The sequence below is a fragment of the Eumetopias jubatus genome, unplaced genomic scaffold, assembly GCF_037043125.1.
Source record: "Eumetopias jubatus isolate StellerSeaLion01/CBP00866 unplaced genomic scaffold, mEumJub1_p1.0 scaffold_1, whole genome shotgun sequence".
In the NCBI taxonomy this organism is placed as follows: domain Eukaryota; kingdom Metazoa; phylum Chordata; class Mammalia; order Carnivora; family Otariidae; genus Eumetopias; species Eumetopias jubatus.
Genome location: NW_028274807.1, coordinates 150,382,711 through 150,639,081, shown reverse-complemented (window position 1 = coordinate 150,639,081; position 256,371 = coordinate 150,382,711). Strand labels below are relative to the sequence as shown.

At 41.1% G+C, this 256,371-nt stretch overlaps 3 protein-coding genes, 1 long non-coding RNA gene and 2 pseudogenes across 15 annotated transcripts; 3 read left to right on the top strand and 3 right to left on the bottom strand.

The window, feature by feature from the left end:
* Positions 1-45,242: 45,242 nt before the first annotated feature.
* Positions 45,243-52,998, bottom strand: EPM2AIP1 (EPM2A interacting protein 1). The gene has a single exon (XM_028107082.2). The coding sequence runs from the start codon at positions 52,905-52,907 to the stop codon at positions 51,081-51,083; it is 1,827 nt and encodes a 608-aa protein (XP_027962883.1). The 5' UTR covers positions 52,908-52,998; the 3' UTR covers positions 45,243-51,080.
* Positions 52,999-53,351: 353 nt separating this feature from the next.
* Positions 53,352-95,976, top strand: MLH1 (mutL homolog 1). 4 transcript variants are annotated; one of them, XM_028107125.2, is made up of 21 exons: positions 53,352-53,498; positions 55,320-55,410; positions 57,645-57,743; positions 60,561-60,634; positions 62,241-62,313; positions 63,495-63,586; positions 65,025-65,067; positions 65,207-65,295; positions 67,466-67,578; positions 69,884-69,977; positions 70,870-71,023; positions 77,188-77,564; positions 79,016-79,164; positions 81,197-81,244; positions 86,771-86,879; positions 88,799-88,862; positions 93,677-93,841; positions 94,380-94,472; positions 94,763-94,876; positions 95,477-95,528; positions 95,654-95,804. In XM_028107125.2, the coding sequence occupies exons 1-21, from the start codon at positions 53,383-53,385 to the stop codon at positions 95,713-95,715; spliced, it is 2,271 nt and encodes a 756-aa protein (XP_027962926.1). In that variant the 5' UTR covers positions 53,352-53,382; the 3' UTR covers positions 95,716-95,804. The 4 variants fall into 4 exon arrangements, with proteins under 4 accessions (XP_027962926.1, XP_027962922.1, XP_027962924.1 ...); XM_028107121.2 differs by lacking the exon at positions 95,477-95,528 and having other exon boundaries at positions 95,654-95,976; XM_028107123.2 differs by having other exon boundaries at positions 95,477-95,746.
* A 1,360-nt stretch (positions 95,977-97,336) lies between these two features.
* LRRFIP2 (LRR binding FLII interacting protein 2) lies at positions 97,337-204,906 on the bottom strand. Of its 8 annotated transcripts, XM_088026764.1 has the most exons (18): positions 204,621-204,906; positions 185,381-185,524; positions 168,244-168,330; positions 161,096-161,140; positions 157,581-157,649; positions 135,490-135,534; positions 133,840-133,956; positions 131,023-131,094; positions 125,046-125,216; positions 117,145-117,237; positions 114,770-114,862; positions 108,987-109,088; positions 108,582-108,714; positions 106,789-106,838; positions 101,830-101,950; positions 99,411-99,490; positions 98,722-98,826; positions 97,337-98,291 (listed from the first exon to the last, which is right to left on the bottom strand). In XM_088026764.1, exons 2-18 carry the CDS (start codon positions 185,468-185,470, stop codon positions 98,181-98,183), a joined length of 1,584 nt encoding a protein of 527 aa, XP_087882890.1. In that variant the 5' UTR covers positions 185,471-185,524; positions 204,621-204,906; the 3' UTR covers positions 97,337-98,180. The 8 variants fall into 8 exon arrangements, with proteins under 8 accessions (XP_087882890.1, XP_087882879.1, XP_087882880.1 ...); XM_088026753.1 differs by lacking the exons at positions 108,987-109,088; positions 114,770-114,862 and having other exon boundaries at positions 204,621-204,903; XM_088026754.1 differs by lacking the exons at positions 108,987-109,088; positions 114,770-114,862; positions 204,621-204,906 and adding an exon at positions 191,073-191,160.
* On the bottom strand, positions 125,230-126,726 carry LOC148165079 (cytochrome c oxidase subunit 6C pseudogene; annotated as a pseudogene).
* On the top strand, positions 146,481-147,365 carry LOC114212294 (ubiquitin-conjugating enzyme E2 N pseudogene; annotated as a pseudogene).
* Positions 204,907-204,918: 12 nt separating the features above from the next.
* LOC114212295 (uncharacterized) lies at positions 204,919-252,746 on the top strand. Of its 2 annotated transcripts, none has more exons than XR_003609933.2 (4): positions 204,919-205,236; positions 240,036-240,290; positions 240,635-240,870; positions 251,185-252,746. It is a non-coding gene; the product is annotated as an uncharacterized LOC114212295 (long non-coding RNA). The 2 variants fall into 2 exon arrangements; XR_003609932.2 differs by having other exon boundaries at positions 204,927-205,236; positions 240,036-240,228.
* The last annotated feature ends 3,625 nt before the right edge of the window (positions 252,747-256,371 follow it).

The following is a 256,371-nucleotide window of genomic DNA, read 5'->3' as shown; positions in this document are numbered from 1 at the left end:
GTCCAGTTTTTTACACTGGCCATGACCAGACAACCAGGAAAAAGAAATCACCATTAACAACTGACAAAGATTAATATGCTTCTTTTGGGTTCCCTGCTCAGCGGGGAGCCTGCTTCTCCCTCTCCCTCTGCTGCTCCCCCTGCTTGTGCTCTCTTTCTCTCTCTCTTTCTCTCTCAAATAAATGAATAAATAAAATCTATTTAAAAATATGCCTCTTTTAATTTTTTTTATGAAGTAATCTCTATGTTCAAGGTATGGCTTGAACTCATGACCCCAAGGTCAAGAGTCTCATACTCTACCATCTGAGCCAGCCCAGCACCCCAATTATGCCTCTTTTAGAAATACCTTTCCACTGCAAGAAAAGGCCATGAATTTGTCCAAAATGTGTAAGGCCCTAAACACACAATTCACACAGGAATACAAGTAATTTCTAAGTATATGGAGAGCAGATAAACAGGATCCCCCTCACTGATGAGCAAAGAAATGAAGAATTACAACAACAAGGTATCACTGGAAAATACTTTAAAAAATGACCCCAAATATTGGGGTCATATACTACATCATGTTGCTTACAGGGGAAATATACTACATCATGGACAGATTTAGTCTCATGGATGTTTGCCACAGTGAAAAAGTATAAATAACCCTAGATGTCCTACAACTTGTAATGGATTTGAATCAGTTATAGAATATCTATATGGTAGAACACCACACAGTTATTTCAAAAATCATTTTGTAAAAGAATATTTAATGACTGGCTAAGTTAGTAAATGAAAAATACAGTCTACATAAATAGGTGTATAACCCCAAATTGAATTTTTTTCAAGATTTTATTTATTTACTTGAGAGAGTGAGGGAGAGAGAGAGCACAAGTGGGGGATGGGGGCAGAGGGAGAGGAAGAAGCAGACTCCCCACTGAGCAGGGAGCCCAATGCGTGGCTCAATCCCAGGACCCCCAGATCAAGACCTGAGCCAAAGGCAGATGCTTAACCAACTGAGCCACCTAAGCACCCCCCCCAATTGAATTCTAAACACATATAATATATTGAAAATATGCCAAAATGTTAACTAACAGCCACACCATCAGGATTAGGCAGGGTTTTGGGGTGCCCAGGTGGCTCAGTCATGATCCCAGGATGCTGGGATCGAGCCCCACATTGCGTTCCCTACTCAGCTAGGAGTCTGCTTCTCCCTCTCCCACTTGTGCTCTCTCTCACTCTCTCTCTCTCTCTCTCTCTCTCTCTCAAATAAATAAATAAATAAATAATCTTAAAAAGAAAAGCCTTAAAAAAAAGGATGAGGCAGGGTTTTAATTTTCCTTCTTGTGCTTTTCTGAATTTTCAACTGCTCTACAATGTACAACATTAATAATCAGAACATAAATGTTATTAAAATGAGACTCTTTAAGGGCTTAATTGAAGAATTTAAAAGCAAAACATTTCCACTGTATTTACAAATACAATAAAAACTATTCATGAGAGAATTTGGGGTTTTTTTCATACTCCTCTAGACACCAAGAGTGAGCTCTTAAGGCTAAGTGAGCAAATATCGAAAGTATTCCTTCGCTTGTTTCTGCTTTTTCTTGGTAAAATCACATCACAGGAAATAGGGGGATTGCCAACCACCCAGAAGGCTTTTTGCTTCTTAATAGGATTTATTGGCCGTCACATTCTCATTATAGGGAAGAATGTTTTACATCTCTTCCTTAGAACACAGGGCTCAGTTGCTGAAACTTTTTTTTTTAACAACTGGGCCGTCTGTTTATAAGATGAAATCGTTGAATACAAGTGGTAAAGGCAATGTGCCTGATGGCTAATAGGTACTGAGCACCTACTATGTGCTTTATGTCAATCATGCCACTCTGTCCTTACAAGAAAGCCCATGAGGTAGTCATGATCGTCCCCATTTGACATACAGGGAAACTGGGGCTACTTGCCACAGTTACCTAGAAGGTGGTGGTGCTAGAATCCAAACCCAGGTGGTGTGACTTTAAGCTATACAGAGGCTCAAAGGTCAGCACCCAGTCAATCCCCCAGGCATGTGATGATTTGGTTGACACCCAGCACTCACTTCCAGTTTTGCTGGTGGTATGACAGCAGTTTCACACTTTGACTGTGTCCCTATCAGAATTCAGGGTCCTTTTGTGGGGAGGTGTCATGGGCTGCCTACTTACACCCAAGGAAGTTAGAAGCAAGAAAAATACAAATGCACTCAGATTTCGAAACAAGCAAATCTGAAACATAGCAGAACCAGGTTATTGTGTCTTTTATTACTTGTGTATTAACACATGAAATTCTGTAACTGACTTACAGGAATAGAGTGAAACCTGCAAACGGGTGGGCTTGAGGCCACTAAAATGGGCAGAGGGAGGCTTCACTTTCATACATTATCTGCGTGCTACTCGAAATCTTGATAGAAAATTCACTTTTCTTGTTTTGGGGTTTTTTTTCCCCTTTTTATTAAAATCTTTTCAAAAGACCCCAAAACCAGCCAATGATCTAAGATGAAATCTGGAATGCTGGGAATAGAGAGTTCCAAATTGAGGCCAGGGAGAACAGTTCTTAAAACTGACTCCTTCCTACTCCCCACAAGAGAGAAGGCAGCCACAAATGGTCCGGGATAAAAATCCAAAGTCAGGAGGCACCTGGGTGGCTCAGCCAGTTAAGCATCTGACTCTTGGCTTTGGCTCAGGTCTTGATCTCAGGGTTGTGAGTTCAAGTCCGATGTTGGGCTCTGTGCTAGGCATGGTGCGTACTTTAAAAAAAAAAAAGAAGAAGAAGAAGAAGGGAGGACGGAAGAAAGAAAGAAAGTCCAAAGTCAGAACTCATTCTGGGGACTTCATTTAGTTTTCTTTGCCTTTCTTTTTTCCTGAGGGGAAGGGTGCAAATGGGGAAGAAGAGTATAGAGATTTTCTTTTTTTTTTTTTTTTTTTAAAGATTTTATTTATTTATTAGAGAGAGAGAATGAGAGATAGAGAGCACAAGAGGGAAGAGGGTCAGAGGGAGGAGCAGACTCCCCGCCGAGCAGGGAGCCCGATGTGGGACTCGATCCCGGGACTCCAGGATCATGACCTGAGCCGAAGGCAGTCGCTTAACCAACTGAGCCACCCAGGCGCCCGAGTATAGAGATTTTCTTACGAAACTCACTCACATTTTTTCAAAAGGCCTGTGGCAAACTATGAAGTGCTGGGCTCAAGCTTTTCCTACTTGGGTGTTTTAAATAGAACAAGAAAGACCAGACCATTGTGTTGGCCCCCCTGAGCTGTCTCACCAGCCTGCCATGGGGTAGGGGACAGAAGTAAAGCTGGGGAGGAGGTAATGGCTGCCAAGGGCTAGACAACCTGGGATCGTGGAGGCCATCCGAGGGTTCTAGAATTCATCTTAAATGCAGTTGGGAAAGTAGCAGTGTCCATTACAACTTTCTGTGATGATGGGGATGTTCTGTTCTGTACTAGCCAATACAAGAGCCACTAGCCACAGGTGGCTATGACACCTTTGAAATACAACTGGTCCAGCTGAAGAACTGAATTGTTTATTTTATTTAATTTTCACTAACTTTAATGTATACAGCCACAGGTGACCAGTGGCTGCCATGCTGCACAGCACAGAGCTAAAGGGTTTTGAGCGGGGGATTAAGAACTAACTGCATCAATGCTGGCTTTGGGCAGGATGGAGAGAAATGGGCCACTGTAAGACCAAGTCAGGAGGCAGACAGACTCCACGGGAGGAAAACGCAGGGAAAGTCAACACCAAAGCTTTTAGTCAAACCTTACCTTGCATTACAGAAATAAAAGCTCCTATTTCAAACACATACATGTAATGTTGAATTATCTTCTCTACACACACACACAGCCTAGCCCCTGAGGACAGCCATTCTGATGACACTGAATCAAATGGGGTAAAGTATATGCTCTGTGAAGTACACAATGTGGGGAAATACACAAAAGCCTGAGGATGGATCCCCTGTGACTATCAGGGATATACCAGGTAGAAATATATTTCTATATTCTATAGGGGAAGAAAAAGAAGTATCTAGAGAAAATTTTCTCTACCACTTTAAAATGTTTTTATAGGGGCACCTGGGTGGCTCAGTCAGTTAAGCGTCTGCCTTCGGCTCAGGTCGTGATCCCGGGGTCCTGGGATCAAGCCCCACATTGGGTTCCCTGCTCGGTGGGGAGCCTGCTTCTCCCTCTCTCTCTCTCCCTGCTGCTCCCCCTGCTTGTGCTCTCTCACTCTTGCTCTCTCTAATAAACAAATAAAAATCTTTTTAAAAAATAACATGTTTTTATAAAACTTATCTAATTTTTAAAGGATGATACTAATGTGAGAGTAGGCAGACCAGCGGAACAAAACAGAATATCCTGAAACAAATATATACTATGAAAGAATTCCACGTGTGGTAAGGATGGCTTTTTAATAGGAAAAGAATGAATTGGTTTGGTACAACGGACTGTACATCTGGAAAAGAAGTTAAATTTGTAACTGGTACCATGTGATAGGCCGAACAGGAGACACACACACCCCTGCCAAAAACGTCCATGCCCCAAACCCAGAACCTGTGAATGCAAAAAGGGACTCTGTAGATGTAATTAAGATTATAGGCCTTTAGACAAGGATATCATCCTGGATTACCCAGGAGAGCAGAGTCAGATCATAGGAACACTTAAGAGCAGAAAACCTTCTCTGGCTGGAGTCAAGATGATGCCAGAAGAAGGCAGGAGAGATGCAGCAGAAAATGTGAAACTAGAGAAAACCCAGACTCATCACTGACTGCCTCGATGATGGAGAGGAGGCAACATCAAGAGGAAGGCCGGTGGCCCTGGCACCCGAGAGAGGCCCCTGGGTAACAGTCAGTAAGGTCCCAGGGCCCTCAATGCTATAGCTGCAAGGAGCTGGATCCTGCCAGCAACGTGAATGAGCCTAGAAGGCGCTTCTTTGCAGACCCACCCGGTAAGAGCCCAGCCAGCCAACACCTTGACTTCAGCCTTGTGGACCCTGCCAAGTTAACCCAGACTTCTGACCTCCCGACCATGACACAATTCATTTATGTGGCCACTAAGTCAGTGGTCATTTGTTATGGCAGGAACAGAAAACCAATACAAATTGTGTAATGAAATGCACAGCAACATACAGAACCTCAAAAATAGTATGATGAGCAAAAGAAACCAGACTCAAAAGAATGTCTACTGTGTGGTTCCGCTTGGATGAAGTTCTAGAACTGGCAAATCTTAGAAAGCAGAACAGTGGTTGCCTAGGGAGGGAGGGCTATTGACTGGAAAAGGGAATGACTGCACTTTTGGGGGGAAAGGAAATGTTCTATATTAAAGCTCATCGAACAGTACACTTAAAATCTGCACCTTTTATTACATGCAAATATCTCACTTTTTAAAAAACCATTGAGAAAAAGAGATCATAAAGGCAGTAAGAGAAAACATAGGTACAAATTTTAGATCATCTGCAACTGCTCTAGGAGGAAATTTGGGAATACTGAACCAAGTGACACATACATAGAGCCTTTGACCCAGCAATTCCAATTCTGGAAACCAATCTTACAGATGGATTGCACACACCGGAAATGGAAAATGTACAAGATTATTCACTTGTCAAGTTGTAATTATAAAAGAGTAGGACGAGCATTAATGCTCATTAACAGGAGACTGGTTTAATAAATTATAGTGCAGCCCCCACAACAAAGCCTTACAAAAGTAAGAAAGAAAGAAAAACAAAGGATGAAGATGCTTTCTATGTACTGATCTGGGATAATCTCCAAATATATTTGAAAAAAGCAAATGCAGAATAGTGTGTATATCACGTTACCTTTTGTACAAGTTAAAAAAAAAAACAGAGGGAAGAGTTGAATAAGAATTTATACTCGCATTTGCCTACATGTGCATAAAGAAGTTCTGGAAGGATCCACCAGAAATAAAATTATTTACCTTTACTGGGGGATGGGGCAGAGGGCAGAGGAGGGGGACCTACTCTCTCCTTTCCATGGGAACCTTTTATATTTTTGGATTCTTGAATTAGATAAATTCAAAAAAGTTTTAATTCAATGAAAAACACTATGTAATCTTCACACTCAAGAAGGCCATTCTTATTATAGCAAAAGCAGAAACCATAGACAAGAATTCATTAAAAATTAAAAACCTCTGTACATCAAAAAGCCTCCCAAACACTGTGAGTCGGCGAGATGATGGGTGGAGAGTCACTCACCTAGAGCTGATGGCCGGGTAAAGGGCGGGGTGGGGGAGCGTCTGTCTTCGGAAACAAATGCACACACTTCCCCACAGCTAGTTAGCCAAATGGGAATGTATTCTACAAACATATTTCTTTCACGTACATGGGATATTAACTGCCTCGTCCTTTGTGAAAGCAGAAGTGTGATACAAATCCGAAAGTCCAATAAGTGGAGACCTTTATACAAAGAAAGGTACAGCTGAGTGCAGAACACGATACAGTTGTTAAAACCATGAGCTGATCTAAGTAAGAGGAAGCCATGTCAAGGTGCACAATGAAGGTGAATAAAGCAATCTGGAGACCAATTTGTAGAGGTACTTGGAGAGCTTAAGGATGTGTGTGTGCGCGTGTGTGTGTGTATACACTTGACCTACCGGGAGAATTTCTGGAAGATCTTAAAAAGCGAACAAGAATGGTGATCTTTGGGGTGTAGGTCTGGGAATGGGGAGAACATTCCCAAACAATGATAGAATGAACCTCTGTTGAGGTAAGTCACCCAGGTTGTGGTAAGTAGTTATTGCAGCCCTAGGAAACGAAGGTGACACCTTTCTGAATATGCTCACAGAATCATATACATAGAAAGGACTTAATAAAGTGAGATGGTTGGACTAAAATTTCTGGAGCAAGGAAGCCAAGGCTCAAAGATTTGGGGGCCTGACCACGGTCACACCGTGGTGAGCACCAGAGCTGAAACCCGGGCTGACTCCCCAGCCTCCGCCCCGGTGCCCTGGTCCACAGCACGGGGGGGGGGGGGGGAGAGAGGGGCAGGAAAGCCAGGACCAGAAGCCACGCCTTGCCCCTGGTCTGCGAAGGTTCGGGTTAATGGTACTGGCCGTGATGACCTCTGTAGGTTATTTGAGTGTAATCCCTGCAACATTTACAGAACCTTTGCTTTGTTTACCCAGCAAAGAGAAAATATTTGGTAAAAAATACAGCCCTAGTATTGGCCTGTTTCCACAGGGGTTCCCTGAAATTAACAGTCAGTTAAACCGCTACAGCTGAGAAAATCTGAGCTTCCAGGCCTTCCTTGGATGAGGAGTGGGAGGGGGTCAGCCCTGTAGCATCTGAAAATGGCCCCAAGCTTTCTCTACTGGGACTGTTCCTTTGAAAAGAAGGGCCGACCTCCTGCTTACAGGCCCTAATAAACTCTTGTCAGCTGGACAGTCACCAGGGTGAGCATGCTCGGGAATGGCTGCTAGGCTCACCACAGAGGCCTACTGAGGGGAGGTCTGGGGTGCACAGAGGCAGGCCCCAGGGCCTCCCACGTGCTCTATGTGCCAGACCTATGGGCCAGAATTCCCTGACAGAACCCTTGCCCGGGACTTTTGAATCAGAACTTTGGGAAGAGCCTCCTCTGGTACTGGCAGCTGATGCAGGAGGCTCCAGAGGGCCACAGCCTTATCCCCCACCCTGAGAAGAAGCCACTCTGGGCTGAGAGAATACAATACCTACACCCAGAGAGAGCAGAAAGAGGGGCTCCCTCCACATTTCCCTGCCTCTGAGGCCCAGCTCCTTCCCTACCCCTTCTCAAGTTACTAGAGACATCAGCAGCCTTCTAGAACTTTCCCCCTTTTACCTAAACAATTTGAGTTTTTATTTGCATTCACTAGAAAGAGAGGAAGTGAGAGCGGCTTGCCCATTTCATCCCTCTCTGCAGGTTCACATTAGACAAAGATTTCTACCAGGGGTGTCCTGACCCCATCCCACTCCAGACATCTCCAATCACCCAGTAGTCCTTCCTTCGGGGCCTGAAAAGCCCTCAGAATCCTTCCCCAACATTCACTCCAGGTGGCACACATCCATGCCCCAAACGAACCCTATGTGCCATTCCCAGTTGTACACCAAAGATTTGGGCCAAAAATCAACTTGTGCATCCAAACATGAACACCAGAAGTGCCCTAACCAGGAAACAACAGGCCGAAGACAAGGCAACTGCTCCCCACCTCTCCCTCAGCTTCATCATCCCTAAGAGGCACCCAGGCCTCAGAACAGCTGTCCCCAAGTCCAGTTTGCACACACCCTCTAGAGACATCTTCCCCACTGGCCTGGGTTACTACATCATCTGCCTTGTGATCCTCCTCCTGCCCCAGCCTCACCCAGCTCCAGCTCAGCGTCCTCACCATCACTGGTAAGACAGTCCCCAAATCCATCAGACCTCATGCTGTGGGGCGGGGGGCGGGGTGGTTAAAAGCCTCCGGGATCTCCCATTCCACCTCCTCTCAGGCAACATTTCCATGAAAGTTCCCAAAGGTTTCAGACCCCGTGTGCAGTTTTTATACAGTTTAACACCCTGAGTTACAATCTATCTACTCCTCTCGACATGTATCTCCCACATAGCCTTTATGCTTCACACCCAGTGCTAGGTTTTTCTGCCTTCCCCAGTAAACTAAACTCTTAAGGGAGAAACTAAGTCTTACTGAGTCTTATTATGTCTGCAACCAAGGGCTCAGCATTGTTAAATGAATAAATGACTTTCTGGCTATTTCTTTACTCATCAGATTAAGCTAGAGGAATGGCAAAGGAAGAAAGGTTCTGGAGTTTAATTCGAACTAGGCAATGTCACTCCTGGTTTCAGATTTCTGACCATCTCCTGGAAAGCCAAGAATATCAGCTGCTCCTGTGGAAAAGGACACAAATTTAGTAAAAGTCAACTGCATAAAGGACAAACCAGAAACAACCAGATAAGTCCAACCAAAATCTGCCAAAGCTGTCAGCTACTTGGGGAAAACAAATTTATAAACATCTGTTGAAAATTCAACAGACACACACAGGGCCATATATTCCCATGTGAAATTATATTCCTGGAGATTCAGAAATACTGAAAGCAAAGAATAATCCTATAGATCAGTGGTTCCTAGACTTTTGGAACTGACAAACAGAAACATTTACACACAGAGAAAAGAAACTGAAGGGTACCGGGAGCCTGGGTGACTCAGTCGGTTAAGCCTCCAACTCTTGATTTCAGCTCAGGTCATGATCTCAGGGTCTTGAGATAGAGCCCTGCACCAGGCTCCATGCTCAGCTTGAGATTTAATCTCCCTCCTCCTCTGCCCCTCCCCCCTACTCATGCACACTCTAAAAAAAAGAGAGAGAGAGAGAAAGAAAGAATTGCCAACTCTTTATTTTGCCAAATAAGAACATTTTTTAAAAAGCGTACCATCAAGGAAGACCTGCCTGGCCAGTTCAGTCACTAGAGCATGTGACTCTTGATCCCAGAGTCGTGATTTCAAGCCCCATGTTGGGCATAGTTTACTTTAACATTTTTTTAATAAAAAAAAAATTTTAAAGGTATACCATCTACTGCCCCTAGAATTTCACAAAAGAAGGAATTTTTAACTCACCAAATAAAAGGGGTGGGGGGGAGGAAGAATGTAAGCTCAGACTAAAGATTCTTGCAAAAGGATGAACCAAGAACCTTAGATACACTATAGGCTTGGACGGTGTGCAGATAGTATGAGCTTTGAGAGTAGACATTCCAAATGCCTAAAATTACGCCAGGTCCCCAGAAGGTACTCAAGAAATATATCACTAAAGGCAAAGACGGATCAATTATAACTCCTAGTTCTGAAGTGGAGTCCCGATCACTTGACCTACCTCCCAGCTGGGAGCCAGTGATGGGCATGATTTCTCCTCAGTGTGTGCACAGACTAGCATCCTTCCATTTTGCTATTTGAATGAGAGTAGTCCGAGGCAGCTGTGTAATCACAGCTGAAATTTACTGAGCACTTAATATGTGCCAGGCCCTGTGCTAAGCCCTTCTTGGGCATTTTCTCATGGAACATCCCTAACAATGCTAGTGAGGGAGGTATAATTATTATCCCAATAGTACCGGTCGGGAAACAGCTTCATCAAGGTGAAAGGACTTCTCTAAGCAAGGTACAAACCCAAGTCTGATACCAACTGTTCACAACTCTTCGAAGCAGATAGATGCAGAAAGGGTGAGGGTGTTTGGGGAAAACAGAAAGGATGGCCTTCAAAATTAAAATCAAATCCAGGGTCACCTGGCTGGCTCAGTTGGTAGAGCGGGTAACTCCCAACCTCAGTTGTAAGTTCGAGCCCCACGTTGGGTGTAGAGATTACTTAAGAATAAAATCTTTAAAAAAGATAATAAAGTCTTTACAAAAGCAAACCTGAAGGAAACTGAATAATGAGCATTCCATACTCTGTCTCAAGACAGATGAGGAAGGTAAGCATCAGCCAACACAGGTTGCTTACAAATCCAGACTCGGTGTCCATGCTAAATCCGGGCTGCCCAATAATTGCCACATTCCCCTCAGTTAGCTTTCCCACTCTCCGTTGGAGCACCTGGGAGCTATAGATGGTTGCGAAGTCAGGGGCAGCCCCCAAGGAGGACACAAGGCCCTCCTATGACAGCCCTTGAAAAAAGGTGCTTTCTCATTCATTCAAAGGAGAATTTGGAGTTTGGTTACCAGCAGCCCTGTCATCTCCTCCAGATCCACCCCAAGCCTCTCTTTAATCATTTAAATACTACTTAATGGCCCCCATTCCAACTCCCACCCTCAAATCCACAGCAGTCTGCTTCCCCCTCAATCTGGAAGGCAAGACAAACCCTGCAGAGGACTAAAACACCAGCCACTGCAGCCTGGGGAGGGTCCACAGGTGCCCAGGAGCTCCCCATAAACAAAACAGTCTCCCCCAGGCAGGGACCCTGAAAGGCACACCCGGTGAAGGGAGGTCCCTTAGCAGTGCTGGGAGGACCTGAGTCCTCAGCTCTAACACCGCTGACAGATTCCTGAAACACTGGGAACTTGAACTTGGCCTTTAAAAAGGATGAACTTTGGCCAGCCTGAACAATTATTCATCCACAGCCTCAGCCTTCTAAATAAAACACAGAGTTAGACACACACACACACACACACACACACACACACACACACACACACACACACCCTTCATCTTAGCTTTCCAGTATTCTCCAACCCTATGTGCCTGCCATGTTGTAGCCACATAACCCCAAATTCTTCTGGCTCCCTCTCTCTCATATGCCTCTGCAGTGCTGGAGCTAATGCCAGAAGGAGAATATAAGGTTATGGATGTGTCCTCGTATGAGAAAGGCCAAAAACGGGAGATCAGAGTCACCCTTTACCTCTTCCAGGCCACATAAGCCTAGGCCGGTTTCCTTCCTGGAAAACAGGGACAACATCACCTAAAGCACTGGACTCTCCATTTCCTCAGTCAGTCAACACACATTAGTTGAATGCCTAATATGTGCTGCGAAGCTGCTGGATGCCTGGGATATATGGATGAACACAACCGATCGAAACGCTGCTGCCCAGAAGCTTACATTCTGGGGCAAGGACATCTGTAAAATGGGGATTGTTCATAGTACTTCCATGACAATTACGTAAGAGAATATCTGAAACACACCCAGCATATAGCCCAGCTCAAGGGCAACTGTTATTATTATTATTACTATTATTATATTGATATTTAGAGTCTAAGCCCTTTTGCTCACTGTTATTCTTGAGAAGAAGCTGTTTCTTTTACCTGGACTGTCCCTCTCTCCCCCCTGGCACCCCTCAATCTGCCCACTGTAAGTTCTCTTTATCTGCCCAGGCATGGTTCAACACTAACCTCCCCTACTTCCTCCTGGGAAGGATTCAGGAGCTAGCAACTGTCTTAGAGTGTTTGTCTACATCTCCACGGATGCTTTCTCACAGGTCTGCCTGGCATTAACTCTGCTCTACCACCACCAGAAGCACCTCCATAGGCCAATGCAGAGCCCTCAGTATATGAGGAGAACTGACTTGGACAATGAAGAGCAAAAAGAGGTGAGAATAGGTAAGACCCTGAGGGGAGAAGAAAGGGCCTATCAGAGAGAAAGTCTAAGGGCCAGACTATAAAGACCCTTAGTCCCTGGCCAATAAGTTTAGACTTGAGTGAGCCCTCAAAATTACCAATTTTTGAGCCTCCAGGGAGAGTGGACCCCAAAGGGCAGAGGATGAGCTGGCCCAAAGGTGACCAAAGGAGAGCGCCCTGGAGGCCACAGCTGGGTATGAAGCTCATTCCCGTTCAGGGCTGTGAGCCAAGTATTCTTGTCACCGGCAATCAACTTGCCCAGTACAGCACTATAATTCTCTATATTTTCTATATTGTGTAGTGCTGGCTTGGATTCCCCCAAAATATCATCAGCATTTTCCAGGGCTAGCAATCTTGTTCCCTTTCCAAACGCTACTCCACTGATAGGAGGACCCAGTGCTTCAAAATAAAAACATCTCAGTCTAAGCGGTGTTGGAACATCAGACACAGACAGAGCCAAATTCAGACCCAGCCTGCCTCTGACAGACAGAGGGTCCCACCAGCTTGCCAGGCTCATAAGAGCTCAGGTAAACACATCACGGTGAGTGCAGGTGGGCAATGATACAGACAAGGCAAAAGATGGAGTCAGTTCAAGCAAACTGGGTCCAAGGTATCACAGGTAAAGCTCATTCACCCTTCCAGATATTCAACAAAAGCAAGGAAACAAGGCAATGCTTTACGTATGAATGTTGAGACCAAGAAGAATGCCTGGTCAGGCAGAATGGACAACCATGCTGACCAAAAGAAGAACACTGCTCTCGGTTTGGGCACTGTGACATTTTGGGGTCCCAAGATGTCTGGTTCAATACTTTTTAAGTTTAAACCTGAATGTTCGCCCCCACCACTGCCACTGTCCCCACCATCAGTCTCTGCCGTAACTCAAAGTGTCATCTTGGGTAAGGAAATTGTCCATTTCCCCTATTTCCTCTTTCCTGTAAAGATTTCTTATAACAAGGATTTGATGGCCATAAGAACTTCAGGCTGCACTCCAAGGAAGCTTGTTACCAAAGCCATGAGGCCATACTCAGCTGTGTCACTGACTGGAAAACCAGAGGCAAGCCAATGTCAGCTCCACTTCCCCAGCTGGAAAGGCAAAGGAGAGTTTATTCCTCAAGGTCAAGTGAAATAATGCCACACTCTTGACAACGGCCGGAGGCCCACAGCCCAACCTCCACTTCAGTTCTTAAAAACATCCACAGGATCGCTTTACCCTTCTCAAACACGGGACCTCCAGACTCCACTTTGGCTACTAAAAAAATCTGCAGTACTGTATGATCTCTCTTATATGTGGAATCTTTAAAAAAAAAAAAAGGCTCATAGATACAGAGAACAGATTGGCGGTTGCCAGAGGTAGGTAAGGAGGATGGGAGAAATGGGTGAAGGGAGTATACATTAATTAAATAGAAAATTTAAAAAACAAAAACAGCATAACTGATCTGACTTTGCATACCTCACTCTGGAGAAAAGACTTTCATTTATTTTTGTTTTCCATCATTCAATTAACTCTTAACACCCATATGTACAAAATGCTCTTACCCATTCTATGAACAGAAAAGGATTCACAGATGTCTAAGACATGGTCTCCACCTTCCGTACAACTTCAAATCTTAATTGACAGTTAATGAGGCTATATGAGTGGCATATGATAAATGCCAAAACATAAGCTAGCCCTTAAAATAGTGACGAGGATATGGTAGATGCTCACCAAATGTTTTGATAAAAAACCATATGTGTAAAATTATTTTTACAGCATTTATCTTTTGTGTCTAAGGAGCATAAAAGGAAGGTGGGACAATAGTCCAGAAAACTCTTAGTGACATTTTCCCAGTGACAGCTAAGACATTGAGATGAAAGATGGGGCCACACCTTAAGTGAACCTAGAGTAAAACAATAATAATAATAATAAGGTCAGCAGCTGTAGACCTAAAAAAGGGGGGAGGGGCAGTGATCCTGAGAGATGGGAAATAAATGAGGGGGAACCTTGGGGCGCTTAGGTGGCTCAGTCAGTTAAGCGTCAGGCTCTTGATTTTGGCTCAAGTTGTGATCTCAGAGTCGTGCGATCAAGCCCTGGGACAGGCTAGCTCTCGGCGAGGAGTCCACTTGAGAGTCTCTCTCCCTCTGCCCCTCCCCCAGCTCTCTCTTGCTCTCTAAAATAAATGTCTTTTAAAAATAAGTAAAAAATAAATGAGAGTGAACCTTATAGTTGTCACAATTTACTGCCAAAAATCATTTCCTGAGCCTAGCACATGCAGGGGAAACCTAAGCAAAAAGAAGGGGTGGAAAAAAGAATCATCATCCCAAGAAACAAAAATAAAACAAGAAGAAGGTATATGCCATAGAAATGGGCCTTTGGCAGCAACCCAGGAAAACAGAACTAATCAGCAAAGAGAAGTTTGAGAATTCCACAAGAGCAAAGTCTCTATTTGGTCCCTGAGAGCCATGGGCTGGAAAAGCAAGACAGTGGGCGTCCAATCCTAGAGGTACCTTTAATTAGCTAATGACTACTGGGTGATGGGCTTCAGTTTCTCCATCTATAAAATGTTCACGGCCCTGCTCCTAACACTGCTGCTGTGGAATTCTGCGCAGAGACTTTAAGAATCCTCTTCTGAATTCATGAATCCAGAGTTTGTGGCCAGCTGTGCAGCACCTGCCTTCATACTTCACCACCCCAAAAAAGGCCTAATGCCAAGGAGCCATTATGTCCCTATCTCTCGAAAGCTCCATGTCAGGCGGCCAGCTAGCTCTGTGTGGACAGACAGACAGACCTAGATTAACCAGAAGCATTCCTTGGTCTGCGTTTGTAGATGCTACTGGTGGGAACCACACAGTCATTCCTATGGTATTCTTATTACCCAAGTATGAATTTCCTTAATCTGGTACGAATTTCAGCCTCCTTCATCTCTCCTACACCAACTCCCTCCCTTCCAAAGTTGCTTTCTCAGTGAAATGCTGATGTTCTCCTCAGCCTCTCTTGGGGTGTCCCAAAGAAAGCTTGCAGTTGCCACCTAAAACTGATTAGTCGAACACAACATCAAGTTCATGGATTATGACTAGTTTTTTTAAACAGGAGAAAATAGAATAGAATATTCTATAGATTCTATTAGATTCTATGGATTTTAATAGAATGCTCCATCCTTATGAGCTTGCCAGGCTCTTGGTTTGGGCACTGAGAGAGAGAAAGAGAATAAAGAGAGAGAATAATGTAGAGAGAATAAATATACTGTAAAGCCCTTGTTGCAATTTTATACTTATGTGGGTTGGTGTGGGTCTCTATTGGGGGCTTGGTTAAAAAAAAAAAAAGACGGAGAAACCCACATCCTGAGGCAGTGGGATCCTACTCTGGGGGTGAATGCCACACACACCTATCCTATCTCCAGCCCTTGCGGAGGATGCAAGAACAGCAAATGTTACTTCGAACTCAAAGGCCCATCCTGCAATTCTAGGCAACAGACCAGACTGGAAAACAGTTGAAACAAACTTCTGACTCTCTTACAAGGTAGCACTTTCATTAAGGCAAAAAACGGGATGCTCAACAAAAGACCAAGCCATCCGGGTAAAAGTTTTGCCTCAAAAAGGTGCCTGGCACCGGGGAGGCTCAACACCAGGCAGCCGGGGAGAACCTTGTCCCTGGGAATGCAGGCTCGCAGGCTCCCGGAAACGCCTCCAGCTGGGAGCAGAGCTGGCCCGCGCTGCACACCGAAAGAGAGGCGCTATTCCAAGCCGGGCTGTTGGACTCCCGAGGCGGGGGGGAGGGGGGGGGCGCGGAGAGGGGGGCGGAGTGCGCCGCACAACCTACCAGCTCAGAGCCCACGACTGCAAACGCTCGCAAGCTGAACCCTCCGCTTCTCAGCCGGGGGGCCCCGCTGCTACCCCGCCCCTACACTCCGTTAGCCGAGGATAGAGGACTGGACAGCCCCTTTCGGGCCAGCCCAGCTCGCGATCGCGGGGGCTGGGGACGAGGCCTGCCCGGGGCTGGAATCGCGAACCTCTTCCCGCTGGGCAGCGGCCAGCGCTGTCCGAGTTCCCGCAAATCCCTCCCCGAGCCCAGACCTGCCAGCCCGACTGCGTGCCCCGGGGGCGCGTCCGCTGGCCCGCTCATCGCCACCTGCTAGCGGCCCCGGGATCCCGCGCGGGAGGTGGGAGGTGGGCCCGGGAGCCGCAGCTTCGGTGCCGGGGTGGGGACGGGGCAGGCCGCGAGCCGCCGCAGTCCTGTCGCAGAGCATGTCCTCGTCCCCCCGGGCCGGGAAGGCCGGAGCCGCCCCCCGCGCGCGCCCCCGCGCAACAGGCCCGGGTCGGCCCCCGGATGACCGCGGGGCCCGCCGGGCCCAGGGGGACGATCGCTCGGCCGCCGCCTCGGGGGTCCCCAGCCCCCGCGCGCCACCGCTTCCCGCCGGGAAGAGACGCGGGGCCAGGCAGGCCGGAGGCGTCCCCCGCGTTTCCCGCGCCGCTACGCACCTAGCTGCCCGCGGGTCCCACATGGCCCGGGCCGCCGCCTCGGGGCCGCTTCCCCGGGGCAGAGCGCGGCGGGAGGCGCGGAAGCCCGAAAGCCGCGGCCCTGGGCACGGGCGGCGGGAGCGGCGTGAGCGGCGGCCGCGCGGGGCCCCTGCTGGCGGTGGCGCGGCTCCCCTGCTGTGCCGAGGGGGCGGGGGCGTGGGGACCCCAGCGCCCCGGCTGTGTCAGCTGCAGCCCTATTCCAAGTTTCCACGTAGTTGCAAGAGCCCGAAAATTGTCACGTGCACGTCGCCGCTGGGTGGGAGGGCGTGTTTGTCACCGTGTTCAAAAGAGGCGTTTCGATGTCGCCCATCTGGCATGCGAGTGCTCCAATGGGGTGGCTCCCGGCCGCCTTTGAAAAACAAGTGCTTCGAGCCGGCTTCCACGACGGACCAAGCGCACACACACGACCCTGCGACGCGTTTGGGTCCTTGGAATTTCGTAGGCTGGCCCACCGCGATGGTGGGGGAAACTGAGAACACGGTTAGCTGAGGGGCCTGGCTCACCTCTTCTCTTCCCTCCGGTCCCCTCCAACAAAGAAACTGGGGACACCAACCTCTGTCAACCAATACTATGCCCCACTCCGCGGTCGCCTTGGGCAGTCACTGGTTGGCTATATAGAACTTACTGTGTGCTCCGGCCTCCATTCTGGGGACGCGGGGCATTCAGGTGGGAAGAGGCCAGTGAGGCCCCTGATGTCTTGACGCTCACAGCCGCGTTCAAGGTGTTTGCATTGGAGTGATCTCCCCCCCTTCAGGTGGAATGGCGGGGAAGCTCCTGGAAGGGCAGTGATGACTGAAAGTGCTGGGGACGGTTAGGACGACCTCAGGCTGCCATTTCGCCTTTGGTCGTCGGCGCCACAGGCCGCACAGCCTCTCACCCACCATTCGGGTTCGGCGCCCAGCTTGTCTGGTACAGGGATCACTTTCCCAGACGCCAGGGATTTGACCCAATCCGGGAGCAAAGCCCATAGTCCTCTCTTGGGACAAGGCTTTGGCCTACACTGCTCCTGGCAATTCTCTCACCCATTGAGGGCCACCACACAGGGCAGCCCCGTAGCGGGAAGGAGGATGCCACAGAGGTTTCCGAGAGGGACAGTACAGTTTCCAATGAGGCAGGGAGGTGACACATGGTGTGTCATGTGGTGTCACACCAATGTCACACATTGGTGACACATGGACACACCTAATGCACACAACCCGTGTTCTCTGCACTGCTTACTCTGAGTCAAAAACCAGCTTTTCGGTCTAGCTAGTGGTCTTTTTGCTTCTAGAGTCTCAGCTCCTCCCATTTCTTCTGTCCATTAATCTTCCCCAAATCTCACATTGCATCATTTCCAGTTCAAATTCTTCAGTGGCACCCCCATTGTCTACTATAGATCAGATTAGGTAGCTGGGCATTTGAGACTCTTCACAATTTTTGCCACACCCTTCCAGTCTTAGCTTCCTCACACACAGACCACTCCAGTGGTTCCCACTCTGACTGCATGTAGGAATCATCTGAGGGCCTTTTAAAAATCCTGTTCTCTGATGCCTGCTCCCAAATAGTCTGATTTAATTGGTATGGGGTATGACATGGGCTTTGAGATTTTTCAAAGCTCCTCGGGTGATGATAACATAAAGCAGTTTGGGAAACACTTCTAGTCTCCAAATACTTGGAGCCACTTCCCATTTCCCAGACATCATTCATCCTTTCACTTTCAGGAAACTTGACAAATCTTTTCTCCAATTTTTTTCTCAATATCCCCCAGTTCTATATTTGGGAAAGGTCCATGCCACCTCTTCTAGCATGGCTCTTCTTTTTAGCCAACTTAAAGGAGTCTCTGCTTCCAGAAGACTTCCAGGTTCTTACATGAGGAGAGCAAGTCAAGAAGTTGGTGAGGGTACAGTAGGTTAAGAAGGTGCCTCTAAACCTTCACTACCCTTTGACCAGTTTTCACAAGCCTATTAGAATCTTTTTGTCCTACTGGGCTGCCTGGGGGCTCGGGTCATGCTCCCAGCGTCCTGGGATTGAGACCTGCATAGTGCTCCCTGCTCTGTGGGAAGGCTGCTTCTCCCTCTCCCACTCCGCCTGCTTGTGTTCCCTCTCTTGCTGTGTCTCTCTCTGTCAAATAAATAAATAAAATTTAAAAAAAAAACAATCTTTTTGTCCTCCTTCTTCCTCTGTATCTTTTATCATGGTTCTCAAAACAATCACATCAGCTCAAAACAGACCTCAAAACAGTCACCCTTCTTTTTAAAATCGTTTCTTCTCTTTCTGATTTTTTAATATTTTTATCAAAATTATACATTCTCACAATTAAAAGAGCAGTCCCCCCCACCACCTGACTTATTCTCCAGAGGCAACCACTTTTACCCTTGCTATCTAATCATTCTGTTGGCTCTGTTCCTGCTTCTAAATAACACTGCTACTCCTTGTTGGGTGGTTTTCCCCTCAGTCTTATGCATCATCAGGTAATTCTTTTTTAGATTGTGCTTGTCTGAAAAAAATGTCACCTTTGATGTAGTTTGGCTGGGTATAAAATTCTAGGTTGGAAATGACTTTCCTTCAAGATTTTGAAACTATTACTCCAGTGACCACTGTCTTCCAGTACCACTGTTGAAAATCTGAACACATCCAGTTACCCATCTTATGTGACCTCTTTTAAATTTCTGGCAACCTGAAAAATCTTTTTCTCCCCAGTGTTTTGAAATTACATGGTGATGTACTTTGATGTACGCTCATCCATCTATTCCACTGTGTACTGGATGGGTTCTTTAATTCTTGACACTCAAGTGATTTAGTTTTGAGAAATGACCTTGAATAATTTTGTGGATTGTTTCTTCTCTTCCATTTTCTCCATTCTCTTTTTTTGGAAATCCTGTTATTCAAAAATTGAACTTCCAGGATTGGCCCCTGTGATAAGTTTCCCTGATGTTTAAATCACTTTTATTTTTTCTTTTTTGCTGGAAGATTTCCTCAACTTTATCTTCTGATTCTTCTTAATGAGTTATTTTTTTATTTCTGATAACATACTTTGATTGTTCCAAGAGCTCTTTCTTATTCTGTGATTTGTTGGGATACCCCATTCTCTTTTTCATGGTTACACAAATTTTCTCATCTCCCTGCAGATATTAATAGTGTTGTTTGTTTGTTTGTTTGTTTGTTTCTCTACATAGGCTCCATTCTCTGGGTTCCTTTTCTTGTTGATGTTTCTTGTTTTATTCTCCTTGTTATGGATTTTCCTCAGATGTTATCTGCTCAGGATTAAGACTAAGGGAACAAGATGTCCATCAGTAGAGAACTGATTGAATAAATCATGGTATACCCACACCATTAAGAACCATGCAGCTATACTAAGAAACGAAGAGGATTGCTATATAACACTATGGACTGAGGCCAGGAAATACTGTCAAGTGAAAAAAGCTAGGTGAGAACTGTGTTGATAGTATGTTACCTTTGGGGTAAGAAGGGAAGGTGAATATTTTCATTTATTTGCTTATATTTTCTGAACAAAACAATGGAAGGAAAAACAAAAACTAAGACAAATCGTTAATTATAAGGAAGAACAGAGCAGGAGGGAAAGATAGGGGAGCTGAGTTTCTTTAAATATACCTTGTTTTAAGACTCTGAATTATAGATAACAACCTGATGGTTACCAGAGGAGAGGTGGGTGGGGGGATGAGTTAAATAGGTGATGGGGATTAAGGAGTACACTTGTTGTGATGAGCACAGGGTAATATACAGAAGTGTTGAATCACTCTATCATAAACCTGAAACTAATATAACATTGTATGTTAACTGGAATTAAAATAAAAACATATATTCCTTGTCTTACAGTTTTGACATTGGAACCATGTGAATATTTAACATAATTGAAAACTTACATCTAATTTTAATGTAGCCTTCACACGCAGCATGGAGCCCAATGCAGGGCTTGAACTCATCACCTTGGGATCAAGACCTGAACTGAGATCAAGAGTCAGACGCTTAACTGACTAAGCCACTCAAGTGCCCCAACTTAAATCTAATTTTTAAAAAGTAGTTCTTAAAATTGAAAACATACTGAAACAAATGACCTTAACTGTATATCAAATGTAGCTTAACCACCCCAAAATTATTTCAAGTTTCAATATTGATATGTTTTTAAAACATATATCTAAAAATACTACTGAGTGATATTTTTATTACTCAGACTGTGTATAAATTAGAATAAGCAAATAATTATGATAATGTTATCCAGAACCAAGACTTTCAGTGTAAGAGCAAAGGAATGCAAATATTAAATCAGAAAAGTTAAGGAAAAATTCTGTAATCTAACTGAACTGGAAATATCAGTATGAACTTGTGGTTTATTGCCTCACTTTGTTCATTCCATCCATCCTTGATGTAATGATGCCATACTGCTGGATTGAATAATACTGTGCACCCCAGCACCCATGAGGTGATCTCTAAACATCATTCCTCTCTAGAAGGAACAAAGACTCATTAAAAAAAAAAAAATCACTAATTCCATGTTGGGGGCAGAGATGTGCAAGTTGAGCCAGGGAGATTTTGTTGTTCTGGAAAGCAAAAAAGCTATCAAAGGAGAATGGGGTTATGTCAAACAACCCAGACTTCTAGAGGCTTCCATTGATCACACATGGGAAATTTAAGCATTTTGAAGTGACTTTTTAACTCTACCCTTCTTTCTGCATTTATTACGTAGAGTTCTTCTTTCCATCTATAATCATTTGGTTGCCCTGAAAAACACCTCATATAGAAAAAGCAGAATAAATGCTTGTTCCCCTACTTTGTTGACTAGCTTTCAGAATAATGAGTTGGTACACTAGTAGCCAACAATTTTTTTTTTATGAACTCTCATGAATTTCTAAAAACATGTCATGTACTTTTCATGTACTTCAATCATTATAATCGTCTTTCTTTTTAAGGCTCTAAGTTCCCGTATTTGAACAGTAGGAGCCCATCTACCAGGGATCACCAGTGGTAGTAAAACCACTGGAGAAAAGATGAATCTGGCTATTTCTTTTCAACCCCATTTGTCAGTCCTATCATCACTAAAACTAGGACAGCCAGACATTAGGTACCTCCTGCTGTGTCGCAAAAGGAAGGACCCAGCAACTCCAAGGAAGAATTTTTGTCTCCCAAAATTAAATCTGAACCTAAGCTAGTCTGTAAATTAGAGATGTTAAACCAAGGATCCATGGATAGAGTTCAGGTCTGTGAATCTGAACAAGAATGTAATTATCATTTTAATTTTCACTAACATTTAACTGAAACTTACCACTGTCTTCAATTATGAATACAGGCAAATTCAAACAAAAAATAAAACTACACTAAAACCAGTACATAAGGCTTTGTTGACAGTGAAATCAAAGATTCTTTCCTATCCCATCATCATTGTTGTGTACACCTCAAAATATTGTTTTTGTTTATACCTACTTTACAATTATGCTAATTATTATACCTGCTGCAAGGTCTTGCTATTTAACGTGTTAATCAAGAAGATGTATTATACGAACCATGAGAGACAATGGACTCTGAAAACCAAACTGAGGGTTCTAGAGGGGAGGGGGGTGGGGGGATGGGTTAGCCTGGTGATGGGTATTAAAGAGGGCACGGACTGAATGGAGCACTGGGTGTTATATGAAAACAATGGATTGCGGATCACCACATCAAAAACTAATGATGTATTGTTTGGTGATTAACATAACAATAAAAAATTTTTAAGAAAAGAAGATGCATCATTATATCACAAATTAGTGTTTTTGCTATTTTGAGAATTATAGTTCAATGTAAATAGTTCTCTTTGTAATATTATGCATTTTATTTTATGTATTTAAAAATATTATCCTAAGAGGGGTGTCTGGGTGGTTCAGTTGCTTAAGCATCTGCCTTTGGCTCAGGTCATGATCCCAGGGTCCTGGGATCGAGCCCTGCGTTAGGCTCTCTTCTCAGTGGGGAGGTGTGCTTCTCACTCTTCCTCTCCCTCTGCCCCTCTCCCCCAGTTCGTGTTCTCTCTCTCTCTCTCTCTCTCACTCTCTCTGTCTGTCTCAAATAAATAAATAAAATCTTAAAAAATATATCATCCTGAGAAGGGATCTATGGACACTGTCAAATTTCCAAAGGGGTCCGTGATCCCTAAAAGATAAAGAATCCCTGCTCTGGATCTGTCAACCATTTTATAGGATTCACAGAGGATAGAGAAACATGTTACCAGGACACATCCAATATGCAATCAACCAAATCCATGGTGTGGAAAATTCTACAGGGAAAATGACTTCCTCTCTTCAGCCAAAAATAATGGTAATAACAACATGGAGAGAGAATGAAGGAGGGGTAATTATAATAGAGTGTAAGAGACTTAGGGACATAATCAACCAAATGCAACATGTTAGCCTGGTTTGAATCCTGATTCTAACAAACCCATTGTAAAAGTAAATTTTTGAGACAATCTGGGAAATATGACACAGACTGCATGTTATGATGACATTAAGGAATTATTTGTTGTTAATTTTGTTGAGTATGATAATGGTATTGTGGTTGTTTTTTAAGTCTTTATTAGAGATACATACCAGGTATCTCTCTCTCCTTTTTAATCAGTGAACTGATATGGTGTCTGGTATTTGTGTTTTTTTTTTAAGATTTTATTTATTTATTTGACAGAGAGAGATAGCAAGAGCAGGAACACAAGCAGGGGGAGTGGGAGAGGGAGCAGCAGGCTTCCCGCTGAGCAGGGAGCCCAATGCGGGGCTGGATCCCAGGACGCTGGGATCATGACCTGAGCCGAAGGCAGACACTTAACGACTGAGCCACCCAGGTGCCCCTGGTATTTGCTTTAAAATACTCAAGTAAGGGGTGCCTGGGTGGCTCAGTCGTTAAGCGTCTGCCTTCGACTCAGGTCATGATCCCAGGGTCCTGGGATCCAGCCCCACATCGGGCTCCCTGCTCCACAGAAAGTCTGCTTCTCCCTCTCCCACTCCCCCTGCTTGTGTTCCCTCTCTCGCTGTGTCTCTGTCAAATAAATAAATAAAATCTTTAAAAATAAAATAAAATACTCAAGTAAAACAAAACCAATAAAAAGTGGATGTATAGATGAAACAAGATTAACAAAATATTGATAATTACTGAAGCTGGGTAATGGGTTTTATAGGGATTCATTATATTATTCTTTCTACTGTTGGGAAATTGAAAGTTTTTCCATACAGAGAGAGAGATGGATTAAAAGCTAATTGGAAATTCAAAGCAAGTGAGTGTGATTATTAGCTTGCAAGCAGTCAGTGAGCCTCTGAGATAAAGAATCTCTGACATCAGGGTCTTTGGGTTTTCCCTCTGGGCCTGGTCAGAGTAAGCAATCTCCTTTCCAGAAGATGAAGGTCTGGCTGTGTTATGGGCACCTAAGGGATGTATGGGAGTTAGGGGCCTCAGCATCCAGTATACACGTGTTGACTGCTTGCAGTGTGGTACCTTTATTTTCAACTTTGCCTGGTGTCCTCCAGTCCTGAGACCTGCCTTTCTGCCTCCACAGAGAACAAAGCCCTTGTGACCAGGTGAGGAAGGGGCAGTGCGCAGCTCTGCTGAGTTGGGGCGGGATCTAGAGATCCTACATTTCTTAAATAGACGTTCTACCAAACTTACTTATCCTGTTCATTGGCCCTACTTCCAAAAATATCTGCTGCCAATAGTTTCTGAGACTTTTGGAGATTCTGTTGTGTAAAATGAGCTGGCCCTTGACTTCCCCTCTGCCAACTCACCATCATTTCTCTTGTGTCTGCTAAGTCATTTCCCATTCTTCTAGTAGCTTTCCAGCACCAAGCTTTTACTGCTGTTGTATACTTTCCTGTTCTCTCTCTCCATATGCCTTTTAAAAATCTCTTTACTATAGTTTTAGTAGGGCTTCAGGAGCCAATGAAACCATATACTTGTGTTCTGTCCACTATTGTCTTCTAATATTCTTTTTAAATGGTTGAAAGTTCTGCCTTTTGAAGAATGTGCTGAATAACACTGCTTCTCCCATCCCACAACCCTGCTCTCACCCGCAGCTGTGCTTTTGCTCTGTGACACTGCATATCCCTTCTTTACGGCCTTAGAGTGCAGAGCCAGATCAAGGGGTGATTTATCTGCACACCTGCCCGTGTTACCTCTAAGGAGCCCCAAAACATTGGAGCCCCAAAGATGGAAAATGTTGTATCTACCCAAACTCCAGGAAGAGTTTTATATGGAATGTTAATGAGTATTTGGAAACACCATTTGGTTGGGGGTTTAGGGGCAGGAAGGATGGAGAGCAACCCTAAGGACAAGTTCACTAACAATGGATGGTCACTGTTTTCCAAAGAGGGTGGATCCTAGTAAGTGTAGGACTCAGCTTGTACTAAGCAGAGTATGTGAAGGGTCAAGTCAGAGATAAATTCTCCAGCCCACAAAGGGAGGCTGACATCCCAGCAGGGTCCCCCTCCTCTGCCTTTGACCTTGTACTCCCCAGTCTGCCCTCTGTGGACAGGTTGAACATGGATTTAAGCTTCATGAACGTGGATGTTCAAAGGTCTCCCTAGGTTTGGGAAGTTCTCATTCCCAAATAGATTCAGCCCAAAAAAGATCTTCTCCAAGACACATTACAATGAAACTGTCCAAAGTCAAAGAGATCATTTTTAAAGAAGCAAGAGAAAAAAAATTCCTCTCACACAGAAGGGAACCCCCATAAGGCTATCAGGGAAAGATTTCTGAGTAGAAACCTGGCAGACCAGGAGACAGTGGGGTGATATACGGAAGGTGCTGAAAGAAAAAACTGCCAACCAAGAATACTTTATCCGGCAAAGCTGTTCTTAGCAACAAAGGAAGGATAAAAACATTCCCAGAAAAACAAAAACTGAGGGAGTTCACCACCACTAGACCTGCCTTCTAACAAAGGCTGATAGGAGTTTTTCAAGCTGAAATGAAAGGATGCTAAATAGTAATATGAAAACATATAAAAATATAAAATAAAAGTATATAATCAAATTCAGAATACTCTAATAATGTAATATGGTGGTGTGTTAATCATTTAATTCTAGTATAGAGACAAAAGAACAAAAATATTTAAAATAAATATGGCTACAATAATTTGTTAATGGATACATAATATAAAGAAATGTAAATTGTGACATGAAAAACATAAAATGAGATGGGGGGAGTAAAAGCATTTTGTTTTTGTATGCAGTCCAAATTTAATTGTTTTCAGCTTAGACCATTTTGTGTAAGCCTCATGGTAACCACAAAGCAAAGACCTACAGTAGATACACAAAAGATAAAGACAAGGGAATCAAAACATATTGCTATGAAAAGTAATGAATTCTCAAAGAAAGACAGTAAAAGAGGAAGAAAGGAAAAAGGAACTACACAGCCAGAAAACATTTAATAAGATGGGAAGTTCTTACCTATCAATTATTATTTTAAATGTGAATTGATTATTCTCCAATCAAAACACACAGAGTGGCTGAATGGATTAAAAAGCAAGACCCGGCCTGCAAGACACTGCCTAAAAGAGATTCACTTCAGCTTTAAAGACATGCATAGTCTCAAAGTGAAGAGATGGAAAAAGATATTCCCTACAAATAGAAACCAACAGCGAGTAAGGATTGCTATACTTAACATCAGACAAAATAGACTTTAAGCAACTAAATAACAAAAAACAAATAATCTGATTTAAAAATTGGCAAAGAAGCTGAATAGACATTTTTCTGAAAAAGACATACAAATGGTCAACTGGTACACGAAGAGGTGCTCAATATCACTGGCTTCAGCTGGTGGTTGCCATAGAGAAGGTGGGCCTGATGTGAAAAAAATCTTTTGTTTTTTGTGGGGGTTTTTTTTTGGTGGAAACCAGAAATCTTGATTTTATTATGTGAAGAAGTTCCCACCAAATAAAACCCAACCCCAGACAAGCCACATAGGACAGCCAAGTTTATTGGCACTAATACAACTCAACACCCATACCAGATCCAGCTGTCAGGCTGAGGCTAGCTGGGAGGTACCCCACTTGGTGGTTTGCCCTGCCCTCACTGAGGAACTAATGATGTTTTCACGTGTTGTTATTTTGGCAGCCTGATGCGACCTTTGCATCCACCCTCTTCTATCTGGTAAACCCCACAAGTCCCTATATGACTCATCTCTGTCATCACCTCCTATGTGAATGCCTGGACTGACCCATCCCCCCAGCCAGCCTCTCCATTTTCATCACTTCCTGCTCCCTGCTCCTTACTCTTGTCTCAGTTTCAGCCCATACCACATGGCTTCGGAACTGTTTACTCGTCATCTAGTACTAGACCATAAGTGCCTCCAAGGCTACGGTTTTATCTTGTTTATTCTGTGTTCCTAGCACCCCGGCACTTATCTGGCAATGCCTGAAGAGTGAATGAATAAACAATACATATCAGTAATGAGAGCCGTGTGGTAAAGCTGTTGGGTATACAGTTGACCCTTGAACAACACCATCTGAAATGTGTTGGTCCACTTTTAAGCAGATTATTTTTCATAAACACAGTACAGCACTATAAATATGTTTTCTCTTCCTGATGATTTTCTTAAAAAATATTTTATTTATTTATTTGAGAGAGCAAGAGAGCACAAGCAGGGGGGAGTGGCAGCATGTGCGGCAGAGGGAGGAGAAGCACACTCCCTGCTGAGCTCCATCCCAGAGTCCTGGGATCGTGACCTGAGAGGAAGACAGACACTTAACTGACTGAGCCACCCAGGAGCCCCTCCTTATGATTTTCTAACAGTATTTTCTTTTCTCTGCCTTACTTTACTGTAGGAATAGAATATATAATCCATAAAACATACAAATATGTGTTAATGGACTGTTGATGTTAATCGGTAAGGCCTCTGGTCAACAGTAGGCTATTAAGTTTGAGGGAGTCAAAAGTTATAGGCGGATTTTCAGCTGGGTAAAGTGGGTTCCCTAACCCCTGCATTGTTCAAGGGTCAACAGTAGTTCCAAACTGCTATTTGTGACAATCAGTTCATCATCATTATCAGAGTTTAGGAATGGGGCAATATAATGTCCAGCAGAATGGCCAAGGACTGGGAAACTGATTTTCATTGGAGAGGGGAAAGAGGTGGAGCAGGGAAAAAAAAAAAAAAAAGAACAATTCCTGGAATGAAACTAAAGCCTCGAAGGGCAGAAAAGCCTGGTCGGCTCTCATGGCGAGGATGTAGGGACCCTAAGGCGACAGATGAAACGAAGCAGTTGTAATGGAGGGGTATTAAAAGGGAGCTGTAGGGTGCAGGGGCAAACCAGGTGGTGGGGGATAAGAATTAGTAAAGCACCTGCAGGGGTACCCTGGGTGGCTCAGTCGTTAAGCATCTGCTTTTGGCTCAGGTCATGATCCTAGCGTCCTGGGAACGAGTCCTCCGTTGGGCTCCCCGGTCCGCGGAAAGCTCGCTTCTCCGTCTCCCACTCCCCCCGCTTGCGTTCCCTCTCTCGCTGTGTCTCTCTCTGTCAAACAAATAAGTAAAATCTTTTGGGAGGGGAAGTGCCTGCAGCACCCTTCTGACAGCCACCGTGAGCGGTGCCAAACTTGGAAAGGGTTTCATTTCCTCGGGTGACTGGCTCCTCGCTGATTGTTTTCCCCAGCTTCCTTCCGGGAGGGACTAGGCAACCGGCGTTTCGGTCTGCCGCCCCCCTGCGGCAGTAGTGTGCAGTTACACCACCAGGCGGCGGGCTCTGGCTTCACTTCCAGGCAGGTGAAACCCTACTCAAGCCCAGCACGTCTATAGATCCAATAACTTCAATAACATTTAAATATAATACAGATTTTTTTTACATCAGCTAAGGTCAAGCAAAAGGAAGACTGCAATACTCATTTCACAATCCATCATGTCCCTTCCTGATGCTTATTCCTTGTCTTGTGTTTGCTTCCCACCCAGTCTTTCCCAAAGGATTTAGGGACAGAGATTTCTTTGTCTTTGCTTCCCCACAGGGCCTTACACACTGCAGGTGTTTTAAGGAAAAAAAGAATCTCCGCTTAGTGCATTTATATGTAGATGATATAACCTGTTTGTTTAGAGCACCAAAAACAAGTCAAATAAACCAGACACAGAGGGACAAATATTGTATGATTCCACTTATGAGGGCACCTGGAATACTCAAATTTGTAAGGACAGAAAGTACAACACTGGCTAAAAGGGGCTGAGGGGAAAGGCGGAAGGGTAGTTGTTGTTAATGGGTCTAGCATTTCTGCTTGAAATGATGAAAAAGTTCTGGGATAAGATAGCAGTAATTGTGAATGTACTTTATGCCACTGAACTGTACATTTTAAAATGGCTAAAATGGAAAATTCTGTATTATGTGTAATTTACCATAATAAAGAAATGAAAGAAAGCTCATCTAGTTCTATTAACATGAAGCAAAACAGAATTTAGATCAAAAAAGCGTTAGAGAAGGCCACTTCATTATGACAAAAGGTTCAAGTCATCAGGACAAATTAGCAATATTAAATGTGTATGTACCAAATAACAATCTTCATATGTGTAAAGCAAGAGGAGCCAGACCCACAAAGAGAAATTCATAATGCTGGTGGGAGATTTTAATCATGTTACATCTCTAGCTTGTGGAACAAGAAGTAAAAAATTCTCCTATACATCATTAGCTCCAAAAGACATGTAATAGAGATATTTATAGCAGCATTATTCACAATAGCCACAAACTGGAAACACCGTAACTATCCATCATTAGTAGAATTGTGATGGATTCATCCAATGGAATACTACACAGCAATATAAATGAATGAACTACCACTACATGCAACAACATGGATGAATTTCAAAATATAATGTTGAGTGTATGAGGTCAGTTATAAAATAATACATACTGTAGTATTCCGTTTATGTGAAGCTCAAAAATAAGCAAAATTAGACTATGTGTTTCCAGATACACACTTATGTAATAACATTATTTTTTAAAAGCAAGTGTTGCTTCCATAAAAGTCAGAATTTGGATATCTTTGCAATTGGAAAGGAACATATGAGTTGGGGTTGGAGGTGCTGGTGTAGACCTTTAGGGTTTTGATGAAATGTCATTTTATGGCCTAGATGGGTATTTACTTTTATAACAATTCATTAAGATACATATTTGTGTTTATGCACCTTTCTGTATATGGATTCTATTTCACAATTTTTAAATTGTTTTAATGAATTAGTGAAGCACACCTTCAAAGTACTGTGGGAAAATAATTTTGAACCTAGAAATCTATACCTAGCCACATTAGCTATCAAGATCGAGAACTAGGGGCACCTGTGTTGTGCAGTCAGTTAAGCTTCCAACTCTTGGTTCCAGCTCAGGTCATGATCTCAGGGATGTGAGATCAAGCCCCAAATCAGACTCCGCACTCAGTGACGGGTCTGCTTAAGACTCCCTCTCCCTCTGCCCACCCCCCCCCCCACAGCTCATGCTCTCTCTCTCTCAAATAAATAACTAAGTCTTTTAAAAAAATTGAGAACTAAGACCATTTTTATACCTGTAAAGATTCAGAGATAAAATAGTCTACTATTTAGCCTTTGTGAAGGAGATAATCGAAGATGTTGGCCAAGAAATCAAGTGTAAGCTGTATGTAGCAAACAAGAAATGACAGAACTAACCTTGCTAATCTAATGAAAAGAAATCCTGGGATGATAGCTTGCAGCAGGTTTTGAAAGAAATCTGTCCAAATTAAAACAGGAGGTCAGTCATCTCCAAAGAGATGTCTTTAAGAAGAGTTCTAGAATAGGCCCTGCACTATTTAGAATGAAAAAAAGACTATCAGTGCTATGATGAAAAACTCTTTTCCTTCTCCCAGAAAGGGGGAGGAGCAACAAAAAAGTCAAAGAAGACAGGAAAGTTATGATCCATATTCGAAGCAAACTAAAATATCGTATGAATTTGAGCAACTGTGGTAGTTTAAAAAAAGAGACTCCATTTGATGATTTGCTAGGAACATTGTCCCTTGAAGGGCCCAGGGTCATGACATTATAAGGATAGGAGAAAATGTAACTAATCATATGCCATAGCAATCGATTATTTACTAATTTAAAGCTTGTATCATCACCTAGGGACCTGGTGTGGGGAATAGTTCTGATTCCTGAACAGAACATAAAATGTTTCAACCTTGACCACGTAAAGACAAGAGTGAGGTCCCCTAATTCTAGCCCCAGGCTGATGGCCAGAGACACTAGGAGGTAGAGGTGGGAGGAGAGATGGAAGGTCAGATGGGGCAGAGCCAAGAGAAGCTGGTGAAAACTGACCCAGGAAAAACAAATAGTTTTAGAATAGCATCTGAATTTGCAAGAGAAATCACTGAAATGAAAACCAATGATGCAAGAGAAAAAAGTGAAGCAAGAGGAAGGAAAGGAGAAATAGGGTGGTACGGATCCTCTAAGTCCTTATTTATTGTAATACGCAATAAAGAGACAATGTCAACAGTGGATCAGTGGAGTTCATGATATATAGAGATTCATATGAAACCCAAAGGACCAATATAAGAAAAGCCTACAAGCGGTTATTACTAGAGCATAGCAGGGACAGGGAGAGAAGTGGCTGGGGGCACCAAAGCTTCTAATCATGTCTTTTGGCATTTTCTGATTTGTTTTTAACCATCACTAGGGCTGAGTATGCAGAGTACAGAAGGGAGTATTTGGTGAGGAGGTGTTCCCTGTCTGTCTGCCCACTTGCTACGGACGTGTTCGTGCTTGCTGCCCAGCACCACTCCTTAGGGAGGCCTCTGTTGCTAGGGAAACCAGCTTTTCACTGATACCAAGAATAATGCTGAGGCCTGCTATTCACCAAGCAAACTTCCTCTTGAGCCACGCCACCTTCCTGGACTATCTCTTGCCCCTGTGTGATGCTGCCCAGCTGTAGGAAGCTCACACCTGCTCTCTCTCACTTCCCTCTTTGTGGCCTGCCACACTGGCTGGGGGCGGCACCAGTCAGCTTGACGTTGACCTGCTGCCTTTGTTTTGTTACAAGCAAACCTGCTCATTTGAAATGACTAGCGGTTCTCTTTTAAATGATATACATCAAAGCACGGAGCATAGTGTAAAAGCCACATTATTTTTTTTTCAGCCTGCTTCACTGACCCCAGGGGCATAGGAGGGGAGCCGAGAGAGGACATTTTTCTTATACTAATTATGTTGAGGTATAAATAACAAATAGTAATGCACAGATCTCAAGTATACAGTTTTATGAGTTTTGATAAATGCATACACCTGTAGAACCACCACCCCAGTCAAGATATAGGATTCTTGCATCAAACTGGTGAGTTCCTTTTTGGACTGTTTTAGTCAATAACACACAACACACAACACACACACACACACACACACACACACACACACACACTTCCACCTCCTACCCTCTCTGCATCCCACCCTCGCCCCCACCAAGGCTCTGATTTCTATCACCATAGTATCACCATTTGGATTCTTCCGTTCTTAACCTTCGTATTAACAATTATGTTTCCTTCGGCATCTGGTTTCTTTGGCTCAGAATAGTGTTTTTGACAGTCATCCATGTTTTAATGTGTATGCATATTTGTTCCAGATTAGTATTTCATTGTATGAATAGAACACAATTTGTTTATCCCTTTCTTATTGATGGGCATTTGGTTTATTGCCAGATTTTGGTTATTATGACTCAAACTGCTATGAATATTCCTTAGCAATGAACATTTTTGTCACATAGTTTTCATATCTCTTGACTAAATATCTAGGAGTAAAATTGCTGAGTCATGGGATAGGCTTATGTTTATAGAGTAGTGAAACTTGATTCTTTTTTAAAATTGTGGTAGAGGGGCGCCTGGGTGGCTCAGTCAGTTAAGCATCTGCCTTCAGCTCAGGTCATGATCCTGGGGTCCTGGGATCGAGCCCCATGTCGGGCTCCCTACTCAGCCGGGAACCTGCTTCTCTCTCTCCCTCTGCCTGCCCCCCACCCCCGCTTGTTCTCGCTCTCTCACTCTCTGTCAAATAAATAAATAAAATCTTTTAAAATAAATAAATAAAATAAAATTGTGGTAGAATTTAAATATAACACAAAAGTTACCATCTAACTGTTTTTAAGGATACAGTTCAGTGGTATTAAGTACATTCACATTGTTGTGCAACCCTCACCACCGTCCATTTCCAGAGCTCCTTTCATGTTGCAAAACTGAAACAGTGGACCTATTAAATATTACCGCCCCCCCCAGCCTCTGGCAACCATCTTTCTACTTCCTGTCTCCATGAGTTGGACACTCTAAGTGTCAAAATTTGACACTCTCGTGGAATCAAACAGTATTTGTCCTTCTGTGATCGGCTTATTTCACTTAGCATGATGTCCTCAGGTTCACCCATGTTGGAGCATATGTCAGAATTTTCTTCCTTTTTAAAATTGAATAACATTCCACTGTATGTATATGCCACATTGGCTTATGCATTCATTCGTCATTTCCACCTTTGGGCTATTGTGAATAACGCTGATATGAACTTCCGCATACAAACATCTCTTCAAGTCCCAGTTTTTGCTTCTTTAGAATATGTACTCAGAAGTGGAATTGCTGGATCGTATGATATTTCTATTTTTAATTTTCTGAAGGACCACCAGACTTTTTTATATAGGGACCGCACCATTTTATATTTTCATCAAAAGTGCACAAGGGCTCTAATTTCTCCATATTCTTGCCAACACTTAATATTCTGTTTCTTTTTATAGTAGCCATCCTAATGGGTATAAATTGTGATTCATTTTTTAAAAAATATTTTTACTATGGGGGCGCCTGGGTGGCTCAGTTGGTTAAGTGACTGTCTTCAGCTCAGGTCATGATCCTGGAGTCCTGGGATCGCATCCCACATCGGGCTCCCTGCTCAGCAGGGAGTCTGCTTCTCCCTCTGACCCGTCCCCCTCTCATGTTCTCTCTCTCTCATTCTCGCTCTCTCAAATAAATAAATAAAAAAAACCTCAAAATATTTTTACTATGGAATTTTCAAACATACACAAAAGATGAGAGACCTCCAGGTGCCCACACACAAGCTTTGATAGAAGGCACAGAAGGACATACATTCTCTTAAGCAGCTCTGAAAGCAGAGGCAAACAAAGATTTCTTTGGAACCACCAACTAAGGACAGTGTTTTGCATGCTGTTGGCCCAATAAAGGCTGGATAACTAGTGTCTAGTCTCTCTGCCTGTGTTCAAGAGATGGGTTAAGGGCACCTGGGTGACTCAGTCAGTTAAGTGTCTGCCTTCCATTCAGGTCATGATCCTGGGGTCCTGGGATCAAGTCCCACATCAGGCTCCCTGCTCAGCAAGAGTCTGCTTCTCCCTCTTCCTTCCCTTGCTGGTGCACGCTTGCTCACTCTCTCTCTCTCTCTCTCAAATAAATAGATGAAATCTTTAAAAAAGAGAGAGGAAGATGGGTTAACAGTCAAGCATACTTGGTAAAAGAGCAGCAGAGAGAGGTTACAATCAAGGGCCATAAAGAAACCCTCACCACCATCCTTCATATTCCAACTAACAAATGATTTCCCTTTTATAGGAGATGAAGGCTCTGATTTGTCTTGGTGACCCATGTCATCCACCAGGGGGAGACTAAACCAGATGCTGTAGGTATCTGGTAATCTGACAGTGCTAGTCAGTTCATGCCTAGTTGCATGGAAACTGGAGGAACCCAAGCCAAGCACAAAAGCCAGAACTGAATTCTCCCTTGATTGACACATTCATGCTTGAAGAAAGAGCCAGTATCCTTTTGAATAGGAAACTCCTGAAATGAGTCCCTTGAACATCTGCAAGAGTAAGTCAGCTATCCCTGAGCTGGCATTTGCATTTTTCCCACCAGAAAATTATGGCATCGGGAATGGCATTTACCCATCATATTAACTGTATTTTCTCATTTTCTGTTTTCCTGATGTTCTGCTGTCCGGGTCCTTCCTGACCCAGGAAAGTGTCCAGGGCTAGTGCCCAGGGCTAGCTAATTCCTAGACTTAGCAAATGACTTCCTTTGAGCATGTCTGTCATATGTAAACCAACTAATCCAGAACCTATACTCTGGACCATCTTTTGGTGCTTACACCCCAAGAGTCCATACTCTTCTGTTCTAATCATCCCATGGCCAGGTAGTAGACAACTAGAGAAATCCCCTATGTCCCATAACCAGCTGAAATTATTCACACTAGCTAATCCTAAGCGTGCTTACCCTGCCTTGCTTTGTTTTTCCCATGGAAACCACAAGTGTTCTGCCTATGCTTTCCCCTCGTTCCTTATGAATCCTGACCTACCCTGGTGCCCCCCCATGTTGCCCTGCATGGCATGGAGGGCCCCCTATTCTTGGCAACTGTTCAGTAATAAATTATCTTTTCAGTGGCAGTCATCTCCTGATCTCTTGGTCTCATCATAACTGAATAATAACAAAACTTGCATTTTAAAACATCCCTTCTTCACCCCTAACTTCTCACCCAAAAGGCCAATGAACTAGACAAATAGTTCATTGCAAGTTAGCTCCTACATAGGGAAAAAAAAAAGTCAGTGAAAACACCCATACCTAGATACATCCCAGAATATGTTGTGAAGTATAGATTTTGAAATGCAGAGTTAAAAAACTATACTTTTAGAAAAAGTTACTTGAAGATTTACCCCAAATGAAAGAATAAACAAATTAAAGATTTTTCATTTTTAATATTTCAACAATATTTTGTAGTTTCCAAAATGTAAGTTTTGCACTACTTTAGTTATATTTATCACTAAGTATTTTATTCTTTTTGATGCTATTGTAAATGGAATTGTTTTCTTAATTTCATTTTTGGTTTTCTCAATGCTACTGTATAGAAACACAATTAATAGAAATACAATTAATTTTTGTATAATGATCTTGTATCCTGCAACCATGCTGAATTTGTTTATTAGTTGGAATTGTATTTAGTGGATTTCTTAGGATTTTCTATATGTGAGGTTATGTTATCTTAGAATTACGAATAGTTTTACTTCTTCTTTTCCAATAACATGACCTGTAATTCTTTTTCTTACCTAATTGCCCTGGCTAGAACCATCAGTATGTTTAATAGAAGTGGTGAGAGGGGACAACCTTATTTTTTCCTAATGGGGGAAAGCATCCAATCTTTCACCACTAAGTATGATGTTAGCTGTGGGTTCTTTCATAGATGCCCTTTATCATGTTGACAAAGTTTGCTAGGTGTTTTTATCATGAAAGGTGTTGGATTTTGTCAAATGCTTTTTCTGCATTGTGTGGTCTTTCTTTTTATCTTATTAATATATTATGTTAATTGATTTTCAGATGGTAAACCAACCATGCATTCCTGGGCCAAATCTCACGTGTTCATAGTGGTTAATTCTCTTCATATGTTGCTGGATTCAGTTTGATGGTATTTAGTTGAGGATATTTGCATCTATATTCATAATAAATATTTGTGTGTAGTTTTCTTGTGGTGTCTCTGGTTTTGGCATCAAGGTAATATTGACCTCACAGAATGAGTTGGGAAGTATTCCCTTTTATTCTATTTTCTGGAAGAGTTTGTGAAGAACTGGTATTAATTCTTCTTTAAATGTTTGATAGAATTCAATAGTGAAGCCATCTGGGCCTGGACTTTTCTTTGTGGGTAATTTTTTGGTCACTATTTCAATGTCTTTGCTTGTTATTGGTCTGTTCAGATTGTCTATTTCTTCTCAAGTCAATTTTGGTAATTTGTGTCTTTCTAGAAATCTGTCCATTTCATCTAAGTTATCTAGGTTATTGCCATGCAGTTGTTATAGTGTTTCTTTACAATGCTTTTTATTTCTGTAAGTTATGTTCCCTTCTTTCATTTCTGATTTTAGTAATTTGAGTCTTCTCTTATTTCCTTGGTCAATCTAGTTAGAGGTTTGTCAAAAAAAAAATCAACTTTCCCATAGGAAAAAATATGTATATGATCAGGGGAAAAAATGATACAGTGGGTAAATATCTGTAACTTACATCACACAGGACTAATATCCCTAATATATAAAGATCTCCTAAAAATTGTAAAAGGTCAACAGCCCAGTAGAAAAATAGGCAAAAGATTTGAACAGATGGTTCACAGAAAAAAAACACAAATAATCTTACTATATTTTTTGAAAGTTCATTCATTCATAAGAGAAACATAAAGTAAAACTACACTTGGATGCCTGGGTGGCTCAGTTGGTTAAACGTCTGACTTCAGTTCGGGTTGTGATCCCTGAGTCCAGGGATCGAGTCCCGCCTTGGTCTCCTTGCTCAGTGGGAGCCTGCTTCTCCCTCTGCCTGCCCCTCCACCTACTTTGCTGTCTCTCTCTCTCTCTCTCTCTGACAAATAAATAAAGATCTTTAAAACAGATAAGTAAAGTAAAGCTACACTGAAATGCCATTTCTTAACCATCAGATTGGAAAATATCCAAAAGTTTTACAACTTTTGTTTTTTGTAAGACTGTGAAGAAACAGATACACATACATTGCTGGTGAGGATGCAAAATAAAGCAACCACAAAGGAGGAAAATATGGCAATATCTAGGAAAATAATGAATGCATTTATGCTTTAACCTAGAAGTTCTAGTTCTAGAAATCTATCTCAAAATTCCACTGACAAAACAATGAAATGACCTATGCATAAAGTAAGTCATAAACACATTATTTGTAAAAAAAAAAATGGAAGACTGGAAACAATCTACAGGAGTAGTTGAATAAATTAGATACATTCACACAAAGGAATACTGTGTAGCATTAAAAAGAATGAGGAAGATCTTTGTATCAATTTGTAGTAATCTCCAAGATAATGATGTTCGTATTCATTTTAAAGGGGTGCCTGGGTGGCTCAGTTGGGTAAGCAACTGCCTTCGGCTCAGGTCATGATCTCAGGGTCCTGGGATCGAGCCCTGCATCAGGCTCCCTGCTCAGCGGGAAGCCTGCTTCTCCCTTTCCCACTCCCCCTGCTTGTGTTCCCTCTCTCACTGTCTCTCTCTCTGTCAAATAAATAAATAAAATCTTTAAAAAAATAAAATAAAATAAAAGGGCCAAAGAAAGTTGGTATCATGCTGCTTCATGTGTCTGGTCCCTTTGGGGCTGCCATTTTTTGTACAAGAGGTTAAGATAAAGTCTATGCCCTCACAGAGCATAGATGAAGAATTGACTTTACTGGGGAAAAATTTAAGACCAGACTTAGCAAAACAAAGATGTATACAATCACCCAGTCTCTCCATAATCCCATGGACAGATGTACCAGGGCCAGAGTATCTGCTAGACACAGTGTGTGTTCAATTCCATCAGAGGAACTCCTCCCGACTGTGGGACAAGTAGTAAAGTGATCTTATCAGTGGGGGAGTGAACAGGCTGTTTGATGACAGGCTGTCTGGGATTGGAGGTACCAGTTTTCACAAGGGTTGTCTGGGAAAGTCACTTATCCTTTACCCAGAGACCCTGAAGCCTGTGGCATTTTACAAATCCTTTATGCAGGAGGGAAGCTACTGATACCATGAGAAACTGAGCTTAGGTGCTATGTGGTGCTGTGTTAATTATATCTCAACTTAAAAAAAATTTACCTTACCCAGAAAGAGGTCTGGCCTTTGCCCTTGGCTTCTGGGAAGTGATCTCTAAACCCTTGGAACACTATGCCTAATAGAAGTGTCTTTGTTTACCTGGGGGCCTTTGGTCATGCCCAGTAGTCCAACAATGTGATTTAGGTCACAGGCTTTGAATCACACCCAGAGTGACTGGAGACCAGAGACTGAGATCAGCCACTTTGACAGCCAATCATGCTTATGTAATGGAGCCCCAGTAAAAACTCTGGACATTGAGGCTCAGGGGAGCTTTTCTGGGTGACCATACTCTATGCCCTTGGTCACACATCAATGCCAGGAAGGAAATGCATCCTGATTCCATGGGATGAGGACAAAGGAAGTTCCATGTCTGATACTTTGCTGGACTCTTCCCCATATGCTTCTTCCCCTGATTGAGTTGTGTATGTATCCTTTCCCTGTAATAAAGTATAATTATGAGTACAACAGCTTTCAGTGAGTTCTCAGTCCTTCTAGTGTGTAACTGAACCTGAGAGTTGGTTTTGGGAGCCCCCTTGAACTTGCTTTTGTCTCAAAGGGAGAGCAGTCTTGTGTGGATGGTATCCCTCTAATTCTGTAGTTGGCCCTGACTCTTCACAGGTGCTATCATCCCATCAACGAAAAGGACCAGAAACTAGCTAGTTCATTTTCTAGACAATCCATGGTGAGAACACAGGGTTAATTTTGAGCAGTCTTACTCCCTGCATAACAAGGAACAGGGTAGAAACAAGACATCATACAGTTTTTTTTTAAGATTTAGTTATTTATTTATTTGACAGAGAGAGAGACAGCAAGAGAGGGAACACAAGCAGGGGGAGTGGGAGAAGGAGAAGCAGTCTTCCTGCCAAGCAGGGAGCCCTATGAGGGGCTTGATCCCAGGACCCTGGGATCATGACCTGAGCCAAAGGCAGAGGCCCAACGACTGAGCCATCCAGGTGCCCCAAGACATCATAGAGTTTTACCTTCAGAAGCAATACTTCCCTTTATATATAAACATAAAATTAAATAAAAAGTGAAAATCAACCTAAAACGTGTCCCAAACTGAAACAAATAATCTTAAATGAATATCAAGTCAATGACATAACCATACACACAAAAATAATTTAAATTAACTTTATAGCACAGTATTTTGACTGTACATTCTTAATGGAATATATTTTAAAGACAATTGTAAAGACAACCAGAACTGTACAGAAATCTCAACTTCATTTGGTTATCTTACTATTATTAATATTACTAAATTATTTAAACTGTTGTTATTTTGAAAGTATTTTATGTGTACTGTGGTAAAGCAAATAAGTTACTATGCTAATGTTTTAGAAACAAGTATTTTCAGCCCCCAAAAAATATTAGTACAAAATCAAAGAAGTTGAATAAAAGTTAAGTAAAAACTCTGCAATGTTAAGTTAAACTGTAAAAATTAACATGGCCATAAAATATGTATTTCTTAGCTCTGTGCACCGGAAAGGCCTAGAAGCAATGACAGCTAATGAATGAGCAACACCAACATTCTAACAGTGATCTCTGACCACCAACCATTCTCTACTTTGAGGAACTGGGACTCCCAACCAAGTATGGATAGGAATATAGAGATGAACCTGGAACATCTGATACACAAAAGCATGGAAGCTACCAAAGACTAATGGGATTGTGGCAAAGGATACAGGAGTCAATGCAAAGAAGCTGCCAGTGGTCAAAGATGAGTCAACATGAGCATGAAGAACAATAGTGACTGCAAACTGATTGAAACAATTAAAAAATAAGTCTTCAAGTTTATAAATAAAAGTTTTTATTGAAATGTAAAAAGTTCACAAGTAAAAAATAAAAACAAATAAACAAAAACGGAGACACCAGCACCTACCTCTGAAAATTAGTAATTAAAGGGGAAGAATTATGCATTTATTCTTCTTTCTTTTTTTTTAAAGATTTTATTTATTTATTTGAGAGAGAGAGAATGAGAGATAGAGAGCACGAGAGGGAAGAGGGTCAGAGGGAGAAGCAGACTCCCTGCCGAGCAGGGAGCCCCATGTGGGACTCAATCCCGGGACTCCAGGATCATGACCTGAGCCGAAGGCAGTCGCTTAACCAACTGAGCCACCCAGGCGCCCTCTTTTTTTTTTTTTAAAGATTTTATTTATTTATTTGAGAGAGTGAGAAAGAGAGAGAGAGCATGAGAGGGAAGAGGGTCAGAGAGAGAAGCAGACTCCCTGCTGAGCAGGGAGCCTGATGCAGGACTCAATCCGGGGACTCCAGGATCATGACCTGAGCCAAAGGCAGTCGCTTAACCAACTGAGCCACCAGGCGCCCCATTTATTCTTCTTTCAACAATGGTTTAGTGGAGGCCTACTGGTGTCAGGCACTGGCCTTGGTACTGAAGATTCGTCAGGAAAGCAAAATGAATTCCTACCCTCGGGGATCTTGTCTGTGACTCCTTGGCATGTAACTATATTTCAAGGTAACTAAATAGTCCTATTATTAAGGAAAAGTTCTACTTTCCAGAAGAATGCAGCTGATAAGTATAGAAGAAATGATAGAGTTAGAAAGACAACTGTATTGTAAGTCCTAATGAATGAAAGGGTCCAGGAGAGGGCGCCTGGGTGGTTCAGTTGGTTAAGTGACCAGTGGATGGTCACTGGATCATTGGATCCAGTGGATCAAAGCCATCAGCTAAGAGACTGGGAGGGAGCCTGACAGGAGAAGGATGGAGTTGCAATCGTGGCCCCACTGACCAGTTCCAGTCTTACTAGAAATGGGCAGACCAGAGTTTGTGATCCTGTTGTGAAGCAGCAGAAAGCTCACACTAACATATTTCCAGCCTTCTAGCCACAACAGTCCCACCGGAATCAAATCAAGCCTTTAGTGGCACCTGGGTGGATCTGTAGGTTAAGCATCTGCCTTTGGCTCAGGTCATGATCCCAGGGTCCTGGGATTGAGCCCCATGTCAGGCTCCCTGCTCAGTGGGGAGTCTGCTTCTCCCTCTCCCTCTGCTGCCCACCCCTGCTTGTGTGCTCTCTCTCTCTCTGTCAAATAAATAAATAAAACATTAAAAAAATTAAAAAAATCAAGCCTTTAGCATGAACTTCAAGACTAAATAAAATATGGGGGATAGAAGAACAAATTACATACAACAAGAAAGAAGACAGATCAATGTAGCCTGTGGGACAGTCTCTACAGCAGCAGACCTGGCTTTTTGAACAGAACAATGGTATGAGGGAATGTGGAGCAGGAAGAGGGACTCCTCTGGGTTAAATGAGATGTGAGAGACGCAACAACCAAATACAGCGTGTGGACTTTGCTTGGATCCTGAGTTGAAGAAACTATCTTTAAAAAGTCCATGTTGAGAACAACTGGCGAAAACTGAATATGGACTAGGCATTAGTTTTTGTCGAAGAATTAATTTGCTATGATGATAGTATTATAATTACATATGACAGTGTTCTTGGTTTTTAGAGATGAAATAAGAACCTCAGTGCTGACTGAGGTATCTAGGTGGTGTGGTACAGCATCCATGTCAGTCAAAGAAGAATTCAAGTCAATCAAAGGCATAATAAAGGCCTTAGAAATTTACTTTATATTGATAATAGGTTTGATGTATGATGAAGATAGGTTAGCTATTAAACAAAGTACAAATATTCACTTCAAGGATATGGAAAAATAATTGAAGGGAGAAAAAGAATAAGAAAATAGGAAGAATTAATTAAAGAAAATAAAAGCAGACATCAATGAATTAAAAAATAGAATTATTTTATAGGATACTTAATAGAATAGCACTTATAGAACACAAGGGCAAATTCATTGAAAAGGACAAGAAAATAAAAATCTGTAGTGAGACTAATTAAGAAAAAGAGAAAGCCCAAACGTTGGGAATGAGACAGGGAATATAACCAGAAGAACAGAGGAGATAAAATTAAAATGTTATGAACAACGCAATAAATATGAAATATTTATTTCGAAATAAATATGAGAACCTTAATTTAATGGAAAATTTCCTAAGAAAATAAAAAATTGAAATTAATTCAATATGCAAGAGTCATAAGAAGAAATTGAAAAATTGTAAAAAAACTACCTAAGTGGCTATTTACCCAAAGGATACAAACACAATGACTCAAAGGGGCATATGCACCCCAACGTTTATAGCAGCAATGTCCACTATAGCCAAACTATGGAAAGAGCCCAATGTCCATTGACAGATGAATGGATAAAGAAGATGTGGTACATATACATACAATGGAATATTACTCAGCCATCAAAAAACCCAAAATCTTGCCATTTGCAATGATGGGGATGGAACTACAGGGTGTTACGCTAGGCCAAAATAAGTCAGTCAGAGAAAGACAAATACCATATGATTTCACTCATATGTGGAACTTAAGAAACAAAACAGATGACCATAGGGGAAGGGAAGGGAAAATAAAGTAAAATGAAAACAGAGAGGGAGGTAAACCATAAGAGACGTCGAACTCTAGGAAACAAACTGAGGGTCGCCGGAGAGGAGGTTGGTGGTGGGGATGGGGTAACTGGTGATGGGCATTAAGGAGGGCACTTGATGGAGTGAGCACTGGGTATTCTATGCATCTGATGAATCACTAAATTCTACCCCTGAAACTAATAATACACCATCTGTTAATTAATTGAATTTAAATAAAGAATTAAAAAAAACTACCTAAGTGGCACCAGTCCCATTCTTTTCAGATTTTTTCAAACCCTCTAGAAACAGGTACTGTACACTACTTAGACTGTTTCAGAATACCCATCAAAATATGAAAATTTTAATAATTTTTACTGTATATCTAATGTAACAATATCTCAAAGAATTCTGGATTCCTAAAGGATTTCTGTTAAGCTAAGATGATACCCTGTCTCAGCCATAGCTAGCCAGAGCCAAAGGCCAAGACTGTGAGGACTCTGGGGTCCCCCACCTGGCAAACAGGTAGTTCCTTGAAAGGAATGGGGGCAAAGAGCCAATCTGGCAATGACAGAATGGCAGAGTGCGAAAAGCACAGGAACAGGAAGTAGCTTTCACCCTGGATCTGCTGCGTAATTCAGAATAACCTTAGCCACCTCTCTGGGACCCAATTTCTCGACCTGTAAAGGAGTTGGCGTAAATGATCTTTCTATGGACTCTTGAATATTCAGTTCTATAAATTCTCATTGAGAAGGGTCAATGAGAATGCTGGTGACGGAAGGCCATAAACTATTGGAATAACTTTAAAATATCAGTGGTTGCTAAGCACTGAGAGATGTGATAGGCAACTTTTGGTGCATCTGCCCAGCCCAAACCCTCCTAAAGAGGCTTCCTCTTCAACCCACCTCCACTAAAGGACTGGGCCTAGAGCTGCATGTTATAGATCCCTTTAGAGAAAAACATCTCTGCAATCACAACAACCATATTCCCCCGTTATAAAAATTTATACACACACATACATGCAGGGGAAGCTGGTGTTCAGAGACAAAGAAGCAGGTGAGCAAGGAGGACACAAACAAGACCCATGAAGGCAGGAAATTTATTTGGCTTAGGAATCTGAGTCTCTGGTGCCCAGACAAGTGCCTGGCACTAGTAGGCTTTCATTTAGTGATTGTCAAATGACCACTGTATCTTATTCCCCTACTTGGTTTCCATGAGATTCTCTTGTCTTTCTCTAATCTAGCTAGCACAAGTTGGTTTCTTACAACCAGAAAGCCCTACCAAATACATTAGTGGCCTCTTCCTTTCACAGGCATTACTCACTTCACTATGGGTAAACAAACCTCGCCTCAGGGAAGACATCACCAGCCTGCACTGTCACAGGTCCTGCCCAAGAATGTGGAATTGGCATAGTAGGAGACTGGGTCAGTGGTCAGTGGCACTGGAGTGGAGTGGTGATAGACAGCCAGGGAGATGTACAAAGGCTGGCTGGCAAAAGTGATACGACAGTTCAGAGAGGGGAGCCCGGGTGGCTCAGTCAGTTAGGAGTCTGCCTGGGGCGCAGGTCAGGATCCCAGCGTCCTGGGATCGAGCCCCATGTTGGCTTCCTGCTCAGCAGGGAGCCTGCTTCTCCCTCTCCACTCCCCCTGCTTGTACTCTCTCTCTCTCTCAAATAAAGAAATAAAATCTTTTTAAAAAAAGTTCAGAGAGGGAAGTCAACAAAAGTGGCTCTGAGAGAACCTCATATTCTTTTAATAATGTCCTTTTTCCCCACCCCCACTTAAATTGGAGTAAATTTCCCTTCCCACTAGTGAAAACCAAAGGGCAACCTTTAGGGGACGATGAAATGCTCATTATCTTGATTGTGGTTTCACGCATGTGTCTTTAAGCTGTGCAGTTTATTGTACTTCAATTATATATTAAGAAAGTAAAAAAAAATGTGGAAAGAGTTTAAGTCAAATTCTTTCAGTTATTTTACAATAATCAATATATCAATAATGGTAGGATGTTAAAGGAGGCCCTTTGTTATGAGGGTGCTTTTTGGAACGTGCTTAGTATCAGCACTTCTTTATTTATTCCAATGCCTTCTCACCCCCATCCCCACCATCTCCCTCCTATCCCTCAAGGAAATGAACATGTAATAGCAAACAGTTAGGTTGTAAGAGTAGTCAAGTTGGTGAACTCTAATTCATAATCAACAGAACTAAAATGCAAGACTATACACATTTTTTTAAATTTATCAGGAAGCTTTTACATTTTAATCTTATTCTCTAAATCCCTTCCCAGGGTTGCAATTTACTTTACACTTTTATAATTCTAAATTATTTTACACTAATGAATCATAGTGCAAATTTGCCTCCTATTCCGTACAGTAATTGATTTAACACAAACTAGTGTTACGGCTTGTTAAAATTATAGGTAACAACCACTTTAAGGACAGGGTCAAATCATTTATCTTGATTCCCCAATTCGCAAGCAGTGTCCAGTACAGTGACTAGGGATAGGGAAAGGGATTGAAGGATGTGACGGAAGACAGGGTAGGAAGAAAAAGGGTTATGTGGGGTGCAGATCATGCAGGGCTTTGTAGACCACAATAAAAATATTGGACTTTATTCTAATTATACTACTAAGCCATTGGGAGGATTCTGAGCAGAGGTTGGCATGGTCTGATTTATTTTTTACAATAGGGATCACTCTAGTTGCTGTCTGAATAACGACAGGAAAGTATGGAAGCTGGGTATATACCAGAGTATACTGAGAGAAATGGGTGCACATGTTCACTGAGAGATTCGAAAATGTTTATAGCAACTTTATTCATAATCACAAACTGGAAACAACCAAAATTTCCATCAACAGCAGAATGGATTTATAAATTGCAATACAGTCATACAATGGAATACTGCACAGAAGTAAAAAATGCTGCTACATGCAACATGGATGAGTCACATAGTATTGAACAAAAGACACAAGAGCACATATAATTATTACATTTACATGAAGCTTTAAAAAGACAAAAATAAACTCTGGTGATAAAGGTCAGAATAGTGTATCTGTGTGCAGGAGGGACATGAGAGCATCTGCCAGGGTACCAGAAATGTTCTGTATCTTGATCTGGGTGATGGGTTGAAGAGTGTATAAAAAAATCCACTGAGGCATACATTTAATATTTACACACTTTACTGAATAGTTTTACCTCAATAAAAAACATTTTTAAAGAAATTAGAAAAATGGATAGATATAACCACGTGTTAATCTAGTGTCGTCTTCCAAATAGTTCTGGTTTTCTTCTGAGGCACAGGGAAGGATTACAGTCTTCCTGGAACTTTGGTGTGGCCATGGGATTTGTTTTGGGCAGTGAAAGCGCTTTACGGGCCTGTAAGTGATTTGCTGCATTTTTTTTCATTTCCCAAAATGAGCAGCCACACCATACATGATATCTGGTTAACCTGAGACCCAGAGTGAGAACTTTGAGTAGGGATCAGTGAGCATTTTCTGTGGGGTCATGTAGCAAATATTTTAGACTCTGTGCGTTGTACACACTCTTTGTCACAGCTATTCAATTCTGCCATTATAGAGCAAAAGCGGCCATAGACATAAATAAGCGGGCAAGGCTCTCTTCTGATAAAACTTTATTTACACAAACAGGTCACAGGATGGATTCTGCCTGTGGACTGTAGTTTGCTGACCCTCGACCTCGAGCAAAGTCCCTAGCCAAGTTGCAAGAGAAAAGTTCCCAAGGCATTGAGATTTTGCTGTTACTGTATGACAACCTCGCCTATCCTGATATAGAAATTAGCTCCATTTAAAAAAAAAAATTAACATACTACACACTGGCTTAGTTGGTAGGCACTCAGGAAATTGCTATTGGAGGATGGAAGAAGTAACTTATGGGGGCAACTCATGTTATGGAGTGGTGAAACCATCTCTTGGGAAAGCCTGTAAGGCACAGAATCTATCCTTTACTAAGGGGCGGGGGGCGGGGCGGAGTAAAACAAAATGTTTTATGGTTGCTGTTGGCTGCATTTGACAAAATGTCTAAGAAAGAGATGACCTCAGAATTCATCAATTTGCAAGCACTAATGAAAGGGGGTAGAGTTCACAAATCTGAGTACTTATTGGATAGGATGAGGCCACTTCTCGATTATGAGAAGATAAAAATGAGAAATTCCTTAATCCAAAGGATTAAAGAAACCCATTAAAACCCAGTTTTGCAGCAAGGATCACTGGATGACTATCACACCTACTGTTAAGATTTCTGGATGAGTTAATGTGCCTCAGACTAAAAGTCCAACTTAGTGTAACACTGGTTAATCCCTTAAATTGGACAAAATGGCTCAAGGAAAAAGACTGTGAGTATAGTTCTTCCACGAATCCCAAAAGCCCTGGTTACCCAGAAATTAAGTTCAGAGGCACGTGAACAGGAAAGCAAAGAAATATAGCAAATCTAAGAAGTACACCTTGATTACATGTCACTTTTGGGTCATCTTTCTTGGAGAAGTGATAAGGACATTCTGTAGGCAAGAAAGCAAGAGAACTGGGTATCTAGGGACCAGGAAGACAGAGTCACTCTTCTAATATCTTATTAAATTTATTTACTTTTAAATCCCAGAAGAGCCAAAACTCATCTGTAAAGGAAAGTGGCAAGTAAATAGTATGCATGTTTGCTGCATTTTTTTCTGATACTGAGTTTAACTTTTTGATTACCGAAGTATTATTTTAGTCCACTAAATAGTTGTCCAATCTTTTTCATCTAGATTCCTTTGGAAGTCTATCTTTGGAAATTAGAAAAAAAAAAGAAAAGAAATTAAGACTTCTAAACAAAGGAGGTAAAGACTTAATATTCCATAGGTTCATATAAGTACACCTGGGTTTGAATCCTGGCTTTACTACTTACATGTACTAGGGCAAATTGCAATCTGTTTGTTTCCTCAAACAACATTCACATAATAAATATTTGAGCCACATGCCAAGCACTGAGCTGAATTCTGGGAATACAATTCCCTAGTCACAAAGAACTTAGTTTCATTTCTTAATTCATAATATGTGAATAACAATTACCCAACAAGCAGGCTAAGGCAGGAAGACCTCAGTAAAGGTCAAATAAGACTATGAAAGGGCTTCAAAGATCATAACACTACACACATATTTATTCATCCAAACGTTTATTGGAACGCCAGGCATTGTGCTAAACACTACAGATAGAACAGCTAGCAAGGCACAGTCCCTGCCCTGGTAAAGCTTACAGTCTAGCAGTGACAGATAAAAAGTGGCAACAAAATGTGACAGGTGTATGGCTGGGAAAAGTAAAGGGTATTTAGAGAGTGCACAGTGGGGGCACTAGTCTAAAGGGCATCCGTGAAGGCTTCTTAGAGGAAGTGGTACTTAAACTGAGACCTCAAAGATGAACAGAAATTGTACCTTATCCTATGTCATGGTGAAAGCAGTGGAGAGATATGACCAGGTATGTCTTTCAGAACAATCTGGCTGCAGCATAAAAAATGATCAAAACCAGAGAAAAAGAGACTAACAAGGATGCTGTTGCTCTAATTTAGGTAGGCTGACAGCCTGAATTAGGATGGTAGCACTGGAGAAGTGAGAAAAACTTGAGACAGTAGACCTAACACAAAGGTTTTCGTGAGTGGATATGATAAGGTAATGGACAGATCAGTTTTTGGCTTGGGCTAGGGCAACTGGTAGCAGCAGTGCCGTCTACTCAAAGACGGAACAGAAGAGAAGGTTTGGGGGCAAGATCAATGACATACTATGGTGTCTACAAGAGGGGACTTAAGTTAGCAGAGTGACTACGTCAGCAATTAGATACATGTATTAGGAAAGGCCTAGAAAGGAGATATGAACTTGGGGATCATTTGCATACAGATGGTAACAGAAGCCATGGTCAGGGATGAGAGCAGCTAAGATGATGTAGAAAGAGACTCTACAACAAAATTTTAAAATCACAACACAAACATGTCAGGCGAAAGGGGTGCACCTACGAAGCGGACTGAGAAAGCATACCTGCAGATAGTATCTACCCCTGAAGCCAACATATACAAGTACTTCAAGGAAGAGTAGTCAGTCGTGTCAAAGAGGGTTAAGAATGCTGACAAGGATCTAGCTGGGTAGAGCAGTTTGAGTGGCACTAAGACTGGGAATACAGACAGATCTTTTAAGAAAACTAGTAGGAATGGGAGATACAGGGACATAGGGTTTTTAAAAAATAGTGCTTATTTTAACTATAATCACTGATACAATAGGACCAGTAACAACTATTTTGTAAAAAAAAAATTTTAAAGACTGCCATGCAGTTACAGAATTACTTAATACAGAAAACAATAACATACACACAGTTTTCTTTATTACAAACAAGACTAATTTATAGCAAATTCTCTATTATTTAGGGTCAGTTTTAAATCCTTAGCTTATATCTCCCCCCAACTCAGTGACTACATGATGCAAACTAGTTTTATTACCTTAAGCAAAATATATAGTGGAACTGCACAAAATGTACAAGACTTCAATATTTTAGGAACTAGGGTAGGAAAGCAGAAGCAGGTCCTCCAAACATTCTTTCAATAAAGCACTTGCCATGAAAGAGAAGACTCTAAACTACTGGCAAATTACCGGTAGATTTGGGGGGAGGGGTTGGTTTTTCACTGTTGTTTCTCCAGATATTTAAGCTTACTCCCTGTTCACCAAAAATCTCAACTTGACCATCCTCAATTACTAGCTTGTTAATACTTGCTTTTCTGTTCTAATTCCGTTTAACAGAACTGAGCCCTTTAGTCTGGTTCAATATAAGCCACTGACTTAAATGCTACTGTGAGCTACCAGAATCTATCAAGGCCTTTACTTCATCTTACCAGCCAAACCTGGAACGTTGGAATAAGTCTACCCTATCGACTAGTGTCAGTTTGCCCGACTTGCTTTTCTCATTCTGCTTCTACCGGTAATTTGCCCTGTCCCTCAAAATAAAATAATCTACAAAGGTACAACAGGGGACCTACTGGCACTTTGGGAAGGATAATTCTCCATTGTGCCTTGTTGTCCTATGCACTGCGGCAGGGGGGGGGGGGTCCTTCATGCTTAAATGCCAGCAGAATCCCCCCAAGTAAGTCTGACAACCAAAAGTCCCCTGTATTTTCAAACAACCTCTGGAAAGAGGGGTTACTGCTTCTGGTCAAGAACCCTTGACACAGTTTTGGTTCCTGAGCTCTTATGGCATCTATTTTGGTTGCTCGGGAATCAGTTCCTTCTAAATTGTTGGTTGTATCCTGGTTCCATGAATTTGCTGGATTAGTGACCAAGAATAATGTGTTATAATAGTTAAGACCGGACTTCAGCACAGGTTTGCAAATTGTACTTGAGAGGACCTCTCAGTTGGGTCCTGCTTTTAAATCATTTTATATATTTGGCTTTACTGTAAGATTTCCTTTTCATGGTTAACGTTAAGTTTGGAAAGTACTGTTTTTCCACAAAGCAGATGTCTCACTAGAAATACGGAATTGCTACAATCTGTTAATAAAGCTGCTTCTTGAGAGTTAAGTATTTCTACTTGTGCACTATCGTAAATATAGAATGTGTGGGACAGTTTTAAATTCTATAGTAAATCCACTTCCAGCAGCTAACACAATCTGATGTCATATCACTTTAAAATAAAGGGTTTCCTTTAAACAGGATTTCTTTATAAAGCAGTAACACCCATGCATAATAAGCTAAAATATCTCACACCTCCTGATCCTAGAGGGCAATAATCTTATTCTGTCATCCTTTTTTGACAGGGCCAAACTTCTATCTGGAGTAGAATAAAGAATAACTAATGGGCAACTATTAAGATTCTATACTTACCGTAGTCTTTTAACAGGCAAGCTGATAAAACAGCACCCAACTGTGAAAAATTCAGGGGAGATCCCCAATAACTGGACAGTATGATCTCCAAAATGCAGGAAGCCTCCTAAACCAGCAATTTAAAAATAATTCTTACTCCTCTGACTAAAATTTTGTAAGATTATTCTCTTCTACTAGTAATATTATCACTAGGGCAGGTTGGGGGGTGAGAAGAGGAAATCTGTCAGTGTTGACTTCAGACTCAGAAAAATGTTTAAAAAAAAATACTAACATTTTGGTAGTTAAGACAAAATACCTCCACTGTATGTACGTTCTTCCTTCTCAGAAACTTCTGAACTTACTATGTGAGTTTCTGCAAACTGGCTCAAACATACATTTAAGGAATTGATAACTTCAGACCATATGCATCAGAATTTTAGCACTTTGTTAAAACCTAAAATTTCTTTAAAACATCTGAAAAACAGACTTCTAATTCAACTCACATTATCAGTACTGAACTTCTTTAAAAACAATCGTACCATAAAAGCAAAATACAATGACTTCGTCATTAAATTAAATTTTAAAAAAGGTGTTTGCATGTCTCAGTCCCATGCTGCCTCTTGAGATGAAAAAAAAAAACATCTGTCAGAAGAATCTGAATCGTGATCAATTTGGATGAATAAACTTGGTGCTTTGCCACAATCCAAATTAGTTCACTTGAAAAATCGGACAAATGTTTGCTTTTAGAATGAGATTCTCTTTGAGTGTCTCAATGTTGTACTACCAAGGCTTATGGATTGGATTCATTTCTTCCTCTCACAAGGTCATCCCAATGCGGCTCTATTTCAGTTGTGGCAATCCTAAACAGGGCGTGGAGATGCTCATCTGTCAATGGCTGGCTCAAAGTGTGTTGGTTTCGAGTCAAATATGAAAAAGCCTTTTCGCAGATTTCGTTACTATCAAACAAGGATGCCACCTTACAGGCAACCCCTTTGATAATTGGGTAAGATTCAGCAGACAATCCAGCATAGAACTGCCCCAAGTCTTTGACTCTGTATTCATTCCAAAGGTTAGTATTCGCCTGAAGTTTTGTTAGTTCCACTCTTACTGAAATAGGTGCATATTCAGGTTTAAAATTAAAAGGATTTGCAAAAAGTTCTAAGTCCTTTTTAATGAACCTGAGGTCCTTGAAATGTCTCTCAAATTCTTTCTGTAGGCGACAGATCACCACTTGATACCTATCAGGATCAAATATTTTTTGATCTTCTTTAAGATGCTGTTTCAGCTCATCAACAACTTCTCTGAAGGCAGCAAAGTGTGTTAGATTTTTTTCCTCAATATGTCTCTGCAGTAAATTCAGCTTCACTTCAAAGGTACAAATATGGTCAAAGGCAGCAGCAGCAAAGACTTTACTGACTCTCAACAGTTCACTGAGTTCTCGGAGGTGGTCCATAATATCCACCAAGAAGCCAAAGTCACACAGCCATTGCTTGTCTGTGAAATGGACCGTTGTTGCCCCTATTGAAACCAAGAATGCTTCTATCTCTTTTCTCAGGGAAAATACTAGTTTTAAAGTCTTCCCTCTTCTAAGCCAATTGTTCAGACATCGTCCATTAACCCTTTCGCCATGCTCTGATTCAGATTCAGTTAGTAAAGCCTGAAATTCGGGGCGCCTAACGCCTCTGGTCTTAATCAGAACTATCCATTCTGATATAGTATTTATGATCTGATTAACGTCGACATCGTAGGAGCTCAAGAGTTCCAAGTGCAGAAATCCTGAATAATGGATAACATTCCAACAGTTGGGGCTTACAGCCTTTTCCCTCATGTACGACACCAGTCCTGAGTTCTCACCAATCATCCTCAGAGTGTGGGTCGTGGTTAGTCCAACCATTCGCTGCAAGCTAAGCCCTGCTGTCTGCAGGGCCTCAAGGATTGCCGCCATAAGGGCACCAACACTGAAGTGACGAGTCAGGTTGATTATGGTCAGAAGCTCTTCTTGGACCTCCAAGTCCTGGCCCACGCCGCGGACAAAGACCAGGAGGTAGTTCTCATAGGCCACAAAGGCCTGGTCGTCCAAGGCAAGGGAATAGGCTTTAAAGTCCTTGGCTCTGTCAAAAAGCTGACTGCGTAGGTTCTTGTTAATGTTCAGGACCCTCTGCCGCGTGACCTCTGGAGATAAATCAATGCCATCCAGAACGCTTACGTGTTCGGGCAGTACATCCCTCAGCATCACCTCCATGCACTGGTACACAAAGTCCCCCTCACCCCAGCCGCGACCCTTCAAGGCCAAAAGGCGGGCGAGCCCGAGGCCTGCACGAGCAGCTCTCTCCTCGGGAGTGAGCGGGGCGACCACGGGCAAGTCGCCCTGCCGCAGACGCTCCACTAGGGCCGCGCGCTCGCCCTCCGCCACATACCGCTCGTAGTAGTCGTGCTCGGCCTCGTAGTGGCGCCTGACGTCGCGTTCGCGGGTGGCTACGACGAGGCGGCGACAGACCAGGCACAGGGCCCCTTCGCCCTCCGGAGGCTCCACCACCAAGTAACGCTGGGTCCACTCGGTCCGGAAAACCCGAGATTCGTCGACTTCCATTTTGCTCCTCTTGGGCGTCATCCACATTTTACAGCAGGCCACAAGAAGAGGGCCGACCTCCGAGAGGCCGCAAGGAGAGGGGAGGAGCAGGGGCAGGAACAAGCACCTCCTCCGCTCTGCGCCAAATCACCCCAGCAGGGGGACACCAACCTCCGGCTACGCCACCTGCGTTCCTATTGGCTGGAGATTTCGTATTCCCTAGCTCAGGAAAGAGCCAATGGGGAGAGCGGACAGCGCGCAGGCGCATACCCTTCTAGCCCGGGGCCTGAAGCTGCGCGCTAGGGAGGGACCAAGAGACCCAGGAACCGGACTTAAGAAACTTGACTGGCATCCAGCTGCCCAATCAATAGCTCCCTGGTCCCGAAGCGTCTGCCGCGGGAAGGTGGGACAAGACCGCGTAAACAGAGTTGGTGGAAAGACGTGGGCACGAAGCCCTGAGGTGATTGGCTGAAGGCACTTCCGGTGAGCCTCTCGACGTGGCTTAGGCTCCTCTGGCGCGAAAATGTCGCTCGTAGCGGGGGTTATTCGGCGGTTGGACGAGACAGTGGTGAACCGCATCGCGGCAGGGGAAGTTATCCAGCGGCCGGCTAATGCCATCAAGGAGATGATTGAGAACTGGTAGGGAGGGAGTGGAGCCGGGCTTTCTTATCAGCTACGATTTAACAGGCCCCTCTTCAGGATGGCGCGCGGACACGCCTCCCTGCCCCGGGCGGAGGCGTGTACGGCGCATGCCCATGGCACCGGAGGCCGCGGGGTCCTGCCTTTTCCCTTCCCGGGTGCCGCGAGTTTCTGAGCGCTCTCGCGAGACTTTAGTAGGATTGTTCGGGGGTCCAAATGGAGGGCTACATTTTATTGTTTTAATGGCGCCATTAGTTAAGGGAACTACTTTTAAAAAAATTATATGTACAGAAGGTGCAAAACTTTTAAATGCATAAACATTTTCGGGGGACGATCTCCAGCCATACTTCAGAGGGTACCGTGTTATGCGTGTTAACGTTTCTTGCATATTCCAAAAATAACTCGTGCACATTCAAGAGTACCGTTCGTTTGATTTTATTCCAAACAAATTGTCGAGATTTTAGACAGGCCGATGGACTTTGGGTTTAACTTGTGATTGCCCTATTGCCAAATTAGTGACCCAACTTAGTGTTTTCCTCCCCTTTACCTTTTGGGGGGGGCACATCGAAGATACCTGATTTCATGAGGGTATCCCGTGGATTCTGAAGTTTAGAAGTGTCACAGTGTGGAAGGAAGAGGTTAAAAACCTGGAAAGAAAGGTGGGTGTAAACTATTAACTTCAAGAAGACATGCTCATGATGTACCTAAACGTTACCTTCGTGTTGAAATCATCTGATGTTAATAAAATAAATACACGAAAAAAACAAAATGACCCAGCGAAGAATGGTGGGTTTGTAAGGAGATAGTGAAAACATAAACAACCGCTCAGGGTAGTGAGACTAAAAGAACAGTGTAGAAAGGACCACTGAGGGAAAGGAACAGAATTAGGAGGTGGACAAAAGAAGGAGCAGGGAACATGGGAACAGGTTCTCTTTTCACCAATTGTAAAGGCTGGCTTTTGTTTCTACGATGTTACAATTCACTGACAGAATAACCTGGGCCTATTATCTGATGGCCCAGACTACTGCACAACCAAAATGAACATATTAGCTAAGTGGTTTATAATTAGTTCTATGAGCAGGGATTTTGTGTGGGGTCCAGTTATGCTCTTTTTAATATGTAAATCGGGATGGCTAATACAACTTCAAGGGCTTCTCAGAAAGGTCTTTAATATTTAAGTAACTTATTGTCTTATTTTTGAAGAAAGAATTTTCTTTGTGTGGAGCAGATTACTTCTTTCTCAAGCAGCCACAGACTGAATTTGTTTTCTGTAGCCTGTGCTCTTGTGATGTTGGCTACTCTTTGAAAGTATGAAAGATTTCTTGGCCTCTCAAAGAACTTTCTGCATTGCCATTTTTTTCTCTTTTCCCCAACAAAATGTATTTTCTTAAAAGGGAATAAATAGAAAAACACATTTATGATTTTTTTGAAATGGCATCTTATTAGGGTCACTTGGGAACCCGAGACTGAATAAAATTGAGGTAATAAATGGCAAAATTAGTTGAGAAGAGGGTAAGAAATAGGCATGTGGTAAAAGGATCCTACTTTTCACTTTCTTTCCTAGAGGAACAGAAATGGTGTTGAATGTCTTATTGAAAATGATGATTGCCCCCTCCTGCCTCTCTCTTCCCCCTCTCTCACACAGCATGTAAACTCATTACAGTGTAGTCAGTCACAGAGCCTAAAGAACAGAGGAAAAACACAATAACCAGACAGTCTTGTATTTATCTGGAATTTGTTCTTATACCTTGGCTCATGTTAAAATATGTACATTAGAATAGTTGCAGAATAATAAAAAATTTTTTCTGTTTAATTTGCCAGTTTAGATGCAAAATCCACCAGTATCCAAGTGGTTGTTAAAGAGGGAGGCCTCAAGTTGATTCAGATCCAAGACAATGGCACCGGGATCAGGGTAAGTAAAACCTCAGAGGAGCAGGCTGTTTGTGTGCTTTGTGGGGTATATCTAACAGGAAGCGACAGAGCTTTTCCTTGTTCGGGAAACTCTGGGCTTTTTGTGGATGGGATTTTTAACTGAAATATTCAATACCAGTGTTAAATATATATTGAGCACCTATTCTAAGCTGGACAGTTGTTCAGGAAAATAAGGTGAAGGAGAGAATTATGAGGCTGCTTAAAGGATGAATGTTCTTGGGCAGACAGAACATGCAAAGACCACGAAATGGAAGCCCACTTGACTTGTTTAAGGACCGGCAAGGAGGCCAGTGTGTCTCTAACAGGGTGAGGGAGTGGAAGAATAATAGGAGATGAAGTCTGAGAAATAAGTAGGCTCGTCACGTAGGACCTTGTGGGCTGTTGTAAAATCTTTGGCTTTTACTCTGAATAAGGTGGGATACTGTTAAAAGGGTTTTGAGCAAAGAGGTGACATGGTTTGATGAGTTTTTTAGGGACCCTTTTGTCTAGGTTATGGAAGATGGACTGTAGCAGGACAGTACAGAGGCAGTAAGAGGGCTCTTGGAGCAATTCAGGGTGACCATGTCTTGGACCAGTTTGATTGCAGTAGAGAGGCAAGAAGCAGTGAGATTCTGCATTGATTATTAAGACACAGCTCTCAGAATTTGCTGATGCTTGGTATAAAAGAAAGAGGAGTCAAGAATGATTTCAAGGTTTTGGCCTGTGCAAATGGCAGAGTTGCCATTTACTGATGGGAAAGCCTATGGAAAAAACACACTTGAGGGCAGATCAGAAATTCGTTTGGGGCCATGGTAACCTTGAGATGGCTCTTAGTTGAGTAAGCATGTGAGTCTGAAGGGCAGCATAGAGGTTTGGGCTGGAGATAAAAATTTAGTGTATTGCATTTTGATGGTGTTAAAAACCATTAGACTCCCATGAAAAGGTGTTGAACGTAACAAGTCATTAGGGAAATATGAATAAAAGTAGCAGTGACCTACCATTTGACACCTATTAGGATGGCTATTAAAAAAACAATAAAATAAGAATATAGGGAAATTAGAACCCTAATGCAGTCTACAGTGTAGCCACTATAGAAAATAGTATGGTGATTCTTGAAAAAATTAAACCGAATTACCATGCAATTCAGCAGAACTTGTGAGTATGTACTCCAAAGAATTGAAAGCAAGGTCTTGAAGAGATTTGTGCCCCCATGTTCATAGCAGCATATTCACAATAGCCAAAAGCTGGAAGCAACCCAGGGTTCCATAGATGAGTGGATTTAAAAATGTGGTGTATACACATAATGGAGTATTATTCAGCCTTACAGAGGATTGAAATTCAGACACATGGTGCAATATGCATGAACCTTGAAGACACATTAAGTGAAATAAGCCAGTCACAAAAGGACAAATATTGTATGATTCCTCATCTAGGAGGTTCCTAGAGTAGTCCCGTTCATAGAAGGTAGAATGGTGGTTGCAAGGGGCTTGGGGGAGGGGAGCATGGGGAGTTATCGTTTAATGGGGACAGAGTTTCAGTTTGGAAGGATGAAAGAGTTCTGGAGATGGATAGTGGTGATGGTTGTACAACAGTGCGAATGTATTTATGGCCGCAGAACTGTACACTTAAAGATGGTTAAAATGGTAAAATTTGTGATGCATATTTTACTGTAATTAAATGCCTCTGTAGATTTTTTTTTTAAGATTTTATTTATTTGAGAGAGAGAGTGAGAGAGAGAGAGCAGGGTCAGAGGGAGAAGCAGACTCCCTGCCGAGCAGGGAGCCCGATGCGGGACTCGATCCCGGAACTCCAGAATCATGACCTGAGCTGAAGGCAGTCGCTTAACCAACTGAGCCACCCAGGCGCCCGCCTCTGTAGATTTTTAATAAAGAAGTTTTCTAATGATAATAATAATGATTTTTCAAAATTTGTGTGCCTGGGAGAATTCATCAAGAGAATGAGTGTAGACAACAAAGAGGTCCAAGGCTGGAGTTCTGGGTTACTCTGCTGTCAGAGATGAGGTGGAACCAGCAAATGCAGATGAGAAATGCGACTCATGAGAGAGAAGGGACACCGGGACAGTGTGGCATTCTGGATGCCACATGAGGAAGTTGCTGATTTTAAAACTCTTCTCCTAAGAGGGGTTTCTTCTTGGATTCAGTCAAGAAAAGGGAAATTCAGGATTTAGAAAAAATGAATAACATAGTTATTTACTTATTTTTTGGTATCTTCTAGAAAGAAGATCTGGATATTGTGTGTGAGAGGTTCACTACAAGTAAACTGCAGTCCTTTGAGGATTTAGCTCGTATTTCTACCTATGGCTTTCGGGGTGAGGTAAGCTGAAGATTAAAGAAGTGTGTAAACTATCCTGTGAATGACATTTCTGCCATCTGTCAACATATGTTTCTCAACAGAAGTAAATAAGATATGATTCTTTTTACCTGTTAAATATGTGCAAATCAAACAAACTTAATTAAATTTCATTTTCCAAAACCAAGGATTGTTCATAAGTACTTAATACACTGAAAACTATTTTATCAACAGATACAACCCCCCTCCCCTCCTGCCAAGATGTTAAGTGTCTTTTGATGGAGAATGCAACACCACCCACAAAGTTTTTTTGTCAAATTATCAAATGTGAATCTGATTAATACTTACTAAGTGCCAGTATTGGGAAAATATAGGAGGCAAGGGAACATGGTAAATGGAACAAAAAACCTGTAGATTAAAAGAGGCTTGGGGCACCTGAGTGGCTCAGTTGGTTAAGTGTCTGACTCTTAATTTCAGCCCAGGTCATGATCTCAAGTTCGTGAGATCGAGTTCCAACTTGGGCTCGGAGTCTGCTTAAGAGTCTCTCTCCCTCTTCCTCTACCCCACGCATCTCTTGCTCTCTCTCTAAAGAAAAAAAAAAAGGCTTAAGAAGCATATGAACCAGCTCCAATGTGAACAGCTTACTTGGATTCTGATTTGAGCAAAATGTAAAAAAAAAAATTTTGAGACAGATATTTGAACACACTGGTTATGTCATAGTATTAAGAAGAAATTGTTGGGATGCCTGGGTGGCTCAGTCGGTTAAGTGGCTACCTTAGGCTCAGGTTATGATCCCTGGGTCCTGCAATCCATCCCCACGTCAGGCTTTCTGCTCGATGGGCAGCCTGCTTCTCCCTCCACCACTTGTGCTCGCTCTCGAGCACACGCTCTCTCTCTCTCTCAAGTAAATAAATAAAATCCTAAAAAAAAAAAGAAAAGAAATTGTTGATTTTCTTGGTGTAGAAAATAAGACCATGTTTTTTGGAGGAGTCCTATGTATTCCCAAATACATATGGGAATATTTGTGAATAAAATTATGTGATCCATCAGAGGAGTATACAATATAAAAAGTACAAATAAAATTATGTGATGCATCGGAGGAATATACAGTATAGAAACTACATAACATTTTAAGACTAAAATAAGATCTTATAATATTATGACAATACGCTGTGGATATCTTTACATTCAGTATATATACAGTCCTGTGTAATTTTAATAGTTCCATCTTATCCTATATATGAACATACTGTGTTTATTTAAATGATTTCCTGTTGAACATTTATGCTTTTGCCATTTTCTTGGTGAATATTCATATATTCATATACAATGTGTTTTGTTCAATTACTGTCTCAGGGTAAATTTATGGAAATAACATTCGTGGGGCACCTGGGTGGCTCAGTCGGTTAAGCATCCAAGACTCTTGATTTCGGCTCAGGTCATGATCTCGGGGTTCTGGGATGGACTATATACTGTGTATATTTAATGTTCTCCTTATACAGGTCTCAAAATCATTTACATTTTTAATGATGAAAATTAGCTCAGTCACCTAAACTAGGGAAATCCAGCTACAACCTGGTAATCTCTGAGCCTAAGCCATGTTCCTTATTAATGAACTGAACCTGCCACAGGCTGTGTTCACTGTCTTCCGAGATGCTGTCACACAGACCCCATCACAGTGCCTGGTTGTATTTTTATATTCTGTGATGTCCTTCTGGTGAAAGGAGAGGCAGGTTCCAGTGGGCTAGGAAACCAGTCTTGGTTACAAGGGGGGAAAATGGTAATTTTTAAAAAATTTGTTTTGTCTTAATTAGATAATTTTAAATTTACATTTCTAAACCTATAAGTGCTTACAGAAAATAGTTTTGTGTATGTGTGCAACATTATGTATTTGGAGTGTCCCCATTTCTGAAGGCAAGTTTTCAAATTGTTGGGAGGCAAATCATTGAGAATAATATTAAGCATGCCTGTAATTCTGCTGCCTGAATGCACCTGCTAACACATTAATACTCTGGAGTGTTTCTTTACAATGACGTGGATGGAGCTAGAGGGCATTAGGCTAAGTGAAATAAGTCAGAGAAAGACAGATATTATATGATTTCACTTATAGGTGGAATTTAAGAAAGAAAACAAACAAGCAAAGGGGAAAAAAAGACAAACCGAACAGCAGACTCTTTAACTATAGAAAACAAACTGATGGTTACCAGAGGGGAGGGGGTGAGGGGCAATGGGTGAAACAAGTGAAGGGGATTAAGAGTACACTTATTGTGATGAGCACTAGTCATGTATAGAATTATTGAATCACTGTATTGTACACCTGAAATTAACGCAACAGTGTATTTAACTATACTGGATTTTTTTTCTTTTTTTAAGATTTATTTGTTTATCTGAGAGAGAGCGAGAAAGTGAGTGCACGTGTGCACACGGGAGCAAGGAGAGAGAGAATCTCAAGTAGACTTCCTGCTGAGCTCAGAGCCCAATGTGGGGCTCGATCTCACAACCCTGAGATCATCATGAGCCAAAATGAAGAGTTGGACACTTAACCGACTGAGCCACTCAGACACCCCAACTATACTGGATTTAAAATAAATTTTAAAAAAATACTCTGCTGTTTCCTTTTGGACTTTTTCTAATATGTATTTTCCCCTTGGTCTAATAATATGCTACAAATTCAATTTGATATCCTTTTGTTAACATGTCATGAAAGTGAATGAGCAAAATACCCATTGTTACCATTTGCTAATACAAAATGGAAGGGGTAATTTAGATCACCTTTCTCCTTAATAAGCTGCCAGTGGGTGACCCAGCAATGTTTTTCTTTCATTCCATTTTCTTCCTTAGGCTTTGGCCAGCATCAGCCACGTGGCTCATGTTACTATTACAACCAAAACAGCTGATGCAAAGTGTGCATACAGGTATGGCGCAGTCTGCTTTATTCATGTATTCATCCTGAAACATGCTTTATGCCTAGATCTCAAAGTGACCCTATCTAAACACCAATGTCATCTTTTTTGACCAAGATCTTGGGTAGTTTCCTTTCCTCCCTATGGACTACTTGATAATCCACAGGGATGATTATTAGGTAAAAATCTTGCTGAACATCTGTTAAGAATCAGATAAGATGTGACATATAAGTGCTTACAAGCTCTGTTTTACAGATGTATTCTAAGTAGGTGGTAGATGCGGATGTTATTCTGCCCCTGTGCCCTTTAGTAGGATATTACTTTGATGACAGGGCTGTGGCTGGGGTGCTGGAGGCTCACGGTTCCTTAGCTGGCTTGTAAGCCCCCGGCTCCCTGCCGCACGTGCATGCCTGTGCTGGCTTGCCCTCCCACGGGAGCCGCTGGCCCTCTCTTGTGCTGGCACAGTCTTCAGAAGCTGACAGACAGCCTTGGAACAGCACAAAAACAGGATTTGAGGAATCAAAGTTAGACCTCTGTTTTTATAAGCACTGGCCATTTACTAGTGGAAGACAGGAGTACCTAATTTAGGAGTACCTTGAAAAGAATTCTTTTTTAATCATACAGATTGTCCATAAATTAATATGGAAAATAGCTCCAACAGTGAAAGTGCTGCATATTTCTCAATCTTTAGCAGACAGACGTGTAATGTGATGGAACAGGGAGCATTCTAGAGTATACTTCACTGTTGCTGGGGGATTTTGACGCCATGTGAATTATACTTGCCCTAGGATCTGGGTGTGCTGATATGATCAGAATTCCTTCTCACAAAACAGGGAGATACTTGTGAATTAATGTCTTCCTAAATAGCCTGGGGTGCAGATTCTGGTCCTTCACCACTGAGATTATATTATGTTCCTGCTTGGGACCTCCAGTGGCTCCCCTTCCGTGGTGGTATGAAATCCAGAGCCATCCCTAAACAGCAACCCCCCCCCCCCGCACTGTGCTCTCCATCCACCTTTTCAGCCTCTTCTCTGCACAAATTCCCAGGTGCCAGGTGTCAAAGCTTCTGTGCTTTTATGTTTTTCTCTTCCTGGATGGTCTTTGGTGCTTTCTCCCTGAAACTCTTCCTCTCTAGAGCCCAGATGAATTGTCATCTCTTCTGTGATGGTTTCAACCCCCTCCCCAGTCCCCAGCTGAATATTTGCTTCCCAGATCACTTAGCATGATGTTCTCCACTTTAGGGAAAAGTGTGTCCCCTAGATTGAGAGCTCTCCAGGGCCTTTCTTTGTTACCAGGGCCTCTGCAGGCCTGTCATGTGGTAGCCCCTCCATAAATGATTACAGAATTACTGAAAAAATTTTACTGTCACTGTGGGCAATGGCAAAACTATTTGTAGCTCAAAACTCAGGAACTAAAAAGCAACATTTGCTAGAAGAATAGGGATTTTTTTTTTTTGGTATCCAATTGGAATGATAATGGAATAGTAGAAAAAGAAGAAAATGGTAATTAAGACAGTAGATAACATGGCTATACCTTATTCTTGATATAATTTCTTTTTTACCCTTTGGATAGATACTCTGCTTCTATTGGATATTAATCTCTTATATTTTCTGTTAAGAGCAAATTATTCAGATGGAAAGCTGAAAGCTCCTCCTAAACCCTGTGCAGGCAATCAGGGGACCCAGATCACGGTAAGAATGGTACAAGGGAGTATAAATTGTTGAAAAAGAGCTTTGTAGAAATGCTGAAATAAGGAATAAAACTGTCTCAAAAAAAAAAAAATTGTCTCTGAGTTTTCAAAGTAATAATAAAATGAATCTTTGCTGGTTAAAAGAAATAGCAAGATATTTCTCTCTAAACAAAAGGACTGATTATTGGCTTTTTTTTTTTTTTTTTTGATTATTGGCTTTTATGGCATGGCAGCCTGTGTGTACTCCCGCCATCTTTTTTCAGAGACTGGCAGATTCTTTTATTGGGATGGCAGAAATCAGTGGCAAAGTAGTTGGCATTGAAAGGACCTTTAAACTTGGCTCCAGAAGATGTGAGTTAGAGTCTCAGCCTTGCCACTCAGTGGTTGTGTGTCCAGAGGCAAGTTGTTTAGTGTCTCTTAACCTCACTTTTCCCATCTCTCAAATGGAACAAAGAATATCTGCCCACTCAGAGGGTGTTTGAGTAATACGGTTGTGTCATTAATCAGAGAAAATCTTGTATGCTGCCTTATGTCTATGGTGCCACATTTGGTCTCTTCCCGTTGTGTGATCCTACAAAGCCTCCCACTGTCATGTTATGCGTCCCACCCCTCTACCTCAGCCCCAGTTGGCACACATTTCCCTGAAGTCTAAACCCTAGCCTTATTGATAAAGCAGGCAGGAGGCAGAAATGAATGTGCTTCTAAGCACATGTTGAGACAGATCTGGTACACAGGGTGGCCACAGTGTGATTTCCAAGAAGCCCAAATGATCTCAGAAATTTTATAAGAATTCTTAGTTTGGAAAATATGCTTGGATGCCATGTGATAGTATAATTATGGTAAATTTACATGTTTGCCCCCACTGAATCTTGTGCTATCCTGGGTAAGACTGTGCTTTGTCTTCGTATTCCCAGTACAAAGCAAAGAGCCTGACCTAGAGATAGCCCCCAGTACCTATTTGAGAAATCAGTGAATGAATATGGGAAGCAGGAAAAATACCCTTTATTTCCTTTGTTAAGGCTGACTTATCTCTTGCCCCCCTCCCCCAATCAGTGCTTAGAACTGTACTGTTGGTAAGTATAGTTGGATTCTCTGCTGGCCAGCTTTAGGTAGACTGCTTGGGTCTTTATTTCCATGTATTTCTGTGAATTTACAAGGAAAAAAAATCAATCTGCATTTCAGGTGGAGGACCTTTTTTACAACATATCCACGAGGAGGAAAGCTTTAAAAAATCCAAGTGAAGAGTATGGGAAAATTTTGGAAGTTGTTGGCAGGTACAGTCCACAATCTGGGAGTGGTTCTTTGCCATCTCTCACCGAAGGAATGTGTGCCGGTGCTTGTAAATTGAGAACAGTTGGTGAGCTAGATGGAAAATGGCACATCGTGTTCTAGCCTGTGGATTGTTTCTGGTCAAGGTGTAGTTGCCAGTTCTGGGCTTTTTCTCATCTCCCTGGGAGAGAGCAGTTGGTCTCTGCATCAGTGAGGGTTCTTTGGTGGAAAGCAAAACAGATAGTCTCCAGCTAACTTGAGCCCAAAAGAAATTTATTGGAAGGCTAAGAATGGCAAGAAGTGTCAGCAGCTGCTCCCTGGAGAGGATGAGAACCAGGCTGGCTTTGGGGATTAGATAGTGGCCCTGATAGTTGTTTTCATTCTTTCCTGACTCTACTTAAGAGTCTGTTTCCTGGGAGAGTACATCTGATTGGTATGGCTTCCCCATCCCCCACCCCACCCCAGTCTGTCTGTGGGGAGATTCCTTAGATTGGCACTCTGAGGGTAATCAGGTGGAATGGGGAAGAGGTAGTTTCCCAAAGGGAGACTAGGGCCTGTTAAAAGAAGAAGGAGAAAGGGTTCAGGGCAGGTGAAAATAACATTATGTCCACTGTAAACTGACTTCATCTGCTGGTTCAGTGGATCCAGCGTGGGCTCTCTAAGCCTGCACATCCTTGAATCGTAGCAGAGATCTGTTAACTATTTTTCAGTATTTCTGAAAAGTCCAAAATGAATAAAACATTTGCTCCTCAGAAAGTGGAACATACTTCCACATCAAGTTTCTTTGCTTTTCCCTGGAGTTGTATAAATCAGCATCAGAATATTAATTATCTCCTGGAAATAGAGGAGTTCTAGTTGGCTCTTTTGGTTCTAGGTGTGGTCAAGTGAATTCTTAATTGTCAGCTGAATGAATGCATTTTGCTAGACATAGTCCTTCAGTTTGTGGGGCCCATGAGGGAGGAATAATAAATAAATAATAGCCAACTGAGAAAAGACTGGGAGATGCTGAAACAGGGCTAGGGGCCGAAAAAGAAGTGGGTGAGGAGGGGGGTGTCTTGAGGGGCTCTGGGAGAGAATAAAAGAGTCCAGGAGTTGTAAAGGCTACATTCTCAAGATGCAAGCTGGACCTAGTGGGTTTACGAAAGTAAAACTGTAGGCAAGGAGGAGATTGTATTGAAATACCCTGAGTCTAGTCAGAACCCTACAAAAGTAAAAAACCCTGTTTTTTATTTGCTTCTGCCACATTTAGCATTGATAGTTCCCTGAAGTCTGTGCTGGCTTCTTTTCCTGTGGGTAAAATTTGATATATGGAGATATTCTTGACTGTGTATATCTTTGTTTAAATTACGTCACCCCACCAATTCATTTAACCAATAGGGAGTTCTGCCTTATATTGTGCATTTGGCCACTCTGCTTACTCTTTTGTTGTCTTTTCTTTACCAGGTATTCAATACACAATTCAGGCATTAGTTTCTCAGTTAAAAAAGTAAGTGGTTGGTTTATAAGGGATGGTTATGTATTAGAAAAAGGGATTTTTTTTTAATAGTTCTCCTGAGGAGATAAGATTAGGATGTTTCATTCACAACTGTGAGACAGTAAACTGTATTTTCTGCTCTGTTTATCAGCAAGGTGAGACTGTAGCTGACGTTAGGACACTGCCTAATGCCACAACGGTGGATAATATTCGCTCCATCTTTGGAAATGCTGTTAGCAGGTATGTTGATAATTCATCGTATTTTGAAAAATCTACTTTCCATGTCTTGGTTTACCATTTATCACATGAGTTTGGAATCTATCAAAGTAGCACCTGCCTTAAGAGTTTGCTTTAATGAAATAGGCAGGCATTATTTCCATGCTCCACATTTGTTCGTGGAGTCATGATTTCAGGGAACCCACACTTCTTGGGTGCGTGTTATCTCCCAGATGCTCTGGCTGTAAATCAGTGTGTTCTCTTTAGTCTCTGTCTTCAAAATATTCACAGTGTAGTAGAATTTTTTCTTTTTTTCTTTTTTTTAAAGATTTTATTTATTTGAGAGAGAGAGAGACACAGTGAGAGAGAGAACACAAGCAGGGGGAGCGGGAGAGGGAGAAGCAGGCTTCCCGCGGGGCTCGATCCCAGGACCCTGGGACTATGACCTGAGCCGAAGGCAGACGCTCAACGACTGAGCCATCCCAGCGCCCCCCTAGTAGAATTTTTTCATCTTCCAGCGCTCCCTCTTTTCCTGATACTTCCCTTATCGTCACTTTGGGATTTCACTTACTATTGTTCAACATTTACTGTTTCCCATATTCTAGGCTTTGTGCCGGAGTTAAGGATGTAAAGACAAATAAAATATTCCCTGTCTGGTGGTGAGCAGACTTCTAAGTGAAGATCTAAGATCTTCATTGTCAGGGAAAGCCTCCGAGGGGAACTTGCAGTATAGATGCCTCACGGCGCTCCCTGGGAGGCAAAAACCACCATTTCTATCACAGAGTCCTAGCTAAATCTCAGGACTCTGCAAAGCCCAAAGTGCCCATGTCATAATCTGAGAGGAAAAATACTAAGGGCCCTCTATGTGCCAGGCATGGCCCAGATGAGGGGCATACACAGATGGAGAAGACAGCCCCTGGCTTCACTTTTTCCAAAAATCTTAGAAGCAGCAGTAGTCCCAGAGCCCAGTTTTCTACTTCAAAGGACAAATTACTCATTTCTTTGAGCAAAACCAAGCTCCTAACTAGGGAACAGTCAATTTGCTTTTAATTGCCCTCTTCTTTACTAATTGTTAACCAATTAAGTTTTTTAAACTCTCTTCCCAGAGCAGAGAGAGAACACTATTGTACAATGAAACTTATAAGGGCTTCTTTATTATTTAAAGACTCAGAATTAGTCGTCAGGAAATTCCTAGGGACTATAAGAGATTAGAAATCTCACTGCGCAGCAGTTCCCAAAGGGTGTTTCCACAACACCAGCCTCTTGAGTCATTTTGGGGAAGAAAGGGTCTGCTGGTTTACTGTGTGTAGAGAAACACGGCAAGCTGCATTCTCTGCTCAGACTCAGAGTACACAGTACTACTTGATAGCTTCCGCCGTACGTTCAGCAAATGCTCAGTGAATGCCTACTGTTTGCTGGGTGCTGTGCTGAGAAATACAGTAGGGCATAAAGCAGAGATGCTTCTTGCCCTCAGAGGACTCCTATCCCGTTGGAAAGACACATGAAATAATTATGCCATTCATTAGTGATTGTGCTAGATGTCTCAAAGGAACAATAGAAGGCACAACAGGAGAATCTCTCAAGGTCAGGGAGAGGGATAGTCAGAGAAAGCTCTTTGAAGGAGTAAGCCCAGACATATGAGGAATAAGGAGGAATTAACTAGCTATCAGTAGGAGCTTCCCAGGCAGAGGGACCCGCACTTGGGAGGATCCTCAGGCAGAGATGAGTGTGGCTTATGTGGGGACCACCTTTCACCCATTAACCTCACCCCCCCCATAAGCACAACCCTGAGGACACCACACTGGAGCCCCATTGTGATGTTCATATAGTAAGGGATTCAGTAGAAATGAGTCGTTTTGGAATTTCATCTTTGGGGTTTAGTTACTAAGATACATAAAAGTTTCAGCAAAATAAGGTCTCAGAGCTTGGATTTGTCATATGTCCCAGCAGTCAGAGCAGTGCTTGGCATAGAACATAAGTGCTTGAAAACAGTGATAGGGTGAGTAGCTGGGTAGATGGAGAGACAGACGGATGGATGGATGGGCCCAGAGGACCTCAACAAACCAAGTTTCAGGAGTCCTTATTTGGCAGAATTAGTTTATGAAGGAGCCCTGATTTTTCCAACTCTGATTCTTTATACTGTTTGAATTTTCCATTATTTTCAAGACACGCAAAATTTCTCTTTTTCAACCAGAGAACTGATAGAAGTTGGGTGTGAGGATAAAACCCTAGCCTTCAAAATGAATGGCTACATATCCAATGCAAATTACTCAGTGAAGAAGTGCATCTTCTTACTCTTCATCAACCGTAAGTAAAAAAGAACCATGTGGGGAAGCCTGTCCACAGGGAATTTTATGGGACCGTGGAAAAATTCTGAATCGACAGGCTTAATTATACCCAGCTGGATTACACCCAGCCTGAGGAGGCCGAAGTGTGGCTTGATTAGGAAGCATTTATAATTTCTAGCCCAAGTCTACTCAGCCCTCTGATATGTGCTCATTGCTGGCCTACTGTTGGCAGAGTGTGGTTGTTGCCTCTGGGAGAGGGCATCACCGACGCCTATGAACCTGAACAGCTTCCTCCCTGCTGGCCTCAGAGCCTTACAAGCAGGCCCCAGGCCTTTGTTTGTTCTTGCCCTAGATCAACAGTCAGCTGTTTGAATCGCACAGCGGGACACAGGGAGGGGGTCCCTTGGGTGTAGGCAGTGTCATTAGTAAAGAAATGGAATGTTAAACCCCTTGGGATTTTTCTTTTTAAAGAATGAGTTATTTATGATAATGAGCAGTACTAGAAATCAGGGAGGAAATTAACTAAATTTGGATTTTTGTCAGATTCCTCTCTGGTCTTTATCTCACTGCAGGCATATTGTTTACATGATTGCTGCTTGTTGAGTAAATACTATTTTGCATTCTGTTTCTTTTTACTTGATTGCGTATAGTATGATTTTGAGAGAGTGTGACAGGGAGCCACACATGGGTCTAATTCAGTTTTTAATTTTCCAGCCAGAAATGCATCATGCATCTTGCCATTTGTTCAGTCCTTACATTTTTATCATATCGGTCCATTACCTTTATTGTTCAAAGCAATTTGTAATTATTTTATAGTTTTGTTGGCTTGCTATTGAAAATGGTATATTTCCCTGTTCCGTTTATAATGCTAGCCAGCCAGAAGTGTCCCAGATTATACATGTTTTACAACAGTTTTCCAGGCCATATAGAAACAGAGAAGAGGGAGTCAATATTTTATAGACATATTCTGTTAAACTGGTTTATATTATATTAATAGGGTTTTTCCTACTTCATTAAGAAGGACTTAAGCCTGATCTGTAATAAAGCTGGCTCTAATCAAGGCTCAGAAACGATTTTCACTTGTTTTTCTAACCATGAAGAATACTGCTTTGTGACACATGTGTTGGCTTCAGAATAGATGAGCAGAAATCAGGGTAAGTGCCGCATGCGGAGCCCGTCTGTGCTGCTGGCGAGCTGTTTACCCCACGGGCTCTGCATCGGCGTTAGCGAGTTTGTCACCGCACCGATTTCCCACTAGCCCGGACGTCAGACTCTTAGGTGTATCGTCCAGTTATCTCCACACCATGCGCTCTCACTTAGATGGTGGTCAAAGGAACACTCTTTCGGCGTGTCTCCAGTCCAGAAATCGCAGCAGAGGGGCTCTGGTCATGCCCTTGTCAGGGTCCACACCTGCAGGACCTAGACCTGCATGCTCGTGGCACGTGTCACCGAGGACAGTGCCCTTGTTGAGGGCCCGTGGAGGTGGTGAGCACTCAGAAAATAATGGTCTCCTCATTGGTAAGATCACAGGCTCTCTTCCCATTGGAAGTAAAACCATGGGACATATCCTTGGCTACACCAACCCAGGAGAACAGACCACCAGCAGGTCATCTGTCTGGGGAGAAAGGAGGGCTGTGTTTTCTGAAAACAGATTTTCCTCTGATTTTTGTCTTCTCTCCCCCAGGTTTTAGTGTTTTCCACCCTCTTCAACCCTGGCTCATTTCCTGAATTACCTTAAACATACATTCAGATAGTTGTACTGCCTGAAGTGCCTGGAAAACTCTTTTTTGCCCTTGTTGCTCAGTTGGGATACCCCACTGTTGGGAAACCCCCGGCCCCCGGGCACAGTTGGTTACTCCATCCTCCCACCACTTGGCACACACATCTGTCGTGGTGCTTACCACCTGGAACTGGAGTTCATGTAGTCGCCAGCGTATTGTCCCCAAGCCCATTGCATATGTGACAGGCAGCCAGTGTGTATGTGCAGCCTGAAAAGTCTGAGAGCTGACAGCACACACTGCCCACCGTGCCGGGCAAGGGCAAAGGTAGTCCTCCCGGGCTGACTGAGGGAAGGGAAGCGGGGAGGCAGAACTTACTGCCTCCCATGGTCCTGTGACTTGGCTGAGAGGAGAGAGCCCGAAGCCCAGAGCCAGATGCTGGTGGATAGCAACACATTAAAAGAGGCCTTTTTTTCCCGGGGTCTGCTGAAGATGTCTCTCCAGAAGTGTTTTTTGTGAATGATTTCATGGCATGGTACAAACGTGCACCTGTTGCCTCTCCCTTCAGGACAGTTTTGAGCTGGTTATGTTCCTTTTATTTTCTAGATCGTCTGGTAGAGTCAGCTTCCTTAAGAAAAGCCATTGAAACAGTGTATGCTGCATATTTGCCTAAAAACACACACCCATTCCTGTACCTCAGGTAAGGCAGCGTCGGACTCCTCACCCGAGACTCACAAGGAACAAATTCTGTCCAGCTGTCCTCTTTGAAAGAGATGGGCTTGCTCATAGCTCTAGCAGAGTGGATCCCATCCGCCACTGGCAAAAGGAGGCTCTGTCCTTTCTCACAGGTGAAGGGCATAGTTTGCCTTCATTTACTCACGCAACAGAGTCTCACTGAGGGCCTCCCGTGTGCCAGCCCCCGTGTTGGTGAAACCAAGGTGAATAATGGATCTTGCCCCCGAACCAGCCAGAAGCTGCCCCCTAACTGGCAGAAAAACCCCTTCCTTCTCCACGGTCCTTCCAGTGCCCTCTCCTGACACAGATTCACCTTGCGGTCACGGAGCAAGCAGTGAAAGATGGATGTGGAGCCGAGGCAGTCAGGTGATAGCTGGCACAGCGTCTAAACTGACTTTTACATTACATTTTGATGATAGAACATTCTCTCACGTGTACTCTTATTTCGATCTTCATAATACTGAAAAGTAAGTAGGGAACAGGTTCATGGTTACAGATGAGAAAACCCATCCACAGGGGTTAAGTGACTTGCTCCAGGTCATGCAATAAGAAATTCCACTAGTTCTGGAACGATGGTAACAGCTGATGTATAATAAATATGCCAGGTAAAAACACGCAGTGTGCTTTGCATGAATTTAAGCCCCACCACGTGTTATATCCGCTTTACAGATGAGGAGACTGAAGCAAAGAAAGATGATGTCACTGAGCCCAGGCTACACAGCTTCAGAATCCAGGTCGCTAGGACTTGACCCGGAAGTTTTGACCGCTATGTCATTTGAACCCACAAGCCTGCTGGCGAGAATTGTTTTCCCCATTCCCCGCCACCCGAGGTAATAGTTTGCTTTTCTTCCTGCCAGCTTAGAGATCAGCCCCCAGAACGTGGATGTCAATGTGCACCCCACAAAGCACGAAGTTCACTTCCTGCATGAGGACAGCATCCTGGAGCGGGTGCAGCAGCACATTGAGAGCAAGCTCCTAGGCTCCAACTCCTCCAGGATGTACTTCACCCAGGTGAGGGTGCTCTCCATCCGGCCCTGCCTCTGGTGCTTTTGCCACCACCTGAAAATGTGGCCCATCAGACACGAGAGCCCAGAGTTTTGCTTGTTGCTTTAGGACTGTCTTTCCAAGGATCACTCGGATAGTTTTCCTTTGGTAACTTTTCCTTTTTTGAACCTAACCATGAAAGGATTATGTTATCCCTGTTCCTAGAGTCAGGAGGCCTGCGGTCTCACTCTGCCTCCATCCACAACCTTTGACTGACTTCTCAGTTTTTCATACAAGCTGTCTGAAGCAGAATAAGGGCACCTCTTCCATGCATTCATCTTCCCTGGGGATGTTCAGGAGGAGGCTAAGCCCACATTCACAGGGCAGAGTGGAGGGGCGGGGCCCCTGGGAGGCAGTGGGACAGTGGGAGGAGCAGGGCCTTAGTGTCAGACGGGCCTGGGTTACCACCATGTGACTAACCTTCCCTGGTCTCCCTGGCTCCCTCATTGAGGACTGAATTGGTCATCATCATCTCGGAGGGTGGTGACAAGCAGTAGGTGGAAGTGTCCCGATGCAGGGCCTGGCACCATCCACCTTATTATAATTACCCAGGTTCTAAGTGCTTATGGTTCTAAGCTACTCCCAGCTCTCCGGGGCCTCAGGTTTCCTATCTGTAAAATGGGGGATAATATGATCTCCAGTATCCCATCCCAGTTCTGCCAGGATGGGATTCTAGGCAGCACATGGTGAGAGTGTGTTCAGAAGCACAACAGACCCCAGAACTAGAGAAACAGAAATGAACAGAAATATCCCCCCTCCTCTTCCCTCCCTCCCTCTCTAAAAAAAAAAAAAAAAAAAAAAAGCGGGGGTGTCGGGGCACCTGGGTGGCTCAGTTGGTTAAGCATCTGATTCTGGATTTCAGCTCAGGTCATGATCTCAGGGTTGTGGGATTGAGCCCCACGTCAGGTTCTGCACCGGGCATGGAGCCTGCTTGAGATTCTCTCTCCCCCTTTCCCTCTCCTCTTCCTCCCCCCTAAAAAAAAAGAAAAAGAAAGAAAAAAAGAAATGGAAGCACCGGCTCCTGCAAGCAGAGAGTGGGCTTCTGGGAGCCTACTTCACAGAAAACGTTTTAAGTTCCCAAGCCAGTGAATGCTTCCCATAGGAAACTTCATGGAAAGCCCCTCTCTGGGAGGCGCCGTGGGCACAAAGCAGTGAGGGTAAATGCCGTGGGGGCAGCCCTTACCACCCCTGGAGCCCCCGCCGAGGCTTGGGTGGTGAGTCCGCGAGGGTCGCTGCTGATGCCACCTGAGAGGTGTGTGTGGCAGGTGGGCAGAAGGCAGTTCTGCCTGGGAACCAGCGCTCAGTCTTCTGTTAGTTTTGCTGGGCCCCTGGTGCCACACAAATCCTTGCAGTGCCGGTGGTTGAGATATAAAACTTGTAGGAAGAATCCTGTGGTCAAGTGGGGAAAGGACAGCAGAGGGGCATGATGGAGGCCCGCAGCTATTTGGGAGAAGCAGTGAGGGGTCTGGGGGGTCTGGTCTGGAGGTGGCTCCACTCCCAGATGGTTGAAGATTTGGAATTGCCAGGACCTGGCAAAGGTGTGGCTGGCGGGGAGCAGGAAGACAACCTCAAAGTATGAGGTGAAAATAAGGAGCACATTGTCTGGGCCAGAGTGGTTGTCTTGCTCTGTCCTAGCTGAGATCGAAAGAAAGATTTGCCAGAGGTCCTGGAGTGTGTCTGTGGCTGCACTGGGGAAGGAACTTCTCGTCTTCCTCCTTGTCTTATTTTGCATGAGTCAGGTTCATTTAGTTAGCTTACTTTGTATTTTCCCAGAGAATTCTGCATAGTCCTGACCTGTGTGCCTTCAGAAGGAAAGTGGGTTTCTGGATCAGACAGCCTGCCTCTGTTGGTGCAGTGGCGCAAGCCTTGGAGCATTGCTTTGGGTGGTGGGGTCCAAACTCAGAGCTGTCCCCACTCCGCTGGGGGCATCAGAATACCTTCTCTCCCACTCCACAGCTTTGTCTTGCACAACACTGCCCAGGGCCTACAGCACAAGCCCTGGTTTGCAGGGAAACTTTGGTATGGAAATCAGGAAGCCTGGGGGCTCTTGGGGTTTGTGGCAACTCTATCCTGTTGGACAAGGTGTTTCACTCTTCTGGACCTTAAAATTACTATCTGCAAAGTAGTTCTGTTAATTTCTGCTTCTGTGGCTATTGCAAGGCAAATGAAGCAAATACATTTGACCTTTACACAACGCAGGGGTTGGGGCACCGACCCCGTAGGCAGTCAAAAATCTGACTCTCCAAAACTTTTAACTCCTGTTAGCCTACTGTTGATCAGAAGCCTTACAGATAACATAAACAGTCGACTAACACATATTTTGTATATGTGTTATATATTGTATTTTTATAGTAAAATAATCTAGAAAAAAACTGTTCCTAAGAAAATCATAAGGAAAAGAAAATACATTTACAGCACTGTATTACTAAAATTCTGTATACAAGTGTGGACCCATTGTGTTCAAATCTGCTTTGTTCAGGGTCAGTTATAGTCACTTCATTTGCGTGTTTACTCTGCAAGGGTTTTATATTATCCATGAAGGGAGGTTTTTCCTTTTTGAGCACATTTGCTACTTTATTTAACTTTTTGTTATTTAGCTCATTATTGAATATTTCTAAGTACACATGGAAGTAGATATTATACAAATAATCCATGTACCTGTCACCCAGCTTCAACAGCCATCAGCATTTTGCCATATATGTTTTCTCTTTCCCTTTCTAACTTGAGGGTGGGGAAAGAGTGGCGGTTTTTTGTTTTTGTTTTTGTTTTTTAATTTTTTTTAATTTAAATTCAATTATCCAACATATCATGCATCATTAGTTTTTGATGTAGTGTTCAATGATTCATTAGTTGCGTATAACACCCAGTGCTCATTGCAATACGTGCCCTCCTTAATGCCCATTACGCAGTTACCCCATTCCCCCACCCACCTCCCTTTCCGCAACCCTCAGTTTGTTTCCTGGTGTCAAGAGGCTCTCATGGTTTGTCTCCCTCTCTGATTTCTTCCCATTCAGTTTTCCCTCCCTTCCCCTATGGTCCTCTGCACTATTCCTTATATTACACATATGAGTGAAACCATGTGATAATTGTGTTTCTCCTATTGATTTATTTAACTTAGCATAATCTCCTCCAGCTCCATCCATGTTGAAGCCAGTGTTGGGTATTCATTCTTCCTGATGGCTGAGTAATATTCCATTGTGTATATGAACCACATCTTCTTTATCCATTCATCTGTTGAAGGGCATCTCTGCTCCTTCCACAGTTTGGCTATTGTGGACATTGCTGCTATGAACATTGGAGTGCATGTGCCCCTTCTTTTCACTACATCTGTATCTTTGGGGTAAATACCCAGTAGTGCAATTGCTGGGTCATCGGGTACTATTTTCAACTGTTTGAGGAACCTCCATACTGTTTTCCAGAGTGGCTGCACCAGCTTGCATTCCCACCAACAGTGTAGGAGGGTTCCCCTTTCTCCACATCCTCGCCAACATCTGTCGTTCCCTGACTTGTTAATTTTAGCCATTCTGACGGGTGTGAAGTGGTATTTCATTGTGGTTTTGATTTGTATTTCCCTGTTGGCAAGTGATGTGGAGCATTTTTTTTTAAAGATTATTTATTTTAGAGAGAGAGCGCGCACAAATGGGAGGAGCAGGGAGAGGGAGAGAGAATCTCAAGCAGACTCTGCACTGAGCAGTCTCACAACCCTGAGATCATGACCTGAGCTGAAACCAAGAGTCAGACGCTTAACCCCTAACCGACTATGCCACCCAGGCGCCCCAAGGGAAAAGAATATTTTAACCAACTGAGCCACCAAGGCGCCCGGGAAAAGAATATTTTAAGCGCACTTCAGGCATTTACTTTTTTCCCTAGTATTTTATTATGCGTTTTAAAAATATCTTTTCCTTATATAATCACAATGTCGTTTTTTATACATAACAAAATTAATAGTAATATCATTTAATATCTAGTCCATATTCTAATGTCCCAACTGTCCAAAAAAGATCCTTTTATAAAGTAGCTTCATTGAAATACATATTCAGTTAAGTTCTACTCACTATAATTGTTGTCTTTTAAATCTCTTTTTTTAGTCTCTTTGAAACCAGAAAAGTCCCTGTACACTTTTTTTGTTGTTCTTATTGGCTTATTCTAAAGGCTTCTTGTAGAATAATGCACATTTCAGTTTGGCTGATGGCTGCTTCTTAGTGTCATTTAACTTGTTCTAATCCTCCACATTTTCTGTAACCTGGGAATTCCTATAAACTGGCATGATTACATTCAGATTTGTGAATGAGATTTCTGTGTGAGAATTTTTGATAGATGATGCCATGTACTTTCTGTCACGCCCCAGCAGGAGGCGCATACTGACTTGTTATGTCATTTTGGTGATAAGACTCATCTGTGGGTTCAGCTGGTGACAGCCTGTTTCCTTCATTGTCAAGTTCCCCAGGAATATTTAGCTTAATGGTTTCACCACTCATTGATGACCATTACCTGAATCAGTTATTTCACTAGGATCGCAAGATTATGGTTTTCTGATTTTATCGTTTTCTCTCAATTGATTGTAATTCTTCTGTGTACAATAACTTTAGAGCTTTTTGGTTTTCCTGAAATACAGTTCACAGTAGAAAATAAGGGTAAATGCTGAGTTCTGTCCCTTTAATTATCTGTGTGCAAAGGAATGAGTTCATGTCCGAGCGATTTCCAGTGGTGTTTAATGACTTTGTCCTCTCTCTTTCCCTCTCCCTTACCATCTTTTTCTTTTTCTCTTAATATTTTATCAAAGCTGTTAACAAAGCAATATAATTTAGTTAATTATAGTCATTTTTCTTTTGGATCCCCAAATTATCCAATCTTAGACCAACAAAAACCCCTTCAAACTGGTGCTCTTGTCATTTTGACCCAATTCCATTAGTCTTTGATGGTTTCTTGTTTCTCAAGAGAAGATGTTGTAGGCTCACTCTGTACTTTCCGAGCCCAAGCCCTGGAATTGGCCATTTCTCTAAGGAACTCTGGTTTATTTTAGTGGAGATGGTATTTAGAGACTATAATCTGGGATCGGGGGTCTTTATTGCTGCTGGGTGGTCATTGCTTTAGGCCTTTCCAGTGGACAGAGCTAGGAAATTGTATATCTAAAAATAGACAAACTAGTGGCTGCCAGGAGCTAGTGGGGAGGGGAGAATGGTGAGTTATTGTTTCATGGGTACAAAGTTTCAGTTTGGGACGTTTAAAAAGTTCTAGAGATAGATAGTGGTGATGGCTGCACAATGATGTGATGTACTTAATGCCACAGAGCTGTACACTTAAAAATGGTTAAATGATAAATTTTATGTATATATTACTACAATTAAAAAATGAAATCCTCTTATGGAAGCAAAAAAAAAAGAAAACACAAAAATATAAGGACTTTACACTAATATTCCCCATTTCAAACCAATTTTAAAATTATAAGGATTTTTCTGAATTTTTGTATTTTTACTGGTGTATCTTTTTCAGAATTGCTTCTATATTAATACTTCTGTAATGATAGATTATACCTGGTTCTAGCTTCTTTCTCCAGTACCGCTCCACTTTGGGATCTGGACTTCTTTTTTTTTTATTTAAAAATTTTACTTTTTAAACTAATCTCTACACCCAGTTTGGGGCTCAAACTTAACCCCAAGATCGAGAGTCGCCCCCTGGGACCTGAACTTATTTATTTCATATTCTGAATCGTCCCACTGCCGCCTTTTTTTTTTCCATGTGGATTCTACTCTATTGAAACATATAGGACAGAATATAGAAAGAGTTCAGCAAAAACATAAAGTGAATCATATATTACATAAATGCCATTGAGCTTGAAAAACCACAGTGGCTAGGAATCTTATTTATTTAAAAAAAATTTTTTTTGGGTGCCTGGGTGGCTCAGTTGGTTAAGTGACTGCCTTCGGCTCAGGTCATGATCCTGGAGTCCCGGGATCGAGTCCTGCATCGGGCTCCCTGCTCAGCAGTGAGTCTGCTTCTCCCTCGGACCCTCTTCCCTCTCGTGCTCTCTATCTCTCATTTTCTCTCTCTCAAATAAATAAATAAAATCTTTAAAAAAATAAAAAATAAATAAAAATTTTTTTAACCCACTACCTTCTTTTTTGACACAGACTTTACTACCAGGTCTTGCTGGCCCCTCTGGGGAGGTGGTTAAATCCACAATGGGTGTGACCCCCTCATCTACTTCTGGAAGTGGCGACAAGGTCTATGCCCACCAGATGGTCCGCACAGATTCACGGGAACAGAAGCTCGATGCCTTTCTACAGCCCGGGAGCAAGGCCGTGTCCATTCAGCCTCAGGACGTTGTCCTAGAAGACAGGACCGATGCTTCCAGTGGCAGGGCTGGGCAGCAAGATGAGGAAATGCTTGAACTCCCAGAGCCTGCTCAAGTGGCTGCCAGAAATCAGGGCACGGAGGGAGATGCAACAGAGGGGACTTCAGAAACGGCAGAGAAGAGAGGGCCCCCTTCCAGCCCGGGCAACCCCAGGTATGGACTTTAGGAGGAGTGCAGCCTGCCTCTGCTGTTCTTAACTGAAACCGCCTCTGTCTTGACTCGGCATGAAGCACCTGCCGCTTCTCTCTGCCTCACCTGCCCTCTGCCTCCAATGGGACAGTGCTCTGCCTTGTCCACTCTCCACCTTTGACCATGGCTTGAGAGTCCCCCAGTCAGTGGCCTTTGAGATATCTTAAATGTCCATGGTTCCAAGCATGAGTTAAACACACATCAGAAAAAAAAATAAGATGTATCTTTTATTTTTAGTACTGGGTTTTGATAACGCCTCAATAGCAGAGGTGGCCAGAGAGAACCCTAAAATATCCAGAGGATTCTCCTTCATCGCCCTCAAAGCTGCTTCCACTCCTCTCAAGAAAAATGCATTTTCTCAGTTCAAATTATGAAGCCCCCGAAGCCTGGGGGCTGGTGGTGAGCATGGGAGAAGGACGGATGGAAGAGCGGCTGTCATTTCCCTGCTTTCTTGGGACGCTCCTTCCCCAGCAGGCTCGGGGACGCGCCTGGGCTCAGGGTGAAGGCGCCCGCCCAGGGCTGTGCATCTGTCCGGCGCTGAGTGGCTATCGGGGTTTGGATGGGTTACTTGACTCCAGTTTCTCATTGCCAAGCCCATCTAGCAATACAGTGTGTAGGGATGTCTCCAGGGAATCATCAAGGGTGCTGTCACCAGTGGGGAGCCCACTCTGTGCCAGGTACTTTACGTACACTATCTCGTGTCATGCAGGGCAGGGTTACGTGTCTCTCTGTCACTGGGGGAACTTAACACCACCAAGCTCTTTACCACACAGCAGTCGAAAGAAATCTGTGAAACCAGAAATGAGACTGTATCACTCCTCAGCTGAAAACCCACACTTCCCCCTGCACTTGGGTGCACCTGCCCTGCTCCCCCTTCAGCCTCCCCGCTTTCCCTCTCCTGCGGGGTGCTCGGCCACTCCACTGTGTGGCTGGCCTGAACTGCCTGAGCTCCCCCACCCCCTTTGTTCTCCCTGTGCTCTGGGCCTAGGAAGACTACCTTCTTGCCACTCAGGCCTCCACTCATGCGTGACCTCTTGCCAGAGGCCCTCTCACTGCCCCATCATCCTGTTACCTTGTTTATTTTTCTTAGCATTTTCTGCTACTTCAAATGATCCTTTTTCTGTGGCTGACTCCCCATCTAGAAAGTAAGCATGCTGAGGGCCGGCACCTTGTCTGTCTGGTGCGTGGCCGCGGCGGGCTCAGGGTCAATCCGATAGGCAGGGTGTGGGGTGCAGGAGAACAGACCGATCTTGCTAGTCTGCCGCCCGCACAAGGACCCCGCCCCAGACATGCAGAGCCAGCACGAGAAGCTGCTCCCTTTTCCAAAATGCAGTATGCAAAATTTGGCTGACTTAAAAAAAAAAAAATGTTTTTAAGGATAGTCATGATCTGCCGGCTCCTTATCTTCGTTGCAGAAAGAGGCCTCGGGAAAGCTCTGATGTGGAAATGGTGGAAGATGATTCCCGAAAGGAAATGACAGCAGCATGTACCCCTCGGCGGAGGGTCATCAACCTCACCAGCGTGCTGAGCCTCCAGGAGGAAATCAGTGAGCGGGGACATGAGAGTACGTGAGTGCCGGCGGTTGTGGGGCCTCCGAGGGCCAGAGCTGCCAACGTCAAATTGTAGGAAATGCAGCATTGACAGTAGGGCAGCCACTGCGCATGCCGAGCACACCTCCCTTTCCTTAGCCGCAGCGGCAGCAGCTAAAGGCCATTTTCTTTTTTTTTTTTTTTTTTACAGATTTTATTTATTTTTCAACAGAGACACAGTGAGAGAGGGAACACAAGCAGGGGGAGTGGGAGAGGGAGAAGCAGGCTTTCCACCGAGCTGGGAGCCCGATGCAGGGCTCGATCCCAGGACCCTGGGATCATTACCTGATCCGAAGGCAGACGCTTAACAACTGAGCCACCCAGGCGCCCTGAAAGACCATCTTCAACTGGGAGGGAAGGGAAAAAGTAGTCTCTGGTTTTAATTATAGTTGATCTATATTCTCACTAAAGCCTAGCAGCCAGAGTAAAGGAGTCATTTACATAATCTTCAATTCGTTTCTTAGCTTAAAGTGGTGTAATGACCCACAAGAGTCTAATCTGTGGCCTACACGGTGTGTGCTCTTGCTAAAGCGCACAGGCTTTGGAGGGCCCCGAGGGGATATCCTGGCACTACCACTTCCGCTGTGTGACCTTGGAGTTGTGACTTAACCTTGCTCTATATCGGTTTTTCCTCATCTGTAAAATGGGATTAATTTTGCTCTTGAGGCTGATTGTGCTGATTAGAGATGAAATGTAAGTAAGGAGTACTTGTTACAGAGTAGGGAGTCAGTAGATATTTTTATATCCCGAAGACAAAGCCATAAATCAGTATCACCTTCCTCAGAACTAGTGTTTCAGAATACTTGAGTATAGAGCTCCGTTTTGGTCCTGTTACTTCAAAACTAGCTACCGTGGTTTTAGGAATTCAAGGGGGCTAGTCCTTTCCCGGGCACGAACTGAGCAAGGATTGAGGAGTAGAACAGCAGCTTGGCCCAAAGGGCCATCCGCACCTGGTGAGTCAGACACTCGTGCTCCAAGTGTAGACAGCACGGCTCCGGGCTCCACACAGCGGCTCTGCAGTTGGGTCCACACGGGTTAGTCATGGCCTTTCCACGTTTCATCTCTAACACGTTTCCTGGTTAAAATAGTTGTGCTTCAGCGCTGTGTCTTAAAATATGACAATCTAGATTAGCTGGTAAAGCCCTGAGTGTCCGGGGAGCAGGTTAGCACTTTTCACACTAATCCTCCACCTTTTTTTTTTTTAAGATTTTATTTATGAGAGAGAGCACAAGGAGGGGCAGTGGGAGAGGGAGAAAAAGACTCCCCACTGAGCAGGGAGCCCAATGCGGACTCAATCCCAAGACCCTGGGACCATGACCTGAGCCAAAGGCAGACACTTAACCGACTGAGCCACCCAGGTGCCCCAATCCTCCACCTTCTAAAGCACTGCTCTGACTCTGGCCCCTATGTTTTCCTCGTCCCAGTCTCCTCTTGTTTGAACGAGTTCAGGAAAGCCTCTGTTTGTTTGCCTTTCCTTGTTCCTCCCCTCTTTTTCAGCACTGTGGGCCTTTGTCCACATGTGGGCAGAGCCGTAGGTGTCACTACACGTGGGAGGGGTAAAAGCTTCCTGTGACTGAGGTCTTGCCAGCTGTAGAAGTAGCTGCCAGTTGGCCTCTGATTTTTATTTCCAGGAAGACTTGCTCCAGTTGTTCTTTACTTCCGGTTATTGGCTTTCAAGCTGGGAGCTTTTAAAACCATTTGAAACAATGTAAGAGAGGTGGGCTGCTCCTTGATTTATTTAGGGGGCTTGTTCACAGTAGTTTCAATTGACAGCCTCCCTCAGAGTTGGAGTTTACTTCAACTTCCTGAAGAGTTTGTATCCCTTATGTAAAGCAGGCTATTTAGAGTGTCGAGAAATTTCTGACTAGTTGCATACTATTTTCAGTGCATTGTCAAGCTAACCTGCGTCAAGTTTGGTCAGGTTTGGAGTCTATTGCTGAGGCTCGGATGATGAATCTAAATGTTCCCGAACTATGTATTTGTACACGTTATCTCATTTAATTCTAGAATCGTCTTGTGCGGGAGGCAGGGCAGCTGCTGTTACCTGTTTTGAAGGTGAGGACATGGAATGGAAGATGGAGAGGACAGGAGAGGACAGACGAGTTGGAACATCCCCGCGATCAGAAGCGGGCCCAGGGACACATGTCACCAAGGGCGGGTGGTGACTGGCATGGCCTGCACACGAGGTGGCTGGCCCAGGACTCAGAGGCTAACCAAACCAGTGGCGTGTGGGGGCATGTGCCCCTGGTGATTTGATCCCTGCCACCGAGGCTGGTTTTTCAGGTGCGCCGGTGTAGAGTCTCAGGGAAAGCATGTAGTGCCTGTCGTGTGGGAGTGGAGTGAGCCAGACAGGCTCTGCGGCAGCCCCTGCCAGCCACACCATTCGCTTGCCCAGTGGGAAGTTGTGAACCTTTTCGGGGCATCGTCTTCCTGCTCCACAGCACGATAGCACTGCTACAGCCTTTACAGGGCCCTGGTGATGATCAGCCGGGATACCGCACGCATGCGTCATAAGCTTGGGCCTCTGTCTGACGGGAGGGGCCTTGGGTCCTGCCCCCTGGCATGTGTTTTAGGCCTGAGGCCCCAGGTGGGGCAAGCTGCTTGTCCTCAAGGTGAAGGCTGTACAGGATTGCCCTGAAGCTCCAATTTGATGAGGAAGGCCACTTGCCTTAGCACTCCAACAGCCCGGCTGTTCCCACACAGGGGCTAGCCATGCCCCTAGCCCAGGAGAGAAGTAAGGGGTGCTCTCCTTGTACCGAAGTTCCTCATTGTGCTCATTTGTGTGACTATTTGATCAGTGTATCGTCTGTGCGGGGACCGTGTCTGTCGCACACACTGCGTCACCCTTGCTGTCCGCAGAGTGCCTGGCAGGTGGACTCATAGATATTTGCTGATACAGCGTGTACGTGATTGAGAGGAGTCGCCTGAGAGGTGAATCTTTCTTCTAAAGGATGTCAAAGTCGGACACTCAATCAGGCAGCTCTCTTGAGTCTGCTGGATTTCCGCAGCCTTGGTGGGCACACTGATCAGCAAATGAGAGTAGTTTTTGGCCCAGTATCCACTCAGTTCCACGGAATTCGGCTCATCTCAGATTAGTAATGACTGAATTTACGTGCGAGTCCCAAACTTTGGATCTATTAATTTTTTTTTTTTTTTTTTAGATTTTATTTATTAATTTGACAGAGAGAGAGTGAGAGCAGGAACACAAGCAGGGGGAGTGGGAGAGGGAGAAGCAGGCTTCCTGCCGAGCAGGGAGCCCGATGTGGGACTCGATCCCAGGACCCCGGGATCATGACCTGAGCCGAAGGCAGACGCTTAACGACTGAGCCACCCAGGTGCCTGGATCTGTTAATTAATGAGGACAAGGAATGTTGTAATTTTTTTGCTATCGTTTGAATGTGAATGTGTTTAACATTTTACCCACTGTTTTACTTTATTTTCTTGGTCTTTGGCAAACGGTCCTGGGTGTCAGTGTTCATACTTTCATATGGCTTATTCCCAGGTGATCGTTTCCTTTGGTACATGAAATCAGCTTGGCAGACATTTGTCAAGTATGTTCTCTGCACAGAATGCCTGGTGCCGGGGCCCAAAGCAGAGAGGGAGGTGAATGAGCCTTGACCCCTGCCGTACAGGATACCGTGGTGGTGTGGGGAGTGTTGAGTAAATAAGTGGCTACAACATCAGGTAAAATGAAAGATATTCTGTAACAGAGGTAGAAGGCCACATCAGCCAAGCCCAGGGTGAGACCTGCCGGGGAGGGCTTCAGATCATCTCCCGACAGCCGCCAGAGGCTGTGCACCCAGGGGCTTCTGCAAGGCCGTCCGGCACGGTGCCAAGCTCCTGCTCTGCACATGGCCATGAAGAACTAGAGGACCCATCGCACTTCCTTCGGGTTTGGCTTTCCTCGCTCCTGAGTAAGACCAGGGCCTCCATTGAGAACTCAGCTGTGTGGTTTGGCATTGAAGCCAGAAGGATCTTGTCCATTTTGCTGCTGGCAGAATGGCAGGGAAATGCCCACAGACTTCTGATGCTGTGGAGATAGTTAGAAGACAGATGAAACAGAGGCCCTTGGGTCCTGATAAGAAGTCGTGAAGGAGGTCCAAGTAGCCTCAGGAAGCCCAGGGAAGAAAAGGCCTGCCTGGCTGAAGGAGTGACTCTGGAAGCCCCAGGCCAAGCCGGCAGCCGCTTACTCCCTTCCCTGCCCAGGCTGGCAAGGCCGCACCTCGGTAGCTAGGATGCGTCAGAGGGTTCCATGAAAAATTCGTATGGAAAAATCTCTGACCCTTTTTTTAGTGGATTACACTGCTTTCTCTTTCCTCCAGTGCCTCATTATTCAAGATTATTCGATGTTCTCCAGCTTTTAAAATAATCATTTTCTGCCTACGCAGTACATCCTGTAGAGACATTGAGTTTCCAGTGGGAACAGAGGGGAACACTTCATTCTAAAAATGAAGAAAATAAGTCTCTTTTTATTGGGGGTTGAGGGGACAGAGAGTGTTACAGAACTTATGTAACAGTATGAGAATTCATTTGTGGTGCCCAAGCTAAAAAAGAAAAGTATAGTGAAAACGTGGTATACGGACCCTTCCCTGTGGTCCCCAGACCCTCTTCCCCTACCCCCCTTTATGGTGGTGGTATTTTTACTTACACACGCATACACACACACACAGATGTATTCGTAAATCAAAAATCAAATTTATAAAATATATACATAGGATCTACACAAGAAAACACGTGAACACCTGTTTAAGAGATAGAGCATTGTGGGTTTCATCCCCTTTGAAGCTCTCAGGTGCTTCTTCCCTAAACTGTCCCCTTCCCTTCTCCCTTAGAGGTAACCACTATCTTAAATTTTATGATTGTTATTTCTTTTCAATATAGTTTTACCACCCATATTTGTAGCCCTAAAAAATTTGTTCAGTTTGCAAGTTTTAAATTTTACATAATGGAATCGTATTATAAGGGGTTTTTTTTTGGGGGGTGTGTGTGTGTGTAATATATATATGAAACACACATACACGCACATTCTGTTCCTAGAATTCATCCATCTTACTACATATAGCTCTGGTTTGCTTTTTCTGTGTAATAGATTCCACTTGGTGACTTGGTTGTTCATTCTGCTGTTGAATCTATTACACTTTTCTGTGTAATAGAGTCCACTTGGTGACTTGGTTGTTCATTCTGCTGTTGAAGGACATTTGGATTCATATGGCCTCATCCCTGCCTCCTCGTACCCCGTCCCGCTCCTGGCCATGAGAGATTCAAGAGCTTGGCACACTAGTTGGGAAGCTCGGCTATGGGTATACACTCAGCAGAGCTGCTGCTGGGTCATAAAATGATAAACTATTTTTCAAAGGGGTCAGATAAATATACCCATGGTTGGTCCCACCAACAGTGTACGGAAGCTGCATTTGTTCTGCTTCCTCTCCAACATTTGACCTTGTCAGACTTTTTGCCAGTTTGGTGTTCGTGAAATGGTAGCTAATGGTGGTTTTATTCGCATCTCCCTGATTACTCTGAACTTAAGGATATCTCCCCTTCCGGTAAGTGCCTTTTCTATAGTTTTTTGCCCATTTTTCTGTGGGTTTTTGGTCTTTCTGAACTGATTCGAGGGGTTCTTCATATATTCCAGATAATAATCAGTTACGTGAAAACATCTTCCCCCAATTTAGGACTTACCCATTTTCTTCTTCTTCTTTTTTTAAACAAATACTTGTTTCATGAACAGAAATTCTTAGATTTAACATAGGCAGATTTTGTGAGTTGTTCTTTAGACTGGCTTCTTAAAATCTTATTTAGGAAATGCTTCCCAACTCTGGGATAATTAAAGACATATTCTTATATTGTCTCCTAAAATGCTTATACATAAAGCCCTAGTCCTCCTGGAGTTCGTCTTTGGTGTATGGTGTTAGAGTCAGGGTTTTCATGTAGATATCAGATTGGTCCATAGTACATTGTTATTGTCTGCTTGTTTGGATTTAGCGAATATTATTTGCTCATAATTCTTTCCCTTGGATCATTCATGGTCTGCCTGAAGCATATCATTTAGTGGGGTCTTGGGTGGCCGACTGAGTTTTGTTTTGTCTAATTCATCATCATTTTGAAAAGTGTTTTTTGCTGGGTTTAAAATTCCGGATTGACAGTTTTTCTTAATGTATCAAAGATGTTGTTCTGTCATTTTTTCGCTTCCACTATTACTGTTGAAAATCCAGCTATCAGTCTTATATTTTATTACGTTGTGGAGAATCTCTCTTTTGTCTCTGAGTGCCTTTAAGATCTCTTTTCTTTAATGTCCAGTATCTCTGTGTGCCAAGTGTGGGTTTTGTTGGGCTTCCTAGAACTGAGGTTTGGTGTCTTCCATCATTTCTGGGATAGTCTCAGATATTTTTGGCTTCAAAGTCTGTAAATATCATCTCCCCCCTGCCCTCTCTCCCTTCTGGAACTTGAGTTATATATATTTATTATCCTCCCATGTTGCATAAGCTGCTTCCATAGTTTTCCTCTCTTTGTCTCTCCGCGCTGCATTCTGGATAATTTCTTCAGATCTACCTACCAGTTATTATCTTGGCAACTTTGTCTCATCTGTTGTGAAGTCGGTCTTGAGTTTTAATTTCAATTACTATATTTTTCATTTTTAGAAATTTGGATTTTTTGGAGATCTTGATCATTTCTGATAGTCTCCTGCTGCTCATTCATTGTTTAATCCCTCTGAAGCATGCTGAACATACTTATTTTCTCTTCTCTGCTGGTATTTCCAGTCTCTGAACCTTTGCAGAGGTCGTGTGGTTTCTTCTGGATTCTAATTCTTGGTGCATTCTTTGTGTGTTTTGTAATTTTTTGACTGCTAGCTACTGGTGTTGTATCTGTGGGGGATAATTTGAAGCCTGGACTGAAACTGAATTTCTCCACAGAGAATTTGCATTTGATTCTATCAGGGACCTGGAGGATCAGTCAGCCCTGGAATCAACGTTAAATTAAAATCTCCATACAAGGCAGTGCTTAGCGTGAGTCTTGCTGCAAAAACATGTGAGGACCAGCTGGTGGTTCCAGATTCTCGGGGTTATGATTTTTTTCTCAGCCCCAACACCCAGGCTTGAGATGGGTGGGCATTTGGGCTCCCTGCCCTGGGGCCCGGGACATGGCAGGATTTCTTTTCTTTTGCCTGAGGGTGTGGCCCTTGGTGTCTCAGCTTCACGTGCTGGGGAAGTGGCCTCCTGTTAGACTCCCCGTTTCAAATCATTCCTACCTTTTTGTTTTTCTTTCCCTGTACCTGAGAGCCGGCGAAAACTAGCACTCATGATTCCCGAGGTTCCTCTGGTGTCTTTGGGTGAAGCTGGCTTCCGAGCTCGCAGTACTTCTCTGGCTTCCTGCATTGCCTCAGGGTGTGATCTGCGGGCCAAGTTCTCCTTTACCTTTGGGCAATGTTTTTGTTGCATTTTGAAAGATTAGTTATAATCTATTCCTCATTTGTGTGTGTTTGCTGCAAGAGGTACATTGCAGGCATCGTTGCTCATCTGTGGTCTCTAGCTCTGGTGCTTGGCGCTTTGGGATGCCGTTCCTGACCTGCGCTTTCTTTTCCAGCACTCCGGGAGATGCTGCATAACCACTCCTTTGTAGGCTGCGTGAATCCACAGTGGGCCTTGGTGCAGCATCAGACCAAGTTGTACCTTCTCAACACCACCAAACTGAGGTAAACGAGTGAGTGCATGACACAAGCAGGACCGCTACAAGAATGGTCCTGGAGATGCAAGTGCAAAAAGCCAGGGACAGCGGCATGAGCTGTTTGGAAAGGTTCCTGGCTTTTGGAGACAGACAGAGATGGTTTCCAGTCCAGACCCAACAATTTACCGTTTATGTCACGGTGGACAAGATACTTTCCTAAACTGCGTCTCAGATGTCTCATCTGCAAATTTGGAAATTACTACTTAACTTACAGGGTTTTGTGAGCATAAGAAATGACATGAGAAGCCTGATGTTTGGCAGGTTCTTGGTCCTCAGTAAATGTTGACCAATGTAGTTGAACCAAGTGTCAAGGGCTTAGTGCCAGTAGAGAATTCTAGCATCTGCTGTGTGCAGCGGGGTACTGTGGGATGCAAGAGACAAAAAGACCCGATGCCCCCTTTCCTCCTTAGGGAATGTCACCAACGCTTACTCTCGCCATCACATGAGCCAGTGGGGTTGACAAGCTGTGCCATTTGCCCAGTACGTAGCCAGTGACCTTTCTATTGATTGTTCTCAGAGGCTTTTGTGGATGAGCTCCTAGTGAGTCTAGAACCTGTATCAAATTTGTTCTCAATTAGGTGGCACAGATGGGAGGGTGCTGCCACCCTGCATCTACTAGACATCACCTGGCCACTGTGGGGGCCCTTTCCCACCAAGCCCTGCTGTCGCCTTGCAGTGCTTCTCGAGCCCGTGCAGCAAGGCAGCCACCATACGTTGCTTGGGGGTGGTGCACAAGATAAGAACTGCTTTCCTCCCTCACCCAGAAACTGCCCGGCCCAGAGCTGACTGCTGGCACACATACCTCTTTGGGTATTCAGAACTCACCCCTTTTGGGCCCTTTTCGTGCAGCTCTGTTCAAGATCCCTTGTCTCTGCTTTGAGAATCCTTTGGCTTGTGCAGTGGGCTGTCTCTTAAGAATGTGTTGGGAATTCTGCTGCCCTTGTTCTTTTTTTTCCAGCGCCTGTAAGTACATTTCCAAGGCTCCAGATCACATTGTGTTCAGGTTCTTTCATTTTACAAACAGAAAGCCAGGCCAGTCCAAGAATTTCAGCTATTAATAAATGTGAATGGTTTCCCAGTGAGAAGGTAAAAGAAACAGATTGAGAACCAGGTTCAGAGTGCAGAATCTGGATTCAGCTCCTTCCTTTCCACCTTATTAACTCTGACTTGGGACAAGTCAGGTATTCGCTGGGTGCCTCAGTTTCCCCCTTGTAATGCAGGTGTAGCAGATGCCTTGTCTACTTTGATAATGAGAAGTCTTTAAACAGACCTATATGGTTCAGATTGCTTAAGAACTATAAAGTACCATTTATTTCAGCACCGTGTTATGTAAGGAGGTCAGTGTATTGTACACCTGACAGCTGCTTTTGGAGTGTTGCCAGACAGTGCATCATCCTACACCAAACACCCGGGTGGTCTAATTCTGCCTTGTATCTACTTGTGATTATTTATCGTTTCCTGCCCTCCCTATACACTCCATACTATTTTTAATGGTGAGTTGTAAAAAAAAAAAAAAAGAAAAGGTGACTTGTAGGAGGATTCGTTGTAAGTGGGGAAAAAGTAAGCAAACAAAAATTTCTTACATTTCACCTACAGGGCGTTCAACAGCCTTTTACAGCACCAGGGGGTGGGGACAGAGCCTGAGTGACTTAGAGACTTAGTCTTAGTGCTCTAAGCCACGTGCAGAGGCCCGCCAGCCAGAGTCCTAGCTGGAGCATGCAGCGGGTCCCAGCTCCTTAGAGGAGAAGGAGTCTCATAGACTGTCAGGAAGGCTCCACAGCATGTCCCATCCATGTTGCAGGAGTTCTTTCTCCCGTTTGTCCTGACTGCTTGACTCTCAGGCATGGATTCAGCATTTCCTTAAAGTCACTTCATTTTTATTTTCAGTGAAGAACTGTTCTACCAGATACTCATTTACGATTTTGCCAATTTCGGTGTTCTGAGGCTGTCGGTAAGTTTGCTTCCTGCTTCTCACTTCTGAAACTTCCAACAATTGGTCATTTCTGAAAATAATAGCTCTACCCTAATGTCTGATTTGCAGTATATTAGGTTTTTCCAAATATGCCTAGGACAGCTTCTGTATTGTATGATTTGTGTATGGAAGTATCTTTAGTTATAACACGGTTTTATACAAAGCAGAACAGTCATTTGGTAGTCAGCTTAAACAAAGTTTTAGTATGATATTGGTTAATACATATCTAAGAAAACTTGTAAAGAGATAAAAATAGAAATAAACATTCTCTAAAGCCTATGACCCAAACACAACCAACCCCAGCTGACAGTATTAGGTCATTTCTTCCAGGACCTTTTCAATGCTTAATTTTAATTTAGAATTAAAATCAGACTACTTATCTATGTAGTTTCATATTATCTTTGTACAGCTGACATAACGCTACAGAAAAGCCTACTGGGATTTTTATTGGGATTGTCTTGAATCTACAGAGCAATTTGGGGAGGAAATCTTTTGTTAGATTTATCCCTTAATATCCCACATTTTTTGACGCTAATGGCATTTTAAAAATTGTCCAGTGGAAACACAAGTGTTTATTATGTACACTGATCTTGTACCTTGCAACCTTGCCAAACTCACTTAGTAGTGCTACTAGTTTTCTTACAGATTTCCATCAGTTTCTGCATGAATGATCATGGCAATAAAGGCAGTTTTATTTTTCCTATCCAATCTGGATGGCTTTTCTTTCTTTTTCTTGTCTGATTGCACTGACTAGACCCTTAGTACAATGTTGAATAGAAGTGGTGAGAATGGAAATCCTTCTCTTGTTGCTGATACAGGGAAACACATTCAGTCTTTTGAAAGTAAGTATGCTTTTTGCCGTAGGTAGAGATGAGATGTCCTTTATTAGGTTGAGAAAGTTCCCTTCTGTTCCTTGTTTGCTTACATTTGTTTTTATTCAGGAATGGATATTGAATTTTTTCAAATGCCTTTTCTGCGTCTGTTAAGATAATTGCATGGTATTCTTTTTTAATTTCTTAATATAATGAATTACATTGATTTTCATGTTAAAAACCAGTCTTGCATTCCTGGGATGAACCGTGCTTGTACGTGATATGTTACTCTTTTTATATATTATTGAAATTGATTTGCCAGAATTTTGTTTACAATTGCTACATATATGTTCGTGAATTGATACTGGTTTTTATTTTTCTTGTAGTCTTTGGTTTTGGTATCAGCATTAACGCTGGTTTCATAAAATGAGTTGGAAGCTATCCCCTCCTTTTCCATCATCTGAGTCTGTATAGAATTGGGGTTTATTCCTTAAATGTCTGGTAGAATTCAACAGTGAGTGAAGCCATCTGGGCCTGCAGATTTCCTCAAAGGAAGGTTTTTAGCTACAAATTCAGTTTCTTTCCTAGATAACTATTCAGATTTTTTCTTCTTGACAGAGCTTTGGTTTTGGTTCCTTTCAAGGAATTTGTCCATTGAAGTTTTTGAATTTATTGGCATGAAGTTGTCCATAGTATTTTTCATAATTCTTTTAATAAGTAGATCCTCTCTCATTCCTAATATTGGCGATGTGTATCCTCTCTTAACCTAATCAGTCTGATTAGAAGTTTACCAATTTTCATTGATCTCAAAGAACTGACTTTTGGTTTCATTGATTTTTCTGGTGTTTTTCTGTTTTCTCTTCCACTGATAATTTACTCTGATCTTTATTACTTCCTTTCTACTTATTTTGGGTTAAATTTGCTCTTCTGTTTCAAATTTATTAAGGTAGAAGCTGAGGTCACTGATTGGACATCATCCTTTTATAATATAGGTGTTAAGTGCTAATAAATTTCCCCTCAGTGCTGCTCTAGCAGCTTCCCACAAATTTTGATGTTTTCATTTTCATCCAGGACAAAATAGTTTATTTCCTTTTTGATTTCTTCTTTGACCCACAGGTTATTGAGAAGTGTGTTGTTTCCAGTTACTTGGAGATTTTCCTGATACCTGTTCCTGAATTAGAAATCACTAAGAGTATGGTTGGTGCTGCTAAATGACCCACGCACACTTGAAACAAATGTGTATTCTGGTCTGCTTGCGTGCAGTGTTCTGAGTGGCAGGAATAGCAAGTTGACAGTGATGCTCAGATCTTCTATATCCTGACTTTCTACTTGTTCCAGTTTATTTTTTAAAAAGGGTGATATTGAAACCTCTGACTGTAATTGCAGATTTGTCTTTTTCTCTTTACCAGTTCCATTAGTTTGATCCTTCATAGATTTTAAAGTTCTGGTACCAAGTGCATTAACATTTAGATTGTCGGGTCCTTTCATTGACTCCTCTATTATAAAAAAATAGGAACAGTGTTCTGTGGGTTTATAACATGTAAAATGAATGACCATAGTAACATCAGAAGGGGAGAAATGGAAGAAAATTGAGGCATCTTACTTTTAACCATGTATTTCAGTCTTCTTCCTAATCAGATGACTTAGCTGAGAGGTCACTGAACTTCTCCCCTCCCCTGGCTTCCTTCTCAGTGAGGCAGTGGAAGACTTGCAGCTCCACGGGAGGGCAGTGCCTCCACCCAGCCTCCCCCTCCCACCTGCTCAGCAGGCTGGCACATCCTCTCTGCTGAAATGGCCACCGGGGAGGAGGGGGAAGAGGTTTTCTTATGGATTTTCAGGTGTTTCCTTTGTGGGAGATGGGCTCGAGTGAGTGTTAGCTTTGGGGTTTCTCAGCTGCTGTCAGGATCATGGCTTTGTGGCTTTCACACAAGTACACCTCGTTTTAGTCTGTGCTTCCCTACGCGTCACAGACCTTGCATTTCTACAAATTCAAGGTCTGCGGCAACCCCACAGTGAACAAGTCTGTTGGCGCCAGCTTTCCAACAGCGTTTGCTCACTTCCTGTCTCTGTGTCACATTTTGGTAGTTGTGGCAATATTTCAAACTTTTTTATTATTGTATTTGTGTATAATACAAACTGTGATCAGTGATTATAATTCACTGTAAGCTCAGATGGTTAGCATTTTTTAGCAATAATTTTTTTTTCCAGAAGCACACATTTTCTTTTTTCACTTTTTTTAAATTTAAATTCAATTAATTAACATATAATGTATATTTGTTTCAGGGGTACAGGTCTGTGATTCATCAGTCTTACATAACACCCAGTGCTCATTACAACACATACCCTCCTTAATGTCCATCACCCAGTTACCCCATCCCACCACCCCCCTCCCCCTATCCCAGCACCCCCCTCCCCCCAGCAACCCTGTTTGCTTCCTATGATTAAGAGTCTCTTATGGTTTGTCTCCCTCTCTGGTTTCATCTTGTTTCATTTTTTCCTCTCTTCCCCTGTGATCCTCTGCCTTGCTTCTTAAATTCCGCATATTAGTGAGATCATATGATAATTGTCTTTCTGATTGACTTATTTCACTTAGCATAATACCCTCCAGTTCCATCCACGTCATTGCAAATGGCAAGATTTCATTCCTTTTGATGGCTGCATAATATTCCATTGTATACATATACCACATCTTCTCTATCCATTCATCTGTCGATGGACGTCTGGGCTCTTTTTCCATAGTTTGGCTAATTGTGGACGTTGCTGCTATCAACATTGGGGGTGCAGGTGCCCCTTCAGATCGTTACATTTGTATCTTTGGGGTAAATACCGAGTAGTGCAATTGCTGGGTCGTAGGGTAGCTCTATTTTCAACCTTTTGAGGAACCTCCGTACTGTTTTCCGGAGTGGCTGCACTAGTTTGCATCCCCACCAACAATGTGGGAGGGTTCCCCTTTCTCTGCATTCTTGCCAACATCTGTTGTTTCCTGACTTGTTAATTTTAGCCATTCTGACTGGTGTGAGGTGGCATCTCATTGTGGTTTTGATATGTATTCCCGATGCCGAGTGATGTTGAGCATTTTTTCATGTGTCTGTTGGCCATTTGGATGTCTTCTTTGGAGAAGTGTCTGTTCATGTCTTCTGCCCATTTCTTGATTGGATCATTTGTTCTTTGGGTGTTGAGTTTAAGAAGTTCTTTATAGATTTTGGATACTAGTCCTTTTATCTGATACGTCATTTGCAAGTATCTTCTCCCATTCTGTCGGTTGTCTTTTGGTTTTGTTGACTGTTTCTTTTGCTGTGCAAGAGCTTTTTATCTTGATGAAGTCCCAATAGTTCATTTTTGCCCTTGCTTCCCTTGGTTCTGGAGACGGGTTTAGCAAGAAGTTGCTGCGGCTGAGGTCACAGAGGTTGCTGCCTGTGTTCTCCTCTAGGATTTTGATGGATTCCTGTCGCACATTTAGGTCTTTCTTCCATTTTGAGTCTATTTTGGTGTAAGGAGATGGTCCAGTTTCATTCTTCTGCATGTGGCTGTCCAATTTTCCCAGCACCATTTGTTGAAGAGACTTTTTTCCACTGGACATTCTTTCCTGCTTTGTCGAAGATTAGTTGACTGTAGAGTTGAGGGTTCATTTCTGGGCTCTCTATTCTGTTCCATTGATCTGTGTGTCAGTTTTTGTGCCAGTATCATACTGTCTTGATGATTACAGCTGACTAGGTTTTTTTTAGTTAAGGTATGTACATTGTTTTTTTAGACATAATCCTATTTCACACTTCATAGATAGGATATATGTGTGTAAATGTAACTTTTTTTTATGTGCACTGGGAAACCAAAAAATTCGTTTGACTCCCTGTATTGTGCTACTTCTTTACTGTGGCAGTCTGGAACCAAACCCCAAGTACCACCGAGGTGTGCCTGTGGTGGTTTTGTGGGAAGGAATTCAGGCTTCACTTGGATGCACGGTTGACATCTCCTCTGTTCTAGGAGCCAGCGCCGCTGTTTGACCTGGCCATGCTTGCCTTGGATAGTCCTGAGAGTGGCTGGACGGAGGAAGATGGTCCCAAAGAAGGACTTGCCGAGTACATTGTTGAGTTTCTGAGGAAGAAGGCTGAGATGCTCGCAGACTATTTCTCTTTGGAAATCGATGAGGTGTGTGACAGCCATTTTTATGCCTCTGTTGCATTCCTCAGATAAGAGTCAAGTTCTGTAGTTGGTCCGAGATCAGGACGAGAAGGGAGAAGGCCGCCCGCCCCTGTGAGATGCAGCACGTGACATCCGTTCACATCCTCACTCCCTGTTTGCTTTCTCATCCATTCATGCCCCTTCCTGTTCCCGGGGTGAAGTACCCCAACAAGAGAGAGCTGAATCCCACAGTCCCTGCGAATGAGAGGATGCCAGGCCACTTGCTTTCCTTGTTTCTTCCTCTTATCCCTTAAACTTTGGGGCTTTCCATCTCGATGTGTTCTTTAGCTGGTGAGCATATTGAAACAAGAAGTTTTTCTGTACAAAAAGCTCTTTTTAAGCACTTTGCTCTCCTGCCCTCAGTGCCCAGCCCAGTCAAGCCACCTGGTCACCCAGAGTGCAGACATGCGGACAAGACCTGGAGGGAGCACTGGGGAAATGGAACTAGATTAAACTCTAACAATTTACTTCTTGTCCCTTGTCGTGGCCTTTTCTGCACAAGCAGGAAGGGAACCTGACTGGATTACCCCTGCTCATCGACAGCTATGTGCCCCCTTTGGAGGGTCTGCCTATCTTCATTCTTCGACTCGCCACGGAGGCAAGTGGTCAAGCCATTCCTAAGTATGTGGGTACCTGCGTGTGGGCTGGCGGGAGAGGGCACGGGGCCACACCTTCACATGGAATGATGGAGATGAAAAGGATACAACAGTTGAAGGCCCCCCTTTACCCCACCTACCCCAGCCGTATTCGGCAGTTCCGGTTTACAGATTTAATGCTGAAAACATTACATGAAAAAAGCTTTAAGTAGTCTGTAACCTCCACTTGGAAATGAAATGTTTGTTAAAGCAAGTACCTATGTTGAGGTATTAATTTCTCTCTTTGGACCAGGTGAACTGGGATGAAGAGAAGGAATGTTTTGAAAGCCTTAGTAAAGAATGTGCTATGTTTTACTCCATTCGGAAGCAGTATATATCTGAGGAGTCAACCCTCTCGGGCCAGCAGGTACTGTGGTGATGCACATTAGCACCCAGGATGGGGATGGGCCTCACACAACCTTTAGCAAATGAAACCTGCCACCTCTGAATTTGTAGGATTTCACTGCACATAAGGTTTCAACATAATGGTCAGCTTTTATTCATGAATTTCACTTCCTTCTGCTGGTTTGGAAGATCCCTCTAGAATGATCTCAGTACCTGTCAAATGTGAAAACACAAGCCGTCACTGTGAGAGCTGGGAGGCTGAGCTGGTGGATGATCCAGGGCTAGCGAATTCTCGTCTCCCACCGTTAGCCCTCAGGTGTGCAGCCCCAGTCTTCAGGTTCTGCCCCAGTCTCCCCACGCTCATTTAGCTTTGGCTCATTATACATCTGACCACTGCTCTTCCAGGCAAACAGGGCAGTACTAAGGTCAGATCCCTAGCTCTTCTTACAGATCAGCTGTACACAGAAAGGGCCTGGGTGAATACACTTCCTACTATTGTGGGCTGAACCTCATAGTCAGGATCAGACCTTATGTTAGATGCTGCTACAATCAACAGTTCTCCTGAATGGAAACAAAGTTTCCATGGGAGGTCTCTGCCTGCCTTTCCCCTTGTCTCCTTCAGGGCTGTAGGATCCCTGAGAGGCTGACCAGAGAGGATGTTTCACCAGCAGCAGGTAAAACAGCCCATTGTAATCAGCAAGACTTCCAGGCCCAGTACAGGTCAGCCAGGAAACCACAAATGCTGGGATGTGAGCCGGGCGAACAGGCAGGCTTGTGACCTCGAACGTGTCTTTTCCAGAGCGAAGTGTCAGGCTCCTCTGCAAACCCCTGGAAGTGGACTGTGGAACACATTGTTTATAAAGCCTTCCGCTCCCACCTTCTGCCTCCTAAACATTTCACAGAAGATGGAAATATCCTACAGCTTGCTAACCTGCCTGATCTGTACAAAGTCTTCGAGAGGTGCTGACCACGATCACTTGCAGACTCTGGGCTGTGTGGTTCTTGCACTGCATCCTGACGAGGATAGGTCTTAGGGTTGAAGACTCCCGTTTGCCCTCTAACTAGTAGCACTCTTTCATGCTTGGTGGATTGACCAGAAATAAATTGTCGGATGTGTCCTAACATGATTTCTTATTTAATTTCACTACACTTGAAAGGTTTTCTAGATCCATTTTCACCTACAGTATACTTGATTGTGTTGAAGAATCCAAAAGCAGTTTGAAAGCCCTCTGGGCATCTGATAAGAATTCTAAAAAGGCCTTGAAGATTTTATAGATCTTGCTCTGGTTTGGTTCTTTGTGTACTCCAGTAAATTTCTAATATCAGTTGATATGAATTACATTGGTTCACTTGCCTTGGAAAGAGGTCCCGAACGTGTAAGAGGCTCTGGTGACACTGAGTATGGAGAAGGCTGAAATGATAAGCTGTTACTACCTTATGTAACCAAAGCTAATTAATCTGTAATGAAAGAAAAACTTTCAAGAGGACAGCAGTCCTGATGGAGTTTGTAACTAGTGTGCTCTTTAAGTAAGCCCCCTTTGTTAATGGATCTGAATCCTACCAGCTTACGTTCTAGTTATTCTTGTCTGAAGAATGACATAAAAATACACACTTAAGCTGTAGGTACCATTACAAGAAGCTGCCTTAACACTAGCCTGCGTTAACAGAAAAGTGCAGTGAGCATGGGGAGGACGAACGCCTTCAGTACAGAGGTAAAATCAGATCACAAGACTCAGTGAAGAACGTTCCATGGGAAAGAACAGGGAACTCTACCGAGTGAAGACAGCCATTCCCTTTGGAAGAGACTGGGACAACAAGAGACAAATTTGTTGTACCACAAAAGGGGCAAAGTCAGGTTTCAACCATGTAGAACTTCCAAAAAGTCAACAACAGGGCGGCTCAGCAGTGGGGCTTGCTGAGCCCAGCGGGGTACAGGCTGAACAGAACTTTGCCCCCCTCTCCCTCTCTCGCAGCTCCTGCACAGGTGATTGCACCCACTATGACTAGAGAGAATTTATAGGAAATCCCCTCCATTCAGGACAGCGGTTTCCATATTTTAAAAAATAAAATACAACTACAAAGCTCATTGCTCTGAAGAAGGGGGTAATTCGTAGAGATTTTCACACTCAAGTTAACTTTACCATCTAGCTTCAAGTCTAAACTTTATCTCATGTGCCTTTAATTCATGAGACTTCCCCTTGCATTTGTTCTGTAGATAACAGCCACCATCTCCATAAAACCACCTTGGTTCTGAGGGCAAAAGAGAATCACAAATCCTGCAGAGTAGCCACACTCGATGATAAAAGCCCCTTGAACTGGGTGCCTTTAAAGATGAAACTGACTGAAGTTCTTAAAAAGCTGTACATTCCAGATCATTCTTCTTGCGGAGGAGAGAAGAGGGGCAAGGTAACAGGGGTGTGTGTGGCTGCCTTGAGGTGTTTTAAAGTCTCCCCCAACAAAAATGACTGTGTCAGCAGCCAGCCATGGTCAGCAAGAGGGTGCGTTTAATAGAGTCTTCAGGCCGACCTCCCCCTGCCTGTCCCCACCCCCACTGGGCTCGTCTGAGGGGTCACTCCACAGATGAGCAGCAGATGAGATACTTTACATGAGATACAGCACAGCTGACGTTGAAGACGAAGGGCCCTACTCTTACTTTAAGAGTGTTAGGCTTTGGACATTCCCGGCCACATGCAATAAAGCAAGTTTTATATACACTCCCCATATCTTTTTCTAACATTTTCTTATATAAATTTAAATATTTTACAAAAAAAGGCTTTTTCCTCCAAACATAGAAATTTGAGTGAAACATATATTCCCCGCCTGTGAACTTGTTTCTTCACTAAAATATAAATGCCATCTGATATTAAGGGTAAGTGTCTTTTGACCGCTGGGGATGACTGAAGGCTGAATTGCACCATGGAGAAGGCACTTGTGTTTTCCGAGGTCTCCAGCCGAGTTACCTCATTGGGCACTCACAGAGTCGCTGTCCTCCGGAACCTGTGCCAAGGCCTCCGAGTGCCCAGTCACTGAGGCAGCTGGGGGAAAATGGTGAGTAAACTTGATTCTAAAATTATGGAAATTAAAAAAAAAAAAAAAAAACCCAGCATGGACCAGTTCTTAGTCTAGAATCAAACTACAAACGAAATCCAAAGTGTTCATTCATGAAGATTCAAACCTGTTTCATTCTCTCATAAATTATAAAATACAAAGGTGGCTATTTTAATGACAAAACTCAAACAGTACTGAAGGGGGTCTGTGTCAATGGACAAAAAGTCAGTCCCCCTGGAGGGGGCCCAGAAGCGGCGCCCGGGCCGGAGGGTGGCCTCCTACTGCTGGGCCAGAAGTGCTGTTCTGTTGGCCTTCATCTTCTCCAGCCGCTTGGCCAGGTGGCTGTTGGTCATCTCCATCTCCTCAATCTTGTCCAGTGCCGTTCGTAACTGCAGACAGGGAGGGCGCAGTCACTTCACACCGTCACACACGAAACCCAGTGCCACTTGAGCGTGCCCCCGCCCCCTGCCTGCGACACGGAAGCACTCCCCCCCCCCGCCCCCGCACAGTGCCCTGCAGCCTCGCCTCTCTTTCGCCAGCTGGCAGCACCGAGCAGGGACACAGAGCCTCAACCCCAGAAAGGACAGCCGGCGGGTGGGGGAACAGACCGGCTCCACAACAAAAGGGAGACCTATCCTTCCTCTCAGTCTCTAACTGGCCGAAACCTAAAAGTAAATGGCAGTCACCCCGCAGGTCGAAAACCAACACCGAAGAGTGAGAGACTCCACGGCGGTTCCCTTAAGATTGAACCAGGATTCAGTTCCTCAGGCAGCAAAGGATCTGTTCTTTGTGGGAATGGGAGCATGCGAAAGCGGGTACCTCTCGCTGCAGCTTCCTCTTCTCCGCCTTCAGTTCGTCTTCCACTTTCTCGGCGTTCTCCGCGGCCGTCTTATACCTCAGCACCTGGCCCTCCAGCCGGCTGATCTGTCAACAAAGAACACGAGCCTCTGCTAATGGCCACCGGGGGCCCCTTTCTCGCAGCCACATGGAAACACAGCGTCATTACAAATCCCAAGTCATCCCCTCACGGTGAGTCAGAGGGCCTCTCAGCACCCGACGCCTATTTATAGATCAAGAAATGTCCCCGGAGAGGGATAAGGCTGGAGAGTCCTTATCAAGCCGATTTCCCATGTTAAGTTTATGATGAACATACTGTTTAAGTGCCAAAGTAACAGTGCAGGGCAAAACTCACTAAATGGAAAAGCTTTTAGACTTTTTGAAATGTACAATAAGGGATTTTCAAACTACAGTCTTCCTGAAGTCTCTTGAAATAATCTGGAAAAAACAGAATTATAGCTTCAGTCTTCTGCACTTTTACAGCTAACAGAAGGCTGAAGTGACCTGCCAGGTTCTCTCTGCTGGCGTTTCTACTTTAATAGAGAGCTTTTATAGAGACCCCACTGCAGAGGCAGCCCAAAGAAAAGCCAGGTACTCCTGGAGTTAGCCACTCGGATGCAGGAAGTTTCCAAGGGAGTGTAAATCACTTGGTAGCACACTGAAGTACTTACATTCTGCTCCAACGTGGTTATATCCTGTTCTGCCTTTGAAAGCTTAAATTTGTATTCACTAATTTGTCTATTGGCATCTCCTAGAAGAGAAGAGAATAGTGAATCACCTGTCAGAGAGCAGGTGTGACCTCAGGCAGTGACAGCCTCTGCAGCCCAGAAGGGGACCGAGCGCAAACGCGCAAGTGGCAGCCACAGCACCTCCCGCAGCCTGGGCTCTACAACGGCTCTCCTGCAAGAAGCTCTAGCCCCTGATCCAAGCATCCCTTGGACCAGGGAGGTGGAAGAAAATTTACTCTTTACCCCATGGTGGGGGGAGGCCGATGAGCAAGGAGCCCTATCAAGTGCATCGGTGGCCCCCGCCAAACTTAGGTGCTGCCCTTCCCCCAGGAGCCTCCAGTTTTCCTCACCTTCCCACCTTCCGCGCTCCCTTTGGCTGCCACACCTTGAGGGTCCTGCTCTCCCCGCCTCTGACTGAAGTCCTCAGCACCCTCCAGCATGACTCTTGCTTAGTCCCCTGTAACTTCACCTTCCCCGTGGCGTTTTATTGGCACTGTTTTTGCTAACACTAATCGTGCTTTCTGAACACTGTACGTGAGGAGAGGGGCCCTGGCTCTGCCTTCCTCAGTCTACCTCTGTATCTCGCCAAGGGCTTTGTGCATGTGCTTAATAAACATTTGCTCAAAGAAATGCTTTTCAGTAACATGTTGTGGTAATATGATAGGTAGACTTCTAAATCATCAGTTGTACTTCTGACCTAAGAAGTCATTTAAAATGAGAAGTTAAAAAACTCCTTCCAGCAAACCAAATTTAACAAAAATCATTCTGAAATGATTATAGGGTAGGAATCATAAGGCCTAAAGGAGATAAACCAAATCTAAGCTATCTAACTTAAGAACTTTTCTGCTTTTCCACATCACTGAGGTTACAACTACTTATATAAATCTTGAGCGAGAGGTTCTTCTCACAGGTAGTTACTGTCACCTGAAAAGTAATGGGGCTATAAAACTCTCACCCCAAAGGCCCCTCTGGCAGTGAGAGACAAGAGTTCCTACTGCTGGACTCTAAAACACAAGCTTCAGGATCTAGCTAATTCTTCATCCCAGCACTTACTAATTATCACAATGTGCTGCTTCCTTCTCATGGCAAACCTCCCTTTCCTTCCTGTTTTCAAGAGTGTAAGTCCTGCATCTTTGCCATTTTGTGCTTGCTATGAAATTCCATTCAATCACACCATGCTTATGTCCCCGGGCTTCCTTTGCTGGCCAGGCCTGTCTACTGGGTCCTGCTGAGCCCACCTCGTTCTACAGTCACTCTGGGTCCTTCCCAGATACCAGCTCCATAACGCCCACCTGCCCTAGGAGCATTCACATGTAAGGCATGCCTGTTCTCCCTCAGTGGGACTCCTTTTGATTTTGCTGCTTTAGGCCAATCTACCCCCTGCCCTCTCTCTAAGACTGTTGGCAGCCACTGTACTGGTCCAGCTGATCATCACAGCCTCCCAGCTAGTCAGTCTGCCTCTAATACCCATCTTCATCTATCCTCCACACCAAAGTATTTCTAGAATAAAATATTCAACAGGAAGTGTCACAAGGGTCCCAACTGATCTCTAATAAAGGACATGATACTAACCTCAAAAGCCAGTATTAATAGTATCAATAAGCCTTAATCCAAGAAGCCTTTTCTATTTAGCCTAATGCAAAAATATTTAGATGAAAAAGCCATGAAATAACTGATATTTTAAAATAAATTATCAGAAAAGCCACAACTCAAACTGAATAAAAAGTAAGTCTCCCCTCTCCACAAACGATACATTGTCTAGCTATATATGAATGGCTGCTGACCTCCCCCGACCATGGAGATTACTGTGAACACAGCAGGCATTTTAAAACAACATGGGGTCAAAAACAGAAAGGGAGAAAAACTGCATGAATAGGCTTGCTTTGTGGCCTTGTTTTAAATTCCAGCTATAAAGATTAATTTGGTTAATAAAACTTCTGGCAAAGTTCTGAAACTATTCAGCATTAGTGTGAGTTAGTTCCAATAATATCCTTCACTATCCAAGATAGATTCCACAAGAAAAATCTCATCAAGAAGGGTGCTATATGGGAGCTGACAGTTGAACTACCCAGGTGTGGGAGAGGACAGTGCCAGGAGGACACCGTTTCCAAAATGTCTCTAGAAATCACTGCGTTAACCCGGTCCTCTTGTAATCCATTCCCTGAAGTGCAGAGGCTACTAGAAGCCTCTACCCAGCTGCACCACTGATCGGGACTACTATCTGGGCTCGCTGAGGACTAAGCAATCTCTGTAACCTGGCTCCCCGAGACAAATGCACATCAAGACCGGCAGCGTGCCTGCAGTTGCACTCCTGGAACACAGCCTCCCCACAGAGTGGCCCTGGCCTGGCCACGGTACCTACTCTGCATCTCGATGAACTGCAGGTCAGAGCCGTTGTGCAGGCCCGCCACGTCAGCTGCCGAGCCCTCGCTCCGGGAGCACTTCTGCCGCTCCTCCTCCAGCTGCAGCTTCAGCCTCCGGATCTGAAGCAGAAAGAGAAGGCCGTCATGAGATCCACAGGGCATGGTGGGTCCTCAGCCCCACAAGTCATCCGCCCAGAACCTGAGTGCCTACCACGGGGCCACACTGCCCACATGCTAGCGACAAACTGGGAACATCAGAAGGAGTGAAGTTCCAGGACCAGGTGTCCCAATCAAAGCAGCCCTATTTTATGATCTGTGTAGGCTGGTGGAATGGCAGATCTTGTCAGGGTTTGTCTTAGAATTAGGGTAAATACTGTAGGTTAAATATTTAGGAAACTTAAATATTTTAAAACTTGAAGTCAATTAAATATTAAGTAAATTTAATTAAAATAGTAAGTTAAGTATTAAATATTAACACTTAAATATTAGGTTCAATATTTAGAAAACCTTTTGTATGCAGAAATAATTGGAAATATATTTTTGAGTTCGGCTACAGTTGATCTACCTTATTTTACCCAAAATAAAGGATGTTTATAGTAGCTTATTCATAATAGCTCCAAACTGGAAATAATCCAAATGTCTATCAACAGGAGGATAAACAAACTATGGCACATCTACACAGTGGAATTACTACCCAGCAAGAAAGGGGAAAGCACTACCGATACGTGCAACACGGCTGAGTCTCAAAATAAGCACGCTGTGTAGAAGATGCCAGACAAAAGAGGACATACTATATAATTCCAATTATATAAAATGCCACAAAATGGAAACTAATCCACAGCGACAGAAAGCACATCAGTGGCTGCCTGGAGTTGGGGGGAGAGGGAGGCTCAGGAAGGAAGGGACACCAAAGGACACCGAAACTTCGGAGGGGTTATGAGTATTTTCACCATTTTGACTGTGGTCATGGTTCCATGAGTATTGTTATGGGTTGAGTTATGTCCTTGTAAAATTCATATGTTGAAGTTCTAACTCCCAGTACCTCAGGATGTGAACTTATTTGGAAATGGAGTCACTGAAGATGCATTTAGTTAAGTTGAGATGAGATCATGCTGGAATAGGGTGGGGGCCCCTAATCCAATCTGACTGGTGTCCTTCTGAAAAGAATGCCAGATGAAAAGAGAAAGACACGCACAGAGGAAGACAGATGTGAAGACGCACAGATGCTCCTCACAAGCCAAGGAATGCCACAGACTGCCAGCAAACCACCAGGAGCCAGAAGAGAAGGGTGGGACAGATTGCCCTTCACAGGCCTCAGAGGGCACCAACACTGCTGCCGCCCCACCTTGGGCATTTGCTAATCTCCAAAACTGTGCAGACAGGAAACTTCTGTTCCTCTAAGTCACCCAGTTTGTGGTACTTTGTTAGGGCAGTCCTCAGAAACTAATATGGTAGGTACATTTATTTGTACACTTTATGTACAAGCAGCTTATTCTACACCAGTTACACCTTAATAAAGCTGTGGGGTTTTTTTCATTTGCAAACTGAAGAAACTAAAAATGAATCAAATGCAAAGGGACTCAGGGTTGGGAAAAGACAAGGCCCAATGGAGACAGGAGCCCCGCATACACGGAGAACAAGATCAGGTGAATAGACGCGTACTGATGCTGAGGCCCCCAGTCTGGCCTCAGTCCCCAGAATGCTGCCAGCAAGACTGCTCTCCGCATAAGAGGACTGGGGGATGTCTCCCTGTAGAACTGTCTGCCTAGTCTAGAGTAAAGACCAACATATCCACGTCAAAATTTCCCAACAAAACACCCAGACCCATCAGCCTTACCTATGCTCAGAGCTGCCCATCAGCGTTTTAGTACTCCCCACCCCGCCCTGAAACGTAGGGCCAAACAAATACACACAGAAGAGCATCAGTTAGGAAATAAACTATGCATGTGGAAGGAAACAGCAGAGAACAGTGACAAACTAAATATGCTCTGAGGTAAGTGAAAATATCTATATCCTGGAAATGACTACAGAAACACAAACGCAATGGAAGTATTCAAAGACAGAGTTGAGAAAATCTTTTAAAAGTAGAGCAAAAGAGATCAAAAGGGATGGACAAACAGGAGAGAAACAAAAAAGTTAAAGAGCTGATCCCAGAGGTCTACTGCCCCTTCCTTCAGGAATCGGAGCCATGTTTCCCCGAATGCCTACAACTCTTTTATCAGCAGAGATCTGGGGAGCACGTCAGCTCAGAACTACAGCGGGGAGCTGCCTCTGGGACCAAGACCAAACCTCCCCAGGCCTCCTTCGCCCTTCATCATCGAGGGTCAAGGGTGAGTGTGATGCTCAGAGTTAAGGGGGCTTCCCTAGCTGGGACCCCATCAACAGTGGTCAAGGGAAAGCCTGGGCACTAGGACCAAGTGGGCCACATCCCCACTGGGGAAAGGGCGAGCTCTGCACTGGGAGGAAACCCATGCTTCCCAGACACCTCTACCCTTTCAACATCTGCCTTGAGTTTTCTTTATCCCCATCATCATGTCCATCTCAAAAACAGTCATCCTCCTACACTCTTCCCCAAAGGGCTCTGTACAGCCATCGCCCCCATCTGCACCTCCTAACCCTTCCCAACGCCTGAAACTCTGGATTACTATTTCCCCTCATCCTCATTTTCTTCTCTAAGTGGTCCCTTTACCTAGTGCATTAGCAGAAACCCACTCTCCCCTGAGAAGCCTGTTCCCTTTGCAGCCCTCTGACCTTCTGGTGGTTTCTCCCAGAGCCCTACTACCACTGAGCCTGAGAACACAACACATGACCTGCTTTTTGTGCTGTTGCCCAACTATTCTCCCTCGGTGCTCCCTGAAATTCCTGCTTCCTGACCTCCTCCCCTCCCAATTCCACACAGCAACCACCCCTCACCTTCGCCCCACTCCTTCTTCACCATTTAGCTCCTGACTTGTGCTCCCTCAAGTATAGCCTGAGCAATTTCAAGATTCATCTAGGTAGCGGATTTCTCCTACAACCGATGGCAGTTTCCAGAACACCTCCTCTCCCAAGGACCTTGACGTCTCTCTCTTCTTGCCCTCACTACTCTCCCAAAGTCACGTACTCGATCTCCCACTCGATTAAGTGCAGGCCCTCCATGAGTCAGTCCCATTATCTGCTCTCTAACCTCTACTCCTGGTCTTTCCAGCTCCCTCTCTCAGGAACCCAAATCCCAGTCTTTCAATCCCACTGATATTGCTCATCTTCTTTCCACTGGGCCTTGACATCTTCCTGGATTACCCATTAGCCTCATTACCCACTTCATCTCTGCGGTCATCATTATCAATACTGTCCTCCACATGCCCTCACCTCCTCTGCCCAATTACACTCCCGGGTAAAATCCAACTCCACCCACCCACGCCTGCACCTATGGCCACTCAATGTACAGTAAGTGCAGTCACACAGACCTCGAACATACCATATAACTTACGTATTCATTCCGTCTCTTGTTTATTGTCTGGTCTCCTCCCACTAGAATGTAAGGTCTACTAGTGCAGGGATTATTTAACTGATTTGTTCACAGAAATATGCCAAATGCCTGGAATAGAGCCTGTTAAAGAGTGGAATCTCATTCAACATTTGCATGACTGAATAGGAGTTTCAAAAAGAGATAACAGAATATGGGAAGGGGGAAAACCAGTCAAGAAATTTTCCCAGGATTGAACGATAGGAATTCCTAGAATTGACAGGGGCCCAAACCACATCACTGTGAAACTTCCAAGTAGGAAGGAGAAAGTACGACATAAGCCACCAGAGAGGGTAAAGAGTCACATACAAAAGATGAAAAATCAGAATGCCCTCGAAATCCTCAACGTGCTAGCTTCCATACTGGAAGCCAGAGACAATGAAGCAATTTCTTAAAAAAAAAAAAAGAAAATGATTGCAATGAAGAATTCTATATCCAAACTGTTAATCAAGTAATAGAGTAAAATGAAGCCATTTTCAGGCCTCCAAAGTTAAGAAAAATTTACAGCCTATATACCCTTTTCTCAGGAAGTTACTGGGGGGTGTACCAAAAAGAGAACAAATAAAAAAGGAGGAAGGCCTAAGGCACTGCAAAAAGGGAATCCAACTTGAACCACAGGCAGGGGAAAGCCTAGGTAGCAACGAAGGGCAGGCTGGCTGGGTGCAGACAGAGCGGGCCATGATGTTCCCACTGGGCCAGGTCAGATGCTCCAAGAACTCAGGAAGTGGAACTGAGAGAGTACTTGGTGCATCTGAAAACGCTAAGAGCAGATTTAACTACCGTTGCCGATGCGGCAGCTACACTGGTATTAAATACACAGGAAACCAAGCAGAGGAAAAGAAAAGCCAAAGGATTAACTCCGGGGGAGCTAGAGCTGTGAAGAGGAGGAAAGGTGGCCCTGCAATGTTGCGGGGCTCCACGGCAAGTGGCACTCACGAGCCCTGAGAACACACGCAGACAGGAGGTGCGCTGGGCCTTCACCAGGACGACAGGGGATGGGAAGGGTGTGCGTGCTGGGGACAGAAGGCTAGATGGTCTTCTTCCACAGAAGGATGTCAACAGTGCCTCAGACAGAACCATCAGGAAGCAACGTGAGCGTGTGGGATGGAAATACACAAGAGCAGGACACACGGAGAGAACGTGCTAAACCAATCAGAGTGGCCAGGGGTAAATGTGAGGAGGCAGAGCACGGAACTCCTGTCTTGACAACAAGCGTGGTACCACTATTTAACTCCTTAAACTCCACGTCTGATACATTTTTTTTTTTTTTAAAGAACAGGAAACAACAAAGGCAAAATATGAATTTATCTTTTTGTCCTTCAAATCTTGAGTACTGGTGTTTGAAATAAGCATGTTTCTTTCTTGTGTATATTTTAATTCACTAATGTTTTGCCATGTGATTTATTTAGTCCGTTCAATTAACATTACCTTCCGGTGAGAAGAATGCCTTTACCTGTGATAGTAGCTCCTCCTTTTCTCCAGCAAGTTTTCGTAGCCTGACATCTAAAACAAATGGAAAAGGTTGTAAACTAAATTTGTGAGGATATAATACCAAAACAATTAAAAATTATTCTTGAAATTCAAAAGCAGCATACATTATCTGATAACTTACAGCTTTCAATATCAAAAGAAATGAAGGCTTAAGTTAAAGGTGCTAAGGAAAAGTACTTAATTATTCAACACATATTTCCACACAACGGATAGCTATCGAGGCACTAAATACAACATTTGCTCCCAAGGGCAGTGATTTTCCCCTGAGAGACAAACCAAAGTACAAAGATCACTTCCTTATTTCAAAAATGTGCAAGCAGGCGCCCAGGTGGCTCAGCCTTCGGCTCAGGTCATGATCCCAGGCTCCTGGGATCGAGCCCCGCGTCGGGCTCCCTGCTCCGCGGGAAGCCTGCTGCTCCCTCTCCCACTCCCCCTGCTTGTGTTCCCTCTCTCGCTGTGTCTCTGTCGAAAAATAAATAAAATCTTAAAGAAAAAAGAAAAAAAAGACGTGCAAGCTTTCACCAGCAGACAGACAACTAGAATGCTGGGGTGCTCCCATAGGAGCAAACAAAATCTGGGAGAGAAGACAGGGTACAAAGGGGCCTGGGTGGGGAGAATGGAACAGGGAAAATGAGAACACGACAGGGAAGAAGCAAAGGCCTACACAGGCGAGCGGGGGCCCAACTCAGAGGTGCAGGCAGTCAAGGGCTAATCTGAGGCCTGGCGGCAGGATTGCCAGGGCTTGCTCCTGGCCTGGGGGGAGGGCCGCTGCTTCCCAAGCATGCCGTTAACACAAGCCCCTCAGGGTGAGGAGGACCACAGATGAGTACAAGCAGCAGGCGACATCGAGACAGTGCCTCCCACAACCAATTAGGGTCACGGCCAAATGTTAAGTGCTGGCTTCCCCAGTACCTTCCAAGCAAGCAGGGGAAGCTCTGGGCTGCCCCCAGCCACACACTCAGTGCATTCTCTAGAGCAGCTCCCACTGCCTAGCCCGCATCCTCTGCTATATCAAAGTGCTCTGTTTCTGCAATTCTGTGCATCGGAGAATGTGTTTACTAACTGACAAAGTCCCACTCCTCTAGGAAACCTACACATATATGAAAACAAAAGAAAAAAAAAGTGAGCTGGCGTTAAGAGTATCTGTGCTATTTTCCTTCCTCTAGAGCAGAATTCTTCATGGAGCCAGTGGATGGGCATCTGTGTGGTTTCCTGGGAGAGGTGTTATTAAAGTCTCCAAAGTTTAAATTTAAGAGGCTTAGATGTTAAGAGGCTCAGAAGCCCTGCTCTAGAAAGAACACTCCTCTAAGATCTGACTTCTTGGTCACCTGTTTCTTGCCTTAAGAAATGCAGTAGCAAAGAGCTACAGGACCCTGGGATAAGTAGCAGAGCATAAAACCAGATTCTCCAGGAAGCAGAAACTTAAAACACACCTGGGGAAGTCCCCTACCAGCCCACCGGTTCCTTGGGACACATACACTGGATTCTCTCTTCCAGGAAGGTTTGTATCTAAGTAAAAAAGCAATGTGTATCCACCAACGTGCTTCCATCCAGAGGCCTTACAGTGACCCAGATGCTGGTTTCCCAAGTTCAAGGGTGCCTAAAGACACTGTGCCCAGATTTCTTCCTGTGAAGAATTCAGTTAAACCTCAGACAGCCCTTGTGTTGTTTTTGTTTTCCAAGATGGGCTATGAGTAAGCCGGAAGTCTAGCCGAACAGTAAACCCAAGCCAACAGAGCAGCAACCATGTCCTACCTAGTGGACCTTCTCCTGCAGACTCCAAGACCTGAGCAGCCTCCTGAGACACCACGGTGATGGCTCCAACCACTGGTTCATGACGGACATCACCATTGGGAGTGCCATCGGGGATTATAACTAAGCCATGTTTCTGTGGAGAAGGAGAAAACCCACGGTCACAAAACATGGCCCACATGGCAGTATGCTCTGTGAGGTGACTGTGACAATATGTTTGCCACAGATAACACCAGGTTAGAACTAGTTACATGGAATACAGGTCCGTAGAAGAAATGACTGAAACCTACCAAATCTGCACTGAAGAATGAACACTGGTTTGTCTTCGGGCTGAGAAAAATAACAGGATGAAAGGAAGGAAGACTAAAGCAGTGAGGGACTTGGAACTCCAGGCTAAAGCTAACGTACCTCTCCTGTCTTCACTGTCTCCTTCAGGTCAGCCAGCTCCTCTCTGAGCGTATCTCGCTCATTCCTAAGGCAGGCAATGTATCCTTTCTGTTTCTCTAGGGCCTGGTTTTAGACAGGGCAGCAAGGGAAAGAATGGCACAGAAAAAGAGCAAGTGAAAGAGGTAGCAGAGAGCACCTAGCACCTACTTCAAATAAACAAAGACGAGGGCATAAAAGACAAGGGGGTGGTAAAAGCTTGGAGACCAGCAGTTAGATATGGGAAGAAGTACAAAGTCATATGGATACACATCTCCACAGGAGAGTTTTAACAGAAACTGATTAATCGTGCATCAATTCGTCAAAACATGCTTGTCACATCAGGCAGGAGAAGTGATCTTTCTTTTCCAGTTGATGAAAAAAAAACAGGAAAAGGAAGATGAAAACAGCAGTCATATTAAAGTTTTCCTTACTGACCTTACTACATTTTCATATGGTGACCCAAACAAGCAAACAAATACATTTCACGTTTAACTAAAATTGTTCATTCAAGAACACAGTGAAATTTCTTAACTAGGAAGACTAATTTTATAGTTAAAAAAATTTTAATGGCCCTTGGAAGAAAAAATCACCAGTACACACAAGGTATTTTAATTAAATATTGGCTATAGTGAGTGTTCTCCAAGCAGTGCCACAAAATATTCCTCAAATACCACTTAATTCAAAATAGCTAATCTCCAAAGGGATTCCCAAGGACCTGTGTTTTGTAATTTAGTTAAATACAATTAAGAATCTGGTTTCTGATACACCTTTCTAAATGGGAAAAAGGAAAATAAAACCCTGACAAAATAAATACAGCCCACCTATGGAGTGCCGCAGAATATGGGTTTGGGGGTCAGGCTTTCGAGTCCCGGCACGTACTCACTTACGTAAGCCTCAGATCTCTCATCTGAGTGACAGAAGGGACAACAGCAGCACCACCCCACGTACACAGCGTAAGCACTGCTGCTGTGCGAGTCCCGGAAGGCGCAGGAAAAGCCTACCACTTTCTTTCCACTTGGATCGCCAGCACCACCCCCCCACGCCCCCCGCCTGAATCACAACTGTCAGAGCTGTGGCCAACGGGGCAGAAGCAGACACACGCCTGGGTCATCAGTGACAAATCGGATCTGTTCTATGTAATGAAATAACCCAGAATTCAAAACATACCCCAGGCAGGCAATCTATGCAGACACCTGACGGCTGGACTATTCTGAAAAAGCCTTTCTCTACACAAGTGTTCCTATATTTCATATTTTCTCCCAACAGCCCCAATAGGCCACAAAGTTAAACTACAACAGGTAACTTTCCTCTAGCCTTATGGGGTTAGAAATGAGCCAACTGCTTCATTACTGACTGCTGAGTAGTTGGACAATGTTCTAAATCATTCTAATCTTACCGTGCACCCGAACTGGCGATAAGGGACGCTAGCGACCACCAACCATGTGGCTCGAATTATACAACAGGCACTGCTACAAAGACATATAATCTTGCCCTAATATATTTATATATATATAATTTCTCCCTTATATATCCTGCACTTGTCTTATCCCCATTTCACAGATCAGAAAATTGAAGCTCAGAGGTTTTATATATATTTTTTTTGCCCAAAGTCGCAGTAAGTGACAAAGTCAGAAAGTGAATCCAGTTCTTTTTGGTTTCAAAGCCTTTGCACACTTTTTCTATATCACAGCCCCAAGAAGGCCACAATTATGTTTCCTTACTGTCATCCCAGATGCTGCTGGAAAAGTAGCCTATAAGTAGCCCTACCCCGTACTTACCCAAACTGCAACACCAATATCTAATTTCCTTCCAGCAATTTACATTCACACCATATGGCATGTCTTGAGTCTGCCTTTGTGTTAATCATTTCAGTTTCTAGCATCATGAGGCATTTACCCTAACACTTCAAGCTACTATTACTCCATTACATTAATAACAAATGTTAACATCAGGACAAAAAAAGCACAAGCAATATTTTCCCCTCTGTTGACAGACACTTTAACCTCTGTGGGGTTAGATATTTGTGGGTTATCGGTATCTGCGTGCATAGTTATGCCATGCATCACCATGTATAACCGGGTCAGTGATCACTGCCACAACATGCTCTACATAAACAACACCACTAAATACACAAGATCTTTTAGGAACAGACCAATTTGAAACTAGAAATTCTAGCAAATGCTACAAAATGCCATTTGCTCTTCTTCCTACATCTTATAGCAATGGGTTTTATCTTTGCTTTTGGACTTTTTAACTTCATCTTCCCATAATTATGGACGGGAAAATAAAATACATCCTATAAGTTCTCCCATCTCACCACAAAGTTTGGGGGCTACTGAAATACCTTATAATTGGAGCAAATGTAGTCACACCGGATCTGAAATCCTCTGTAGCACCTGACCATAAAACCGATACCCTGTGTTTGCATTCAATAATAGCTCTTATAGATTTTTTTCCCTGCTTAGAATAAAAACTACATGCTTGTGGAGACCTAAATAATTCTTTACCCCGACCTAACCTCAAATTCTAGTGTCAAGAAGCCTGAAAGATATGTGTAACAGGCTGAATTCTGGGGGCAAAAGGTTATTTCTCCATGTAATTCCATGGGGCCAGAAATATCTTTAGTCAGAATGGGATGGAGTCTCACACGGGGCTATCCAGATACACCAGTCCAGTCCTTTGTATGTGCTTATTCCACATGTAGCCCCCTGGCACTTGGAACTGCTTTAGGGCTACGAGCATGACCACAAGGATCGATGAAGGAGAGCCAAAGAAAACCAAACTCTTAACATGAGAATAAAGGTCATGTTCCTTTATTAAGTTACTAACTTTAAATCTTGAAAATGAAACTGGAGACGAGGGATACGTGAGGTAGTCACTGACTAAATTGAAAATGTGTCTTGTGCGAGTCATGGGAGGACCACACTAGGATGGCTATCAGAAAAACCAGAAACAAGTGCTCGTCATGGAACCCTTGTGCAATGCTGATGAGAATGGAAAATGGTACCGCTGCTGTGGAAGACAGTCTGGATATTCCTCAAAAAACTTCAACATACCACTACCATATTATGCAGCAATTCCATCCCTGGGTATCAACCCAAAGAAATGAAAGCAGGGCCACAAAGGGGTATTTGCAAACTCATGTGCACAGCAGCATTATTCACAATAGCCAAAAGGTGGAAGCAAACCAACTATCTGTTCACCAACCGATGAATGGATAAACAAAATGTGGTACACACGTACAATGAACTATCCTTCGGCCTTAAAAAGGAAGGACATTCTGACACATGCCCGACCACAGTTAAACCTTGAGGACATGATGCTAAGTGAAATAAGCCAGTCACAAAAAGACAAAGACTCTAGGACTCTACTTATATGAGGTACCTAGAAGAGTAAATCCAGAGAGACAGAAAGTAGAATGGTGGCTGCCAGGGACTATAGGGAGGACGACGGGGGGAGCTGTTTAATGGGCAGTTTGGGTTCTGCAAGATCAAAGAGCTCTGGAGATGGACGGTGGTGACGGCAGCACAACAGTGTGAATGTCCTTAATACCACCAGACTCTACACTGAAAAATGGTTAAAGTGGTAAACTTGACATTATTTGTATTTTACCACAATTGAGAGAGTTTCCTAAAAAGTCAGAGGGACCAACTACTGATACACGCAACTTGGATAAATCTCAAGGTAATCATGCTGAGGGAAAAACATAACCCCAGAGGGTTAAATACTTTTTTATTCTATTTATATAATGGTCTTATAATGGCAAAATTACAGAAATGAGAACAGATTAGTGGTTGCCAGGGCTTGGGGAGGAGTAGGAAAGGTAGTAGATGAGGCCATAAAAGGGCAACAGGAGACATCCTTTGTGGTAGTGAAAATGTTCTGTATTTTGCCTATAGCAAGGTCAGTTTCCTGGCTGTGATACTGTACCATAGTTTTTGCAAGATGTTCCATTTGGGGAAGACTAGATAAAGGGCATACAGGACCTGTCTGTATTACTTCTTACAACTGCATGTGAATCTACAATTACCTCAAAAAGATTTTTTAAGTTTAATTTTTTTAAAAAGCCAAAGGAACACATTATTATATACCATACAGAAAGAAGATAGCCACTTACTCATTCAACAATGCCATGAATATTTAAAAGTCAAATAACTTGTCTTAACTATGAGCACCATCTTTTTGGTAGAAAATAAATTTTTGTTTTATTTTGAATAGCTATTTTATTGGACTGAGTGGTTTGGGGTTTTCCTATGGCTGATCCAAAATAATCGGTGTAAATACTAAGATAATTATACAAAATAGAAATCATGGACCTACAAATCATGGACAATAACATAAAGAAAATTATGTTAAGGTCCTAAAAGAAGACCATTCTAGTGACCAGACTTTAACTAACCTTTACAAATGACCTACTTTGTGCCATACATTTTTTTCACATCTCATTTTAAATTCCCCAAGTAAAAATGTAAATAAGATCAGTAGTTCACAATCAAAATTTCAAAACTCAACAGTTGTTATATTCCAGAAGGCTCTTCTAATTTTGGGTGGAATTTTAGAAACTCAGTATTTAAATATTAAAAGCTCTTAAGAAGTAATTTTGTTTCCCATGTGTTTATTAATAAGAGGATGGGAGGTGGCACCCGGGTGGCTTAGTCGGTTAAGTGTCTGTCTTCTGCTCAGGTCATGATCTTGGGGTCCTAGGATCCAGCAAGTAAGGCCCCTGCTCAGCGGGGAGTCTGCTTCTCCCTCTCCCTTTGCACCACCCCCCCAAGCTGGTGCTCTCAAATAAATAAATAAAATCTTAAAAAAAAAAAAAAAAAGAGGATATGTCCTTGGATGTATGAAAAGAACTAGATGCGAGAACCCTTCCCCCCAACAATGAAGGCTATGACCCAGAAGACTGCTCATCCAGGCATGTCTATCACAGGTGTTCTTGGGGATCTTTGCCAACTTTTCCCTACACCACCTAACCTCAAGATAACAAAACTTTCTGTGTTCTGAGGACAAGGGATTCCTTCCTTCTCTCTGCTTCCTCGGCCATAGCCCTTCCCAGACAAGGTAAGCCTCTGGCAGCTATGGCTGTGTGGCACCCCCAGTGCAGGACAGGGAACAGAGAGCTCACAGCGTGAGATGGGGCGCATGTCAAAGGGTGACACAGGATGAACTGGTGGGAATTTTTCGAGCCTCCTGTGCAAAAAAAACACTGAAGACTTTCCTTATCTGGGCCCCCGCTTTGGGGAGTCATGGGGTTATAATTAGAGATGATGTCATGGTTTGGCAACTCTGGCAAATCTTACATTCCTATCCACTTCCGTAACTAAATTGATGTTAATCTCTTCCTATTTTATTCACCAAGGATTTATGGGAGGCTAATTACTTGTCCTCCACCCCCCACTCACTGTTCTCTTGCTTCTCATCCAAAATTCTTGCAATGTAAGAATATCAAGTTTACCCACAGAGTTTGAATTAAATGCCTGTGGCTGCTTCTGGATGAGAATCCTGGGGAAATAAACTTCCCTAGAAAGTTCCTACTTTGTAGGTTTCACAAAGCCCAGAGTCCTGCTAGCAAGAAGAGTTCTTTCCAGGCACAGTATCAAGTTTTCCCCCTGGAAGTTTTTTTCTGTCTTCTTTTTATTCCCATTTCAGTGTATAAATGCTCAAAAATAACCAAAAGGACAGATTTTTAGGAATCTCTAAGTTAAATTATATTGGTCTATTCCTCATCGATGAGCTTCAGACCAAAGCCCAATTTCATTTCATACCCTAATGTTTTTATCTTTCCAAAGAAGTGTCTCCTGGAGGTCAAACACCTCTTTTGTCACGGTGTCTATTTTCTGCTGCATTCGCTGATTCTCCTGCAGAGGAAGTGGGGAGAGAAGTAATAAAAGAGCAGAAAGAAAAAACGGAGGGGGTCAGAGGGAGGAAAAGAGAACAAAAAATAAAGCTGATAAAGAAACTTAACAAAGGGAGAAAGAAAGTCTGTGCTCAACAGGCAAAGAGTTACTCGCTAAAGGGAAAGATGACATCCAGTGTCTTGGCGACAGGACTCCCGCTGGCTTGCCACAAGGGAAGCGGGAAGAACAGCTCTGTGGCAGCAAGCCAGTTAGGGTTTGTGTGTACACGCAGCTCCGTGTGTGTGCTCTTCCTCTGAGAACTGCCTTTTTTCCAAACATGGAGCAACTTACATTTCTAGAGAGGGAAATTCAGATTTGCTCATGAACACATGATCCTTAACACAGAGAACAAGCCGTAGTTTTAAACTTTATTTTCTTAAGCAGAACTAAAAAATACAAGACATATCTCAGCTTAATCATTTTGAATTTGTTAGCAGAACCTACGACAGCAAGAATATCATGAATTTGAAGGAACAGTCATATTTTTATTTTTTTAGAAAAACTAGAATTCAGCATGTAGCAATTCTTAAACAACAAGGCTCAATTTATACCCTTGAATATGTAACAGGTTTTCTTTTAAGAATTATTGGTAAATTACCATTTCCTACTTTTCCTACTTACACATTTCTTACCTACTTTACCGTGAAAGACCAAAAAGCATTATTTTGTCATATTCGAGGTTTTTGAGTTACACATACGCATGGGTATGAACATCTAAGAGATGTTAATTCTAAATGGGAAAACTCCTAAAACTAAGGTCTTTAAAGTTCGCACTATAGCACCCTCCGCTTTTAAAGAAACCACAGTGCCAAGTTATGGGAATCAAGCATTACAATTCCTCTTAAGCACAATCATCAAATTAAAAACTAAAACACTTAACCAATTCTAACTTAAACTACTAAATCTGAGAAGCAGCTGCCAAAGCAGTTTTATTATTCTTTTGAAATCAAAAGTGGGGAAAAGTATGTATCTTAATTAGAAAAAGAAATAGCAAGTGGCTGGCATATAGACACAAAGAACACAAACGGACAAAAAAGGAGAGGAATTCTCATTATTTTTAAATACCAGGAGGATACAAAATTTAGATAATATGCTTTCATGCCAAAAATGGAAAAACTAAGACAACTAACTTCACGTGTAATCTGGTATTTTCAAAGGGTTATGTGTGTCTGCATTTAGCATTCACAAACTGAATCTGCAGGCTACATTCAATTCAATCATTCTCAAGAATGAAGAAAAGTTAACACAAATCCACAAATAGAAAAGTAGTCATTTGTTTTCCTCTAGTAAATTTTTTTTTTAAAAGTCATTTACAGGGTGAGAAATTAAGTGGGGCAGGGAAGAGAGGAGAAGGGAGGGGAATAAAGTGGGGGCGGGGTGGGTCCTGAGCGACAGGAACGTGGATGAGTATGAGTGTGGTGCGTGTGGTGCGGGAGGCATCTCCCAGGGATCAGGAAGAACTGGCCTTCCTGAAATAACTCCCCCTGTCATCAACATTAAGTTAACATAAGACACCTTTGATAACCACAGCATGCCAGTGTGCAAGAGCCCTTCCCGGCATACTTATAATACACGAGGAAAACCCTCCTCAAGAGGAAAAACCACATTTAAAGAAAAACAGAGATGCTCACAAGGTAGCAGGAACAAAAGGACAATAAATGCTTTCAAAGATTTCTTGGTGGACCCCACAGCTTCACATTCCTAAGGATGCTGCCAACACTGGGGCACTCAGGGGTTCCTCCACCAGCACAACCTGCCAACCTCCAGGTTTGCGTACAGAAGTTGTCTTTCTTGCCTAGCTCTTTTCCTTTAGCTGCCGCAGAACAGATCTACCTCAGTGAAGAGCAAACATCTAATTCCCCAAGAATGCTGTCCCAGCAGACAGCATTAACTACATTCCAAAGAATAATGGTACTCATAATTTTTCCTTTTGCCCATCTCCTAAGATATCTTTAGGAAACAATGTGCTTAGGAATAAAAGATAATTACAAAGCTTTTGCTATTACAAGGGGGAATGTTTATAAGGTTGGTAGCATTAAAAAAAAAAAAAAGGTTGGTAGCATTAACTTTTTAAGCCTGACTTTATGTTTCATGAGTGTGAAATTTTAGGGTACACCCAAGATGAAGAGACAAGGAAACTCTGTGGCATTTTAACTCCCTTCCCTCCCAACACACACCAACCCCCTTGTCCCATTCAATGCATTTTGTTCAAAATTAAGTATTTCCACAGTTCATGCACATACCTCAATGAGCTCATCTCTCTGTCGAAGGCCTTCTTTAAGTTCATCCATCTTATGCTGTAGCACACTACACATATGTTTCTGCCTTTCTAACTCCTGTTAATAAACAAATGATACAGCTTATACAGATAATGGCACACAACAAACTGGCACATCTACAATATAATAATACAGAGGCTAAGACTGACCTCCAGACACATACTTGGACTTCCCATGCATAATAACTTAGAAAAATTCTGTATTCAATGGAAAGGTTCAGAAAATTAACATTTTTCATCTCCTAGGAGTATATAGCTAGAAAACCCAGACTAATCAATGGCAAAGTTACTGAGAACGATGAGAAGACTTAATAAAGAGGTTACAAAATTAACATATAAAATCCAATAATCCTCACAAATATAAATAAAATCTAGAGAGAAAATATAATAAACACAATATCAAAAAATAAAATTTTTAAAAACACACATGTAAACTTACAAGAAATACCCAAACTCAGTATGAGGAAAATCATATAAAATATTCCTGAGGGACAGAGAAGTAGGACCAAACAGAAAGGCACACTATCCTGGATAAAAGGACGTAGTATCATAAAATGTCAGTTCTCCCCCAAATTAATCTATACATTTAATGCAGTCCAAATAAAAATACCATTACGCTTTTTTCTCACCAGAGCTTGACAAATTGATTATAAAGTTTATTTGGAAGAAAAACATAAGAAAAAACAGCCAGGAAAAAAATAATGATAAAGAAGAAAGCCAGCTTCACTAGACGTAAGGTCAATATAATTAAAACAATGTTTGTAAGGGCTTTTGAATACAGATGAAAGGAGAAGAGAAAATCCAGAAATACACCCAGTTACATGTGCAAATGTACTAAGCAAAAACAAAACAAAAAGATCATCTCAAATCAATGAGAAAAGATAGTTTTATGTAAATGAGGCTGGAATAACTGGATATCCAAATGGAAAAAGGAAATTGGAACCACACCTCACACTATACACCAGGACAAATTTCAAATGGATTGGAAGTGTATGGAAAAAAGAGAGAAAAAAAAAGAGAAAAGGAAAGAAGGATACAGTTACTTGAGAAAAAAATGAGTGAATTCCAAAGAGTAGGAAAAAAATGTTACTGAAAAATGACCTAAAAATCCACCAGCAAGAAAGGTAAATGGGTAATGTTAGACTACATAAAAACTTTTGAATGGCAAAAGGCACTCTAAGCAAAGTAAAAACACAAATGATAAACTACAAAAAAAAAACCCCTGCAACTTATATCAGAAACAGAAGGTTATTGTCTTTCTATATAGAGCCTCTAAAAAGAAAAAAACAGTAAAATAGTTAAGAAATGGACAGTTCACAGAAAAAGAAAAAGAAATCACTCTGAATATAAAAAGATGATCGTACTAAAAGAACAATAAATTAAAACTGTATGTCTCACTTAAACACTAGTAGAAGTCCAAAAACTTGACAACGTATTCAGGAAAATACTGTGGGGATGGAAACAGGCCCTCTCATACATTCTGGCAGGAATCCAAAACGGTATAACTAATACAAAGGGAAAACTGGCAGTATCCAGCAGAATGAGCATGCCTTTTGACCCAATAAACCCCACTTTGATGACTCCCCTGGCTATCCTGGCAAAAATGCAAAAAGACTTATGTAGTACATCATTTTTGCAGCACTATTTTTAACAGCAAAAGACTGTAAACAATTCAGATGTCCATCAACAGGGAGCTGGTGGAATAAACTATAGTACATGTGCACCATGGAATCACTATGGAGTAATACCAAGGAATGAAGAAGACCCACAGTCATAAGGTGATAAAGAGCAAGGTGTCAAGCAGTATTTATAGTATGCTACCATTTTCTAAGAAAGGGGGGATAAAAAAACATATATTTGTATATACTTTTTCAAATACCAAAATATATCTATCTTCTTAAGTTAAAAAATGGAAGGATAAAGCATTTAATTTAAAAAAATCCCCTCAAGAAATTGGGATGAACAGAGATAGAAGATTGACTTCTTTGTTGATTTCACTTCAGATACATGTAGATATCTTATGTAACTGTAAAACAAAATTAAATTCAAAAAGCAATTCCTGATGGAAGCAACCCAAGTGTCCACAGACAGATGAATGGATACACAAAATGTGGTACATACATACACCGGAATATTATTATTCAGGAAGGAAATTCTGACACATGCTACAATACAACATGGATAAGCCTTGAAAGCATTATATGAAGCCCAGTCACGAAAAGTCAAATGCTGCATGATTTCACTTTTATGAGATACCTAGAGTAGCCAAAGTCAGAGAGAGAGAGAGAGAGAGAGAGAGAGAGAGAGAGAGAGAGAGAGTAGAATGGTGGTTGCCAGGAGCTGGGGGCGGCCGGGGGGCTGTTGTTTAAAGAGTACAGAGTTTCAGTTCTGCAAGATGAAAAAGTTCCCATTGCACAACGATGTGAATATACTTGATATTACTGAACTGTCTGAACTGTAACACCTTAAAATGGTTAAGATGGTAAATTTTGTTATATTTTTATCACAATTAAAAGCAAAAATAGTCTAAAGATAAAAATTTTTAAAGCAATTCCTAAGTATTGAAAATAAAATGCAGTGAGCCTAAATTATACATCCAGTTAGCAGCATAAGCACAGAGAAACTATTTCGAGTAACTTAAAAAACAATGGTTGGACTATACATAGTATAGCAGCAAAATAACAGCCAACCAGAACAAAACAAAAAACTTTTAACTATTTTCAGTAATTATATCACTTGTGGCAACATTGGTATTGCTATTCTGAGCACTGTGGGATAGAGCAAAGAGAACAGAATATAACATAATTACTATCATCCCCCAGTGACTTTGAGAACTGGCATGGCAGTGGGAAAAAAGAGATACACATATGTAAAACAGAGAGGGTAAGGAAAAATGCCAGAGTCCTGAACATGAACTAGAACTACCAGCATAAATTCATAATATATTTTGACTTTGACTTTAAAAACAAAAAAGTATCCCACATAAATATTTCCCTGATATTCCACTAAAAAGGCCTTTATAAACAGTTATCTTCTTGGTGGCAAGAGCTCTCCAGCGCCCACACCACCTCACTAAAAGAACCAAGGCTCCTTGGACAAACAGCTCCAGGTCTGGAGCAGGAAATGTACCAGATGAGCCTGGAACACTTTCTTGTGCTAGACAGAATTTATTTAAAAAAAAAAACAACTTAGACTCATGTCAAAATTACTTGGTAATCAACCTGAACATGTTCAGATTAGTTAAAGGCTGAACAATTTGAAAATCAAAAGAATAAAAGCTACAATGAATTCAGATCATCAAACGCTTGTATTCTTGACTTCATAATGATATTTTAAAATATTTTTTAAGTTGTATCTGATAAAGGATTTGTATCTAGAATATATAAACTCTTGCAACTCAATAATAAAAAAAAAATCCAATTTAAAAATAGGCAAAAGAGGGGCACCTGGATGGCTCAGTCAGTTAAGTATCTGCCTTCAGCTCAGATCCCAGGGTCCTGAGATGGAGCCCCGCATCAGGCTCCTTGCTCAGCAGGGAGTCTACTTCTTCCTTTCCCTCTGTTCCTCCCCCTGCTTGTGGTCTCTCTCTCTCATTCTCTTTCTTCTCTTTCTCTCAAAAAATAAAATCTTTAAAAAATAATAAAATAAAAATAGGCAAAAGATCTGAATAGCTATTTCTCCAAGGAAGCATATGAAAATATACTCATAATTATTAGTCATCAGGAAAATGCAAATCAAAACCACAGCTGCTAGGAAGGCTGTAAAAAAAAAAAAGTCAGACAATACTAAGTGTTGATGAGGCTGTGGTGAAATCAGAACTCACATACACCACTGGTGAGAACATGAAATGGTGCGGCCACTGTGGAAAATGGTCTGGCATTCCTCAAATGGTTCAACATAGAGCTGCCATATGATCCAGCAACTAACTCCCTTCCCAGGTACACACTTAACAGAAAGGATAACATACGTCCACACACAGACTTGTACACAAATGTTTACAGCAGCATTATTCATCATAGCATGTGCATCAACACACAAATGAACAAAGAAATGTGGTATGCCCACGCAATGGGGTAGTATGAGGCCATAAAAAGTAATGAAGTAGTCACCCACACTACAACACAGATGAATGTCAAAAATAGTTCAGCTAAATAAAAGAAGCCAGTCTCAAAAGCCACCTTCATAGGCTATGACTCTATTGACTGCAAGTTTAGAATGGGGAAATCTATAGAGACAGAAAGTGGACGAGTTACTCAGGGCTGAGGGGCAGGAGACAGAGCAATGACAGCTAAAGGGTACAAGGCTTCTTTCTGACATGACCACAGTCCTCTAAAACTAACTGGGACGGCTGCACATAATATGAATATACAAAAGCCCCTGAATTGTACCCTTTTAAAAGGATGAATTAGATGGTATGTGAATTTTATCTCCAATCCATTTTAAAACAATACAAGAAATATGAAACAGTAATGATAAAATTAATATATCCCATTTTGTAACCCCTGATCCACTAACAGATCGAAGCATCTAGCAACAGCATTATAAAAAGAAAGGGCCATACATCAGGGCCTCCTGCCAGAAGATAAACCCGTGAAGCAGACTTGCCAAAAATGCTGCACCTGTATTTGGTTAAGCCTCTAAACCTGACTACCTGTTTACAGAAAAGACAGAGGAAAAGGGAACACATTAAAGACACCATAGAAATGAAACAGCAAAATCCCTAAGGCTGTCAGAAACTGTTAAGACAAGCAATCAGTCTCTTCAACACACAAATTGCAAGGGAGGAAAAAAAAAAGAGAGAGATGAAAGGAAAGCCATAAATAAAAAGAGACTTAAAGACATGACAACTAATTCCAACTTATGGAACTTACCTGGATCCTCAGGGTTTTGTTGTTTTTTTTTTTAAGTGTAAAAAAGAAAACCACTTAGGACATTTGAGACAATTAAAATTTTAACAATGGTTGGATAGGTAGTATGAAGGAATTATTCTTAATTTTTTAGATGTGAATGGTCTTGTGGTTATAAAAAAAAGAGGGAGTCCCTCTCGTTTAGAGTCATACCTAAACTCATATTAAAATATGAGATACTGAGGGGCGCCTGGGTGGTTCAGTCGGTTAAGCATCTGCCTTCGGCTCAGGTCATGATCCCAGGGTCCCAGGATCAAGCCCCACACTGGGCTCCCTGCTCAGCAGGGAGTCTGCTTCTCCCTCTTCCTCTGCTCCTTCCTGGCTCATGCTCGCTCTATCTCGCTCACCCACTCAAATAAATAAATAAAACCTTAAAAAAATATATGACCTACCGAGGTCTTGTCTCAAAGAACAGGAGTGGGGGAAATAGGACAAAATTGGCCATGGGTTGGTGGTTGCTGGAGGTAGATGATGGGCTTTAGGAGGGTTCAGAATAGTCCGCTATTTTCTGTATTTTTAAAACCTCTGGCACCTGGATGCTCAGTTGGCTAAGCATCTGCCTTCCGCTCAGGTCATGATCCCTGGGATCAAGCCCCGTGTTAGGCTCTCTGCTCAATGGGGAGTCTGCTTCTCCCTCTCCCTCTGCTGCTGCTCCCCCTGCTTGTGTGCTCTCTTTCTCTCTCTGTCAAATAAATAAATAAAATCTTTAAAAAAAATAAAATAAAATAAAAACTCTAATAAAACATTTTTTAAAAATGTTAAAACAACTTTAAACATAAAATGTTTAAAAACGTTTTTTAAAAAAAAAGAAAGAAAAAGAATCCACTACTAAAATAAATAGCTATTAAGGAAATAATATACTTCAGACATTCCTAATCAGGCATTCTTCCCCAGAGTAGGTATAGAGACAATATTTAAGATACAGTCATAATCCCAGCAGGAAGCACTGAAGACATTTTGAAAAATTGTATTAATATCATTGTTGTTATAATTGAATGGTCCTTCTCTACCCTTTCTTTCTGAGCTATAATGAAACATACCTGAGTGCCTGACCTCTCTGTAGGTCTCTGAACGTGAACATTCTACTGCATGAGGCAATATCTATAGGGGCACTTGGGTGGCTCAGTCAGTTGAGCAGCTAACTCTTGACTTAGCTCAGGTCATCATCCCAGGGTCCTGAGATAGAGCCCCTTGCTTGTCCCTCTCCCTCCCCCTCTGTTCCTCCTCCTGCTTGGGATTTTTTTAATTTGAAAAGCACAGGTTTTTTTTTTTACATAAAAATTAGAAACCACAGCTCTATGTAGACTAACACATCTCTAGATATTAGAAAAAGACAAAAGGAAAAAAATATTAAGTTGCCTAGGTAAGTTAATCATAGAGGTTTGTGGGTTGTTGGGTTTTTTTAATGCTCAAGGGCATTTGAGAAGATGGAATAACTCATTTTAGTGCTGAACATTAAATACTTACCATGAGATTTTCTTCTAATCTACTAGAAACAAAGAGCCAGAAACAGACATGAAAAATGCGTGGAAAGGCAAAAAAGGAGTCCAAGGGCTCTACATAAAATATGACAGTTCAGAATCTCAGAAATTGGCCCTTGAGAAACAGGAAGAATCAAAGAGGAAACCACCTATGCCACCAAATCATAGTCTTCAATGAGCCCTGTCATCCAGTATGAAAATATCCGGAGGTCTCTTTTTCACTTATATAGACACAAGTCTTCTTACCCTAACTTTTTTTTTAATAGACTTTATTTTTTAGAGCACTTTTAGGTTGGTGCAGTTGAGTGGAAAATACAGAGTTCTCATATAGCCCTGTCCCCACACACAAAGAGCCTCTCCTACCTACTATCAACATCCTGCACCAGAGTGGTACATTTGTTACAAGTGCTGAGCACACACTGACACATCATTATCACCCAAAGTCCATAGTTTACATTAAGGCTCACTCTTGGTGTTATATATTCTATGGGCTTTGGCAAAAATAATGTATCCACTAGTATAGTATCATACAGAATAGTATCACTGCCCTAAAAATCCTCTATATTCTGTCTATTCATCCTTCCTTCCCCCAAGCCCTTGACAAACACATTTTAAACATGACCAAAACAGACTGCAATGAACATTTTCAGTCCTCAAGGAAATAAATCCCCATTAGAGTGTATAGTATTAATACCAGTCCCTTTGAGGTTATATTAAACAGCTTCTCTCCCTTCAGATTACCGATGTTTTTAACAATTCACTGTGTGTACATTTCCTAAATTGTTTTCTGGGCTTTTTATTTTTATTTTTGCAATGTAGTCACAACTCATTTTTTTGGCACTAATAACCTTTTGTCCTCTGCTTGGACTGACATCAACACTTTAAAAAGTCCAAATCCAGTAAGAGAAGCCAATTTGTTTTCCGCAGTTGTCAAAGGGCAAATCTGAACCTTGGACAGTGGCTTTTATTTTCCATCTGCACATTTTAACAATATAACTTACAAACCTCTAAAGAAAACATCTGTTGACGTCTGACCCATGTCTCCATCCTGCTGTTTCTAAGTAACTGGTTAAAAACTTCTCTCCAATAATTTAGAAAACAGATTATCTTAAAAAATTATAGAAAAGAAAAAATAAACCATCTCACTGAAAGTCCTCAGAGCTTTGTGGCATTCTAGCCAGTTAAAACAAGAAGAAATTAAGAGATAGAAAATAAAGATAAAATTTGAGTTGTATTCTATCTTCAGAAAATGAAGGTCATAAGATTTTCCTTAAGAAAATTAAATAGATTTTATAAAAATTTAAAAAGGAAAATATCTTAAGACCTGGTATCTCATGTTTGTCAATTTCCCTGGACCAGTTTTGACTGCAGCTTCAGGCCCGGGTATGCTGCGCTCTTCCATCAAGCCCAGCACCTCCGAAATGGCAGGTTCTAATTTTCTGACCCAGAGAAAGGGATGATACAAGATGCACAATTACCTTTGATTTTTCTTCATTTTCTCTATAAAATTCTGCCATTTGTTCCTCCTGTTCTTCAATAACATCCTTGAGGGTGTCTACCTGGTAGATCAAATTGTTCTTCTCATTGTCTAACTGTGCGTTGGAAACCATGGCTTTCTTGTATTTTTCTTCCACTTCGGATAAAGACTCCTAGATGAAAGTCACAGCCATCAGCCTGATATCTAAAATATGTTCATTGCTTATAATCAATATAACAGGAAATACAGCACTGGCACAAACACATGAAGATGCATTTTTGCAAAATGCAAGCGGTTGAGGGAATTCCTGGTTTAGTAACATGCACATGAAACGGAAGGATGGTAATAAGCCAATTATGCCAGGATAAGAACTTTATATGATCTCTGCTGTCCAAGAAAACAAAATCAAGCAGCAATGTAGCCTCTGAAAGATATAAAGGTATGCAGACCACATATATTTGTGAAGAGTCATAAAATGAAGAAGCATCGATGTTTTCAGAAATGTTACTCTTGTTTTTAAACAACAAGCTGTTTGGTATTCAGAATGCAATGATAGAACAAAATACAGCCTCTCTTCACACAAGTAAACTTACTACTCATTTGAATTTTGCTACTTTCCAGACATCTGTTTTCAGTACTTTCTTGTTCTGTATAATAATGCTAATGTAAAGGCATAAACATTTTTTTCTAGCAATTATTCACGTTCTGGTCATTCTTTAATAAGTAAGCAACACAAAAATGATTTTAAAAAAGTAACAACAAAAAAAGAGCAAAAACAAAATGCCTGAAATTTTATATAATTCAAAGTTTTCTGCTTAAAACAGCTTACAAGTCTATTTTTTAATAACTATCTAATTTGGTAGATTATTACTACCTAGTAATAGTTTTTAAGGCTAAAAAGAAAAAAACATTTTGGAGTGCCTGGGTGGCTAAGTCGGTGAAATGTCTGCCTTCAGCTCAGGTCGTGATCCCAGGGTCCTGGGATCAAGCCCCACATCAGGCTCCCTGCTCAGTGGGGAGCCTGCTTCTCCCTCTCCCTCTGCCCCTACCTCCGGCTCATGCGCTCTCTCTCTCTCGCTCACTCTTGCTCTAACTCAAATAAATAAAATCTTAAAAGAAGCATTTCACATAAAAAAGTCATTACTTCTAGAAATAAATTTTAAAAATACTAATGTAAATGTTCAACAAACCAAGATCAAAGATACAGAACTGATAGTCCAGAACCCTTACATTTGTGATCGATTGACTTTTTTTTTGTTGTTAGTTGTTTATTTATCAAGACAAACTATTCCATAACCCAATATTCGTGTTTCATAGTTCAGGAACACAGGTCAGTGACAGACTTCAATGGAACTCAACCCAAAGAAATTCTTTACATTCCAAAATCATTTTGCACTCTGAAAACTACCAGCCTTCTTCATCTCCTCAAACTCTTTCATGGAATCATAATTTCTGTAGAAATCTGCGTATGCCTTTTTTCTTGGTTCGGCCACAGCAGACTTACAGAATGCTGCAACCCCCGGGGATACAGTGAACGCTCCAACAATATGAAATTGCAAACACTTGGCCAGAAGGCCTGGCATCTGAGATTTCATCAGAGCACTGGAAGTCACGGTAGTTACTCTCTTCAACACCAACCTCAAACATAACGTCCTCCCTAAATGATACAGAAATCTGATCAATTGACTTTTGACAACTCAATGGGAAAGGAATAGTTTTTCAACAAATGGTGTTGGGAAAACAGGATATCCACATGCAAAAGAATAAAGCTGGCTTCCTACATCACACCGCACACAAAAATTAACTCAAAATGGATCAGAGACCTACATGTAGGAGCTAAAATTACGAAATTCTTCAAAGAAAACATAGCACTAAATCTTCATGATCTTAGAGTAGACAGAGTAGGTTTCCCAGATACAATACCAAAAGCACTATCAATGAAAGACTTCATCAAAATTAAAAACTTTTGTGGTACAAACAATATCATCAAGAAAGTATTAAAAAAATCCATACTATGGGAGAGAATATTTGTAAATCATATATCTGATTAGGGACTTGTATCCAAAATATATAAAGAACTCTCACACCACCATAATAAAAAGACACAGAATTCAGTTTAAAAATGGGTGAGGATCTGATTAGATATTTCTCCAAATAGGATACGCAAATGGCCAATAAACACATGAAGACAGGCTCAACATCATTAGTAATTAGGGAAATGCACATCAAAACCACAATGAGATACCACTTCAGACCTATGATGGCTATAATTAAAAAAAAAAACAGAAACAAGATTAACAAGTGTTGGGGGTGAGGATGTGGAAAAACTAGAAGCCTCATACATTGCTGGGGAGAATGTAAAATAGTGCAGCTGCTTTGGAAAACAGTTTGACAATTCCTCAAAGTGTTAAATATACTGTTACCATATGACCCAGTGATTCTATCCCTAGGTATCTATCTAGGAGAAATGAAAAGGTATGTCCATACAAAAACTGGTACACAAATGTTCATAGCAACATTATTCATAACAGCCAAAAACTGGAAACAACCCAAATGTCCCTCAACTGACACATAAACAAAATGTGGTAAATCTATACACTGCAATATAAACCAGTCGTGATGGATGGATGGATGGATGGGAGGAAGGAAGGAAGGAAGGAAGGAAGGAAGGAAGGAAGGAAGGACGGACGAAAGAATCAAAGAAAGTAAGTTACAACATGGATGAATCTTGAAAACATTATACTAACTGAGGTCAATCACAAAAGACTACATATTATATGATTCCATTTATATGAAATGTCCAGAATAGACAAATCCACAGAGACAGAAAGTAGATTAGTGGTTACCCAGGGCTGGGTGTGTAAGAGGAAGAGGAAGGGTGAGGAATGACTGCTAATTAGTACAGGGTTTCTTTCTGGGGTAATGAAAGCATTCTAAAATAGGGTTGTGGTGATGGTTGTGCAACTCTGTGACTATGCTAAAACCCACCTGAATTGTGTACACGTTAAATGGGTAAATTTTACAGTGTGTGAAGTATATCTCAATAAGGATATATACACACAAGAAGAATGCTTCATAAACCAGGGCTGTATTAACAGGCAACATTTATACCAGGACTGGGAACAAATATTAAAACAAATAAAAAATATAAGCAAAGTCAATTGTATAATGGTTTAAATATAGTGGGATCCTAATATAATACAGAATAGAATGATTCTGATCCATCTCAGGGGCCAAGAACATTAAAAAAAAGTCTTCCTCACAGCTCAGTCCCATAGAAAATGGAGCATAACTTCATGAACATCAGAATCTAAGATAGTTTAGCAAGAGATGCAAAAATACAGTAACAATAAATTTGACGTAACATTTATGGCATGTACTCTTCCTTTAAACAGACCATGGAAGACGGTTTTAAATTTGTGTCAAGGTAGTTTTAATTATTTCAATCTAGCTTACATAGTGGTATCTATTAGGAATTAATTTTACTTAAATGTGTCTAAGGCAGTGATTTTGCAAGTGTAGATTCTAGACTAGCAGCAACAGCATTAACTGGGTAAACTTACGAATTTTCAACCCCATCCCAGACCCACTGAATGAAAAAATCTGGGAGTAGGGTCCAGCAGTCTGTGATTTAACAAAACACAGGTGGTTCTGCATGGAGGCTAGAATGAGGAAAAGAACCCCAAAGGCTGCCTCACTTAATCAAGAATAATGTCATAAGCAATGACCCAGTATCCTTTTTTAACAGGATACATTCACACCACCATGCTTGATCACCAATCAGACCATTTTTTTAAATGATTTTTCCTCTGGGCACCTGGGTGGCTCAGTTGGTTAAGTGACTGCCTTCGGCTCAGGTCATGATCCCAGAGTCCTGGGATCGAGTCCCACATCGGGCTCCCGGCTCAGCGGGGAGGCTGCTTCTCCCTCTGACCCTCTCCCCTCTCATGCTGTTTCTCTCCCTCTCTCTCTCAAATAAATAAATAAAATCTTTAAAAAAAAAAATGATTTTTCCTCCTTGGGCTCCCTGCTCCTTGGGAGCCTGCTTCCCCCTCTGCCTCTCTCTCTCTCTGTCTCTCATGAATAAATAAATAAAATCTTTTTTAAAAAATGATTTTTCTTCCACTTAAAAAAGTCATTTCAAGTATAAATATAACCTGAACTCAAGCTCAATTATATGCTGACTATGAATTATGAAAAGGTGGGGGGGAAGGGAGGTGAGGGGGGATGGATGAAATAGATAAGGAAATTAAGAGTACACGTATCATGATGAGCACTGAGTAATGTAGAGAATTCTTGTATCATTATGTTGTGCACCTAAAACTGATATAGCACCATGTTATACTCCAATAAAATAAACATAAAAATAAATAAAATAGATCTCTTCTAAATGAAAAAAATTAAGTAGGGTACACCACTGTATATCACAAAGTAATTTTTCCTTTACTCTGGATATGCTTAAAACTGTTGCACTGAACATGGATATACTTAACGTATTTTTTTACAGTTTTTCTTAGCATGGTATCATTTATGTGAGGAACATTAAGTTTTGCTTTTTTCTCTTAAAAAAAGGGATCTTGTATCTGGTCTCAAATAAATTTAATCTGTTCTTTTGTATCCTTCAAACAATGTAATAAATGGTAGATCTAAAACATAAGAGAAAAATGTTTTAAATAAAATAAAAAGCAAGTAAGAATGCCTCTGAATCGCTTGCTTTCCTGATACATATAAGACTTCAACATGAATGTATTTACTTAATATATAGGATTTGTTCCCTTGATCCAAGATATTTCCAAAAGTCTTATCTCTAAAACCTTAAGAGGGGATTAAATCCTGAAGATTAGAGCCATGAAAACTAACTGAGCACATCCACATACGACTTCTATAATTCTCCTGATGTTTACTAATAGCCTCACACTGCCGTATCAGCGGCCTCCACACTTCCCTCCCGGACACTCTCCATAGGACTCCCTACCCTTTTTGGTCCTGAGTCTTAACCATAAGTTCCTTATGGACAATAATCATCCACATGAAGGTTTTGACTGGTAACTGGGCTACTTCACATCACGCCAGGAAAGCTGATGAAAGCCTTGCGTATTAGGCCTATGCTTTGTCCTTTGAGCATATCCCGAATCACCTTTTTGAATGCCTTACTTATGTGATTTTAGAGGCCTGACGTGTATTTTTTATTTCAAACAGGGACATGCATGTGTTCAGGAAAACTTTTAGTTTCCTCATATTAGATTTGAACTTCAAAATAAAACATGGGGAAGAGCATGATAAACCAAGTGCCACTGACAACCAAACTGTCTGCCTCACTGGGACACTTACATTGAAAACTGGTAGCCATCCTTGCTCAGAAAAGATTTAGGCCCGTTTAAATTTACCTACAAATTTTTTAAAGCACTGAATCTGTATAATCCTTTTTGACCTATAGTTTAAAAAAGAAGAAGAAGAAACAAAACAAAAACACAGGCCTCCTATCTCAGGGTCCTTCCTCCAAAAGGAGTATTTATAATAATGCACTCTTAGCTGTTTCTTCCTCCTGCCTTTAATATTGACTGAATTTGGTGACAGAAATAGGCAATATTCTGTCATTTAGCATGGACGAATTTTAAGGTCTAATTTTTAATTAAATATATATATATATATATTCATTCTCAGAATACTTTCTAAGAGTTTGCCCAATTCAATTTTGTATGGCTAAGACACAAGGGACATGCAAGTATTTTACAAAGTTAAAAACTCTAAGGTGTAATATCTTTTACTGAATATTCCAAAAACCATACTAAACATTTAGACAAAGCAGAGACTAAAAGTTCGCCTTTCCTATGCACTGCAGGTTAAGCACATGCCTGAAAGACAAACACTGTTAGTAAAGCTCTGTGCACCGGGGTTAACAGAACTTGTGAAACCACCATTACCCAACCCTTCTGCGTACAGACAGCATGCTTGGGCTGCAGAATGGGCGCTGATACCTTTAGTTCTTTAAGCCCTTGCATGTATCTCCCTTCTACATCCTGTATCTGGTCCTTAAGGTCATAGATATCCTGCAGGACATAGGAATGAACCATTGCATAAAACCATGCACAAACATATCTTAAGTCTCAGAGATTCAGATGAAAACATGAACTACTTTTGTATATTCCAGACTAAAAGCAAAGAAATCAAAGTACACAAGCGTAACTGCCACTCCAAACCATGGAATAGGGCAAACAGGTCAGGGGATAGTGGGGCTGGAGAAGGTCTGGAGTAATCAATCTAAAGTGTTCACTATTTTCTTGGCATTAACATTTGTTGAAACAGCATTAGCAAAGGGGGGTGTATATGGAAAAAAGCTGTATAAATTATAACATGCTTAACATATAATATTAAAAATTTTATAAATCATTCAAATAATTAACATAATGCTTCACCTAGAACTAGTAAAACATGTAGTAAATTAATTATAAGCAGCAAATTTTACTGACTCATGCAAAAGTTTTAAAAACTGTAATAAATGGATATGAACAACGTTGTCTTTCAATGACTTGCTTACCAACCACAATTAATTTGGGAGAAAGAAAGTAAAGGGAAGGAAGTTAAACACCAACATTTTAAACATTATGTCAAATGAAAGTCTATGCTGAGGATGGCATTTAAATGATGAGAAAAGAGCATCTGCTCCAAATGTAACCATAATCCTTAAAAAGTAAAGCAGGTCAAATTTTAAATGGAAAACACAGTTTCCCTTATACCTGACCCTGCTACATACAATCTATTCAGATGCTTGATTTAGGGAGAAAATAACTGCCATGGTTATTTTCCCTGAGCACCCTTCTGCAATACAGACAGGATCAATTCTCCAAGGCCAGTCACACACACTTTCTGTATTATTCTTCCCCTGCCCTCTTCATTCCCTCCTTTGTAGGTTTGTCTGTCTTCTGTCCATTGATTCATTCAACAGACATATATAGAAGGGCTACGAGGAGCCAAGTATAAGGATACAAAGCTCTCATTTCCTTCAGGAAGTCACTCTCTTAAAGAAGCAATACGAGGAAACGGCAAGCACGAGCTAAGTTGTGAGGCTGGAGGGCCTTTCCCTCCTTTGTTCTGTCCCACTGAAGGCAAGAGTTTATCTTACTCAACTCTGCACCCCCGGCACCTATGCCTGGTACTTAGTAAGAGCTTGGTAAATACTGATACACGCAAAGTCATGCCATGTCGGCCTGGGGCAGCTCTCCTTCTCGACTGCCACCATCACTGCTGCAAACCTCTCCACCCTCTAACCACTGGCCCACTTTTACAGGCTGCCCACTTCATAAGCCAGACTCTTGCTCCTACCCGCCTACAATCTGACTCAGTACCCCAGTCCCCACCTCCTCCTGTGTCAGCAGCACTGAACCTCCACATTTGGCCCTCCTCCATCTGCGCCCTAGGCATTCCTCTCGCCCACTCAGGCACTCTGCTCTTCAGTCACCCTCTCCTTCCTTTGCCTTCCTGTCCTCTCTCAAGTCAAGCAATGAAAATAATAATCAAGTCCGCCTTTGAAAGAAAACAAAAACCTTCTCTTAAGTTTCCTCTCTCTCTCTGCTGTTGACCAATCAACTCCAGTATCCTCCAGTATTCTCTTCAGAGCAAATTTCTTCCATCTTCTTGCATCACAGTTTTGACTTCACTATTCAACCACAGGGTATTGTTCCCCTTGCCTCCAGTGCTTCCTCCAATCTGGGGTCACTCTTTAAGAATGCAAATCAGATACTCTCACTCCCCTATTTAATATCCCACAGTTGCCAGGGGAATACCAAATGCCTTCTAGGCTCCTATACATGATGTTTTGTGGTCTGGCCCAGAACTACTTCCCCGGTCTTCCCCCTCACCCACCTCTCCTCCTCACTTCTTATCCTACCCTCAGGGAACTGTACTATACAGAGTATCTTCTGGTTCTCTGAAGTTCTGAGAAAAGCTTTGTCCTTCAACTTTGCCTGGTTCATGTGTATTCTTCTTTCATACCTTAGTCCAATGTAGCTGACACTTCTCTGAATTCCCTTAATAGCCCTATTCTGGCTACTACCTATTATAACACGAGCTGGTTTTACTGGTTTCTATCAGTTTGTCTTCCCTATGAAACAGTGAACTCCTGAAGTTCACAGTGTGTTTCACGGCCTAAATCTCTGGGGCCAAAGGCTCAATAAATGTTGAATGCATGAATGAATGAAGGAATGCAATTTTTATTACTACCCTTCCCCCATTGCTCACAAATAGCAGGTTCAGCAAATAAACATTCAAATACATTTTGAAAGTCCTCATTTTTTAAATAAAAAGGTTAATAAGAACAGGGACTCAACCCAGGGGACTCAACTCAGGTATTTCTGTTATCCCCAATATTACACTTTTCATGAAAAATTGATAGATAACTATATTCAAGCAGCCAAATAATACATAATGGCTCAAAAGACCGACAATTCCTAGAGTCTGGTTCCTTGTATATCCACATATTTTCCATTTAAAATATGGCCAATAATTTCTGAGAGAATTACTTTACATACATTAACAAGTTTTTCTGGCATCTGTAAATTAGCAGAACCCCTTCCAATACCATCAAATATTCAGGAAAGAGAACAGAAAAAAGAATTAACTAATCTCCTTCCTTTCAAATCTGAGTCACATTCCTGATCTTTAATAATTTTTTTTAAAGAACTCATATTCCTTTTCTTTCTACTAAGTCACATTAAATGTTAAATAGTTCCAGTATACTATACTACAAAGAAGCCAAAAAACAGTTTTTAAAAAGCAAACCAAAGACTGCGGTTTACCCGCAATTCACTTAATGAGGTGTCTGGATCTACTAAGCTGCTGGTGTCTCCGCTCCCTCGTCTGGATGAGTTTCCACTCAGCGGGGTCGTTGCTGAGGCAGAATTCCGAGATGACGGCTAGAAAAAGAGGAAGAGGACACATCTGAGTCTTGCTTCTTTCCAAATGCGTTTGCTGTGGAAACTAAAACTGGGCCCAGGGTGGGGTATGGGTGAGAAGACGGGGAGAGTGCAGACTGCTATGGGAAGAGGGTATCCAGAGAAGGGCCCAGACATGCTACGCAAAACTTAGTTCACTCCAACACTTTAAGGGAATCTAGAATTCATAATAAAGGAAACAGTTCGTGTGCAAGTTGTTTTCTAAGTTTATCTTTTCTACATCGTAAACAACACTGGGATGAGCACATCAGATTAATTTAAAACAGTTCAGGACTTATAACTGGTATGCTGATTAGCAGCCCTCCTACCGAGTTCCTGAAGATGCTCCTTCAGAATCTTTTCTTTTTCTAGTATTTTGATAAAGTTGGAAACAAACTTTGCAGCTGAAGCAAATTGTATATCACTCTGAATTTAGACTGCTATTCCCACAGTTAGTTTAAATGTGAGATTATGCTACTGGATTAATAAATGGCACAGATCTATACTGTCTAAAACAGTAGCCATTAGCCACATGGGGCTACTGAGCATTTGACACATGGCTAGTCCAAATTGAGATTTTATTTTTAATTGTAAAATACACAACCAGATTTCAAAGGCTTTAGATGGAAAAAAAGAATGTAAAATATCTCATTAATAATTTTTCACATTGATTACATTGACATATTTGGGTTAAATAAATTATTTAAATAAATTTTACCTGTTTTTTTTTAAAGATTTTATTTATTTATTTGACAGAGACAGACACAGTGAGAGAGGGAACACAAGCAGGGGGAGTGGGAGAGAGGGAGAAGCAGGCTTCCTGCGGAGCAGAGAGCCCATGCGGGGCTTGATCCCAGGACCCTGGGATCATGACCTGAGCCGAAGGCAGACGTTTAACGACTGAGCCACCCAGGTGCCCCTGTTTCTTTTTACTGTTTTAATGAGGCTACTAGAAAATTTAAACTTACATATACATGGGTACACTTGTGGCTTACACTGTATCTCTATCAGACAGAACTGGTATATCTTTTTGGGATATAGCATGAAATTAATCCTGATAATTTCCCAAAGATGACTTTCTAAAAATACTCTAGAAGTTAGAAACTTTAACACAAAACAACTCCTAGAAAGGAGTTATTTTACCTCAAAAAAAAAAAATTAACTATTAAGGGCGGAAAGAAAAACCCTCAGAGTTTGTCACCACCATTCCTAAAGACACTTCATTTTCAGCGTCTAATGGCTTCTCAGGATCAAATTCTAAGGGAACGAAAATCAAAAGAGCAGCCAAAAGCTTAAAGAAGTGACATTCAAGGAAATAAAATGCAGTGTCTTTTCTCTTCCCAGTGTTTCACATGATTCAACCTCAGAGGAATTTGGGGGGTCAAGGACAGGAAACAGATGAAGAAAGGGGGAGTAGCCCCACCAGTTCAAATGCAGTAAAATAATGACATAGCAGTAGAAATTAAGTTTAATTGACCTTGAGAATCTAATTCCCTTAGGAATTTATGTACTCACCCTTGTGTAATTTTCAGCATACTGTTTGTCAGATTTTTCATCCAACTAGAAAAAAACAGAGATAAAAATCAGGAGAGATGCTTAGCATGCTGGGGGTTTTTTTAGAGGAAAAAAAGAAGTGACCTCATTTGAGTTCTCCAAGTTCAACTGATGTTTGGAACCTAAAAGTAAACATATTGAAACTGAAATAAAAGTTGAGACACATTAAGACAAAATGTCAACTTCAATTCTTATCCTAAGGATGACATGCAGTAAGCAAGTTGTCATTATGCATGTTTAGAACCTGTAGATTTTCCTTTTCATGGTATTTGAAACACGTTAAAGAAAAATATATGTAAACTTGAGCTTTGGCAATGCAAATGTTAACATACATACACACACACACAAAAACTTGTACACATCAAAAGAAAAAGACTGATAAAACCGAAAGCCAAAAAACTTTATTATCTAAACATTATTAGAACACGGGACACATAGATAAGACCAGTATACTTAGCCAAAAAAAGTTCAAATTCGATTAAAGCAAGTTAAATATATCATCAAAAAAGATTTCCCCCACAGCTCTTAAGGATTCAGTTCTTTGGCTTTGTTGTTTTTTGCTTTTTTAAGCAATACATGCACATATGTCAAAAATAAAAAAAAAAAAATCAACCAGCACAAAAGGGTATCTCCCTACTATACCACACCCAAACCTTCCAATTCTCCATCCAAGGGCAACCAGCCCCCGTGTATTTAACAAATTCTAAAGTAATGTCCCAAATACATTCTATACCTTCTTTTTCTCCTTACCAAGTTTCAAAGATTAAAGAAACTACCTCATTTTTCTTCATGGCATTGATCACTCCCTAATCCCATGATATTTATTTGTTTATTTATTGTTTGATCTCTTTAATGTATGTTCTATGTCTATATGTTCATTTCTGTATTCCTAACATCAAAAATAGCACCTGGCATATAGAAGGACTCAATATTTGTTGGGCAAATGAGTAAATGAATCATACCCCATCTGTACTTACAGACTTACTTCATTTACTTTAACAACAACATAGTGTCCTATCATCTGGGCACGCATAACTGAGTTATCCTACCTTCTGTGGATAGGATTAGTGTTTCTTTCATAAAGAGAGGTACCTCATAGGTCTAATCCCAAATGCTGACCTTACAGCTGAGGAAAGAGAAATTCAGAGGCAAAAGATGTTCCTGAAAGCTGAACTACTGCTAAATGTCAGGGCTGAGTCCAGATCTCAGTTTTGTGAATCTTTAACCCTGTGTTCATATAATTTACCTGTATATACTGTCCCAATTACCATTAGGGGGAAAAAGTCACAGAGAGATTTAACTAAATGAAAATATACCCAGATTCCAACACCTAGACCAACCCTCCCAGCCCAATCTAGAAAAAAGATTTGAAAACTTTCCTCGTTAATTATTGAAACACAAAATACCATTATTTCTGGCTCTATTCAGATCACTTCACTCTAACTTCCTCATAATTGAAAGTTTTTCTGTTCTTTTTCATTGCCCACATTTATCATGTTCATTTTTTCCTCAGTGTTTATATAACAAACACTGTTTATAATAAAAGGTGTTTACTTTATTAGAAGTACTATATCAGTAATATAAATACTATCTCAGGCTTTGATCTCTTTTTGCTACTTTTTATTATAATACTTTTTTTAAGATTTTATTTATTTATTTGACAAAGAGACCCTATTATAATACTCTTAAAAAGGAATTGATTTTAGTTAACTTTGATTTTTTTAAATCGCATATAAAATGTTCAAAAACAATTACAGTATTTTTTAACAATTATTGTCGCAAAAAGGAATAACCTTCCATCACATTTATACTAGTAAAACACATTGCCTGATACTTAAAATGTTATTCTTCAGAATCAAAGAAATACTGTATCTGAATAAAACTGCCATATTTTCCTCAGAGTATCTCCCAACTCTCTTCTACTAATGAGTTAAAGACAAAAACAAGCAACACTCAGAAACACTCTTCTAGGTCTATTTGAAATCCTGGCTCATATTCCCCTCTCACAAAAATGACCCCCAAGTCCACCCATTTTTTTTTAACAGTCAACTTGGAATAATCTTACATTTCAGAGGCTGCATCATTGAACTAGTCCATCGCAATGTTGATTCTATTGCTTTCACTGTCTTCTGACAGATCCCAACTGTCGCAACCCAAACTGATCATGCGCCAAACCTCAGGGATTGTTAAGGCAGCAAAAAATGCCAAGAGCAGCCATGCCGCAGTCCAGTCATTTGGGCTGCAGTGACTTGGCCAGAGACTCCAGTTCTCACTTCTCAGATTGTGCTATATTATGTGCTGTCTTCCACTTAGACAAAACACTACTTGAAACCTGGTGTTCTAAAAGCCCCAGGGCTCTCTCTAGCAGCCAGGAGCTCTACACAACTGCTCTGCAATGACACACTAATGTTCGTAATGATGACCCAGAGTCTGCCGGATCCTGAAAAGGCTTTTAAATGGAATAAAATTTAATCGTTTTTAATATATTAAGGTATAAAATAGGGAAAGGTTGGTAAAAGGATACAAGCTTTCAGCTATAAGATGAATTAAGAGGATCTTATAAGATTAGTAAGTGAGAAATCAGAAAACAAAGGCTATATATACTATATGGTCACAATTCTGTAAAACATGCAAATTAAACCGAGATAGAAAAAATACTAAAAGTAAATCGAGTTGCTAAAAAAGAAAGTTGCTAATAAAAAAGTAGATTTAAAAAAAAAAACAAAACAAAAAAACACTAAGCAAATCTTCCCCCCTTCTCCCAAATATGGCCCTCAGGACTTAGCCATTAATGTTAACTATAGCTTACTATTCTCAAAAAGTTTCAAGTAAATATCATGTCATTGTACCCTTAAATAATTAAGTAGGTAATTCTCCAATCAAGAAAAGGGTTTCTTTGATAGCTGGAACTTAGAAGTCAGCTAACAAGCTTGTAATATTTCATATTCATATTAATGTGAAAAGAAGAGCAAGGGCATCTGGGTGGCTCACTCGGTTAAGAGTTGGACTCTTAATTCCAGCTCAGGTCATGATCTCAGGGTCCTGAGACAGAGCCCCATATCCAGCTCCCTGATTAGTGGGGAGTCTGCTGGAGATGCCCTCTCCCCTTTGCCCCCCTCCCCCGCTACTCTGTCCCCCCGCTAGCATACATGCCCGTGCGTCCATACTCTCTAACAAACAACTCTTCAAAAAAGAACACATGGTAGCAGACTTTGTATTCCAATTTGAATGCTTTAAAGTTCAAAAGCAGTATTTCCTTAAAGAATTTCAAGTTATCAACTAGTAAACAAAATCTTAAATAAATATAATCTTTCCCACATTTCAGTGATAAATGCCTTTGCCTTATTTATGTCTGGGACATCTGAAAATGCTTTGCTCTTGACATTAAAATTATGGATTGTTTCTCTTTAAATCTAAACTCCTTGAATATTTGTTGAAATTAGTACATGTGAGAAATATTTCTTAGAATACATATCTTGTCAAATCCTTGAAACTCTATTTCTTCTTAAAAGAAAGATGTTTGTTTATTCTCTGGTTAAAAAGCCCTTTGAACTTCATTTCAGCATATGGCTACTTAGTTTGACAGATAATTTTACCTTACTAACATGGTAAAATACAACTGAACCTTTTGAACAGAAAGAATTCTAGTTGTAAATACATTTCAATACTGTCATTTAAAAGAGTTGTTCAGAGGGGCACCTCGGTGGCTCAGCTGATTAAGCATCTGACTCTTGATTTCAGCTCAGGTCATGATCTCAGGATTGTGAGATCAAGCCCCAGGTCAGGCTCTATGCTGAGTGTTGAGCCTGCTTAAAATTCTCTCTCCCTCTCCCTTTACTCCTTCCACCTCCCCTTGTGTGCGCTCTCTCTCTCAAAAGAAAAAATAAAAAAGATTTTTAAAAAGAGGTGTTTAGAAATAAAGACTTACATCTTGTTCTAATTATATTTTTTTCTTAAAAGGATATCAGAGAGGGCACCTGGGTGGCTCAGTAGGTTAAGCATCTGCCTTCAGCTCAGGTCATGATCCCAGAGTCCTAGAATTGAGTACAGCATCAGGCTTCTTGCTCAGTGGGGAATCTGCTTCTCCCTCTCCCTCTACCACTCCTCCCTGCTTGTGGTCTCTTTCTCTCTCACTCTCACTCTCACGTTCTCTCTCTCTCTCAAATAAATAAAATCTTAAAAAATATATTAAAAAAAGTATCAGAGATTTGATGTAATTGAGCTATGCATATCTGATGTATATCACGCTGCACCCATTCCTGTCAACTGTATCAGTAAATCTAATGTAATATATATGATCAGAAGATAAAGGTATTCATATTAAGGCATTTGAATAAACTTTTTTAAGTTATAAAATTATAGTCAAACAAAGTATTTATACTGTTGTTTAATGTAGTTATTGGAGTCTAATCCTTTAACTTCCAATTTTATATATGGATGTAATAATATCCATCACAAATTCTGCTTAATGGAGGAAAAAAAAAAAACAACCAGAAAACTGACGACTGATTCCCTAACCACAGAAGAGAAGGGAGCAATTAATTTTAATAATCTCCTAAAGCAAAAATGGCTGAGAATTTCATTCAGAAATGGTCTGATTATTAACAATCAGTAAAATGAAAGCACATTTACATCCTTTTCCCCAGCCTGACTGATGGGACAAAGGAACAACGCAGAAGAAAAGACCAGAGGCTTGAGCAATCATAAATATCGTATAATGAGTCTTGCCAAATCAGGGCCTAGCACCCTTTTTCAGCACTCCTAACTCAGAAGTTATAAATGGAGCAGAATGTACACATGTATCTGATCCACAATGGGGAAGCCTGAAAGTGACTTTTAAAATTTTGAATTCATTGTCAGCATTTTAAAATCAGGCTATTTCACATAAAAATGCAGATTTCCTAGCTTATCATATCAAAAAGTGGTGTGTGTTGGGGGATCTTACCAATGTCAAGTCCACTTTTCATTTGTCTACAATGAGCTGTATAGTTACCCTTTAAAAGAAATGATATTAGAGAAAATTCTTGCTCTAGAGAGGGGAACAGCAAATTTTTAGGCTTTGCCAAAAGGCAAAATTAAGGATATCATATAGGTACTTAGATAATAATGAAAAAATATATAAAAACCATTAGCTCACAGGCTATAAAATAAGAGGTTGCTGGCCATATTTGCTAACCACTGCTCTAGAGAATCTTTTGTTTATGTTATAAGGTGTACAGCATGATGATTTGATATAACATATACATATCAAATCATCACATTATACACCTTAAATATGTATAATTTTTATTTAAAAATATGTAAATAAACCAAAATAACTACCTGGGTAAAGAAAAGAGTTATATTAAATTAGTAGAAGCAGGGAGAGTTTTTTTTAAACTATCAAGCTTATCACTTCTGTGTAGTTACTAAAATAAATTGCCAAGAAATATATATAAGGAGGACATAACCACCATCACAAATTAAAGGCTAATAGAATTCAAAGTTTTTAAGAAAAAAAGGTGTATACAATAAATTAAATTGTTTATATCTACAAAAAAAAAGAATAAGTTGCTAAGCAAACCAATAAAATGAGCAATATTTCAGGGGAAAGACTTGGGAGCCAATCTTCCAACTCAGCGTGCAGAGGTTCCTTGATCTAACAGAGGGCAAGAAGACAGGGTTACTAAACAGCCAGGTTTGAGATCCAACAATCTGGAATACTTACGGACCACACTTAAAATTATTTTCCAGGATTAAAGTCATTCAAAAATAGCTATTTAAATACAACGAGCAATGTGCTAAATATAAATAATATCTCTTCATTCAAAAACTAATGTTTTGGTTAGGAAACACTGCCTCTCACCTGCTTCAAAGTGCTTGAAAATCAGACAGCATTGGTCTATGGGCAAAACAAAACTAATCCCAGCAAGGGACAGGAGGTGTCAAAGAGAAAAAGAGGCTATTAGATCAGGCAGGGAGATATATGCTGGTTGGAGTTCCTTCATTAAGACAAATGCCTCAAGGCATCGAGGACAATCTTTCCTAAATTCAGTTCCCAATGCATGTGAAAGCAATGGACAGGCATTTCTTCAAAATAATGCCATAGTCCAGATGTTTAAAATCTATTTAGATTCTTCCCAGTTACCACAAATTAGTGACACTTTACTAATATCTTCTATTGTTCAACCTTCAAAGTCTGTCTAATACTTTATATATTCACCAAAATAAAAAGGGAAGAAAAATTTTAAGACTCATCAGGGATATCTAAGTATGGGCTAGGTATTAGAGGTTTTAAGGAATTATTTTTAATTTTATTAGGTATGATAATGGTAGAATAAATATGAAAAAGAAATTCTCAATTAGAGATGCATACTAAACTACTGGGAAATGACATGGATTTGCTTTAAAATAATTCAGGAAAAAAAAGGAAAAGGGAGGAAAGAGATGAAGCAAAACTGGCAAAACACTGGTAATTTTTGGAGCTGCTGATGGGCTCTACAGGGGAAATTTTTCACAGAAAAGTTTTTTTAAAAAATCAGAGCATATCAGTATATACATTCCAAAACAAAACAAATAACTATACTTTATGTTACTGTATCCCAATAAAAATTAAAGCAGCAAATTAAGTTACTAACTTTCAAATAGCTAATGTATTAGCCGTTAGTCACAAGCCTGAGACACCAAAACCACCCCCATGCAATACACTCACGCTGGTCAAATCGGGGATACTGACGTCATCCACCTCAGAGACTACACTCCCCCTACGATTGGAGCGGCTAAAATAATCAGCGGTAGAAACCTTTCAATCAGAAAAAATGAAATGCTTTAAAGGTCAAGAAAAGAGAGAGGAGAAGGATAAGAACATTGTCAAATGAGGGGAAAAAATATTGTTTTGGTGCTTGATAAAGTATCATGCAATGACGATACCGCTGCAATTAACCTACTCAAAAAAAAGTAGAAAAGAAATGTAAAGGGGTTCCTAAAGGAAATCACAGCTCCCTTAAACAAGCTTTTATGCACCTTAACTCGAGTTGTATATCACAGAGATCATTTACTGCCAAGGGCCAGCAAAGGCTCCCGTGTTTAGCACATGCATCATCCTCACTAGGATAATATTTACCTAAAGCTTCTACCATATTTCAAAAACTTAGAGTTCATTACAGCTATCAACTCTGTTAAGCACATATATATGCTCAATGCAGCATTCTTTGCAGGGTATTTATTGCACTATTTGCCCAATTTCTACACTTCCCCCTTTTTCATATTCCTCAAGACCAGGAACTGTGAGACAAAATAATGGAAGAACTACACTGGCCCCTTTCTGGTTCCCCAAACTCAGTCTTTTCCCACCTGAGACTTTCTCATTGGCCTAGAAAGCTCTTCTCCCGCTCTTGAGGCAGCTGGCTCCTCCCATTCCAAGTTGCAGCTCAAAGGTCACTTCTCTGGGGGAAGCCTTCTCTGACCACGCCATCCAAAGGGATGCACACTCGCACATGCATCCCTCAATGTTCCCTGTCCCATCACCTGCTGTTCTCTTCACAATGCCTGGGGTTACTTCTCTTTTCTTCCTTTGTTTACTTATTTTCTATTTCTTTCACTAGGATATAAGCTCCACGAAATCAGAAATCTGGTCTAGCTTACCACATTATTCCCAGCACTTAATACAGTGCCTCACATATAACAGGTACTCCACAAACATCTGTTGAACTAATAAGTAAGGAGTATTTTTTACCTCACTTATCAGCTTTCCTTACCTCAGCTCTGTCTGATTACCTTGCTTAAAAACTCTTCCATTCCAGGAAGGGAATTTGGAAGTCCATCCACAGAGACAAAGGCAGCTTACAAGTGTGAAGTTTTGCTAAGGGCTAATGCAGTCAAGCAACAATATTTTTATTCATGGTAATAGTAATACAACTTAGATTTACATATACCTAATATTTTACTGGTTCCTACTGTCTCAAGAATTTTCTAGATCTTTTTCCATATAGTATTCATTTGCATATATTAAGCCTACCTACAAAGAAAGTCATTAACATCCCCATTACAAATAAATTGCCATTAACACAACTAACAGGTTGTAGAAGTGGCTCAAACCCAGGCATCATTACTTTAAAGTCCCTGCCTGCCCTTTCTACTCCTTCACTTTTCAAGGTGCTTTCAGGTGTCCTGGCTTGTTTTTTCTCCTTCAGCTGTATGAGCATTAACTGGCTCACCAATTGACCACAATTGCCTTAAACAAATCACTGCATTTTTGGCAACAAATCTCACAAACACTCGGTGTTCCCCTTTTCTATGAAAACTTCAGGTTTACAATCTTTCACAAAACATGGCTCTTTTCTAGCTCTAAGCTGACATATCATGCTTACCAATGTAATTTTCAAATCAATTCTTAAATATAGCAAAAATGTCATCAGCTCTCTGAGAAACTTCCAGCATCATCAAAAGAATAATCTGAAATTACACCAATCTGTATTTTGACCTAGCTATTTGTTGTCTCTACAATTACTATGCTAGCTGAATTTTTGGCCAGAATTTCTAAATTTTGCCATCAACGACTCTTAAAAAGTTCACAGGTCTTAAAAGATGTATAAACTATAAACAATACATCTTAAATACACAGCGAAGAAAGCAACTGATGGCAACATGATTTGTAATCCATAGTTACGAGTTTTAGTGGAACATTCATTTTGCTGGAGACACTTTTGTTACTGGTGAACTGTGCACATAAATGCATGTGCATAAAACAGCAACAAAGAATAAAAAGTGAAAATCTTTCAAATACACAAAGACCAGCACATAAGAGGTGTAAAGAGGCAAGTTACTGATGAAAGCTTCCATCGCCCAACAGAGAATACATATTCACAGGAACACATTTTTGAAGGCAAATTATTCAGATAAGCTAAATTTGAGGAAAATGCTCATTTTCGTCAAATGCAAATTTCACTTTCCAGTAGATTTCATGGGACCACATATAGGGGGGCAATTTAAAAACTTATTGTATGAGTTTGCATGCAAACCACGCTCACCACACTGTCCCTTTGCCCACGACTGGCACGACCAGAAGATGCAATGCTTGCAGTGTCATCATCGGTAAACTACAGATATTAAAAGCAGATAATGAAAAACATGTGATTTCACTACAGGTCTTACCTGGCTGTAAGCACATTAGGTAAGGTTTGGGGAAGCATGCAATTACTCTACATGAGCATATAATTAGCACCATCTATTGTGCACCATCAAACAGAAAAGTGGCTTCAAAGTATAATAAACTATCGTTAAAAACCAAACGATATTTCTAAAAAGCACACAGAATAAAATACTACTTTCTCTTTTATTTAAGTTGTAGAAAAAAAGAGGACAGGAGTGGAGGGCTAGGGCATAAATAGACCAACCAAAACCAGCTAGGGATTTCATGCTTTTTAAACCACTAGGCCCTTTGGAGCCCATCAGGGGGTCAACAAGTATACTTAATGCTTAAGTTTGGGAGAGAAAATATAAGAATATTTTCAAGTGAAATAAGTCAAAGACAGAATTTCCTACCAGCAAGGACACTGAAATGATGATTCTTATTTTCCTTTATTCATTCCTATGCAATGGGTGGAGATATTTCTAACATCACCCTACAGTTTTCTTCCTATTTCACGAGCAGCAGAAGACTCATCTTCCGTGTGTATAAGTTACCTCCATTCTGACATCACTGAGGAACCATTCTGGCATCACCAAGATAATAACTCTGAACCCAACTTGCAAATGAAACAAGATGTAGCCAGCACACAAGGAAGGACAAGGTTCTACACTTGACTGAAAATGTACTGCCATAATTTTGTTTGCAAGGGGCCATCACATTGGTACATTAAAAATGCTACCGGGCCCAAGAATTGCCAAGTGGAATTTTATTACGGAGTGAGGTAAAAGTAAACTTCCTACTTAGATCAAAAAGCATTTACCTCCTTAAACATTCCTGTGTACATTTTTGTTAAGTGTAGGAGTGGAATTCTTGAGAAGTGCCGCTTGGAAATGGCAGGAGAACAGAGCCCAACATGAATATAAAATAAAATCCATATAGCTCACCTATTCCACTCCACAGAACAATCTGTATTGACCATTAAGAAACTGCTTTAGTAATTTCTCCTATTTTGACACTGTCAAGAATAACAAAGTAGTTCCTAAAGTCATCATTTGCCATTGGAAATGTAAATTAGTTTAGTCTCTTTGGTGGGCAATACAGCAATACGCATCATAATTTAAACGTATATATTCTTTGACCCCCATCATTTAATGATTAGCAATTTACCTTACATGAGATCTACTCGTAAGTACACAAAAATACACCTGAATACGAAAGTCCATTACGCAAGTGTTTGCTGTAGCAAAAATATAGCAACCTAAATGTCCATCAATAGGGAGTGGGAAATACAAGCTTCCAGTTATTTAATGATTGACAAGGATAAAAGCCACAGCATAGAAAATCTAATCAATGGTACTGTAATCACACTGTATGGTGACAGATGGGAGCTACACTTGCAGCGAGCACAGCATAATATACAGAGTTGTCAAATCACTATGTTATACACCTGAAACTAATGTAACCTTGTGTGTCAACTATACTTCAATTTAAAAGCAAAAAAACAAAAACAATACCTACGAAAAAAATAAATCTATCCAAGAAATCCTCAAAAAGAAATGAACAACCCATGCACTAGTGGGATAATATATTGCCATTAAAAAGAATGTGCTGACATAAAACTATCTCCAAAACGCATTCAGTAGAAAATGGAACATAGGGAAAGGATCAGGGGACTTTTACTTTGGACTTTCCTTAAGCTAATACTACTTTTATAACTTAAAAAAAAAGTTTTAATATTCCAGAAAGATTAGGGGATTAGAATTATCCCAGTTTTGTCTTTTATGTAAACAATTTTTAAAAGCTGACTTGTTGAGACCAGAGGCCGAACTCGGGATCTGACGAGATGGCCAGGCTGCCCCGCAGGATTATCAAGGAGACCCAGTGTTTGCTGGCAGAACCAGTTCCTGGCATTAAAGCAGAACCAGATGAGAGCAACGCCCGTTATTTTCATGTGGTCATTGCTGGCCCCCAGGATTCCCCCTTTGAGGGAGGGACTTTTAAGCTTGAACTATTCCTACCAGAAGAATACCCGATGGCAGCCCCTAAAGTACGTTTCATGACCAAAATTTATCATCCTAATGTAGACAAGTTGGGAAGAATATGTTTAGATATTTTGAAAGATAAGTGGTCCCCAGCACTGCAGATCCGCACAGTTCTGCTATCAATCCAGGCTTTGTTAAGTGCTCCCAATCCAGATGATCCATTAGCAAATGATGTAGCGGAGCAGTGGAAGACCAACGAAGCCCAAGCCATAGAAACAACTAGAGCATGGACTAGGCTATATGCCATGAATAATATTTAAAATCGATCTGATCATCAAGTTCTCCTGTTCTCCTGTTCTGCCAAGACTTCTTCCTTTTTTGTTTGCATTTAATGGACACAGTCTTAGAAACATTACAGAATAAAAGCCCAGACATCTTCAGTCCTTTGGTGATTAAATGCACATTAGCAAACCTATGTCTTGTCCTGATTCACTGTTGTAAAGCATGAGCAGAGGCTAGAAGTACCATCCGGATTGTTGTGAAACGTTTAAAAGCAGTGGCCCTTCTCTGCTTTTATTCATTTCCCCATCATGGTTTGAGAATAAAGCACTGTGAATGAAGGTAGTTGTCAGGGTTAGCTGCAGGGGTGTGGGTGTTTTTCTTTATTACTTTTTTTGAGGGGGAGAGGTAGTTTTATTTTAATTTTTTGGGCTCCTTTCCCCCCTTTTATGGTGACCTAATTGCATTGGTTAAAAGCAGCTAACCAGTTCTTTAGAATATGCTCTCTAGCCAAGTCTAACTTTATTTAGACGCTGCAGATGGACAAGCTTGATTGTTTGAGCCAAAATGGGAACATTAAACAAACATCACAGCCCTGACTAATACCATTGTGACTTGCTGTCAAGTGTAGAATCCTTCCTTCAAGAAAAAGCTTGTGACCATTTTGTATGGCTTGTCTGGAAACTTCTGTAAATCTTATGTTTTAGTAAAATATTTTTGTTATTCTACTTTGCCTTTGTACAGTTTATTTTACTGTGTTTATTTCATTTTCCCAATGTGACAATCGTATTTAAAAATTAAAACTGATGGAACATTCTCTTTTGGTCTTCACCATCTGACAAGTTGATCCGGCAGGAGGTGGATTTTGCCAGTTTCTTTTCCCTAATGCAAACTTGTGTTAAGATGTCACTGAACGGAGTATTTATAAGCTGGCCCTGAGCACGCATAAAGCATTGGTATTTGATATTTTTTTTACCTCCTAGAAATTTGAATAAATGTGTTTGTGTTGTCTGATTAGATGATCACAGGTGTCTTGCCATGATGTTTGAAAGCGGCAGTTGTGACTGTGTAGGACTCACATGTTGTGCCACATTTGTTTGTGTCTGGCATTTGGGATATGACCTTTTTCTTAGTTCTTGTCTGGAAACTTCCTGTGTAACCACTGGTATGTGCTACTAGGAAACACCAATCTGATAATCATTTGGGGTTGCTGAGGCATTTATGAGGCTTCCTTATAGACCTGATGAGCAGATCTCAAGCAGCCACCTTGCGTAAGTGTCATCTGAAAGGTTTCTTCCTTTGAGAGTATCAGATCCTCAGTAATGATTCTTTCATCCTTCAGTATTTGCTATGGGAGCTCCTGTTGTGATATTCAATAATTTTTTTCTGCATTGACAGAGTTGCTCCCCTCAAAAAACTGTTCTTTCCCACCCTTCTCCATATCGAATTCCCTATCCTTGTTCTTTGTAAGTCATCAGTGTAGCCAGTCCTGAGTATGTAAATGTTAACCCGCAGGTTGGAACCTTTGTCTCTCACTATTTAAGGTAATGGATATTGTAGCCCGTCTGAATTTGCCCCACTCTTGATTCTCATAACTTCTGGAGTTTCTTCAGAATGTGGTGTATTTTACTGTGCTCCTATGTAAGATGAAGAATTATCTATTAAAATTACATTTTCAACATAAAAAAAAAGCTGACTTGTTTTATTACTTCTCCTTTCACTCCATTGATTGAAGTGCTGGCAAGCAAGTGAAATGGCTCAATGCAGGAAGCAGAGACAGAAAAGAGAAACATAAGATAACCAACCCATACAGTGAATCATCACCACGAAAAGATAAGAAGTTCACATAAACAACAATACAGAATTTTTAAAAATTCTAATGGCACTGGTTCCAGACTCATTTCAGAAATTGTGTGCTAAGTCACATTCACACAAAAACCAATTAGGACAAATTAATATACCTGAGTCTGTGTACTGAAGGAAAATGATAATCCATGCACAAAAGAGTGAAACACACATCCTCAATATTCCAAACTGTGAGTACAGATTAAGGAAACAACTGAAAGTATCTATAAAGCATGCAAAGAGACCAGACAGCTCACCACAGGACTGCTTCGGGCCGAACTTGTTCTTGATGAGTAATAACTGTATTCAGATGGCTATAAAGTTTCCAAGAAGAAAGGTTTTACAATAATGGCCACCTCCTTTGCCTGCTGGGGGAATACGTTCGTGACCCTGCACCTAAGTGGCCGCTGGGTCCCGGGGTGAAGGTGACTGTCCTCCCAGGTCTGGAACTCTACCTCCCTCCCAACCCCCCAGATCCAGCAGCCCTCAGCTGGAGGGTGAGGAGGGGAAGAGGAAGCCCTGAGGAGCACTGCTCCCATCCTCTTCCTCAGGGACTAATGAGCAGGAAAGGAGGTTTCTCCACTTATATTCCCTTCATACTCTGAGCCATGATTTCCGGCAGGCAGTTCCTCACAACTTGGCTGAGAGTCACAGTTGGCTAGCTTACGGGTCACAGCTTATAGAGCAACTGCAGGTCAGATTAAATGACTTTTTCTTTGTAAGTAAACTGTACCCACCCACACACCACCCTCCTCACCACCTTCCCCTGGTTGGACTTACAGTTCGAGACCCGTAAGGTTTATATAATCCACCATCATACAATGACACCTAAAGAACAGAGGAAATACCACTCATCTATTTATTCAGGTATCAAAGTTGTTTTGAAAATGTCACAACTTCTTCGAAGTACTCAGTTCCAAAAAAGTGTTGCAGTGTAGTGTGTCAGGTGAGAAAACTCACTGATATGCATAAAGTCCTACATCAGTCCCAAAACTTCAAACTCACACTTCCTTTAAAAAGCACCATTACAGTATTTCTTTTTACCATCATGTTATGAAACTAGAAGGAACATTTATGAATTTATTCTCTCTCAAGAGGGGACTGAGCAGAAAAGGAAAGTGAGGGACATAAAGCATTTTGCCCACTGGCACAATAAAATGAACCTACAAAGCCTCCAGTTGCCAGTCTACGAGAACAGGCCACAGGACAACAAAGCAACAGCCTGAAAGCAGCCAGCTCACAACTTGCACGTTACACAGAGCTATGGCGCACGTTACACAGATAATGGCTTTTGCTTCCTAGTCAGCTTGCTTTATTAGAGCCTAGTATTAACACGGCCAAGGCCACAGCTGTCCCAAAGGAAATATGACATCTGTGCATGGGCAACCATCTCACAAAAGTATACAAGTGTAGTGGGGCCCATGCAAGTTTGTCTTCTCTACAGGAAACCAACTGTAAGCAAGGGCCTACCAACAGCCAGCAGTATCTGGAAAATAGGGCTGGTTGGGTTTCTTTTTTCTTACTACCCTAAAGTTTTGCATTTTAAGCATTGGCAGCACATTCTGCAGTGTACATAGCATCAAAGCCATGTGTCCTTGACTATTTTGGAGGAAAGCTGTCAAGCCAGGGTCAGCACCATGAGAGTGGCTCCACCAGGAGTATACACGTTGGAAGAGAAAAATACAAACCAGGCTGGTACTTCTCAGCAGACCAGAATTTGCAGTAGAGGAGGCCTATGAAAAAAGCGCATGATTTAACCCAAAGAAGAGCAACTTCAGCTCTGAAGGCAACACACTTCTTAGAAAGTACTAACCCTGGTACTCTTTGAGGTCGCCAGAGGGTCACTACACAGGGAAGAAGACTGTTAAGAAACAAAAACAAAACAGAACAAGATAATTCAGCAAAAGGAGACTTGGTCTCTCCATCACGAGAGCAGAAGCTGTGTTTATTCTACACTCCATAATTGATGAGCAATTCCTGAGTGCTTACGATAGTTAAGTAACACATAAGGTGAAGAAAACTTAGCCATTAGAAATCTTTTTGAATACCCATTTTAAGGGATAAGAGAAACACCTGGAATAGTTTTCTATAAATGTGTTTAAGTCTTACTGGGCTTTCGATAGTAATGTTAGGAGATGGGGTGGCAACCTAAGAAAACACTCAAGAAAAGAGGGCCACGGCACAGAGAGTGTGGAGGACAGCGGCCACACCCGGGTCACCAGAAGCTCCTGGGACACTTTCTGAGATCTCACAGCAGACTCTTGATGAGCTTAGCCTGACTGCTGAGGAACCAGGTAAAGGATTTCCAAGTTACACTACAAATACACAAGCCATGGACAAAGTATCTTAGTTTAATCAGAAAAAATGTACTGGTCACAACGAATTCAAGTCACTAACAAGGCACAGCATTTTTAAAAATGGAATTAAATCTTTCCTCTTCTGATGTCATCTGAAAATAATTTTCAACTCTTTTTTCCAAGCCCATCAGACAGGGAAAATAAGAATATCTAAGTTGCGTGTGCAGGTTTTGACAACTGAATTATTTTCTATGTACTATGTGCCACATATTTATGTTTTAAATGTATGATGTGCCAAATGTCTTGAAAAAACAAGGATTCTAACATTAAACAAATATAATATTCTTTACATCCCATTTACAGTTTAAATTTTTACACGTAAGCTTTTATTAAAAGGCAAACCACCATGATGTGTAGTGATGCCTACAACTTATTCTGAAATACATCCCCCCAAAAAAGATGGATCGATGGACGGACAGATGGATAGACATTAATACGATAAAGGAAACACAGTAAAATATTAATTGTAGAATCTAAGTAGTAGGCATGTGGGTGGTTAATATACAATTCTTTGAACATTTTTGTATGTTAAGTATTTTTCATTTTAAAAAACTGGGGAAGGGTGCCTGGGTGGCTCAGATGGTTAAGTGTCTGCCTTCGGCTCAGGTCATGATCCCAGGGTCCTGGGATCGAGTCCCACATTGGGCTCCCTGCTCCTTGGGAGCCTGCTTCTCCCTCTGCCTCTCTCTCTCTCTCTCTGTCTCTCATGAATAAATAAATAAAATCTTTTAAAAAAATAAAAAACTGGGGAAAATGGTACTCATTTATAAATGTGGTGGTTCAATAGTTCACATCATCTAAAGATACACAGGCTCTATGAATTCAGTTACCATAAATCAGTGTACACACAGCCACTCACAGATTAGTTCTAACTAGTCAAAATGCAAAAACCAGGGGTTAGAAGTGCATTAAAGTTAGATAAAACACACAAAGCCAAAAAGCTTGAGACAAACCCGAGTGTAGTAGGCAGAGGTGGGTTTGCTATGTCTAAGACTGCTATAGTTTCTCTGGTCAAAGTAGAGGCCACTCTGCAAAAAGTAAAATTAAACACATTTTCCTTAGGTTAAACATTGTTGACAATACACAAAGGCAAACTCTAATACTGCCAAACCCTCTCTCCTCCAAAACAATGACTTTAAAGCACTGAATTGCATTAAGTAAAAGTCAAAATAATAATTATCTCAAGTCTCCAAAAAAAGACTAATATTAAAGGTTAACTGTATTCAAACCAAGTCATTACTAATTTTTTTTTACTTTAAAAACATGAGCATAAACCCTCAGTCAAAATGGAATGGAAATGATAAGTGATTTATTCTCATGTCATACTTAGTAACATCCTTGAAAAATCCAAGACAACTGAGTAATTACCACTTTTATAATCCACTTGGCAATGCCACAGAAAATAGTAGTCTTTTTCTTCAAACTTCTCCTAGTCCCATTATTTGTCAAAATATCGAATTAAGTTACCAAAGACACAGTGCAAGTGTGTACGAAATAGGTTTGGCCTAAAACATCTATGGCAGGTTCATCTTCAATACGCCGCACAAAGGGGCCATTATACGGATTGTGATTACCTGGCAAAGAGGACGTCATCTATAAAACTCCCTTTCTAACTTATCCAGCCATCTTTTTCACTCAGAGTTAAGGAAATGTCCGCAATCCCTGACTGACAGACTCCTCCTGCACTGCTGACACTGCAATTGGTGGGGGGCAGTGGGGGAATCCCTGTTCCCACTGACCCCTGCCACTCCTGGCCTGGCCTCCCCACACCACCCCTTCAACAAGGCACCAGGACTCACCTCTCCCCAGGGCTCCCAAGGCTTCGCCCTCCAGCGCTTCTCACTAATGTCCTCTCCATTATATTCCCTTCTACCTGCCAAAGTCTACTGATCCTCTCTCACCCCACCAAAGGTCGGAGCCCCTTCCACAGGAACCAGTTAACAGGGAGCTTGGGAGTGATTCTCCCGCCAGTACTGTGGCAGCCCAACAGAAAGAGGCATTCCTAATACCCCAAATGGGCATTCTGGACACATTTTTACCCCACAGAAATGTTTAGCAAGGTGGCTGGAATGGAGCACTATTAGTTCTGCAGTTTAATGGCATTCTAGGTTAAAGAGTTTTCTGCAAGACAACATGGGAACTCTGCTAACACACACTTCGTTGTTTCTACCAGAAAATTCATTCCACGTTCCCCAAATTTAACCTACAAACAAACTCTCACAATGAAACCTATTTGTGAGTTTGGCACTGCCTATAACACCACAACTAAATAAAATTTCTAAAATAAGGATACAAATCTCACTAAACCTGGGCGACTGGGTGGCTCAGTCAGTTAAGTGTCTGCCTTTAGCTCAGGTCATGATCCTAGGGTCCTGGGATCAAGTCTCGCATCGGGCTCCCTGCTCAGCGGGGACTCTGCTTCCACCTCCGCCCCTTCCCCTGCTCATGCTATCTCTCTCCCTCTCTCTCTCTCAAAAATAAATGAAAAATCTTGGGGCGTTTGGGTGTCTGCCTTCGGCTTGGGTCATGGTCCCAGGGTCCTGGGATCGAGCCCCATGCAGGGAGCCTGCTTCTCCCTCTTCCACTCCCCCTGCTTGTGTTCCTGCTCTTGCTATCTCTCTCTCTGTCTCTGTCAAAATAAATAAATAAAATCTTCAAAAAATAAATAAATAAATACTCTCACTAAACTTATTCTTGAAGTATATTCCAAAGGACAGTTCATAAATGAAAATAGGTGATTAATGAACTTCTTGTATTAACTTGATATTAAATTCTGTAAGTGAAAACAAAATTACTTTTAAATAAGATTCTGATAAATCATGTTTCAGTATGTTATCAAATTTCAACAATACCTAAGGCACACACCAAAGCAGTCATAATTCTTAAGTTCCCTAAAAGTAATCAGGGAATTTTACAGCAGCACAAGACAGTGGGACATGAGACAGAACATAACTAACCAGTGGGTCTTTATGAGAACCAGAAGACCTCCTCTTCATTCCATAAGAATGACTGTAAGAATGATTCTGGAAGTAAACATGTGAAGTTAACTTTCATGATCACATAGTGAAGTTTAAAAAATAACTTAATAAACTTCGTCTTAAAATTATACACAGAAAGATGCATATGAGATACAGAGCAGTCTCCATGGAATATATTTACCAGCTGTTAGTAAATGATTCATGGCACTTGATTGACTAGCTAAGGTATCTAGCACCTCTACACATCCTCACTCCCCCTCGCTTTCTCCTGTGCCATCCCATCTCCATGTACAGCCAGCTCAAAAAGATGTAATTAGGACTCAGAGCCACGCAGGGCATTTGTGAAGATGTTGACCCCACATCTTATTTGAGTCCTTTCTATCTTCTTTATAAAGGTATGGGACACAAGAGGGTTGACCTCCTTCTAGGTCTTCCTTAGCAAAAGGCCAAAAGGCAATCTTTTGGGATCAACCAAAACAAGATTGAGAGAGAAAGAACATGGCATTGCTTTGCCCAAGAAAATACTCCTGACCCAAATTAGTGGTCCCCCAGCACATGCTGCTCAGGAAGAAAACAGCCAAGATGGTATGGACTGCCCCTTGTAGCAACAGCTTTATCAGACAATGACCTTACACGCAGGTCCTCTGAAGACAGCACTGTCTCAATACATAACTTCTCCCAGGAGCACAAAGACAAGTGTATATGAGGGAATGAAGGAGGACAGAAATACTACTATAAAGATCATTAGGTAGACAAGAAATCCAATCTAGCTATACACTGCCCACCTGAAATGAGGAGGTGCTAGCAACGTCCTACTTAACAGCAGTCTGCTCCAGGCAAATCATCTGTCATATGCACAGCTAGATCCTGAATCCATCCACTCATTTTTCTTTTTTGAATATGCATATCCTTCCTTTTATACATTACCCTGAACATTTTAAGAGATGACTATATTGTCTAGAAACTCAGGGAATCTACTGACATAATATTAACCCAAGGAAAACATGCTATAACTAAACTTCCTTGGCTAAAATTGACATACATAAAAAACCAACCAAATCAAGCAAAAATGAGCAGGTATAACTGATGTTTCAGGTATCACCTGTCACTGCTGGCTATTTCCTGTTTAGCAACTTCACACCTGCCGGCTTGTGACACATAATAAGAAACACAGCAGGGCCTGTATTTCAGTGGGTATCAAACACTGCCAGAAACATGTCTTCCAGGCAACGCATATGTGTCATTTGAGGAGCTCATCACTTTAAGAAAAGATATTACTACCAATCTTAGTCCTGGATAAGGAAGCAAATCATTTTTATCTGATCCTGAAATTCTAAAACAAAAAATTATTCAAATGTTCAATTATGCCACCATTGCAAAACAGTCTTTGCATTGTTGGCCATACGCTTTCCCCAAAACATAATAACAAACGTGTGGAAAGTTAGTCATAATCTATGATTAGCATGATCAGGCATTTATACAGTAAAACTCTACATTTAACACAAAGTCATGCACTACATACTAATGATGAAAGTCTTGATGATTTATCCTTGAGAGCATCATACTGGATTTCAGAAAAAGTTGAATGTTGATTGTATTCCCCAAATCAGAAATATAAAGAGGAAAAAAGCAACATTTGCAAAGTTACTAAAAATCCAAACTGTAATTTAAATAAAACAATTTTAAAAAATCCAGCACTACTTTAAAAGCTAAAAATTATTATACACAAAGGCTATTACATTTGAATTAAAGAATCTTCTTCCCCACACCCACACTTTCCTAATATAAGTGATTGCTAAACTCTTTGTACATGTAAAGCTGCATGTTCTCTTTCAAACACAGAATTCCTAGTCAATAATGGCGAGATGACTCAACCTCAGTATACCCCGCACAAAACACCCGCAGAGAGCCTTTACATGCAGGAATTAAACATTCTGAAATTAAAAAGATGTTTTACTTTTTATTATTGTGGCTGTTACCATCATTTCCCATTGTTTGAAACATGGCAAAAGCAAGGAAGGCATGGACAACGAAGTGAGAGCACATAACTAATAAAATCAGGCTTACAAAAAAAACAATTGCAGCATCAAAATGTGGAAGTTCCCTTGGATCTGCCTGTGGACACACAGCTGAAAAACTTCCTTTCTCAAGAACTTTCCCTATTAAAAACACTGAACAAAACTGGAAACTTAGTCCAAGCAAAGTGCGGAATATGCACAGTATACATACAAGTGTCGGATTAAATATCAATCAAAGAAAAACACATAAAATTTATGATAAGACCAGAAAAACCACATTTCATGTAGGGTCTTTAAGAAAATACAATAATAGGCATAATACCACATTTCAAATCCAAGAAACTGAATTAAATAGTAACTACTTAGAATTGTGATTTCCTAATTTTGTTTTTTAAGCATTCTAGCTTACACCTTTTAAGCGATTTTACCCAGAAGAGGCAAACAACAAAGAGTGTTATTACATGTATAACAAAAATCTTGTTTATCTAAAATTTTCTAAGATGCCTAAAGGTGCACATTTAGTAAATTATGTGCAATGGTAAAATAGTCAGTGACATTTCCCTGAAAAGTAAAGTTCCTTCTCTATAGAAATTTCACTTAGGTCTCCTCTCCATTAACAAAATATCTTTTTTGTTTAAAAAAAATACCATCACTAAAATATGTATTACTAAAGCCACACATTCTTGCATATAAACTATTCTGCCCTCCCAACCAGATAAGTTCACTGAAGAAAACAGTCACGTCTTATGTTTTCTGATCCCCTCTGTAGCACCAATGGCATTTTACAAAGGCATAGAATTTAACAAAGGAATTGAAATTGACCTATTTCAATTTTCCCTTTCCAAAATATAATGCAGAGTTCAGATGGTTTTTAAAAAAACTGCTGAATCTATCTGATAAGAAATCCATAGTTTGGACACTCCAACTGCTACTAGAACAACTGGGTAAACGAAAAGAATCGCCCTAGTACATGCCAATTGGTATCTATGTTGTTTAAAAACAAATAATTTGGGGTAACTGGGTGGCTCAGTCGGTTAAGCAGCTGCCTTTGGCTCAGGTGTCCTGGGATCGAACCCCACATCGGGCTCCTTCCTCAGCAGGGAGTCTGCTTCTTCCTCTCCCTCCGCCTGCCGCTCCCCCTGCTTGTGCTCTCCTCTCTCTATCTCTATCAAATAAATAAATAAAATCTTTAAAAAAAAAACAAATAATTCATCAGAGGGAGAACTGAAGATATTAAGGGCTCTAGCTAAAACATTTCCAAATCTTTGACAGTCTATCAGAAAGAATTTGTTTAACTCCCACAGAAAGTTACCTGAAAGTCTTCATTTGAAATAAAATTAAAAGAAATAGAGCCACTTTTTGTTTGTGAAACAAAGTTCAGCAAGTGTCAATTTCCATTAGAATATACCCATTACTCAAGCCCACAGAACTCTGAGAGTCAAAGTGCATAATATTAACACTGCACATTTTTCTGAACTACACACCATGATGTCTTTCCTTTTGGGTGTACTGGCTCTGCTCCAGTGTGTCCCAGTTATGTCCTTCGATGGGTTCTTCCATGGAATTAAACAGTGTAGGAGCAAATGACAAAACACAAATTGCAAGCATATTAAAGTTAAATTCATTAAAATTATATCAAGGGTATTGATAATTACAGAGGAACTAATATACACAACAGTAAAAATCTGCACCAATAAGAAATTGCAATGTACCCCTACTACTCTGGTTCAAGATGGACTCAATTTTCTAATTTTGGACCTCTACCTTATAGTCTTCTCAAATTTCAATATAAAAAGCAGTGACCAGGCATTTTTAAGATGTTTTTCAAAGGCAGATTGTTGTTGTTGTTGTCTTTTTAAGATTTTATTTATGTATTTGACAGAGAGAGAGAGAGAGAAACAGCATGAGAGGGGAGAGGGTCAGAGGGAGAAGCAGGCTCCCCGCTGAGCTGGGAGCCTGATGTGGGACTCGATCCAGGACTCTGGGACCATGACCCAAGCCGAAGGCAGTCACCCAACCAACTGAGCCGCCCAGGCACCCAAGGCAGATTGTTTTTTAAAGAAACAGACTGTTTAAATTCTAAGCTCAGGGCTTTGATTTCTTCCTCCTTCCCCCAAACCTATCATTCACAGTCTTGAACTATCTTTGTTCTTTTTATTTTTTATAGAATGTCTATAACATGGACACCATTTCCAGCCCAAATACCTTCTGGCAGGTCATCTTTCAAGAAAGTATTAACTGAAGTTAATTGGATAAAAAAAGATTAAAGTCCTAAGAATACGGCAGAAAACCTTAAATACATCTGCCTCACATCCAGGTACTGCTTATGTTCACACATCAAATACAAGGTCTAAAGTGTTAGACCTTTTTAATATACAGCTCACACGTTTTAAAAAATAACTGACAAAGAAATACCAAAACTCCCAAATTATATAGCAAATCCCCATAAAGTTTAGGTCAGTGTTTAGGCCATCACATTTATTTTTAAAAGAGAACAAAAGTTGTCTACATATTCAGCTTAATGTATGTGGTAGTTATTTTTTACTTTTTTAAACTTTTATTTAAAGATTTTATTTACTCGTCAGAGAGATCAAGAGGGGCGCCTGGATGGCTCAGTCGGTAAGCGTCTGCCTTCGACTCAGGTCATCATCCCAGGGTCCTGGGATCGAGCCCCACGTTGGGCTCCCTGCTCCACGGGAAGTCTGCTTCTCCCTCTCCCATTCCCCCTGCTTGTGTTCCCTCTTTGGCTGTCTCTCTCTCTGTCAAATAAATAAAAATCTTTTTAAAAAAGAGAGAGACAGAGAGAGCACAAGCAGGGGGAGTGGCAGGCAGAGGGAGCAGCAGGCTCTCCGCTAAGCAGGGAGCCCAACGCGGAACTCGATCCCAGGACTCCAGGATCATGACCTGAGCCGAAGGCAGACGCTTAACCAACTGAGCCACCCAGGTGTCCTGTGGTAGTTATTTTTTTTAAAAAGTAAATAATCTGGGGGCTCCTAGCTGGCTCAGTTAGTAGAGAATGCGACTCTTGTGAGCCACCCAGGTGACCCCCCCAATTATATTTCTTTTAAACAATGTTATCAGTGAGCTTTCAGACTTATTTCCAGGAAATCTAACTACTTAAAATGTGCTGGGTATACACTCGTACACAATAATGTACTAGAGTCTCCTCTAGGGTGTAAAATTTTTATTAATCTTCATGTTCACACTCAGATTTTTTAAAATACTGTGAGCTTTACTCTTTACCACAGTAGCAAATTTTCACACTTACCACAGTGAAATAAAATGCTGTGAGAGTTCTAGTTTTATCTTAAATTTATTTAATGATATAATTTCCATAAAAAGAAAATCATCATCATTACTTTAGACACTCATGGTAACCAATTCCTTATTAGCTTAATTGCAGGTTTAATTTCTCTTGTGCTTGTTTGCAGATTTGTTTTAGAGGATCCTAAATTAGGGGTGCCTGGGTGGCTCAGTCAGTTAAGCATCTGCCTTTGGCTCAGGTCATGATCCCGGAGTCCCAGGATTGAACCCTGCGTCAGGCTCCCCGCTCAGCGGGAAGTCTGCTTCTCCCTTTCCCTCTGCTCCTCCCCCCTGCTCGCTCTCTCATGTGCACACACACTCTCTTTCAAATAAACAAATAAAAATCTTTTTAAAAAATGATAAAAAAAGTTTTTTAAATTAGGTCAAACTTGGATTGTTTTACTGTTCGGTTAAACTAATATCAATATATAATCAAGTTTCCCTGAGACCACATAGAAAATTATAAATAACCAGCTTGATAACTGTGTGAAACTTCACACTATGAACATTATAATGAAAAGCAAAGGAAAAAGCCAGAAATTTTTTAAAAATGAGGAGAGATTGTTTTCAAACTCTCAACACTCAACTTTCAAGCTTTTATTGACTAACTCCCTGTATGATGTTTAAAGAGAAAAAAATCTCCAGGGAGAAGCAGGATGAATTTATTATCTTAAAAAATGTTTCTCCTGTAAAATCATTCTTAAGTTGCTGATTAGGTTGCTGTGAAGGCTTGTTAATATTCTTATAAATCTAAAGTTTTGCAATTAACTAAAATATTTATGATTCAAAGTGTACTGACTTCTGTAAAAAGACAAAGATTACATTCACCAGTAAGAAATATGACTAGAGTAAAGGACTATTTCAGAGTACAAACACATCTGTAACTCATATACCAAACACACTTGGTTTCTTGTATTACACAAGACAGAAAGAAAACTAGACTTAGGGAAAGTTAACCAATATAGACCGCAACATGAAAGATCATTTTACTGATGAAAAATCTAGATATACACATAATAATATTGTCAATGCAAAATTAAACGAATTGCTTTAAGGTTTAAAGCACAATTCTTTAAAAAGAGATCAGTGTCTTGGCACAATATACAAGACTTTAATGAACGAAGTCTCATTTACCTTGATTTACAGCAATGCATGCTAAAAAGCCAAGGCATACTACAAAATGTTAATCAAAATGTTGAGGTTTGGTAATTACTATAAATATGATAAGCAGGGAATTTTTCAAATCAGTAGCTCAATTTTTCCATGTAATAAAACTAGAATTAGTCAACCAAGCCCCAAAGCTATTACCCATTTAATAAATTATTTAAAAAAATAGGAAAGTAGGAAAATCTGAAAGTTGAACCACACAGATGTCATTCCATAAAAATCAATCTTCTTATTTTGCGATACTTTTCCAAAATCAAAGGTCCTTTTATACAAAAAGTAACACATATGTTAATAGTTTAAAATATTCATGATTGTAGAATTGATTTATATTGATTATAGCAATAATTTAAGAGAAAGATCACTTTCCAATGAAAGGACTTTGCCAATATTTTCTGTTTTTTTTGTTTTGTTTTGTTTTGTTTTAAGGCAAAGGAATATGAACACTGTCAGATTGTTCAGGCAATAATGCTGCAGAAAGCTCAAACATATAAGCTTTGCTATCATGGTGCAAACAACTTAAATTACCAACCCTGTGACTGCCAAGACTTCGAATGGACAATGCATCCTCAACTCCCTGATAAGAACAAAAACAAACATAGCATAAGTTTGTGGGTGACTGCATGAAGTTAAAAAGGGGCAAGTAGGGGCAAGTTTATTGGTTATTACAAACCAGATAAGGTCGATGATGACTGGAATACCTGGCCCTTTCTGAATCTTCCTGGGAAAGGAGAAAGTACAAGGAGAGTTAATCACCAAACAGAGGGTTGTCTATCAGAAGAACTGCGCAAACAACTATCGGTTAGGAGCACAGCAGCACCTTCCTTATAGCAAGCAGGTGTGGACAACTCAGCTTCTAAAGTTGGTTCTGGGGCAGCCACATATTTCAGGTGGAAAGAAAGTAGCAATAATAATTTTGTGTATGTGTGTCTGACCACTTGTAGAATGTAATCTATAAACGACCAAGAGAGCTCAATATACCAAGATAAAAATAAGCAAGTATACTTAACAAACAGAAATTGAGTTCAGCATTAAGGGGCGCCTGGGTGGCTCAGTCGTTAAGCATCTGCCTTCGGCTCAGGTCATGATCCCAGGGTTCTGGGATCGAGCCCCACATTGGGCTCCCTGCTCTGCTGGTAGCCTGCTTCTCCCTCTCCCACTCCCCCTGCTTGTGTTCCCTCTCTCACTGTCTCTCTCTCTCTCTGTCAAATAAATAAATAAAATCTTTTAAAAAAAAAAGTAGACTTTTATCTATTCTTTTTTCATTGTGAATGTTCATTTATGCAAGGCAGGAAGAAATGTTTATTACAAAGATAGTTTAAGAACTTAAAAATTTTTGGGTGATAAATAATTTTGTGCTCACTGCAAAAGAATTTCTTTTTGTTTTCTTGCACCCCTCTACCTGGAAAAGAAAAGAATAACTAAATAAAATAGCCCCTGTGTCTGGTTAATATGAAAAACTACTTATAATTAGAAGAAACTACATAAATATTTTAGAGCTGGTAAAATTATTTCAAGAGTTATGCTTCATGAAGATGGTAAAAAAAGAAAAAAAAAAAAAACATGACCACAGCCTAAGAGCTGACTAAATTAAATGCAATTCTAAACTTTTTGACAGTCAGCTATTAGCAATGGAGCATTAAGTCCTGTCTGTGAGATCAAATGACTAGTTCCTAGAGTCTAATCACTGCAACAGTAAGGAACTTCTGATCTTTCAGAATTTCAAAGTCCAAAGTGGTAAAGTAATTTGCACTAAGTAAGAATCTACACACAACTGTCCAGTTGGGTTCATGGCTAATCAACGCTGTCTCTTCCAAAATGAATCAATACCTCAACACCATGTGGCACTACGGCATGATCATTACACAGGTGGAACAAATAGATGTGGTTATGTCTGATCATCCATTTCAAATTACATAAACACCACAACCTAATGCCTTATTTTGGTCATGATCTTTCAGCATCCTTCAAAAACACTCCTGGTTGTCATCTGCTGTGTACACTGATGCATGTGATCAAATCTGTTCAGAAGTCTGTATAAGCGCCAATATGATTCAATGATATAAAACCCAACAGAGTGTTCTGAACTTTAGGAGTTCATCACTGGTTTACATTTTTGTTATATAATAGACACATGTAATCTGCAAGAAGCCAAGCAAATTTCTTCCTTTTTCCCTATCAGGTTATATACCACAAAAGTTTTGGGAGCATGTGCATAAACCCAGCAGAGTAGGCACAGTTTATTGAGTGGTAACCAGTTCTAGGCTAGTTAGCTTTAAAGAACCTTGTGCTATGCAGGCAGCCTAATTCTACACACCCCTTCCCAGTCTTATTTGGGGTACTAGGGCAACCTACATAGTTTAATGTTCAATCTTCCCTTTAACCTTTTTTCATTCCACCTACCACACAAGAGCACTTTTTTAAAATCGACCTCTAAAAACCACAGCTCATTAAAGATGCAGCAAAGACAGATAAATTCATATTTATTTTCAATTATGCTACTTATAAAAATAATTCTTTTTTTTAAGATTTTATTTATTTATTTGAGAGAGAGAGAATGAGAGATAGAGAGCACGAGAGGGAAGAGGGTCAGAGGGAGAGGCAGACTCCCTGCCGAGCAGGGAGCGCAATGTGGGACTCGATCCTGGGACTCCAGGATCATGACCTGAGCCGAAGGCAGTTGCCTAACCAACTGAGCCACCCAGGCGCCCATACTTATAAAAGTAATTCTTAATAAAAATATCTTAACTTATTTTTTAGCCCCATTTGGGAAAAAATGGCCTAAAAAGACCTTAGAAGACTACAGAATAAAATGTAAACCCCATACAGGCCAGTTAATGTGAACTGCAAGAATACAGTTTACTCCACTCATAAACTACACCTTAAACCAGCACTGTCCACCAGAACTTTCTGTGACAAAGTGGAAATGTTGTGTTTGTGCTATCTAAAACAGTAGCCAATGGCCATTTGTGGCTATTGACCACCTGAAATGCTATAAGTGTAACTGAGGACCTAAATTTTTAATTTTAATCTATTTAAATCTAAATGTAATTACCCACATATGGCTGGTGGCTACTGTTCAAACAGTAAGGCGAACTCAAAGCAAATTTTCATTATACCAAAACATCCACAAAGCACATATTTTACTAAGAGGCTGCCATGTAGCGCCACTCATATAAAGAGACAGGCATTCAGGTAGTTGTGAATTACTGCCCCTACCTCGAATACTTCTGCACAGCGACAAATATGAGAGAAAGAGAAGGAAACTCTTGTATAAAAGACCCTAGAATTATTTTTAAGAGCTAGAAAGTTCCCTAGAGATTATATAATCCGATCCCTTCATTTTAAAGTAAAGAAGATTGCACCACAAAAAGATTAAGTAGGAATCCACAAAGACATAAAGCTGGGACCAGCATGCAAATCTTCTGACTCAGTAGACCACCAAACCATAAAGAGACCATCCTACACTGGCTAAATCTACACTGATTACAAAACAAGAGCATGAAGAAAATGGCCAGGTAACCTGGGTTTTACTCAAAGATTTCTCTTTCTCTGGAAGAACAAGCAACTTCATTTCCCAGGTATTCTAGAATAGTATTTTAAACTGCCAGTTGGCTTTTCCTGAATTAATAGCATCAGGGGCCAAGAGAAAAAATTTCAGCAACTGTGTTTCTAGGTACCAACTACAAGGCTGACTATCCTTCTCTTCCACGGTCTGGGAAACAATCCATTTTCATTGTCCTGGAAATCATTAGCAGTATAAAGGATCCAAGGCAGAAAATAACAGGACAATGCCTTAAAAAATGGATGTATAAGGGAGCCTGGGTGGCTCAGTTGGTTAAGCGACTGCCTTCAGCTCAGGGCATGATCCTGGAGTCCCGGGATCGAGTCCCAGGATGGAGTCCCAGATAGAGAGTCCCGTGTCCGGCTCCCTGCTCAGCAGGGAGTCTGCTTCTCCCTCACCCTCCGCCTGCTGCTCTGCCTGCTTGTGCTCACTCTCTCTCTCTGTCAAATGAATAAATAAATGGATGTATATTTGTTCAAGGCTTTCTGGAAAACTGTTTTGATACTTTTAAATTAATGGAAATGAAACATAGACTGCTTTTAAAAATTCACTTGATGTGGGGATGAAGTGATTTTAATGAAAGAAGACCACAGCCCACTGAAAACACCTGGCCCTGTTCTCTGTCAACAAGTAATATTTAAGTCAAGGCTAGAGCCATTCCCTCAGTTTCAAATTAGGAAACCTCAAAAGTCGCACATTCTCTTCCAGGTCACGACATGCTGATGGAGACACTCTGTTTAAAAACGGAAACACTGGCCTCACTAGGGCTATCTGAAGGCCTACAAAAACTTGGGCCCTTTCATCTTGGTCCTTTCACCTTCCAACCCATTAGCAGGTGTGGTGCGCTCTCTGACCTTTGAATTCTGGCTCTGCCAATGACTGAGCAAGTTGTTGGCTTCACCAATCCTTCATTACCTTATCTGTAAAATGGAGATAGTGGTCCCTATCTTATCATGTGAAATGGAGACATATGTAAAAACCACTAGCACAGTGCTGGCATACAAATCGCACTCATTTGTTAGCTTCATTCCCGAGCCTCATGCCCTGGCTTTTCCTGTTCACATCCCCCAACATCCACCCCCACACCTAGAAAGTGTGAAAATTAGGAGAAATGTTTAACATGGGTAGATTTTTCCTTCTGATAACTGACAACCCTATTATTTGTATATGCATTATTTTATTATAAATTTATTGTTCTTTATATCTTATATATTGTGACTACAACATGCCAACTTCTACTATAGGCTCATAGACAATGCAGCCAGAGAGACAAATAAGCTGAAAAGTGAAAGGAAAAATTAGTTTGAAAAGAGTAAAAGCAAGTGTCAGAAGGGGTTAAGTGATAATCATTCCCACCTGAAACTAAACCCCATCCATTTTCTCTGCCAGTCGGAGCTATCACTCAGAACTTGAGTTAGTCACCATCTACATTCTAAACCTCTAAACCCAAAATGTTCACCCTTCCATGAAAATCTAGTGCACTCACTTCCTGAACTGCACACATTTCAGAGATAAAAAATATGTTTTTATCTTCATGGCCTTGGAATATGAGACTTTCAATATAGGCTTTTCTTCTTATTTAATGTTTTGGTGCACCCTAAGATAATAAAATCTCAGGCAGTTTAATTTTAGATCTATAATGCATAATTTTTAAAAATGAAATTAATATTTCCATGGAAAATTTGCAAGCAAAAGTGATTTCTTTTATTCACACAAAATGTTCTTAATGCATCAACAGTAAGATAACCCAGTTTCATGCAGAAGACACTTTAAATAAAACCAATTAGGCTAGCTTTAGTAACAAGAAAGGACAGATTCTACTCCAAAGTAACAAACACATTCATGAGGAATCACTTAATTATAAGTAACCAAACATCATCTTTCTCTCCTTTCTAAAATATCACAATGAGAAGTATGATAAAGTTTTAAATCTGTAGGTCAGTACAGTCATAAATATTTTTTACACTCATAAATATTTTAATTCTAGTTGTACTTCAAAATGCTGCTACAGAAGGAATTTGCTTATAAAAATTTCTTGTTTAATAGCAATTAGTGGTTCCTAACCCTTTAGGGATCACAGACTCCCTTGAGAATCTTGTATTCATAACACCTGTGGGGCACTTCACTTAAAAATATACATACATTCAAAAGTCTGCGTGAGACTTTAAGGCTTCCTGCACCATCTCCCAAGCCTATTCACATGGAGGAAGAACCTCTGCAATAGGAGAAAACTGGTGAAATCACCAACATTGAAAAAAGTTCAAATTTAGGAATGATTCCCAATAAGTAATATTTTACTGGTTCACGATTTGCTCTTGTAACTAAAAATTTGGGAGTGGTGGTAGAAGATTCGAAAAAGAACTGAGAGAAGTGAAAACATAAGAGTAATTTTCATAGAAAATTAAAGAATGACTTGGGTCATCTCTCAATGAGGACATTTCTGCCTAGTTTTTTTAAAAAAGAGAGAAAGGAAGCGGGGGAGGAGGGAGTGAAAGAGAGGGAAAGGAGAGGGGGACAAATTTGAGGGAGACAAAAACAAACTCAGAGAAAGAAAACACATCCATTTACTCAGTCTTTCTTGGTCAAGAGCATTCATGACAAAAGTGTGAGGCTATAGACTACAACAGAAAATGGATGGACTCCAAGTACATATTTGGTCCACTACAGACAGAAGAGACACACTCTGACCTTTAAGTTCAAACATGGCAAACACTCCTACTTGGCAAACTATTAGTCAATGTTTTACTTCAAGATTGCATTATTTCAGCAACTGATCACAACATGCAGGGCAGGCAATCCTGGCCTACCAGCCACTTCTGAATCTGTCCCCATTTCCGATCAAAGGAATAATGAGAGTGCTACAAATGCAAAAGTTTCATCAACTGAAGTTTCCAACATACTGCATGATCTGAAAAGTCTTAAATTAATCCTATACATTTGCCCTGAAGAGCAGTGATCGTTAGCTCAACATAAGTTACACATTCAAAATACAGATAATTACTAAGCTAAATATGCTCAACAATGAAGAGATATATGGCTTTCTGCAATTTAGAGGAAATGGAATTTATACTTAGCAACAATCTTCTTATAATTTTACTATAATTTTAGGAGTATAAAAGACAGTGCATTGCAACACTTTCATTTTAAGCCAAGAATTGCATTCAATATTTGAAACTATATATGAGATCAAAAACAAAAATAGCAACATAGATATCAACTGTTTTGTGGTTTAGGTTTTGAGCTGTGAATAAAATCTATACAGTTCTCTTCAACACATTAGCAGCAGTCCACCACCAACACCAAAATAAAGTGTTTAATACTATTAATAATATCCTGCAGGCTTTTTCCCCTTTATACCAATATGGCATCAGAAATATTTTTTATGTGAATTTTCAGAGTCAGGTTGATGTCAGAAGGAAAGAGTTAAAAAGAGTATTTATTTCATTTTAAAGCAGCCCAATTTCTATATGCCTATTTTATTTTTCTATTTTTTGCTTTTCTTTCTGACGATAAAAATGTATTGAAATTTATCTACAAAAAAGCACGAAGAAAAAACAAAACTAATCAATTCCACCACTGACAAACCAAAGTATTAATAGTAATCATTTCTAAGTAGTTTTGGTCCCTATATATGATACTAGTTTTTTAACACACAATGGGAGTCCTACCAGTCTTAACAACTGTTGTTTTTTTAATTTTCTTGCACGAATATCTTCCTCCATTATTAAGTATGCTTCAAAACTGTAAGGTTGAATGACTTCACAGTGTTTTACTATGTAGATATAATAATATAATTAACCTAAACTCTAAGACAGTTAGGACTATAGTAAATAACTTTGTCATCTCTAAGCTGACTTTAGCTAATATAAGTAAAGCACTCATCACACCATAACAACTTGCTACAATGCATACAGTAAGAGCTATTTATGTGTTTGCTGTTATTATTTAAAGCAAATATTTAATTTGCTGACATGGAATGGCTTGTTAAAATATACACATCAGGTTATACTATTCCCAGTGTTTCAACAGGAACCAGATTTATTTCAGAAGGAAACTAGCCAAGTATTAATTTATTTGAGACTAGCACAGAATGAAGATCATCCCCCCCAGATTACCTCTTTTTGTTGTCGCTCCAGTTCTCTCATGCGTATATCCCTCGCTTCTGCCCGGGCAGCCCGTTTTGCTGCCAGCCTTGCCTCTGCCTGAAATGTAATATTAAGATTCAGCTTTATTTACGAACAACAACAACAACCTGCACACCAGCTGCGAGGGTAAGGAGCAGATGGGACACGACCGTCCATAGCAGGTGGGCGGACAAGATACCCTCTCGCTCAGCTGTGTGACCGCCTCAGTCAGCTCCTGTACACTCGTTTCTTTGTTCTAGCCCAGAGGCTCTCCTGAAAACTGCGCCTTTATTTTTAACTGCTTGCCTTGATTCCACATTCAAAACATTTCACACAATTCATTATGTCTCTGCAAACTCACTTTTTCCAAAATTTCTTTCCCTATCAAAATTCAGTCATACAAATTAGAAACTTCAGAACCAGCCTCTATTTCATTTTGGACATTGCCAATATCCAGTCTTAAAGTACTGCCAATTCTCTACCGCTGGGTTTCTCTCACCCCCACGGCCATTATGCTGTTTCTGTTTCAGGAACTCTTCATATCTTTCTCATTTTAAACTGGCATGCAAATCACATACCATCAAATTCACCACTTCCAACTAGACAATTTGGTGGCTTTCGGTACTACATTCACAAGTTTGCACAACTACCACTACCATCATCTGTTCCTCACCATGCCCATTAGTAGGCACCCCTCATTCCCCCTCCTCCCAGCTCCTGGAAACCACTAATGGTACTTCCTGTCTCTACGAATTTGCCCATTCTCGAAATTTCGTATCAGTGAAATTACACAATAGGAACTCTTCATCTCTTGTTTGAACACTACAACTGCAACTGCCTTCAAACAACTGCAACTGCCTTCAAATTCACCTACCTGCCTCCAGAAGCTGCCCTATAATTCCCTTCTACAATGTGACAGGATTGCCAATCTGCCTTTCAAAACACATTTCTGATCATATCAGTAAGCAGTGTAAAGCCCTCCCCTGGCTCCCCATTACTTCTGGTTAAAGCAAAATTCCACAGACTAGTACAAAGACAAGATAGAGAGAAGAAAAGCAGAAACAGAAATAAGGTTCCTCCCAGTCAGATCTCCCCCTTATTTCCCAGGACTTGCTCCATATGAACAGCTGCTGGCCACCTCCCTCCATCCAGGACTTCACGGTGCTCCATTAAGCCTCACTTCAGCTCAGGTAACGATCTCAGGGTCATGAGATGGAGCCCCACATTGGGCTCCACGCTCAGCAGAGTCTGCTTAAGATTCTCTCTCTCTCCATCTCCCTCTGCCCCTCCCTGTGCCCACTTGTGTGCACACTCTCTCTCTAAAGAAATATTAAGAAATACAAAACAAAATTACATGCTTCTGTCACCCCCACAACGTCCATGTCTCAATAGATGTCTGCTAAATAAATAGAAGAATTTCAGGCCATGGACCAACGCATCTAGGAAATGAGACAAGGAAAAAGCTTGATGTACCACATGAAACTTAAAAATCTCCTCAGTGATTTCTATCTTGCAGTGGTTTCCTCTGTTCTCAGCCACATCCTAACTCTGATTCAGATTGCCCCCTGATAACTACAATAGCTGCTTTTCCTGTGGTGTTGTATTTGTGCCCAAGTCTCACATTAAGAGACTCAGCCAATGTTTAAAAGGGTCTATTGTACGGAAGCAATTATGTTCAGTGCTGAAAATACAGGGTAAGATGTGACATCTCCGCCCCAAAGAAGTCCTCAATCTAGTTGAAGGACGTGGAAACACAATGCTAAGGGGAGGAGCATGAAGTAGAGAGCAATTCGTTTTCCCTGGCAAGATCCTGGCAGGCTTCTAAGAAGAGGAGACAGCTTAAGAGTTAACACTTATTCAACTACCCCAATTTTGGCACTTTCCCAGTATGCCTCGCTGGCCTTTTAGTAGCACAAACCCTAAACATGTATCTGCCAACCTCAAGCTCTAAACAATAACATGACCAGAGCAATTAATCTTCTCACATGAATCTTTCATTGGCCTCTATCTTTTAAAAAAGCTATTCTTACCTTCTTTACCCCTCTGACTACTGGTAGACACCACTTTCTTACTAGAGTTCGTATTTTATGGAAAAATACTTCAAGGTTGAGTTCAGCAGATAGCAAATACATTTTTAAATTACAAAGTATCATTTTTCTGGGGAAAATTTTCAAACTTTTTTTTTTTTTAATCTCAGCAAAGCCATGGCAATGTGTAGGGATTGTCATTTCCATGTTACTAGCTTTGTACTTGTAGCCGTCTTTAGAAATGTATTCAGAACGCCCATTTCATCCTTCCAAGATCGATGGCCAATTCTGTACAATTTATGCTAAAATAGTTCACCAGTTTTCTCTCACCAAACCTAAATTACAGATAAATGAAATCTACTCTCTGATAAGATTTCTTTCACAACAAAAGGAAAGGGAACCTGGCTGCTGTGTAACAGAAAGAACACGGGCTTCAGAGCCACAAAAATACCCTTCCCTTTGTTCCTTAGCCAACTTTATCCAAACTCAGATATGCCTCCCTTGAAGATGGTACTGAAGAAGGCCACTAAACAAGCTTAAAAAAGGTAAACAGGATCTAAAAATACTTTATCTTGGGGCGCCTGGGTGGCTCAGTCATTAAGCATCTGCCTTCAGCTCAGGTCATGGTCCCAGGGTCCTGGGATCGAGGCCCACATGGGGCTCCCTGCTCCGCGGGAAGCCTGCTTCTCCCTCTCCCACTCCCCCTGCTTGTGTTCCCTCTCTCACTCTCTTTCTGTCAAATAAAATCCTAAAAAAATAATAAAAATAAAAGTACTTCATCTTAGTATTTTTCTACACATTGCTACCAGATGCCTGAAGCAGTACTGAGAGTAGGAGTAGCAAAAAGCAAAAGGTGATTCCAATCTAGTAGACAAAACATGGTACTCTATACTTGTACCAATGCATTTTTAAATAGATAAATTATAGGTACATAAAGCATACTTCCAGGTAGTATCTTCCCTCAGAATACAACTGCATGATTTCTACACATTCATTTTACACACAGATATAAAATAAATGAGACATAAGAAAAAAGGATCACAAAAATTAAAGAAGTTTAAAAACAAAGTTGGCAAAAAAAAAAAGTTAAACATAGAATCACCATTTGATCTGGTAATTCCATTTCTGGGTACATACACAAAAGAACTGAAAGCAGAGACTCAAACAGATATCTGTATACCAATGTTCAAAGCAGCCTTACCCATAATGGCCAAAAAGTAGAAACAACCCAGTGTCCATCAATGGATGAATAAACAAAATGTGTTATATCCATACAGTGGAATATGATCCAGGAGGGAAGGAAACTCTGACACATGCTAAAACATGGATGAATCTTGAAAACATTATGTTAAGTGAAACAAGCCAGACACGAAAGTACAAATATTGTATGATTCTACATATTTGACGTACCTAGAATAATCAAATGGCCTGGGCACAGAAAGTTGAACAGTGGTTCTGAGGGGCTGGAGGAAAGGGAGAAATGGGGAATTTTTATCAATGCGTACACAGTTTCAGTATAGGATGATGACAAAGTTCTGAAGATGGAGAATAGTGCGGGATGCACAACAATGTAAATGTACTCAATGCCACTGAATTGTATACTTAAAGATGATTAAAATGGCAAATTATGTTATGTATTTTACCACAAAAAAAGTTAAAGTTACCATAAGACATGAAATCAGAATTATTCAGGAGCCTAATTCATTTAAGTATTTTTAGAGTCTTTAAGCTCTATATGACTCACACTTTTAAAATAAAGTTAATAGGAAAATTTAGGAACTGGAAATTCAGGTTCAGAAGTTACTTGTGAAATCAAGTAGGTCAATGGACTAGGTTTCTAAAAATTTTTCTCATCATTATGCTTTCAAATATTAGGCACAGTAAGAATGACTAAAGGAAATATGCAATCATGTAAGTATAGAAATCTATTCTTCTTAGAACAGTGAAAATGATAAAACAAAAAGCAAAGATATATTTGAATAGAATTAAATCCATTTCCCACTAAATGCGTGGGGAAATGGAAAAATAAAATGATAGCAAAAATCATGGGACTTGATCCCCCCCTGGAACCAATTGCTTTAGGTTGTATTAATTCAGAAACCTTCTAAATTTGTTGGCTGTTCACTTCGCAACTCAACTAATAATTAGGAATCATACAATCATAACTAAGAACTTCTAAGGGCACCTGGGTGACTCAGTCGGTTGGGCGCTGGACTCTTGGTTTCACTCAGGTCATGATCTCAGGGTCCTGGGATCAAGCCCCCACGTGAAGCTCCCCACTCAGAGTAGAGTCTGCTTGAAGATTCTGTCCCTCTACCCCTCCCTCCACTTGCACGTGCATCCACACACACACATTCTCTCTCCCTCTCTCAAATAAGTAAATAAATCTTAAAAAAAAAAAAAAAGGAAACGAAAGAGACAAAGAAAAGAACTTCAGGGGGGTGCTGGGTGGCTCAGTTGGTTAAGCATCCAACTCTTGATACTCTTGATTTCAGCTAAGGTCATAATCTCAGGGTTGTGAGATCGAGGCCAAAAACCAGCTCCACACTGAGCTTGGAGCCTGCTTAAGATTCTCTCTTCCTCTCCCTCTGCCCCTCCCTGGCTCATGCTTGCTCTCTCTCAATCTCTCTCTCAAATAAAAAAATTTAAAAAATTCTGGGGGCGCCTGGGTGGCTCAGTCGGTTAAGCGTCTGCCTTCAGTTCGGGCTGTGATCTCAGGGGCCTGGGATAGAGCCCCACATTAGGCTCCCTGCTCAGTGGGGAGTCTGCTTCTCCCACTCCCTCTGCCCCTCCCCCCACTTGCACTCTCTCTCCCTCTTAAAAACTTCTAAAAATAAATAAATTTTAAAAAATTCTCTAGAAAGAACTTCTAGGAAAGCTGAGAACTAACGACATACTATGGTTTGAGTACTTCTACTTTAAGGACTTTTCCTTTACCATCAGGATTTTATATTATGCTCTTCTGGAATTTAAGAAAACAAAGCAGATTTGCAAGCTAAGATGGCAGCATATGGACCCTATGCTTGCCTATCCCTAGGACACAACTGGATAACTATCAAATCATTCTGAATACCCATAAAATGGACCTGAGAACTGACAGAATAAACTGTATAACTAGAGGGAGAGAAGAAGCCACATCGAGGAAGCTGGAATTTAAATAAAAATGTGGGGGGGAAGAGATAAGAGAAAAGAGAAGAGAAGAGAAGGGAAAGAAAAGGAAAAGAGAAGAAAGTGGATGAGATGCAATAAAAAATATAAATCACTCCATTTTAAAATGGGCAAAGGATTTGAATACACATTTCTGTAAAGATGATGTACACACGGCCAATAAGCACATAAAAAGATACTCAACATCATTAGCCATTAGGGAAAGGCAAATCAAAACCACAGTGAGATACTTCACACCCGTTAGGATGGCTAAAATTTTTTAAAAATTTAAAGAGAAAATAACTAGTGCTGGCAAAGATGTGGAGAAATCAGAACCCTATACACTGGAAAGGTACAATAGTTTAGCAGATCTTTAAAACATCAAACATAGACCATAGAGACCTCATCTTCCAGGGCATAGGCTCTGCTTCCCTATTTTCCAATCTCCAGAAATGGAACTCTTGTCACACTTGTTCAAAACCCAAGGTCTCAGGGCCTCCTACTTCCTAACCAAATCTTACTTTGCAATATCCCTTGATTTTCCATTTCCAACCACCTTTAATTTCCATTCCAAGAGACTCCACCCACTCTTCCAAGCAGGCTCTTACCACTTTCAGCTAGAATACTTCATTTCCTAATTCTAACTTCACTTTCTCCATTCCCACTCTCCTCCTACCCTTGCTATTCCATACTACACACTGTTGAATTACTCTGCCTAAAACACCAAGGAACAAGCAAGATAAAACATCCCAAAATAAAATACGATTAGCCATAATGTATTTTATGGTTTCCAATGCCCAAAAGCATCCTTATACAAATCTGGATTCTGTTACTCTTTTGGTAAAATAAGCATAGGAGAACAGGCTAAAATAAACTCATTGTGGCTCCCAGTGGCATTCCAAGTAAGAAACTCAACTGAAACCAATCCTGCTGGGGCACCTGGGTGGCTCAGTTGGCTGAGTGTCTGCCTTCGGCTCAGGTCAAGATCCCAGGATGCTGGGATCGAGCCCTGCACTGGGCACCCTGCTCAGCGGAGAGTCTGCTTCTCCCTCTCCCTCTGCCTCTCCTACCCACTTGTGCTCTCTCTCAAATGATAAATCTTAAAAAAAAAAAAAAAAAAAAAAAAGGCACCTGGATGGCTCAGTCAGTTAAGCATCCAACACAATCTCATCTCAGGTTTGTAAGTTCAATCCCCTCATTGGGATCCACAAAAAAAAAAAATAGTTTGAATCCATCATCCTAAGATTCAAAGGCAAGAGAATTATAAGCCATATAACTTAATATAAATATAAAACATATATAACTATATCCCTCCTGAGACACACACACACACACACACACACACACACACACACACACACACACTCCATGTTATGATGTGAAATCCATCTTCCCGAGGGAGGTTGCCTCAACTATGTGATTTCCCTTCTCCATCTTCACTCTCTCCTTGTTCTTCTCATTAGATAGGTTCAAACTCCCTCTCATCTTCCAAAAACAAATAAAAACAAACAATCCCAACCTGGTTCGATTCTGCCTTGTCTTCTCTTCATAGCCAACTTTTCTTACACCTCCTCCTCACTTCCCACTTTCTCCACGTGACTGCATTCTGGCTTCTGCCCAAATAATTTTATTGAAATTGCTCCTACAAGTCACTAATGACCTCTAACTACCAAACCCAATAGGATTTTTCTATTCTTACCTCACTTGTCCTTTCTGGACTTCCAACATCCCTGACCACTCAATTCCTTCTTAAATTTCCCATCTCTTGGCTTTCTGCAATACTAATCGCCCAGTTTTACCCCTGACTCTCTGACCTCTCTTCCTCAGAATTTATCATGAGCTCCAAAGCTCTAAAGCTTCTGGGCTTGATCTCCCTTTTCACTCTATGCTCCCCCTCCATCCCCCACCCCTCATCGTGATACTGATTATCTGCAAATCTTTTATGTCCAACTCAGACTTTTCTCCCACAGTCCTGCTCCAACTAGCTATGAACCACTAAGGCTGTCCCACTGGAACCTCAGACTCAGTGTATCACAAATTGACTTTATAATCTTTCCCTTCAACTTCCTCTTCCTCTTTATATTCCTTGGTAGCTGTGCAGTTACCCCAAAACTGAGATAAAGAATCATCACAAGGCTCCTCCTTCTTTTTTACTCTCTCTCCACAGTCACCAAACCTCAACTACATAGCTCCCTTCAAGATTCTCTTTACTGTTCTTGCCATCCAAACTTTCCTCTCCATTGTCACTATTACTGCCTTAATTCAGGCTCTCAGCACCTCTTGCCAAGATGACCACAGCAGCTTCCCAGCTAGTTTTCTGCCTCCTACACCAGTCATTCTTCATATGATGGCTAAAGCAATTGTGTTACAAATCAAATCCGAAAAATCTTTTACTCTTCAATGGCTCCTCCACAGCTTCCAAAATCAGAGTTAAACTCCTCAGCACACAAATCCCTTCATGACTGGCCCTACAGTCTCTCCAGCATTATCTCCTCCCATTCCCCAACCTCTCTCCAGCCATACTGAGTTGTTATTCTGGCAGCTTCCCACATGGTTCTACTTGTTTCACACCCGCATGCCTATTGAGCACTTGGAAAACAATACACAAAAACCCATAAAACAATACTGTTTATGGAGATATGTATTCGAGCTTTTAGAACAGACAGGAAGGAAATTTTATCATAGTGGTTCACTGTTGGGTAAAGGGTGGGGGTGGAAAGAGAGGCCTAGGAAGTGAAAAAGGGGCCCTAAACTTCGTTTATAATGTCTTCTTTCTCCCTTCCTTAGCTATTTTAACCTAAAGCAATTATCAAAAAACACTGATATCAGTTAACGTTGGGTGGTAGACTCATGGGTAGCTATACTATTATCAAAACCTTCCTGCATTTAATATTTTCAAAGAGAAGTACATGAAAACCCACACTCAAATGCCTTTAAAAGAAAGGAAACCTCTAACTTTAAAATTCTGTCCTACTGTGATCATGTAACACTTTTCAAGAGAGGCAAATTAAAATTTCTTAATTTGAGGGGTGCCTGGATGGCTCAGTAGGTTAAGCTGTCGACTCTTGATTTTGGCTCAGGTCATGATCTCAGGGTCCTGGGATCTAGCCCCAAGTCAGCGCCATGCTCAGCCAAGAGTCTGCTTGAGGATCTCTCTCCCTCTCCCTTTGCCCCTCCATTCATATGCACAAGCTCGCTCTCCCTCTCTAAAATAAATCTTAAAAAAATATATTAAAAAATTCATAATTTGACAGAAATGCACTTAATCAAGCCAAGTGCAGAGCTGCCAACTTGCATGTATACCCATAATATAAAACCCATGCAACTGGCGTGAGTAAGAAATACAAAAAATAATCTGTATCTTTACAGACTATGCTTTAATTTCAAGAAATGTATAATACAAAATTCTAGAAAGTGAAACATTCAAGGAAAATGACTAATTCAGGTAGCTAGGACTCAGAGTTTACTGTGTTTAATTTTGTTTATTTTTCCATGACACTGAGTCATGCCAAAGAACCCTGAAAGACAAATTGAGAGACATAATATTTATTGTGTTGCTATGGTTTCCAGACTAACAAAATCATTACTCAATTTCTTAACAACTTCCCTTTAGTAGAAAAATCTCAGGTACCATTTTTCTTAATTAGATCTTACAATGTAATTATGGTTAACTACTTTTTTAAAAAGCTTTTCGTAGTTGAAAACCAACTATATAAATTCTGAGTACAAATACCTGTATGTATTCGATAAAAATCTAAGGACTTTAAGCCATTTTCTTCTGATGTCAAAAAACTGTATCTTCCTTTTACTCAGAGACCTTTTGATAGCAAAATATTCTTTTGGAATGAGAGAGGAAATTTAAGATTATAGACTATATTACTCAGGTCTGAATACAAGCTAATAAATAGACAGCTCAGGAGAACTGAAATTCTGGATCTGCAGTGACATATCTAACCAGAGGGGAAAATGTGAATCATAGTTCTCATAGAAATACTTTGGGGGAAGAAAAAGGGTGTTGCCAATAACGTCTTCACATTTAGGTTACTGATATTGTGCTATTTGAATTTTTTTCTCCAAGTTCCTCTAAGTCCCAGGAATGGTGAAAATTATGACAACTGAATGCTACACCAGATATTTTTCAGTCACACTCACACAAACTCAGTCCTGTTAATTCTGGTTAGAACAACAAATCAAGGAAAAGCAAGATACTCAGAGCAACGCTGGCCATCACAGAGCCTGAGCTCTGACTTAGTTCTAGGGGTGAACGGGGAAAAAAATGGACAAAGGTCTGCATGCAATGGGAATTGGCTGAATTCATGCACTAATGCCACTGGAAGGAATTCTAAATGACCAAAAACAACAATATAGATTTACCCTTTCAAAGGATTTGTCTAATAAAGACAGTAAGCACAAAGGGGGAGAATTTTTTTTTAACCAGGGAGAAATTTAAACAGTCACTTTTCATAACTCTAAAAAATTAATTTACATTTCATAATTTTTATAAATTTTTGTGTACCACCATTGAGAACACGCAAAAGCATTTTAAATAAGAGTCATTATGCCTCCTGTGGAGTTAGCTTTCCAGACAAATCTGATTTGCACAGAACAATCTGAACCGAGCACAAAAGGATGACCAAAAAAGTGTCAGAATTAAGAAAGACTCAAGATTGACCTTGAAGTCCTGGAGCGGCCTTAGGACTCAGCCTGAGGAATGATTATTTTCAACTCTACACTTCCTCCTTAGACAAATTTCATCCACACTCACGATTTCAATTACCTTCTACATGCTCACAGGTCTCAATGTTTATCTACAGCCCAGACCTCTCCTTAGAGTTCTTGATCCATATCCGCAAACTGCCTCTTCAGTCTCTTCTTAGATGCCTCACAGGCACCTTAAATACAACACATACCACGTTAAGTCCATGGTCCTCCCTCTCCAAGACTCCTTCCCACTCAAATGATCCCTACCACCACCCAGACGCACAATCCAAACTTTCCCCTCTCTACTACTCAAACACAACCACTCACTGAGCATCAACTACTTACTTCTCCGTTCCAACCACCTCTTACCATCCCCACTGCCGTCCCTCTGGGCCAGGCCCCCACTGCCTCTGAAAGTCTCACAACTCATCTCCCCATATCCACTAATATCCTTTCTGATATAGATATACTCTCCAATCTGCACTGAAGTCATCCTTTTAAGGCACAGATCTGATCATGTCATACCCCTACACAAAACCCTTCACAATATTTTTCCACTGTTCTTCGGACACAGACCCAAATCCTAAATACACTCTTTAAGAACCTGTAATAGGGTTCTCAGCTACTGACTATTTGGGCCAGATAATTCTTTGTTGTGGAGGGCTGTCCTGGGCATTGTAGGATGTGTATAAGCATCCCTGGTCTCTACCCACAAACACCAGTAGCAACACCCCTCCTCCTGTTAGGACAGACAAAAATATCTCCACACATTACCAAATGTCCTGTAGGGGACAAAATCACCCTCGGTTGAGAACCACTGGCTTATGTGATCTGGCTCCTGCCTACCCCCTGGCTACTCCCCTCCTTGCTGTGCATGTTAGTGTTAACAGTACCTCAGAGGAGGCACAATCGTTTACAAGCAGAGGAGCCTAAGTGCAAATTTCAGCCTTACCTTTCTAGCTATGTGACCTTGGGCAAGTTACTTCACTTCTCCATGCCCTGCATTCATAATCAATAAAATAAAGAACTTAGGACAGTGACTGGTACGTAATATGAGCTCAGTAATCAGTACGTTAGCTGTTGTTATTATTCCTCGAATTCTCCATACTCTTTCAGGCTCAAAAGCTTGTCACGCATTCTTCCCTCTGACTGGAAAGCTCTTTCCCACATCTGACAACTCTTTCCCCTCAATAATTCCATTCATCCTTCAGAACTCAGCTGAAAGGGCTCAGGGAAGCCTTCCCAAAGCCCCCAAACATGTCAAGTCCCCTATCACACACTTTTTAATAAAATCATTTACTGTCCACTCAAAGCGCTTAACACAGTTGTAAATAGATTACTGTATTTCCTCAATTCTGAAAATGCCACTGTGACATACACTGACAATCATAGCTTTCAAGACAGAAATTACCATGTTAAATGTAGACATTAATTTTAAAGAAAAAAAGGAACTGAAAATTGAACTAGTCCATTCTGTAATTCTTTGTTTAATGTCTATTTCCCCCTATAGAAAGTAAGCTCCATGAGGGCAAGGACTATGTTAGACCTGTCCACTGTCTATCCCTCACATCTGACACAGCACTTGCAGAGGACAGATGCTCAAAAAACATTTACTGAATGAATGACATTCAAAATTTGTGCATTTTTTAAAAACTCTATTCCTTTTTCTTTCTTTTGCTTTTTTAGGGCTTCGCATCCAGCATGGAGCCCAATAAAGGACTTGAACTCATGACCCTGAGATCAAGACCTGAGCTGAGATCAATTATTGTGATTATGGTAATTCTTTACATTTTCAAAAACTGCTACCAAGTTTTTTTATCCTTAATTTGCCATGCCCTAAAAATGAATAAATTACTCAGGTAAAATAGTGAGATAACTATGAGATCATCAGTTCTACCAAGCTATCATGGTTATCATTCCATAAAACAATAACACTGGACAGTATCTTTTAAACTAAGCACAATTCTTGCCTTTGCATCCTTCTGTTCAGGCTGCTAATACATAATCAAAACCTGCAAACTTCTGGTTCTCACTACTAGATGCCTGGGATGGCTGTTATTTCCATAGGCAGCAAAATGAAATCCAACCAAGCATCCATCAACAGATAAATGGATAAACAACATGTAATATATACATACGGTGGAAAAGTATTCAGCCTTAAAAAAGGAATGAAGTTATTTGAAGGAGGGGAAAGGAATGAAATTCTGATACACCCTACAACACGGATGAATCTTGAAGTCATTATGCTAAGTGAAAAAGAGCCAGATACAAAAGGAAAAATACTGTATAATTCCACTTATATGGAATATTCAGAATTAGACAAATTCATAGAGACATAAAGTTTATTAAAGGTTTACCAGGATCTGGAAGAAGGGGAATGGGGAGTTATTACTTAATGGTTACAGAGTTTATCTCTGGGGTAATGAAAAGGTTTTAGAAATAGACAGTGGTGATGGTTGCACAACATTGTAAATGCAATGAATGCCATTGAATTGTAGTCTGCAAATAGTTAAAATGGCAAATTTTGTTATACGTTATAATCACAACTTAAAAAAAAATCAATACTGTAAAATACCAAAAACCATTGAATTATACATTCCAAGTGGATGAAATATATCTCAATAAAGCTATTTTGAAAAATGAAATCTGGGGGTGCCTGGGTGGTTCAAAATGTCCAACTCTTGTTTTGGCTCAGGTCATAACAACAGGCTCCATGACATCAGTCTACTTGAGGATTCTCTCTCCCTCTCCTCTGCCCCTCCCCCCACTCATGCACTCACTCTCAATAAATCTTTTTTTAAAAAAAAGAATTCTGAAAGTCCTAGCAGCCACAAATGTCAAAAAGCCGTAAAAGCTTCCTTTCTTCTTTATTACAAGTAGGTGTATGCACCCAATATCTACATGTACATTCTGCTCAACAACAAAAGTCTCTGAACACTCCATTTGCTAAACTCTTAACTCCTATAAAAGATTATCAATTTCTATGCTTGTCATTGATCCTTTAGATCTCAGAGAACTGCGCATTATGAGCATGAATCTCTTTGGGTCCTGGATCTCAAGGGAACTCAAAGAATTTTAGAGCTAAAAGGACTTTTAGATCATAAGGTCCAAAAATAAGCAACATTCTGATAACTTCCATTTGGAGAGATGTGCATGGAACATGTTTTCTTCATATCTGCAGCTCTAAAACAAGGAGAACAGTTATATTCCAGGCTTCTGTGATGCCTTAAGAAGACTGTTTGCTATCCCTTCAAAAGGCTTAATTTCTTTTTCTGGGAACACTCACCATAATATTTGCCAAACTAACTGCAGTAAGGGGGCATAAGTAGCTTCCATGCTACCCTCATCTTTCTCCTTTGGAGAGCTAGCTGCCTAAGGGTTCCCAGTTTGATACACGCTGTGCTTTCAGGTAAGTTTTCACTTAAAGTCAACCCTCTAATTGCATTTCCCCCAAACCTGTGGAACAATCAAAGCCAAACAAGCAAGGGAAAAAAGAAAAAAAAAAGCATGTGAATTGGTCCTCTGACACCCGAGAGGACTTGCTGGTGACCCCTTCTGACACTGCTCCTCTGAGCTCTGCAAAGAGCTATGACAGCCCATGCTCCCCGCACAGAGCAGCAACACGACTACAGACAGGACGGGGCTTCTAAATCCATCCACATTCCTGACTTCATCAGAGCAGTCTTCAAACATCCAAACATCTTTTTAAAATGTACACAGGTCTTACAAAATGAAGACTTCTGTAGATGGGTGGTGATAATGGTTGCACAACAATGTGAATGTACTTAAGGCCACAGAATCCTATAGTTGTAAAAATGGGTAAGATAAGTTTTATGTTATGTATGTTTTACCACAATGTACTCAGTTCCATATTTTAGCATGCAAATTATCCAGTTTGCAGAATATGTTTATGCCTTTTCTTTCTTTTCCTCCTCATTCCCTCTAGTTCCCTGACTTGTGGCCAACTGAGGAGCAAAGAAACCTGAGCAAATAGTATGCAGGAGGAAAAAGAGGTTATTTTTCTTTATTTGTGGCATTCCCTATCTCAAAAAACAATTTGAAGTGAGAAAAGACAAATTAAACTGTTGAGATTTAACAATTAAAAAGGGGGTATTAAGCTACTTGTCCTTTTTAATCATTAAGGGGGTTCTGTTCATTCTGGTTTCAGGCATGTTTTTTGTGAAAGGGATGATCATATGGGAGAAAATAAGGATTGGGGTGATCTGCAAATGTCAACCATGTAATGTATGAATGCACAACTGAGAATTAGCTATGAAAACTTTAAAGGAAAAAAAAGAATCACAAGAAATATATGAAGGAATTATTAAAACTGCTAAACCTAGTTCCTCTAAAATTTTCAAACTCTACGTCACACATTAGGCACTCATACAAATAAAAATCTTGAATCTTAATAGAAACTGACCCTTTCATATTGAAGGTTAAGCTGAGCCTTTTGACCAGGTTATTAAGAGTCGGCACATTCATATTCAGAGCTCTGAAAATAGAAATAAAAACTAAAAATACTGGGCTTTTAAATCCTTTTATAATAATAACTTTTATTATTATACAATAACTTATTAATAACTGTATTAAACTAAGTTATTTCATAGCAAAATAATAACGTACAAGGAGGAAAACAACCTGTAGGTATAAAAAACAGACCATCCAGGATAGGATCTTCTCTGTATTTTGTTTTGGGTTCTTTTTTTGTTTTTGTTGTTGTTGTTGTTTTCTTCTCCACATTTTGGTTCATGGTTCCCAAATCTGAATGGCCATCAAGATCCCCCAGGAAGAAGTGTGTCTGTGTGTATGTGTGCATGCATGGGTGCACATGCACTTAAATACAGGTTTCTGAGCTCAACCCCCACAGATTCTGATTTAGCAAGTACAAGTAAAGCCTGGGACTCTGTACACTAAAAAGGTTCCCTGAGGGAGTCTAGTGATCAACCATGTTTTAGAACACCTATCTTAATAAATTTCTTTTTTAAAAAAGACGATTTTACCTCTACTCTCACTTTTAATTCTGACTTATTACTAGGCAACAAAATAGCCCACTGCAAACCTAACACTATGATAAAGGTTTACATGCTTTGTGTCCTTTAATCATCACAACAGCCCTGTAATACAGGAAGACAATATTATTCCCATTTTACAGATGAGGAAACTGAAGTCCATAGTAGTTACTTAACAAAATTACTCAAGAAGCAACTAGTAGAGGCAGGATTCAAAGCCACACTTAGAACTCTCCAAAGCCTGTCTCTTCTGGAAGCAGTATGGTACAGTAGAATAAACAATGGCTTTAAGTAGCTGATTTTGAGCCTCAGCTCTGGTATCTTTTAGACATTTATCTCTCAGTTTTGTCTGTTTCCTCATCTGTAAATAAGGTTAATAATAATATCTATCCTTCCTAACTCACAAGGTTGTTGTGAGAATCAAGATGTGCAAGCACCTTCAAAATCATGAATAGTTACCAAAAAAGAAACTATTAATGGGGGAGTTGGAGACTACTGAGAAACAGCACAACACAGCAAGTAGTTAAATGCTCAGACCTTAGAGCCAGACTTCACGTGTTTGAACCCAAGCTCTGCTATTTTCTGGCTGTGTGACCTTAGGAAAGATACTTTAACTCTTCTGTGCAAACGTTTCTTCGTTAAATCGGAGATAATAAAACCAATATCAGAATTTTGTGAAGATTAAATGAATTAGGGGCGCCTGGGTGGCTCAGTCGGTAAGCGTCTGCCTTCGGCTCAGGTCATGATCCCAGAGTCCTGGGATCGAGCCCCGCATCCAGCTCCCTGCTCCGCGGGAAGTCTGCTTCTCCCTCTCCCACTCCCCCTGCTTGTGTTCCCTCTCTCGCTGTGTCTCTCTCTGTCAAATAAATAAATAAAATCTTAAAAAAAAAGATTAAATGAATTAATGCAACTTAAATGCATAGAAGTGTTTGTCACATAGAAAGCACTCAAGTGTTAAATGTTTAGAATGCATCCACTTTGCGAACAAAGCATGACAGATCCAAAAAAAGAGTTCAAATATTTAGTGACGGTACAATAAAGCCTAGAAGGTGCCAACATTTTCTCTCCTTATAGAAATCTGGGTAAATCCCTCAATTTGGGAAGTAAACATTTTGAGTAGTTTCAGTTTTCAAATAAAACTATGTGGCTTCTAAAATGCTTCATTTGTGCAAATACTTAAAATCCTTGTATCTCATTTTCACTTCATTTTAAAGAATCTTTTACCCCTTTATCTGAAAATATCTCGCTTGATTTTTTAAAGGTGATTTTGTTAAAGTATCACAAGCTTGCCAACAGTTATTAGACAACTTTTCTTTGCTTCAAACATCCCTCTATGGAATTTGACTTCTAATTCAAAAGCTAACGGAGTAGTTTACCAGAGGAAAAAAATGTAACAATGAGCTGGGCCAAAAAGAGACTGTATAATATGTCAAAAGGAAATAGCACTAGTCCTAAATGATCTATTTACTAAGAATAACAAAGAGGAAGTGGTGAGGTACTAATCCTCACAAAAAGAATATAATTTAATAATGCTCTAACCAATTTTTGTACCAGATTGATTTATGCTCAGGTCTACAGATGCAGATAGAGTCAGAGTCTGAAACAAAGTTGGCACCTCAATAAGAAATCACAGCTGGGAGTTATCTTAAACTTCCAATATGCAACAGGAAATGTTGCCAGTGATTCAATAGGTGACAACCCTTTCCATTTTTTTCTTTCTTCTGAGTTGTCAACAAACTGAAACAAAAATGCTCCAGAAGCTCTGGTACTAGCTGAAAGTTAAACATAAAAATTCCACTGCAGTATTTCAAAAAACAGCTAAAACAACTGAATCTGGGCAGACACCAAATAAAGACTGTTTCTATCAACATTTATACAGTGCCTCCTGGAATATGTTAACTGTATGGCCTACGAGTGTTTCTATAATATAGTTATCATATTTTCCACATTCTAATCACCTTAAGTTTCAATACTGAAGATTCATTATAAATTTCAAAACATTACAGGTACCTCAAAGTAATCCACAAAAAATGAAAAATTTTAGATGAGAAACAGATATCCAAATAAAGAGATGGTAACTATATTCTATTCTAATACAGTATTTAGAGGCCATATATAACATCTTATTCACAGTAAGCATTCTGAAACCAGCTCAGTGAATGAAAGTCTATCTCCCCCCAACATTTTCACAACGTTCCCAACTGTGCAACTCAACATTGAGAGGGGGTTTTCCAGACACACCTCTCTGGCAATGTTACTCAAAGCTTCATCTTCTGCAGAAAATCGGTCTTTTACAGGTGTCCTTTTCCTTCCAGAACCAGGAGTCCCCATATTGCCTTCTTAATAGTTTTTTAACCGTGAAACGTGATTTCACTATTTTCGGCCCTGAAATAAACAGAAACAGAATTAACTTAGGACGTTTCTCTTTGTACCATTTTAAAGCTCCTTAATACATTCACTTTTAGAAAAGAAAAATTATATTTATGTATTTACATATAAATCAGTCACCAAATACATTTTCCTCAGTATAAAATTATTCCAACAAATTTCAGAATATTTAAATTTATACTAATTATTAAACCTCCCAATTCTTTTTTACCATGCTACCCATAGACAGCAACCTATAAGAATGTATTGTAGGGGCACCTGGGTGGCTCAGTCAGTTGAGCCGCTGAATCTCGATTTCAGCTCAGGGTTGTGAGATCGAGCCCGGCCTCGGGCTACAGCCTTGGCAAGGAGTCTGCTGGAGATTCCTTCCCCCTGTCTAACCCCCCTAACCACCCCCACCCCCTACCCCTGCTCGCATGCTCTCACGGACGCACGCGCGCTCTCTCTCTCTCTCTCTCTCTCTCAAATAAATAAAAAGTCTAAAAAAAAAAGAATGTGTTGTAACATTAGCCTCAGAAAACTGCAGTCAACAGTAATTCTACTTAACAGTTTAAAATTACTACAGCTATTTCTAAAACTTATTTCCATCCCAGAGCAAAAAACATTTCAGCAAAGTCATCCATTCTAAAGCTTTGAAAGAACATATTCAAGAAATTTTAATACAGAACCTTAAACTTAACGAAGATAAGTTGGTTTTTTAGTGTAATTTAAAAAACAATTCCAATTAAACTATTACCACATAAAAGAACAAATGAAGATTTATTATTCCGCAATTAACAATTACCAACACTGTCCATGCAACAATATCTGAGTGCCTGTTACCGCCAGGTACTGTGGAAAGTGCCAAAGATAAGGTGACAAACAAAACTGATGTAGGCCAACGACTAAGAATATATCTATGGATCTATTATTGTTGCCGTTATTATGAAATAGACCCATTTTTACAAAAAAAGAGAAGAAAAATTCATCTGCCAGGATTTAATAATAAGGATAGTAGAGATCATCTGGCCTTCCAAACATGTGGTATTTGAAATTAAAGATTCCCATAAGAAAATGCATTTGCATGACCTCCCTCTCTCCTATACACATTCCTGAGTACAGCTCATTTAGCAAAATACCCATTAACTTAAATTTTTTTTCCTAGCTTTAACAAAATAAACTGGTGAAATTTTATTACACGGTGAGTCACAAAGGAATTTTCAAGTAAGTTTGCCCCAGTAGAATGAACTCTATTAAAACTCCAAGTGACTTTAATGTGTTGGAATTTACTTGTTTCAGGCAAAATAAAACAGAACCACTTCATCAATTCACTCTTCCAAAGAAAGTCTTCTCCAGTGAAAATTCAGGCCATTCCCCTCTTATCTGACACCATTTTTTATTCCCCATAGCTGGCATTCTATGTTTGTCAATCAGAATGAAGACTGATGATAGTTCATCACTCTGCCATAGAAAATCTATCTGGATATGATAAGAAAGGACTCCTTCAAATGGAAACGAAGAGAAGGAATGTTATGTCTGAAAGCAGCAGCTGAGAAGTCCCAGCCACAAATCAGGACAATTTCTAAAAAGCTCAGTGTTGTTTTTGCAGAAGTCTTCCATCATCCTCACCCTCAGCATCCCTTTAAAAAGATCATACACTTAATAGTAACGATGTACATGCATTAGTCACCTACTGAGAAAAAAGCAGCATGTAGTACTTTTCAAAGACTGGAGTGACAATTTAACTGATGCACAGTAATATCACCCAATATTTGTCCTTCAGCCGGCCTTCCAAGGACACATTCAAAGACATTTCACAAAGACAGGAAACAAAAAGAGGCATTTTTCTAATTCCAGGAACATAATAACAATTATAGAGGAAGAAATAAAGATTTTATCAAAAGTTTAACAGTGATTAGGAGCAAAGAATTATGGCTGCACTTTTTCTTCTTCTTGATTTTCTAACATTCCAATAACATTGGGGAGAAGAGAGATGCATCAATCAATCAATCAATCCAGATCCAAGACTCAAAGAATAAAGTGGCCCCAAAGTGGATCACACCCAAATTAGGCACCATATGGTACACTGCTAAGACACACTACCTGAAGCCACTCCTGGTGGCACTCTTTTGAATGGATTTCTGTCTCCTCTTTTTCCATAATCCATTTCCTTCTTTCTCAAGAACACTGCCTTAAACCTCAGGATACTTCTAGCACACAGATTTACAAAGAATTATCTTTCCTTAAAGACGCCTCAAAACAAAACTGTTTCAACAGGATCCAGGATAGCCAGCCCTGAGAGAAAGATGACAAGAAAAGAGACAGAGGCACAGGATAAGCAGGAAATGGGAACAACCTTCTGTCTTCCTTGTCCTTCTTGTCCTATCCACAGAGAATATCTAGGGGTTTACATGACTCATTGGCCAGGTCCTGTCACCTTTTTCAGATGCACATAAGGCAGATCAACCATTACCTATGTCAAAAAACAATCCAATGTTTTTGAAAGAATTACATGATTTGTATTCTTAGGCAGACATCCTTACTAATATTAGAAAAAGTAAAAGGTTTTCGGCTCCTAGGCAATCTATCTTCAAAATGACAAAAATAAGGACACAGACTCAAAAGGTGATCTCAAAAAGATTATTTCCAGTTTCTGATCCTAAAGGACTTTCAGTAAATTACTATCGCAAAGAGGTTTCCTCAAGAAAAAAAAGAATACTTTTCTTCAGGAGCCGTGTTAATTTCTTCCAGCTTTTCCTTGGTGGTATTGACCAAACTAAGAGCTAAACCTTTACATCCACTGACAAAAACAAAACTGCCCACATTCTGTCAAGTCCATTACCCAGACAATGTCAAGCTGATTTTCTCCAGATGGTTTGTCATTAAGGATCTGTCTACCTAAGGGAAAGAAGGGAAGTACCTTCAAGGATATTGTGAAATAGAAACCTTCCACGATAGATATATCAACAAGGCTTTCTTTTCTCCAATGAGCTTCTCACATAATACGTTTCTGAAAAATAGGCACTTTGCCACATTAAGTGGCATTTCAATCATGATATTGTTCACTCTTGTGAGAACAGAATGGGTATGTAATAACGTATGTCACATTCTAAATATAGACACTTAGAGAGTTCTGTCTGGATCCCAATAGTTGCAGTTAGTTCTCTATATCTGAGTATTTCATCATGGGGGAACTCAAAATATTGGCATAGGCCTCTGCATCAGAGTTGTCATTACAGTTAACACTAGTCTATGCACTAAAACATTTGGTCTTCATTCATCAGCAAATCGCAGTATCTGGAATGGCACTTGAACTAAAGACTGAGTGGGACTGCAGCTGTTGCCACTGGACTAAAGTTAAAGTGAGAAGATCTGAGTTCAACTGCTGCACTGCCCTTTCCCCTACCTGAAGCTTGGTTTCTTCACTTACAGAACAGACACAACTGTCTGCCTATCCAACATGGTTAATGGGAGCTCAAGTGAGTTCAGGTAAATGCAAGCACCCAATAAACTTAGAAAGCACTCCATAAATGTTTCAAGTGCCTTGAATTAACTACCTCTTTTACATATTCAGCTTATAAAGTGGACAAAAGGGCAATCATGGCCTATCATTACATTCTCATACTTTTAACTGAACTAAAACATCCTCAAGTTACTTTCTCCAGCATGCATTATGTGATTATCATTAGCAATGCTAAGAATATTTGCTGAAGCATGGAAAAATCTAAAAAAATAAAAATAAAAATACCTTTAACTATAATCATTATACTATGTAGCACATTTACATAATAAAAAATTAAAAAGAAGAAATGTTTAAGGTATTTTGTGGCATTCAAAGTCTATTTTTGAAAATCCAAATGAATATATACAAGTTTTAGAAGTGTGGCCTTATAATGGGAGTTAGTTCTCTCATGAGAACACAAGTGACTCAGAAGACAGAAATCATTAAATGGTACACTTAAGATCTGTGCATATCTTTTTTTATTATTATTTTTTTAATTTTCTTTATCTATTTGACAGAGAGAGAGCACAAGCAGGAAGAGCAGCAGGCTGAGGAGAAGCAGGCTCCCCACTGAGCAAAGAGCCCCATGCGGGATGGGATCGTGACCTGAGCCAAAGGCAGACACTTAACCCACTGAGCCACCCAGGAGCCCCAAGTACAGTAAAATATTAACAGTGGAATTCAAGTAGTAAGTACACGAGTTTTCATAGTAGAACTCTTTTCAACTTTTCTGTAAGTTGCAAAATGTGTATAATAAAGTGTTGGAAAAAAATAACTAGTTGAGAAAGGTAGATGAGTAAGTGAACAAAAGGCATGGGAACTGGTAATTTCAATAAAAAAAATCCTGGTTTGAAACCAAAAAGGAAGGTAGAGGTAATCACAGTATAGAAGAATACCAATAATTATGTATACATTAGAAAGATTATGGGCAAAGGAGAGAATGCCTCAATTACTGGTTAGAAGAGAAAAAAAAGGAAGGGGGAAGGGCAAGGGTACGAGCAAAGCGGTAGGGGAGGGAAAGAGGGGGGACGGGTAGGCAGGAGGAAAGAATTAACACTTAAAGACATCAATTCCTGTAAATAGCTAAATGACATTACGTAAAATGAATAAATCATTAACAGAACCTACAGAAAGAATAAAAGGTACATCTAGAAATTGAAGCAAAGTACAAAATGAAAATATGTATTATGAGGCAAAACTGGAAGACCTGGCATAACATGAAAGGTAGATGCTAAACATAAACTAAATCTCAGGAGAATAGGAGAACCTATAATGGTTAAATTAAACTCATATTTTACAAAATATAATGCCTATAAAGGGTCAATGAGAACCTGTATAATCCCATCTCCAACTTCCACATTTGGTAGTCCTAAGAATTAACAAAAATGTTTCTTAAAGTCTCATATTTTGAATACATATTATTCTCATACACCCAAAACAACTGATAATTTTTCCATTTCCTCCTTTCATAAGATGACATGCCAGTGGTTGCACTTCCTTCCTGGCTAACCATGTTTAAATAAATGAACTCTAATGGGCTGTATGTTCGACATGATTTACAATACTATTTTCAATAACTGTGCAGAACCCAAATTAGGAAGATGTGCTCTTACCAAACAACTGCATTCTCAGTATGCCCTGAGAAGTAAACCATTTTCTAGTACCATTCAAATTCCCTCCTTTTCCTATGCCTTTTAAAAAGTATCTCAGTGTCAATTATACTTAAAAAAAAAAAGAGAGAGAGAGAGAAAGAAAAAAAGAAAGAAAAAAAAACACACACATCAGAAATGTGTGTATGAACATACATTCAGAGGATGAAAGGAGGGAAAGAGAAAATTACATACGCTGAGGACAGGTCAGACTTAAAAGTGTGCAATAAAGCAGAAAACAGGAAAAGAACAAAAGTACTAGGGAGAACAACAGAAGCTCAGGCAGCAAAAAACAAAGATAAAACCAAAGACGAGGGAGAAGTAGGGAAGCATGTAATAAAGATGTGATTTTTTAATGTAATTAATATGAAGAAGGTTCTAAAATTAGAAAACTGTTATAAAATAAAATACATACCTTTAAATTTTCTCTTTCCAACAAATACGTACTGTGAATTTGCAAAGCACTATGTACATTGGCTTGTAAGTGGACAAAAGAGTAAATGGGAAAATGAAAATGGCAAAGAAAAAGTCAGAGAAAAGTACTTACACTATTTCTACATATCCTTTCTTAATGGTGTTCTCTGAAGCATGAAAGCTTTTATTTTGAGGAAGTCAATTTACCTATTTTTTTCTTTCGTTTCATTTGATGTCATTTTTTTTTTTTTAAGATTTATTTACTTATTCTTGTGAGAAAGAGAGAGAGAGAGGGCAGAAGCAGGAGGCACAGAGGGAGAGGGAGAATGAGTCCCAAGGAGATTCCACGCTGAGCACAGAGCCCAACACAAGGCTCGATCCCACAACCCTGAGATCAGACCTGAGTAGAAACCAAGAGTCCAACACTCAACCGACTGCGCCAGCCAGGCGCCCCCATTTGATGTCATTTCTCTTTTTTTTATTAATATATAATGTATTATTTATTTCAGGGGTACAGGTCTGTGATTCATCAGTCTTGCACAATTCACAGCGTTCACCATAGCACATACCCTCCCCAATGTCCATCACCCAGCCACTGATGTCATTTCTAAGAAAGCACTGCCTACCCCAAAATCTCAACGATTTATTCCTATGTTTTCTTCTTAGAGTTTTACAATTTTAGCTCTTACCTTTAAGTCTATGATCCATTTTGAGTTAATTTTTATAACATAGTGTGAGGCAGGGTCCCAACATCATCCTTTTGCCTGTGGATATCCACTTGTTCCAGTAACGTTTGTTGAAAAACTATTCTTTCCACAACTGAATGACCTTGGCAGCCTTGTCAAAAACCAATTGACCATAAAAATAAGGGTTTATGTGTGGACCCTCAATTCTATTCCATTGATCTATCTACATAAATCTATATATATAAATAGATATAGATATCCTTCTGTCAGTATCACACTGTCTTGATTACTACTGTAGCTTTGCATTAAGTTTTAAAATTGGGAAGAGTGTGTCTTTCAACTTTGTTCTTTTTAAGATTTTACTGGCTATGCTAAGTCCCTTATATTTCCATATAAATTTTAGGACTGGCATGTCAATTAAAAAAAAAGGCAGCTGGAATTTTGATAGGGATTACACTGAATCTATAGATCAATTTGGGAAATATAGCCATCTTAACAATATTGATTCCAATCCATTAACATGGGATGTCTTTCCATTTATTCAGATCTTTAATTTCATTCCACTATGTTTTGTGGCTTTCAATGAATTCTTATACTTCTTTTATTAAATTTATTCCTAGGTCAAGTAGATATAAAAGTTTCTACAGGGACTCCTGGGTGACTCACTTGGTTAAGCATCTGCCTTCTGCTCAGGTCATGATCCCAGCGTCCCGGAATTGAGTCCCACATTGGAGCCCGCTTCTCCCTCTGCCTACCACTCCCCCTGCTTTTGTGCTCTCTCTCTCTCTCTCTCTCTCTGACAAATAAATAAATAAAATCTTTAAAAAGTTTCTATAGAGTATAAAATGCTATGGAAATATACTGTATCACCAACACCAAAAAACAAAACATCTAAAATCACAATAAGCAAAAGAGAAGGTAGTAAAGTAAAATTCAGAAGTAAATCCCGTGGCTAAGGTTAATCTTAGTTGAGCCATAGGTGGGCAGGGGAATTGCATATTTTCAAACACAAATATAATCCAACACTACACCTATATACTTAGTGGGAAGGCATTTTTCACTATTTCCAATTTACTAGATATGTAGCAATAATAAAAGAAACTGAAAGTCCTTTTACTGAATTAATCAAGGCTGTGTTTTCTATCTGGGGTATAGAGAATTATTACTGAAATATTTCTTCCACCAAAAGAAATGAAAATCAAAACTAACATGATAGAAGTAAGTAACTTCTGTTACTAATAAGAAAATAGAAGGAACCGGAATTAAGTTCCAAAGGAAAAAAGAACTTAGACTAGCCTTAGACCTTAGGCTCTCCTTCTGATTAAGATGAACTCTATTGACAATACTTATATTAACTATACTCTAATAACAAAAATAAAACTTAGAATATAATGCAACAAGAGGAAAAAATTACATTAATAAATATGATCATTTTAATTTTTTGTTAGTCTGTAGTAAAACCAAAGATAAAACTGAAAATGACCCAAGCTGACAACAACAGCTTTAAGTCAAGGCCAGTCAACATGATGTAATAAATTGTGGCAGGAGAAAACTCATAGGAAGGAAGCAAAGACAAGGACACATTAGATATTATGCCTATAAGGTGCAAAAAGATAATAAAATGCCATGTAAAGTATAACTGCAAATACGTAAAACTTCATACATACAAATAATGAATAAAGACAATATGTATAAAAAGAATTTTCCTTTTTCTTAAGTTTTATATACTGTTGATATCAAAAATGATTTAAGCTAAAATCTACAATTATGGGCTACTTCATAGTATGAAAATACAAACTTACAAGAATAACCAACTTTGAAACAATATTAATGAACTGATAAAGGGGAAAGATTCATTGGTCTGTCAGAGCAATTGCAAAGTAGGACTATAAAAATCTATGTTGGTCATCTCTGGTAAAACTGTAATTTCCTAATAGATTTCACAGTGACCAACAACACTTTTACAGGCATAATGACTTGTAAGTAAGTGAAAAACACATTGCTAATTTTAAATAGAATGAGTACCACTGGATTAACCTTTAAAATTAAAAATCTAACTTGAATCAACAGGTCAAAATTAGAACAAAGCAGCAAGCATTAATGTCCTCTAAAGTCCTGGGGGAAAACAACAATTTTTAAGTCTACAACTTTTTATTAACAAAGCAAAATCCTTTCAAATTATCAGCTTTCCCTAAAGACCTCTATTCTATGAATCCTTCCACCCACGTAGCTAGCTCACTGAATGGATAATAAAATAGTGCCATGAGATACTTTTATAGCTCATAATGGGAGAGGCCAACATTTCCCCTCTCTTGAGCCATGCTGGTCAGGTTTGTGTAGCTTAAACCTGTCTTAGAAAGGGCAAAGTAATACTCTGAAATGGTAGGCAAGATACCAATCAGGCCCATAAAAGGAAGTCAACAAGATATAATGCAATGTAAGTACAATGTTCACAAGGGAATAATTAGAGAAGAAAGCCAAGCTGACAGCACAGCTGTGAGATTAGCTAATCCAAGTGCCATCCAATCTAAAGCCACATGCAATGAGCTCCACTTCAGATGCATGACTTTGCTCATAAAAGACCTAACATCAACATTTGGGTAGCTCCTTTTTATACAAATAAAGACAAACTGACCATCCCTCCTCCCATACCTGCTCATCCACCACAGCCTCACACACACACAAAGAGAGAGAAAGATATCATTAATAACTTCCCAGAAGTTAAGGACATAAGTTTCCAGATTCAAAGGGCCCACAGAATGCTCAACACAAGTCCTGAGTCGATACCAAAGTATTTCATAGTGAATTTCAAACACTGAAGATGATTTTACAAGCTTCCATGGGTGGGAAAATCAGGTTACATAGAAAGAATTAACAATTAGAATGGCTTTAAACTTTTAAAAGTAATTCTGGAAATGAGGCACCTGGGTGGCTCAGTCAGATGAGCAACCAAACTCTTGATTTCAGCTCAAGGTCATGATCTCAGGGTGGTGGGTTCAAGTCCCACATAGGGCTCCCCGCTCAGCACAGAGTCTGCCTGACATGCTTTCTCTCTCCCTCTCCCTCTGCTCTTTCTCAAACAAATAAATAAAATCTTTTTTTTAAAAAAGGTAATTCTGGAAAGAGGACAATCACTGTATTGATGCCTTCAAACTCCTGAAGGAAAACTACAGACAACCTATAAACAGCCTATGCCCAGTCAAACCATTCTATTTCCCATACTTGATGATTAAAGACATTTTTAGACATTTGAGGCCTCAAAAACTTACCTCTTTTATGCCCTTTGTCAATAAGCTACTAGAAGATATACTTCACCAAATAAAAGAGAAAAATCAAAGGAGTAGTTTGTTGCAGAGTCGGCCAGGGACTCAGGTTCCTTTCCTCCAGTGACTACTCCTTTACCCCTGCTTCCCAACTCGCAGCTGATAGAGATGTGAGCGAGATATACACCTGAATTGTGTTAAACCACTGAAACTTGGGGGTTGTTTAAGATGGTTAGTCTATTCTGACTACCAGACACAAAAAGGTGATAGAGCTATTCCACTTTTCAAAACTGAACCACATATTGGTTAGAAATACATGTTTGGAGAGTAGGACGGCACAGTTGGGCAAGGAATGGTCCCAAGAGAGCGATTAACATGTAAAATGGCATTGTGATTGCCTGAGAAGGAAGGCACACATTAAAGAATATGTACAGGAACTTCTAGGATAATTGTAATGTTCATTTCTTGCCTAGGTAGCGAGACACAGATGCCCATTTTATTGTTCTTCCTCAAACTGTATTTTTGTTTTATATCTCTCCATGTTTCACAAATAAACTAATTATTTTGTTCAAAATAAATCAGATACATAGGATGAGGCACTTAAAAAAAATGTTGGAGTATTTGGGAAAAAATAAGGTGAAGAGAAAACTAAGTAAAGAAAGGAAACCCCCTGGCAGCCCCCCTGGAAAAACTGAGTTAAACAAGAAAGAAAGCAATCATGGTACAATACTTGGCTAAGCAGTAAATAATATTTATTTAGTTATAATGAAAACACCAACTATTGATTTAAAATTGCAAAACTGGAATGTTGCAGAGAGGAGATGAGGGGAATAATGAAGAAACAGAAAATTAACAATAAAAACCACCAGTAATACTTAGTTAATTGCACATACATGTTTTTCAAAGAGAAATAGGTTTATAAAGTATGTGCTATTTTGTAAGATACTTCTTTTAACTGCACATACATGCTTTTTAAACAAAAATGGGCTATTTTGTAATCAGCTATGGCAGACAGACTCTAAGGTGGCTCCCCACCATTATTCCCCCTCCTGTTCCTACCTTTGTGTAAACACCTCTCAAAGAATGTGGCCAGGACTTGTGACTTGCTTCTAACCAACAGAATATGACAAAGGTTATGAGATGTCATTCCCATGGTTATGTTACATTATATAAGACTAGCCAGCTAGCCGACTTGCTCTAGGCTCTCCTTAATGATTTAACCAAGTGGTCATATCAGGAAATTCCATGGGGCGAAGAAATTCATTCAGGTTGCCTCTTAAGAGCTGAGAGCAGCCTTTAGGAGCTTGAAGACAGCCTCTACATAACCTTTAGTTATCCTAGAGTAACCTTTAGTAAGCAAGAAGCTTCAGTCCTAAAACCACAAATAAATTAATTCTGCCAAAAACCTCAGTGAGCTGGGAGATGGATTTTTGTCATGTAAGTCTTCAGAAGAGGATTCTGCCCAGCCACACACACCTTGATTACAGCCTCATGAGACCCTATGCAGAGGACCCAACTCAGCCACGCTCAGACTCCTGCCCCGCAGAAACGTAGGATAATAAATCTGTGTTGTTTTAAACTCTAAATTTGTGTAACTTATTACACAATACAGAAAACAAATGCAACAGCTTTTAAAACTTTGGATAAAAAAAAACCTTTGGATGAATAAATTCTGCAAAGGTACAGGGATAAAAAAAATCAACACATACACACATGTACAAAACAGCTGCATTTCCATACACTAGCTATGCACAATCCAAAAAGGAAATTAAGAAAACAATTCCATGTACAATAGCATCAAAAAGAGTAAAATACTTAGGAAAAAACTTAACCAAGGAGGCTTGTACACTGAAAACTACAAAACATTGCTGAAAGAAATTAAAGGAGACATAAATAAATGGAGAGCCACCCCCTGTTCAAGGATTGGAAGACTTAACATTGTTAAAATGTCAATGATACCCAAAGCCATCTACAGATTCAATGCACTCTCTATATCAAATCCTAATGACATTTTTTGTAGAAATAGAAAAACCCATCCTAAAATTAAAATTTATATGCAATCTCAAGGGATCATGAACAGGCAAAACAGTCTTGAAAAAGAACAAGTTGGAGGTATCACACGTCCTAATTTCAAAACTTAACTAGAAAGCTACAGTAACCAAAACAGTGCCTTACTGGCATATACCACAACCAAAAATAACTCACAGTAGATCAAAGAAATAAGGGTAAGCTAAAACTACAAAACTTTAAGAAGAAAACATACACAAAAAGCTTCATGACATTGGTTTGGTGATGATTTCTTGAATATAATGCCAAAAGCCCAGGCAACAACAACAAAAGGTAGATAAATTGGACTTCATCAAAATAAAAACTTTGTGCATCAAAGGACAATATCAAGAGAAAAAAAGTGACCCACAGGATGGGAGAAAATATTTGCAAATAGTACATCTAATAAGGGATTAATCTCCAGAATATATAGAGAATCCCTAAAATTCAACAACAAAAAACAAACAACCCAATTCAAATATGGGCAAAGGAATTGAACAGATATTTCTCCAAAGACAGATAAATGGCCAATGAGCACATGAAAAGATGCTCCACATCACTAGTTATTAGGGAAATACACATTAAAACCACAATGAGACACCACCTCACATCCATTAGAATGGCTATTATTTTAAAAAATAATAATAAGTGTGTCAAAGATGCAGAGAAACTAGAACCCCTGTACATTGCTGGTAGGACTGTAAAATGATCAGCCACTGTGGAAAATGGGCATGGCAATTCCTCAAAAAATTAAACATAGAATTGCCATATAATCAAACAATTCTACTTATGGGTATATGCCCAAAAGAAATGAAACCAGGGACTCAAATAGATATTTATACACTTGTGTTCATAGGTAGCAGCATTATTCACAATAGCATTATTCACAATTTGGTAAAAGCTAATTAAGTGTCCATCAACGGACAAAGAGATAAACAGAACGTGGAATATACATACAATGGAATATTAGCCTTAAAAAGGAGTTAAATTCTCATGCATGCGGGTGCCTGGGTGGCTCAGTCGGTTAGGAATCTACTTTCAGCTCTGGTCGTGATCCTGGCATCCTGGGATCAGTCCTGCATTGGGCTCCCTGCTCAGCAGGGAGTCTGCTTCTTCTTCTCCCTCTGCCCCTCCTCCCCGCTCATGTTCTCTCTCTCTCTCTCATAAATAAAAATCTTAAAAAAAAAATTCTCATGCATGCTACAACTCGGATGAACCTTGAGAACATTGTGCTAAGTGAAATAAGCCAGACACAAAACAGAAATATATGATTCTACTTATATCAAGTACTTAGAGTAATCAAATTCATAGAGACAGAAAGTAGAATAGCGGTTGCCAGGTGCTATGGGGATCGAGGAATTATTTTTTAATGGGCGCAGAGTTTCAGTTTGGGATGATGAGAAAATTCTGGAGATGGATGATGGTGAAGGTTGTACAACAGTGTGAATGTATTTAACACCACTGAATTGTACACTTAAAGATGATTAAAATGGTAAATTTTATATTACATATATTTTAACACAATTTTTTAAAAACCCCACTTGGATGGATAACAAAGGGTGAGTTGGGTAAGACAGGCAGACAATGACTCTCATTTCTTTGACTATCCACTGAGATATGGCAATATCCATGACAGGGGGGAAGACAGCCAATCTAAAACTGAATTTTTTTTTCTATCTTTAATCCTATAATCCTTGGGTCACTTTACTGAAATCCTTTTTTTTTTCTTTTTAATAGCAACCTGTATGCTTACTAATTGTACTCTTTATTGTTATAAATTACTTAAACCATTTAACAGGGAAATAAATATTTTAACATCCTAGTCCTCTGCATACAGTATACTCTATTTTACTTAGAAAACAGCCAAAAAAGTGCTCCTGGCTGTTAAAATGTTTCAACTTAGGAAAGTGGGGGATATAGAAAGAATAACAAAGTGATCAGAACAAGTAACTTTAAAAAGAGTTTCCTAAAACAGTAAAGTTATGTTATATCAAAACTAGTTAAGGTTTTGGTGTTCATAATGAAAAAACAACTGAAACATACAAGGTTCAAAGTGAAAACAATGAAAAAGATGAACTACGATTTTTTTAAGAAGGGTTTTAATAGTTCCCTTCTGAGGAAATAAAAACAACCTGATACACATTTGTACAAAATGTACAAAAGTACATTGTACTTTTTTTTTTTTTTTTTTGGTAGAGAAAGGCTGAGACTTGAGACAGGCAAGGGATAAATAGGAATAAATCAAATAGGAATAGAAAAAAAAAGGGAAAATACTCCAGTTTACTTTTTCTCCTCACACTCAATACAGTACTAAGTACATCATTATCAAATGCAAATAATCCAAATTTCTGAGGGCAAGGAAAAACTAAATTTCTTGGAGTTACAACCTAATCTAAAGCAAAAAAAGGAAACCATCTGCAGCTTTGCATCTGTAAATTAAGTTTGCACTGCATGCAGAATTCTTCAAATAACCTTGACTGTAATACAAGGCTGCAGTTTAATATAGTGACAGGAACCTTGGGTACACGGGTGGAGTACTAAGCCCTTTAAACAGTTTTCTAGCCTAAGTAGTGAAATCAGTTAAAGAACTTTAAACCCAAGGGCCTCATTCACTAAGTATAGAAAACACCAAGGTTTTCATGAGAAAGCACATGATACACAGAGGCAGCTGTACTGGGAGATAGCATCTGGTAACAGCCTCGAGTTATTTTTAAAGAGATAACTTCATGATAATGTACATGAGATTGTAGCAGTTCCATGGGAAGAAGAGCGCGAGAATTTGGGAAGAAGCTAATTTCTCTGTACGAACTCAAAATAATCCTATAAAACAGCCCATCATTCCCAGTGTCCTTTTGATCCAAAGATATGTGTGCAAGTCTCTGAAGTGGACTAGTTCAACTAGGGCCATGGCCTCCCTATGCCAGTATCAGTAATGGTTTTCTTCTGTTGTAAAACATTTGACTGATCACTCTTAGACCCAGACCATAACATCATGGTACAATCCTGTGCTCCTCCTTCTGCACATTCCTCTGAAATACTTTTCTCATTAGTTTTCCTTAATCACGCTCTTTTCTCAAAAAAGAAAGACAAAAAGAAAAAAAATGATCCTAGGATATGCACGCTAAGAAGATTTTCACCCCAAAACTTAGCTTTAATCTTCTGGAGGCAAATGTCCTTTATAAGCTCACTTTTCTGCGGTTGCCGCTTTTCCTGAACCGCAGGCCTTCCTGACTGGCAGCCGGGCCAGGACAGATTACAGTTATGTGGTAGGTTCTGTCGGACGATCTCTGACAAGGCCTCAAAATAGAAGCTGGGCACAAGCCAGAGACATTGCCACTCACAAGTTCCAACTTCATCATCATACATCAGTACTTTATTTTTTCTCCCCTAGAATCTCTCATTTTCAAAGGGCAAAAGTTCCTGAACCCCCCTCCTCCTGGTCATGAGTGAGCTGTATAATACAGAAATTAAACTTTTAAACTTTTAATTTGCTCACAAACACTTTGCAGAATAAAAACTGAAGCTGTACCTACCCCCTGCCTTGGGATATTAATCCATCCATAGCACTCTGGTTTGCAAAAGGATTTTGGAATCTCAAACTCTACAGAGGTTTATTTTATTATGAATAGACTAGGATGTGGAAGGTAAAGAAAGACAGAAGGTGGACTATATATTTTCTGTGACTAATAATATAGTAGCAGACTTCATCAGGGCAAGAAGTTAAACTATACACAATATTTTTAATTGATATTGGTCATAAAATCCTAAAACAATCAACCAACTACAAAAGGTATTCATTTAACTATTACCCAATATATAAGTGAAGTGGTTTGTCTATAACACCAGTCTTCAAGCCACAGTATTTTCACCCTTACCAAAGTACAAACAAAATTAACCACCAGTCACTCTAAATGTTTAAATTAAGATTGCCTTATAAAATACATTTTAATATTTTTTAAAATGGAGAGGACAGAATACAAAGTAAGAGTTCCTTTCTCCTACAAGGTTGAGAAAGAAGTTAACTTCTGTTATAAAATAAAATCCAACATAAAATTGAAACAAATTTATAAATCTTCACAATTTAAGGTCCAACTTTGCAATCACTCTTTCAGAAATATATTCCATATACATACTTATGGAATAGTGCAAAGATTTATATACTAGTTGTTCACTATAGCAACATTTGTAGAAAGCTAAAAACAACCTAAATGTCTGTTAACAGGGAATGGTAAAACAAATCATGGAAAATGAATAAACTGTGGTTCATCTACACTAGGCAAGACATCCAGTCTTTTTTAAAAATCAGATGGACACATGTACTAATACAGAAAAGTCTCTAAGATATATATCAAGGGTAAGAATGAAGGATAGAAGAAAGTTCTCCTAAACATAGGTGATTACATATGTAACAGAAAATTTGGAGAAGAATATACAGGAAACTATTCACAGTAGTTGCTTGGATTGGGGGTGGGGGAGTGAGAAAAGGCTAGAAGTTTGTTGTGCCTTTGCACCACATAACATTTTCTTTTCAAATGTTTTATCAATTTTTAAAAATCCTACAAACATCTACTGTACCCATGAAGTGGGCATTCTCTTTCCATGTATGTATGCCATGTCCTCTGTCTTCTCAACCATTTTTACTCTTACCTACTGCTCTCCCTACCACTAAACCAAAACAAAAGCATACACATTTAGCAAATCTCAGAGTTCCCCCAAGAAACAGAATCCTTTTTCCATCCCCCCACCAGAATAAAGAAATAATAGAATAAACAAAAAAGTATAACTTATACTAAACCCTGTTTTTAGCCCCATGTTTGATTCCTTTTAAGTCTGGCCTAATTTCTTGTAGGGCAAAAAGTTTTAAAAGTGAAGTGCAATGTGCAACACAAAAAAATTATTTCCAAAGGTGTCTATCTAGTATCTTAAAAGGAGAAATGGAGAAAAAGGTAAAATTATTCTACTCACTGGGCAAATTCTGCTCAATCCCTTCCCTCTGAAGTTTTAAAAAGTTGAGTTTTGAATAATGCTCATAAAGTCTATTAAGTCTATTGCAAACCGGAAAAGGTAGTACATTTTCCTGGTTAAAGGTCCATCTCACCATTCAAAGTCTCCAGAAAGAAAGTAACTACCTAAAAGGAAAAGGCTATGAAACGGCCTCTATTTTGTAGGTTCAATGGATAGTGCTCCTATGGTAAAGACAGAATTGTATCTCCTCTTAAATGATCCTCATCAACATTCCCAGCACGCTGCCAGAATTTTTTTTTTCTATACATCATCAATTCTGTTCCTTTTCACACTAGGAGCACCGTAAAACAATTCACAAAAAGCTTAGCAAGACACAGCTCTCATTTCTAGTACAAATATGTTTTTGGTTTTGTTTTTAGAGAAAAAGAATCTACTTGCCAAATATACCCTCCTATCACTTTTTTTCCTTCATTACGGAGATGCTTAAATCATGACATTTAAGGCTGGAAGGCTTCTCTTGCATATCTACCTATCAAGACTGTTAGTTATGGTGCTTTCCACAAGGGATTTTCCAAAAGGGAATCTCTCTTTACTGGGAACTGAAACTCTTAATTAAGTCACTATTAGCTGGACAAAAATCAAAAGCAACATTAGGGAACACTCTATATATAAAAATGAATATCCAAGAAAATAAGATGATAAAATTTAGTCAAATAATTAAAGGAACCTGGTAAGCAAGACCAACTTACCATTACTTTATAGCTGATAACTAAAGTTCCCTACAAATGAAAATCAAGGTAAAATAAGCTGAATTCCAAAAAGAAGTAAAAGAAAACAAGGCTAAGTGTATCAAGTTCTCTGTGATTCGAGGTTATTTTGCTTAACAATATTTTTAAAGCCAAAAGTGATCAAATTACATTTCAGCAATAAAAAGTTATTTCTAGTTTACAATGAATTCATTCCAATAATAAATCACAACTTCAATACCCACTTTCTTCTATAACAGAACTTATGTAAGAACTCAGTGTAGTCTCATTCCACATTTTTAAGGATTCACAAAATAGGTGAGGCCTTTCACTGAAAAGACTATTTTGTATACTGTAGATTCTTTCAGTAAACTTTTTTATACCTTTTCTCATTTATTTTGTTTCTAGACCCCTTCACTTATCTTCCCACATCTGGCAAAAAAAAAAAAAAATAGGGGGAGTGGGGGAGGGTAAAATAACAACAATTCACTTAGGAACTAACTATTCTAAAGCCAAACACTCTGCAAAAGTTCAATTTTTATGTCCTTACCACACTTCAAGACAGTAAGTATGCAGCAACAAACCTAACAAAGCATAATACAACACTTCATATAAAATGACTGAAGGCATCTAAACAGGCAATAACAAACTTCTAGCTTTCCTCTATTCCAATTTTAAGATCCATATCAATGATTCACAGAGTGACCTAGCTTTCTAAATGAATCACGCTTTCTAAAATTCTTACTCTAACATGAATACTAGGTCATCATCTCTATATTTGTTAAAGAGAGCATGATGTTGGTTAAAAAGGGTTAATACTGCAAGACTTCCAAACCACAGCAAACTTTAAGTCTCTGCCAACTAACTCTTATCTGCAACACTGCATTCTCCAACAATTGCACCTTTATATATAGATTCATCCCCATATAAAATGTTATCTTGAAAAAAATGTTATTTTATATTATGAACTCGCCCACCCGTACCTGTTCACCATCTCTCTGGTTCCATTCATTGCATCCACGTTCTCTTCCCATTGCGATAACATAAAAAATTAGTGGCTACTTAGTTATTCTTACACATTATCTCCTAGTCAATTAACCTACTCTACAGTTTTTCTGTTTACCGGAGAAGTGCTGAGTCATTAAATGTAAACTCAAAGAAAATGAGCTACAAACAGTTAAAGTTTAGGATACAATATTTCCCTAGCCGTGTCTCAGCAGCCTAATATTTGTATCTCCCACGGTGGAAAAGTAGAGCAAACACTTGAACTTTTTCCCTCTAAGAAAGGAAAAGAGGTGCGTTCCCTTATGTCCGCCTGCTTCCTGCTGGATATCCACAGGCAAGAGAAGCAGGCCCGACTGGAGCTGTATAATTTAACAATCTGGGTGTGAATAACACCCATATTAGTCAAGCATAAACCCCGACACTCCTAGCAAGCGCCTGTTATGCCCGCGCTTCAGTTCGGGTCAAGGAAGAAAAAAAAATCCCATAAAAATGCTACGCCCTCCACCGGCCTGACACCGTTCGCTGGGGTGCCGGTCCAGGGACAGAAGCGAGGGAGTGCCGCGCCGGGGGAGAGAAGGAGCCTCGAGCACCGAGGCACAGGGACAGCGGCCCAATGTAATTTCTCCCACAATGGGAGTAACCCCTTCCCCTGGCACAGACGGAGGGTGCGCGTTAGAAATCAGGCGTGCTGCCGGCGAACGCGGTAGGCGGGGGGCGACCCCGACCCGAGAGCCCGCAGGGAAGCCCGTCCCCCACCAGGGATCAGCGGCGGCGCCGGTCGCACGGGCTGTAGAGGCCGGGAAGGGGGCCCCGGGACGGCGGGAGGGACGGCCCTTACCTGTCCCTGGGCGCGGGCTGTGGCTGTGGCGCCGCCCGGGAAGGGCCGGGGCGCGGGTCGGCCGCCGGGAGCCGGCCGGGCGAAAAGCGAGGAGCGGAGGGCGAGGGGCGCGGACGGCGACCTGGGTCCCAGGCTCCCGGCCAGGGAGGCCGGGCTGGACGCGGCGGCTCCCGGCACCCGAGGCCGGTCAGTTAGTCACGCCGGTGGCCCCGCGGCGCGGTGGCTGAGGCAGAGACAGCGGAACCGGCCCCCGGGAGGAGCCGCAGCCCGAGCGGCTGGCGACGGAGGCGAAGGAGGGGCGGGGCCACAGGGTCGGTGACCCGCTCACCCGGAAGCAGTTGCGGCTGCGGCGGCGCGCGCTGCGGGACTGGCAGGATCCCGGCCTGGCGGAGCACGACTGGCTCTCCCGCAGCCAGCTGCGCGCCGTTACGGGAGCGGTGCTTCCGCCGCAGTGCGCCACCACTACGAGCTGCCGGCGCCGCGCTGGAGGGAGGGTGGCTGGGTGCGACCCCGGTGGGCGGAGGACCGGGAGCCCGGAAGGTGAAATGAGGCGGGCGCCCGCTCGCGGCTGCACCTGCCCTGGTCGCCCCTAAACTGTCCGGCCTGGTGGGCTTGGGTAAGTGGGCCGGGGCGGCGGTTCCGACTGTAGAGAACGAGTGTGCGAGAGCGAGTGGGTGTAATGGCAACGCGAAAAGCCTTATTTCCAAAATGAAAACGCGTGATTTTAAAATGATTTCCGGAGAAAAATGCGGCGGGGTTGGGGGGTGGGGTGGATGGAAGGATGTAGAGGCCATTAAATATCTGCTAGACACGGAGGTGTCATTCATTCCAGAAGTGTCTCTCGAGACTCAGCAGGTTCAAGGCGCTGGAGAAAGGCCAGGGCCCAGCTCTTTGGGAAGCTTACCTTCTAGTGGGGTAGAGGGATTTAAGCAGACAGACAAGGTAATGACAGATTGTGGTAAGGCTGTACAGGAAATACATAAGAATGATGTGAGAGATTGTGTGGGCGAGACCCCTTTTTCAAGATAGGATGGCTAGAGAACCAACCTAGAGGAGGGAAGTGATAGTTGAGCAGCTTCCTGGGGGAAAAGGCACGAAATACACTTAGCCACAATCTTAGAGACTACAGGTTCCAGAACCTGCTTGAGTAAGCTCACGGATTCCATGTGAAGAACCTGTCTCTAAAGCCTTCTAAGGTCAGTCTGTGTGCTGTCCACCCTTGCAATTTCACAAGGTTGCTCACCCTTTCGAGTTGATGGAGCCCGGGAATATGGCTCTTTTAGCGGAGGTTCAAGGCATGAGTTAGGGAACGTTGGTCTCCAGACAGAGAGACCAACGTCAACAGGCGCTTCCGGGGGAGAATTACACCATCAGCCTTGAAAGATAAATTCTTTAACCTTTTACCATTTCTTTTTCCATGTCACTTTTTCTCAGACCCATGAGTAAACATTAAAATTATTATTTTTACCTGGGATCAAGAGGAGTTTGGGGCACCTGGGTGGCCCAGTTGGTTAAGTGTTTGCCTTCCGGTCAGGTCATGATCCCAGGCTCCTGGGCATCAACCCCCGTCAGGCTCCCTGCTCAACGGGGAGTCTCTTCCTCCATCTCCCTCTCCCTCTCCCCCTCCATCCCGTTTGTGCTTTCTCTGTCATTCTCGCTGTCTCTCAAATAAATAAATAAAATCTTAAAAAAAAAAAGAGGTGCTTTAATCTTCCCAAAAGGTTATATACTCTGTTATGATCTGAATAAAAGAATGATGGCCTATTTTGCTAAATCAGTTAAAGTCAAAATAAAAAGCCAACTTGCAAAAGAGAGGACCTATTCAGGTACTAATGCATTACCTGAATAATACCAGTAAATCCAATAATGTTTATTAAATATTTGTTTATATAACTGCATAATTAATAGAACAATTGTTTGGATAATAGTAGGATTAGATTCTCTTGCCCTTTTTATTTACCCCTTAGCCATTTGTTTTGACACATACCACACTAACAGGGAAAGAAATATTTTGTTGTGTCTTCTGGGAAAACTGGGAAGGACCTCACACTTACTGCTACCTACTGTTTGCACAGCATTGTGCTAGGCAATTAAATATATTATCCCTTTCAGTACTAGGACCAACCTTGAGATATGGTGATTATTATACCCATTTTAGGAGCAAAGACATTGAGATTCAGAGACTGTGACTAGCCTAAGGTAACAAAACTAGTAGCTGGAAGAGTCAGAATTTGAACTCAGGTCTTCTAGCCCTAATTCCCCTTTTACTTTGTACAGAGTTGCTAAGCTCTAATATTTAAGAAGGAAATATAAGTGTCCAGCCAAGCAGATTTCTATGTTACTTTAATAAGCTTTAAGGTACAGTGAGATGAGGCAATTTGGGAGCTTCTCTGGGTTTTCAATTCTCCCTCTGTAGGATATTTGCCATCTATTTGGCACTGAAAAAGCTACTCATAAAAGTTCATAATGCCGTGTGTCCTTTGAATGCTCCCAGGAATGTGGTAAATTATGACACTAACGTTTTATCATTGCAAGGGGGTCCTGCCTAAATGTGTCCCTCTGAATTCTTTCACAAGCAGTCTTTCCTTGCACATCAAGTAATTTCTTTCTGCCAAAAATATGTGTTCCCAGATTTTTATGGAATATCGTGACATGTGAATGCCCCCAGGTCTGTGTAGGCTGGCTGCTCTAGGGACATTTAATGGATGAAGGAAAATCTTGCAAATGTTTATACAGTTTTGAGGAATGAAGTGGTAGGATTTGTACATTTTTGTTCCTTTCATATCAGATCTTCCACGTTTTTCTTTGATGATGTCAAGAAATACAAGTTTTCCTTTCTCAAGAGCAAACACTCATTTTTGTGGTTTTTGCAAAATTAAGTTGTTTTTTGGAAATGGTACTATGTTTCACTCTCTACATGTCTCTGGAAAATATCATTAGTTTGAACATTAAAAATAGGATGCCAGTTTTCAGAGCCTAATATTTTTATTAGTAAAGTGTGTGCCTGTCTGTCTGTCTTGGACACATTTTTTAAAATTTTGGTTAACTCCTCACAAACCTATGGAAATTTGGCAAAGCAAGTCTTCAACTATGTATATTTAAATTCTCTTTCTAAAAATACCTTATCTCCCTTTACTATTTTTCCTCCTGTCTTTTTTTATTAATTTATTTATTTCACTTATTTGGAAATAATTATAGACTCACAAGAAGTTGCAAATATAATACAGAAAGGTTCTATGTACCCTTTACCCAGGTTCCCCCACTGGTAGCACCTTGTATACCCATAATACATTATTAAAACTAGAAAATTAACATCTTGCTATCTTCTTTAGGTTTTTAGTTTCTTTTTATGTTTCATTATATCCAAAAATTACCATTTTATACCATTTTGTAAATTCATCTTTATTGTACTTGATTTGGCTCTTCTCCCTTTCCTAAATTAATAAATGACAAAGTCAATAAGCTTGCCACAGTGCTCATGGAATTCCAAGTTTACTAAAAACTTCTGTTTCAGCGCACGTAAAAAGAAGTCATTTGTAAGATTTCTGCTTTTTTTCTGCTTATACTGTTCCATGTCATTCTACCCTAATAAACCTGTAAATGTATATAACCTGTGATGTGTATGTTTTTATATATCCTCTGACTACTGAAATGTTTTCAAAGAGATTGCTGTTAAAATTAAAAGAAAAATAGAGGCACCTGGGTGGCTCAGTTGGGTGTCTGACTCAATTTCAGCTCTGGTCATGATTGCAGGGTCATGGGATTGAGCCTCACGTTAAGCTCAGCACAGAGTCTGCTTAGAATTCTCTCTCTCCCTCTGCCCCCCCCCCCCAGCTCTCTGTAAATAAAAAAATAAATAAAATCTTCAAAAAAATAAAAATAATGCAAAGCTTTTCATTTGGGGAAAAAATGTTTCTAGGGGCACTTGGGTGGCTCAGTCAGTTAAGCATCTGCCTTCGGCTCAGGTCATGGTCCTGGGGTCATGGGATGGAGACCCAAGCCCTGTGTCAGGCTCTTCTCTCAGTGGAGAGTCTGCTTCTCCCTCTGCCTCTTACCCTGCTCATTCTCTCTAAATAAATAAATAAGTACAATCTTTAAAAATAAAAAAGTTTCGGGGCACCTGGGTGGCTCAGTTAAGTGTCTGCCTTTGGCTCAGGTCATGATCCTGAAATCCCGGGATTGAGTCCTGTGTTGGGCTCCCTGCTTAGTGGGGAGTCTTCTCATTCTCCCTCTGCCTCCCCCCACCTGCTTGTGTTCTGTCTCTTTCTCTCTCTCAAATAAAATCTTTAAAAAAAAAATAAAAATTAAAAAGTTTCTAAATATCTGACTATCCAAGTGAGAATGCCACGGTCTATTGGCTCAGAAGCCAAATCTCACTTAAGGCTAATTCTGGCTCTATGTGGATTTTCCTAGACAGACAGCTCACCCTTTACTCCACTAGAGAGTAAACAAAGGAAAGAAAAGAAGTGTAACTTACTTTCTTCAGTCTTAGTGGTGAGGAAAAGTTGATGAGGGAATTTGGGATTTGGTGTAGGTATCAATTATGTATAAATGCCTAATCACAGATAATCAAATGATGGCTCTTCTGCATTATATTTATTGTAAACGAGTAGTCAAACATCTTTCATACTATGGCTCGTTTAGCAAAGGTATTCATCTATTGTGTACCAGGTACCCAGTTAGACACTAGTAACAGGGACACAACAGGATTGATTTTTTTTAAAGGAGTATTAAACTCTTACTATGTGCCAGGTACTTCATAGATGATAGGGATCCAGTAGGAAATAAAAAGAAAGCTGTGTTTTCTTATGAAACTTAGTCTGATAAGGGAGACAAATTATCACACAAAAGCAACTTTATAATCCAAATAGGTATTACTAAGGGTAAGGAGGTGGTGCATGAGGGCATTGAAATGAAACTCAACCTAATCTGGGGTGTCCGAAATGGCTTCTCACAAGAGATGCCTTGAGCCAAGACTTAAAACTGCCTCAGGGTGGGGCACCTGGGTGGCTCAGTTGAGCATCTGACTCTTGATTTCAGCTCAGGTCATGATCTCAGGATCCTAGTTTCAAGTCCAGCATCAGGCTCTGTGCCCAGCTCAGAGTCAGATTGAGATTCTCTCTCTCCCTTTGCATGACCCCACCCCACCCCCAATTGCATACGCTCTCTCTCTAAAATAAATAAAATCTTAAAAAAAAAAAACTGACTTGGAGTGAACTTGTTACAGAAGTATCATAAAGGGAAAACATAAAGACTTCATAATGGAATCAGCTGAGTCCCAGGGCCTGAAAAGAAATGAGGAAGATAATGTGAAATGAGTCCGGAGAATTAAGCAAGGATCCATCAGGCAGGGTCTTATAGGTTTGGTAAAGATTCCCGTCTTTGTTTCAAAAGTGATACAAACCAATTTAAGAGTTTTTAGTGGGAGTGACATCAGATTTGTGTTTCCAAAAGATCACTCTCGCTTCAACTTGAAGAATTCATTCTTTAAATAAGTCCTGAGTGCCCACTAAAGGCCAAGTTCCAGTCTGCATGCTGAGTACACAGCACTGAACAAAACAAAGATCCCCAGTCTTTGAGGATCTTCTAGACAGTATACAATGATAGCACATAAAATCGTGAGAAGCTCTATAAAGAATATTGGAACCCAGGTGAGAATAAAAGGGTAGGGTGGTGGTGCTATTTTATTAGCTTGAACCATATGAAATTCCTGATATTTTTTACGTTTGTTTTTAAACTCAGAACAATATTAGGTTCATTTGATTCAACATGGTTGAATGACACCTAATACTCGGAAGAGTCAGAGAAGACCTCTGATGAAGTGATCCAAAGAAAGAGGCAAGTCATTCAAATACCTAAGAGAAGAGCAACCCAAGCAAAGGGACAGAAAATGCAAAGACCCTAAAGCAAAAATGCACTTGCCATGTTTGAGTAGCAACAGGAAACCAGTGTGGCTGAAGAGTAATAGACAACAGGGAAGAATGGAATTAGGGACCAGCTCATAGTAGGTCTTGAAGACTATCAAGAAACTGCCTTTCCCTTTCTGAATGAGGTAAGCTATCTGAGGGTTTTGGACAGAGGAGCTACACAATCTGTCATCTTAAGCAGGAATGCTCCACTAATAGTAGAATCTAGCTAGTGGGTATACAGATGGAGCAACGTAAAATTTTTTCACCTTTGCCGTATATTTGAAAATTTACCTAATAAAATGAGACTGTTTTAGCTGCTGTATTGTGAACAGACTTTAGGGGGACAATGATGAGATCAAGAAGACCAGTTAGACTATTGCAATAATTCAGACAGCAGTGGAGATAAGTGGTTAGATTCTGAATACATTTTGAAGATAAAGACACTAAGATTTGCTGATGGAATTGGTTCAAGATGCAAGAAAAAGAGAAAAGTAGGGGTCCCTGGGGCTCAGTTAAGTGTCCAACTTCAGCTCAGGTCATGATCTCAGGATCCTGGGATCTAGCCCCACATCTGCTCCGAGCTCAACGGGGGTCTGCTTCTCCCTTTCCCTCTGGCCCTCCCCCAGCTCATGCACTCTCTCTCTCTTTTTCTGTCTCAAATAAATAAGGAAAACCTTTAAAAAGAGAGAAAAGTAAAAGACAACCCGTAAGGTTTTAGACCTGAACAACTGGAAGGAAGGGCTTGCCATCTACTGAAATTTGGAAAACAGTCTAGTCTAGATCAAGCAAGTTTGGAGGAAAAGACTTTTTTTGGACATCGAAGTAAAGATATTAAATAGGCAATTAAATATACAAGTCAGTAATTCAGAGGAAACGTCCAGACAGGAAATAAAAATGTGTGAATCTACCTAAAGATTAGGGATATGAGGACCAGTGCCTTGAGAATTAAATGGAAGTACTCAGAGTTTAGCCTAAACCCTTTACCCATACTTTTGTTGTAGGTTGGTTTTGTTGCCAGATATCACTTTATATTGCCATGCAGAATATTTATATGCATACTGTTTGCAATTCATTTATGTTCTAAAGGGTTTCATTTTTAATGTTCATGTCTTTCCAAGCAGATTATACATTTCTTGAGAAAAGATTTATTTTATACACTCCACAATGCCATATCCCTAGAACATTTTATGATGCTTATATAATAAACTCTTCCAATACAGTTTTTTCATTTCTCTTGTTGTCATAAAGTATCAATTTTCTTATAAAACACTTCTAGCTGTCCTGTGAAAATAAGGGTAGAATTAGAACTTTGAACCTACTGCTACTCATGCCCATTTCAGATCAGATCAGAGAGAGCCTTCTGAAAAACAAGAAGCAACAGGGCGCCTTGGTGGCTCAGTTGGTTAAGCGACTGCCTTCGGCTCAGGCCATGATCCTGGAGTCCCGGGATCGAGTCCCACATCAGGATCCCTGCTGAGCAGGGAGTCTGCTTCTCCCTCTGACTCTCTTCCCTCTCGTGCTCTCTCATTCTCTCTCTCAAATAAATAAAATCTTTTTTTTTAAAAAAAAGCAACAGTGAAAAAGTCTCAGCTCTCCTCCGTATTGCCTTTATATTCAGGCTTCATGTGGTAGCAAGACGGTTCCCCAAAATTTCAAGTCTGCATCCATCCTTGTCCAAGTCCAGCAAGAAAGAGATCCTTCTCAGAAGTCCCTGGATTCACTAATTAAACCAACACAGATTATCTGCCTGTCCCTTAACAAATTACTGTAGCTAGGAAAATTCTATGCTGTGATTGGCCAAACGTGAGTCACATTTCACTGCTGTTTCATCCAAAGAACATGGACTATAGCAAAGGAGTGGTTCCCTAGAAGAAAAAATGGGGTGCTGTCACCAAAATAAAGAAATGGATACTGGTGGTCAGAAAATAATACATACTGTATCAGATAACAAAGGCCTAAAGCATTCTTCCTTAAGCTTTTTTTTTTTTAATTTATTTATTTGGGAGAGAGAGTGTGAGAGAAGGAGCAGGGGGAGGGGCGGAAGCAGACTCCTCGCTGGGCATGAAGCCTGACGGGAATCATGACCTGAGCCAAAGGCAGACACTTAACTGAGCCACCCAGACAACCCTTCCTTAAGCCTGAGTGGCCTGAGTTCAAACCCCACCTTGGATGTAGAAATTACTAAAAAAAAAAAAAAAAAAAAAGTAAAGAAAGAAGAAATACCACAGCACTCATTTTACATCTCTGCCAATTCTATACACAATACTGCACTATTTCCCCTGTATCCTTAGGCTGTCATATATTCACTTGTCATTGATGAGTGAATGTCACAAAAAGTAAATAAATGCATGAATATAAAAGTTAACCAGCTGGAAGGGTCAGTTTTTCAGCACATCACTTTCCAGGATAGTCCCACCTAAGTACTGCAGGTGGTTTCTTGTCCTACAATTCTTTCCTATTGTCAGTGTGCCTGAAAAATATTTACTAGCCCTCAGTACCCTGGGGGCAGGGTGGCTGCTAGCTAAGATGCCTGAGAAACCACTGCAGAAGCAAGTGACAATGAATCAGCTTAAGTTTATCTTCTTGAAGCCTATTTACACAGTGTAGAAATTTTGCTTGAAAGCAAAATATATCAACAGATTAGTTTTCCGATTTCTTTTTGGTATCACCATTTCCATTCCTTTCTACACTAATAGGTTACTTTCCCCACAAGATGTTTAACCTGACCTGTATGGCATTTTTATCCTTTTAGTTCAAATTTTGCTGCAGAAAATGGATAACATGGGTATAAAGAGAATGTTGGCTCTCTCTATTATTCTGGAATTTGGGATGGCTTCTCCAGTTTGCTACTTCCCTGGACACCAAACATAACATTCTCTGTTCTAGGACCTGCTTCAAGTTGGTCATAAGACTGGCAGAAAATCAAACCGAACTAAATGAATAGTTGTTGAAGTTAATCTCACATCCTGGAGCTATATGTGCCATGGAATCGCCTGCTGTTATTAACAAGCACGATTCTCAACAGAATCACTGCTCTGTGGTCCTGTTCATCAGAATCTCATGTCTGGAAATTGGATTTGGGTCTGGTTACTTTAAAAATAGATATGATCATGGAATATAGCCATTAAAATTTCTATCGTAGGAAAAGGTAACATAGGATAGTATTAGCCATGTATTTAACGTAGAAGTACACTGCTAAACAATATGTTCAAGATGATTCCTATACTGTTTAATATTACACACAGACATAGACACCCAAATGTTAACCTTAAGGAATGGAACTACCAGTGATTTTATTTGATTTGTTTACTGTTCAGGATATTCCTAGATGAAAGGTACTCTATTCAAAGTAATTACTCAAAGTAATTTTTAAATAAATTAAAAAATAAATAAATAAATAAATAAATATATGTATCATGCCATACCCCAGAGTCAAAATATGCAAAAGGTACAACTAAAAAATAGATCTAATTATGACTCTCACTGCTCAAAACCATTGTAGATTTTTCTCTTGCCTTGCATACACCATTTTTTTCTTCCATTTTAAAAAATCATGTACTGGATGCTAGGAGTAAATGAACAATACAGGTGTGGCTTCTGCCCTCTCAGAACTAACTGTCTGGTGGCAATATAACAAGCAAGCTGACAAACAGTCCAGCCTGTCACAGTCGATAATAGAGTTTCATGCATACTCTGCTAAAACACCTAACCCTCCTTTTGCACATCAAATTCCGGCTTTGGTATGTCAGCGGACGAGCACGTTCAACTCACACACAGGCACTCACTATTTGTCAATGCTTCCATTTGAGCTTCGTCTCCATTGTCTACACACTCATGCTCAATTACCAGAGTACTGGCCAATTATTTGGGTGTTAATTTGCTCTTATTTTATAAAAATGAAATTCCAAATACTAGTTATAGGAAATGTAGGTCTTATAAATGTAATTTGAATGCAATAAAGATGGAAATCATTAGGCGTGCCAGAAACTGAATCTCTAGCCTCAGTCAGATAACTCAGACATTCATAATATGAAGTCGAATAAACTGAGTGAAAGTAAAGAAGAAAATCAGAGAACAAGTATAAAATCCTGGAAATATTCATTGTTAAATGTTGTGACTAAAAGTTTAGGGATGTTTGGAGATTTTGATCTTAATTTTTAGTTCCATAAGGAAGGATTCCTCCTAAAACAATAAATTTACTGTTTGATTTTTAGATCCATGGTCAGGTATGCTTTATATTTGAAAGTTGCCTGGTTCACCATTGCCTACAGGATAGATTTGATTGATTGATTGATAAGATTTTATTTATTTATTTATTTATTTGAGAGAGAGAGCACAGGAGTGGAGGGAGGGGCAGAGGGAGAAGCAGGCTCCCTGCTGAGCAGGGAGCCGGATGAGGGACTTGATCCCAGGACCCTGTGACCATGACCTGAGCTGAAGGCAACCGCTTAACTGACTTAGCCACCCAGGCGCCCCTACAGAATATATTTTAGATCACTTATCACATCAGTGATATTAAAATCCACAAGTTTATGATGACATTAGGAAAAGAAAATATACAAGTCACATGGAAGTTGCCATAGTAAGTTGCTAAGTTATATGGTAATGGCAGTTGGTAAATAAAGGAGAAGAATCAAACATTCTGCTTCTCCTGTACAAATTGTATTTTAGGGTGACCAGAGTTGTTAAGAAAAAGCCTCTTTGTATAAAATATTTCCAACTGAGGGTTACCTAGTTGGCTCAGTCGGTTAAGTGCCCAACTCTTGATTTTGATTTTCAGGTGGTGATCTTAGGGTCCTGAGATCAAGCCCCCTGTCGGGCTCTGTGCTCAGCACGGAGTCTGCTTGAGATTCTCTCTCTCCTCTCCCCACCTCCACGCACATGAGCGTGCGCTCTCTCTCTCAAAATAAATAAATAAATCTTAAAAAAAATATATTTCCAGCTGATAAATATAAAAGAAATGACAAAAGATCATTTTGTAATCTCCTAATAAAATTGACTTAAATACCAATCACCAATGGCTGCTAAAACATTAGATGAAAGATTGATGGGTAGAGTGAAAACACCTGGAGCCACTGATCAATATTTAACATCACTAAGAGTCAAACGACCATAAATCATATGCATCTGATGTGGTGCATTCAAAATATATTGAATCACCTATGAAGTATTTTTGCTACTCCCCCAAATATTTTGAGTTTAAATCCAATCAAGCCTCTTAATGTAACAGTTGAGGAGGAGAAGGGAGAGTGAGCAATATAGGAAAGTGTCAAAACAACACTAGAGAAGATGCAATCAACTATACCCAGAATGTGGAAAGTTCTACAGGACAAATGATGGGATTTCTTCAACCAAACAATTACCTTTTTTTAAAAGTATTTTATTTATTTATTTGAGAGAGAGAGAGAATGAGAGATAGAGAGCACGAGAGGGAAGAGGGTCAGAGGGAGAAGCAGACTCCCTGCCGAGCAGGGAGCCCGATGCGGGACTCGATCCGGGGACTCCAGGATCATGACCTGAGCCAAAGGCAGTCGCTTAACCAACTGAGCCACCCAGGCGCCCAACCAAACAATTACCTTAATAAATTAAAAAAGATTTAAGAAACCTAACAACCGAATAAGGTAGGTGGATCCTGATTTGACAAACAAGTTATAAACAGACATTTTTGAGACAATTGGGAAATTTGACTGTAGACTTTAAGCTGTTATTAGATGATATTTAGGAATTATTAATTAAGGGTTTGTAATTTTGTCCTTGTCATAATGATACTGTGGTTGTGTTTTTGCAAATAGTCTACTAGAGTCATATACTGAATAAGGACAGAATTCTATAATCTACAGAATTTCCTTCAAAATATTCCAGAGGGAAGGGGGAAGTGGCATGAGAGATGAAAACAAGATTAAGCAAGAATTGATAAGGGTTAAAGCTGAGTGATGGGTACAGGAGGGACAAATGGGGTTTAATACCATATTCTCTATTTTTGTGTGTATTTTAAATTTTCCATAACTGGAAATTAAATTTAAATCAATCAGTCCATCCATACATACTTAACATACAAACATACATAAAGGCTTTAGGGCAGCTTATTTCTATACCCGACTTGTGCCCTGGGGAAGTTACTGAGTAAATGAATCCAAAGACCTGTAATATTAGGATCTCTGAGCCAGTTGGTGTGGATGCATTGTCTAAAAGTATGATCCTGAGGAAAGGAGCATCTCTCTTTTTTGTGGAACCCCTGAAGGGAAGTGTTCCATAATAGCCACAGTGAGGACAGGAAGCACACTCCAAGTCCCTTCCTTCTGATGGCCTGTGTATTCATAGGCAATCAAAGTAATGGTAGCCAAAGGTCTTGGCAACACTGGAGCTTGGATCTGAGTTGGAGTGTAATTATCTCAGACTGGTGCTTCATTAGTTACAAGGACACTATGTTCAAATCCTGTGGGCAGCAGTGGAAGTTGACAAGGGCATTGCTTTCCAAGGGCATAGCTTTGGAAAGCTCTGGAGTCAGCAATGACACTAGACTCCCAGCTGCTACAGCAGCTAGGGTAACACCTTCCCCAGAACAATCAGCCATGATTTTGATTGCTGTGATTCCCAGATATACAAGAGAAAGAGGTGGAGCAAGGAGGAGAGAGGAGGTCTGGATTTCCCACTGATCTAGACATGTGAGGCTTGCATTGACAAACCAAGGCATCCCTATGTTGAATCACTGTGTGTTCATCGACTGGTGAAGCAGGATTTACTCATTACCCAGCTCTTGAATTGCATGATTGTATCATTATATTTGATGGAAATTAGTCTGACTATGACTCAGAGGTATGACTAGAAAATTCCTCCCACTCCCTCGTCCCTTGTGTAATCTTGAGCAGGTTGCTCTTCTTGAAATTAGGATAATAATAGCTTGCCTCTCTACCTCCAGGGTTGTTTTGAGGATCTGAAAAGATAATATGTGGAACTATAATTTTTGTGAACGATCAAATGCTGTACAAATATAAGGCATCATTATTACTGTAAGTGATGAGGTGATCTATATCTCAAAGCCCCTTATTTCCTTTGATTTTGTGTTAACAATGAATGTTTAATTAGTACATTATAAAATTAGAAAGTCAAGAAATAACTACAGAGAAGTTTAGTATATAGTGTGATCTTTCTGCTTTCTCCTATGTTACATAGGAATTCCGGGGAATAGGAAGATCTTATCTACTTATATCCTTTATAGATATATATCTCCTTTCTAGTTATATCCTTGAATATGTGCTTATCAATTTAGGAGACAAACAAGTTGCTCTATATCCCATAAATAATGCATACTACTTTATAATCTCAACTTCATAAGTCAATATTTCTCCTGTCCAATAATGCATCACAATTGGGAGAAAGATCAGAAGTTGACCAACTATAGCTCATGCAACAGATCTAGCTACCACTATTTTTCTATGGCTTGTAAACTAAGAATTGTTTTTGACATTTTGAATTTTTTTAATCAAAAGAATATTTTATGACACATGAAATTCAAATGTCAGTGTCCCTTTATTGGAACACAGACATACTCATTCATTTATGTACTGTCCATGGCTGCAACAGCAGTTGAGTAGTTGTGAGAGAGACCATATGGCTCATGGTTTAAACTCAAGCCCAAAATATTTACTGTCTGGCCCTTTACAGAAATGTTTTCTTATCCTTATAAAAGAGGAGTCGAAAGGACAAAAATTTAAAAATAAAATATCTAACTTGCTAACTTTCCCGGGGATAAATAAACCTGGAATATATGGATTTAAATTATGCATATGCAATAAGAGAAATTCAAAGTTATGGTTTTAATATACAATGACTGTTTTCAGTCAATTAGGAAGAAATTAAAAATATGATAAAGTATAAATGGAATACCGTTAAATCCTTAAAAGCATGTTCCCATTTTGCCCCATGTTGCTGGCAGAGTAAAGAAAATAGGGGGTATATCTATTCTCTGATTAATACACAGTAGAAACTGACTCTGGCTAAGGGGAAAAGGTAGTTCAATTGGAAAGAGGATTCTTGAACAATTCCAGAGTTGATGGGAGAGCTAGAGATTATAACCTTTGAAAGGACAGGAATCAGAAGACCTCCAGGTCTGCAACAGCAAGAGACCCTGTGCCTGTTCTCAGGGCATTTCCGCAAGACTTCAGGAGCCTTCCATTTGAATTTTGGGGAGAAATAAACTGATGGGCCTGGTGTAAGACCCTGGAGCTAAAGAGATAGAGTAACGTGATTGGGAGTCTTTCTGGAATTACATGGTTGGAATGGAGAAATAAAGAGGAAGTAAGAAAGGGGTAGGGATTACAGGCAGACAAAAACCAACAGATGCACTCACAGGAAGCTTGTCAGGAAACATGGGCTTTAATCCCAACTTCAGCAGCAAATGGATGAATGTGAGAATAAGTCATCTTATTGAACTTATTTGTACAAAAGGAGGGGTACAGTTAGACCCACCTGCCATAAAACTATTCATTGGCCACTGTACATAAAATTCTTACCCTTGGAACAATATACATTTTTTAAAGATTTATTTATTTGAGGGGGGGCACAAGTGTGAGGGGCAGAGGGAGAAGGAAAGAGAATCTCAAGCAGACTCCACGTGGATCATGGAGCCTTGATCTCCCAACCCCAAGACATGACCTGAGCAGAAACCAAGAGTTGGACACTAAACCCACTGTGCCACCCAGGCACCACTCAAAACACTATTTTTTAAAGTTAAAGAACAATGCTTTCTGGGGTGCCTGGGTGGCTCAGTCAGTTGCACATCTGACTCTTGGTTTTGGCTCAGGTCATGATCTTAGGGTTACGAGATGAATCCCCACACTCAGCAGGGAGTCTGCTTGAGAGTCTTTCCTTCTCCCTTTGCCCCTCCCTATCCCTCAGCTCATGCTCTCTCCTTCTCTCCCTCTCTCAAATGAACAAATAAAATATTTTTAAAAACAAACAATATCTGGGGCACCTGGGTGGCTCAGTCGTTGGGTGTCTGCCTTTGGCTCAGGTCATGATCCCACGGTCCTGGGATCAAGCCCCACATCAGGCTCCCTGCTCCTCGGTAAGCCTGCTTCTCCCTCTCCCACTCCCCTTGCTTGTGTTCTCTCTCTCGCTGTGTCTCTCTCTGTCAAATAAATAAATAAAATCTTTAAAAAAAACCCAATATCTTCCATAGGATCAAATTAAAAGATAATTGTGTGTCTCCATCCCCACTTTTATTCAACATTGCACTAGAGTTTTCAGCCAGTGCAATAAGACAAGAAAGTGAAATAATAAACCTACAATTTGTAAAGGAAGAAAAAAATGGATCATTTTTTACAGAAAGTGATTGTATACATATAATATCCAAAAGAATCTATAAATCATGATAATTAATAAGTGAATTCAGTCAAGTCACTGGATGAGGGTCAACCTACAAAATTTCATTTTATTTCTATACTGGAACACAATAACAACAAAAATAAAATAAAAATTTAAAAAATGGTACTATTTGCAATAGCATGAAAAAACATTAAATATGTAGGAATAAATGAAAGAAGTGCAGCCAGTTTCCTCAAATTTATCTATAGGCTAAGGCAGTCCCAATGAAAATCCCAGAAGGCTTGATTTCTTTCTTTTTCTTTCTTTTTTTCATTCTTTCCTTCATTCTTTCTTTCTTTTTCCTGGAAATTGGAAAGCTGATTCTAAAAATTTTAAAGAAATGCAAAGGGTGGAGAATAGCTGAGGCAATTTTGAAGAAGAAAAACAAAGGAGGATCAATGCCACCAAATATCAGAACTTAGGAGGATAACCAACCATCCCAGTTTGCCAGAGACTGAGGAGTTTTGTCAGATGCAATACTTTCAGTTTTAGAACCCAGAAATTTTCATATATCAAATCATTATGTTGTATACCTTAAACCAATACACAATTATATGTCAATAATATCTCAAATGGAAGGGGAGGTATGTGTGCAGAATGTACTAGGAAAACCAGGACAATCAGTCACCCTAAGACTTAATAGCACTATAGTGATATATCACTATAGTTATCACACTAAGACTATAGCACTGTAGTTATTAAGATAGTGTGATATTGGCATAAGTTTAAACAAATAAGCCAATGAAAGAAAATGGAGAGACCAAAAATAGACTCATACATGTTTTATCATCTGATTCTGACAAATATGGCACAACAGTAGTCTATTTGGGAAAGGATGGTCTTTTCCATAAATGGTGCTAAGTAATTGGCTATCAATATGGGGGTTGGGGGCTCAACTCGTAACTCAAAACACAGAAAATAAATTCTAGATAAATTGTCTTTCTAAATGTGAAAAGTAGAGTGGTAAAACTTTTAGAAAAAAAATGGGAGATTATCTATATGACCGTGATATGGACAAAGATATCCTAAATAGGAAACACAAAATGCTAAACATTTAGGAAAAAATTGATAAATTGGACTAAATTAAATTTAAATGCTTCTTTTTTTTAAGATTTTATTTTTAAGTAATCTCTACATCCAATGTGGGGCTTGAACTCAACAACCCTGAGATCCAGAGTCCCATGCTCCACCGGCTGAGCCAGCCAGGCACCCCAAATTCTTGTTTTCATTATAAAAATTATTTAAGAGGGGTACCTTAAATAATATAATAAAATAATAATAAATATAATAAAATCATAAAAATAATTTAAGAGGGGCTGGTTCATTTGGTTGAACGTGGAACTCTGGATCTTGGGGTTGTGAGTTTGAGCCCTGTATTGGGTATAGAGATTATTCAAAAATAAAATCTTTATTTTTTTAAAATATTTATTTGTTTATTTATTTATTTTAGAGAGAGAGGGAGCTATCATGAGTAGGAGGAGGGGTGGGGGGGAGGGAGAGAAAAAGAATACTAAGGCAGACTCCCTGCTGACTCTGGAGCCCTACCCAGGGCTCCATCCCTGAACCCTGAGATCATGACCTGAGCCGAAACCAAGAGTCAGATGCTCAACTGACTGAGCCATCCTAGTGCCCCAAAAATAAAATCTTAAAAAAAAATTATTTAAGATAATATTTAAAAAGCAGCCAGTCACAGAGTGATTTTTATGTAAGTATATTGTATATCTGATTATATATTATAAATAAATATATATTTGTATTAAATATTTTATTTAATGTATTTCAAATAAATATTTTAATATAAATATGTTAATATTTACTTTTAAATATAAAGTTATGTATAACAAATATATTTTTACATAAAAATTACATATATCTTCTTCTACTATGTGTCTGTGTGCATATATGTGTCTATATAGCTCTACATATCTCTATATATTGTTTGTTATATATCTGACAAGGGACTCATATACAGAATATATAAAGCATTCCCATAAACAATAAAAAAGATATATGAAATGGTGCTTAACTTTATTAGTCATCAGAGAGATGCAGATTAATATCACTATGAGATAAGACAAACAGTACCAAGTGCTGGTAAGGATGTGGGGCAATTAGAACTGTCATACACTATCAAAAGCAGTATCAAACGGTACAACCATTTTGGGAAACTCTTTGGCAATGTCTACTAAAGCTCAACACATTTATACCCTTACAGATTCCACTTCTAGGTTCATACCTAGGCACCTAGCATAAACCCTCCTTAATGGGTTTAGGCTTGGGATCATACATTCAAATGCATACAAAGAGAGGTCAGGCAATAATAACAATTGTGATAGGAATACAGAGTGTCAGAGACTGTGGTAAACTGTCTCCACTCCCTATTATCTATCACAATTGACACAACATAGCTAGCTTATCTCTGTTGACATTGGAATTTGTGACTCCAAGCCTAAAGCCATTAAGGAAAATTACGTTAGGGGCCTGGGAAGCAAACGTTCTCCAGCTGGCCACAGCTCTGCACTCTGTCCAGAAGGACATTTTCAGTGGAAGTGGTACAAGTAGATATGCTGGACACCATTTGGCATGACTGCCCTTCACTCTTCCGTTCACTTACCTCTGGAAACAGCCCCTGCTGCCCTGTCTAGATCTCAGGTTTTGGCCTCTCTCTCTCTCTCTCTCTCTCTATGGCTGATTGCTCTTGGGTGGACACCTTACCCAAGCTGGGTGCCATGTGTGGATACAGTTGGTGCTCTGCCTAGATCCCAGATCCCCTTGGGAGGGCAGTGCACCAACCCCCAACTGCTGTGAATGTTGGCTGCTAGTGGCTTACAGCTACCCCCTTCTCTTGAATAGCCTTGCCCAAAAATGTTTGAGAAACTATGCCCACAGCCAATAACTGATGGACATAGGGATGCAAAAGGCACACTCCCTTGCTTCAAGATGGGATAACTCTGCAGATCCCACTGTAAGATCAGGCTGAGACTAGACTAGCTCCTGCCCCATCCTGCTTCCCTCACTGTTTTGTAGGTTTCTGCTAAGAGCACTCCCCACAAAAATCACTTGCACCACAGTCCCTCTGCTTGTAGGGAACCTGACCTAATTCACAGGGCCCATAAGATTTTCTTCCCCTGAAGAGCCAGAGAGCCTAGGCAGGCTGAAATAATCATATCAATGTCAGCACAACCATGAACTCCTAGAGCTCCAGTCCTTCCCTTGCTGAGCTGCAGTTATTCAGCTTTCCTTTGATTTCATAAAAGCCCCCAGGAGCTTTCTGATAATCCCCCTTTTTGTTTAAGTCAGCCAAAGTCCATTTCTCTGCCCTGAAACCAGTACCACCTTAACTAATATGATGGGTAATCCAGGCCTGACCTAACATGGCCTTGGAAATCTGACCCAATGTTTTGTGGGATAACATCAGTTGGAATCCTGAGGGAAAAAAATAATTGATTACCCTTCCTATTCTCTTGGCATCAGTAACTAGAAGTGCTGCTGGGCACGCTCCCCATCCTGTAATCCTCCAGGAATTTGCCTTCCTAAGGAGCTAATTTGTTACCCAGGACTATACTTCCCTGAGACCTTCTGGATTCCCTGGAGGCAGGAAAAGTTAAATTCCTTCCACTGGACATCATCCTCTTGCATCTCTCTTTGTCCCAATCCTGTCCAGGAGGCTCTAGCATCTCTCGGACACTTCTGATCCCTCCAACATACTTTTCTACATTCTCCGTCTGCACATGTATGTGCCAAGCATATGCAGGGTGTTTGCACACACGTTAGGGAGGCAGGAGGAGGAGGTGGGGCAGGGGGAATCAGAGTTCAGATCACTAAGCTATGGGTTATAAAGAAAGGGTGACACAACACAAGCCTGATTAGTTCCACTCAGAATTGTTCACTGATTCATCAGAAAATTGATCCTTCTGACCCAGGCGCCCCCCTCTCTCTTTTTTTTTTAAAGATTTTATTTATTCATTTGAGACAAAGAGATACAGAGAGAGAGAGAGAGCACGAGCAGGGAGAGAGGCAGAGGGAGAGGGAGAAGCAGGCTCCCCTCTGAGCCAGGAGCCCGATGTGGGGCTCGATCCCAGGACCCTGGGATCATGACCCTGGGATCATGACCCTGGGCGTAAGGCAGACGCTTAACCATCTGAGCCACCCAGGCGCCCCCCAGACGCCCCCCTCTCAATAGTCAAAGGCAGTTTTTGTCGGAGCCGCTATTTGCACCTCTACAGCAATTTTCAGTAGTTTGGCCCAAGACAAGTTGCTACTGGAGCCAAATGTGGATCTAGCAGAATGATAGTTTAAGATATTAACATACATTCTATTTTCCAGGGAGTGTGTCCTCCTCTCCCGTCGCTCCATTCAGACTGACAGTCCTGTGGTCTTAGGAGGGGACTTGGTGTAGAGTGACAAGTGGGAAGTTGACAAGTCTCTCTAGCTTCCTCTTACTGACTGGTAGAGGCCATAAATGAGGGTCCACTGGTCTTAGAGTGTCTGCAGAGAAGGTTCTTTTTGTCCACACAGTACTTTTTCAAAGTCTGATTTTGGCCACAGTTTGCCACAGTCCCCAGCATTCCCTATTGTCTGTCGCATTACCTGCCTGGCTTATTTCTGTGTGCACACAAATCTGTGACCTTAAGCCCAAACCCATTAAGGAAGATCATGTTCTGTGCCCAGGAAGTGAACATTGTCCTCTCTGAGGAAGGAACAGGAAGATTAAGAGAGGGAGGTTTTCCATCAGAAGAGGGAAAGCCCCAGGTTATGGGCAATGATGAGTCAGAGCCTCTTAGAATCATGGAGAAGGAGCAGAAGCAGAGTCCACAGTGTAATTCTGAACCCCCAGGCCTGGACACTGCTTGGCTCCAAATGTCTGAGGAGGTGGGGGAGTTACAGAAAGCACTGCTTTGAAGGAGCAGGATTCCCAAGACAGGAAAGAGGGAGAGAGGTATATGTAAGGGCCTAAGGTCACGGTGAGGAAATTTTCCCTCCCAACCACCCTTTTTGTTTTTCCCATGTGATTCATCCACTGAAGAGATATTTATTAAACATTCATTAGGTGTCAGGCATTGTTGTAGGGGCTGGGGATATGCCACTGAATAAACTTCTGTGGAGCTTTTACTATTTAGTCTCTGTGTCTCTGTCTGTCTGTCTTTCTCCATCTTTCCTTTTTTTTAAGATTTTATTTATTCATTTGAGAGACAGAAAGAGATCATGAGCAGAGGGGAAGGGTAGAGGGAGAAGCAGACTCCCTGCTGAGCAGGGAGCCTGATGTGGGACTTGATCCTAGGACCCTGGGAGGACCATGAACTGAGCTGAAGGCAGACACTTAACCAACTGAGCCACCCAGGTATCCCTTTCTCCATCTTTTCATCCAGATTTGGAAACACCACCACCCTGTTTTACCTCTTCGGGTAATTTGAATACCCCTTTGCCTTGAACAAGATATAGAAAATTGTCTTCCCTTTATATAATTCTAGAATGATAGTTCTGAAGAAGCCATGAGAGTTGATGAAGGCCTCCCACCTCCAGGAAATGGAGACCCAGATGTGTGGATATAAGCTCCAGCAGGGTAGGAACTTGGTCTCTTTGGTCGCTACTGCATCCCCAGCAGTGCCTTGAACAGTGCCTGGCACATAGTAGGTTCTGAATAGCTTATTTGTTGAACGAATGAACAGACAACGAGTGAAGCAGTTAGTGGCAGAGTGGGCCCTGGATGAACATATCCTGAATCCCTGGCCAGTCTCTTCCCCCAAACTACAGGTTAGCAAAGGGAAAGCCAGTGGTTCTCATAAGGGCTTTAAATAAAAGACTAAGTGAGTAAAAAAGAACATAAAAGAAGATTCAACGACTGGGACAGTTTCAGAAGCACATCTAACCATGGCAGACGTCTAGAGGAGCCTGATCTGGTGGAAGCTGCCTTGAACTGAACATAATTTATAAAAATACCCCCAGAACTTCTTGAACTAGTTGCTCTTACCTGGGAATAGGTATATTTTGGGGGTACAGGAGTCCCCCAGGGAAAGCTTCCTATTTACTTGGAGCCCTCCTTGGTGTCCTGTGCTTCCACCCAATACGCAGCAGATCACCCAGCTGATACCTGAGCAATAGTGGGGCTTTGAGCAAACATATGGAATTAGGAGCCTCAGCTCTTGGCTCCAAGAGGTTTACAGATTTGGAGGAAGGCAACAAGTGTGCTTCTGACACAAGAATAATGATGGCCCTGATGGTGATTTCGCTGCACATAATTTAAGTGACAACTGTAGGCAAGACAGGCAGGCAAGAGGCCATCCCAAGAGAAGACAGCAGTGTGGGTCTAAGTCTCGAGAGAAGGAAGAAAAGGCTGTGGTCCTCATGTCTGACCTGCCTGGCCTCCCTTCCCCCTTCTGGTTGTAGCACTTTGGTTATCCCCCCTCCCCCAAAACTGCCCCCAATCCATTGCACACAGTTTTGATGGGATTGTCAATTAAAGTGCTGTGGCCAAGTGACACACCAGGCCATTTATGCTCTTTCTTCCAGGAATTTGAATCCAGAGCACAGGAACATAGGGTGGAAAAATCTATCCTGAAGCTCCCTAAAAGGACCACCCATTAATTCCTGCTACCTGGACTCCTCAGGAACCTAAATTCCTCTTCTTTCAGGGGCCTGCCAGGTCGGATTCTATATATTCTGTGAGCTTTCCAATATCATTCCAATAAGGTCTTTTAGGGTCAGTTTCTATTGCTGGCACCCTGAGAACCCTACCTTGTACAGAAAGGTTCCTAGAAAATGTGGGATGTGAGCTGACAAATACAGCTGGAAAGGATAGGGGACATACTCCAGGTGAGAAGGACAGTATCAGCAAAGCCTCTCAAGAACTCTGCTTGGCCTGGTTCAAGGGCAGACTTCAGGGGAGAAAGTATGAGAAATCAGGTAGGAGATTGGGGTGGGGCTAGTGTGGGAAATTTCCTACTCATCTTTCTTCTACAGCAGAGGTTCCTACGATGCTGTGGGACACACTTCTGGGCCATAATCAGTGAGAGCTGCAGATGGAGGGAGAGCCAGCCAGCAGAGTTGGACTGCACATATTAGTAATTGGGGATGGGCCAAGGAAGCCGGTCATGCTGGGCAATATCACCTGTCTGGTAGGTTGAGGCAGCAAAAAGTTGGGAACCTCTATGATGAGAAATAAGACCTATGGAGGAGGGGAGAATATAAGGAGGTGGTGATTGTCAAAGGATAGAACAGACTCCTGAGTCAGTCTGCCTGGGTCTAAATCTTGGCTCCATCAGTGACTGTGTGGGAATGAATTCCTTACCCTGAAACAGTCCCTACTTCAATCTAATGTAGTGGCTGGCCAATAATAAGCACTCAATAAATGGTGGTTATTATTATTATTATTATTATTATTATTGTCAATAAAATTTGATTATGTGAATACAAATTGTTAATTATCAATTATCATTATCACAAATTAAATTTAAGATTCAAAGCCCCAGACCATCCCTATGTGCACAGCCACCCACACACAAAACACAATTATATTTCAGAAATGCCCCTGGGGCCCAGCCTGACATTACAGACTAATAAACCTGAGACAAAGCCAATAAGATATTATAAAAGAAAAGATCCAACAGGCAGAGACTTCTACCACTGTGTTAAAAGGGAAATGGTGATCCAACACATAGAATTATGCCATGGACAAGGAGCCAGGTAACTGGCAGAGTTGGGACAAAATCTAAAATAATTCCTGTTCTAATAAAGATCCTTGGAGGGCACCTGGGTGGCTCAGTTGGTTAAGCGACTGCCTTCGGCTCAGGTCATGATCCCGGAGTCCCGGGATCGAGTCCCACATCGGGCTCCCTGCTCGGCAGGGAGTCTGCTTCTCCCTCTGACCCTACCCCCTCTTGTGCTCTCTCTCTCTCAAATAAATAAATAAAATCTTAAAAAAAAATGATCCTTGGAAACTAGGTACAGATACAGTACATAGTGTTTCAACAGGAGAATGATGGTCCAGGAAGTACCCAGTGAGCCCAAGGAACTGGACTTGAAAATATAATTGTATTATTACAGTATTTCATGTATCACTGTTTAAGAAGATGGAATGGAGAAAGTGCTGACTTGGGAATTAGAAGTCCTAGATTCCACAGAGAGTATGTCAGGATATGTCCCATATCAGTAGCCCCTGACTATGACATACATGTCCCTCCTCCACCTACGTGGACTTGTGACCATGGCCAACTCTGTCTGGAGCCTAATCTCACTCCTAGAGTGGAGAATGAGTATCAGGATGGGAGGAAGTGTTGCAATTTTAAACAGAGTAGTCAGGAAAGGTGTCATTGAAAAGGTGACATTTGAGAAAAAGACTTGAAGAAGATCAAGGACCGAACTGTGGGCTATCTGGGCAAAGAGGATTCTCGGTAGACAGAAGAGCCAGTGCAAAGGCCCCGAGGCAGAAGCATTTCTAGTGTGTGCAAAGACAGACAGGGTGGCTATAGTAGAGTAAGCAAGAGGTTAGGAGGGATAAGTAAGGCAGACCATTAGGGTCTCATGGGCCCCTGTAAGAGCTCTGACTTTATTTTGAGTGAAATAGTAAGCAATTGGAGGGTGCTAAGCAAAAGAATGACATGGTCTGACTCACGTTTTAAAAGAATGACTCTGGCTGCTGTCCTGGGAGGAGATTGTAGGGAGCAAGGGCAGAAGCCTCTGGGTTCACCAACAGGTCAAGGACAAGACAAGAAATCAGCAAAAGAGTGGACAGAGAAATAGGAAACAAACCAGAGAGTCTGTTTTCCCGGAAGCCAAAAGAAGAAAGACTTTCAAAGGAGAAAGTAGGTCCTATTTAGCCCCTTTCCAAGACTCCAATGGCGATGAATGTTCCAAAAAGCAAACCAAGTCATGTCGTTAGGCTTAAAACCTTTAAGTGACTTCCCACGGAAGAGTCCAAGGCAATTATCAGGCTTATAAAGACTTTCACCGCTGATCTCTACTTGCTCATGCCAGGCCTATCCCTATCTGAAGCATCTGCTGCTCCATAAACATGGGAGGCTGTGTCTTCACCCTGAACGTTTACGTGCTTCTTCCTCCACCCAGAGCACATTTCCTACCCTTCAGGTCTTGGCTTAGATGAGACAGCCTCCTTAAAGTCTTCCCTGCTCTGTGCCCACTGAGTCTCTTGTGCTTACTGGGCCTTTACCATGCCACTGGAACTGCCCGTTTACCCTTCTGTCTACTCCAACAGAGTGCAAGTTTATCGAAGGGACAGAATGTTTCTCCTTCACTAGAACCTGAAAAAAACTGCAAGAAATATTTTTGAATAAAAGAAATACATTTTTGAATAAATGAATGAAAAAATAAAACTCAAGTTTGGGACATATTGAATTAAGGTGTTTATGGGACACAGAAAGCGAAGCACCTGGTTGAACAGTGATGTGCTGGTGTTTATCAACTAGCTCTTGATAAAGCCCTGATTAGGAGAATTTGTTGAATGCCACAATGTAAGGACTCCCACCGTGGCCTATTTCAGGGTGTGTGACAATGCTAAACAGAGAGTCGGGAAGATATGTGTACAATCGGTTCTCAGGAGTCGCTGTGAGTGGGTTCCTGCACACCACTGCCTACAGGCAGGTGGATGTGAGGGTGTCATGCTCCGGAGTGGGATGTGGGCTGGAGAGATGGATTCGGTGGTCATCCGCAGAGTGACAGTCAGGGGAACGACAAGATGGCCCACGGAGTTGGCTCAGGGTCAAATGAAGAGAACAAGCGTAGACTCTGAGACAAGACCAACATTTATGTGGCATGTGGAAAAGGAGCTTCTGTGGAGAAGAGAAGGAGGCAGGAAGACCTGAAAGAGAAAATCTGTAGAACCAGGTTGGTAGGGTGTCATGGAAGCCAGGGAGTAGGGATTCTCAAGGAGGTGTTGTATTAGTTATCTACTGTTACATAATAAATTACTCTAAAACTTAGTAGCTTAGAACAACAATAAACATTGTCTCGAAGCTTCTGTGGGTCAGGAACTCAGGAACAGCATAGCTGGGTAGTTCAGACCTAGAGTCTCTCATGAGGGTGCAGTTAAGATCTTGGCCAGGGCTGTGGTCACCTGACAATTTATCTAGATCTAGAGGACCTGTTTCCAAGATGGCTCACTCATGTGGATGGCAAGTCAGTGCTGGCTGTTGGCAGGAGGCCTCATTCTTCCCCACAAGGAACTCTCCATAGGGTTGCTTGAATGTTCTAACAATATGGCAGCTGGTTTCCTCCAGAGCGAGTGATCCCAAAAGAGTATAGTAGAAATACAACGTCTTTCACCATCTAGCTTCGGAAGACATATACCGTCACTTCTATAAAATCCTATTGGTCTCACCAGCCATAATTCAATGTGGATGGGAATGATACAAGGGCATGGATACCAAGAGGAAAGAATCACTACGGGGCCATCTTGAAGGCCGGCTACCACAGATGGAGACCAGACATGGATTGTTGTGGGGCCTGGTGAGATTAATTGGCCTCAGGGTTGCAAACAGAACTCTGATGTAAATCTGTTTCATGGACTCACTGGTATATTTGGGGTCCCCAGTAGAGTTGTGTTAGGCCCTCAGCACCAGTACATCTTCTTGCAGACTTCGAGGTGGATGCAGGAAGAGGCCTAGCAATGTGGAGAATTTTTTCTGTGAGGACCATGGGCTGGGACAGGCTGAGGCCTGCCATTGTTGAGCCTATTTCAAACACAGTCCCCTCCCCTGGAAGGTACACAATGACAGGACCTAGAAGCATGTGTGACAAGACAGAAGTAGCATCATTATCAGAATGTAAGAGGTGTGCTTACCCTGATTCAGTGTGACCTTAATGATTAAGGTTTACCTCTTTTGACCTCTGATATTTTGTTTTTTCCAGTAGTAAAATATGCAATTTGGGAAAAATGTTTTTACTTTTCAATTTTGTGTGTCATAAATCTATAAGGGCTTAAAATGGTGTATACAACACCTCCTATAATGTCTGAAGATCTGAATTAAATTTGTGGAAACAACTAAAATTTTCTGGTTAATCATCTTTTGAGGAATTCGCCGCTGCTGCCATCTTGTGGCCACTTGGAATAATAACAACTAGAGTGTTGCCTTTGGGCTTAGGAATCACCCACAAGACAATGCCCAGAGTTCCTCCTCCTACACCCCATCCAATGGTCCTCTGGATTCCGAATGGACATTTCCTATGCAGGATGCAAATTTGCAAGGCAGTCTATACCTACGTTGTAAATATTTGAGTATTAGAAAGTTCTTTCTGATACTGAGCCAAATTCTGCCTTGGTCTCATTTCCATCCAACCTGTCCTTTTCCTATTGTGTATTTTTTTTTCATATCTGAAGGCAGTTGCTTATCATATTTCCACATTTTTTATTCCTAGACTATTTCAGCTCCTCTATCCCTCTTTACATGATACGATTTCCAGAGGCCTCATCATCCTGTGCTTCTCTCTCAGGTCAGATTCCCTAGAAGCAGAATCTGAAACAGGGGTTCTAGTGCAAGTGATTTACTGGAGGCGAGCCCTCAGGGTACACCTGTAGGGAAATAAGGGATGCTGGATGGGACAGGGGACAGAGCTGAGCAAGTATGTGGTTTCAGCTGGAGACTAGGCTGAGGGTGATCCCCAGGGCTCTGGAGCATGAATAGCACCACAGAGATCTCACCATGAGATGTGTGGTTCAGCCTTTTGTATTCTGTGCCACTCAGTCACTGGCTCTGGGAGTGTGGGGAGTTAGGAGCAACCTTCTTGAGTAAAGTGGTTCCTGTTCCCGTTGTAAGGGGTTCTCAGGAACAAGGTACAGTTGGGCGCTGTTAGCAGCCAACAGTCATGGTTTGTGGGGAACGGGTGCCCAGAAAAGGGGATCTGTCTACCTTCTGCCAAGATCCTGTCTCAGTCGTAATACTCAGACCAAGACCCACATATTCCAGACGCAGTCTGACCTGTAAAATTCGAGGGGGCCATTAAATCCCATTCTTCTTAGCCCAGGATCCATAATCTAGGCTCACTCTGGGGGCTATGCTAATCTAACCCCTAAGATGTTTTCCATGTAAAATTGTTCCCAAGCCAAGTGTCTTCCATCAGTGCGTACGGCATGGTGAATATCAGAAGCAAAAGCACTTTTATTACTTTAAAATATCATGTTGATGTTTTAAGTTCACATTCTAGCTGGCTAAGTTCTTTTTGAATCTAGATTTTGTCGCCTAACCCAGCACTGCCTGCTCTTACCCACAGATATAAGTGTATCTCTTGGTTGACTTTCGACTTTCTTGTCCATTCTTGACACTTAATGGTTGGTCATCTCTCAATATTTGGCTCTTCTGATGTCTGGCTCATTGCCCCTGCCTCACAATTCCTATTCTGTTGCTGCAGCCCATTCAGCATCCCCTTCTAACTTTGGTTAAAAATGGATAGAAGCATTCCTGAAGCCAGGGCTCAAGAGAGTCTGCCAAGGTCTCACAGAAACCCGAGTTCGAGATAAGCAAAGAGTCAGGAACCCAGCTAGATTTCAAGGCTATACTGAGTGACCAACGCTAAAAACTCAGGGATATCAGCACAGTAGCCCTGAGCCTTTTGGGTAGCTTGACAGGAGGTAGAGAGGTGTCTGAGAATAACGTAGGGAATGTATTCAACTAATATTAAACTTACTTAAGTGCATTGCAGAGTGGTGTATGATTGCCTTGAATTTTACAATGTGTAGAGAATTACCCTTGATAATTGGTCTCCTTCATTGTCTAGGATAATGTTTTCCATGTATCCAACTGCAGCATCACTTTCAGTGTCAGATCCAGAGAACATAGGCAGCATGATGCTTTCTCCTTCCCTCCATCTATGAACTGGGATGGAGAGGTCACCCTCATCTGTGACCCTGATTGAGGTGTTGGTCAGCCTCCGCTCCCCAGGCCTCCATCAGTAGAAGGGATACGTGCTGTCAGTTGTCCTGCTAACATATTTCTCTCTGCCAGCCTTGTCCAGAACTAGTAAATCCTTTCCCCCAGAGGGCACATATGAAATGAGTCACCATGAAAGGCAGATCAATTAGGAAAGGCCAGGGATCACCTAAAATCACCTCCTGTACCCTAAAGATATGTGTGTCCCATCCACCATTTGGGAAACACTAACTTGCAGCATATATCCTGGAGAATGATCTAACTATTCCTTGGTAATTCCATCCTCCAGGCCCTGAGTCACTTCCAGACCAAAGACCTAAAAACCTTGAGAATAATGAGACAGAGTGGAAACCACAGTAGAAAGTTATTGTATTAATTACCTTTGGATTGTGAAATACCCTTTTTTCCCCCTAGTTAGAGCCATGGGGCTTTACATATAACATATCCTCTCTTATTTGCTACTCTGTTCACCAAATTCAGTAGGTCTTTACATACTTGGGCTCTCTTTACAAAATAACTTAAATTGTGGTTTTCACAACAAGCAGAGATTCCAGGAGCAAGGGACACACTCCAAATGCTGATATAAGGCAAATTCCATACTGGGATGATTCAATCCAGGCCCTTGATTTCAGAGTCGCTATGTCTGCCTACATTTAAAACAGGTGATTATTTTTAACTAGGCAAAAGCATTCAAGTTAGAAAAGGTCACAATGAAGACTAAGTTCCCTTCTCATTCCTTCTCTTGGTTCCAGTTCCTTTCTCCAGACGTCAATGTTATTGCCAGTTTCTCGAGCATCTTTAATCGTGACTATCCTTCTAAGTATATGTTCATTGTGCTGTACACATCCTTTATTCATAATTCTTTGAAATAATGTTCCAGTAAAATCTTAAGAAACCTGTGTTTCATGTCACCTGTCTTAGTTGGGGTTTCCTCAAAAGCAGAGACTGAAACAAGGAAGGACTTGGGTGAAGCACTGAATTAGGGAGGTGGTCAGTTTCAGCATGAAGGAGTGGAGGCAAAAAAGAAGGGAGAAGAACTAAGATAAGAACATCTGCAGTGAAGGTAGAATCAAGAATTTTATCTTGGAAGCGTGGCTGGGTGGATCAGTCTGTTGAGCATCTGCCTTTGGCTCAGGTCAGGATCTCAGGGTCCTGGATTTGAGCCCTGCATCAGGCTCCGGGCTCAGGAGGGAGCCTGCCTCTCCCTCTGCCGCTCCCTTCATCTCCCTGCTTGTGTGCTATCACTCTCTCTCAAATAAATAAATAAAATCTTAAGAAAAGAATTTTATTTTAGATATATTAAAATTTGAAATGATCTTTAGACACCCAATGAAGAATTGAAGCAGGCACTTGGCAAAAAGAGTCAAGTTATTCGCTTGGATCTGATCACTATCTAGTTGCTCCAGCAACAAGTCCCTCCTCTGACATATTCTCAGTCACTGCCCAGGCTTTCTTTCCCTGGGATTGATGTCGGTTAACTCGAGACTGAGCGTTGTATCAGACTCCATTTAGCAGTATGGAGAACATAAACAGCTAGGCTTTACTGCTGGTGGCAGTTGCTCTCCAGATGCCAGAATCACCCCTGAGACCTGTTATTGCATTAAAAAAATGGTCCCAAATGCTGCTTTCCACAAATTTCATACTTAAGTCTTCTTAGATGTTTTTCAGTATATTAGCTCATAAAATGGAAGCCATTGCCACACTCATTTATTTTTCATGAAGTGTTGTATCAGGAATCGTGGATTCATTAAGTGAAGCTGAAAGTCATATTAATAATGCATGTTAAGTACAACTGATAGGCACTCTTGTCATCTTAACATCTCCGAGAGTGTTAGACCCAGGAGGTGTACATGTGGCAACATGGTCATGCGCTGCATCCCTTCTGCAGGGAGACTGGTAGTGAAGGGACCAGAGGGGAATCTTTAGCTTTCAGCTAAAGAAACCACTAGGTTTCTTCAGTATTAACCAGCAGAAAAACCATCCGAGGGTGACTCTAACTCGGTAGGCCACTTTTTCACCCTCCCTTCCTTCCCAGTGTATCGGACAATGACCGAGCCCTAGAATCTGCATATTACTAAGCCCTCCTCCTGATTTTCATGTAGGTGGTTCACAGAACACTGTAGGAGAAGCTAGCCTAAAGAAACCTATAACTGATAACTGTGGTTGTCTCGCTAACGTCCATTTTATCCCGCTCCCGGCCCACGCACGCAAAAGGGAAGTTGTGTTTGGTATCCACCCTTCTCTGCTCCTCCACAAGCTCCAGGAGAGGCGGGCCACCCACCCATAGGGAGGGCCTGATTGGTCTATGGCAATCACGGTTTTCCTTCCCCCTTTTCAGGGATTGGCTTAGACATGGCCACGTGATACAGTTCTGACCAATGAAACTGAGGAGCAGGCGGCCGGAGGCTTCTGGGAAAGATTTTCTTGCTCCTAATACAAGACCCAGTGGGGAAGATGGTCTTTTATTTATTTATTTTTTCCCTTGGACGTGGCTGTATCCAGGTGTGGAGGCTGGCACTGGGATAGCCGCCTTGTGACAATGAGAGGGGGACTAGCACAAGGGTGAGGCCTGCCCACCAGGGTGACAGAGCGGCCAGATGTCATTGAGTCACGGAATTACCCTGGAGCTGTCCTATCCTTGGACTTTCAGGTATTTCCTTGTTGTTCAGCCGGAGAAGTTTCAGGTTCTTGTATGTTTCCCGCTAAAAACATTCTGACAGGTCCCGAATTCGTATGTGAACTTTTGATTCAGGGTTTAAGCTTTCTGTAACCTACTACTGAAGAATTGTAACATAGCGTCTTCGTGGGCTCCCTGGAAGCAGGTTCTGAGATACGAGTTCGAGCGTACATGATTTATGGAGGTTGTGATCTCAGGACAAACCCGTAGAAGAGGAGGGAGTGAGCGAGGATAAAAAGGGAAGAGACAAGCAGTCTCAGGCAAAGTCTGTCCTCGGCCTGATCCATGGGAGGTCCTGGATCTGCGCAGTCTTATATGGTAACTACCACCTACATGCAGCTATTTACATTTACATTAATCAAAAGGAATTAAAATTTAAAATTCAGTTTCTTCGTCTCCTGTCAAGTGCTCAGTTAGCCACATGGGAGCCGGTGGCTCCCATACTGAACAGAGCAGACAGAAGCGTTTCCATCATCACAGAAAATTCTACCGGACAGCTCTGTGGAGTGTAAATGATAACACACAGTTGCCCCACCCTGATGCTCTTGCACTGCAGTGTTGGTCAGTCTTTGCTGCCCTGCGGGGAGTGGTGAGGTAACCCCTCCAGGGAGATCCAAGGAGGTGGCTCCTGTCAGCCAAGGGCAGTACCTCAGAACGGAGCACGGAAGGTCGCAGCACCCACAGCCGCTCCAGATTGGCCATTAGGTAAAGGGACCTAGGTGAAATACCAATAATGACTACCGCCGTGGTGTCAAGCAAGCATAAGCTGGGATGCAATACTTGTGGCAGAGTGATTAGGCTAATCCAGAATCTGGGAATTCACCATCTCCTGGGATTACTCCTAGGGAGCACCTTTGGTCCATAGCCACCCCTGGGTCAGATGTGTACCAACTCCAGAGATACTCAAATTTCAGGGGAGACAATGGGGGCTCAGAGAGCAGCCTCTAAGGGAGAAAGGCACATGGCCCAGTGAGTAAGACCTACAAAAAGCGCCCGAGTGTCAAAGAGGGGTGGTGACTGCACAGAACCTGGAGCTGCTGCCACATCTAGCCCCTGTGCCCTACTAGAAAGAACATGAGGGTATAAATTCTTATTAAGTGCTCATTATGCTTCCATAACACGTTGTCCTATGTTTTGCGTCTGTCTGCTCTTTGTTTACCTCTTCCTATGACACCATTTTTGTAATGCCATCTTCCATAAAGAGAATAGCAGATAATTCAGTCTTTTATCTTGCATGGTTTATCAACATGTTTTATTATTGCTGCTTTAGAAACATTTCTTTTAGCTCCACAGTTTGTTAGGGAAAGTGACACATCCGTACCTTCCTCCTCGGTTCCTTGATCAGGAGTTAATTCCTCTCGAGGGGAAAGTCCTCAGGTAACACAAGCCTGTGATTTCACTCTTCCTTGACCTCCCAAAAGCTGCTGCCAGAGTGGCCAGTCTAGCTCAGATCAGGTCCTCACTGCCCTGAGCACCTGTTCCATCACTGGTTTGGTCCCTGAAAGCAGGGTGGTGGTGGTGGAGCAGGGGGAGATAGCGTGAGCCTAAGTCGTAGTCACCCCTGAGCAGGAAGCAAAGGAGCTTCTCATTCCAGATTCTTCTCCTTGGGTCAAAGATAGAACCCAGAGACTAAGTGACCGTAGTGGTGTTCTATTCACCTTTCCTCAGTGCACAACAGCCCAACTTCCAACTGTGGGCACCTGTAACTTTGTCTGAGGGCTGTACTCTGGCCACTGAAGGCCATTTTGCTCACCTGTGTGGTAGGCCGCAGGTGTCCAGAAAGTGCTGTCCTTCCCCTCACCTGAACCCTACTCCCCACTAGTCTTCAACCAATGATTAATGGAAGTTAGTGTATAAATACCAAAGATCCTCATCCCTTGGATAGGATACTTGAGTGTGAATCTACATGGGCTCTGAGTGCCCCATCATGATTGAGCTCTAGTCGTCCTCATGGTAACTGGCTTGATAATGTCTGAGCTCCCTTTATTTGACTGCCTTTCCCATACTGTCTCACTTCCCCTCTTACTGGTGGTTTTTGTTTTTTTGGCTCCTAAATGAACTACTTGTATTTGAGTCATTGTCTCAGCATCTGCTCCTGGGGGAACCCAATGAATATCCTAGGTAAAGTCCACCAGGCCAGTTGTCACTGGAGACTGCTGCCCAACCTGAGCCCTAGGACCATCATCAGGGCACAGGGGCTGAAGGGGAATGCCTTGTCTCCCCCTCTGCTGAATAGTTAGTTTTATTCTGGAGTGAAGATTATTAGCAAATGTATGAGGCATACAACATGCCAGTTGCTCTGTATCACTCCCCCCCCCATCACTCTTATTAGCTATAAAGCTGATACTTTGTTCTCCAACTCCTGTTGTTTATTTCTAGGTTGGCTGAGAACTTGAAAGGAGAGTAGGAGGTTATTATTATTTTTTTTAAAGATTTTATTTATTTATTTGAGAGAAAGAATGAGAGAGAGAGAGAGCATGAGAGGGGGTTGGGTCAGAGGGAGAAGCAGACTCCCTGCCGAGCAGAGAGCCCGATGCGGGACTCGATCCCGGGACTCCGGGATCATGACCTGAGCTGAAGGCAGTCGCTTAACCAACTGAGCCACCCAGGCACCGGAGAGTAGGAGGTTATTAATTGAGTCTCCTGAAACTGTTGCAACAAGCATGGTAGAAAGGTAGCAATTCAGGATGAGCAAAATCCAGGTAAATGGGTCAGAGGGTGGCTAGATTCCGGTCCACAGAGGAGGAGGCAGAATGAGGTAGTAGGTGGCATACCGGAATAAGAATTCAGGAACAGAGACAAGGCAAAAACCAAATAATCAGAGCACTTGGGGATGCTGGGGATGTGATCCTGTTGATGAGACCAGAGCTCATTGCTTAGCTTGTATCTTTCATCTTCTCTGCCAGGGTTCATGAACCATGAGGGGAACTCGGCTGCTCTAAATGACTTCAAATCTGTCCTGTTCCAGACAAGTTAGAGAACAGGTATACAGGTCAGGGCTCTATCAGTTACAAGGGATAGAACCTAGGGTGTCATAAAATGGAACTGTGGACTCATTGCCAGTAGGACTCTCTCTCCATCCAATTCTCAACACCCTTTGTCCCGCTTTTCTTTGCATGTTCATCTTATTCTCTCCACAGGCAGGCGTTTAGGACACTTTTAATCCCCCAGCACCTTTAATCCCCAAGTTTACCAATGTCAGCAGAAAGGGGTCTGTGTTCCCAGGAAGGACACTGATAGGTGCTGCCTAGACCTTATGCCCATTTCATGGCCCAGCATATAACAGGCAATCAGTAAATATTCTTGAATGAACGAATAACATCATCATGGCCCATGTGGTGGATATAGCCCCATTGTTATATATTAATAAATTGTAGTTGATGTTTCTATCTCGAGATCCTGGTTCATGTGCATGCACTTGCTTCCCAGAGATGTCTGCTCTTGGAGTGTTGAGGAAACAGTCTCTGAGCCTGCAAGGCTGAGAGTTTTGCTAAATTCAGCTCAGTTAGTAAATGCCACCCTGGGAGGTCTCCTGGACCACAGTCTGCTCTACTTTCTCAGGTATCAGTCTGGACTATGCTGTTGATGGAATTTATGCCTGTTGCTGTTTGAATCTTCACACTGAGAACTTAACTATGAAACATAGTTTTCAAACTTATTTTCACAATATCATTGTGAAGTCATTGTCAGATAAGGCCTTACTGTCTCTATTCACTAACTAGGAAGGTCCAAGCATACATTGGGTAGGTTGCTATTTTCCAGGATTTCTTTTCCAGAATGTGAGCTCCTTGAGTATCCATGAAAATGGGTTCCATAGTCAATTATGTTTAGGAAACCTTTGATCGATTCACAATGCATGCTAGTATACTAAAGGTTCTGAAAGAAACTATAATTATGAAACCTATATGAACTGAGCTCATTTTAATGTTGAGCGAAAAGATTTTGCAAAACTATTGGATGCTAAACCTTCTTGCATCCATCTTCTCTTGTTCCCTCCTGTTTTCCCCAACTATCTCTTTCCACCTAAAACCAGTCCCTTCATCTATGCCCAGCATCTTATCTCTGGCCCCCCCCCCCCCATCCTCAGGAATCTTCTTTTCTTTTTTTGCTGCAAGAAATCTTTTATTGTTTCCATTTGGTCCCAGGCTTGGGAGGGTTCCAGGGTGGTTAAAAAGCTGCAGGGAGGGGCACCTGGGTGGCTTAGTCGGTAAGCGTTTGCTTTCAGCTCAGGTCATGAAACCAGGGTCCTGGAATCGAGCCCCGTATTGGGCTCCCTGCTCCTCGGGAAGCCTACTTCTCCCTCTTCCACTTCCCCTGCTTGTGTTCTCTCTCTTGCTGTCTCTCTCTCTGTCAAATAAATAAATAAAATCTTAAAAAAAAAAAAAGCTGCAGGGAGAAGTTTGGGCAGAAACCCTGACACCAGGGGGGTACCAAAGGGGCCACTGATCCCCCAAAGCACCTAGTTGTGCTTGCAGGTGAGCCTTATAGAAGGGATACTCACCCACCCAGCATGAGGGCCGGCCAGCCTGCAGAGGTGTGTCAGGTGGTTGACCATCTTCTTGATGAGTTTCACCTTCTCATCTAGGAAGCTGTTCTCTAGGAAGTTACAGAACCCACAGCATGCAGATCCAGAAGGGCCTGGTTCACGTTCTCCTCCTGGATCATAGCAGCTTCCCTGGCGTCCAAGCTTTTACCACACTTATCCTGGGATGGCTTCTACGTGTCCCGGAAGAGGGCACGGCTCCTGCTCTTATGGTTCTCCTTGGCCAACTCCGGGAGTAAGTGGTGCACGTTCTCCAGAGCCACATCATTGGGTTGAAATAGAAGCCCAGAGAGAGAGGTAGGGATGGGAGGCCCACAGATGCGTGTTGACAGGTGGTTGACAGCGGCTTCCACCTTGCTGGTATAATTCTGACAAATCTGGGAGTTCATGGTTGGTTGGCAATAAAAACTATGCGCACGCGCACACACACACACACACACACACACACACACACACACACTCTCACAACATTGTTGGCTGATCCCAGAGGCAGAGGATGGCTGAGACGATGGGATGGCTGGAAGAGAGGTTGGAGGGTGGTTGGAGGCTGAAAGAAGGCATGTCCCTGGGTCCCATCCAAACACTTGAAGCAAGAGATAGATCTGGGGGACTGCCAGGGTGCATCTCTTTATCTCTTTCAGGATCAACACCTTCTCCCTCCTGGATCTTTCCAGTCAGCATTTCCACAAACTCAAGAGCCTAAATCCTTGCTTTCAATGTGGTCAATGAAGCAGCATCCTCAACATCACCTAGGAGCCGGCTACAAATGCAGAATCTCAAGCTCCACCCCAGCCTGCTGATTGTCTGCAGTTTAACAAAATCTCCAGGAGATCTGTATGCACATTAATGTGCTCTAAACCACAACCAAGATTCTCTGGTAAAAATGCATATCACATCTTATCTAATCTCCACCAGAAACATCCTGTTCTCCCAGATTCTTTCCCACCCTCCCTCGCTTCCACAACTGCTAATTTCCTAAAATGAGTTTTCCAAGGACCCTCTTTGGTAAACACTGGGCAGTCATTTGTCCCAGCTTTGTGACAGCACCTGACTCCCTTGCCCTGTGAATTTTGCACTATGTGATCAGAGTACAGAGTCCACTTGAGGATTTTGAGCTCTGATTTGTTGCAGAAATGACATTCTCAGAGTCAGTCATTTTCCAGTTTGTTCTCAGGTATACTCTCTGCTCTTGCTATTGCAAGGGGCCCACCCTACAACTGTATTTCCAGGCTCCCTTGCCAACTGGGTGCTGCCAGTGGGAAGCACTGGCGGAAGATTGAGGGTGGGAGGATAGGAGTGTCTCCATGGAGGCGGCACCACTTTTGTGGTTCTGGTCCTGCTCCTGGACTCTATTAACACTGCCTCCTTCCCTTGGTCCTCCAGCCCCAGGGATCATAAGAGCTCCCTGCTCTTGCCAATCTCTCTGTGGCCTCACCATCCCTTGTTTGGGTTTTTGATTTTCCCAGTACTTACATAACTAGTTCCCTACACCTGTGATGGGTTATGCTTTCCTGAGTGACTACTCTGACTGATACATGGAAGTATCAGAAAATGGAGTTTGGGGGAGGGAGGACATTTGAGAAATAGGCAAATTCTTTTTTTCTTTTTTTTAAAGATTTTTATTTATTTGAGAGAAAGAGAGGAGGGACAGAGAGAGAGAGGGAGAATCCCAAGCAGATGCTGGCCAAGCACAGAGCCCAATGTGGGGCTTGATCCCATGACCCCAAGCCCATGACCCAAGCTAAGAATCAAGAGTTGGACACTCAACCAGTTGAGCCACCCAGGACCCCTAGAGAAACAGGCAAATTCTACTTGACTCGACAGAAAACCTTGAAGTCCAGGCCCATGCAATGGGGCCCAGGAGGCAATGACAGCATATTTGTGTCATGAGTTCTTACCTACCATCACTCCAATAGTACATTCCTTTGAAAGCTAATGTCCTCTACTCTGGGGCGTGTGGGAAAGTTTTATGAATAGGGAAAAGGGTAGTTACAGAGGACAATCAATCTCCCTGCACATGAGTGACTCTGGTTGTAAGTCACAAATAAATCAGTGCTGTTGTGTAGTTGCCTGGGGCGGGGTCAGAGGAGTTGTCTCACAACAGAAACCTCTTCATCTGGGAACAGGTTGGGAACAACTCTTTTGGCTGCATGCGTAACCGGTCTGGGTTGGACCAGCTGCTGAGTTGTCATAGTTGGTGGTTGGGACCTATTGTCAAATGTCAATATTTTCACAATCATCCCACATTGCCGAGCTACAGCTCACCCTGGCATCTGTCCCTTGGCCCTGGGAGGACAGGCAATTCTTTCATACATAATGGGAAAAGACAAGAGAGACTGTCTTTTTCTCTCAAAGACTGTTAAAGTAGAAGGCCAGTGCGCTCTGAATAATGCCCTTTCAAATGGAAGAAGAATAGAATTCTAGAATCACATACTCCTGGAACAGTTAGAGATGGCAATTTACTGAGTATGTTTTTTGCAAGAAGATTCTGTAATGAAATGTAAGCCTCAAAGTCAGAAATAGTGTATTTACTCAGAATATTGCATGTTTGTATGTGTATGTATATGTATGTTATCATCCTTCAAGTGTCCCATGATCAAGACGACAATTATACCATGCCTGGAAATATAGAGAGCTAAGGCTGAGAGTGCAGGGCAGGTAGGAATTGCACGCATAAGGACGCTCATCAACCAAGGTGTTTCTCCATTCCTTTTCCTCTGGAGGTTAAACCAGGAACTGCCGGTCTTGGGCACTCCCCTTGGAGAGCTGCTGAACAGGTGTGTGGGGCATGGTCTAAGGTGAGAGCACTCTGTGGGAAGGAATGCTTCTTTACCTTTCACAAGCTGAAGACACAGCTTAACCTGGAGGTGGGGCAGTAGAGATTTTGGCTGAGACTAGAGGCCCCAACTATCTGCCCCGTGTGAGGAGAGGTGATCCGATACACTCCTGGCTGCCATGGGAATCATGGAGGGCAGTTGGGGGCCCTGGTAGCAGGTGGGCACACATGGTTTCTCCTCTAAAAGTCTAAAAGGTGCAGCCGGGAGCATCCCAGCCCCTCACAAATGTGGGACACTTGTTCTTTTGTCCCTGAAACTCAGGCCTCATTCTTTTTAATAATGCCTCATTGACTTTGATTTTATTCATTTCTTCCTATAGGAGCCTCATTCCTGCAAACCCTGGTTAAGATACATATCCTTAGCTTTTGTTGAAAACAAATTTCCATGGTTAAGAAAATGTCAGTTAAAAAGTCTGTATTTTTTTAGTGTTGGTTTTTTCGTTGTTTGTTTTTGGTTTTGTTTTTTTAGATCTAATTAGCTTTATTAAGCAATTCATGAATCGGGCGGAATCCCATCTAGCAAATAGAGAGATGCTCCCTAGCTCTGATTTTCTTAAATTACAAGTGTGATCCTTTACAAATTGATGACAGAAAAAGCCTGATAGTTTATGATCCCCTTCCTTCTTCCTAAGGAGGCGGTCCCTAGTCAACCAGAAGTTCTGTTTGCTCAGTTCCAAATCAACTTCCCTGTAGCAATTTGCCTCTCCTGCCCCTGAGGACAGAGTTAAGTGATAGATGTGGGAATGCAAGATTAGAGAGGTGGGACAGAGGGGGCCCTACTTCAGGAATGAGACAGAAATGGCTGGAGGCCCAGGCCGAGGAAGCTGAGCCAAACCGGGCTGACCTATGCAGGGGGAGATTAAGACATCCACCCAGACGGCAGCAGATAGGGTGGTTTGGGGAGAAAAGATACGTTTAATAAAATGATTCAGAGTAAAATAGTGTGCACTAGAATGTGTAAACTATAACCTGGGTTCTCCTTAGAAAATCTAGATTTTGGAAATTCTAGATTCTGAAGTGAAACATCCAGTTTTTGCTATTGCATAGAGAGGAGTCTGTTTTCCTTTGGAGAGTCAGTTGAAGTATATATTGTTCTGAGATATAGGCAGGAAGGGGACAGTGCCTGCCTCTGGGGCTCATCCACATGGCTATATATAAAATATATATGTGTATATTATATATACATTTTAAATATTCAAAACATACAGAAACACACAAAGTAAAAAGTGAAATTCCCCCCCCCCCCCGTTTTGATGAATTATACTGTTCAGGGTTAACCCATCCACAACTAATAGTTTGGTGTGTATCCTTAAGTATTTTTCCTAAGCATTTGTGGACACATACACGATTGATTAATTATTTGGTTCAAAAAGAATTCGAGGTTGAAAACAATTTCCCTTTAAAATTGTGAAGATAGTGTTCCATTGCCTACCTCTTTCTGAACGTGTTAAAAGTAATTTTTGGATAGTTAATACATGCTTGGGATATGAATTCAAAAGATAGAAAAGCATATGAAAGTAAATGTCCTCACCATTGATACTTCCAGCTGCTTAGTTTTCTTCACTTAGTTTCCTTTCCTTCACGTCATTGGTTTTTTTATGTATCTTTTGAGATGTATTTTGTGATATCTATGCCTTTATAAATATATATACATGCATATATGTAGAAACATATGAAATTACCATTTTGAAGTTAAAAAATCAGCAATTTCATGAGACTCAACATAACATATATGTGTATACAAATACAAATTTTTTCGAAGATTTTATCTATTTCCTAGAAAGAGAGAGAGTGCATGAGCAGGGGAAGGGCAGAGGGAGAGGGAGAAGCAGACTCCTCGCTGGGCACAGAGCTGACGTGGGGCTCAACCCAAGGACCCCGAGACCATGACATGAGCTGAAGTCAGACGCTTAACTGACTGAGCCATCAGGCGCCCCACGAATACAATTTTTAATGCCATTAAAAGTAGCATGCTGTATGCGGTGTAGTGCACTTTGATACCTCACTTAACAAAAAATCTTGAGATCTTCCCATATTCGTATGTATAGAGCTGCCTCATTTTTTAAAAATCTTTTGTGCCTATTATTTTCATGGTAAACTATTTAATTATTTTAAAACTTACATACAGTAAAATTGAATTTTACTTTTGGTATACAGTTCTCTGAGTTTTAACGTATGTGTAGATCTGTATACCCACGACCATCATCAGGAAACAAATATTTCAAGCATATCCATGTAAGCACTACCAATAGCAAAGATAGAGTGCTACCCTCAGGTACCCTAGGATCTTCCCGCAATCTCCCCTCCTTGTTGCAGTGCCTTTTCTACACCCAAGACAATATTTTCCTTGACTTCCAATGCCATAGATTAGTTTTGCCTGCATGGAATCAGGCAATTCAGGCAAATCAGGCATGCAATCAGGCAAATAGTATACATTCTGTTGTTTGCCTTCTTTTGCTTAACATTATATAAGATTCATTCTGTTGCCATGTGATTACTACAGAGCAATGCATTGCACAATATTTCCTTATATTATGGCATTTTTGACATGCAGAATTAAGAAAAAACATATAGATTGATACATTCAACTTTGTTTATTATAATGGTTTCTGTGTTTGTGTTATACTTACAAAGAAGGCCTTTACCACTCCAAGATTATAGAATAAAATATTATAGAATAAACCATCCCATGTTTTTTTCTAGTGCTTTAATAATTTCATTTTGTAGGTGTGAGGAATGAATCCAACTTTTTTTTTCTTCAAGATACTGACTTATTATCCAACTACTTCTTTAATCCTCACAGGAAATTTATGATGGATATAATTATGTGTCTTCATTTTGCAGATGAAAAACTGAAACAGGGGCACCTGGGTGACTCAGTTAAGTGTCTGCCTTTGACTCGGGTCATGATCTCAGGGTCCTGGGGCTCGCATTGGGCTCCCTGCTCAGTGGGGAGTTCGCTTCTTCCTCACCCCCTGCCCCTCCCCCTACTCATGCTCTCCCTCCCTTTCTTTCTCTCTCTCTCAAATAAATAAGTAAAATCTTAAATTAAAAAAAAAAAGAAAAAACTGAAACAGAAGCGAAGTAACTTTCCCCCATCACAGAATAATGTGAAGCTGGGATTTGAACCCAGTCGGTTGAGTTTAATGTCTGTGTGCCTATTCCTTAATCCTACCCAGCCTTTCCCTATGGGAGTAACCTACCAACACAATACCTTGAATATGAGGGGAGGGCTCTTTTTGTTTTTCCTGCAACACAAACACAGTATCCAAATGTTTGCAAGAGTGAATTTGTTTACTTAGAATCTGATTATCAAGCAGTTACTTAGTAAGGAGCAAGGAATTTGCCACTTCTCACCTTTATTCCCTCAACCCTTCTCTTTGTTACCAAGACCTCATTCTTGAAATGATTTTTTTCTCAGCTCAGTGTTGGGCTTTCCCTTCAAAAGATTCTTCTCATTAAATTGTTGCCATCAGCTGTGCAAACAGTCCCAGGACATGTTATGTAAACAATTATAAAACTGCTAAAGATGACATTGAAGTTTTAAAAATTGAGCAGGGTATGTCTCAGAGAAGAGAAGAAAGTGTTAAATTTATGACAGTTGGGAGGCCAGGATAAATAGCAAGAAGGCCTGAGGTCACTTTCCAGTTCTGTCACCGAGATCATATGACTTTAGAAGAGTAATTTTTTTGCTCTTCTTTGTGACTGTTTGTCAAACAGGGGCAATAGCAATGACAATGTAACCCTTCACTTTTCCCTAGTTTACTTACTTTCTGCCTACAATAGGGATTAAATTAAAAACAAAGATACCCCCCAAAATTATTTAAAGAAAAGGCTGTAGGCAGAAAAGTAGGCTAAATTCCTGAGAGTCATAGTCTAAGTTTAGACAAAGGTATGGAGACCTTTCTTTCATGGGAGGCTTTCCAACTGTTTTATAACTATACTTTATATAGACATACAATGTTCTTTTGCAAAAGTAAATATTAAAAACATAATATGTTTTAAGTGTTCTCATGAAGTGCATTAAAACAGTGTAATGAAGTATTTCAAAGTGTTCCAGATCTGTTTCTTGCTACAGCCAAATTGTGTGTGTGTACAAATACATACTATACCTATACATATATATCCCCCTTTCCCATACAAATCTGGTGTGTGAAGAACAACACAGAGGTACCACTTTCACATTTGAGGATAGTGCTCTGCATGTACAAAAGTAAAATATTTCTTTTCTGACAACCAAGAAAGAATTTTAGTGAGCACACTTCAGTGTCAGTCAGTAAATCATTTTGGAGCAGAGTTGGAGAGCACAGAGAAATCAATGTCATTGAAAGTCTGTGCCTCCACAGGAACGGATCCAGAGGTAGTATGGGTGGTGATGTGCCATGGGCTTTAGAGCCATGAGAGCTCTGGGTTCAAATGCTGCTCTACCATGTCCAGGCTGTGTTACTTTGAGTGAGATTCTTAACCTCTCTGAGCTTTAGGTTTTTAACTTTTATTTTAAAAATTTCATACAGTAAGATTCAGTGTTTGTCGTGTATAGGTTTTTTTCGGTTTTGAGAAGTGCACGGAGTTGTATGTCTACCACCATAGTTATGATATGAATTCTTTCATCATCCCAAAGATTCCTTCATTATGCCCTTTTAATAATTCCTCCACCTCACCCCCACCCGTCACCCTTCTCAGGTCCTAGAAAACACTGATTTGGTCTCTCTCCCTACCATCTTGTCTTTCCAAAATGTCATAGAAATGGAATCATATATATGTATGGCTTCATTTGAATCTGACTTCTTTTGCTTAGCAAAACTTACTTGAGATCCACTCAGGTTGTTGTGGGTATCAACAGTTGGTTCTTTGTATTTTAGACTAGTATTGCATGGTATGGATGTACCACAATTTATTTATCCATTCACTGGCTGAGAAACATCAGAGTTTTGATAATTTGTGTCTTTCAAGGAATATGTCCCTTTTTCTACATTGTTGAATTTGTTGGCCTAAGCCTCTTCGTGGTACTCTCTGGTACTATCTGTAGAATCTGTGGTGATAGCCTCTCTTTGATTCCTGATACTGATAATTAGTGTTTTTCTTTCTCTCAATGAGTCTTACTAGGGGCTTATCAATGTTATTAATCTTTTCTAAGAACCAAATTTTAGCTTTGTTGGTTTTTCTCTATTTCTCTGTTTTCTATTTCACTGATTTTTGCTCTTATCTTTATTGTTTAATGCCTTCTACTTTGGTTTTAATTTTCTTCTCTTTTTTCTAACTTCTTTTTTTCTTTAAGATTTTATTTATTTGGGCGCCTGGGTGGCTCAGTTGGTTAAGCGACTGCCTTCGGCTCAGGTCATGATCCTGGAGTCCCGGGATCCAGTCCCACATCGGGCTCCCTGCTCAGCAGGGAGTCGGCTTCTCCCTCTGACCCTCTTCCCTCTCGTGCTCTCTATCTCTCATTCTCTCTCTCTCAAATAAATAAATAAAATCTTTAAAAAAATAAAAAAAAGATTTTATTTATTTATTTGACAGAGAGAGAGAGACAGTGAGAGAGGGAACACAAGCAGGGGGAGTGGGAGAGGGAGAAGCAGGCCTCCTGCTGAGCAGGGAGCCCGATGTGGGGCTTGATCCCAGGACCCTGGGATCATGACCTGAGCTGAAGGCAGATACTTAATGGCTGAGCCACCCAGGCACCCCTTTTTTCTAACTTCTTAAGTTGGAGTATTAGATTATTTATTTTTAATCTTTTCCTTTTCTAATATAAACATGCAATACTATAAATCCTTCTAAGCACTGCTTTAGCTGCACCTCACAAATTTTGATATTTTCATTTTCATTCATTTAAAACATTTTCTGATTTCCCTTGAGTTTTGTTCTTTGACCCATCACTTATTTGGAAGTTAGCTGCCTAATTTCAGAATATTTGGGGATTTTCTAGATATCTTTTTGTTATTGATTTCTAATTTAATTCCTTTGTGGTCAGAGAATATGCTGTATGATATTAATCCTTTGAAATTTATTGAGACTTGTATTATGAATTAGCATATTTTCTATCTTGGTGAATGTTCCATGTGTACTCAAAAAAGAATGTGTATTCTGCAGTTGTTGGTAGTAGTTTTCCAAAAAGATCAATTAGGCAGAGTTAGCTGACCCAGATTCTCTATATCCTTACCTACTTTTTCGTCTACTTGTTTTATCAAAGACTAAGAGAGGTATCTTAAAATCTCCAACTGTAATTGTCCTTTCATTTCAGTCACTTTTTGCTTCATGATTTTGAAGCTATGTTATTATGTAGATACATATTTAGGATTATGTCTTCTTGATGAATTGTTTCATCAAAAAGATGAAATCTTTTTGTTATTTTGAAATGTTCCTTAGGGGCACCTGGATGGCTGAGTGGGTTAAGCATCCAGCTCTTGGTTTTGGCTCAGGTCAAGATCTCAAAGTTGTGAGATCAAGCGCCGCATCTGGCTCCGCACTCAGCGTGGATTCTGCTTCAGATTCTTTCTCCCTCTGCTCCTCCCCCTCCCTCTCTCGAATAAATAAGATCTTTAAAAAAGTTCTTTATTTTTGTAATACTCCTTGTCTTGAAGTCTATTTTATTTGATATTAATATAGTCATACAGCTTTCCTATGATTCAGTTTTGCATAGTATATTGGATTCTCTGGTGCATTGTTCAGATGTGCTTTCAGAACTGAGGCATTGGGGTGCCTAGGTGGCTCAGTTGGTTAAGCAGCTGCCTTTGGCTCAAGTCATGATCCTGGAGTCCTGGGATCAAGTCCCACATCAGGCTCCCTGCTCAGCAGAGAACCTGCTTCTCCCTCTCTCTCTGCCTGCCTCTCTGCCTACTTGTGCTCTCTCTCTAGCTCTCTGTCAAATAAATAAATAAAATCTTTAAAAAAAAAAAGAACTGAGGCATTAATTTCACCAGCAGCTAATAGTGTGGCTACACCTGTATGTATTGTCCCCCACCTCCACCCTTTTCCCCTCTAACAGGTTCTAACAAATCTCTTGTAAGTAAATCTCAGAGTCTGTTACCAGGGGATCTTGATGTGTGATATACAGTATGTTCTTTTCCATGTTTTTATTAACTTAACTGTGTCTTTATATTGAAATCACATGCCTTAAAAACAACGTATAGTTGGATCTTGTTTTTCCATTCATCATGACCATCTTTGCCTTTTCACCAGAGTATTTAATCAATTTATGTTGAGTGTAATTTTGATATGATTGAGTTTAAGTCTACCATCTTGCTCCTTGTTTTCTATTAGTCACATTAGTTCTTTGTTCCCTTTTCTTTTCATTGTTGTCTTCCTTTTGATTACTTGAGTTTTTAGGATTGTAATTTATATCTTCTAATGGGACTTTAAGTTAAATCTTCTGCTTTATTGTTTCTTTTTTTAATGGTTGTTCTAGGTATTATAATATGCATCCTTAACTTATCACAGTCCAAATTGAATTAATGTTGTACTACATATATAATGTGAGAACTTTACAGCAGTATACTTCCATTTACCAACTCTTTATCCTTTGTGCTATTATTATCATAGATTTTACTTCTTTGTATGTTAAAAACTCCACAATTTATGGTCATGATTTTTGTTTTAAGCAGTCAATTTGATTTTTTAAAAAAAGATTTTATTTATTTATTTTTTAAGATTTTATTTATTTGACAGAGAGAGACACAGTGAGAGAGGGAACACAAGCAGGGGGAGCGGGAGAGGGAGAAGCAGGCTTCCTGCCGAGCAGAGAGCCCGATGCGGGGCTCGATCCCAGGACCCTGGGATCATGACCTGAGCTGAAGGCAGACGCTTAATGACTGAGCCACCCAGGCGCCCCAGAAGATTTTATTTATTTATTTCAGAGAGAGAGAGAGAGAACATGCAAGCAGGGAGAAAGTGCAGAGAGGGGGGAGAGAGAGAATCCCAAGCCGACTCTGTGCTGAGTGTAGTGTCCAACCTAGGCCTCAATCCCACGACCCTGACTGAAATCATGACCTGAATTGAAATCGAGTTGGACGCTCAACTGACTGAGCCACTCAGGTGCCCCAACAGTCAATTTGATTTTAAAGAAATTAAGAGAGGAGAAAAAAATAGTCTTTCACATTTATCTGCATATTTGGGAGCTCTTCCTTCCCTCTTGTATATCCATCTGGTATAATTTCTTGAGCACTTCTTATAGTACAAGTTGCTGGTAAAGAATTTTCTCAGCTGTTCTTTTTCAGAAAATGTCTTTGTTTGCTTTTGCTATAGATAAATGCTTTCTCTGCACTTTTTAGTGTGTTTCAGCATTTTAAAGATGCTGTTCCATGAAGTCATTTTTGTTTTCTGCATATAACATGTCTTTTTTTTTTCTGGCTGCTTTTTAAGGTCTTCCATGCTGTTGAGAAGAATAAAGTGGCATACTTTCAATTCTCAAGGGACACTTTGAAGAGGATGGGCTGGAGTGCCACAGTCTACCATGGAATCTACTACTGGAAGCTCAGTCCCCTTCCCATGTGGTATTATTTTAGTCTGAAGAGCTCAGAGTAGGATAAATGTAGAGTTAAGGAATACAGAGTCTCCAAGATTGCCCAGATGTTGAAGCAGCATGGGTCAACTTCTGTGGGTAAAGGTAAAAGTTTTCCTAAAGATTAGTAGAGATTTGCAGTGTAGAAGCTAGAAGAGGATGCTCCAGCAGAGTGGTCCTTATGGACAGAGATAAGGGAATAAGATTAAGATCTGGGAATGGATAATTTTGAGTTATATCCTTGATAGGATATAACTTTTTAAAAAAATGTTTCTTTTTTCTTTTTCAAAGTAATCACTACACTCAACATGGAGCTCAAACTCACAACCCTGAGATCAAGAGTCACACACTTGTCTGACTGAGCCAGCCAGGCACCCCAAGATTATAACTTTTGAAGAGTTTTTTTTTTTCCTTAAACTGTGGGAAAAGTTGTATTTAGCATATAGTTTTTTTGTTTTCATTTGAATATAGTTGACATACAGTGTTACATTAGTTTTAGGTGTACAACTTGGTGATTTGACAAATTTATATGTTATATACGTTTAGCACAAGTGTAGTTACCATCTGTCCCATTATATCGCTATTACAGTATCATTGACTGGGTTCCTTATGCTGTGCCTTTTATTCCCATGACCTACTCACTCCATAACTGGAAGTCTGTATCTCCCACTCCCCTTCACCTATTTTGCCCAATCCCCCACCCCCTATTTAGCATATAGTTCAAATTTCTTCCTTTAATATGCCATAATTCCTTTAGTGTTTTCCAGTCTGCTAATGCATTTGATAAGTCTGCATGTCTTTTTTTTTTTTAAGATTTTATTCATTTATTTGAGAGAGAAAGTGTGAGAGAGAGAAAGCATGAGAGTGGGGAGGGTCAGAGGGAGAAGCAGACTCCCACTGAGCAGAGAGCCTGATGTGGAACTTGATCCTGGGACTCCAGGATCATGACCTGAGCCAAAGGCAGACGCTTAACCAACTGAGCCACCCAGGCACCCCTTCTAAGTCTGCATGTCTTGAGTAGGGCTGTAATGGAAGGAAATGAGAGCTGGATCCATAAGGATATTTGATATCTCCTCCAAATGCAACTTGTTTTTCTCCTCCCTCCTGATTCTCATCCTACAAAGTCCCTTAGAGGTATAGCATCAAGGTACCCAGGGAGACTGCATTCATGATTTCCAGACTGAGACCAATAACAATAACAAATGAAGAGCATTCTCATGGTGGAATGGGATTTAGGAGAGACTTTAAGAAGAACCTTGGAAGATCAAGGAACACTCTATTTCCCCAAATTTACTTAGAGGGAGTTGTCCCTTAGGGGAAAAGGAAAAGCTATTATCTGGGTTGCATGAATTTTATAATATAACCTGAGAGATCTATAATAACATATACTTGTGACTGAATTTTAACTTTGCTTATAATTAAATGGAAATCAAAATACCATTTGTTATCTTTTTGTTGTCAAAACTTTTTTAAAATATGGAAATGGGGGGGTGCCTGGGTAGCTCAGTCAGTTAAGTGTCTGCCTTTGGCTCAGGCCCTGATCCCAGGGTCCTGGGGTCGAGCCCTGCCATCAGGTTCCCTGCTCAGTTGGGAGTCTGCTTCTCCCTCTCCCTTTGCCCCTCCCCCCTGCTTGTGTGCTCTCTCTTTGTCCAATAAATAAAATCTTAAAAAAATGGAACTGGGCATTTCCACTGTGGATAGAAACATAAATTGGTATTGGGCACCTGGGTGGCTCAGTCGGTTAAGTGTCTGCCTTCGGTTCAGGTCATGATCCCAGGGTCCTAGGATCAAGCCCCGCATCAGGCTCCCTGCTTAGTGCGGAGTCTGCTTCTCCCTCTCCCTCTGCCCCTCCCCTCTGCTCGTGTTCTGTCTTTCACTCTTTCTCTTTCAAATAAATAAATAAAATCTTTAAAAAAATAAAAAAAGAAAAATTGGTATTCATTTTGGAGATCAAGTTGGCATTAACTGTACATAATGAATGGATTCTTCAATTACCTTTCTGGGAATCCATTATTTTCCACAGAAACGTACACAAAAGTACACAAACATATTTATAAAGTTGTTCACTTTAATATTGTTTAATAGCAAAAACTGGGGAGAAGTGAAATATCCATTAACATGGAAACCGATACATCAAATCATAAATACTTTATCTATAGTATAAAATACTATGCAGTCATTAAATGGACTGAAATACAGGTACTGATTAGAAATGATATTCATGGCGTGTTAATTGAGAAAAGCAAAATTAATAAAATTAAATAAAATAAAACTACAAATACATAGATAATTACATTTACACATCTCTATATTTTCATTAATACAGAAACAAAATGGAAAGAATACAACTAAATTATTAATAGGGGTTTTTTGGGGGGATAAGATCATACAGTTGATCCTTGAACAATGCGGGGGTTAGGGGCACCAACCTCCCGCATAGTTGAAAAATCTGTGTGTAACTTTTGTCTCCCCCAAAACTTAACCAATAATGACTGGCCTACTGTTGACCAAAAGCCTTACTAAACAGTCGACTAACATGTATTTTGTATGTTATATGTATTATAGACTGTATTCATACAATAAAGCAAAGAGAAAAGAAATCATAAGGAAAATACATTTACAGTACTGTATTGTATTTACTGAAAACAAAATCCATGTATAATTTCACCTGTGCAGTTCAAATCTGTGTTGTTCAAGGGTCAACTGTACTTTTGTTTTTGTTACAGTGAGTGTATGTTACTCTTGTAAGAAAAGATAAAAATACAGTGTGATACATACATTAAAGCTCGTAAGATTGAAGTTGTATAGAGGGGAGCGTGATTAAGTCCACTGATGTGTGTGTGGTTTTAGGGATGGTGTTAGGAAATGCTTGAAAGGGAAGATGACATGTGGGCAGCATTATCAAGGATAGATAAGAAAGGTGGGAAAAGAAGAAATGTACAAAGTCATGGAGGATAATAAGTAAACTAGATTCATTAAGGTGTTCAAAGCTACTATATATAACCTGGGGACTAAAAAAAGAAAGGTAAGGAGGTATACAAAAGCTGGATGTGCAAGGGAACCACAAGTCAATTTGAAATTTCTGGAGGTTTCAAGTGTGAAGTATGGAAAGGGGGTAGTGAGAGAGAAAGCAGGAGCCAGGCTGCTAAGGGTTTCTTGTACTCCTTGGGAATTTGAATGGTGTCCTGCAGAACAAGGAGGTCACTGATGGGGTTTTGGCAGGACAGTAACATCAGCTATATAGAAGATTGATTGGAGAGAAGCCAATCTGGAAACTGGGAGATCATTTAAGCAGTGAGATGTAATGAAGATTGAAACCAGCTAGTGGCAGGGTGAATAGGAAAGAGAATGGATTTGAGAAATATTTCAGAGTAAAAGACAGAGGGCTTGGTGATTTGCTGGATATGGGTGAAGAGTGAGAGGAATGTTTTGACTAACTTCAGCAGTTTTCACTTGGGTAACTGGGCAGATGGAGATGACACCAGCAAAGGCAGAAAATACAGATGGCAAAGCAAGCTTGTGAAGAGGAGAAGATGCAAGAGGGCGAGAAGAAATGCAGAAGGGGCAAATCTGGATGGTGATGGTAGGGGATGTAGTAGGAGATGGTATCAGTTTCAGACAAGTTGAATTGAGGGGCCTATGCACTATTAAGAGAAACTGTTCAGTAGGCAGCTGGCTGTATTAAGACTAAGTAATTCTGTAGAAATTTAGTGTCAGGCCCTGTAGTAGGCACTGGTTGAGTTGTATAATAGCCATGGTTTTTGCCCTCCCGAACCTGACAGCCTAATGAAGATGGTATGATCTGGAGCTCAGGGGAGAGGGTCTAGGCTAGCGCTCTCAACACAGAGAGGGAGAGTGTTAGAAGAAGAGAATGAAACTCTTAGAATTTTTAAGTATCATTTACTATGAACTATACTCTAGACACATCAAACTTCGCAACATTCCGATGAAATATTATTAAAATGTTATAGATGAGGAAAACGAGGGGCAGAGAATTGAGACTCAGAGGTCACAATCTGGCCTTTGGCCTGAATTTTATTCTAAGAGCTATTTTGCTGCAGTGATTTAAAAATACCTCTGGATAAGTTTGTACTACCCAGTTTGTTACTTTCCCTCATTCTCCATTGTCTTATACCATATGTGTGTCACTCATAATCTTTCTGCTCCCTTCAGGCATTTGACTTTGTACTATGTGGCCAAAGGTCACAGTGCTACTACTTTCTTGGTGAATATGTAGGTGTTCACTATGAGATAAGAGAGGACTTGGCCCAGCTGTCAATGCAGTGTTCAGACTAGGCCCTGTTCTGGCTCTACTACATCTAGGGATCAAGCTATGGAATCTTACAGAGGAACTTGCTAATAAATAAAATTTGCTAAAATGTGAAGATCAGCATATATTCTCTCAGGTTCTGATACACGAGGCAATGTGAAGCAATTTGGTATAGCATGCAGAGGTAGTTGCTGAGATGGATATGGGGGTTCACAGATGGCCCAAGTTAAGGGTGTTGGAAGAATTAAGCACATAAACATTAAACTCTCTAGGATGATTGCAGATGCAGATGCTTGGACCCCTTTGGAAATTTCTGCATTCCCTCAGCTGTGAATTCTTTTAACATCCCCAAGGACTTGGCACTTTAATAAGGATTTTGGAATGAATACGTGAAAATATACGATTTCCGTTAAATAAAAAATACAGGCAGATGTCCAAACGGTTGAGATTTTACAATATCGTCCTGAAACGTTTGGACCCTGGGAGTCTGTGTCAGGTACTTCTTGAGACCTCTGGAAAAGTCCAGGGAAGGAAAGACGGTCCCTCTGGGGAGTAGTAGGAGTACCAGGCACTGAAGATGCAGACTCTAACTACAAATACTGAACAAAAAGTACACTATCCTTCAGAGCGCAAAGCAGGTTCCCTGGATACCCGCCTTCTCCCAGCCCAGGCGCTCACACACGCCGCTCTTCACGGTGGGCCTGTCCACCGGGCCGTCCTGAATAGAAGCAGCACCCTCCCCCAGGACTCTGCAGTGCCGAAGTGCGGGTGTGCGTCA

Coding starts and splice junctions, on each gene's coding strand:
- LRRFIP2 (XM_088026764.1), bottom strand. CDS start 185,470: ATGGGGACTCCTGGTTCTGGAAGGAAAAGGACACCTGTAAAAGACCGA. Junction 161,141..168,243: donor TGGAGCGACAACAAAAAGAG/GTAATCTGGGGG, acceptor TGTTCTTATCAG/GGAGTTGAGGATGCATTGTC. Junction 135,535..157,580: donor CCAAAAGGAAAGACATCATG/GTGTGTAGTTCA, acceptor GTTTTTTTCTAG/TTGGATGAAAAATCTGACAA.
- MLH1 (XM_028107121.2), top strand. CDS start 53,383: ATGTCGCTCGTAGCGGGGGTTATTCGGCGGTTGGACGAGACAGTGGTG. Junction 86,880..88,798: donor CTCAACACCACCAAACTGAG/GTAAACGAGTGA, acceptor TTTTATTTTCAG/TGAAGAACTGTTCTACCAGA. Junction 88,863..93,676: donor TCGGTGTTCTGAGGCTGTCG/GTAAGTTTGCTT, acceptor CCTCTGTTCTAG/GAGCCAGCGCCGCTGTTTGA.
- EPM2AIP1 (XM_028107082.2), bottom strand. CDS start 52,907: ATGTGGATGACGCCCAAGAGGAGCAAAATGGAAGTCGACGAATCTCGG.